Source organism: Elephas maximus, chromosome 2 (genome assembly GCF_024166365.1).
Source record: "Elephas maximus indicus isolate mEleMax1 chromosome 2, mEleMax1 primary haplotype, whole genome shotgun sequence".
Taxonomy (NCBI): Eukaryota; Metazoa; Chordata; class Mammalia; order Proboscidea; family Elephantidae; genus Elephas; species Elephas maximus.
Genome location: NC_064820.1, coordinates 135895961 through 136184318, shown reverse-complemented (window position 1 = coordinate 136184318; position 288358 = coordinate 135895961). Strand labels below are relative to the sequence as shown.

General features: G+C 39.7%; 1 protein-coding gene across 3 annotated transcripts; it reads left to right on the top strand.

Annotated features, from left to right (window-relative positions):
- Positions 1–58670: 58670 nt before the first annotated feature.
- SNCAIP (synuclein alpha interacting protein) lies at positions 58671–241137 on the top strand. Of its 3 annotated transcripts, none has more exons than XM_049873560.1 (12): positions 58671–58968; positions 156152–156254; positions 173590–173662; positions 192377–193245; positions 195050–195229; positions 202708–202821; positions 211831–211956; positions 216430–216599; positions 225618–225710; positions 226599–227667; positions 228955–229025; positions 240526–241137. In XM_049873560.1, exons 2-12 carry the CDS (start codon positions 156198–156200, stop codon positions 240608–240610), a joined length of 2907 nt encoding a protein of 968 aa, XP_049729517.1. In that variant the 5' UTR covers positions 58671–58968; positions 156152–156197; the 3' UTR covers positions 240611–241137. The 3 variants fall into 3 exon arrangements, with proteins under 3 accessions (XP_049729517.1, XP_049729518.1, XP_049729519.1); XM_049873561.1 differs by having other exon boundaries at positions 58671–59614; XM_049873562.1 differs by lacking the exon at positions 228955–229025 and having other exon boundaries at positions 240526–240615.
- Positions 241138–288358: the final 47221 nt, after the last annotated feature.

Genomic DNA, 288358 nt, shown 5'->3' with positions numbered 1-288358 from the left:
AACTGGTGATACACCAGCTCTCTGCCAGCATCCTGGGGACCCTACTGGAGTAGTGGAGGTAATGTCCCAACTTTGTCTAGGGACAGAAAAAAGAGTCTTGCATATACATGAGACTGTTTTTTAAATGTATAAGAAGAAAATAATGTTTTAAGGTCATTAATTTTTGGATTCAAAACTTAAGCTATGGAAGAATAAAGAACGATTCAAATATGTTTTAAATAATCATTTATTCTAGAGCATCTGGCAAACATAAACTTGGAAGTATGGAACAACCTCCACGTTAACAATGGCCACTTTCCAAAGAACAGTAGGGACATACATTTAAAAAAAATAATAAAATAAAAGTAAAACCCACCATTCTCCAACATGGAAGTAATGATGGCAGGAATCATAAAGCGTGGTGATCATAAGAGGAAGGTTATGCTTTAAGTCCTGCCGCTGAAATCCAGTGTAATGAAATGAGGGTTTAATTACAAAAACAAAGATGACTTTCACATCTATTTTTAATTTTATGGATAAAAACTAAGCATTGGAAATATGAAATAACCAAATAAAGGCATCTAGTAAGAATAGCTTAAACTCCTTTTCTTATCCTGGTTGGGCAAGGGGGGAGGACAGAAGATCATTTGGCAGGCAATAGATAAATATAAGCAAACTGCAAGTGCTTGACTTTGCCTTAAGTGGCAAAATGCAAGATAAAGACAAGATTGCAAGACTCCAAGTTGATAAACATGGAGGCAATTATTGTTCTTATTTGCTGGCTTCAAAAGTACATTTTACTCAATACGAGATGAAGTGCTGGAAAGCAGAAAGGCCATTAAAATCCCAAAGTAGAGACATTCTGAGAGTCGAAACACGCGAGAGTATTTTCAACTGTTTCAGAAAAGAAAATATCACGTGTGGTATGAGTTTCCCTAAATAAGGATTACAATTCCACAATGAATGCTGTACCATGTGCCAGTATAACAATAATATGGTGAACCTGAATAAAAAATTTAGACCAAAGCACTAAAAAAAATTAAGATATTTACAATCAAATTTATTATATTTTTATTATATGTATATTTTTAATATTTTTGATGGGGTGAGGAGGGAATGGAGGAGGCAGGAAGGGAGTTAATAGAAAGAGAAATGCCACAAGGGTTAAGCAAAAATTGGTTGAGTTGATTCAGATTAACTCTGTGGGAGGTCTATATGATATTTTTTACATTTTGTAATAAATCCAAAATTGTAATGGTCTGATTTTTTTCCTTAAACAGGCACCTTTGAGTTACTATATTCATCCATACCCTGTCTGAGTGGGCATCTGCACAAACCAAAAGGCTAAAAGAAAATTTTGTCTGTCTCCAGAACATTTTAAAACTAATTTATTTTACTTTACATCATCATTAAGAATGATTATTTAAGCAGAGGCATAGTCTACTTTTTGAATATTCTGTCCTAGGACTAAAATTAGCAAGTAAGCTCTTGAATTTAAACCAGGCCAAGTTTTGAATCCAATGGTATTAACCTTTCTACCAGTTTTCCTGCTTGGTTTAATCTGATAGCCCCAGGAGATGGGTTCTGCAGCAGTGCCTGAGCTAATGGGGAAGGAAGTGGTTAAGAGGGAAGAAGCACGTTTCTTGGTGGATTCTGAGCCGGCAGTGACCTTACTCAAAGCTGGAGTAGATAGTGCCTAAATATCACAAGGATCGTTTAGGAGTGTCAAAAAGCTTAACCAACTAGTTGCCCATGAGTCAACTCCTACTCATGGCAACCCCGTGTGTCAAAAGCCTACCAGCTCTAAGATATCTGAGAATCCTACCACTTGTTCACTGAACAAGGATATGTTTTTCAGTTAAACATTTTGGAGGGCACCTACTGTGTGCGGAGTTTTGTGCTTGGCATTTGTACGGTTAGCGAGGTGAATGAGATACGGTCCTAGATCTCAAGAAGAGGTCCATCTCTTAAATTCACCAGGTCCTGGCAAGAGGACAAATGGAAGCCCACATACCATATGTCTAAATACTTAAAAGCTACAAGCTAACTTTGAAAATCAAAATTACTTAAGTAAAGCTGAAAATGTTTACATATTGAAAACTTAATTATTAAATATTTTTTATAAAAATAAAACCGTGCAATTCTAGCACTGAGTATCCCTTTCACTGCCAATGTAAAGAATTAGTAACTGACTTCATGCATGTTACTCCTATTGCTGTTGTGTGCCATCCAGTTTATTCCGACTCATAGTGACCCTTTAGGACAGAGTAGAACTGCCCCATATGGTTTCCTAGGCTGAAAGCTTTACAGGAGAAGATCGCCATGTCTTTTCTCTCATTGAGCAGCTGGTGGGTTTAAACTGCTGACCTTCTGGTTAGCAGCCGAGTGCTTAACCATTGCACCACCAGGTTGAATTTATTACATTATCAGATTGTTGATTATGTTATGCTCCTTATGTTAGCCTAGACCCACATGTTATGCTTCTTATGTTATCCTAGACTTACATATATATAGATTGTTTAATATTGCAGAATGTTCCTCAGCCACCACGAGCAACTCTTGTAAATATACCTCCAGAGCCACAAATTAGAACCCAAAGCATGAAAAGAGATCTTGGCACTACAGAGATATTCTTCTTTGTTATGCAAAAATATTTTGTATTTGTGTTGCATAAAAGGAAGGATTTGACAGTAACTTTGTCTTTTCTCTTCCCTAAGCACCTTTTCCCCTCAAATCTTACCTTTACTTTAGCAGAAAAACATAATCACAAAGCTGTTGTTTTAGGGTGACAGCTGCATTGTGTCAGTGTTCAGGGCTGAATCTCAAGTGACTATGTACCCATGCGTTTTTACATAAAGTTACCGTTTTGGTGTCTGTGATAGACAGTGCTCACTAAAGTATGGGTCCTGAGGCATGGGCCTCTCTTGCCTAGGCCAAGGTCGGTACTACTATGGAGCTTATAATTTTCCAAAGAAGATATACAGGCAAATCATGAACTACAGTAGGAGACAAATGAAAGGGTGCTATGATAGAGGCATAACAATAATATCCAACTTTTATTAGCTTACTGTGTGCCACTCTTCCAAGTGCTTAACATTCATTATCTCATTTGAATCTCACAAAACAATAATGAATGAAGATTACAAAATACAGAAAAGAGGCACAGACACACCTGACAGCTTGCCCATGCTTGTGAGCAGCAGTCCGTCCTGCTTCGGAGAGCGTATTTTTAAGTAGAAGTCTGCTGGATATAGTGGTTTGCTAAATTTTATTTCAGTTTTTTTTTTTTAAATATTTATGGTGCTTTAAGTGAAGGTTTATAAATTGAGCCAATCTCTCATACAAAATATTTTAGATTTTTTAATCTGTGTTCATGAGAAGTATTGGTATTTATTTTTTCTTTATTATAATGCTCATGTTCTGTTTGGAAATATCAATAAAAGAAAAACCAGCAAGGTGTGAAACAGCCAAGTCAGTCTTTAGAAGAACAAAGTTGAAGGATTTATACTAGTGGATATGAAGACATATTATAAATCTACAATTATTAAAACAACATGGTATTCAAGAAAGGAGAAACAAATCAAGGGAACAGAACAGAGAACCCAGCAACACGTCTACACCTAAATGGACATTTGATTTATGACAAAAAAAATGGCCCTGCCCAGAAGTGAGAAAAAGTCAGTCTTTCTAATAAATGGTGATGGGTCAATTGGATATCCATATATGTAAATAAGTGAAATTTTATTCTTACCACACATCATACTAAAAAATCAATCCCAGATGGATTGTAGTTCTAAATGCAAAAGGTAAAGCATCCATGCTTCTAGAAGACAGCTTGGAAACAAACCTTCCTGACCTTGAGGGATGAAAGATACTTTTAAAACAGAGCACAGAAGCATTAATCATAAAGGAAAAGATTGATGAATTGGACTACATCAAAATTAAGAAGTTCTATTTATCAAAAGACATCATTAACACAGAAAACATCAAAAGACATCATTAACACAGCAAGAAGTTAAGCCAAGTTGTGAGAAAAAAATGTTTGCAAAACATGCACCTTGCAAAGATTCATATCCAGAATATATAAAGAACTCCTATGAATCAGTAAGGAAAAGGCAGATTACACAATTAAAAAAGACAAGAAATTTGAGCAGGCACTCATAAAAGAATATTCGACTGGCAAAAAAAATATGAAACTGTGCTAAAGCTTATTAGTCATTAGGGTAATGAAAATCAAAACTTCAGTAGGATATAACAACACATTCATTAGAATGGCTAAAAATTGTAAAAGATTATTCACACCAAGTATTGGTGAGGATGTGGAACTCTCATACCCTAAGGAGGTAAACTGGTAAACTTATTCTGGAAAAGTTGTTTGTAGTATATATTAAACTGGAAAAATTCTTATTCTGTATCCTTATAAATTTCACTCTTAGATATATACCCAATAGAAATCCATTCACATGTGCATCAGAAGACATGGACAAACATGTTCATAGCAGTATTATGCATAATAGTCCCAGATTATAGATTTATAGTAAAATGGAGAAATATATTATGATATATTTATACAATTGAATAATAGCAATGACAGTAAATGAGCTATGTCTACGTGAAACAAAGTGGATGAAATTCATAAGCATTATATTCTGTTAAAGAAGCCAAACCTAAAAAGCGTATTCCACCTCAAAAGGTTCAAAAATATGCAAACTAATCTATGGTGCAGATGTCAGGATTGTGGCTATCTTTGGTGTGGAAGCAGAGTAATGACTCAAAGTAGGGACCAGGGTAGGCCTTTGGGATGCTGGCAACGTTCTACATCTGAATATACCGGGAGGGAACACAGGTATGTTCTCTGTATAGAAACCTATCAAGTTATATAGTTATGATTTATGCACTTTTCTAGAAACATAAAATGCTGCAATAAAAAATTTAAATGCTCAAAAAAATGAAACAGGACCCATACCTCACACCATGCACAAAAACTAACTCCAAGTGCATCAAAGACCTAAACATAAAAACTAAAAAGATAAAGATCATGGAAGAAGAAAAAATAGGGACAACGTTAGAAGCCCTAATACAAGGCATAAACAGAATACAAAACATTACTAAAAATGACAAAGAGAAACCAGATAACTGGGAGCTCCTAAAAATCAAACACCTATGCTTATCTGAAGACTTCACCAAAAGAGTAAAAAGACCACCTACAGATTGGGAAAAAATTTTCAGCTATGACATCTCCTACCAGTGCCTCATCTCTAAAATCTATGTGATTCTGTTAAAACTCAACCACAAAAAGACAAACAACCCAATTAAAAATTGGGCAAAGGATATGAACATGCACTTTGCTAAAGAAGATATTCAGGCAGCTAACAGATACATGAGAAACAGATACATGAGAAAATGCTCTCGATCATTAGCCGTTAGAGAAATGCAAATTAAAACTATAATGAGATTCCATCTCACTCCAACAAGGCTGGCATTAATCCAAAAAACACAAAATAATAAATGTTGGAGAGGCTGCGGAGAGATTGGAACTCTTATACACTGCTGGTGGGAATGTAAAATGGTACAACCACTTTGGAAATCTATCTGGCGTTAACTCAAACATTTAGAAATAGAACTACCATGCAACCCAGAAATCCCACTCCTCGGAATACATCCTAGAGAAATAAGAGCCTTTACACGAACAGATATATGCACACCCATGTTTATTGCAGCACTGTTTACAATAGCAAAAAGCTGGAAGCAACCAAGGTGTCCATCAATAGATGAATTCCATTCGCACAATGGAATACTACGCATTGATAAAGAACAGTGACGAATCTGTGAAACATTTCATAACGTGGAGGAAACTGGAAGGCATTATGCTGAGTGAAATTAGTCAGATGCAAAAGGACAAATATTGCATAAGACCACTATTATAAGATCTTTAGAAATAGTTTAAACTGAGAACACATTCTTTTGTGATTATGAGATGGGGGAGGGAGGGAGGGTGGGAGAGGGTTATTTACTGAGTAGATAGTAGATAAGGACTATTTTAGGTGAAGGGAAGGACAACTCTCAATACAGGGAAGGTCAGCTCAACTGGACTGGACCAAAAGCAAAGTAGTGTCCTGAATAAACTGAATGCTTCGAAGGTCAGCAGAGCAAGGGAGGGGGCTTGGGGACTTTGGCTTCAGGGGACATCTAAGTCAATTGGCAAAATAAATTCTATTAAGAATACATTCTGCATCCCACTTGGAAGTGTGGTGTCTGGGGTCTTCAAATGCTAACAAGTGGCCATCTAAGATGCATCCACTGGTCTCAACCCACCTGGATCAAAGGAGAATGAAGAGCACCAAGGTCACAAGATAATTATGAGCTCAAGAGACAGAAAGGGCCACATGAACTAGAGACTTACATCATCCTGAGACCAGAAGAACTAGATGGTGCCCGGCCACAACCGATGACTGCCCTGACAGGGAGCACAACAGAGAACCCCTGAGGGAGCAGAAGAACAGTGGGATGCAGACCCCAAATTCTCATAAAAAGACCAGACTTAATGGTCTGACTGAGACTAGAAGAATCCCGACGGTTATGGTCCCCAAACCTTCTGTTGGCCCAGGACAGCAACCATTCCCGAAGACAACTCATCAGACATGGATTGGACCGGACAACGGGTTGGACAGAGATGCTGGTGAGGAGTGAGCTACTTGTATCAGGTGGACACTTGAGACTGTGTTGACATCTCCTGTCTGGAGGGGAGATGGGAGGGTAGAGAGGGTTAGAAACTGGCAAAACGGCCACGAAAGGAGAGACTGGAAGGAGGGAGCAGGCTGACTCATTAGGGGGAGAGTAAATGGGAGTATGTAGTAAGGTGTGTATAAGTTTATATGTGAGATACTGACTTGATTTGTAAACTTTCACTTAAAGCACAACAAAAATTATTTTAAAAAAATTTAAATGCTGTGAGAAAAAATAAACAGTGATGGAATAGAGAATAAGTAAAGGAGAGAGGTAAAGGAAGGACTTTCTGAGGAGGTAACATGTGAGCAGAGTCCTGGAAGATAAGAAAGAGGTGCACAGCTGGGGAAAAACATACTGTCTGCAAAGGTGAGCAAATTACCTGACTTGCAAATTAGTAGAAGTGTTTTTATGATGAATTCATTACTTCTCTTGTCATTTATCAAAGATCAAGATCCTCTGACACAAAATAGATGTATTTTGATGCACTGTATGACTAGGGAAGATTCAGAAATATGTGATGTTTCCCAGGGTATTTGCATGTGTACAGACAACAAAGCTGGGCAGGCCAAGAGTGGTTCTGGGAAGAGGTAGCCTGGAGGTACACCATGAGAACACTGATGAAGTGAGAGGAGGGAGAGATGGGAGAAATGATGAAGAAAGAATGGGGAATACTGAGCCCAATCTCAGCCTCCTTCACAACTGGCCTAGACTAGTTGTGGTAAAATAAGGGCCAAAAATATCAGGATAAAATTTACCAAAAAAGAAGACAGTATGTGAAGCTAGTTGCAAAACATTTAGTTATGTGTGTGTACACAACATACATGTGTAGACCTGTTTATGGCTTCACATGAGCAAGCCTACATGAGAGAGCTGAGTGAGTAGGACATACATAAGCAGGGAGTTTAGGAAGGAGAGATGAAAAGCAGGGGCTCCATCAATAAAGATAAAGGGAAAATTAGATATACAAGTTCCTTGTTTGACATCATCTGGAAAAAATTAGCTGCTGTCTAGATGTTTCTCACCTTTCAGCAAAATTATTATAGGCGCATAATTTAAGAATTCATGGATCGAACCCAAAAAATCCTGCCATCAAGTCAATTCTAACTCATAGCGACCCTGTAGGACAGCGTAAAACTTCCCCACAAGGTTTCTAAGGCTGTAATCTTTATGGAAGCAGATTGCCACATCTTTTTCCAGCGGAGCATCTGGTAGGTTTGAATTGCCGACCTTTCAGTTAACAGCCAAGTGCTTAACCACTGCTCCACCAGGGCTTCTTGATGAATCAAAAAGCAGTGCAAAAAAAAAAAAGCCTGTTGAATGCCTTCCTATGTACCTTAATTGATGTAATGAAGCAATGAATTAGAATCATGTTCAGAAATCATGACAATATAAAATAAGACAAACAAAGTCCATACTGTGCTGACCCTTAGTAACGTTTTCCACTATTCAGAAAGCATCAAATATGTTACTCCTGTGCATATTATTGTTGTACATACAAATGTTGGGGATAGGTGTGTTCACGCTCTTAGGCTACAGACTGTATAGCCTAACTATAGTCAAGATTACAAACTTGCTCAACATCACAACACAAAGACTTGGATAGTCACACAGCTAACTCTGGCTATTATATGAGAGACAATGCCATGGTGTAATCTGATTAATACTTCAAACAACTTTTTACTTTTGGTATTAACCTGTGCATAAAAAGGTTAAAACAGTCAAACTATATTTGGTCTTGGAAATAGAGTCCAGAATAAGAAAACGGAAAATCCAAGGACAATTCACATTAGATTTCTAAAATTATTACAGGGCTAAAATAGAAAATTTACTTTTCCAGGTGTGAGCCAAATGCTACAAGATTATCTTAAGGTACTTTCTCTTCTGCAAAGACTTTTCTTTCAATGTATTCTCAAGGATTACACACTGATGATTCACACTTGTGTTGAATCCATTCCAAATTGCCTGTGTTCGAGTTCCTTCTAACAAAAATCAAAGGCTTTTCAGAATGTGTTTAACTGGTGTTTTATTGGGAGTCATTTATTTTCTAGGACTTCAGGGGAACTCCCTGAAAACAAATGAAAATATAATGGAATATTATAAGTAACAAGTCATCAAGGATGTTAAGCTAGTTCATAAGCTGAAAAGAAAAAAAAAACTATGAAAAAGCAATAAGGGATATTTTTATTTATAGAATATGTCATCCTTGTTACATCAGGTGATACTCAGCTCATTACTTTTTCTTGTGGTAAACAGGTACGAAATAGCTAGGAAGAGAAATATGGTATGGTCCTCTACTATAAACCCCATTGCCTTCAGCAAACTTACCCCTTCACATAACAAAGAGATTAATAAATACATGATATAAACTTCATGGTAGAGTTGGACAAAAATAAATTCAATTTTATTACACCACAGATAAAGCCAAGAAAATATGTGGACTTCTGTCCTAATATTTCCCACTAAACCTATGTCCTAAAAACAAATATTGAAAAAATACAGTTTACAATTTTTGTATGGAAAACATGAAGCCGTGAGGAAGACTGACAGACATCTCCATGTTACAACAGGGGGACTCATGTAAATCCTAAACAAGGGAAAGCCCTTATGTGTATTAGCACATTCTGCACAGGCCTAAATCCATTATAGGAAGGGTGATGGGAAACATAATTATATAGAGGCTGAGGCATTTTTCTAAGGTAATTAGGATGTTGCAGTCCATGGTATATTCAATATTCTTCGTCAACACCATAATTGAAAGGCATCAATTCTTCTTCAGTCTTCCTTATTCTTTGCCCAGCTTTCACAACGGTGATTAAAAATATCATGGCTTGGGTCAGGTGCACCCTAGTTCTGAAGGTGACATCTTTGCTTTGTAACACTTTAAAGAGGTTTTTTTGCACCGGATTTGTCCAATGCAAGCTGTCATTTGACTTCTTGACTCCTGCTTCCACGGGCATTGATTATGAATCCAAGTAAGATGAAATCCTTGACAACTTCAGTATTTTCTCTCTTCATCATGATATTGTTTATTGGTCCTGTTGTGACAATTTTTGTTTTCTTTATGTTGAGATGTAATCCATACTGAAGTGTATAGTCTTTGCTCTTCATTAGTAAGTGCTTCAAGTCCTCTTCACTTTCAGCAAGCAAGTTCGTGTCATCTGCCTTGAAAGGAGTATAGCCAGAATTCTCCTTAGGGATGAGGATGGTGAAAGTTTGTCTGACATACTTTGGACATGTTATCAGGAGGGACCGGTCCCTGGAGAAGGCCATTATGCTTAGTAAAGTAGAAGGTCAGCGAAAAAGAGGAAGACCTTCAATGAGATGGATTGACATCGTGGCTGCCGTGATGGGCTCAAGCATAGCAACAATCGTGAGGATGGCACAGAAGTTAGGCAGTGTTTCATTTTGTTGTACAGAGGGTCACTATGAGGCAGAGCTGACTCGAAGGCACCTAACTAAAACAACAGTTAGGATGTGACAGTCCTGGAGCAGAATCCTCCTGACTGTACTTAAAAAAAAAAAAAAAAAATGACTACAGCAGAGAAATTTCAGTTTGTGGCTTTTCCTGCTTTAGGAAAACAGCGTATCTCAGGAGAATAGCCCCAGGCTCTCAGTTAATCTCATCCATGCCAGTGATGCATCTGCCAGGTATGTGCCAGGGAGAAGCTTCTGTAGGCCGCCTCCTGTGCAATTATCATAATCTCATTAAACAAAACCTCCAGGACCACACCTGTGAGAACGCTTCTCAGATAAAAACACCCCCATCCCACCACTCTCCCTCTTTCCATCTCCCCATATCTGCCTTCTCCCCATTTTGGCTCTTCCTCAGTTCCCATCTCCTCTCTCTCATTCCCTTTGATCCTTTTCTCTTCTCTGTTCTGCACCTTGTTTTCTTCCTCCTTTCCTCCATTTCTTCCTCCTCTGCCCCTTCTCCCTGTATCATGCCTCCCTTCTCTCTCCTATTTCTCTTTCATCTGCTTGGGGCATTCTTTTGGCTGGATGCCTCTTTGAGCATATTCTCCGCAGAGCCTATTTCACCACCTTATCTCCTACTAACCAGCTTGTCTCATTCTCACATCCTTTCCCCTACCACACACCTCATCCTTAGCCCAATCTGCCACCATATAACCAAGCACATGTTTCCTTTGGGGAAGTAGAATGGTTAGAGAGATGAGTATCGTAAAGAATTCAAAATCCTATTGCTTTATAGCGATCAGCAATACATTCAGGCCAGATTTTCAAGGACCTTCCCTTTTCACAGCCTCCTACTTTTAAAGTTCCTTTGATTCATGCTTAAAGCCAATAAATTGTTTTCTGCAAAGTAAGAGGCAAAAAGCCAGTTTGCTCTCGTGAAAATGGAGCTCTTGCTTTGAAAATCTGGACAGAAATGCTGGTGGAATTGTTCTGTTCACCAAGGCTCAAAAGGCCGAGGGAATAAACACCTTTAGGAGAAAAAAACAAGAGTCCTGTAGCATTTATCTAGTGCTTTAGATAATAGAGGTTTGGCCAGTGACTAACAGCACTGTGCGAGATGACCAAAATGAAATGGTTAAAGTAAATTATGCCTAAAGTATGCAAATGCACAATCTTTCCACTACTATTTTATTACACATAGCAAATACTTCACTACTATTTTATTACATATAGCAAATACTTCACTGTTAGACTCCAGAAAAACAATGCCCCTTTAAGCTCCGTTGGTGGGTGCTTTGATCCCTGGCCCCCAAAATAAAAACAATCTTACCAACTTCGCATAATGAAAACTGAGCTACTGGGTTATGTGCCCACTTCTTCTCTCCTTTTAAAATGCAGACTTTTTGGTTTTTACAGTATGAATTTTCTTAAGATAAAAGGAGGGGGTAAAAATAGTGCTTGTCTGTGTTGTTCTTGACAGAATTTCAAATGAAGCCAAATTCTTTCATCCTGCTCAAACCAGACGGGAAGCTAGTGCCTTCATGTTTCTTTACCGAATCCTATCAGCTGTGTAATGATTCACAATTCAGCATGCAATCACGGCATTCTGATCTCTGATTAACCTGAATTAAAGTTTACATTGTCTGCTTTATTCAGATCTTCTTACTAGATGAGAGAAACAGACTTAGCATTCACTGGGAACCATGATAAGAAAAATGACCCTAGCCAGTCATTCTGGCACTAAAAATGTGTGGTTTGTTAATTACAAAAGGAAAAAAAAAATCTATTATGTCAGATTAAAATCTCATCTCTAAATAGGTAGTAAGCTCAGAGTTTCTTTGTCTGACTTGTGTCATCAAATCAATTGTTCCCTTTGTATCAGACTTGAGTATCTGTTTTGAGTTTTTTTTTAAAAATTCAATTGAAATTTCTAATAATATAAGAAAATATTTTTAAATAAGCAAAGGCACTACTTGAGAATGAAAACAATGCCAGTTAAGTGTGTAAAGTGCATAATGATTCTGTTTCAACTAAAAAGAAATATATAATCAAGATCTTGTGGCATTTAAGCTTTTCCAAATGACAGTAGAATGTTTAAGTTGAAGAGGGCCTTAGAGATCATCCAGTGGTTCTCAAATTTAGCTCAAATCAGAAACACCTGCAGGGTTTGTTTAACTCCCCCCCTCCCCCATCTTTGGTTCATCCTTCGTCCCCCCACCCCCTGCCCACGAGTTTCTGATTCAGTAGAATTTGCATTTCCAAGAAGTTCCCAGGAGATTCTGATGATACTGGTCCAGGGACTACGCTGTGGGAACCACTGACCTAGTCTAACCTTGATTTGCAGAATAGAAATCTGTAGATAACATACTTGCCCAGTGTCAAACAACTAGTGAGTGGATGAAGTAAGATAAAAAACTAGTTCTCCTTGCTCTCAGTTTAATTCTCTATCTTCTCCACCAGTGTTTCTCAAACTCTAATGTGTATACAAATAACCTGGAGGTCTTGTTAAATGCAATTTGTGATCCAGTAGATCTGAAGTAGTACCTAAGCTTTTGCATTTGTAACAAGCTCCGGGGGCTGTAATTGCAGCTGGTCTACAGACACACATTGATTAGCAAGGTCCTGTACTATGCTGTACAATCTTCTCCTTCCCGTTGCCATCAAGCGTATTTTGACTCATAGTAACTCTATAGGACAGAGTAGAACTGCCCCCCAGGGTTTCCAAGGCTGTAAATCTTTACAGAACAGACTACCACATCTTTCTCCCGAGGAGTGGCTGGTAGATTCCAACCACCAACCTTTTGGTTAGCAACTGAGCACTTAACCAACCAGCCACCAGGGCTCCTAAAATAAAGTGCATTGTAATGTAATACGTGTTAACACGAGCACTAAGAACTACAGTGGAAAGGGTACTGAAACGAAAGGGTACTTAGGGATGACCTTCCAGAGGAGGTAGCTTCTGAGTTGGGTTTGAAGGTAAACTTGAGAGTATGACAGACTTTGGTGGAGGGAGCAGGGAGGGAACGGTAAGTGGACAGGGCAGCAGACATCCCAGATGAAGAGGCCTGCACACAAAACACTGAGGAAAGTTTACATTTAGGGAGCTGAAGGAAGAAGAGAAATCAAAGTAGAGAGATGGCGTCTTCAGAGAAGTGGGAGAAATTAATGTCTAGAGATAACTTTAAAAATGGAATATTTATTTATATATTGTTCTTGCACTCTAGCAAACGTAATGAGCACCTAGCTTCCTATCAGTTTTCTAGTCAATAGAAAACCCAAGGTATTGTCGCACAATAGAACTGATTGTTAAGGTAGATACACTAGCTAAAATTCCGAAATTAATATAAACTTCAAATTAGTAATTTAGAATTTTTAAAAAACACTATCTCTGTGAAGCAATTAAAATCTAAACTAATACATGAACAGCGATTTTAAGTGTGTATACTTTAAAGCTGCCTTATAAAATAGAGATTGGCTAGATTGCAAACTCTAAGAGGGCAGGAAATATAAGCTGATATAATAAAACTTCTAAAGATTAATTAATGTTTCTACTTCTAATCTTGCCCCTCACTTCTTTAAAAACTTTTATTTTGTTTTTTTAAAGAAAGGTCTTCTTTTCTCCCTATGCTTATTCTCAACTTAACTCAGTTGCAAACCCCTGCTCTTTTTGGCAGCTTACTTCTCACTAGGGAGCGATCTTTCTCTGACTGAAACATTTCTGCCTTTTCCCATCTCTCGTGCAAGACCTCTACCTAAATTTTCCAGCTATATTTCAGCTAAAAGATTACTTCTTTCCTGTGTGGGTAATTCATTTCTTTTCAGTTTATTTTCTACTCTAGTTACCCTGTCCCTCCATGGAAGAAAGACCTCTTGTAGAACTTTCTTAGCTCTCAACATATCTGAGCACAGCGATTTAGAGTTGTGTTGTAAATTTCCCTCAGATATGAGTTTCTTGATTCAGAGAGAATACTTGTACCCAGAAGCTCTTCAAATAGAAGGTTAATTAAGACTTTAAGTTACCATGTGCCAATTAACTAATTTTCCTGTTTTCTATATAAACTTTTTGTTGCCATGTACGGTTAAATACTAATTAACATTGTTATCAGTTCAAGGATTATTCAATATTTGACACAATTAAAAACATATTTATGGCCTATCACATCAATTCAGAAATCATTAGCTTATAAAATATATAGATAAATAAACTTTCGATACCATCAAGCAGAAAGAAGGAAGTAAAAAAGGAGCATTAATCAATGAAACTGAAAACAAGACAATAGACAAAAGCAATGACACAAAAAGCTGGTTCTTTAAAAAAAAACTCAATAAAATTGATAAACCTCTATCAAGATTGACAAAAATGAAAAGAGAGAAGACATAAATCAACAATATCAGGAAATAAAACAGGGGTTATCACCACAAATCCTGCATATATCAAAAGGATAATAAGAGAATACTACAAACAACTTTATGCTCATAAATTTGACAACTTAGAAGAAATGGGCTGAAAAAGTCACAATCTCCCAAAACTGAGTCAAGATTAAATAGGCAGCTCAAATCAAGATTAAATAGACAGTTCTATAACCACTAAAGAAATTGAATTAGCTATTTAACGGCTCCTGAAAAAGAAATCTTCAAGCACAGATGGTTTCAGTGAAAAATTCTATAAAACATTTAAAGGATTAATACTAAATTTACACAACATCTTCCAGAAAATGGAAGAGGAGGGAACACTTCCCAACTCATTTTATGAGGCTAGTACCACCCTAACCCAAAAAAAAGCAAAGAAAATACAGAAAAAGAAAACTACAGACCAACCTCTGATGAACTTAGGATGCAAAAATTCCCAACAAATATTAGCAAATCAAATCCAACAATGTATAAAAAGAAGTATACACCATGACTAAGTAAGATTTATTCAGGTGTGCAAGGCTAGTTCAACATTTGAAAGTCAATCTATGTAATCCACCATATGAACAGGCTAATGAATAAATATCATATGATCATATCAACTGATGAAGAAAAATATAATACCCATTCATGATAAAAACTCTCAACTAACTAGGAATAGAGGGGCAATTTCTTTACCTTAATAAAGTACATCTACAAAACACCTACAGTTATTTCATCCTTAATGGTGAAAGACTCAAGGCAACGATGTCTAGTCTCAGCACTCTTATTCAACATAGTACTGGAAGTTCTGAACAGCGCAATAAAACAAGAAAAAGAAATTAAACACATATAGATTGAAAAGGAAGAACTAAAACTGTACCTATTTGCAAGTGACTTGATTGCCTATAGAAAAAATCCTAAGGAATTAAGAAAAAAAGGGGGGGGAAGCTCATAGAAATAATAAGTGAGTTCAGTAAGGTCACAAGATACAAGATCAACACACAAAAACCAATTACATTTCTATATACTTTCGAGGAACATGTTGAAATCAAAATTAAAATCACAATGCCATTAATAATGGTATAAATTTAACCAAACATATACACAATCTGTGTGCTGAAAATTACAAAATGATGATGACAGTAATCAAAGGCCTAAATAAATGGAGACGCATATCATGTTCATGGATTGGAAGATATCATTTCTCCCTAAATTAATCCATAGGTTTAACATAATTCCTATCAAAATTTCAGCAAAGTGTTTCTTGGATAAAGACAAGCTTATCTTTTTTTTTTATCTGAAAATTTACATGGAAAGGTATAGGTCCTAGAATAGTTAAAAGAATCCTGAAAAAAGAAGAATAAGCTAGGAGGAATCATTCCAAAAAAACCAAACCCGGTGCTGTCGAGTCGATTCTGACTCATAGTGACCCTATAGGACAGAGTAGAACTGCCCCATAGAGTTTCCAACGAGCGCCTGGCGGATTCAAACTGTCGACCCTTTGGTTCGCAGTCATAGCACTTAACCACTAGGCCACCAGGGTTTCCAGAGGAATCATTATACCCAATATTAAGATCTACTATAAAGATATAGCAATCAAGACAGTGTGACATCGGTAGAAAGATAGGCACAAGGATCAGTGGAACAGTATAAAGAACCAGAAATAGATCCATACAAAATATGCCCAACCGATTTTTGACAAAGGTACAAAACTAATTTAATGGAGGATGGATAGTCTTTTGGACATAAGGTGCTGGAAGCAAAAATAATAATAATAATCACCTAAATCTCATAAATTATAACAAAATTAACTCAAAATGGGTCACAGATTTAAAAGTAAACATACAACTATAAAACGTTTAGAAAAAAAATTTTAAAGGAGCCTTTCTGGATCTAGGGTTAGGCAATGGTTTTTAGGCTTGACACCAAAATCACTCTCCGTTACAAAAAAAAATGATAAATTGGACCTCAATGAGTTTTTTTTAAAAAACTTCACTCAGCAAAAGACTTTGTTAAAAGAATGGAAAGACAAACTATAGACCAGGAGGAAATATTTTCAAACCTTATTACTAACAGTGACTTTTATCTAGACTATATAAGAAACGTTCAGAGTGCAACAGTTAAAAAAATCAAACAATCCAATTAGAAAATTGACAAAATATAGGAAGAAATATTTCACCAAAGAGGATATGAAAATCAGCACATGAAAAGATGTTCAACAGCATTCATCATTAGGAAATTCAAATTAAAGCCACAAAGATACATCACTACACACCTATCAAAAAATGACTTGAAAAAAAATAACAAACTCCAAGTAATGGTGAGAATGCAGAGAAACTCAGTTACTCATACATTTCTGGTGGGAATGTAAAATGGTATAGCCACTCTAGAAAATGGTTTGGCAGTTCTTACAGAAGTGAACATGCAACTACCATACAACCCAGCAATTGTTCTTTTGGGCATTTATACTACAGAATAAAAACTCATGTTCACACAAAAACTGTAACAGATGTTCACAGCAGCTTTATTCATAGTAGCCCAAAACTGGAAACAACACACATGTCCTTCAACAGGTGAATGGTTAAATGAACTGTGGTACCTTTGTATCACAAAATACTACTCAGCAATAAAAAGGAGTGAACTATTGATACATGCAACAACTTTGATGAATCTCTAGAGAATTATGCTGAGTGAAAAAAAAGACAACCCTGTAAGGTTATATACTCTATGAATTCATTTATATAAAATTCTTAAAAGGACAAAATTATAGAAGTGAAGAAGAGATTACTGGTTGCCAATGGGCAGGAAAGAGGGAAAGTGGGTTTGGCTGTAAAACGGTAAGAAGAGAGATCTTTGTGATGATGAAACTGTTCTGTATCTTGGCTGTGTCAATGTCAATATCCTGGTTGTGACATTCTACTATGCTTTTGCAAGATGTTATCATTGGGAGAAACTGGGTAAAGGGTGTGGGGGATCTCTCGGTACTATTTCTTACAACTGCATGTGAACCTCCAATTATGTTAAAATAGAAGCTTAATTACAAGCATCAGTTCTAATATTTTCTTATTTTTTAGTTATTTAATAATATTGTCATCAATACCAAAAATAAGTCATAGGAATCAAATTATAATACAATTCCATGGGAAGGCAATGGGGAATTATTAATTTATCTTACTAAATACTGATTAATAGGCATAATACTAACAATCTATACTGTAAATGTGAAGCCGTCTATGGAATATTGCAAGAAAAGCAGAGAACATTGCCTCCACAAATCTTATGTGGAGGAAGCTATTGTATGAGAAACCAAAAATATATTGAGTTCAAATACAATCTCAGTTCCCCCATATAGAGAGGTTATTAAAGTGGTATTTCTATTTTAATCTTACCCAAATTATGGCTTTATGCAGCGTTTCTTCTATCATCACTGCTCAGGCTCATTAGTGAGTCTTAATCTCTGATAATGGCATATTTATTAACATTATAATAGTCGATGTGGGTCATTTGCTAATTGGAATAATTCTATAATACAAAGAGAAAATCTCATCATTTCTGTGCAAAGAAAATCGTTATAAAAGTACAATCTATAAATTGTATCCTAGAATTGGATACTGAGGCCATAAACCTATAGAGACCCTATAGGGCAGAGTAGAACTGCCCCATAGACTTCCGAGAAGCAGCTGGTGGATTTATCCTTTACCCCATCATGCACTGACCTTGACAGTATAGATGACATGCCATTTGTGTATTAGTTGATCCATTCATTCATTCACTTTTTTCATTTGTTCAACTAACATTTATTGAGGATGTAATGTGTGCATAAAATTATGCTGGCACTGAAGTAGGGAAGAAAGATAAATAAGGCTATGCCCTCAAGTAGTTTTCAAAATAACACACATCCAAAAAAAACCAAACCCGTTGCCATTGAGCCGATTCCAAGTCATAGCAACACTGCAGGACAGAGTAGAACTGCCACACGGGGCTTCCAAGGAGTGCCTGGTCGATTCAAACTGCCAGCCTTTTGGTTAGCAGCCAAACTCTTAACCACTACACCACCAGGGTTTCCAGCACACATCCAGGAACATTAAAATATGAAACAGAACGTCTTAAATGTCCTAAGATACAGTCCGCATAAACAAGGGCTCATCAGCCTTCAGGAGAAGGGAGTCCTCCTGACTAAGAGAAACCAGGGAAAGCTTTATGGAGAGATTGGTCTCTGGTTGGATTTTTAAGGAGGAAGGGTAAGGACAGGAGCAAAGGCCCTCTGAAATTGTGAGGAAAATCTGAGCCCATTTTGGATGGCAAAATGGTATCCTCTATTCAGCCTCTGACACAGGTCATTCAAGCTTGCTTAGGTATTTTCAGTGACAGGTCAGTGACTACTTTGCAAATAAGTTTCTTGAGTTATATAGTAAATTTCTTATTGTTACCTACCTCCTTATTTAGAAAATGAACTTCACAGTTGCTGTCGAGTCAACTCCAGCTCATGGTTAGCCTGTGTGTATCAGAGTAACTCTGTGCATCATGGGGTTTTCAATGGCTGATTTTTCAGAAGTAGATAACCGGGCCTTTCTTCTGAGGCATCTCTGGGTGGACTTGAATTGTCAACCTTTCTGTTAGAAGCTGAGTGTGCTCGCCATTTGCATCACCTAAAGACTGTACAGGAATTAAGGAACCAGAAATTTCTAAAGTACCTAAATAAATAGGTTTTTTTAGTATTTTTGTTAACAATGAAGACAGAATAAGATAAAGCCAGCACAAAGGGTAGCAGTCAGATGCAAAATGATTTACAAACAAGAATTCTGTGGGTATGAGGGTTTAAGGATTATAGAACTGGAGTATTTACCAAAGGAAGTTTAGGAATCCCTGTGGCCTATAAAAGAAAGGAGAAATTAGTACTCATTGTCCTAGGTCAGTGTTACAGTCTATCTTTGCATAGCCAGTATGGAAATATACCACATGTGAATTTCTTTCAATTTGTGGGTGTTTGTGCCTGATGAAGCTAAGACTGGCAAATAATTTAAGTGCATATGTTTATCATTAATCCTCTAAGGAGTTTAAGAGAGGCCTTGGGGTTTTTCCACTTGTGTATTAATTTGGAACATCCTTTTTCATGCTCATCCATACACTTTCATACTAGACTCTTGTTGTTGTTCTTGTTAGCTGCCATCAAGTCGGCCCTAACTCAGGGCAACTCCATGTACAACAACATCAGATTAGACCATTGTGATCCTTAGGGTTTGTCATTGGTTTATTTTCAGAAGTAGGTCACCAGACATTTCTTCTAGTCTGTTCAGCATCATAGCAACACACAAGCCTCCAGTGACAAACAGGTAGTGGTTGCATATAAGGTGCGTTGAATGAGAATCGAATATGAAAGGCAAGAATTCTACCACTGAACCTCCGCTGCCCCCACTAGATAAGACAGTCTTAATGTCAGTCAGTCTATCTAAAAAAACAAATTTAAACTCTGTCTTTCCCTTCTCCCCTGGCATTTCTCTTGTTTGCCTGGTTCTCATCACATATAACAGCCCACACCCAAAGTAAAGAGCAGAGGAGTCCACAGGCTTCTCTAGGCTGAAAGTGTACAACAGATCCCTGCTCTCTCTGCTGCCCCAAGCCAAGGGAGGGCACAGGAGATAGGGCCACCCATGTTCCCAGCATAGGCATCATGCATGTGTTGTGATTTGAAGTCTATGACAAAGCCCCTTCTAACCCTAGAGAGTCTTTCTCTGTGACCCTTCATGGGAATTGGTGGCCCTTGGAAATGCACACAGGTTACTTGGGTGAAATAATGCACAAAGAGCCCAAATACCCCAATTTCCCACCAAAGGAAGAAACTCTTCCTCTCCAATCAGCCAATTAAGTGGCCCCTGAAAGTTAAGGTCTTTAAAGCCTCACTTATACTTCATGGAAGCTGGAGCCCTGATATGTCAGCGTGTGTGAGTGTGTGTTAGGGTAGGGAGGAGGGAAGGAGTAAATAAAGAGAAGTGATGACTTCACATATGAAATATTAAAAACTCATCTTAAATATCCTTGAAACTCTAAAAACTACTCCCATAAATCAAAAGTAATTTTCATCCTAGTAAAAATTAGCTGAATCAAATTTAATGAGCCCTGTGACTCATCAACAGCAACATGATTGTAAAGCAATGTTTGGTTCAACTGTGAGAATGAAGAAAGTGCTGAACATAAATGAGTTACCCATTTCTTCAGACAATTTTTAAAATCTCACAGATTTTGATCTTGAAAATTTTTTAAACATTACAAGTAATTGAACCTTAGCTTCGCCACTTTCAATTTGACTGAGTGACATTAAAAAAAAAAAAAAAAAGTAAGGTCTTGAAACGTGAACACAAAGCCCTTCACACCCACCCCTGCTACTCTCTAATTCTGCGGAGATGTTGTGAATTTACATAACAGATCTGTTTCCCCCAGCACAGTTCAAAAAAATAGAAACATATTTAGATCAACAAAGAGTGTTTTTAATTTAGCCTGATGAGCTGTATTTCAAACAGCAATGCAGATAGGAGGTTTAAGAGTCATTTGCTTATACACACACATACACACATACACTCCATCCCACGTGATGATCACAAAGCAAACTCTTGTAATCACAGATTGTAGGGCTGAACTTCTTGGGAGACACGCCATCTGAAAACCCACAACATCACAGTGAAGTTTAACTACTACATTGCCCCATGGAGCTTACCCTCTACTCTGACGAGTGGATTTCATGTTAACCTTATAAACAAAATGTCTAAACTCTTTCTGCTCAGATTAAAAAAAACGGCTGTATACTTTTTCAAATAATTGGTCCCAAGGTGAGGACTTCCCAAAGAAAACAATAGTTTTTAAGCTTATGTGGTTATGTCAAATCCTAGATGCCATGCAAAAATGTCCAGTATACGGTTTTGTCTTCATGCCAAGGTCTAGTTCACTCACCTGAATAAACTGGCCTCTGACACACATTACTCCAACAGTATGAGATTAGAATTTTCATCCTTGGACAATGCTTAATGTAGAAACATGTAAAGACATGTTGCTTTGAATAGCTGAAGTTACAATTCTTTTAAAGCATACAGGTTGTTGTTCTTGTTGTTAGGTGCCGTCTAGTCGGTTCTGACCCATAGCAACCCTATGTACTACAGGACTAAACACTGCTGGGTCCTGTGTCATCCTCACAATCTTTGCTATGCTTGAGCCCATTGTTGCAGATGTTGTGCCAATTGATCTCATTGAGAGTCGTCCCCTTTCTCAGTGATCCTCTACTTTACCAAGCATGACTTCCTTCTCCATGGACTGGTCCCTACTGATAACATGTCCAAAACACATGAGACCAAATCTTGCCATCCTGGCTTCTAAGGAGCATTCTGGCTGTACTTCTTCCAAAACAGATTTGTTTATTCTTTCTGTCAGTCCATGGTATATTGAATACTCTTCACCAACACCAAAATTCAAAGGCATCAATCTTCTTCAGTCTTCCTTATTCATTGTCCAGTTTTCACATGTATATGAGGCAATTGAAAATACCATGGCTTGGGTCAGGCCCACCTTAGTCCTCAAGGTGACATCTTTGCTTTTTAATACTTTAAAGAGGCCTTTTACAGTAAATGTGCCTAATGCACTGGGTAACAGAAGAAATCAAAGATGGAACAGAAAAATTCCTAGAATCAAATGACAATGAAAACACATCTGTCATGGGTTGAAGTGTGTTCCCCAAAAATATGTGTACAAACTTAGCTAGGCCATGATTCCCAGTATCATGTGATTATCCGCGATTTTGTCATCTGATGTGATTTTCCTATTTGTTGTAAATCCTACCTCTCTGATGTTAAAAAGATGGGATAGGCAGAAATTATGTTAATGAGGCAGGACTCCATCTACAAGTCTGGATTGTGTCTTGAGCCAATCTCTTTTGAGATATAAGAGACAAATGAGCAGAGAGATAGGGAGACCTCATAGCACCAAGAAAGCAGTGCTGAGAGCACAGTGCATCCTTTGGACCTGGAGTTCCTGCTCAGAGAAGCTTCTAGTCCAGGGGAAGGCTGATGACAAGGACCTTCCTCCAGAGCTGACAGAGAAAGTCTTCCCCTGGAGCCGACACCCTGAATTTGAATTTCTAACCTACTAGACTGTGAAAGAATAAGCTTCTGTTTGTTAAAGGCATCCACTTGTGGTATTTCTGTTACAGCAGCACTACTAGATGACTAAGACAACGTCATACCAAAACCTTTGGGATACAGCAAAGGCAGTGCTCAGAGGTCAATTTATAGCAACAGATGAACACATAAAAAAAGAAGGGATAAAATCAAAATGTGAGCTTTACAACTTGAACAAAGAGAAACAGAACAGTAAAAGAAGCCCACAGCCACCAGAAGAAAGGAAATAAAGATCAGAGCAGAAATAAAGAATAGAAAAACAGTAGAAAGAAACAAAAAAACAAAAGTTGATTCTTTGAAAGGATCAATGAAATCAACAAACAATTGGCAAAGCTGACAGAAGAAAAACAGAAGATGAAGTAAATAACCCAAATAGAAAATGAAGCAGGGGACATTACAACAGACCCAACTGAAATGAAAGGATCGTAACAGAGTACTATGAAAAACTGTACTCCAACAAATTTGAAAACCTAGAGCAAACAGACAAATGTCTAGAAACACACTACCTATCTAAACTAACACAAACTGAAATAAATCTGAACAGACCCATAACAAGAGAAGAGATTGAAAAGCTTAAACAAAAAAAAAATCTTCCAACAAAAAGAGGTCCTGGCCCAGATGGCTTCACTGGAGAATTCTACCAAACATTCAGAGAAGAGCTTACACCAGTACTACTCAAACTATTTCAGAACATAGAAGAAGGGATACTTCCGAATTCATTTTATAAAGCTAGCACGACCCTGATACCAAAATCAGGCAAAGACACCACAAAAAAAGAAAATTACAGACCAATATCTCTCATAAATATAGATGCAAAAATACTCAACCAATTCTATCCAAGAATTCAGCATCATATAAAAGAAACATATATATACCATGACCAAGTGAGATTCATACCAGACATGCAAGGATGATTCAACATTAGAAAATCAATCAACGTAATCCACTACATAAATGAAACAAAAGCATCACATGATCATCTTAATAGATGTAGAAAAGGCATTCGATAAAGTCCACTACTCATTCCTAATAAAAACTCGCAATAAAATAGGTATAGAAGGGAAATTCCTCACCATAATAAAGTGCATCTACACATCAAAGCCCTGGTGACACAGTGGTTGAGTGTTCAGCTGCTAATCAAGTGGTCAGCAGTTCAAATCCACCAGCTGTTTTTTTGGAAACCCTTTTTTTTTTTTTTTTTATGGGGTAGCTCTACTCTCTTCTGTAGCGTCTCTAGGAGTTGAAATCAACTTGATGGCAACAGGTTACACAAAACCAACAGCCAACATCATTCTCAATGGAGAGAGGATGAAAACATTCCCTTGAGAGCGGGAAACAGACAAGGATGCCTTTACCACCACTCCTTTTTAACATTGTGCTGGAGGTCCCAGCTAGAGCAATAAGGCAAGAAAAATAAACAAAGGGAATCCAAATTGGTAAGGAAGAAGTAAAGCTATCCCTATTCACAGATGATATGATACTAAACAGAGAGAACTCTTAACACTCCACAAGAAAACTAGTGGAACTAATAGATTCAGCAGAGTAGCAGGTTAAAAGATAAAAAAAAAAAAAAAAAGGTTAAAAGATAAACATGCAAAAATCAGTAAGATTTCTAAACACCAATAAAGAGAACTACAAAAAGGAAACCATGGAAGCAATACTACTTAAAATAGCCCCCCCAAAAGTAAAAAACTTAGGAATAAATCTAATCAGGGATGTAAAAGATCTATACAAAGAAAACTACAAAACACTGCTGCAATAAACCAAGAGACCTACATAAATAGTCATGGATAGGTAAACTCAACATTGTAAAAATGTCAATTCCACCCAAAGCAATCTATAAATATAATGCAATCACTATCCAAATACCAACAGTATTCTTTAATGACATGAAAAAAACTAATCATTAACTTTATAAGGAAAAGAAACAGGCCCTGGATAAGTCAAAAAAAAAAAAATTTTTTTTTTTTTTTTTTTTACTGAAAAAGAACAAAGCAGCAGGCCTCAACTACCTGACCTCAGCACCTAATATATAGCTACTGTAGTCAAAACAGCGTGGTACTGGTACTATGACAGACACATTGACAAATGGAACAGAATCAAGAACCAGATGTAAATCCATCCACCTACAGTCACCTGATATTTGACAAAGGCCTGAAGTCCATTAAATGGGAAAAAGACAGTCTTTTTAACAAATGGTGCTGGCAAATCTGGATGTCCATCTATAAAAAAATGAAACAGGGCCCACACCTCACACCACACACAAAAACTAATCCAAAATGGATCAAAGACCTAAATATAAAACCAAAAACTATAAAGATCATGGAGGAAAAAAAAGGATCAATGCTAGTGGCCCTAATATACAGCATAAATAGGATATAAACCATAACTAACAACACACAAACTCCAGAAAATAAGCTAGATAACTGGGATCCTCTAAAAATTAAACACTTACGCTCATCAAAAGACTTCAGCAAAAGAGTAAAAAGAGAACCTATAGACAGGGGAAAAAAATTTGAGCTTCCCTAGGCGTTGATTGGAGATTCAAGTAAAACGAAATGCTTTACAACTTCAATCTCTTCTCCGTTTACCATGATGTTTTTTTACTGGTCCAGTTTTGAGGATTCTTGTTTTCTTTATGTTGAAGTATAATCCATACTGAAGGCTGTAGTCTTTGATCTTCATCACTAAGTGTGTCAAGTCCTCTTCACTTTCAACAAGCAAGGTTGTGTCATCTGCATAATGCAGGTTGTTAATGAATCTTCCTCCAATCCTGATGCTACATTCTTCTTCAGATTATTTGCTCAGCATACAGGTTGAATAAATATGGTAAAAAGGATACAATCCTGACACACACCTTTTCTGATTTTAATCCAGTCAGTAACCCCTTCTTCTGTTCGAATGAGTGCCTCTTGGTCTATGTACAGGTTCCACTTGGGCACAATTAAGTGTTCTGGAATTCTCATTCTTTGCAATGTTATCCATAATTTATCATACACCACATAGTTGTATGCCTTTGCATAGTCGATAAAACCCAGATAAACATCTTTCTGGTATTGTCTGCTTTCAGATTATATCCATCTGACATCAGCAATGATATCCCTGGTTCCACGTCCTCTTCTGAATCTGTCTCAAACTTCTGGCAGTTCCCTCTCAGTGTACTGCTGCAACCACTTTTGAATTATCCTTATGATAAAAAACATGTGAAACTTTTTCACTACAAATTAGTAAGTAAGCACAAGTAAGGATGCACTTACTTTGCCTACTGTGTAATACATTCCCGTCAGGGACTGTGAATTTGAAAAGAGGCTTTGATTCTGTAGGAAGGCGATGTGAGTTGAGAGAGAGACAGGTGCCGCTGTACTTGTAAGCAGAATCTTTGATGAGATGAAAAAATGTGAAATTACTCCCTACAGAGTAGTAAGTAAGCGCAAAAAGCCCATGATTAACTTCCTTATTGTGTAACTCACCTCTGGTTGAAAACAATGATAAAGGTAACACAGGAGATTAAAATATCCAGGGAAACCCAATTTTTGTGAGTATTTTTATCTTTTTCAGGTGTGTGATTGTTAACATTATGTGTCAACTTGGCTAGGCCATGATTCTCAGTATTACATAATTATCCTCCATTTTGTGAAATCACTTCCATGATGAGATCTTATATGATCAGCCAATCAGTTGTAAGGGGATGTCTTAGTTATGTAGTGCTGCTATAACAGAAACACCACAAGTGCATGGCTTTAACAACAACAAAATTATTCTCTCACAGTTTAGGGGGCTAGAAGTCCAAATTCAGGGTGCCAGCTCCAGAGGAAGGCTTTAGCTCTCTGTTGGCTCTGGGGGAAGGCCCTTGTCATCAACCTCCCTGGTCTAGGAGCTTCTCAGCACAGAGACCCCAGGTCCAAAGGACACCCTCCACTCCCGGAGCATCTTTCTTGGTGGTATGAGGTCCCATTCTTCTCTGCTCAACTCTGTATTTTACAGCTCAAGAGATTGACTCAAGATAAAACCTAGTCCTGTATATTGAATCCAGTCTCATTAACATAACTGCCTCTACCCTGTCTGGAGCAGGGAGAATGAAGAAAACCAAAGACATAAGGGAAAGAATAGTCCAAAGGACTAATGGACCACAACTACCACAGCCTCCACCAGACTTGAGTCCAGCACAACTAGATGGTACCCAGCTACCACCACTGACTATTCTGGCAGGGATCACAATAGAGGGTCCCAGACAGAGCCGGAGAAAAATGTAGAACAAAATTCTAACTCACAAAAAAAGACCAGACTTACTGGTTTGACAGAGACTGGAGAAACCATGAGAGTATAGCCTCTGGGCATCCTTTTAACTCAGAACTGAAGTCACTCCTGAGGTTCACCCTTCAGCCAGAGATTAGACAGCCCTATAAAACACATTTGAGACTAAATGGGCACACCAGCCCAGGGGCAAGGATGACAAGGCAGGAGGGGACAAGAAAGCTGATAGTGGGAACCCAAGGTCAAGAAGGGGAGAGTGTTGACATGTCGTCGGGTTGGCAACCAATGTCACAAAACAATATGTGTATTAATTGTTTAATAAGAAACTAATTTAGTCTGTAAACCTTCATCTAAAGTACAATTAAAAAAAAAACATAACTGCCTCTAACCCTGTCTATTAATATCACAGAGGTTAAGATTTACAACACACAGGATAATCACATCAGATCACAAAATGGTGGGCAACCACACAATACTGGGAATTATGGCATAGCCAAGTTGATACACATTTTGGGGGGACACAGTTTGATCCATAATAGGAGAGTTTCCTGGGTGAGTGGCCTTTACCCAATATATATATGGAAATTCTGGCAAAGTTCACTTGCTTGTTCTGGATTCTGTTTCTGACTTATCATCTGATCGCCAGTTCCTGGAACTTGAGCCAGCAGCCTGTCGCCTGATCTGCCGACTTTGTGGCTCTCCAGCTCCACAGCCCTGTGAGCCAGTAGCCTGTCATTTGATTTGCCGACTTTGAGATTCACTGGCTTCTGCAGCCCTGTCAGCCAGCAGCCTGCCATCTGACCTGCCAATTATGGGTTTGTCAGCCCCTTCAGCCATAGTTACCATACCAAAACCAAACCGATTGCCACTGAGTCAATTCTGGCCCATAGTGACCCTATAGGACAGAGTAGAACTGTCCCATAGGATTTCCAAGGAATGTGTCGTGGATTAGAATTGCTAGCATTTAGGTAAGCAGCTAACTTTAGCCATTATGCCACCAGAGTTTCCATAGTTACCATAATTGTCCTTTATTCCTGCATTGCTCTCAGCGTCCTTTCTTGCCTTGGTCATGTTGTGCTGACTTCTCCCATATTGTATATTGCCTTTCCCTTCACCAATATTAATTCGTGTCTACTATATCTTTGGTAATTTTCCCTCCCTCCAGCTCCCATCCCTGGTAACCATCAAAGAGTTTTTTTTTTTCCCCCTATGTGAAGTCTTTTGTTATTACTTTATAAAAACAGTCTCATACAATATTTGTCTTTTTGCATTGTTTGATTTCTTGACAGCTGCTTCCTTGGCCATTGATTGTGGATCCAAGTAAAACGAAATCCTTGACAACTTCAGTCTTTTCTCTGTTTATCATGAGGTTCCTTATTGGTCGAATTGTGAGGATTTTTTTTTATGTTGAGGTGCAATCTGTACTGAAGGCTGAAGTCTTTGATCTTTATCAGTAAGTGCTTCAAGTCCTCTCCACTTTCAGTGAGCAAGGTTGTGCCATCTACACATTGCAGATTATTAATGAGTCTTCCTCCAATTCTGATGCTGCATTCTTCATATAGTCCAGCTTCTCGGATCATTTGCACGGTATCCAGGTTGAAAAGATATGGTGAAAGGTTACTACCCTGATGCACACGTTTTCTGATTTTAAACCATGTATCAAAACCCTGGTGGCATAGTGGTTAAGAGTTCAGCTAACTAAAAGTTCAGCAGTTCAAATCTACCAGCCACTCTTTTGGAAACTCTATGGGACAGTTCTACTCTGTTCTATAGTGTTGCTATGAGTAGGAATCTATTCGATGATTTTTTTTTTTTTAATAGCAAATACTGGAGTTCCTCTGGCACAGTTGCTAAGAGCTAAAGCTCCTAACCAAAAGGTAAGCAGTTTAAATCCACCAGTCACTCTATGGGGCAGTTCTACTTTGTCTTATAGGGTTGCTATGAGTCAGAATCTACTCTACAACAATGGATTTTTTGAGTTTTATAGTAACTACTATAGCAGAGGTAATCCTGCAATGATAGAATCAACAAACAATAATCTATGAATGGAGACACGGATAGATAGATATGCCAAGAGGTGAAGGAGGAAGTAAGAGAACACACCCACTGGCAGATACAAGTTCAGTGGTAGAAATTTCTAAATACATGACTGTAGGTTCTTCTCATATATTAATACACACAATACAGCACGCAAGTGGCACAGTCAGTTAAACTTCTTAGACATAACTGAACACTTCACAGGATGAAGTCCTCAGGCTTGAAGGCAAAAGACCATAGGCTGAGGATGCAACTGGCACAATATAGTTCTGAAAGACAATATTCTATATTCTACTTTGGTATGTAGCTTCTGGAGCCTTGAAAGCTTGTGAGTGGCCATCTAAGATACAACTTTCAGTCTCTTCTAGTCCAGAGCAAAAGGAGTGAAAAAAGCTAAAGACTCAAGGGAGCAATTAGTCCAAAGAACTAATGGACAACATGAACCACAACCTACATGACCCTAAGACTGGAAGAACTAGATGGTACCCAGCTACTACTACCTGCCCTGACTGGGATTACAACAGACAGACCTGGAGAGAGCAGAAGAAAAATGTAGAAAAAATGATCAAATTCCCAAAATGACCAGACTTACTCATCTGACGGAGACTGGAGGGACCTTCAAGACTGTGGCTCCAGGACACCCTTCTAACTCAGAATCGAATCTACTCCCAAAGTTCACCTTTCAGCCAAAGATTAGGCAGGCCTATAAAACAAACAATAACACACATAAGGAACATGCTTCTTAGATCAATCAAGTACATGAGAATAAATGGGCAACACCTGCCCAAAAACAAAGATGAGGTAGGAAGGGACAGAAAAGCTGGGTGACTAGAACCGGGGAACCTGGAGTGGAAAGGGAAAGGGGAAGAATGCTGACAAAATGTGGGATTGCAACCAATGCCACAAAACAATTTGTGTATAAATTTTTGAATGAGAAACTAATTTGTTCTGTAAACTTTTGCCTAGATCACAATTATGTATAGATGTATATACATATATATGTATATACATGTACATATAAAGAGATTAAACATAGTGTATTGGCAAAATCTGCTGCAAAAAGGCTTCGTTAAAGTGTTGAAAAGCAAAGATGTCACTTTGAGGACTAAGGTGCACCTGAACCAAAACATGGTATTTTCAATCACCTTATATGCATGGAAACCTGGGCAATGAATAAGGAAGACCTAAGGATTGATGCCATTGGATTACGGTGTTGGCAAAGAATATTGAATATACCATGGACTGTCAAAAGAACAAACAAGTCTGTCTTGGAAGAAGTATAGCCAGAATGCTCCTTAGAAGTATTTTGGACATACTTTGGACATGTTATCAGGAGGGGCCAGTCCCTGGAGAAGGACATCATTCTTGGTAGAGGATCAGCAAAAGAGAGGGAAACCCTCAATGAGATGAATTGACACAGTGTCTGCAATGATGGGCTCAAGGATAGCAATGATTGTGAGATCAGCACAGAATCTGGCAATGTTTCACTCTGTTGTTCATAGGGTCTCTGTGAGTCGGAACCAACTCTGCAGGAGCTAACAACAGAGAACCCAGCCTAAGATATTGGGTCCCTAGAGTGGCTCTAGAGAAGCAAAATCATAAGGATGAGTTTTCTAAATTGGTTCTCAAGTCTGACTAGTCTTAAAGGCACTGATGACTCTGCCTCTAGTAGTAAAGAGGGCACTGCTAATCCATGGCATGAGGTGGCAATATTTATACACAAGCTATCACCACCAATAGATCAGGTATTGGTGAGAAGCGAGTCACTGGCTGATCGCACGTTTGATACTTTTCTTCAATTTTGTGAGCATGAAAAGCATACAGAAGCTGGTTGATTGGTCCTACTTTCGCTAGATAAGGTAAAAGAGATGAGCCAGGGCTTCAGAGCCACAGCTCAAGTTCTGCATAAGAGATCCCAAATTTGCCACTTGTACCCTGAAAAAAGCCTTATAACTTGTTGTAACAGAGCTGATATTGCCAAAAACCAAACCCAGAGTCCTATTTTAAGAGTGGCTGAATTACAACTCCAATTAAATTTCCAACCTTGAATGGTGTCTGCAGATAAAGTGAGGGCGTTGATTGGAAAGAAATGAGATCCTGAAACTTGGGATGGGGACATATGGACAGATAATCAGGAAGCTGGCGATATTGAACCTCTAAATTCCACTGAATCACTGCTGCCAACAGAACCAGCCCTCCCATCTACAGAGATTACTCCATCTTTGTCTTCTTAACCACCTCCCCCAGGAAAACCATTATCCCGTCCACCCCCATCTGCTGAGATTAACCCAGCTGCACCTAAAGAGCCTTTGTCTGAGATATCTCCTGGGGAGGCGCGTGGGGTGTTGCCTAGGGCATCGCCTGAGATAGGTGCCTTAAAAGACATTGCTGAGTCTTCCCAGGACCCACCCACACCACCCCATTTTGCTTCTAGACTTTTAACCAGACTTAAGTCCCAGTGTGCCCCAAAAAGGTGAAGTACAAGGTGTCATCCAGGAGGAGGTACGCTATACTCCAAAAGAATTGCTTGACTTTTCTAATATGTACAAAGAGAAACCTGGGAAATATGTGTGGGAGTGGCAATGCTCACTATTACCCAGAGTGACCCACTCACAAAATTTTTGCTTCCTATTTAAAAAAAATTTTTTTTTTTTTTTTTTTATCCCTTTGACCCTATCCTCTGCGAAGTCTAGAGGTCTTAGTTCCAAAGGGAGGAATGCTACCACCTAGGAACAGAGCACTGATCCCACTGAACTGGAAATTAAGAATGCCACCTGACCACTTTGGGCTCCTCATGTCTCTGGATCAACAGGCAAAGAAGGGAGTTACCATTTTGGCTGGTGTGATTGATCCTGATTACCAAGGGAAAATTTGATTGATATCACATAATGGAGATAAAGAAGAGTATGTGTGGAATACAGGAGACCCCCTAGGGCAAATCTTAGCACTACCATGCCGTGTGATTAAAGTCAATGGAAAATCAGAGCAACCCAATTCTGACATGACTACTAATGGAATGCAGGTTTGGGTCACCCCACTAGGCAAAGAACAACAATCAGCTGAGGTACTAGCTGAGGGTAAAGGAAATATGGAATGGGTGGTGGAAGAAGGCAGCCCTAGATACTATTTACGACCATGTGACCAATTGCAGAAATGAGGACTATAATTGTTGTGATTATTTCTTTCTTGTTTTATTATACGTGTATGTATGTTTAAAAAACCAGACCCCTGGCCTTCAAGTCCATTCCAACTCATAGCGAACCTATAGGGTTGAGTAGAACTGTCGCATTGGGTTTCCAAGGAGCAGCTGGTGGATTCGAACTGCTGACCTTCTTGTTAGCAGCTGAGCTCTTAACCACTGTGCCGGCAGGGATACCATATGTGTATATATATATATATATATATATATATATATATATATATATATATACACACACGCACACACACATAGAGAGAGAGCCTTGGTGGTGCAGTGGTTAAGTATTATGTACATAGCAAATATTTTTTCTTCCCTCCCTTATCCCATCACTTACAAAATATAAGATGTAAACAGGGCTAGTGCACTTTTGGTTGTACGTATGTTAGTTGTATCATGTTAGGTGCAAGTGTGACTTTATAATTATCTTTATTTAGAGATTATGTGTGGTTTAAGGAGATGTGTACAGGTGCCAAGTTGACAAGGAGTAGACTGTTATAGTTAATGTTGTGTGTCAACTTAGCTATGCCATGAATCTCCATATTATGTAATTATTCTCCATTTTGTGATTTAATGTAATCACCTCCATGATACGATGTGATGTGATTAGCTGATCAGTTATAAGGGATGTTTCCCTGGGGGCGTGACCTGCACCCAATATACGTATGGACATTTTGGCAAAGCTCACTTACTTGTTCTAGACCTTATTTCCAGCTCGTCATCATCTAGCCTCTGGTTCTTGAGACTTGAGCCAACAGCCTGTTGCTTGACCTGATGACTTTGGGATCCGTCAGCTCCGCAGCCCTCTGAGCCAGGAGCCTGCTGTCTGACCTGCTGATTCTAGATTAGTCCACCCTTGAAAACAGTTAGGAGAAGCCTCCAGCCAATGCCGGACTCATGGACTTTGGGACTTTTCAGCCTCCACAACCTTGTGAGCCATTTCCTTGAAATAAATCTCTATTTCTCTCTGTCTCTCTCTATATACATAACCCAACCCAGTGCCTCCGAGTCGATTCCGACTCATAGCAACCCTGTAGGACAGAGTAGAACTGACCGATAGGGTTTCCAAGGAGTGCCTGGTGGATTCAAACTGCCGATCCTTTGGTTAACAGCCGTAGCACTTAACCAATACGCCACCAGGGTTTCCATTCTGTCTATATATATGTATGTATATACATGCTTCACTAGCTTTGCTTCTCTAGAGAACCCAGCCTAAGACAAAATGTTAACAGATTGAAACTGTGGGTTCATAGCTTTTGCCAGGCATGTTTATTTTGTACTAATGGAAATATTTGGCTTTGCAAACTGTGTTTTGGTCAGGTAGAATCATAACCCAGACAATTCATTACTGGGGTAATGTCAGGACTAGGATAGTTTGGCAGATCTAAGAGAACATGAATAACATCAAGATATTCAGCAAAAGACATCCTCATCCTCTGAACGAGCAGGTCTCTGAGATAGTACCACGTAACACAAGGGTTGACAGCAACGGCACCTCCTTCTCTCCTTTTGCACCGTGCAGCATATACCTGCAAATCAGTATGACTCAGACCCTCCCAACTCTGGCAGAAGGTTGTTCAGAAGAAGATGACCACAGTCATCTTAAAAAGTGGGAAGCAGTTCCCTGTGGGTCTGAATCGGTCATGAACATTTAGGTATGCCCCAAGCAGGTGAACAATTCTAATCTCTCACTTCAGAGAATCTGAGCTGCACCGGCCAGTTCTGGTGATCTCAAAGAACTTATGGGTCATACCCCAAGCCTAGAGTAGGTGTCCCCTGCAATGATCAGATCACACCATGCTCACTCCCCCAGCAGGAGTGTCTCTCAGTGGTCATTCCTTTTTGTTATATAGGACAGTTCCATGCAATAGGTCTGGACAAGTGGTGGTTGTGAGCAGAGGGTGAGGGTAGACAATGGTAAGTCATTAACTATGTCATGAACAAGCCAGCACAAATTTTCCTCTGTCAGTGTAAACGCAGTCTCCAAATTCTTCTTGGAGCCTGCCTACCATACTCACATAGATTAAGACTCTGGCTCAGGAAGTAAAAATTCTCTTGTTAGAGGGGATAACCAGGTCAGATGGGCCATTTTAGGAAGTCTGAAGACAGGCAGGAGTACCTGGGTAGTGCAAATGGCTAACACACTTGTCTGCTAACTGAAAGCCTAGAGGTTTGAATCCATCTGGAGGTGCCTTGGAAGAAAGGCCTGGTGATCTAATTCTGAAAAAATTTTTATTGAAAACACTATGGAGCACAGTTCTACTCTGACACACGTGGTATCACCAGGAGTCAGAATCTACTCAACGACGACTGGTTTTTGAGAGACAGTTTGCCATCACATGATATTGCACTGTTGCTACTGCTGCACAACAGCAAATGGAAAATAAAAACGCACTCCTTGTTTTAACTGTATCTTAATACTTGACTCCAAGACCTCTGTCTGTGCACTCACTTCCTTTCAAACCGTGTACAATATGGAAGGTTGACATCCAGCTGAGACATCTGTGCTAAAACAGATGATAGTAATATTTAGGGTCAAATGCAACAATACCTAAAATATCTTCCCGTTTTGTCAGACCTGCAAGCTTTCTTTATTTTTAAAACGTGATAGCCTTTCATTTATACCCTAGTACACCTCATCGGTAGTGTAAATGGTTCAGCACTTGGTTGGTGGTTCAAAGCCACAGAGAGGCGCCTCAGAAGACAGTCTTGGTGATTTGCTTCCAAAAGGTCACAACTTTGAAAACCCTATGGAGTGGTTCTACTCTGCACTTATGGGGTCACCATGAGTCAGAAACAACTCGATAGCAACTAACAACACCACACAAGGCCATTGTCTTAGTTATCTAGTGCGCTGTAACAGAAATACCACAAATAGGTGGCTTTAACAAACAGAAATTTATTTTTTCACAATTTAGGAGGCTAGAAATCTGAATTCAGGGTGCTGGCACTAAGGGAAAGCTTTGTCTGTCAGCTTTGGAGGAAGGTCCTTGTCTTTTGAGCTTCTGCTCCTGGGTGATCTTCATGTGGTTTGGTGTCTCTCTTTCCCCATCTCCGATTCTTTCACTTGCTTGTTTAATCTCTTTTATATCTCAAAAGAGATTGACTTAAAACACACCTTACATTAATCCTGTCTTATTAACATAACAAAGACAACCCATTCTCAGATAGGATTATAACCACAGGCATATAGGCATATGAATTTACAATACATGTTTTGGAGGGACACAGTTCAATCCATAGCAGTCATCATAAGTTAGAACCAACACAAAGGCAACCGGTTTGGTTTTGGTTACTACGGGGGACAAGCTTCTGATGTAATTTTCCAGATCTTCTGGCTTTTGGAAAAATCTCATCACCAGGTGCCTTGTCTGTTTCAAAAGCAATTTGTGCTTTTTTATTTTTTATTAGTATTGTAAAAATATAATAACACAACATTTGCCAATTCAACATTTTTTACATGTACAATTCAGTGACACCATTTGCCTCAGTCATGTTGCACAACCATTGCCAATATCCTTTGCCAAATTTACCATCACCATAAACAGAAACTCAATGCTTCTTAAACAATGACTCGCCTTTTCCACGTCCTTCCCACCCCTGGTGGTGCAGTGGTTAAGTGCTGTGGCTGCTAACCAAGAGGTCGGCAGTTTGAATCTGCCAGGCGTTCCTTGGAAACTCTATGGGGCAGTTCTACTCGCTGTGAGTCGGAATAGACTCGATGGCAATGGGTTTGGTTTTGGGTTTCCCACCCCTGGTAACCAGTATTAAACTTTGATCTCTATCCATTGCCTATTCTAGGTATTTCATCTAAGTAAGATCAAACAATATTTGTCCTTTTGTGATCAGCTTATTTCTCTCAGCATGATGTTTTCAAAGTTTATCCATGTTATAGAATGTATCAGAACTTCATTTCTCTTTATGGCTGAATAATATTCCATTGTATGTATATACTACATTTTGTCTATCCATTTATCTGTTGATGGACATTTATGTTGTTTCCACGTTTTAGCTATTATGAAGAGTGCTTAAAGAACATTTGTGTACATGTGTCTGTCTGCATTACTGCTTTCAAGTCTCTTGGGTATATGCCGAGGAGTGGAATTGCTGAATCATATGGTACCTCTATGTTTAACCTTTTGAGGAACTGCCAAACTGTTTTTCACAGCAGTTGCACCATTTTGAACCATCAGCAGTGGACAAGGGTTCCGATTTGTTTTTGAACATGCCTAGTTTCTTATGTATAGGATTGCTATGAGTCAGAATCTACTGGGGTACAATGAGTTTGGTTTTTTTTTTTTTTTTAGTTTCTTACCCAGAGCCCTGGTGGCACAGTGGTTAAGAGCTCAAGCTGCTAACCAAAAGGTTGGCAGTTTGAATCCATAAGTTGCTCCCTGGAAACCCTATGGGGCAGTTTTACTCTGTCCTATATGGTCGCTATGAGTCGGAATTGACTTGATGGCAATGGGTTAATGGGAGTTTCTTGTCCAGTGTTATGGCAGATTTGTATTTTTCAGTTTATAGTTCTATACTTCTTCATGGTAATCTATGCTTGTTCTGGCACCTAGTCACTAAAACATAGAGAATAAGGGTTCTCCACTATTCCTTTCATCCTTGAGACATAGGTCCTTTGTCTGGTTTATAAGGTTGGGAACCCGAGGAGGCACATTCCTATTAATAGATGAGAGATGGATTTAACAGAAAGACTATTTGAAGAGAAGCTCTTGCGGTGTACACATAAAGTTGGCACTTTGGTGTCAGCTTTGGAGTGAGGAGGAACACTGGAGCCCCAGCTGCTTCTTATTTTACTTAACATTAAAAACGACCCCCCTGGAGTGCCTGCCTTTTAGGCGTCAAATGGTTCTTGCAGCTGAAGCAGGCTTTCTCTAACTTGGTTCTTTTGCATGTAAAATATTTAAAATCAAAAAGATACACATTAGCTTAAAAACCAAAATCCACTGCCATCGAGTTGATTCCAACTCAGCAACCCCAAAGCGCAGAGTAGAACTGTCCCATCGGGTTTCCAAGGCTGTAAATCTTTACAGAAGCAGACTGCCACCTCTTCCTTCCGTAGAGTGGCTGGTGGGTTCAAACCACCGACCTTTCAGTTAGCAGCTGCCTTAGTTATCTAGTATGCTGTAACAGAAATAGCACAAGTGGATGGCTTTAACAAAGAGAAATTTATTTCCTCACGGTAAAAACCAAAAACCAAACCTGTTGCCGTCGAGTTGATTCTGACTCATAGCAACCGCATGGGACAGAGTAGAACTGCCCCCACAGAGTTTCCAAAGAGCACCTGGTGGATTGGAACTGCCGACCTTTTTGTTAGCAGCCATAGCTCTTAACCACTATGCCACCAGGTAGGCTAAAAATCCAAATTCAGGGCATCAGCTCCGGGGAAAATCTTTCTCTCCCTGTTGGCTCTGGAGGAAGGTCCTTTTTCTTAATCTTCCCCTGGTTGAGTTGCTTCTCAGGTGCAGAGACCCCAAGCCCAAAAGATGCGCTCTGCCCCTGGTGCTGCGTTCTTGATGGTATGAGGTCCTGGACTCTGCTCGCTTCCCTTTCCTTTTCATCTCTTGAGAGATAAAAGGTGGTGCAGGCCACACCCCAGGGAAACTCCCTTTACATTGGATCAGGGATGTGACCTGGGTAAGAGTGGTGTTACTAACCCACCCTAATCTTCTTTAACATAAAATCACAATCACAAAATGGAGGACAACCACAGAACACCGGGAATCATGGCCTAAGCAAGTTGACACACACATTTTTGGGGGGACAGAATTCAATCCATGACAGCAGCAGAGTGCTTTAACCACTGTGGTACCAGGGTTCCTTAAAGTTCCTTAATTTCTGTCTTTTAAGTTAAAATGAAAAAGACTTCTATTCTTTTATTTAAATGGGAGGGACTCCCTATAGAGCAAAAAAGAATCAAAATGTTTAATCTCAGCTTGATACCAAGTTCATCACCTTTATTGTTTAATGATTTTTCCTTCTGATTATCTTAAACTTTCAGGGTCTAGGCAATTTTATATGCAAGAAAGAAAGAACTAAACTGTTTTTATAAAATTCTGATAGAAAGTCAGCGAAAAACACCTCTACAAAACCAAAACTCAAACTTATTAAACCATTTTTTCCACCTTACTCCCAAATCCTTTTCTAATGATGTAAATATTTAACTAAAATTCATTACAGTGCATACATAGTTGAATTAACTCTGCACACTATTTAATTCTCAGAATTGTGTGCTCTTGGATGGGAGGACCAACTATTTAGTTTTTCACGCTGAGATAATGAAAGGGAGGAGAAAACTCAAGGGAAACAAGGTTTGGTTTCCCTCTGGATACTCAGATAGGCTGGATATCTTTCATTCTGGATAGACTCTTCTAGAAGTAGACTTTCTGGGAATCACAAATGGCTCATTTTTAACAGGAAATGCAGGAGGATGTGTATTTGTGGAGGTGTGTTTGAAATGTCTGCCCCAGTATCATACCCAATTTTCCAGCCTTCTGGAGCTATTCTTTTCTTTAATACTCCAATAAATGGGATCAATACCCCAGTCCCAGTGATCCTCCCCATATTTTCAGATTTCCCCAGGAGATTTTGTTTTCCAGTTTATCTCGTTCTCTGAATTCCTGTGCCTGAGAGGCTGCCTCCCTCCTTCCACACTCAAAGTGCTTCACTAGGGGCTGCACTGAAGGCTATCTCATTACACAACACTAGGGGGCGCCACTCACTCTGTGCTTTATGTGAATGAGGTCTGCTGCAGCACAGCTTCTATGAAGTAAATGGTGTCTCTGAAACTGGCCAACAACCAAACCCAAAAACCCATTGCCATGGAGTCAATTCCAACTCATAGCGACCCTAGAGAACAGAGTAGAATAGGCTTTCCAAGGAGCAGCTGGTGACTTTGAACTGCCAACCTTTTGGTTAACAGTCGTGTCAGTTAACCACTGTTCCACCAGGGCTGTGGCCAACATAACAGCTGGATAAACAAAAAAAAAACCTTTTTTCTTCACTTGCTAAAAAAGTACTGAAACTCAAGGCTGATACAGGTAATAGAATTCTACTACAGGTGTTGTGGTTAATAAGGACCGTAGGGTCACTCTGAGCAGGCATTAACTCAATGGCACACAACAACAACAAACAACACAAGGTGGGGAATTCTTTTAGGCCAGGTTAGGAGTAGGGGTTCAACTTTCATAGTCAAACAGGCCCAGACCATTAAAGTATTTTCTTAAAAAAAAAAAAATTCCTGAATGGAATTCTGCCTTCTTTCAAAGCCTTTGCCTCCAAATACAGTCAACTGCTAAAATGATAGGTATTTTTATTGCTTTTACAGATGGTTTGAGGAGAAAGGAGGGAAGGATGAGTTGAGACCATAGAAGTGATTTAAGACTATGGCAAAGTCCCAAGCCGAAAACCTGAAATCCCTGGATTCATCCCTTACTCACCACTTCACATTATAGATTCAGTGTTTTCCAGACTGAGAGCAAGGAGAAAATACAGCTTTCAGACACTTACATAGAGCCAAGTGTCTCTTATCTATCCAACGTCAGCCAGTTGTTTACTCTATTGATTTGAAAATCTCCTTCCTGCCCTAGGTCTTTCTTACATTGCCAATTAGCTTGTTTCTAATGTCCTGTCACCCACATTAAGATCCCCTGATAAGAGATTTGTAACTGCAATTTCATTTTTATTATGTTTCTTGGGATGAGATTTTTTCTCCTACTGTGTAATTTCTCTCTTGTGAATGTGATTGGTAAATATATATTTAATTAAACAAGTGAAAAGTAAATAAATTTTCCTTTTATAACTGATTTATGAGAACTTAATGCAGTCTAAATCAAAGCTTTCAATTATTCTCTAATCCTTCAAATAGCTACTGCATAGAATATAAAATTAACTAATGTTGTACCTATAAATTTTCTTTATGTTGCACTAAAGCTGAGTAAATTGAACAAAGATATTCACCTGTGGAAAAATTAGAAAGCACTGTGTTTAGACAGAATCATGTCTGAAATAGTTAAATAGCCAGGAAAATCTACTCCTGGTAAAAGGATATTAATCAGCTATTCCCGGCTACTTTATAAAAGGATACAAATGGAACTAGAGAACTAATAATCAATTAAATTTAGGGAAATAATTGGAGGAAGCATTGAAGTCTGTGAAATAAATTTCTACTTATATTTATTTAAGAAATATAGAGAAATAAAGAGCCTTCTTCATTGCAACCTTAGATTAACTTCTCTTCCCTACCGTCTTAATGGAAATCACATCACATACTGAAGTTTCAGGAGCTGCTTGGGATATTTGATTGACATACTGTATTAAAAAAAAAAGAGAGAGAGTGTGAAACAGGGAATTTGAAGGTTCCAGAAAAGGTGGGACTAAGTTGAAAAGTCAAGAGACCAAAATAGTAATTGAAAGTTTTATTTAGTTGGAATAATGCTGCCTTCTTTATCCCAGCTGGGCCCAACATGTATTTCCTTTTTGCTCCCTAGTTGAACATAATAACATGGTAGACATTTAAATGAGGTTCTATAGAAGCAGTTAATGTTCCTGGTTCCCTGTAGCAAACAAGGCGGTTTAGCCATGGAGGAGGTGAGATATTGTGTGAGAAAAAGAATCATTGAAATTCATACATTTCAAACAACAGGTCTTTCACTGCCTCTCTTGTGGAGTGTCAAGAGGCTCCCTCATGTTAGAGAATGTTCCCTGGCAGAACTCCCTTCCCCGCTGTGGGGAGGAGACCTAACGACTCCTAAGTTATAGTCGCTGCTCTGTTAGGATATGAAGTTTTCTGTCAAAACGGCAGAAAGCCAGGCCAGTTGATGCAGTAGGGAGCTGCCTCATAATGTTTTTTGAGGAGTTTCTAAACATAACTCTGCCATCAAATACTGCCCATAAAAAAATGCCTGAGAGTCCCACCATAGTATTCACTCTTTTTGAATAAAGGAGATTCTAACTCGACTCAGGAGTGGTCTTTTACCTGCACAGAATTTGCCCAAGAGATATGCCCACTAGTGACCTTAATGCGGATAGGTTATCAGCTTGGCTCCAGATCCTACTGGAACCCAGAAAGAGTGGGGCACAAGACAAGTATATTTTGGTGTCCAGTATTGGGTGGAGACAGACAAAGTCTTTGAGATGTCCGACTCTAGCTCAGACCTAAGAAGTGAGGGTAAGGGGTTTCCAGAGGTGAGAGAAGTCAGGGTCTATACTGAGAAGTGGAGGGCAATTGGCAAGGAAAGTGAGGTGGTTGCCACTCAACACAAAACTTGTCCCGCAATTTTGCAGTCAAGTCCTGGCCTTGAGTGAGGAAGGGACCCTGCTTTGGTGGCAGCCACTTATGACTCTCATATTGCCAAAGTAAAACAGAAGAAGTCACAGAGGCCTGGCTGACTTGGGCTCCGGGCTGTCTCCTGTATTTCGACATTGAGCAGGAATCTGCCATTAGATTATCTTCCTTGGCAACAAAGAAGCAGGACTTGCTGTTTTAACCAGCTAGCGTTTTTTGGCTCAATCATCTACTACAATTGGAAATTTCATTACAGAATTGTCTCCTGTTATTTTCTTTCTTTCAATAGAAATGAGGAAAACAATAAAACTGAAGTGGAAGTGGGGTCTGCTGCTTCTCTGGGGGTCACAGGCACATCACCTGCACATCCTGTACCACTCAGGTTACCTGGACAACAGGGGAGGAACAAATGCCGCTGCACACCAGTCAGCACATTTTATCTCACTGCTTTCAGACATACAATGCCAGTGTAAAGAAAACTAACCCAAGCGATAAACCGCTACAGAGAGAGTTTTTTTTTTTTTTTTTCAAGTTTTCTTGCCTGGAGGAGATAGAAGAAAATATTGTAGGTAATTGGGTCAGGCTTCAGCAACTTTAAGTGTTTTATACCACCTAAAACAGGGTTGATAATTTCTAAAAGTTTAATAATGATACAAAAGCAAAAAACAAAGGGCTGGACTGTTTTAAATCTCTGGAAGCTTCCTTGCAAAGGAATTCAAGGCAGAAAGTAAAATAAATGAATCCCGTCTACGGGGCTGATTAAAGAGCTGCGATTGTGCTGTCAATCTTGCCAGGATTCAAACACCCTCGCAGAATTCAGAATTAGAGGTGCTTGTGAGCCTGTTGTTCTAGACAATGGACAACAGATATCTGCCTGAAGGTGAAGAACAGTTTTACTGTCTTGTGTCATAACTGATGGCAGCTGACAATGAAAATGGCAGAGATGTAGGTTAAGAGGTCAGTCATCTGCCAAGACCTGTGGGCCTGGAGCATGATTTGAATGTTATACACAGACAGGAGGGAAGGCAACTGCGCATGTATGACTGTGAATATAGACAGCACTGATACTGGGTCGGATGATTTATGTTGATGCCTCTTCTCATGTCACATTTCAAATCATGCCTCGCTGGCTGTTGTCTATTTCATCAGGCCCAGTGCGTGAGTACATAAGGATGTGTGCAAGATGGAAGTTTTAATTGGCCTTGTCTTCATTTGTTTATAATTTGCAATTAGGAAATTGCTGCAACAATAATAAAAGTAATCATGATTTTAGAAAAGGGAAAAGTATAAGAACGTATTCCAAACCAGTTGCCATCAAGTCGATTCCAACTCATGATGATCCCATGTGTATCAGAGTAGAACTATGCGCATAGTGTTTTCAATGCCTGATTTTTTGAAAGTAGATCTTCAGGCCTTTCTTCTGAGGTGCCTCTGGGTGGACTCAAACCTTCAACCTTTTGGTTAGCAGCCAAGCACATTTACCATCAAGGGACTCCAAGAATATTTTAGTTGTTTATTATGTCATTGTTTCTGGTAGTGAAAATAAGAAAACAGAAAACTAGAGATATATTAAATGTCTATGAAATATTAGTCATGAAACATTGGTGTTGTTGTTAGGTGTCATTGAGTCAGTTCCAACTCATGGTGACCCTATGCATGACAGGACAAAATACCGCCCAGTTTTGCACCATTCTCACAATTGTTGCTATGCTTGAGCCCATTGTTTCAGCCACTGTGTCAATCCACCTTGTTGAGGGTCTTCCTATTTTTCAATGGCCCTCTACTTTACCAAGCATTATGTCCTTCTCCAGGGACTGATCCCTCCCAACAACATGTCCAAAGTATGTGAATCATAGTCTCGCCATCCTTGCTTCTAAGGAGCATTCTAGTTATACTTCTTCCAAGACAGATTTATTCGTTCTTTTGGCAGTCCACGGTATACGGTCCATGGTATATATGAAATATTAGTTAGCCTCTAAATAAAATGAGGTGGATCTATATTTTTGCATGAAAGGATGTCCATAATAAGCTACTAATTATAACAAAGAAAAGGAAAAAAGAGTAAAGAAGAAAAAGAAGTTGCTAAATTATGACCAACATGTGTACTTTGACTCCATTTTTTGTTAAAATAATTTTTTTTATATATACGCAAGGAAGAGGCTAGCAGAGCACATCCAAGGGTATGCTCAGGGAATACTTCTGGGCAGAGTAAGGTTTGGACCTATATGTTTTATTTAATAGGCTTCTTTGCTATTTCCATTTTAAAATTTAGCATGTATTAGCTTATGAAATTTTAAAAACAGACTTTTTTTGAAAAAATGAAAGAAGTGGCGAAATTTTAAAAAATATGGAAAAAGCCAACAGGTGGTTCAAAATCTGCACTGTTGCTCACAGATCATCTCCTCTGCCAGGAGTAGTTAATTTTACTACAGTTACTCAGTTTGTGTTCATCTCTAGAGGGAAAGTTAAGATTGATATTTTCTCCCCAGAATTTCAGTGTATGTGTGTACATGTGTGTGTGTGTGTGTGTAATTTCTGCTAACATGTTGAGAGGAAAGAAAGAAAATAGTGAATCAGTTCCATTTTCTTCTTCTTCCTATTTTGGGACATCCTTATTACTCTCTTTCTTTTTTCCTTCCTTTCTTTCTCTTTTGTTACATAGCTATTATTTGTACCTAAATATCACGTATTAGTCATGGATCTTTTGATTACAAGAGCTAGAAACCCAATTCAAACTAGCTTATACCAAAAAAGGAAGTTGGGTAGGAATTTTGTGATTATGTAAGCAAGAAATCCAGGGCCTTAACATTTTCCATCAAGATTTTCTTTCTTTTTCCATCTTTCAGTGCTACTTTATTCTAAATCAAGCTGTTCCCTAAGGGTGGCAAAGATGGCAACTACAGCTGCCCTAGGTGTACATCACCCTTAGAGCTAACGGCCCTAAGAGAACAAAAAAGAACACTTTTTTTTCGGTAGCTCCAAATAATCCCCCATCACTGGGCAATCGTTGTGGCCAAGAGGATCAGAGACTCTGACTGGCCAGCCTTGGTTACATGTCCATCCCTGTAGTGAGGGAAATGAGTCAAGTGATAAACAAATATTTCAGCTGGGGAAGAAAGAGTTCCCAGAAGAAAACAGAAAATAGCTGCTGCAAGAAGGGAGAGAAGGTTTGCTAAGTGACAAAAAACAACAGATGTACACCAAATGGAAACCCTGGTGGCTTAGTGGTTAAATGCCATGGCTGCTAACCCAAAGGTCAGCAGTTCAAATCCACCAGGCACTCCTTGGAAACTCTGTGGGGTAGTTCCACTCTGACCTATAGGGTCGCTGTGAGTCGGAATTGACTCGATGGCCATAGGTTTTTTATGGTATACCAAACGTGAAATTAAAAAATGTATCACATTCCCTACAAGAAGTAACAGAGCCACCTTTATTCTCTCAGTCTTTCTAAATTCTTGAAATGTTCCCTTCCTTAGGTTTCTGTGATTTCTTCAAGAATCACTCACTGGATTGGAAGACATTGTTTCTTGCATTTTTCTTCCATTGTGTATCTTGTTATGAGCCAAAGACTCTCTCTGTTTGGCCCAATTGTCCTGTCACTTGTATTTCAATGATCTATCTCAAAAGGAAATTTTTGGTAAAATGAAAAACTCTGGTTTTTAAAATACCTTATTTGATCATGGGAGAAGAAAACACACTATTTCAGATAGGTTTCTAAAAGCCTTGAGCCGGCAAATTATTGCATAAAAATAACTTATGTTCCTTTTCCTGAGCCAGCAGTCCTTTAAAAAGCAGGTGTTCCGGATACTAGAGATGACAAACAGCTTTATAACTAACACAAGGAAGCACGGAGGACAGTGAGTTCCTCTGCCAAGTGTTAAAGCCAAGGAGAAAATATTCCAAAATGGACTTCTCTGTAACCATCTCAAAACGGGGGAAGCCAGAGGATTAGTAAAACAGTAAGTGTACAGTCTGGTCACTTTGAAGCCTGACATATTAGCTAGTTTGCTAAGGGCATACATTTACACAGATCTTTCCAAGGGAAAAGATTTTTCCGTCAGCCAAGTATGAAGAAAACACTAGCTTTTCTCTGTCCTCAGCACATGTTAGCACCAGAAACATCTGTTGCATACTCTCCATGGAGTGTGAAGATCATCATGAAGTTTGCAGAATGCAGACTGGATGCCTTAACCCACTGACTGTAAAGGCTGTTTTCTACTGGATTATTTGTTGTTTTGAGGGGAGGGGGAAGGAAATTGACAATAGGTTTGGAGACTCATACATGCTCTGCTTCTGTTTTAAAAAGCACAGTAGACCTGAAGGAGAACCTATGCTGCCTCTTGGCCACTGAGCATAAAGATAAAACCGTGGGTTTTTTGCTGTGTTTTGTTTTAATGCTCCCAGTATCTTTCTTTGGGAACATCTATAGAGCAGATCAGTAATTTGCTTCTGACATTTATTGATGAGGTTTCCACCAAGCATCAACGTTCCCAATACTTTGTAGCTGTCACATCCGTCTGTTACCTTCCATGTAAACTTTAGCTGGCTAGTCACCTATTCTCCTTCCTTTAACAACACTGCCATCCCTTTTGACAGAACAGTTTTGGATGGTTGTTTAGGGAGGAGGTATAATGGGGATGATTTTTTACATTCTCTAGGACAGAGATGTCCAATAGAACTGTATAATACGAGTCAAATAGGTGATTTTGTTTTCTTGTAGCTACATTAAAAAAATAGCAGGTGAAATTAATTTTTAATGTTTTATTTAACCCAATATATCCAAACATAAAGTTATTAATGATATACTTTATATTCTTTTTTTTGTATTAAGTTTTTGAAATTCGGTTGCATATTACATTTACAGCACATCTCAATGTGGACTAGCCACATTTCAGGTACAGTTATCTCTCGGTATCCGTGGGAGATTGGTTCCAGGGCCCCCGCAGATACCAAACTCCGAGGATGCTTAAGTCTCTTATACAAAATGGCATAGTATTTGCATATAACCTATGCACATCCTCCTGTATACTTTAAATCATCTCTAGATTACTTCTAATACCTAATACAATGTAAATAGTTGTTTCATCACAACTGAAGACTTGCTCTGGAAGGTAACCTTTCTCTTCTATGAGTTTCCTGAGCTCTTCTGGGAACACCAGTGCTGCCTAGGCATCCGATGCCAATTCTCCTGTGATATTGAAGTTTTTGAGGCTGTCCTGCTTTACAGAGCTAGCCAGCCATCGACCCTGCTACTGCTAGCCTTTAACTCCTTCCTCTCACTCTCCTCAACCCACCCACACTTAGCCTTTGAAGGATTGCTTTGACTACTTCATTGCTTCTCAGGAGCCGTTTTTTCACAGAAACAAGGGGTGCATACAACACAAAGAGAGAATGAACAATGTTCAAACCAGCACTGGAGAGAGACTGAGGATCGGCAAAACGGTGGGGGGCTACAGCAGGGGATGGCTACACATCACTTCATTCGCAGAGATTCAGTGTAGTGCTAGGCGCGCAGCAAATTCAAATCTTGCTTTTGGGAACTTTTTTTCTTCGAGTAGTTTCAATCCCCAGTTGGTTTAATCCGTGAATGCAGAACCCACATATATGCAGGACCGACTGTACTCAACAACTACTCATGGCTAGTGGCTACTTTAGGTCCCTGGGTGGTGCAGTTTCCATGCAACTGCTATTCTAAAGGTGGACATTTCAAATCTACCAAATGACTCTATGGAAGAAAGGCTTGGTGATCTACATTCTTAAAGATTATAACAAAGAAAACCCTATGGAAAAGTTCTACTCTAACACATGCGGTGACCGTGAGTCAGAATTGATTCTAGGACAATGGGTAAAGTGGCTCCTCTACTGAAGAGTGAGTCCTCTGTAGACTAATCTCAAAGTACTTGCTGTGGACTATTGGTGCTTTATATAATACTTCGTAGTTCTGAGTAATTGGCCCAATTGTCCTGTCATTTTTTTTTCCAAATTCCTAATTTCCTCAAATCTGTACCAAGATGCCAAGGTTTTTTCCTTTAGCCAATCTAGCGACTAAAAGCCATATCCAAAGTCATGACAGATTATAGAAAATGTGGAAAGTTGAGGTGAGGAGAAGCACTTCAAAATTCCAGACTACAATTTTTAATTAAATTCCATATTAGATAAAAAAAAAAAATGTTTTTCAAAAAGTATCCAGTTGGTTATTTGTGATTCACATAGACATTTTTAAAGGTTGGCAGTTCAAGTCCACCAGGAGCTCCTTGGAAACTGTGGAGACAGTTCTACTCTGCCCTATAGGGTCGCTATGAGTTGGAATTGACTCTATGGCAGTGAGTTTGGAGTCAGTGAGTTTTCATCATTTTCTACTACTTAACTTACTCTTAGTTTATTTGTGTTCTAGTCTCAATTCTCCAAGGATTTGGAATAATTCCTCTCCTTTCCACCCCCAATACAAGTTTCTAATGGCACTACTGATCCTCATACCAGGGAGGGTGCCTCAGGGGTTACCAGTTTCTCTAAAGACAAGCTTTCTAGGGATGAGCAATGTGTAGTGACATTGTTCTCATAGATGCTTTATAAGCGCTGTAATGTGTCAAAATTTCCACAGTTTCCTGCATTTATGATTAATGGTGCTGTTGGTGATGATTGACATATGTATGTATGTGTGTGCGTACCAGTCTATCCTGCCATCGAGTTGGATTCTGATTCATGGCGATCCCATGCACAATGGAATGAAATGCTGCCCAGTCCTGTGCCATGCCCATGATCAGTTGTAGATCAAACTGTTGTGATCTGTAAGGTTTGCATTGGCTGACTTTTGGAAGCAGGTAGCCAGGCCTTTCTTCCTAGTCCATCTTGGTCTGGAAGCTCTGCTGAAACCTGTTCATAATCATAGCAACATATTAGCCTCCGCTGACAGACAGTGATGGTTGTACATGAGGTGCGTTGGCTGGGAACCAAACCCAGGTCCCCAGCATGAAAAGTGAGAATTCTACCACTGAATTACCAATGCCTCCCTTAAACTACTTATTTAAAGAGAACTACTGTAAACACTCATAGTTTCTGAGTGGTTGGTGAATGGACATAACAGTGGGAGCTGCTTCCTCTATGTAGAAGGCTCCTCATTTCACTATTTATATGGATGGCTTCTCAATCTTCAAATCTCAGGGGCCCAACCTGACTACCCAATGTATATTGTAGATCCCTTCCTTCTTTTCTGCCATAGCAATACGTTTTTGCCTTCATAGCTCTTAGCATCACTGCTATATACTTGTTTGTTGAATATCCATAAGGGCAGTCTGTTATGTCTGTTTTGCTCAACTCTGTATATGCTAAACTAGCACAGTGCCCAGTGGATAGCAGGTGCTCCCAAATATTTGCTGAATAAATGCATAACAGAGTACTTTGTATTTTTCTAAGAACATTATATCACATTAATGGTAAACATATCAAAATCATCTTAAATTCATCCCTGGAGTTTAAAATATTGATGATATTCCTCTAATTAAAGATGTCTCATTTTTTAAAGTTCTTCCTCTTTGTCTTTTCCTGAATTGCTAATCAAATTATCAAATCACCATAGGAAGTCTGGGTAGAAGGTTAAATGCTATTTACAAACCAGAGTTAAACAACAAATGAGAGGACCTAAATTTTTTAAATTGCCAGAGAACCAGTGACAATACTTAGAAATGAAATAAAATGTTTTCCAAATAACATTTCATGTAATCTAATACCAATTATAATAAAAGTAGGCTTCTGGACAACTATATACATACCACATTGGAATCCAAGATACACTACTATCATGGTTGAAGAAGCAAAGGATTCTAGTTCTCTTTAATGCCAGGATGCAAGTAGAGAAATAGAGATATTTTCAACCAGTTAGTCAGCAATCAAGAGTCCTTGGGTGGCACAAACAGTTAAGTCCTTGACTGATAACAGAAAGGTTACTGGTTTGAACCCATTCAGAGATGATTCAGAAGAAATGCCTGGCAGTCTTCTCTTGAAAAGTCACAGCCTTGAAAACCCTATGGGATGCAGTTCTACCTGCACACGTGGGGTAGCAGTAAGTTGCAATCTACTCAACGGCAACTGTTTTTGTTTGTTTGTTTGTTTAATTAGTCAGCTTTCAATTCCAGAGTCCATAATCAAGGGCATTTGCCCAGTTGCCACAGGTTTTACAGAGTTTATTTATTTAACAAACACTTTTTTTTTATTAATACTCTTGATCTGCTCAATTTTAAATTCTTTATAAATACTAGCTTATTTAATTATCGTAACTGCCATTTGAAGTAGAAACTATTAATATTCTATTTTGCAGTTGAGAAAGTTAAGGCCTTGGTTACATTAAATAACTTTGAAGATAAGTAAGAGATGAAGGTGGGATTTGAACCCAGAGAGTGTGTCTGCCAGGTCCATGTGCTTAGCCTCTATACTACAGGGTTACCCTGGACATTGAATTTAAAAATATTTAGTCCATCAACAATTACATCTATCTCTATTCTCCCCACAATCCATCTTTAAAAAAAAAAAAAATCCCATGTAACATTTTTCATCAAACATCCGGTTTTGTTCATCGAGTTCAATATGTTATTTAGCTTTTCTCTCCTTGCTTTATTCTAAAAAGGACCATATGTCCCTAAGCTGAGGATTTGGAAAATGAAAGTTATAAATTTAAGGAAGAAAGTAAAACTCACAAGACAGTGATACCTAAGAAGACTAAAGACCTTACTTCATCTTCAGAACTAGCCTTTCTTCCCAAAAGCTGTTCAGAAATAGGATTTATTCTGGTTTGGAACAGTGGGGATTATAATTACTTATGCATTCCATTCACCAGCGGCTTTCTTCTGCTGCTTAGAGTAACCAATTCTAATGTCTTCGCATGGCTTATCCAAGTGGAAAAGGTTCTGATCTATTAACTCCCCAAGAGCTGCTTAAAGATAAATTGGGAGACCCAAATCAGTTATGGCTTTAATTCTCTTAGGATCTAAATCACTTGGATTCATTTCACAGCCTTGGGCATTATCTGTAGAATAAGCTAATCATCTCCAAATGTATGTGTTTGGTCTCTAGGTAAACACATGAGAAAAAGAAGAGTGATTCAATGCAAATCTATCATAATCAAAAAACAACAAAAATTCTGTATCCAAGTAAGGTGGTTACATAGTGTCCTAATATCGAAGCATGGATAATAAGTTATGGTGCAATCATTGTCAAAATGATGAGACAAGCCTTTATAGTTGTCCTTATAGGACCAGATGCAACTAAATATACACGGTGGTTACAACTGATATCTAATCAATGGAGGGCATTTTCACAGGTCCCATATTCTGTAACCACCCAAGTCCATGTAAATGTAGCATGGTGTTCGGAAGTTGACCTACATTCCTCTTCAAATCACTTAACCACACTCAGCTGATCTGCATTCCATTTTAAAACAACCTAATCAAATTCATTTCAAATAGCAAAACCTCTAGTTAGAGATTTAATCTGTGTTTATGCACATGTGTGAAATCTCTAGTGTCCAAACGTGCCCTTGCCTAAGAATACTTCACGTTTACAGAATAAATTTCACAAGACTTCCCAGCCCTAAGTTTTCCAGTCTAAATGAACTTACCTTTGCACTTTTTTTTTTTTTCCTTTTTGCAAATGGAAAGCAGAACATTTCCTAGTCAGGGTCACACTGCCCTAGAAGATGTTTGGTTTTACGCACACTGGACTGAAATTGGGGAATCATTCTGGGAGGGAAACTACAGGTGTTCCCCTCTGAGGATCAGGGTCTCTTTTAGTCTCTTACTCCCTCTCTCAAGTGGTCTTTAATTTGTGAGATACATCAATTGCTGAAAGACCCACCCTAGCAAGAAATCTTAGGAAACATTTATCTCTCCTATCAGCCCAAATTGGAAAGTATAACTCAGCAGGCAAATTAATAATTTGGAAGATTTGGAAAATGTATTAATCCCATGGTGTAGCATACACTAAAGAATCTGAGTATTTAATAGCTAAGAGGGTTATATGCAAATGTCATGGTTTGAAAGCAAGCATGGTAACCATTTAGCAATTGTATAGCATGTTCAAAGCAGCTCTGGTGGCACACTGGAGAAGACACTGGCTGTTAACTGAAAGGTCAGCATTTCAACTTCAAATAGCTGCTCCCCAGGAGAAAGATGTGGCAGTCTGCTTCTGTAAAGATTACAGCCTTGAAAATCCTGTGGGACAGTTCTACTCTGTCCTATTGGGTCACTGTGAGTCAGAATCAACTTGATGGCAATGGGTTTTGGGATTCTTATAGCATTTTCATTTATTCCTAAGATGAATACTCTGGTGTAGGAGGGCTACTTGTTTTGCCAATAGAAAAAAACAAATCTAAGAAAAAGTTGAATAGTAAGGCTGTACAATTTGAAGAGCTATAAACACTCCTCAGTATTTCTCTTGCAGACAAAAACGTTAGATCCAAAAGCTTCCTTTAAAAATAACCATTTTATGATTAAATAACAGGTCCATGACATCACGTTGGTGACTAGGATAGTCACTAATGTAGATGAGAAAAGGGGTAGAATCCAAAGGGGAAAAGGATGATATCAAAGACAAAAATCAGACACATAAGAATTTATTTGGGCTATTACAATTACAATAGGAGAGCACCCCCAAATCTGAAGATCAGAGTGTCTCTGCCCAGTGGTTTGTCCTTAGGCTGTTATAGGGAGGACTAGACAAGTTACAGGTAGAACAATGTACAGTTGGGATTGTTTTGCAGTCAGGGGAAATCTCAGTCAGTTAGCTGAACTGGAAATGTTTATCCTGTGTCTAGCTAGTTTCAGAGAGAGAAACTGTTCTAATCTCGGTTAATCATTCATGAGACAAAGCATGGAAAATTGGAGGGTCTCTGTCCCGTCTTTTCAGCACGTTCAGGCAAAAAGGGAAAAGTCTGTGTTTGGCCTTTATCATAGGTAAACAAAGGAGTCATCTGCGAATCTTATGGTAGTCATGAGAAAGAGTGGGCCTTGAGTTTTATCTATGTTATATGGGGAAGCGTGGTTTTGCAGTAAGCCATTTCCTGGAACACAAAAAGTTGGGGGGATTTCTTAACCATGGTGGTCTTCCAAAAGCACAGGGCTCAGGTAAAATTTTAAAATTTTCCATGGTAATCTGATTTAGATTGGAGGCTTCGGCAGACAGCTAGGGACACATGATGTGACCTGAGGTGAGTCAGTTCAAATAGTACTAACGACAACAAGAAACTCTGGGAGGAAAAAGACTTTCCATAAAAAGTATCCAGGAAGGAGACCTGTTAAAGACTTTGTGGGTAGAATCCCTGGAAAAAGAGACCAAAAAACGTGGACTCAGGTAGCTTCAGAAATACCACTTTTAAATCAAAACTGAAAGTTTATGGATGAAACTTAACAAGAACGGTCAGAGAGTTATCTCAGGGCAGAGGAAAAGAGTGAGCCCAAGTCAAACTCAGGCAAAATAAAGAACTGTTGTTGTGAGTTGCCATTGAGTTGATTCCAACTCACGGCAACGCATGTGTTACAGAGTAGAACAGCTTGGTAGGGGCTTTAAGGCTGTAATCTTAATGGAAACAGGTCACCAGGCCTATCATCCACGGTACCACTGGGTGGGGTCAAACCACCAACCTTTAGGTCGGCAGTTGAGTGCAAGTCATTTGAGCCACGTAGGGACCTTGAATAAAGAACTAACCTGCAAAATCTCTAACTATTGGGTTATTTAAGTATGGTTAAATACACTCATGAAATCAATAAATTTCCTTCTAGAATAGAGTTTGAACCCATATCTCCTGTCTGTAGTCTAGCAGATTTACAGATCCACTTAGCTTTCAGCTAGTAACTCATTATGAAAAATGAGGACAAAGGAGAGATCATGGTTCCCAAATCAGATGATTTACAGAAAGCCCTTTAGTCCCTTGCAGATAGTCTCTTTGTTCTTTTGCTCCAGTGTGCCTCTTAACACATGGCAAGACATTCTTTCATTTGACCATAGTTTTGCACATGGCCTGTTTCCATTTAAAAATACCAACAAAAAAAATCCAATCATCTGTAAGAATGGGTAAAGAGGAGTAATAGGATTAACCAGAATCCAAGGATTCTCAAACACCAAATCTATACCAAATCTTTTACTAAATCGATTAATATTAGAAGCAACTAAGCTAGCAAATTTGAATTTCATCTTCCTCCCCAATTCTAACTTTACTAGAGGTGCTAAGATGAAACAAAAGGCTAAAATGTGGCCCAAGAAGAGACAAAGAAGAAATACTAAAGAAAAAATAGCTGCTGAAAACTGATGAAATGACTGTAGATGTGTCAGGTGAGGAACGCCAAATTCCTAGTCACACTCGGCTCAGGCACACAGAACACATGTGCAGCAAAGAGGAACACTGGTCTCAAGAAGAAGATAAGGGAAGTATATGCAGGGAACAGGAGTGGGGGAGAGAATACAAGGATGTCACAAAAAAACAAGGTACAAAACTGGGTAAAACTAGGTTTTCTATAACCTTTCCTTCTGTAGAACTCAAAAACGTTGAGAAGCCAGATTCCTCATCATTCTTTGAAGTCTCATTACTTTACCCTTATTTCTGTGGTTATTTCAGGAAGTAAAACTGCTATAGAATTTATACTTCTGTTCAGTATTTTCATACTGAAGCTCTATGGCTTTTACATAAAAGATAGTTTTCTCAAGTTTTATAATGTTTACGGTGAAGTATAATGTGCTTATATTTCCTTATATTGTTATTTACCAAATATTTCTGGGTATATTGTAGGATTGTACTTCCTGCTCCTCTTGTGATTGGGTGGAGTCATGTCACTAGTTCTGGCCAATGAGTCATGAGTAGGATTAGTGTAACTTCTGACCTAGAATATTTAATTGCTGATATAAGATCCTGCAGAGTTTTCTTTCTTTCGCTATAAAAAAAAACCCAAAACCTGTTGCTGTTGAGTCGATTTCAACTCATAGTGACCCTGCAGGACGGGGTAGAACTGCCCCATAGAGTTTCCAAGGAGCGCCTGGTGGATTCAAACTGCCAACCTTTTGGTTAGCATCCATAGCACTTAACCACTACACCACCAGTTTCCAGCCCTTTACTATAGTGACCAGGAATTTGCTGTTAGTGGATGATTCATTAGGCAGATGTCTTAAAGTAAGAAAAACATGTGATTGTTAGATAATGGAAGCAAGAAATAAGTTATTAATATATGGAAGTTTTGGGTCCTTGTGTTGTAGTTTCTTGTTACTGCAGCATAACCTAACATATCCTGCCTGATAACAATCACATTTATGAAAGAAGTGTGCTCTGATTCTTGATATAAATAACTTATAATGATCTATATATGCTGGGAGCCAAGCAATTGAAACAAATTTGACTCCAAAATAAAAAAGTAGCCTGGCCCAAACAAATCATAGCTCCCAACCAGAAATCAGAAAGGACCTCAAACAGGGCTCCCTTCAACACCCAGACTCTGTGTTGGGTAACAACCCAGTGGCACCTGAACCCAAGGTCAGCCGCATCTCCAAGAGACCGAAGAAAGACTCCGGACTGAGCAATCATGACATATGTATGGATTATCTGGGAAGCTTAGTTACAGGACTGTAGCCCAGGGCAGCGGCTGGACCAGTTTAGCACTCCACAACCACCTAGCAAGGGACACAAGCTTATATACCATTCCAGCTGGGACCAAGGCTCATTGTTTTTCTCCCACGTCCTTGGGCAGTCAGTGTTCCCAGGGACTTCATGTCTAGGCCCAGATGTTTTCCTTCCTGTTGCTAAGGCATTCCTCGGCCTCAGCCACTGGCCTAGTCATGCCACTCCCAGTGTTGTACCTTAGCCTTAGTCCATCCTGAATTCATCCCCCAGCATGCTTCAGAGGGAGAGCAAAGCTGATTGCATTAGGAGGGGTTGCATATAGCTGAATAGCATTACCCTACAATCTGCAATAAGAATAAAGAATATAAGCCCGTAGTACAGAGTTGGATGTTTTATTAAGCAAAATCTACACTAGAAAAATAGAGAATACTTTTCTCCTTGATCACTGTCAGTGTTATGGCAAGTTTATCCAAGTTTTATAGCATAATAAAGATATATTATAAAAATTGGGTAAAGGGTGGAGAAAAAAATTAGGCAGATGTTATATTGTAATAATTGAATGAACAATTACATGGCACCTATTTGGCAGATGCTAGTTTTTTTTTTTATACAGTGAATTTTTTATACAGTGAAAGGAAACCCTGGTGGTGTAGTGGCCAAGTGCTACAGCTGCTAACCAAAGGGTCGGCAGTTTGAATCCACCAGGCGCTCCTTGGAAACTCTATGGGGCAGTTCTACTCTGTCCTATAGGGTTGCTATGAGTCTGAATCAACTCGACCGCACTGGGATACAGTGAAATGCACTTCGGCACTAATTATTTTCAGTAGCTAACTCTGAGCATAAAAATGTGTTGAGGATCCAACTATGAATAATATGTATTCCCTGGGACATGATGGGAACTGAAAATTGAAAGGAAGCAGAAATATGCTAAGTGTTCTGAAAGGGGCACACCCTGTGCTGTGGGAGTCGTGGGTGAGGAGTGTTCTAAAGAGAGGTAAACGGTCCAGTGGCTGTGGCCGCTAAGCCACTCCATTGGTACTTACTAGCCTACAGCGGCAGCTGTTTGATTAGAAAAGTATCAGAGAGTAGTTGTTAGTAAGGAGAGGCTGAAGGACTGCAGAAGCAGTTTATTAGCTTGGTAAAAAGTCAACATTATGTTGAGGAAACTGGCTGGTAATCTTGCCATCCCATCTAAAACCTAGCAGCTTTGTTTCAATCCAACTGCCTCACTACTTCCAGGCTTTGGCGTATCAATTTGTGCTTTAGAATTTGGCAAGAGTTTGCACAGGAGAAGCAAACTAACAAATAGCCCAAGCAAAGCAAACTCACAGCCTATATGGGAAAGTGTACATAAGGATATGCTACATGCTACTGTAAAAAATAATCACATGGAAACAATGGTAAATATGTAATAAAAAATATTAAAACAAAAAATATACAGCAAAAGAACAATAAAAAGATAGGGCAAAACATAGGAAACAATAGCTCAAAAACTCATTCTTTTACAATATACCATGCTTTTCCTTTGGCTACTCCAGAACAGAAAACCTTTCCCAGGACACCCCATTCTCTGTACATACAACACGATCAGGCCCCTTCTTATTGTTGAATCATTTAAACTGAGTTAACACCTGGCTCATTGTTGAAGCTAATGGGTGTTTATGGCAGTTAGAAGGAGATATCCATTTATAAATCTTCAATAAATCATTCCTTCAATAATTAAAGACTCACTTAAAAAAAAAAGCAGGGTGTTCAAACATTTAAGAGAAAGAGAATGAAAGTCTGTTTCCTATAGAACATAGCAAGGGAGACACCAATTCAATCTGTATCTACTGGATAGAAGCAAGATGTGCTTTTCTCAGAGTTTATACTAGGCAAAAAAAAAAAAAAAAAAGTTTTATTTTAACCAGATGTGAATGAATTAAACCCAATATTTTCAAGTATTTTTAGTGCCATATGATGTCATCTGATTTTATATTTTCTACTGAGGGATAATGTGTATTTTTAAAATAGTGAAGCCACTTTCCATGTATGTACTTAAAGTCTTATACATGATAAATTACAATAAACAAATCACAACACCGCAGGACAAGCTCTTGGCTGTTTATGTCAAAGAGCAGAGAGAGAAATTTAGTTTCTCAGTGGGAAATGGAATTAAAAGCATGTGAATTGTCTCCTGCCGGCCTTCAAGAAAGTCCTCATTTCAATGACTGTGGTACTAGTCCAAACAGGTCCAGGGCAAGGATTGTTCCTGGCACTCTTCCTTTTTCCTGAACTGCCAACAGAGGGGCGGTGGACTCCATAAGCATTGCGTGCAGTTACAATGGCCATCCAGGGAACACAAGTTTTTAAGCAACCTGGGTCTTCCTTTTTTATTGGTAATATATTTTCAGCGACAGGCTCACACATGACACACATCTCCATTGCCAGTAACCCAGATACTTCTGGGTTTCCCAGGGGCGCTGCTCTTGTCCTCTGGAACTGGCAAGGGAACGAGGATGCCCTTAAATTGACGAGAACTTACTTCCTCACACTTTTCTCTGGAGCAGCTTCAGGCAAGCAGCCATTCTCTGGAGCAAGAGTGTGGTCCTCAAAGGCTTTGCTGAGTGAACTTATTAGAGTCATCTCGCCTGGGAAAGGGATTTCTTAAAAACCATTTAAAGCTTTCCAAAGGGCAAAAGAGAGGCGGTCGTGAGCCAATGTTACCATAAATGCTTCCACTCCCTTGATTTCATTTCGGAAATAATGAAGGAGAGAGGCAGTCACCACTGCTGGCGTTGCTGACGCCTTACCCAGCAGCCGCCTGACCTGACCCGCCCCCGCCCCCCAACAATTAAGAATGGTACGCTAAAAGTAAAGTGAATATTATTGTAGGGTCATTGGTGCATTAAAACGTTGTTGAATTAAAAAGCCATTATTTCATTCAGACCAACGTCTCCTCCATCCACCACCCACGTCTGAGCACAGAACAATCCCGGCAAGCCTCCTTGCCCTTCGCCTCTGGAGAGACCGTGGCTCTGAGGAGAAGTCCTCCAGGGTGTGAGAGCCCCCAGATCAGGGGGTAGAGGGGCTGAAGACTTCGTGCAAATTACTCTGCCAACAGGCTTTTCAGGCACAAGTTTCCCAAGATCGTGCCCACGTCTCTTTTTCCCCCTTTTTCGATTTTCTTTCCTTGGCTTATGCTGGAACCCTGGAATGGTTTGGGACGAATGAGGTGGCAGCGGTTGACTCATAGATCACGGTGAGAGGCGATTTCATGGGGGGTGGGGAGGCGGTGAGCCGCGAAGCAGGGAGGGAAGGGGGAAAGAAAGTGGTAAGTGGGGGCAAAAAGTAGGAGGGGAGGAGAGGAGGAGCCCAGTCGGGACAAGCAAAGGTGGTAGAGGTAAACGAGCAGAAGGTAAAGAAGAAGAAAGAACAGGTTCGTGGACAAGAGCCGGCGTACGGGCCTGGGGGTTGGGAAGGGAGGTAGCGGGGAGGGGCGTGGGCCGTGCTGGGGGCGCCGCGGGGAGGGCGGGGAGGGCTGCTGTCAGTCAGGCCGAGCCGGGCTCGCCAGCCCCGGGGGGCGGGCGCGGGGGCGCACGGCAGCCGGAGTGGGCAGCGGCTCTCGCAGCCTGGGCAGTGGTGGCCGCGCCCCGGTCCCCGGCCGTGCGCCCGCGCCGTCCTCCGCGCCGGCTCCGAGCCGCGACCGCCCTGGGGCTGCCCCAGCCCGCGCGCGCCCGTTGGGGGTCCGGGGAAAGGCGCCGGCGGCCCGGCCGCATTGTGACGTAGCGGGGCCGCGGCAGCGCCTCCACCGACCGCCCTCCCGCTCCCACTCCCGCTGCGGTTTTTCCTGCTCTCTCCGCCGCTGTCCATCCGACTGTGGGTCCGTCAGTCCGTCCGCGCTCCGGAGCCGCCGACGCGCGGGGCGCCCCGGGTGAGTTCAGGTCTCGGGCGGGCGCCACAGGGAGGTGGAGGGGGTCGGGCGCGGGCAGCTCAGCCCTGCCAAGTTTGCACCGAGCGACCCCGGCGGGTGTCGCCTGCTCCCCTCAGTCCCCTGGCCCCCTTTGTGCGGTGAGCCCCGGCCGCTCCTCCAGGAGGCGGCGGCGCCTCTGCAGAAAAGGTTTAAGGGAGTATCTCTATAGTAACAGTGGCGGCGGCGGCTGCCAAGCGGCTGTTCTACACAGGGTGAGGGGGAACAGCCCCCACCTCGGTTTCCAAAGGATTCTTTTCATTTGCCCGCTTCATGTCGTTAATATTCCTGCTGCCGCCACGGATCGTAAAGGAGGCTGAGATGGGCAACGCTGCGGCTCTTAAGAGGTGAGATAACGAGGGACGAAGTAATAGTAATACCAACAATACTAATAACAGGGATAATAATAAACGCAAAAGAGGGACGCCCGATGCCGCCCAAGGGGAGCCCCTCTGCCATCAGCACCGCGGCTCCCTGCCTGCCCCGTCCAGCTCTGGCTCTGACCGCCTCCCTCTGGCACTGTCCTGTGTCCTGGGCTTGTCCGTCAGTTTTAGCGGGGAGTGTTTCTCTCGCGGCCTTCTCTCGTGGTGATGACTTTCATCTGCAGGTGGTAAGTGGGGTGAACTGGTATTTTGGCTATTGTCAAATGCCACGTTTGTTTATTTCATTTTTTACGAAAAAGAAAGAGGGAAAATTATGAGCCATTACTGGCAGCCATACAGTTTCCACAGGAAATACTAGCATTCTTTGAGGAACACGCTACTGCTTGCAGTGAAGAAAGTCTTTAGGAAACAAAAAGGCAACAGCATTGTTGCTTGCTTTCAATGGACCGCTAGGAGGGGGGAAACGTTTTTTTCCTGTGGGAACGTTGCTTTCCTTAGGAAAGTTAATTAAGGAAGCATTACTATTGGTGTCTGTTTTTCACTTGCTCAAGGCTGGGCCCCACTCTCGTGCTATTACTGACAAGTGCCTATCAAAGAGCCTCCAGGAAGGGAGAACCATCTAGCCACACACCACGTGCCATGGAGCCCGGCCAGGGTGCAGTTTGCAAAATGAAATCAGGGCTGTCTGGGGAGGCTTATGAGGATTACATGTGTGCAGAGTATGTCAGTTCTCTAAGGTGTCACTCTAAACACGTAATTTTCAAACACTTTCCGTTTCTGAATCTGCAAGAAGGCAAAAACCTATTTCTCTTATTATGGAGCAGACATCCCAGTTGGGAATGAGTTGAAATCTGTATTTCATTTGTATGTATTGAAATTTTAAAAGGCAAAGGGAGCAAGGTGTAGGAAAGCAGCATGCTAATGTGTACGCCACTGAGAGAGAATGCCTTTTGGCTATTTTTAGTGCTACTTAAAGAGAAATTACATTAAGCATGGTTACAGTTTACCAAGACACCTCCAGTTGTCCTTAAAACTATGTGAGAAAAGGTGTGACATTTTGGTACCTATCACAGAAGTCTCTCGGGAAGGCAGTATTAACTGAGAATTACCCATAACTAAGGATGTATGAATCTCCACATCTGATAGTCAAAGAAAAACGTGGTGCTTCTTTTAAGCATCTCTGTACATCTGTTAGAAATAAGATATAAAAAGGGATTTAAAAACATGGGATGTAATTTTTAATACACACTTCGGTTTCTCCATAGCAAGCATTTCATGAGGAAAGTTTACAAGATAGTAGATTTGAAATGATGCTGTGTTTATTAATTGGATATTTACTATTTGTTGATGTCCAAAAGGAAATGATTAAAGCAAATGAATTTCTCTGTCTACTGTGTCACAGCCTTGCTAATTCCAGGCAGTCGTTCCGGGTAGGTACCATGAAAATGCAGAACACTGGCCAAGAAACTGTGTGCGTGCTGTTGTTTTGGAAGGAATTGTAGCAGTACTTTACTGCTCTAAAGAGGGAAACCCACACAAACATCTAATACAAACAAATGATCTTTGATGTTATCAGAGAAAGCCCGGAGCTGTTTTTCTTGCCAGATTTAAGGCATTTCTTGTCAAAGGAGGAACTCGTCCCAAGAAGCAGGTGCATCGTTATAAGAAACACAAGGGAATTTCTCTTTTAAATGCAAAACCTAATTGAATGGCAACAAGAGAATCAGTGACACTCTTAGAATAAAAGCCTTGTTTTTGGCAGTCTATTAGATTACCGTTGTAATGGGAGAAATGTGTCTTGGGAGAAAAATAGTATCCTGGTGAAAATTAAACAGTTGCTTCTGTAAAACTTTTTATGTACTTGTTTCCTTGCACCTCTTCAACTGTACTGGCATGCATATTCACTTTCAGGAAGTAATTTACTAATAATGAATCAGCAAGTTGGATACTGATATATACTGTGCATGATTTTGCATTTTACATAGCTTAACCAAAAAAATCCAAACCATTGCCGTCGTGTAGATTCCGACTCATAGTGGCCCTATAAAGCTGCCCTATAGCGTTTCCCAGGGGCATCTGGTAGATTTGAACTGCTGACCTTTTGGTCAGCAGCGGAGCTCTTAACCACTGCACCACCAAGGCACCTTATATAGATAACTAGATTTTGTATTTTATGGTTTGCATTTTATCATCTCCTTTTTTTTTAAACAACATTTCAAATTAATGATCAAAGTAAGTTTGAGATGATGAATGTTAACTGATATGATTGATGGCTAGGCCCTGGAAAAGTACTAATTGATTCCTCAATACTTACTGTGTATTGAATTTGTGTATAAGTAATTCAGTGTGTAAAATACAAAATGCAGTCTTTTCACAAGGAACTTACAAGGGAAAAGTAGGACACATAAAAAATTAAAAATAATAAAAATTATGAAAGAAGACGTTTTGTGATTGAGTGCCAAAAACAGTAAATAGTAATCAAAAAGGAATTCCAAGGAGAAGGCAACCAAGTCAGCTAAGGTGTATTATCAGTTATCCATTGCTGCATAACAAATCACCCCAAAACATAGTTGCTGAAGAGAACTACTATAACTCATGATTATGTGGTATATAATTTGGATTGGAAGGAGATCTGGTGGTGCAGTGGTTAAGCCCTCAGCTGCTAACAGGAAGGTTGGCAGTTCTAACCCACCCAGAGGCTCTTCGAGAGAAAGAACTGGTGATCTGCTCTGATAAAGATTACAGCCTATAAAACCTCATGGGGCAGTTCAGCTCTGTCACAGGGGGTAATTATGAGTCAAAAATCAACTTGATGGCACCTAACAACAACAATAATGATTTGGGTTGTGTTCAGCCCCATGGTGGTTCTGCCGTTCTTGGCTGGATTTCCTTAGGCATCTTCAGTCAACTGGTGGGTTGGCTGGTGGCAGGATGATAAAGAATGACCTCACTCACATATCTGGATGTTATCAGGCTGTTGGCCAGGTTACCAGGTGACTGGTCCATGTGTCTCCCATTCTCTAGCAGGCTAGCCTGGGCTTCTTTACATGGTGGTCAGACAGGGTTCCTGGAGCAGCAAAAGAGCAAGCCTCAATGCACAAGTACTTTTTTAAGCCTCTGCTTGTGTCACATTTGCTACTCTCCCTTTGGCCAAATCAAATCACAAGGCCGCCCCACATTCAAGGGGTGTAGAAAGACCACTTCTTGATGGGTTGGAAGACCCTTGGTCTAGCAGGTGTTTTCTATTAAGGGATAGTGGAATGTAAGTTAGGAGAAGTGGAGCCTGCTTGTAGACAATTGAGAATTGAGGTTAAGGAATTGCCCTGTACTTCATCTTCCTGTAATCTTGTCTGTAAACAGTGCACAGAAGAGGAACAACACAATGATAATAAAGTTTTCAGCCACATCCTTCTAAAGGCTATGACAAACATGGAGTTAGTAAAAACAATGGAAGGGATCTATCTGGAAGATCCCATATTTAGGATTAAATGGCTGATTATAGGGATTTACTGAAAGCACAGAGTCAGAATCATTCTGAGATTTTAAAAAGCTTAAGTGACTGAATGAATGATTGTTTTGTTGTGAGAAATAGAGAAATCAATAAGTGATTTATTTTGGGGGAGGAGAAAAGCTCAGTTCCAGAAAGATTGATTAAAAGAGATAAATTGAATGTGACAGAACTTTATAAACTGTAGAGTATGCTATGAATGTTAGGTATTTTTTAGTGTTTAAATGTCAGCGGACTATTGTGCATCAGTTAAGTTTCTTTAGTTGTAAAGCAACAGCAATCAAATGCAAAAAGATATTATTGGTAGGCCATGGAGGCGGGGGAGGAGTATTCTAAAGATCAAAGGGAAGTCAGAAGAACCGCTTTCAGGATGGAGCCAGAACTGCTCTAGGGGCCTGGGGAATAGGAAATGATGTTTTTTTCTCCTGAAGCACTGATGGAGGCAGACCCTTAGAGTGCTGTGCTCAAGACTCAGCATAGCAGAAAAGAGTATCCCTTTGGCCTAGTTTGAGTGGCATGCTCACTCCTGAGCCAGAAGCATTTGATTGACAGCCCAGCCAAGACAGCACATAGTAGGGAGTAGGTACTTCCTCAAAGGATATTGGAGCACTGCTGTCAGAAGAAGAAGGAATGGATGTTGGATGGCAATACCAACAAATGCCCGTTAGAGATGAACACCTGAAGATTTATTTGGGTTAGCCATTGGGAAGCAGACAGGGCAGGAGATTCCAGATTAGATTTACATAGAGATGTAGGTGCGTTAATGACACATGAACCCATGGAACTGGTAGGGTTTTCTCAGGGAGGAAGAATAAAGAACAGAACCCCCAACACAGTGCCCTCACCAAGGCTTCTCCATAAGTGTAAGTAGATGTTTTATTAGAGGAGAGAGGAATTCTAAACACATTCTGTTCTGTCTTTCACCTAAGGGCTCAACTTGAGGATCTGTTTCACCAGCCTTGTTTTATAGATGGCCAGTCTGAAATTCAGGTGGTGTCCATACCACCAAGTACAGCTGTTGGGCCAGACAGAAACATCTGGCCTCTCTAACTTTACACAGTCTGAACAGATACACAGCTGCTTTTTGTGGAAGGGCCCCGGATGGACCAACTCAAACCCAAGCATGCACTTTTATAGTTTCTCTTACACAATTCTAGGAACCTTGAAAATACTCAATAAATGTTAATTGAATGAGTGGATGTGCCGTTATCTGGTGTAGTAAAATTTTCTAAAGTAATCTGATCTGGCTTTTCATTATTCAGGGTAGAGGTTGCTATAAAGTCCCTAAGTGCTTTTTGTAGATTTAAATATTATAAGATACTCTTTTTCTTAGTAATGGCTGTTTTTTTAATCCACTATTCCAAAAAATAAACTTTTTTTTTCTTTTTAAAAACACAATGTGTTTACTCTTTATATTTGTCAGGATTCTTGGTTGCAAGTGACAGAAATCCAGTTTATATATGCTTAAGTACTGAGGTACTGAGAAAAAAAACCGATTGCCATTGAATCAATTCGACTCACGGCACCCCTATCGGACAGAGTAGAACTACCCCATAGAGGTTCCAAGGAGCACCTGGTGGATTCAAACTGCCGACCTTCTGGTTTGCAGTCATAGCTCTTAACCACTATGCTACCAGGGTTTTGTTGCTTAAGTAGAAAGAGGCAATTACTGAATCCTGTCCTGGAAAAGTTCAGAAGGAATCTAGTGCTGGTTTCTTCTCTTCTTCATGGTAGCAAAATAGCCATCAGCAGCTTCGGGTTTAGCTCTGACAATGAGAGAGAATTCAGGATTAACTGTAATGATACCTGTTTTTATCATACGCTCATGCCTGAACCAGTCCGTATGGCCAGAGATTCAGAACATACCGCTTGGCTCAGCCCTGCGCTGGAGCTTTTGGGAAGGGGAAGGTGTAGTACATGTAAAGAGTGTATGTGTGTTTATTGAGGGGGATGTAGTCAGCAAAATTCTCTGAAACCACATGATCTGAGAGCAGAGAAGGGGTAGTTTGTAAAAACAAGATATCTAAAAGACGAGAAAGTGAATGCTGTATAAGCAAAGCCAGCAGAGATGTACTATTCCATCTGTTTTCCCTAGAGGACAGATCATCGTCTCCCCAGGCTTCCAAGCCAGAAACCTGGGAATGATCCTGATCTGACCTTCTCACTGTCACCTAATCAGTCACCAAGGCCGCCTGCTCTATCTCTTAATCTTTCTTCTCTTCCTCATTTAGTTTAGACCTTCCCTGTTTCACTCTTCACAAATCACCTCTAAAAATGCTGCTTCTAGTCTCTCCACTTGCAGTCCATCCACCTCACCATTACTAGAGTGTTCTTTCTAAAAACAGATAAAATTAAATCATGTAACTCCCCTGCTAAGAACCATTCAAAACCTCTTCATAACCTTGGGGTGGTTGTATGTGTGTAACCATCACGTGGGTTCTGCTCCCCCTGTAGAGTCATCTCTCACCATTAGCTGCCCACATTATCCCCATGCTGTAGCTGACCTGTCTAACTTCAGAGTCTTCAGTTGCTCCATTTTCTCTTGCTTTTTTATGCCTTTTCACATGCTCTTTTCCCTGCAGAATATCTTTTCTCCTTTCTTGACATGGTGACCATCTGCTCTCCTTCTGGACTCAACCCAAGTGTTGCTCCCTCAAGAAGCTTTTGCTGAACATTCCCTCCAGCCCATCCCCTGCATCACACTTCATTTTGTAGTAAGCACTGGATATACTTGTCTGTCTCTCATTCAGACTTAAGTGTCTTGAGAGCTAGACTGTGCTTTCTTGTCTTTGTATATCCATGTGCATAATCCTGTGCCCTTCTGTTACACAATTCTAATCCTGAATTATATGCTCAATATTTTTTTTAAATGAATGAATGGAACAATTACAGAATCATTAATTTTTAGGGTGATTATTTTTGTATTTATTCTATTCCCTTTAAATTGATTCTCCCATTTGCATCTCAGAATGTTGGACATGAAGGCAGGTTTTCTTTGAAGTCACTGCTCAGACACTTTTTAAACATTTTTAAAACTGTGCTTGTTTTTTACTTGGTTACTGTCTTAGTTATATAGTGCTGTTCTAGCAGAAATACCACAAGTGGATGGCTTTTAAAAAGAGAAATTTATTACTTACAGTCTAGGGAGCTAGAAGTCCAAATTCAGGGTGTCAGCTCCAGGGGAAGGCTTTCTCTCTCTGTTGGCTGAAGGGGGAGGGCTCTTGTCATCAATCTTCCCTGGTTGAGGAACTTCTAAGCTCTGGGACCCCAGGTCTAAAGGATGCACTACTCTCTTGGCTCTTGTTTCTTGTGGTATGAGGCCTCCTGTCTCTTGGCTGTCTTTTATATCTGAAAAGAGATTGATTTAAGACACAACCCAATCTTGTAGATTGAGTCCTGCCTCATTAACTTGATAGAGGCAGAATTTACAACACATAGGAAAATCACATCAGATAACAAAATGGTGGACAATTACACAATACTGGGAATCCTGGCCTAGCTAAGTTGACACACATTTTTAGGGGACATACTTCAATCCATAACAGTCATTAAGACCCACTTTAAGAAAGAGGTTGATGAGGACTGCCCTGACAGGGGACACAACAGAGAATCCCTGATGGAGCAAGAGAACAGTGGGATGCAGACCTCAAATTCTCGTAAAAAGACCAAACTTAATGGTCTGACTGAGACTAGAGGGACCCCAGAGGTCCCTCTAGTCTCAGTCATGATCCCTGAACCTTCTGTTAGCCTAAGGTCATGATCCCTGAACCTTCTGTTAGCCTAAGACTGGAACTATTCCCAAAGCCAACTCTTCAGACAGGAATTGGACTGGACTGTAAGACAGAAAATGATACTGATAAGGAGTGAGCTTCTTGGCTCAAGTAGACACATGAGACTATGTGGGCAGCTCCTGTCTGGAGTTGAGATGAGAAAGCAGAGGGGGATAGGAGCTGGTTGAATGGACACAGGGAGTACAGGGTGGAGAGGTGGAGTGTTCTGTCTCATTGGGGAGAGCAGCTAGGAGTACGTACCAAGGCGTATATAAGTGCTTTTGTATGAGAGGCTGACTTGATTTGTAAACTTCCACTTAAAGCACAATTAAAAAAAAAAAAGTAATACAAAAACAAAAAGAGGTTGAAAAATACCAGTGGCTCAAAGTAAATCTCTAGGCTAGAATCTATGGTTCAGCGACCAGATGAGGAATCATTTTTCTTCCTACCATACGAGAGTATATTTAATGGTTAATATTTATGAGGTACTTTGTCTGTTTTGGGTGCTTTGTCAAGAGCCTTACTACTATTATTTCATTCTCACAGCTGTCTTAGGAAGGAGCTACTATTATTATCATCCTTTTTTTTTTTTTTTAACATGCGGAAATGGAGAGTCAGAGTTTAAATAGCTCACTTGCCACAAAGCTCCCTCTCCCTGGAGATTGCAGAGCTGTCAAAAGTAGAATCAAGTTTCAGTTGGCCACCTTAGTTATGTGACCCTGGAGAACTCTTCCAGTTCATATATTGTGATTTTTTTGTTCTTTTAGACCAAGTGACCACCTCCTGGGTATAAACATTCTAGCCTCCTTCCTAGCAAAGGATAGGAGGGAAGTCCTTAGTTGTCAGATATGTTGTAAAAACAATGAGAAAAGGTCTATTTAAAGAAGTAAGGACTCCAATGCTATAGTTAAAATTAAGATGAATTTCTGCCTTAGAAATTCTAGTTACATTCCTCTTCTGCTAGATGATAAGGGCCTCTTACAGAGTTGCAATGCTGTGTATAAGATGAAGTCCTCCTAAACAGGCATAGAAAAGGCTTGACTTTGAGGGTATATAAAATGAGGTAAACACTTTGGAAGCCTCAGAAGTTCATTGGTTCTTAACCTGTTTTCAGTCTGAGAATTTTTTGAAATTCCATTGAAAGCAGTGGATTCTTAGAGAAAAAAGATCCATGCACACACACCTACCACATTGTTTTTAATTTCAGGAGGGTCCAAGAATCTGTGGAAGCCCCTCTGTGGATTTCCTGGGGTTCCATGGACTAAAAACCCTGTTTAAAAGCTTTAATCTAGAAGAAAAATAATAGCCATTGTTGAGTGTTTACCATGTGCCACATGTAATCATTTATTGAGCGTTTATCATGAGCCTGTCCTTTAGAAAAGTATAGTATAGCCAACCAACCCTCTTAGACATGCATCATGAGCCATATTTTAAGCTATGGAAAGTAAGGGTCAGAGAAGAAACTTACTCACAGTCTCCCAGCTGGCAAGTGGTGAAAATGGAATTAAGCCCAGAACCCAGTTCTGTATAACTACTCCTTTATGCTGCCTTCATGTTTATTCATCTTACCAGTAACTGGCATGACTGCCACTGAAATTTGGAGCCACTGTTAGTCCTGACTTCACTCAGCCTTCAACCTAGCTTGTTGAAAGTTGGTCAAGTGGCTGCTTCTGCAACAACCTTTTGGAATGACTCCAGTATGGGAGCAGTCAGGGTCTGCTCATCTCCTCCTTCACCGCTCACAACTTTTCTGCATGCTGAGCAGATAACCATCATTATGACAATAGCACTACTGGTGTCATCATCCCTCGCTGAGCTCCTAACTCATTCCTGAGTGTAGTTTACATACTTGGAAATATTAACTCAACAGGTACTCAGCAACAAAAATGACTGCAAATTCTCCCTTTAAACCCTTTCGTGAATATTTATTGAGGGCCTGTTATATTCCAGGTTCTGTCCTCCAAACTGTCCTCCTAGCAGTGAGCAGACAGATGTGAATCCTGAGCTCATGGCGCTCACATCTAGCTGGGAAGGGGATTCATAAATAATTTAAATAAAGTGTGATATGTTTTACGAAAAATGATTAATTCTACTCGAGGTCCTCTGTTCTTTGCAGCTTTAAAAAAAAAATCACAAAATGTCTACTTTTCTAGCCCTTACTTCCCTCAGGATGTTTTAGAGCATTTCAAGTTTCTGGAGAGTTAGGGGAGACACCCAGGCAGAGCAGTTAATCTCAGCTCCCCCTTTGCAGATGAGAAGGCAGAGTGACCAGATGACCTAACCACAGATGGGGTGAAGATAGAGGTAACTTATTGGTCTGGTCCCCAGTAAACCAGTGCTTACTTTAAGCCACAAGCTGCTTCTAATTTATTTGTGGTGTGACTGTTGTCATTGTTTGGTCTTCATGTTCCTTGGGCTCTGTTTGCTGCAAACCTGGCAGGCAAGCACATGGCCAATCTCTACTCCCTCTTTGTAGCTGTGATAGGTTCCCTGTGTGTTGTCTTGTCTCTCACTCCACAGTTACTACTCCTTACTCTCCCACCTGCCCCAGAGGCAGCCTCCCAGGTTTTCTCCCAAAATGTCTTGTGACTGTTTAGAGCAGCACTAGCCAATAGAAATATAATAAACCATTGCTGTTGAGTCGATTCTGACTCATAGCAACCCTATAGGACAGAGTAAAACTGCCCTATAGGGCTTCCAAGGAGCACCTGGTAGATTTAAACTGCAGACCTTTTGGTTAGCAGCTGTAGCTCTTAACCCACTATTCTACCAGGGTTTCCTAGAAATATAATAGGATCTTCAAATATGAGCCATGTAGGCCATTTTGAATTTTCTAGTAGCCACCTTAAGAAAAGTAGAGGGAAACAGGTAAGATTGATTTTAATAATATATTTTGTTTAACCCAGTATATCTAGAATATTAGCATTTCTATATGTAATCAATTTAAAAATTATTAATGAGATTTTACATTCTTTTTTTCATACCATCTTTGAAATTTAGTGTGTATTTTACATTTACAGCACATCTAAATTCAGACTAGCCACACTTCAAATGTCCAGTCGCCATATGTGACTGATGCCTCCCATAGTGGACAGTAGGCTTGGACCCTAGGAGGCACTGGGACCTCCCAAAGGGAGAATCAGAGACTGCCTCCTTTCGTGTTGTATGTAACTACCTGTGTATTCAGGCCTGGGCTCTTGAGGATAGGGAATTCATCTTTATCATCTTTCTGTTCCTGGTGCAGAGTGCAGTGTTTAGTAAGCCCATGAAAGGCATTTAGGACATGGCGAATGCATTAATGTATAAGGGAAGGCTATATGTAACCCAAGGAGCCCTGGTGGTACAGTGGTTAAGTGTTTGGCTGCTAACCAGAAGGTCAACAGTTTTAGCCCACCAGCTGTTCCACAGGAGAAAGATGTGGCATTCTGCTTCTGAAAAGATTATAGCCTTATGAACCCTATGGGGCAGTTCTGGGTCCTATCGGATTGCTATAAGTCTGATTCGACTCAACAGCAACAGGTTTGGTATTTTTGGTATATGTAACCCCAGGAGCTGAAGGGGTTGGTATGTGGTTGCCTGCTTCACCAGTTCCTACTCTCTGGCTCTTCTCCCCCTTCTCAGAGGCCCTGTTCCCACTTTTCAATCACCCCAGCTCTTTCCAGTATCACAGAATAGCATTTGAGTCAGAATGGCTAGGAGGCCTCTAAATTCAGAAGTAATATTCCAGCCGAGAATTATACCAAGCCTGTATATTTTGTTCAGCTTTTGGTTTATTTCTTCTAATATGGACTACTAAGGAGCCCTGCTGATGCAACAGTTAACCACTTTGCTGCTAACTGAAAGGTTGGTTTTAAAAACCTACCCAATAGCTTCACAGGAAAAAGACCTGGTGATCTGCTCTTGTAAAGATAACACCCTAGAAAACCCTGTGGGCCAGTTCTACTCTGTGTCACAAGGTCACTCTGAGTCGGAATTGAGTGACCGCACCTCGCAACAACAACAATATTGAATATTAGAGAAACTTCTAAGCAGTCTAGTATGTAATTATTTGTTGTTGTTAGGTGCTGTCGAGTTGGTTCCAACTCATAGTAACCCTATGCACAACACAGCGAAACACTACCTGATCCTGCACCGTCCCCACAATCGTTGCGATGCTTGAGCCCATTGTTGCAGCCACTGTGTCAATTCCTCTCATTAAGGGTCTTCCTCTTTTTTGTGGACCCTCTACTTTACCAAGCATGATGCCTTTTCCAGGTACCGATCCCTCCTGACAACACATCCAAAGTATGTGAGAAGTAGTCTTGCCATCCTTGCTTCTAAGGAGCATTCTGTACTTCTTCCAAGACAGATTTGTTTGTTCTTTTGGCAGACCATGGTATAGTCAATATTCTTCACCAAGACGGCAATTCAGAAGCATCAGTTCTTCTTCTGTCTTCCTTATTCATGCATATGAGATGATTGAAAACACCATGGCCAGGGTCAGGCACACCTTCGTCTTCAAGGTGACATTTTTGCTTTTCAACACTTTAAAGAGGTCTTTTGCAGCACATTTGCCCAATGCAATGTGTCTTTTGATTTCTTGACTGCTGCTTCCGTGGGTGTTGACAGTGGATCCAAGGAAAATGAAATCCTTGACAACTTCAACATTTATTTCTGTTTATTGTGATGTTGCTATTTGGCCCAGTTCTGAGGATTTTTGTCTTCTTTGTGTTGAAGTATAATCCATACTGAAGGCTGTGGTCTTTGATCTTCATCAGTAAGTGCTTCAAGTCCTCTTCACCTTGCTTGCTGAAAGTGAAGAGGACTTGAATCTTATTATTAGGATACAAAACAGAAAACAGATGAAACATAAAAACAAAAACTTGTCCAGTGAACAAGCCTCCTACTGAAATTATAAAAAACTGCAACTGACATATATAGGACATTACATATACAAGGAAGGAATAGCCTGCATCAGAGAGCTGTTAGAGTCATCATGACGGGCTTTGTCTGTTTCCAGCGGTTTTAGAATCATCACCACTCCCCCTGAGAGAACAGGAGATTTATATCCTGAGTAAATTTGCCTTTGCACGTACAGTATTTAAATTTTGTAAGTGCTTCTAACCAACTAATGTGCATGTTTTTGCTTGTCTGCTTTAATGATAAATGTCACTTAAAAATCTTACACAACCAAGTCTGAATGATTGGTACTCTCGTAAAACCATACTAACCACGTATTTAAATAAACTCAAAGTTTGAAAATGGAAAAAAAAAATGTGGTGTTTGATTTATTAAGTCATGTAAGCATTTTAAGAAGGAATTTTTGGCTCAGAAAAGAATATGGCTACCTCAGGTCCCCTTAAAGAGTGAATTGAAGTGGGAAGTAGAATTGGGGCCTAGCCTCAGTTTTCTCATTGATGATCAGTTTCAGTGTGGAGAGCTCACTGGCCTGCTTGGGGCTTTTGTTTCTCAGTGTGGACATAAGGAAAAGTAAACCATGCAGCCACATACTGTGTATTAGGAAGACGGATGAAATCTAGAAAAATGTTTTGGGCAATTTCTTAAAAACAAAACAAAACCCTTATTTGGAACAGTTTTGGGGTCAAGCAGCTTGCCAATATCTTTGAAAAGTCAATTTTTAACATTAGAAAAATCATAGCATACATCTTATAGTAGATAATTGACAATTAGCCATGTTTAAGTCATGTGATGATCTCATCTTTAAAAAGACAAGGATGGTTCAAGATAGGTAAAGCTTTGTATCCTTTGACTCCAGTTCTGAGAATGTTGCTTTGATTTGGGCCTTTTCAAAAAGAACCTGTGTCTCTCTGTAACTATAATATACAACTTCTTCAACTATGATGGCTCTGGTGTTCTGTACTGGTGTAATTGAAAACCTGTAAGAAGGCTGAGAGCTACTTTTGAATTGGCTCAGTGAACTTGGACTGGGTTTGTCAAAGTGGTGAAAGGTTTAAAGGAATGTTCATAAATGAGGTCTCCAAGCTGTGTTTTAACCATAGAATTCCAGTGAACTCCAGGGCCTGTGAACTCAGAGAATAGTGCCTCAGAGAAGAGCAGTCATATCAAGATGGAAATAAATGATTCATTTTCATTCCCTGAGTTCTGCAGATGTAAGCACACTTAGCCGCCGATAATCATAATTTAGCAGTCCTGTTGTGCACTAAAAATACAATTTAAAAGTCTAATCTTTAATTAAGTTGAGTACTTACAGATTAACATGGTTACAAATCTTGGGCACTGGATATAGCACAGTGTTTACTTGTGTTGCTAGGAAATAGCTGAGCTTTTCTCAACTTGTAGATTGCTTTGGTGAGAAGAAGGATGTAAGCTTCTCCCAGTAAAGGGACTTGATTTCTTTCTTTTCCCTTTCATAATGCATGTAAATACATTTCAGGCAGCAGATTTCCTGCACTTGCAGGGCTTTTGTTGGCTATGGAACGCACAGGTGTGTGCACCTAAGTAAACGTTCAGGCTGTTTGAAAGAGTGATTTGACCTAGAGCTCCTGGATGGAATAAGCATCATGACGTGAGTATGGGTATTTGGATTTGTAATGTAACAAATGTTTCCATTTGTCAGAATCATCAAGAAAATAGATTTCTCTTTAAAATCTCTTTATCATGAGACTAATTCATGGTTTTGTGTTCTTGCCATCGGTGGGAAACTGTCAAATTAGTATAGAGATTTGATCCAGGTTGGTGGTTTTCCAAAATCATTAATACTTGTATGAAGGAAACCAAACTGCTTTTCTTCCCATTCTTTTCCCAGCTTTGGCAAATGTCGCGGCATGACACATTGTACAATAGTTTTTAAAAATGCAGGGCTAATGCTTGCACAGCAGGAAAGAGAGTGGCTGTGCCAGCTCACTTGCCTTGTCCCTGAAAAGGACACGAGATTGCTGTGTGCTGTTTCAGTAGGATCAGGCATGAAAGAGTGGCCTCTCCGAGCTCAAAACAGACTTAAGAAAGAAACTTACAGGGTCAAATTCCTATTTAATCTATTTGAGGCAGGCCCTTGCACACAGGACTGGGATTGCAAAGCAGAGGCCCTTCCTAAGAGGTGCAAAAATAGCAGAATTGTCTCAGGGAACAAAATCAAGGTTAGGATGACTCGTGCTTGTAACAGGATTATATTCTATACCCAAGCCCAGAACAACCTGGCCTTCATTAGTCAGGGGAGAATGGGGATGCGGGCCGTGCTGCTAGGGGGGCAGGCTCATGACTGCACTCCAAGATGTACCCATGACCTCTCTTGGTAATTAGCACACTTTTAAGTGCCTCTGGATAATTATTGACTCAACCAGTAGAAAGCCAGTTGTTGATTTTGGTAATTGTTTTCTCCATCTGTGTAAGTACCTAGCACAGTGTCTGGTAGGCACTATGTGATCAATATATGTTGGCTGAATGAATGTATCCTTCATCATGTCTTGCAAGTAAGTATAGTCATAATATAAAATCTCAGGCGTACTCCATTGCAGTAAATAGAGTCCAGGGACTTCTCTTAGAAGATACCGTGTTACCTGTGGTATTTACACCCAGAATGTCCCTCTGAGGCAAGGTACTGTCAAACAAGTGGTCAAAACACCCTGTGGTGGAAGATTTCATTGCTCAGCCATTCATTGTCATAGGTGATAGAATTGTGAGAGGCATAAGACTTGCTTTTACAGAACTTTTAATGCTAGAAGGGAGTGATGATAATGAGATGGAAAGGTAAGAGAACAGTAAAATCTGGCACACAGATTAAAGCTTCTTGAAGGCAGTAATTATTCCAATCAGTATTCCAGTGTGCGTGGTAAAGATGGGGGATAAGAGGAAGAATAAATTATTGGTTAAGAGCATGGACTAACCTCAGGGCGAGGCATTCCCTTTAACTAGATGTGTGATTTGGAGCCACTTGCTGAACCTCTGGATATTTTTATTTCTTCTTTCTGTCTTTATTAACATATTTATTGATTACTTCATTTATATTAGGTAGGTTTTGGGTGTTAGTGATAAAATGGGAACAGCAGATGTCACACCCACTCTTCTGCCCTTCTCTACCTGCTCTTCATGCTGAGATGCTGGTCCAGTGTTACAGACTGACTCAGTGGTTCCTTTGTTTTCTGGCTTTGGGATGGGTTTGGCCAACAGGAGGCAAGCCCAGGACAGAGAAAGCAGATGGGGATAGAGAGTTCGGGTTATTTGTTCCCTGGGCTACCTCTTTACCAGATCACCAACCCCTACTACAGACCACAGCTGTTGCTGGCAGCCCTCTCCCTAAAGCTGCTCTCTGGTACCTGTGCTCTTCCCAAGCCACTTCATGGTGACAACTGCCCCCACCCCTTAGTATTACTAGTGTAGGGTACTGCACTCTCTCTTGTGGTTCTCCAAACCCTGTGCACACTTTTGCAGATGGTCTTCTTATTAAACTCGCCTTAAATTGCCATTGAGTGTGCCACTTGTTTCATTTTGGGAACCTGACTGACAACACAAGTGATTACCTGCCTTAGAGGTTGTTATAAGAAGGAGAGCATTTAGATAGAATTTAGTACAATGATTGGCACCTAGGAAGTGTTAAGAAGTTTAGACATTATTATCGTCATTAGCTTTTATTACAAAATATTAGATTTGCAGTATTAATTATTCTCACATTGTTTTAAAAAATTTTAAAGGTGAGAAGAAAACAACTATTATTTAGCAACTGTTAGGTCCCTGGGTGGTGTAAATGGTTAAATGCTCAACTATGAGCTTAAAAGTTGGCGGTTCCAACCCACTCAGCAGCACCTTGGAAGACAGGGCTGGGGTCTGGTTTTGAAAGGTCACAGCCTTGAAAACCCTATGAAGCACAGTTCTACTCTGCACATATGGGGTCGCCATAAATTGGAATTGACTGGACACAACTAACAACAGCAAAAAAAGATGCATATATGTAAATTTCGATTTCAATATAACAATATTTTGTAACTGTTAAAAATGGAAAAAATAAAACAGAGGCTAAGGGCTTATGGTCAGACAGTGCTCCAGTGGCAGAACTGAAAAAGGTATTAAGGGTTTTTGACTTTGTTTCTTTGTACACTGTACACAATGGTGACATGTCTGGGAAAAGAAGGTTGCAACTTCAAAGTATTTAGTATACTTAAAAATGTGTATCCTAATTTGGGTAATTGGGTCTGCCTAATGTAATAACCCCTATTTATGACTACAAATAATAATTGGATTGAGTCATAGACAACTCAGCATCTTCAAGATAATTAGTTACTGTAAGGGCTGGGACTAAGCATTTTCACATTTATATCCTCCTGGTAGTTTCAAGAAGGACAATACTTAGGACTGAATTTCTTATAGACTCTTGAAGGTAGATCTATTTATTTATTATTAATGCAGAATAAGAGAACATTCTAATATTTATATAGTAGATTTTCTGCTTGCACATGTTTCTGACTTCTGTCTTAAAGTTCTCATTCTTGAGCCACATAAAATAGGTCACTCTGTGATACTTAAGAGTCATCTCGCCTATAACTTACAGTACATTCATTAAGCTGTTTGTCAAGAATGAAAGCTAACAAATTCCCTGAAGAAGTACTGGTCAGTTTGAAAAGCAAAACATGCCACAGCTTCTTTCCATTTGATAATAAATTTGTCATAGTTGTTGAAAGTTCAGACCATGTAGATGTATCTTTCAATGTTAGAAAAATTGTCCAAGTACTGCCTAACAAACTAGAAAGAAAGGGAATTTCAGAAGCTTCTCTTTTTTACAATTAAGTAGAGTCAAGGGAGGAATAGCAATTTGAAAGGTCTTTTGATGTCAGTTCAAATAAGGATTTACAGTTTGTCCCTTCTGTGCAAGGAGCTGAGTAGGCAAAAATAAATACCCTGTTTCCAAAAGAGTTGATGCTTCTAGAAGGAATTATTGTCATTTCAACATTTGGATCTTTTTTTTTATTTAGCATTTTCTTTAAGGTCAACCCCAGATAGGGTTTCTACCTTCTTTCTTTATAAAGAATGTACTTTTCAAGTATCGAGCACTTAGAAAGATAAACTTTCTCAGTTACTTAATTATCTATTTAATTTATTGTCTTTGAATTATCCTTTCTGGTGGAGTTACTATACCATAGTGTCATAATGATCTCCCATTTGATCCTAGTGATGCGTCTTATAACTTTGTCTTAGCCTTCTGTATATGTTTAGATATCATCTCTTCTAATTTTTCATCTTGAGTGAAATACAGTGACATTTTCACTGAGAGGAATTAGTGTATTGATAGTAATTGTTATTCTAAATGATTATACTGCTTTCCCACATCACTTGTGTCGACATGAGTATCAGTAATGGCAGAATAAAATAAAGTTCTTAGTACAGACATACAGATAATATCACATTATACCCAAGAACGTTGTGTGGCTCTTTGCCAAACAGAGGTAATCATGGGTCTTTAGAATAACTGATGGTGTTTGCAGAAGGAGGGCATGTTACTTAAGGCAGTCATTCTGTAAATATGCTTTGCTACTTTTTCATGTGAGTGTATGCAGTCTTTTCCTTCTAGGAGCTTCTACCTAGTCAAGGAGAAAATTTTTTATGTCAACAGTAGAGGCTTAAAACAAGTGCAATAATATGAAGAAGGAGGTCTCAGTTAACTCTGCCTGGAAAGGGGAAGAGGGTGGTCAGATTAGCAAGGGCTTCTCAGGAAAGATAGAATTTGATTTAGGGTTAAAGACTAAGTGGGTGTTAACCAGGCATAAAATTTAGGGGAGGGCGTTGGGGTCTGACAGAGCTTGGAATATTGCATTTTGATGTGACTTCACAGTAACATATATGGTGTGAATAGCAGAAGATAATGCTGAAAGGATGCTGGAGCCAAATCTTGGTCCTTTCCCCCTGTGGAGAAAGGGAATTTATATATTTTTCCTGATCATATGCTACCTCCTGGAATGCTTGAATGTCGACCAATTCTTTTTGGTCTAGTGACTCTGTGTATTCCTTCCATCTTCTTTTGATGCTTCCTGCATCATTTAATATTTTCCCCATAGAATCTTTCAGTATTGTCACTCGAGGCTTGAATTTTTTCTTCAGTTCTCTCAGCTTGAGAAATGCTGAGCATATGATTCCCTTTTGGTTGTCTGTCTCCGAGTATTTGTACATGTCGTTATAGTATTTTACTTTGTCTTCTTGAGCCGCCTTTTGAAATCTTCTGTTCAGCTATTTTACTTTATCATTTCTTCCTTTCACCTTGGCTATTCTCTGTTCAAGAGCAAGTTTCAGAGTCTCTTCTGATATCCATTTTGGTCTTTTCTTTCTTTCCTCTCTTGTTTTTTTTTTAATTTTTATTGAGCTTCAAGTGAACGTTTACAAATCAAGTCAGTCTGTCACATATAAGTTTATATACACCTTACTCCGTACTCCCACCTGCTCTCCCCCTAATGAGTCAGCCCTTCCAGTCTCTCCTTTCCTGACAATTTTGCCAGCTTCCAACTCTCTCAATCCTCCCATCCCCCCTCCAGACAGGAGATGCCAACACAGTCTCAAGTGTCCACCTGCTATAATTTGCTCACTCTTCATCAGCATCTCTCTCCTACCCACTGTCCAGTCCCTTCCATGTCTGATGAGTTGTCTTCGGGGATGGTTCCTGTCCTGGGCCAACAGAAGGTTTGGGGACCATGACCGCCGGGATTGCTCTAGTCTCAGTCAGACCATTAAGTATGGTCTTTTTGTGAGAATTTGGGGTCTGCATCCCACTGATCTCCTGCTCCCTCAGGGGTTCTCAGTTGTGCTCCCTGTCAGGGCGGTCATCGGTTGTGGCCAGGCTCCAACTAGTTCTTCTGGTCTCAGGATGATGTAAGTCTCTGATTCATGTGGCCATTTCTGTCTCTTGGGCTCATAGTTATTGTGTGGCCTTGGTGTTCTTCATTCTCCTTTGCTCCAGGTGGGTTGAGACCAATGGATGCATCTTAGATGGCCGCTTGTTAGCATTTAAGACCCCAGACGCCACATTTCAAAGTGGGATGCAGAATGTTTTCATAATAGAATTATTTTGCCAATTGACTTAGAAGTCCCCTTAAACCATGGTCCCCAAACCCCTGCCCTTGCTCTGCTGACCTTTGAAGCATTCAGTATATCCTGGAAACTTCTTTGCTTTTGGTCCAGTCCAGTTGAGCTGACCTTCCATGTATTGAGTATTGTCCTTCCCTTCACCTAAAGTAGTTCTTATCTACTAACTAATCAGTAAAAAACCCTCTCCCACCCTCCCTCCCTCCCCTCCTCGTAACCACAAAAGTATGTGTTCTTCTCAGTTTATACTGTTTCTCAAGATCTTATAGTAGTGGTCTTATACAATATTTGTCCTTTTGCCTCTGACTAATTTCGCTCAGCATAATGCCTTCCAGGTTCCTCCATGTTATGAAATGTTTCAGAGATTCGTCACTGTTCTTTATCGATGCGTAGTATTCCATTGTGTGAATATACCACAATTTATTTACCCATTCATTCGTTGATGGACACCTTGGTTGCTTCCAGCTTTTTGCTATTGTAAACAGAGCTGCAATAAACATGGGTGTGCATATATCTGTTTGTGTGAAGGCTCTTATTTCTCTAGGGTATATTCCGAGGAGTGGGATTTCTGGGTTGTATGGTAGTTCTATTTCTAACTGTTTGAGATAATGCCAGATAGATTTCCAAAGTGGTTGTACCATTTTACATTCCCACCAGCAGTGTATAAGAGTTCCAATCTCTCTGCAGCCTCTCCAACATTTATTATTTTGTGTTTTTTGGATTCATGCCAGCCTTGTTGGAGTGAGATGGAATCTCATTGTAGTTTTGATTTGCATTTCTCTAATGGCTAATGATCGAGAGCATTTTCTCATGTATCTGTTAGCTGCCTGAATATCTTCTTTAGTGAAGTGTGTGTTCATATCCTTTGCCCACTTCTTGATTGGGTTGTTTGTCTTTTTGTGGTTGAGTTTTGGCAGAATCATATAGATTTTAGAGATCAGGCGCTGGCCAGAGATGTCATAGCTGAAAATTCTTTCCCAGTCTGTAGGTGGTCTTTTTACTCTTTTGGTGAAGTCTTTAGATGAGCATAGGTGTTTGATTTTTAGGAGCTCCCAGTTATCTGGTTTCTCTTCGTCATTTTTGGTAATGTTTTATATTCTGTTTATGCCTTGTATTAGGGCTCCTAACGTTGTCCCTATTTTTTCTTCCATGATCTTTATCGTTTTAGTCTTTATGTTTAGGTCTTTGACCCACTTGGAGTTAGTTTTTGTGCATGGTGTGAGGTATGGGTCCTGTTTCATTTTTTTGCAAATGGATATCCAGTTATGCCAGCACCATTTGTGAAAAAGACTATCTTTTCCCCAATTAACTGACACTGGGCCTTTGTCAAATATCAGCTGCTCATATGTGGATGGATTTATATCTGGGTTCTCAATTCTGTTCCATTGGTCTATGTGCCTGTTGTTGTACCAGTACCAGGCTGTTTTGACTACTGTGGCTGTGTAATAGGTTCTGAAATCAGGTAGAGTGAGGCCTCCCACTTTCTTCTTCTTTTTCAGTGATGCTTTACTTATCCGAGGCTTCTTTCCCTTCCATATGAAGTTGGTGACTTGTTTCTCCATCACATTAAAAAATGACATTGGAGTTTGGATCGGAAGTGCATTGTATGTATAGATGGCTTTTTTGGTAGAATAGACATTTTTACTATGTTAAGTCTTCCTATCCATGAGCAAGGTATGTTTTTCCACTTAAGTAGGTCCTTTTTAGTTTCTTGTAGTAGTACTTTGTAGTTTTCTCCGTATAGGTCTTTTACATCTTTGGTAAGATTTATTCCTAAGTATTTTATCTTCTTGGTGGGTACTGTGAATGGTATTGATTTGGTTATTTCCTCTTCGATGTTCTTTTTGTTGATGTAGAGGAATCCAAGTGATTTTTGTATGTTTGTCTTATAACCTGAGACTCTGCCAAACTCTTCTATTAGTTTCAGTAGTTTTCTGGAGGATTCCTTAGGGTTTTCTGTGTATAAGATCATGTCATCTGCAAATAGAGATAATTTTACTTCCTCCTTGCCAATCCGGATGCCCTTTATTTCTTTGTCTAGCCTCATTGCTCTGGCTAGGACCTCTAGCACAATGTTGAATAAAAGTGGTGATAAAGGGCATCCTTGTCTGGTTCCCGTTCTCAAGGGAAATGCTTTCAGGTTCTCTCCATTTAGAGTGATGTTGGCTGTTGGCTTTGTATAGATGCCCTTTATTATGTTGAGGAATTTTCCTTCAATTCCTATTTTGCTGAGAGTTTTTATCATAAATGGGTGTTGGACTTTGTCAAATGCCTTTTCTGTATCAATTGATAAGATCATGTGGTTTTTGTCTTTTGTTTCATTTATATGGTGGATTACATTAATCGTTTTTCTAATATTAAACCAGCCTTGCATACCTGGTATAAATCCCACTTGGTCATGGTGGATTATTTTTTTGATAACGTTGTTGAATTCTATTGGCTAGAATTTTGTTGAGGATTTTTTCATCTATGTTCATGAGGGATATAGGTCTGTAATTTTCTTTTTTTGTGATATCTTTACCTGGTTTTGGTATCAGGGAAATGATGGCTTCATAGAATGAGTTAGGTAGTATTCCGTCATTTTCTATGCTTTGAAATACCTTTAGTAGTAGTGGTGTTAACTCTTCTCTGAAAGTTTGGTAGAACTCTGCAGTAAAGCCATCCGAGCCAGGGCTTTTTTTTTTGTGGGGAGTTTTTTGATTACCGTTTCAATCTCTTTTTTTGTTATGGGTCTACTTAGTTGTCCTTTCCTCTCTTTTTAATGACCTCTTGCTTTCTTCATGTACGCTGTCCTTGATGTTATTCCACAACTTGTGTAGTCTTCGTTCATTAGTGTTTAGTACCTCAAATCTATTGCCATGGTCTCTAAATTCAGGTGGGATATATTCAAGGTCGTACTTTGGCTCTCGTGGGCTTGTTCTAATCTTATTCAGTTTCAGCTTGAACTTGCATATGAGTAATTCACGGTCTGTTCTGCAGTCAGCCTCTGGCCTTGTTCTGACTGATGATTTGAGTTTTTCCATTGTCTTCCCACAGATGTAGTCAATTTGATTCCTGTGCATTTCATCTGGTAAGGTCCATATGTATAGTTGCCTTTTATGTTGGTGAAAAAAGCTTACTTGCAATGAAGAAGTTGCTAGTCTTGGTTTCTATCACCAAGGCCATATTTTCCAACTACTAATCCTTCTTTGTTTCCAGCTTCTGCATTTCAACCAGCAGTAATTATCAGTGCATCCTGACTGCATGTTTGATCAATTTCAGACTGCAGAAGTTAGTAAAATCTTCAATTTCTTTCATCTTTGGCCTTAGTGGTTGATTTTTAAATTTGAATAATAGTCGTATTAACTGGTCTTCCTTGTAGGTGTATGGATATTATCCTATCACTGAGAGCATTGTAATTCATGATAGATCTTGAAATGTTCTTTTCAACAATGAGTGTAACACCATTCCTCTTCAAGTTGTCATTCCCAGCACAGTAGACCATATGATTCAAAATGGCCAATACAAGGAACCAATAGTACTGAAGGAAGAAGTCCAAGCTGCACTGAAGACATTGGCTCAGGAATTGATGGAATGCCAACTGAGTTGTTTCAACAAAAGAATGCAACACTGGAAGTGCTCACTTATCTGTGCCAGGGAATTTGGAAGACAACTGCCTGGCCAACTAATGGAAAAAGATCCATATTTATGCCTGTTTCCAAGAGAGGTGATCCATCAGAATGCAGAAATTATCCAACAATATCACTAACATCACACACACAAGTAAAATTTTGCTGAAGATCATTCAAAAGTAGCTGCAGCAGTGTAGTGATGGGGAACCGTTAGAAATTCTAGCCGGATTCAGAAGAGGACATGGAATCAGGGGTACCATTGCTGATGTCAGATGGGTCTTGACTGAAAGCAGAGAATATCAGAAAGATGTTTACCTGTGTTTTATTGGCTATGCAAAGGAATTTGACTGTGTGGATCAGAAATTATGGATAACATTGCAAAGAATGGGAATTCCAGAACACTTAATTGTGCTCATGAGGAACCTATACATGGATCAGGAGGTAGTCATTCAAACAGAACAAGGAAATACTATGTAGTTTAAATCAGGAAAAGTGAGTGTCAGGGTTGTATCTTTTCACCACACTTACTCAATCTGTATTCTGAACAAATAATCCAAGAAGCTGTACGATATAAAGAAGAATGGGACATCAGGATTGGCGGGAGACTCATTGACAACCTGCATTATGCAGATGACACAGCCTTGCTTGCTGAAAGTGAAGAGGACTTGAAGCACTTACTGATGAAGATCAAGGACCACAGTCTTCAATATGGATTACACCTCAATATAAAGAAAACAAAAATCCTCACAACTGGACCAATAAGCAACATCATGATAAAAGGAGAAAAGGCTGAAGTTGTCAAGGATTTTATTTTATGTGGATCCACAATCAACACCCATGAAAGCGGCAGTCAAGAAATCAAAAGATACATTGCATTGGGCAAACCTGCTGTAAAAGACCTCTTTAAAGGAAAAATGTCACCTTGAAGACTAAGGTGTGCCTGACCCAAGGCATGGTGTTTTCAATCACCTCATATGCATGAGAAACCTGGACAACGGATAAGGAAAACCAAAGAAGAATTGACACGTTTGAATCGCGGTGTTAGCGAAGAATATTGACTATACCATGGATTGCCAAAAGAATGGACAAATCTGTCTTGGAAGAAGTATAACCAGAATGCTCCTTAGAAGCAAGGATGGAGATTACATCTCATGCACTTTGGACATGTTATCAGGCAGGACCAGTCCCTGGAGAAGGACACCATACTTGCTAAAGTAGAGGGTCAGCGAAAAAGAGGAAGGCCCTCAATGAGATAGATTGATACAGTGGCTGCAACAATGAGCTCAAGCATAACAGTGATTGTGAGGATGGTACAGGACTGGGCAGTGTTTCATTCTTTTGTACATAGTGTTGCTATGAGTCAAAACAGACTTGATGGCACCTAACAACAACAACAACATATGTCTTTATCAATGGGTGATATTAATAATCCTACATTTTTGTGTTACCTGTCCCCAAGGCTTATACTATCACCTATGTTGGTCACTTCCAAATTTATATCTCTAGCCCTGGGCTCCAGATACTTTTCGCCTTCTGGACATCTGCATTTTGATGTTTCATCAGCTCTCACAAGTGTCTGCCCCCAAAGTAAATTCATCGTGTTTCCCTCAGAATGTTAGTTCTCTCCCAATAGCCCCAGCTTCAAACCAGAATTCTGGGAATTATCCAAAACATTCTCATCTCTTGAACCTCTACCCCCCAGTGTACCCCATCATCCAGACACTCAACAAATCTTGCCTTATTTATTTATGAAATTAGTCTCAACAGTATTGTGTCCACTCCATCCCCATTTCTAGTATCTTAGTTCAGGTTGTCATTTTTCCTTTTGATTACTGTAGCAACCTTAACCCAGTTCTCTCTCTTTCTGATCGTCTTTCATGCTGTTTCCAAGTTGATCATTTAAAAATTGATTGTGTTAATGATTCTTCAAGTAATTTTTTAGCAATTTCTCATTACCTTCAGGATAAAGTCCAACATCCTTAGCATGATATACCAGTCATTATTATTCTGGGCCTGTCCACTTGTCCAGCCTCATGAGTCTCTTGACCTCTCTTCCAGCTTTATTGAATGGCTTGAATGTATTTGTCTCCTAGAAATTTTTCTTATTCCTGTTCCCAGCTTTCTAACCCTGTCAACTCATTTTTCCTGATCTATGCTTCTGCCTAAGTCAGGGTGAGATTCCTCCCCTTCTGTACTTCCACAACTGTGTGGCAATAGATTGTTTACTTTTATCTGTCTCCACCAGACCACAGTCTTCTTAATGCCAAGGACCATGTTTCATTCATGTCTGTAGTATTCCCAGTGCTTAGTTTCATATCTGTCACATAGTTATAGCAATAATAATAGTGTTTACTAAGCACTTATTGTAGACCAAGCAAGGTGCTAAGTTATTTGCATACATTATCTTTAACCTTCCCAACAACTCTGTCAGATTCTTGTTGTTGTGAGTTGTTAATTGACATCAAGTTGGCTCTGACTTACTGCACCCCATATACAATATAATGAAATGTTGCCTGGTCCTTTGCCATCCTTATGGTTGTTCATGTGTTTTAGTCCATTGTTGTGGTTATTGTGTAGTACCTTCCTACGTGAGGGTTCATCTTCCGCAGTATATCAGGCAGTATTCTGTTGTGATACATAGGGTTTGCATTGGCTAATTTTCTGAAGTGGGTTGCTAGGCCTTTCTTCCTAACCTGTCTTAGTCTGGAAGCTCCACTGAAACCTGTCCACCACTGGTGACGCTGCTGGTATTTGAAATACCAGGGACATAGTTTCCAGCATCATAGCAACATGCAAGGCACCAGCTGACAGGTGGTGGCTCTATCAGAGAGATATTGTCAAAATCACCGCTTTAAAGATGAAGAAACTGAGGCCTAAAGAAGTTTAAAAATACACTGAAAATTGAGCAGCAAGGAAGTAGCAGAGCCAGTTTGTTTGACTTCAGATTGACTTTGATAAAGAAATGATTAAATGAATGGAAAATAAAAATTAGGCCTAATGACCTATTCCCCGACTTCAACGGCTTACTCCTTCCCTCTGTGTTTGCGTGCAGTATACTTTGATACCTGTTGGTGAGGCTACTGCTGGGAGAGAACCTTCTCTCTGCACCTCACCTTTACCCTCTCAATACTTGTTTTCTGACAAAAGCATTTTGGGTTTTTGATGGAAATACATACAACTAACCATATTAATGCTTACATCACTGTCTTAGTTATCTAGTGCTGCTAATAATAGAAATACCACAAGTGGATGGCATTAACAAAGAGAAATGTATTCTCTCACAGTCTAATAGGCTACAAGTCCAAATTCAGGGTGTCAGCTCCAAGGGAAGGCTCTCTCTTTGCCGGCTCTGGGAGAAGGTCCTTGTCATCAATCTTCCCTGGTCTAGGGGTTTTTCAGGCACAGGGACCCCGGGTCCAAAGGATGTGCACTGCGCCCAGGGCTGCTTTCTTGGTAGTGTGAGGTCCCTCTGTCTCTCTGCTTGCTTCTTTCTTTTATATTTCAGAAGAGATTGGTTTAAGACACAATCTCATCTTATAGAATGAGTCCTGCCTCATTGACATAACTGCCACTCATCCCATCTCATTAACATCATACAGATAGGATTTGCAACATATGAGAAAATCACATCATGTGACAAAATGGTGGACGGTCACACGGTACTGGGAATCATGGCCTAGCCAAATTGATAAACATATTTTGGGGGGACATAATTAAATCCATGACAGTCACCAAATCAGAATGTGTTTTATGTTGACATAAATAATAATGAATGAATAAATAAGAAAGGTAAAATTCAAGTTGTATTCCCATTTTTTACAATTGCAGAAAACCTAATTCAAACTGGCTGCAGTTAAAAGGGAAAAATTTATTGGTCATGGCACTGAAAAGTCCAGGGGTAGTTTTTGCTGTAGGTAAGTCATAATTGGAAGTTCAGGCTATGTCGTTGTGGCTCAGTTTCCCTCTATTCAGCTCTGCTTCTCTGAAAAGTTACTGTTTTCAGACTGCCTTCCCCTTTTGGTAGAAAGATGACTGTAGTAGCTCCAGCCTTCACATTTCCAGGGTCAAAGTCTGAAGGAAATAATTTCTTTACCAGATTTTTAGCAAAAGTCTCAGTGTGTTTTATTGGCTGGTTGGATATTGTGTCCATTTCTGAACCAGTCTAGTCTTGGGGAATGCCATATGCCAGTGGGCTTAGGTCGGGGGAAAAACAAAATCAAGCTACGCTTTGGGAAAAGTACTGTGGCGGAAATGTGAACATTGGGCAAGACATGTGTTATAGGGAGTCCAGTCAGTACTATTTTAGCAAGTCAAGTGAGAGCTTAGATCCATACTAGGTAGAGGCAGTAGAAATAAATTGCGGAAGAGTAATATAGTGATTTCTAGAGGTGTTGAATCGATGAATGGATGAATAGAGAGAGCCAAGCATGTGCTCCTTCGAACTCACTCAGGTACTTAATCATATATTCAAGTTACAAATCTTAACTTTGGTGGAACAAATTTATTGGGCCTAGAGGAGCAACTGCCTGATGCGGACACAGAAGCAACCTGTGTGGCAAGAGCCTGGTAGGAAACAAAGTTAAAAGCAGGCATATCATGAGGGAGTAATCTAGGATAGTTTTTAAAAATAAATATTTAAAAGTGTAAAACTTTATATAAAATTATTAAATTAGATTCAGTATTAATTGTTCAAGTAAACAGGGAAGTATGTTATATACTTTAGAATTCTTTCAATCAAAAATGAAGCTTCCAGTGGAGTAATCTTAACAATTGCCAGTCTAGAGTAATCCTAGGTGTTGTCAGTATAGAGTAATGGTTAGAAGTGTGAACTCTGGCATTAGAGTGCTTGGTTTTAATTCTTGCTCAGCCATTTACTAGCTGTAGAATCTTGAGCAAATTGCTTAACCTCTAAAATGGAGGTACCTTCTTTGTTGGCATATTTTAAAGATTAAATAAAAAAAGAAACATGACAGCCACTGTAGCATAGTGGGATGTAGCAAGCGCTCAAGAAAATATGGGATTACCTCATGTACAGTTTCATCCTTAGCAACAATAGGAAAGTGAACAGCGAGTGCATTTGTACTTCAAATTATATTTTTGACTGGCTTTCATAATGCTTTGTAGATGTGTTATTACAGGAGGAAACTTTGCCTTGTTTTATATTAAAAGTCACAATTTTGTATACTAAGATTTATTTCGAGGGACTTTGTTAGGCTGCAGTTTAAATGCATTTGGTTTTCTCACATACCTCCTGAAAAAAGTTAGTCAGATGAACAAATCTTAGCCTTGAATAATCATTTAGTGTGTTAAAATGCGGTCCCTAGTTAATTCCTGCTTTGTGGGAATTCTCAGGTTCATTGGTTTTGATTGTTCATTAAGTGGTCTCATTTACTATTCATTATTTTAGCTACTTAGTCAGATATCTTAAAAGAAGAAGCTTTAAAATCATGCTGTTTTCTGGATGTTTGAAAGATATAGTAGTATATCAACAGGGAACTGCCAGAAATTCAAGCCAGATTCAGAATAGAACCTGGAACCAGGGATATCATTGCTGATGTCAGATGGATCCTGGCTGAAAACGAGAATACCAGAAAGACCTTTACCTGTGTTTTATTGACTATGCAAAAGCATTTGACTATGTGGAGCATAACAAATTATGGATAACATTGCAAAGAATGGGAATTCCAGAACACTTAATTGTGCTCATGAGGAACCTGTACATAGATCAAGAGGCAGTCATTCGAACAGAACAAGGGGATACTGTGTGGTTTAAAGTCAGGAGAGGTATGTGTCAGGGTTGTATCCTTTCACCATACCTATTCAGTCTGTATGGTGAGCAAATAATTCGAGAAACTGGAGTATATGAAGAAGAATGGGGCATCAGAATTGAAGGAAGACTCATTAACAACCTGTGTTATGCAGATGACACACTTTGCTTGCTAAAAGTGAAGAGGACTTGAAGCACTTACTGGTGAAGATAAAAGACCACAGCCTTCAGTATGGATTACACTTCAACATAAAACAAAAATCCTCACAACTGGACCAATAAGCAACATCATGATAAACAGGGAAAAGATTGACGTTATAAAGGATTTCATTTTACTTGGATCCACAATCAACACCCATGGAAATAGCAGCCAAGAAATCAAAAAATGCATTGCTTTGGGTAAACCTGCTGCAAAAGACCTCTTTAAAGTGTTGAAAAGCAAAGATGTCACCTTGAAGACTAAGGTGCGCCTGACCCAAACCATGGTGTTTTCAGTCACCTCCTATGTGTGTGAAAGCTGGACGGTGAATAAAGAAGACCAAAGAAGAATTGACGCCTTTGAATTGTGGTGTTGGAAAGGAATATCGAATATACCATGGACTGGCGACGTCAACGGGTTTGGTTATTTTGTTGTTGTTGGCCAAAAGAACAAACAAATCTGTCTGGGAAGAATACAATCAAAATGCTCCTTCGAAGCAAAGATGGTAAGACTATATCTCACATACTTTGGACATGTTGTCAGGAGGGATCAGTCCCTGGAGAAGGACATCATGCTTAGTAAAGTAGAGGGTGAGTGAAGAAGACCCTCAATGAGATGGATTGACACAGTGGCTACAACAGTGGGCTTAAGCATAACAACGATTGTGAGGATGGCACAGGACCAGGCAGTGTTTTGTTCTGTTGTATGTAGGGTCACTGTGCGTTGGAGCCAATCTGACAGCACCTAGCAACAACAACAACAGATATTTCGGGAGTCCATGGGTGGTGCAAGTGGTTAACATGCTCAGTTGTTAATCAAAAGGTTAGAGGTTTGAGTCCACCCAGAAAAAGACCTACTTTCAAAAATCAGCTGTTGGAAATCCTAGGGAGCACAGTTCTCTGACACACATGGCGTCACCATCAGTTGGAGTTGACTTGAAAGCAACTGGTCTGATCTGGTCCAACTGGTAATAAGTAATGAATGAATGATAAGCAGCTAGTAAGTCTCTTCTGACTCTACTTTTTTAGCTTCTTTGTCTCCCTTGATTTCTTTGATTGGTAATAGACACAACGTACCTGGTGTTTCCTCTCAGCCTCATCATTCTCTGTTACTTTATCTTGCATTGTTTTTCCTTCACAGCAGTTATCTAAATTTGACATATCCTGTGTCTATTTGTTTGTTTACTGTCTGTCTCCTCCATCTGAGGAAACCCTGGTGGCATAGTGGTTAAAGCTACATCTGCTAACCAAAAGGTTGGCAGTTCAAATCCACCAAGCACTCCTTGGAAACCCTATAGGACAGTTCTGCCCTGTACTATAGGGTCTCTGTGAGTCAGAGTCAACAGCAATGAGTTCGGTTTTTTATGGGCTCCTCCATCTGAATATAAGCAGATTAGGGAAAGACTTTTCTTTGTTCACTGCTGTACTCCCCAAATCTAGCAAAGTATCTAGCCCATAGCAGGAAATCAGTAAATATTTGTTGGATGAATAAATGTACAGGTACCAACTTGTATTTAGGAGAGAGTCTCAGACAAGTTGTGCTGCCACATACATGAGTTTTTGTAAAGATTGCTGATGATAATGTAATACTTGTTCACTGAAAAACAAATCTCAGAAAAAAAAAAATCTATAGAAAAAGTTGAAATCATTCTCCAACTCAGAGACCATGATTTAACATTGTGGGGTGTTTATCTCTCTTCATGTATTTGATATTATAGATGTGTATAATCATCTTGGATGTGTTATTTTATATCCTGCATTTTTTTCACTTAGTATTGTATCATAACCCTGTCTATATTTTTGCACATTTTTATAGAGATTTTTATTTAATAATGGTGGAGAAAGATACATTTCTCCATACCCTGCAAAACAACAGAAATAATGAAAAACAGAGGGAAAGAATCCATCTGCAATGCAGCAAGCCACAGGCAACAACTTCAGAGCACAAACCTTGAAGCATACCTGCCAAGTCTATAATGTTTTGATACAGGTGAAGGAGGAATAAGAGTATACATTTGTCTCATTTCCTCGGACCTTGAATTTCCTTCAAATTAAGTAAGCTTCCATAAAAGGCATATCCGGTGGTCCTGAAATTATGTGATAAGACCTAGAGCTCTAGATGAGCCATGGGAGAAGTATGCATCCAGGTACAGTACAGTACAGTACCAGTTCCCATCGAGTCAATCCCATAATGGCTACCCTATGTGTGTCAGAGAAGGACTGTGCTCATAGGGTTCTCAATGGCAAATTTTTTTGGAGGTAGATTGCCAGGCCTTCCAAGGCACTTCTGGGTAGACTTGAATCTCTAATTTACTAATTAGCAGCCAGGTACATCAACCATTTGCACCACCCAAGGGCTCCCATTCAGATACACATCCTTGTAAACATTCAGGTAGAACCACAGAAAGACAGAAGAGATAGAACTGAAGGAGAAGCCATTCTGATGTACCATTTTAATTTGCTTTTCCCTAGCCTGCTGGCTGAGGGAACCTACTGACAGTGAAGTTTGGAGAGGAGAGCAAGTAAGCAGCAATTGCTCTTAAGGGCTTTGTTGTAAGGCATACTAGAGCAAGCCACCAGATAAGCAGGGAACAAAAAAGAAAGGCGTTCTGGAAGAGCTAGCCAGGCTTTTAGGGAAGTGCATTATTTTTTTCAGACTCTGCAAACATATTAAGGTACTAAATAGCATTTGGTGAATTGAAAGAGTTAATTCTTTATCCCTAACCCATTTGGTAGAGGGACGTGGCCACTAGGGAGAAAATAACCCATTAAGATTAGAAATAAGAATGAAATAGCTGAGGTTGTACAAACTTTGTGTAGTTTACAGAAAGAGGTTAGCACAGAGATAGGAGCCATAAATCAAAGATTAAGCAACATGGCACGCAGGGCATGTGTTTCTGTAGTTGTAAAATGAGCTTTGCAGCAAAAGGTGAAGCTGAGCTTTTCAAATTGCTAGAGTGTCACTGCTTATTTATGAGCCAAGATAAACTCATTTTTAGATAAATGACTAAATTGAAATACTATAATGTGTACCATTCAAGTGCTGTTATGGTTAAAAAATGCGACTATAAAAATGTCACATTATTACAGAACCTATTTGTTGGTTAGGCATTTTCTGAGTCCTATTTTTTTTTTTTATGTACTCAGTTTATTGACTCCCACTAGGTTTTACCACTGCCTGACTTGCATACCCAATACATAGTAGCTATTGTAAAAGCGATATACAGTCCTTTCTACCTCAGACAGTTCTGAAGAATCTGAGGAACTCTTTAACCCAGAGCTGATAATGTTGCTGATGATATTAGATGAAGTAGAAATAAAGGCAGTTAGCAGAGCCCATTCCTCATTTACAGAAATGCAGTGGGCTTTTCTAAATTCAAGTTCATATTTATTTTGAAATGTTACATGCCGCATTCTAGTGTTCTACCATTTCCATTGAGTACTCAAACTATCATGGCATCTCTCTGCCAAATTTAGCCAAGACAGAGCTTTTTATGTAACCTGTTAAATAACCAGCACGAAGCCATACAGTGGCAGTTGTCCTGTATTTTGTGTGCCTTGAAGGTTGTGAATTGAAATCTACTATCAATGTTAGTAAATCACATTTTACATGTTAACATGGCTAGGCCACAGTGGGCTGGAATGTTTGGAGATAAATAACAAAGTCAGATATGATAGGGAAGTGGGAACCGTGCGATGGTGGAGAGGGAGGAGATAGCAGTCACAAGAAAGAGTAAATCAGTAAGGAAGACAGCTTTGTGAAGAGGAGAGCAGAGGATCAAAAGGATGAGTCCAGTAACAACGTGAGGAGATGTCATGGCAGGTATAAGTTCTCCACAGAGGTTATGAGAAGAACTAAGGAGAAGAAGACGCAGAACCGGGCAACATTCTGTTCTGTAATACGTAAGATCTCCATGAGTTGGAGCTGACTCAGCGGCATCTAATAACAAAAACAATAAGGAAAAGAAAAACAGAATAGCAAACTAATACTAGCAAACACTTACATAGCACTTAAATGTGCCAGACACTGATCTAGATGCTTTACGTACATTAGCTCATTTAATCTTCACAATAACCCTGTGAGGTAGGAATGATTAACATCTCCACAATAACCCTGTGAGGTAGGAATGATTAACATCTCCACAAGACCTGACTATTTCACACTCAGGACAGTTCCAGCAAAGAGGTGGTGAGTAACAGAGGTAGCACTAGTTCATGTTAGTGTACTTCAGATAGTGAAATCAAGGAAGGGAAAACACAGGTTGGATTAGAAAAACTGTTTGAATAGCAAAGCCTAGCCTGGTAACTATAGATTTGTATTAGAAGAAAACAAAATTTTTTTTTATAATTCTGTTCTGCAATTGAAAAATATCTTATTAAAAAGTGTGCCCCGTTTGTGCTACTTTGCAGTAGTCCTAGATTAAAGAGCATGTGAAATATTTGATTGTTACCACCATACAAATTGAATGAAGCACCGATTTTTGGATATGTTCAGTCATTTGTGAATTATTCCCTCAGTCTACACCCCTTGGGGAAACATGATAGTAACCCTGTAGGTGTGGATTTGGCGACTGCAGTTTTCAGGATTTGTTATTAAATTGTTCAGAGATGTGATGAAGTTAGTGTACATTTGGCCTGAAGATATTTTGAAATGCATTTGGCAAAGCACCTTCACTTGTAACACCTCATAGGTGAAATAGTGGGAGGAAGACGTTTAGTCAACTTAAATATATATTTTCAAGTATTTCCCCCTCGTTCCTTTTTCTTAATGACCATGCCCACAAAAACCAAGATAATGCGTAATCTTACTTTAAAGAAAGTAAAGAAAAGCAAAACTTATGTTAGTATTCATATTTTTTATCTTTAGTGGAATGTAGTTTTTAGGGGGAAAAAAGTTTTATAAAGAAGTTTAAGATGAACAATTGCCAACAACCCAAAAGAGGGACATTTTTGTATGCCGTATATAAAGTTTTGTTTCTACAATGTGAAAATAATTCCTCAGTTCAATTAACCATTCAATTCAGTGATACAAATAGGCCAAAGTAGTCATTCAGCTAATTTAACCTGTTTTTCTTTCTTCTTTCCCTATCACAAGTAACATATTTTTATGCAAATATTGCTTGCCTTCTATGTTTGTTTTGCCAGCCACGCCTTCTCCTCCCCGCCCCATGAGGTATTTTCATAAGCACCAGTGTGTCTTTTTTCTTAATCTTGCTGTTAAAAAAAAAAAAAAAATCAGCATAGCACATTTAAAAAAAAATACCTTGCTGTGGGGGGGGGAGGGGAGGAAGTTGGCAAAAAAATGTAGAAGGCTTGGATTATTTGTATAAAAATGCAGCACCTTTTTGTAATTATAGAGGGAGCAGGTCACACCATCTCTTATGGAAAGTGAAAGGTGTTTCAGTTGTTAGGGTACAGGAAGCCTGTCCTTAGTAACCTTTAAAGCACACTAAGTTATGGCAGATGGTTTCTCTGGACTATAACTGTTACATATCAGGTTCCCTGGGAAAGACTGTATGGAGGAAGCTTATTAGGGAGTTCTCCTGGGATCAACACCTGTAGAAGGAAGGGAAGGCAGAAGAACTGAACAAAGGAAGAAGTGTTGGGCTCTGATGTACAGTCACCAAAGGCCTCAGTCAACCCATGGGAAACTCTGAAGCTAGGAGGGCCTTCAGCATTGGGCCAAATTGGGGAAAGGGGCCCTGGCCTATATAACCCCATATCAGCCAGTCTTTCAATATAGGCTACTCCAGTGGCTCTCTGGAAACCCTGGTGGCGTAGTGGTTAAGAGCTATAGCTGCTAAACAAAAGGTCAGCAGTTTGAGTCCACCAGGTGCTCTGTGGAAGCTCTATGGGGCAGTTCTGCTCTGTCCTATGGGGTCGCTATGGGTCGGAATCAACTCAACAGAAGCAGGTTTGGGTTTTTTTGGTTGGTGGCTCTGTAGCCAGTGGGCAGGTCCCAGAGAAGGCTCACAGCTGGGTGCTGTCAGCCAACAGCCTTCCCAGCAGCTGAGAGAATAAGTCCTTCAGTCTTGAAAGGGGACCTGGACAACACACAACAGTGCCTTCTATAGTAACTGACTAAAATACTGTGACTTTTTAAGAGAAAAATGTAAATAATAAAAAATGATATCCACACTTTATTGCAGACAACTTTTAAGTTGTATACATTGTTATCACCAAAGCTCCATTTTACAGACAGGGAAAATTAAGAGCAATTTGATTATTTCAATAAGCTCTTTTTGCATAAAAAGAAAGTTAATATATTTAGCTATATACTGGTTATTAGGAGAAATATATATATGTAATAAGTAGATCAATAAGATGAGCCATATTTAGTTTCATGTACTGTATACATGTTGCCGTTAAGTGGATTCCTCCTCACAGTGACCCTATAGGACACAGTAGAACTGCCCCATAGGGTTTCCAAGAAGCAGTTACAGATTAGAATTGTCAGCCTTTTGGTTACCAGCAGATAAATGCTTAACCACTTCACCACCAGGGCTCCTTAGGTTCTCTCATCTAGTCTTTGTAACTTTTCTCTGAGGGAGGTACTGTTATCCCAGTCTGACTGGTCAATAAAGACTCAGAGAGGTTAAGTAACTTGTCCAAGATCACACATCTAGTTATTGATACAGTCATGACCCTAAACCACATCTCCCCAAATCAAAACCCTTTTTCTAGCCCCTGTACTGCAGTATTTTAGTTTTTGTTCTTACACCTTAGCCAGAGATCTTCTGATTCAGTAGATAACTTTCTACCCCAATTTTAACCTTATTCGCTTTTCTGGCTTCTTGTCCTCATAAACGTTAGGAATTTGCTATTTAAACTCAGTTAACTCCCATAATAATGAGACTGTAACACTAGCAGCCAAGTCATTGTTTTAGACTTTGGTTAGAGTTCATCTCATTTGACCCTTGCCACAACCCCAGTAGATAGAAAAGGAAGTTTTTATTCTAGCTTTAGCAGAATGGTAGCGCGATGACAATGATCCAGCAGCCTATGAAAACGAGGCTGTTCTGGGTCCCTTCTGCCTTGCATGGCTTCCCATTTAGCAGATGAATTAGCAAGTAAAAGAAATCCACGGTGCTGAAATGCGGCAGGAGTCATTTGAACCTGGGTCTACTGATTCCAGATCTCTTGCTTAAATCCCCCTCCAATAGGATTAACATGGGAAAAGAAAAATATGTATATATACACGTAAATTATAAGTACAGAAACAATTGACCTTTAAATGATCCTACATTATAATCGTATTATTTATTACGAGGAGATTCTGGAACCAGTAGAAAGAAATCATTTGAGTGGCCATTAGGAAAAATATAAGTACATGGACTTTATTCTTAAGTATGAGACTTTAGAAATGAATTTAAGCCTCATTTAAATTAAAATAACCTCCTAAGGGCTTCTCATCTGATTAGAATGCCTGAACCTAGGTGTCTCTTTTTCTGAGAGACCACGGTTGACTGATGCCCACAGTTGAATCATATTACAAGTGATACAACACTTCTATTGCTCTGTGACAGCCTGCTTCCTCTGGTTTCTTTTTGACATCACATTTAAAGCAGCCAAGTTTCTCTTGTTTCTCTTCTTATGTTAATAGAGTGCTGCTTGTGTTAGACAATTCAGGAGGATTTTAAGGACATTTGCCAGATTTTCATCTAATATGTTTTATCTTCTATAGTAGAAAGAAGGAATAAGAAGAGTCATTGTGATATGGAGTACACTATATTTCAGTCACTTATATTCTTTGATATTATGAAATAAGTAACAAATAATCTCAATCTGAGGTATTTTATATCTTTTCTCAGGGTTCCAAGCAATCATTGCTTTATTCATATGTCTTTGGTTTCAGCTCAAAACTTAATTTAATGGAGGATTTCGAGAATAGTTGGATGGAACAGACATTTCTGCATGATTGATGAAGTGCCCCATATATATTGTATGACTCTGTATTATAAATTATTTGGGACTTTAGTATTAAAAACAGATGACAGTATATAGCTTTGGTGTGCTTTTTGAAATGCAGAAAGAGGAATATAGGTACATATACATAAGAGGAATATTAATACATTATAAACATGTATGTATGCCCGTGTGTTTATTAACAAGTACAAGTCAGTAAACTTAAAAATACACATTTGTAATTTGTCAGTTTATTAATATAAACATTTATAAACTAGACTATCTGCTATTGCTATAATCAAGATCGACTAAGAATTTGTTATTTTTCCACTGCTCTGGGTATTGATATGGTCAGAAAACTATAATAATACTATTTCAAATCTACACGTACGTATGTTAGGTTATGCTGACATTGACAATTTATAAAGATTTGTGAATGGAAACCAAATTAAGGATGCCTTTGAGTGTTCTCTCTCGCTTTTTTTTTTTTTTCCTACAGTGAGGTCAGAAATCAAGTACTGATATAATATCTTGAGGATTCATATGTAATGTACAGTGACTTAATGAAGACGTGCAGGTTTTGTTGTAATTTAGATCCCAGTAGTATTTGGAGGAAATTTTGTGTATCATTTGAGTCTATTTGGCCCAAGTCTCCAAGGGAATGTTCATTTCCTACAAACTCTTTATGGGCTTAGGCTAAACATAAGACTTTGTAGTAGGATTTAGATACACCTCTGCTTTTCTGCTTTTAGGTCAGGGATCCCAAAGTCATATGCGCAGAGCAGCCAGGAAGGTACTTAGGTTCTAGGATGGGAACTTCGGTATTACATATAGTGAGAAGTGGTGGAGACTGGCGAACTGAAGGGTGTAGTCCTGGTCAAGAGGGACTTTATTCAGAATACATGGTGGTGGTTCTGAGGTTAAAGGGGCTTGGGCAGTGGCTGATTTAGCATAGTTTTAGAGTCATCTCGCCTACCTTCCATCTATTTTTGGTGTCCACAGGACCCATCAACACATTGGTAAAGGAGGCAGCTGCATTTGTTATCACTGGGGGACACAGGGTCATTTTCTCTACATTTTCTGATTTTTAAGAGAAAACGAAAATATGGATGTTTATGTGAAATTTTCTGATTTTTAGAACACTCTGTGTACCAGATCAAACCTTTATGTGGGCTACATGTGGCCTGAACACCTCCACTTTTCACATTTCCATCTAAGTCAGGGGGAGACTAGGGTCCTGGGTTATCTTCTGTTTTACATACATATGATGCCAGTGGAGTTTGAGTAGAAAACTGCCTTAACAGAATCCTCAAAATAAAATCAAAAACAATTTTGGATAGTTTTACATTTTCTTCTTCAAGTGTGAAAAATGCAGTGATCCTCCAGTTTTCTAGTTTAAGTCAAGTGTATGTACTGTTTAAAAAAAAAAGAGAGAAAAGTGCACTTGGAATCTTGTTCATTTGGGATAGTCTTTATTATTGATTGGTCTAAAACGGGATACTAAATTTCCTTTTTCCCATTGATACCTCTGTATGACATTTCCTGTCATGATTCAAGCCTTTGTGGTCAGTTTTTATCTGATCATTTGTCTGACTGATATCCTTGATATGTTTTTATAACATTTTTAACAGAAAATGTAAGTACTATTTATGGAACACAGGCTGGTCGGCTGTGAAGGGTCTCTTGTGATTTCTCAAGTTGTTTTCACATCCGACTGACACTGTCTTCTAGAACAGAAGTCTGGGAACTAACAATGAGTGTTAGACCACTGAACACAGGTTTCCTTCCTTTCCAAGTCTGTCTTCAGGGGCAGAAGGAAAAGATGAATAAGAATGGAAAATAGATAAGTATAGCTGAGCAGGGGGTTAATTACATTAATTTCAGACTCAACTCAGCTTGCAGACAATATAATAATCTATAAAAATGTAATGCCAACAAGAAGCCAAGCTACTATTACCTTTTTTTTTTTTAAGAGCACAATATGTTATAGTAATCAGGAGCTCATAAATTGCCCTTACAAGCAGTTTAGAAAAAGAAAGAGACACTGTACGAAACCCACTAAGAACTAGAAATTGTGGGGAGATTCTTTTTCCCTGTTGCACCTGAGGTATTTTTTCCATGTGTTGAGTTTCATTTTGGTTGTTCAGTGGAGAACATGGGAATTCTGCTGTACTTCTTGTACATGTGAGAGATGAAGAGGGGTCAAGATGCAGTTGAATTATTTTAAATACTGAGAAGCCAAATGTAAATAGTGCTCCTTAATACTGTTCCCTGTCTGTATGTGTTAACACAGAGAGCCATCATATTTTTTCCCCTCATTGATCCTAAGTTGTTGTTAGGTGCTGCGGAGTCAGTTCCAACTCATAGCAACCCTGTGTACAACAGAACAAAACGCTGCCTGGTCCTGAGCCAGTCTTACAATCAATCCTTGCTATGCTTGAGCCCATTGTTGCAGCCACTATGTCAATCCATCTCATGGAGCATCTTCCGCTTTTTCACTCACCCTCTACTTTACCATGCGTGATATCCTTCTCCAGGGACTAGTCGCTCCTGATGACATGTTCAAAGTACATGAGATGAAGTCTCTCCATCCTCTCTTCTAAGGAATATTCTGGCTGTACTACTTCCAAGAGAGATTTGTTCATTCTTCTGGCAGTCCACGGTATAGTCAGTATTCTTTGCCAACACCATAATTCAAAGGCATCAATTCTTCTTTGGTCTTCCTTATTCATTGTCCAGCTTTCACATGCATATGAGGCGATTGAAAACACCATGGCTTGGGTCAGGTGCACCTTAGTCCTTAAAGTGACTTCTTTGCCTTTGAACAATTTAAAGAGATCTTCTTCTCCAGATTTGTCTAATGCACATAACTTATTCTAAGTTACTTGTAAAAGTTATTAAGTGGTAGCTAGGAATGGAAATAAGCAGAGGGGAGTGGCAAAACATTCCAGTGTCTTCCAACACAGATTTCTCCCTTTCCTCATCAGGAAAGCTTCAGTTTCTTTCTTTCATCAATATTAAAAATTTCCAGGTAAAGGACCAATGAGAACTTGACATCTAGAGGGAAATGGATGTTTTCCAAAATATTTTCAGCAGCCTTACAGATAATTTAGAAAGTTGATAGGCCCTCAAGTGGTCTGCATTGCCACCTGTGCACAGTATGCTCAATATTTCCTATGATTTTATTCTACAAATAGAAGCAATCATTTCCATAACCCCCTTTGTTAAAACATGTGAACATTTATATTTAAATATGTGGAAGAAACACATAGTCTTACAACAATTCCATGGAAATTTTAAAATTTAGCATCTTGTCACCGGTGTCTAGACAGAATTATTAGGCACTTGCTGATGGTAATACCTGTTTATTAAGCTGATTATCAGGCTGCTGACATGAGAGCTTTCATAAATTAGCTTTAGTACCTTAAAATTTAAGCTTAAATAGGGATTAAGCATTTATAAATTGAATCAAGTGGTCATAGACTAAGAGAGAAGAAGATGTTTTTTAATGCATTTCTGGCACCTCACCGCTCACTTTATTTCAGCCCCAAGAGCCTGCTTTTCCATAAGGAAGGACATATTTAGAATTAGAATCTCTAGTGCCAGAAATTTCTACTTTATGTCTTGGAGAACCAGTGAGGATAATCAGCACCTTGTCTCTCTTAAAATTGACAGGGTACGTTTTTAAAGTGTTGAAAGAGAAGTATACAGAGCTCACAGGTTAAGCAGTCTCAATTCCCTGGCCTTGGCGAAGGTTTTAAAACTTACCTTGTTTTCAGTTGTCAGGGTAATGCACTGTGGTCAGTTAAATGAATTGACGACTTTGGTCATCAGTATTTTCTAGCTAATACATAAAAATCAGAAATGCATAGTCTGAAATATAAAAATTGACATTATTCATAGCTGTGTGCATTTTGTGCCTTTTTATGCTCCTTTTCCAAAGGAAACAATACATTTCCCAGTTTGGTAAACCTGTCAGCTGTTTAGTGTATTAAGAAGGCAAACCATTTAAAGACTCAATTTAATCCCTTGGAAAATAACCCTGTCCCAGATTTTCAATGAAGCCTGCCCAGATTCACACAAGTGCAGTGCTACTTTTATTTGGAAAATGATAGGAATATCTGTGCCTCTGTCACTGTTTAAAACCATGACCCCTCCAGTACCTCCTTGACCTTTAAAGAGCAGTGGGAGCCTTTGTCTCTCAGAGTTCTGTAGGAAAATCCATGGTCTTTGGACATGCTCCAGCCCTGTGAAATCCACCCCTAATATCTTGGAGTTGCTGGATAGGAGGAGATAATTGGGGTGTGGTGGGAGTAGCCAGCACTTAAATAAGCAACACAGTATCCTGAATTTAGCTGTTTCCAAAATCCTTTGTCCCTTATAAATTCACCTCTTACTTACAGCGTATGATCAGAAGGTAAAAGGATATAAAATAAACCTTAAGGCAGTTTCTCTAGCAAACTTAAATGAAATATGTTCTTTGTCTTCAAACCATTTCACTTTCTAGGAGACTAGGACTAATTCTCTCAAGTAGGAGGATGCATGGAATGATTTGGATTTAGCTATGTTTGCCCATAGGCTGTGTGTTCTCACATTAATCAGACTATTTTGATTGCCAGACAACAGAAATTTTTAAATTGGTATTATCAACACGGGAAGAACACACTTGGCATTTCTCAAGCTGAAAGAGCTGAAGAAAAATTTAGGCCTCAAGTGGCAATATTGAAGGATTCTATGGGCAAGATACCGAACAACACAGGATGCCTCAAAAGAAGATGGAAAGAATACACAGAGTTACTGTACCGAAGAGAACTGGCCAACATTCAATCATTTCAGGAGTAGCATATGATCAAGAACTGATGGTACTGAAGGAAAAAGTCCAAGTTGCACTGAAGGCATTGGTGGAAAACAAGGCTACAGGAAGTGACCAGTTGAGATGCTTCAACAGATGCAATGCTGGTAGTGCTCACTCATCTATGCCAAGAAACTTGGAAGACAGCTGCCTAGCCAACCGACTGGAAGAGATCCATATCTGTGCTCATTCTAAAGAAAAGGTGATCCAACAGAATGTGGAAGTTATCAAACAATATCATTACTATCACATGAAAGTAAAATTATGCTGCAGATAATTCAAAAACAGTTGTAGCAGTACATCGACACGAACTGCCAGAAATTCAAGCCGTATTCAGAAGTGGACATGGAATGAGGGATATCACTGCTGATGTCAGATGGATCTTGCTGCAAGCAGAGAATACCAGAAAGATGTTTACCTGTGTTTTACCGACTATGTAAAGGCATTTGACTTGTGTGGATCATAAGAAATTATGGATAACACAGCATAGAATGGGAATTCCAGAATACTTAATTGTGCTCATGCAGAACTTATGCATAGACCAAGAGGCAGTTGTTCAAACAGAACAATGGTTTAAAATCAGGAAAGGTGTGTTTCAGGATTGTATCCTTTCACCATACTTACTCAATCTGTATGCTGAGCAAATAATATTAAAAACTGGACTGTATGAAGAACAGAGCATCAGAATTGGAGGAAGACTTGCTTGGGGATATGCAGATGACACAACCTTGTTTGCTGAGAGTGAAGAGGACTTGATGCACTTAGTCATGAAGATCAAAGGCTACAGCCTTCAGGATGGATTACACTTTAACATAAAACAAAAATCCTCACAACTGGACCAATAAGCAACATCATGATAAATGGAGAAAAGGTTGAAGTTGTCAAGGATTGCATTTTACTTGGATCCACAGTTAATGTTCATGGAAGCAGCAGTCAGGAAATCAAATGATGTATATTGCGTTGGGCAAGTCTGCTGCAAAAGATCTCTTTAAAGTGTTAAAAAGCAAAGATGTCACTTTGAAGACTAAGGTGTACCTGACTCCAGCCATGATATTTTCAATCGCCTCATATGCATGTGAAAGCTAGGCAATGAATAAGGAAGACCGAAGAAGAATTGATGCTTTTGGATTGTGGTATTGGCAAAGAATATTGAATATACTGCCAGAAAAATGAACAAATCTGTCTTGGAAGAAGTACAGCTAGAATGCTTCTTAGAAGCAAGGATGGTGAGACTTTGTCCCATGTACTTTGGACATGTTATCAGGGGTGACCAGTCCCTGGAGAAGGACATCATGCTTGATAAAGTAAGAGGCTCAGCAGAAAAGAGGAAGACCCTCCGTGAGATGGATTGACACAGTGTCTGCAACAGTAAACTTAAGCATAGCAACGATTGTGAAGATGGCTCAGGACCAGGCAGTGTTTTGTTCTGTTGTACACAGAGTCGCTGTGAGAGTCAGAACCAACTCTGTGGCCCTAACAACAACTTACAACACTATCAATGCACTCAAAGTTCCTATTGTTTGGCTTTTCTATTCTTCCTCTTCTACTCTTCCCCTCCATGGAGCATCCACTGTTGTCTTGTTACCTAAGTACTTACATCAAATGATAGAGACTGGAAGACTGGGCTGGGTGGTTAGAGGGATGCAAGAGTAGAAGCAGAAACTGTTTTGTTCCATTCCTGTTGGGAGTCACTGCTGTCGGTGCACAGGTATGCTGGTAATGTCCACAGGGATGACAATTGGAGGCTTCCAGGGGCCTCCTGCAACCAAAGATCTGGTGTCTCTTGACTGTGATTGAGATCACTGGAGATGGATTTGGATGCTAATGTGTGGATATGAAATAAAATACGGCATCATTTCAGATCACATGCGTCTAATCATAATTGCTAATAGCTGTCAGTCATTGAATCCTTACACAGTGCTGGGTGAAGTGCAAGTGCCTTCAGACATTATCTCCTTTAATCCTTATAACAAACCTTCAGGGAAGTTTGATGACCATTAACCCCAATTTATAGATGAAGAAACGAGGACTTATAGAGAGGTTAAGGAACTTGCCCATGGTTCAGCTAAGTGGTAGTAAAAGGACTCAAACTTGGCCCCAAAGCACATGCCCTTAACAACCTTGGGTCCTCCCAGCTGTCTTTTTTACTCACCAGTATGTACAATGCATTCCACGATGTTAGCTTCCTAATTCTGTTGATTGCTTTCCTGTGACACTGTTATAAGCAGACATTGCTCTTTTTCCAGTGGGAGAATGTTACATGTTGTTGTTATCTTAGAGACAGTTTATAAGGAGTATTTACAATTGGTATGTGAAACCCTATCTCCATATTCGCCTTAAGTAAGAAAAATAAAATATCTGTTTCTCCCTTTCATCTTAAACTTGCAATTACATTTATATTGGAAGAGAAGCCATGACAGATGGCATGTTAAAATAGTTTTAGCAAATACGTTCACGAGTTAAGATTGTAGAAGTCCTTTGTAACAACCAGATATTCCAATGACAGTTAAAAACCGAACATTTTAATGTTGAAACTTAACTTGCATGCATAGCTTTTAAACTAAATCAACCAATTGCTATTTTCTGCCTACCACTTTGTTGTAGATAGTTAAATATTTGCTTATGGAGGTAAACTCTTGCTGTCAGGTAGTTTTCTCATGCCTCCTGCCTTCACCTCGCTTTCCTTCTAATATCATTACTGTCTGAAATCCTTCATTTCAGTAGGAACACTTAAGAAAAATTTCAATAATTTGAACTGTGTGGGGACCGTATTGAAATTAGTGACATTTTTAATTACGGGATACTTAAAAAAAAAACAGCAGTATGACTTTTAAAGGTAAGCAGTTATTTAAAGTGAAGCAGTGAACTATTAGTGATTTTGTCTTGCTTTAATGAATCTGTAAGAGTGTTTTGTAAATAACTCATCCATGTTCTGCATGGATACTTTTACAGAATGATACTCTGTTGTTCCTGTTTCGTTCTTAGGTAGGTATTAAGGGTTTTTTTGAGAGGTCAGTTATGCTCCAAAAATCTGTGGCAGGGGTTCTCAACCTCGGTGCTACTAATATTTCCAGCTGAATAAGTCTTTGTTTGGAGGGGAAGAAGGGCTGCCCTGTATATTATAGAATGTTTAGCAGCATCCCTGGCTCCTACCCACTAGATGCCAGTAGCAACCTCCCCCAAATTGTAACAATCAAAAATGTCTCCATGCATTGCCAGATGTCCCCAGGGAAGCAAAATCATCCCAGGTTGAGAACCATTGCTCTGTGGTTCTTACCTGAATGAGAAGCTACAGTCTGGGAGGGATCTAAATATCAGCTCTGTTGATGGTTAAGTAGAAGTGGAGAATGTGGCTAAATGTAAGGCCAAGATAGGCTTCCTTTTATTAAATTGTGGGTCCATGTTCCTCACATCAGGAGAGTTGGTCTGGCATAGGAAGTAGTTGTGCAGCAGAATCTAATCCAAACCCCATCGACTGGAGAGATAAGAGCCCAGAAGGAACCAGAGTACCACCAGGTGGCTCTGGAAGCAGAGTGGAGAGAATGTACTCTGATGCCATCTGCAGTTGGGAAAGAGAGAGCCGAGAAGGGACTTAACCAGACATTGCTCCTGACTCTGTTCTTTGAACACACCAAGTAGAATCCTGCCTCAGTGCCTTTGCGCTTGCTGTTGTCTTTGCCTGGAGTGCACGTTCTCACAGATATCCTTATATATCATTACTGAACCCCTCCCTTCTTTCAGGTGACTTTCCAACTGTCATCTTACCAGGCCTTCCGTGACTATTCTATTAAAAACATAGAACAGCCCTGTGACTTATCACCCTTACTATGCTCTGTCTTCCCATCCCTTATCTCCACCTGAAATTATATATTTGATTGTTCATTGTTTTCTTCCTCCTCTAAAATGTAAGCTACATGAGAGTAGGAAATCCGTTAATCAGTACTATAACCCCAGGACATAGATCAATCCATGGCACATAATTTACAATCCATGCATAGTTGCTGACTAAATAAATCAATTATTTAGAGACAGTTGCTGTAAACAGATAAAGGATAAGTATATTAAGGATCACAAATATAGCTGAAAATAAGTTGTTGGGAGAATTTTTATTGAAGAAGCACAGTTTCAAGTATGAGAATTCTACCTAATGGTGTTATAAATAATTACTCCATAATAGAGATTCATGTTTTTCCCTCCTTTGATGAAATTAGTTTTATGAGAGTCTATTTTTCATGTCAAGCGAACAGTGGCTTCAGAGAAGAGAAAACTCTGAGCTGTAAGGAAATGAGGAGAGAAAGTCTAGATGATGCATGAAGTGAGAAGACAGTAGAAAAATACCAACATTTCGTGTACAATCAATCGTTGAAAATGTACCAACAAGCAAAGGCCTTTCATTAGATGGTTTATTGGAGGACAATGGAAGACGAGGCCAATATTCCTCTGAATGCTTGTTTTGTAGTTTCAGAACTGAGAGTTTGGGATTTAAAGCAAGTAAGAACTTATCCATTCAGAGTTTTAAATTTTTATTCTATAGTCTCAAAACATTTTCTTGTTTTGGACTTTTGGCACAGGACCGGGCACCATTTCATTCTGTTAGGCATGGGGTTGGCATGAGTCAGGTCCAATTTGATGGCAGCTAACAACAACAACATTTAACCAACTGCAAGTAATTTTAAGTAACATCCACTCAATCTTTTGAAATGAAATGGTTGTCTTTAATAGGAAATCTGCGTTTCATCATAAAGATGGAACACAAAATCCTTGGCTTAGTTATAAAACTCAGAAGTGGATGGGCTAAAATGCTATAAGCTTAGCAAAGAGTAAAGATACACATTCCACGAAATGTGTTTTGCTTTTAAAAAATTATGGACAAGTGCCCTGGTAGGGTGAAGAATGCAGCCTACTTGGGCTACGTACTGAATGCCACCGAAACTTTATATGACAGAAATGACCAACCTGACCTTGGGTAGATGCCAGAATTCACACTTATTGTCAAGGGGCAACTTATTTTTCAAAAAACATTAATATCAAATTTATTACTGTTGGTCAATTAGAGTGCCCTCATGTGTTTCTTAGTTAGAATGTCTACGTAGCTTTTTCAAAGAATCTAATGTTTCTTACTTGTAAACATTGGATCAGTATCATTAGTAAGAATATGTGTTTTCTTTTTCTTTGCTCCATGCCAACTTCCTGAGGTATATGTAAGTCTTGAAGGGTTCAGGGCAGCCTTAGCGAAGTGGATTGGTCACCTGTTTACTATAGTTACAGAACTGGAAGGAACCAAAGTGAATATTCTATCCCATTCCTTTTATTTACTGTGGCTTGGAAAGGAGTTGACTCACTCAGTCTGACACAGTGCTTTAATGATAGATCCTTGCCTGAGACCTAGCTCCCATCTCTGTCCAGTGTTCTTTCCATGCTCCATTTATGGTATAATTGACTGAATCTTATCCGTCCTTGATTCTAACATTGTTTATCGCCTGCAGATGCCAGGAAACAAAGAGAGGAAAGAGTAGAGGGCTGCCATTCCCTGAAATTCTGCTTAAAAACAGAATACTTTAGTAATTTGTTCAATCAATAGACATATTAAGCTTCCATTCAGTGCAAAACATCAAGCTAGGTGATAAGGGGGATACAAAGATGAACATGATCTGGCCCTTCCCATGAGGGAAGCGTGCCCTCTAATGGTTTCCTTTCTTGAGATGGTCCAATGAAGCCCATGGCCACAAATCTTCCTGGATGTGTTAGAGATTCAAGGAAATCATGCTCCTGTGGCTTTTGGAGATCCAATAGAATGGCATACACTGCTTGGCATTGACTTGACTAGTAGCATTTTTGTTCTTCTTGAGAATCATCCTTTCTGAGATTTTTTAACTCAAAAATATATTTCGTCATCCCATGATTTGTTTTATTAGCTTTGTTTTTTCTAAGTACATTGACACCACTAAATGCATTTAAAGGTAGGATTCCAGCGTTAGAGATGAGGGAATGGAGCTTGTCTCAAGTAGCTAGTTTATACCTCCAAAGTAAGAATAAAACTTCTTTTCTGTTCATTCAAATAAAAGGCAGTTTGACCCAATAAATTTAACTAAATCCTATCTTGCAGAAAGAATAGATTCGTGGACTGATAGAATTTTAGAGATGTAAAATCTTTAGAGATAATCTCTTAGCTGAATCAGTAAGACACTTAATATATACTTCCTCCTAGTCATTAAATAATGGGGCCCTCACGTTCTTTTCTAATGACTTAATTGGAATTTGGGTAAATGAAAGTAGAGTTGAAATCATCTATTTGCAAGTCTTTTGACGTGTCCAGGCTACAGTAATAGAAAACTGAGAAGTCAATTTTAAAACCTTTTAGTAGCTGCACAAAAAGCAACAATTTTATTGACTGTTGGCTACTGAGATATTTGAACTGTGACGTTTTAAAGACACGCTAATGATTTTTTTTTTTTTTTTTTTTTAGTGGTATAGATATAATTCTGGATATAATGAAAGCGGTTCTCAATGGATTGTTTAGGCTTTTTATTCCCAATCACATTAGCTGTATTACCAAATAATTAGAACAGGATTTAAGGCAAGCTTTCCAGGAATCATTCCCAGATGTGAGTAAGCTAATTTTTATCATTAGAGATAACCTACGTTTTAATGCCGCTGGCGCAAAAAAGTGTGTGCTCAGTGGCATCTTCAAGAAGCTAGCGTTATTTACTTTTCTTCATTTTATCCACAAATTATTTGGAAAGATAGAGTATAGATTTTGTCATCCATAATATGTTACAGCTTTCTGGAAGGTTTGTGTGAGAAATGCTTTTCAAAGCTTGCTGGGATGAAGTGGCAATCATGGCATCTTTACTGCAAAGAACATCTGTTTACTGGCTCTGCTTTCTTTGACTGGTTGTAGGAGTGCTTTAGGGAATGATTTCTTTTTTCTGTTGATAGAGTGTATGTGTGTATGTGTGTGTGTGAGAAAGAAAGATAAAGTGTGTGCATGTGCACATGTGCACAGTCACACACGTGCAGGGCATGCTAAAATCATAAACATATCCACTTAAGAAGGTGTCTGCTTTTCCAGATAATGTGAAAAAAGTTGTTGACACTTCCACACATGTGTAGATAGCATCAATCTGAAAAAAAAATTTTAAATACTAATTTTTTTCCTCCCTTCTGATTCAGTTCTCAATTTCTAGAAATGCTTTACATCTCTAATTAAAATATACATTCAGTGTAACACCTTAACAGAATGAGACTTTATTCTGGCAGTTCTGTGTGTGTGTGTCTTAATTATAGGGTATTGTAGAACAAAGAAGTAGCTTACGTGTTTTTTGCGGGGGGGGGAGAGTAGCGTCTAAAATAGAGCTGCGAAGTTCTTTGAGCAAGGGCAAAGTTTAGTTTCAGAAACATTCATCCTGATTTTTCCTCTGGTGACTTTTTTGATTAAAAAAAAAATCAAAAATGAAATTCCTATTTCCCATTTTTCTAGGCCTTTGAATCTCTGAAATTACCAAGCATATGCTATAAGCAAATTAAGATATATTTTGTTTTTACCTATTAAATAGTGGTTTTCAGTGTATAAAAAATGCTACAGAATATTGATTATGTTAAAAAATTTTCTCAAATTTCTAGGATTACCCTCCTTATTTCAGATTTCCTAGGGACATTTGTCTTTCATTTGAAATATTTTAACACTTGAAGTATAACTTGAAAATTTTTAAATTTCAATGTATTTTATGTATTGCTTAAATGAATATAAAATATAGAAACAACTATTTATAAAGTTTATTCCTTTTTATTTGCTCATTAAAGGAAAAAATATATATAAGCCCAGCTTTCACTTTCTGGAACAGTATGATTTAGGCAATTACTTTTGTTTATTACTTTGGAGTTCCTGAAGAAGGGGCGTGGTAAGGAGAGCCCTCATCGTCTGCGTGTCCACAGGTCGGTTACAGGGCGAGCTGTCGTAAGAACGACATATTCACTGATGAAATGACTGCTTATGAAAGTAATCTTCTAATACCACATCAAGTAAATATTTCTGTTAACATCAGTTTCAGGCTTATTATTATAATCATTGTAATGATTATTGTAACATCAGTTTATAACAATCTAATGCAAAAAATATATAATGCTAAAAATGTAGTACACTTAGAATCCATGTAACAGAGGAAATAGATTGTGTGAATTCATAATTCAATGAAATTGTTGAAAACCTGCCTGAATCACATATAAATCCATTGATAAATGAGCATCTGGAGGAATTAGACCTGTGAATGATTTAAGTTCAGAAAACAAACATGGGCCATGATACAAGTAGATGTTTCAGGATCAAAGAGAGGCTCTTGGGGAAATTGATGAAGTTTTTGAGTATTTATGCAATAATAGCTTTATTTTAGGCTGAATGGTTATATAATTTTATTAGGGAAAAAAGTTCCCCCCAAATCAACACTTGATTCAGCCTTTATTCCAATCCATAGTTGCAAATATAGCTTGAACTGCATTCCTCATGGTATAATTTTCACTGAACTTATTTAAGGTCAGGAAACCCTGATGGCATAGTGGTTAAGAGCCACAGCAGCTAACTGAAAGGTCAGCAGTTCAAATCCACCAGGTGCTCCTTGGAAACCCTATGGGGCAGTTCTACTCTGTCCTGTAGGGTTGCTATGAGCTGGAATCAACTCAGTGGCAATGGATTTTTTGTTGTTGTTGTTGTTATTTAAGGTAATACCCTAGTGTGATTTTTTTTTTTCACTATTTCTATGAAAAAGTGAAGTGGCAGGGCCAAGATGGCGGACTAGGTGGACGCTACCACGGATCCCTCGTGCACCAAAACTCGGAAAAACAAGTGAATCGATCACATACATAACAATCTACGAACTCTGAACAACAAACACAGAGACGGGGAACGAACAAATACGGGCAGACAGCCATCGTTTTCAGAACCAGGAGCCAGTGTACCAGGCGGCTCCATTAACATCCGAATACCCTGAGCCAGAGGGAGAATTCAGATAGGGATCTGACTGCATTTTTTTTTTTAGCTGATTACCTGGAAAAACTAGTTTCCCAGTGATGGCTCGGAGACAGCAGTCCATATCAAACCACATAAAGAAACAGACCATGACAACCTCTCCAACCCCCCCCCCCAAACAAAAGAATCAAAATCTTTCCCAAATGAAGATACAATCCTGGAATTATCAGATACAGAATATAAAAAACTAATTTACAGAATGCTTAAAGACATCACAAATGAAATTATGCTAACTGCAGAAAAAGCCAAGGAACACACTGATAAAACTGTTGAAGAACTCAAAAAGATTATTCAAGAACATACTGGAAAAATTAATAAGTTGAAGAATCCATAGAGAGACAGCATGTAGAAATCCAAAAGATTAACAATAAAATTACAGAATTAGACAACACAATAGAAAGTCAGAGGAGCAGACTCGAGCAATTAGAATGTAGACTGGGACTTCTGGAGGACCAGGGAATCAACACCAACATAGCTGAAAAAAAATCAGATAAAAGAATTAAAAAAAATGAAGAAACCCTAAGAATCATGTGGGACTCTATCAAGAAGGATAACTTGCAAGTGATTGGAGTCCCAGAACAGGAAGCGGGGTCAGAAAACAGAGAAAATAGTCGAAGAACTCCTGACACAAAACTTCCCTGACATCATGAAAGACGAAAGGATATCTATCCAAGATGCTCATCGAACCCCATTTAAGATTGATCCAAAAAGAAAAACACCAAGATATATTATCATCAAACTTGCCAAAACCAAAGACAAACAGAAAATTTTAAAAGCAGCCAGGGAGAAAAGAAAGGTTTCCTTCAAGGGAGAATCAATAAGAATAAGTTCAGACTACTCAGCAGAAACCATGCAGGCAAAAAGGGAATGGGACGATGTATACAGAGCACTGAAGGAGAAAAACTGCCAACCAAGGATCATATATCCAGCAAAACTCTCTCTGAAATATGAAGGAGAAATTAAGATATTTACAGATAAACACAAGTTTAGAGAATTTGCAAAAACTAAACCAAGACTGCAAGAAATGCTAAAGGAGATTGTTTGGCCTGATGACCAATAATATTAGGTACCAGCACAATACAAGGTCACAAAACAGAACGTCCTGATATCAACACAACTCAAATAGGGAAAGCACAAAAACAAATTAAGATTAATTCTAAAAAATAAATAAATAAACAAAATAATACACATAACAGGGAATCATGGAAAACAATAGATAAACGATCACAATAATCAAAAAGAGTTACTAAATATAGGAGGCATTGAACTGCCAGATGGAGAGTGATACAAGGTGATATAGAACGATACAAGTTAGGTTTTTACTTAGAAAAATAGGGGTAAATAATAAGGTAACCACAAAAAGGAATATCAATTCCATAACACAAGAAAAAAGCCAAGAAAAATGTACCCAACTCATTCTATGAAGCTACCATCTCCCTGATACCAAAACCAGGTAAAGACATTACAAAAAAAGAAAATTATAGACCTATATCCCTCATGAACATAGACGCAAAAATCCTCAACAAAATTCTAGCCAATAGAATCCAACAACACATCAAAAAAATAATTCACCCTGATCAAGTGGGATTTATACCAGGTATGCAAGGCTGGTTTAATATCAGAAAAACCATTAATGTAATCCATCACATAAATAAAAGATAAAAACCGCATGATCTTATCAATAGATGCAGAAAAGGCATTTGACAAAGTTCAACACCCATTTATGATAAAAACTCTTACCAAAATAGGAATTGAAGGAAAATTCCTCAACATAATAAAGGGCATCTATGCAAAGCCAACAGCCAATATCACTCTAAATGGAGAGAACCTGAAAGCATTTCCCCTGAGAACGGGAACCAGACAAGGATGCCCTTTATCACCGCTCTTATTCAACATCATACTTGAAGTCCTAGCCAGGGCAATTAGGCTAGACAAAGAAATAAAGGGTATCCAGATTGGCAAGGAGGAAGTAAAGCTATCACTATTTGCAGATGACATGATCGTATACATGGAAAACCCTAAGGAATCCTCCAGAAAACTACTGAAACTAATAGAAGAGTTTGGAAGAGTTTCAGGTTATAAAATAAACATACAAAAATCACTTGGATTCCTCTACATCAACAAAAAGAACACCGAAGAGGAAATAAACAAATCAATACCATTCACAGTAGCCCCCAAGAAGATAAAATACTTAGGAATAAATCTTACCAAGGATGTAAAAGACCTATACAAAGAAAACTATAAAACTCTGCTACAAGAAATTCAAAAGGACATACTTAAGTGGAAAAACATACCCTGCTCATGGATAGGAAGACTTAACATAGTAAAAATGTCTATTCTACCAAAAGCCATCTATACATATAACGCACTTCCAATCCAAATACCAATGTCATATTTTAAGGGGATAGAGAAACAAATCACTAATTTCATATGGAAGGGAAAGAACCCCCGGATAAGCAAAGCATTACTGAAAAAGAAGAAGAAAGTGGGAGGCCTCACTCTACCTGATTTCAGAACCTATTATACAGCTACAGTAGTCAAAACAGCCTGGTACTGGTACAACAACAGGCACATAGACCAATGGAACAGAATTGAGAACCCAGATATAAATCCATCCATGTATGAGCAGCTGATATTTGACAAAGGACCAGTGTTAGTCAATTGGGGAAATGATAGTCTTTTTAACAAATGGTGCTGGCATAACTGGATATCCATTTGCAAAAGAATGAAACAGGACCCATACCTCACACCATGCACAAAAACTAACTCCAAGTGGATCAAAGACCTAAACAGAAAGACTAAAACGATAAAGATCATGGAAGAAAAAATAGGGACAACCCTAGGAGCCCTAATACAGGGCATAAACAGAATACAAAACATTACCAAAAATGACGAAGAGAAACCAGATAACTGGGAGCTCCTAAAAATCAAACACTTATGCTCATCTAAAGACTTCACCAAAACAGTAAAAAGACCACCTACAGACTGGGAAAGAATATTCAGCTATGACATCTCAGACCAGCGCCTGATCTCTAAAATCTACATGATTCTGTCAAAACTCAACCACAAAAAGACAAACAACCCAATCAAGAAGTGGGCAAAGGATATGAATACACATTTCACTAAAGAAGATATTCAGGCAGCCAACAGACTCATGAGAAAATGCTCCCCGATCATTAGCCATTAGAGAAATGCAAATTAAAACTATGATGAGATTCCATCTCACACCAACTAAAAAAAAAATAGACTGGCATTAATCCAAAAAACACAAAATAATAAATGTTGGAGAGGCTGCGGAGAGATTGGAACTCTCATACACTGCTGGTGGGATTGTAAAATGGTACAACCACTTTGGAAATCCATCTGGCGTTATCTCAAACAGTTAGAAATAGAACTACCATACAACCCAGAAATCCCACTCCTCGGAATATACCCTAGAGATACAAGAGCCTTCACACAAACAGATATATGCACACCCATGTTTATTGCAGCTCTGTTTACAATAGCAAAAAGCTGGAAGCAACCAAGATGTCCGTCAACGGATGAATGGGTAAATAAATTGTGGTATATTCACACAATGGAATACTACGCATCGATAAAGAACAGTGACGAATCTCTGAAACATTTCATAACATGGAGGAATCTGGAAGGCATTATGCTGAGCGAAATGTGTCAGAGGCAAAAGGACAAATATTGTATAAGACCACTATTATAAGATCTTGAGAAATAGAAAAAACAGAGAAGAACACATACTTTTGTGGTTGCAAAGGGGGGAGGGAGGGAGGGAGGGAGGGAGAGGGTTTTTTATTGATCAATCACTAGATAAGAACTGCTTTGGGTGAAGGGAAAGACAACACTCAATACAAGGAAGGTCAGTCTAATTGGACTGGACTAAAAGCAAAGAGGTTTCCGGGATAAAATGAAAACTTCAAAGGTCAGTGGAGCAGGGGCTGGGGTCTGGGGAACATGGTTTGAGGGGACTTCTAAGTCAATGGGCAAAATAATTCTATTATGAAAACATTCTGCATCCCACTTTGAAATGTGGCATCTGGGGTCCTAAATGCCAACAAGCGGCCATCTAAGATACATCAATTGGTCTCAACCCACCTGGAGCAAAGGCAAAGGAAGAACACCAAGGTCACACGACAACTAAGAACCCAAGAGACAGAAAGGGCCACATGAACCAGAGACCTACATTATCCTGAGACCAGAAGAACTAGTTGGTGCCCGGCCACAATCGATGTCTGCCCTGTCAGGGAGCACAACAGACTACTCCTGAGGGAGCAGGAGACCAATGGGATACAGACCCCAAATTCTCATGAAAAGACCATACTTAATGGTATGACTGCGACCAGAGGAATCCCGGAGGCAATGCTCCCCAGACCCTCTGATGGCACAGGACAGGAACCATCCCTGAAGACAACTCATCAGGCATGAAAAGGACTGGTCAGCAGGGGGGAGAGAGAGGCTGATGAAGAGTGAGCTAATTAAATCAGGTGGACACTGGAGAGTGTGTTGGCAACTCTTGACTGGAGGGGGGAAGGGAAGATAGAGGGAAGACGGCAAAATTGGCACGAAACGAGAGACTGAGGGGGCTGACTCAATAGGGGGAGAGCAAGTGGGAGAAGGGAGTAAGATGTATGTGAACTTACATCTGACAGACTGATTGGAATGGTATATGTTCACTTGAAGCTTAATAAAAATTAATTAAAAAAAAAAGTGAAATGGCCCTTTTCTGTTACAATTATTCTCTGATAATGAAAACCTCCTAAATAAAGCCACTCTTCTGAATTATGTCATCTACAATTATGAATACAATGTGCCTCAGTTGATTCCTCTGTTTAAAACCCAAATTATTTACTTGTTACTCCTCAGAAAATTTATTTAGCAGTGATACTCAACTCTGATCATACATTAAAATCACCTGAGGAGTCTTTAAAAACACTGATGCCCAGACCCCAACCACAGACCAGTTAATCAGTCTTTAAAGAGATGAACTGTCTTTTAAAAGTTCCCATATAATTCTAATGAGTACCATTGATAACACATCAAAAAGGTGTTAATTTTTCCAATGACTAGCTTTTCAACCAACGAAATGAATATAGATCTGATTTGCCTGCTACCGGCAATATTTAGTATGTCCAAAACTTAAAATGTTTTCCTTTACATAAATCTAATTAAAAAAAAAATATAATGGTGGTGTGTTAGATCTTTATTAACAAGAAGGAGACAGTTCTTAAGCAAGAGAACTCATGCCTATATGTGAAACTAAATATTTCTTTAAAAGATTTTTTTTTCCTACTATCATTTCCTATCTTTAGAGAAAACATTGTGGTACTGTTTGTGTTCCTGAGAGGTCAAGGACTTGGTAGGCAGGACTTCCACAGACCCATCACACCTCAGTCTTTCTAATCGCTTCTCTGCTGTCCTATCTCATTGTGCATCCTACTCTAGCACATAAATATTCCCCTTATTTCCTAAACTGTGATGCTTCATAGGGCCTTCATGCAGTTGATGGGGCTCTTCCCTGCTCTTTTCCCACTCATCTACCTATCACAGCCCTCCCTGGCCCAGTCTGAAGACCCCCCTGGACTTCCACAGCCCTGTGCTCCCCATCAACTGACTTTTCTTTTAAAAGAGAAACTGTATTATCTCTTCAGTTACTATTGGTTTAACAGTATACCAGCCACTTTTTATGCCTTTGGACCTCGTCGGTAGTACGTTATTCCAGTTCTAATGCATTTAGCGTCAGAGTGGGTCCCTTCTGAAGTGGTGTGAAGCTCAGCAGACCAAAGTTGGAGCTTCATTGTTGTGTAGGTTGAGCATTCAATTAGGTGATGCTCCCTGGATGTGTTAGTTTTGTAAACTTTTGCCTTTTTTTCCTTTATTTCTGTGAGATGAGGCTTGCAAGCATAATTATGGCTTTCCTGTGTGATAGCTAGGGAGCCCTGTTGGGTTCGTTGTGGTTTTTCTGTATCATATTTGGAAAGCCAGAGGTTCCCCATGTAACCGAATGGAAAGGTGCCTGCAATAGTTTCTCTTATTTAGTTCTTATTGTTATATTGTCATACCACAAATTGGTGGTGCCAGAGTGCCACTCGCCTTATTGGTGGCTTGTATTACTAGATCATATATCTCAAAATCCATGTTACCCACCAAAAATTTAAACACACTCAAGTAGTAAGCATGCATTCCAATACTGAAAACACATGCCATCGGGGAAAAAAATACTTTTAATAAAAATTTGGTAATGAAAGGGTTATATTCCTCCCTATGGATATTATAATTTGCTAATATTAGATGGACACTCAGTAAGTTCTTATTAAGTTAGGAAATATTGGAAAAGGACATAATGGTAGAGAGAATCCCAAAATTTCATTTAATTGCAATAAAAGTTTGCTTTGCCCAGATTTATTTTAAGGATTGCATTTTCTTGGCCGTGTCGTATTTCTGCATTTAGAATAAGGTGAGCATGGTATAATATCTGAATTCAGCAGTTCATCCCAGCTAAAAAGACTTGTGAACAGATAAATGAGTTTGCTGTTTTTATATTCAAAGAAAAGAAATGTCAGAGATGATTGTTTAATTTCCCTTCAAATATTGTGGTTGCTAGTGTTGTTAGCTGCCATCCAGTTGACTCTGACTCATGGCGACCTTATGTACAACAGAACAGAACGTTGTGCAGTCATTGCATCATCCTCACAGTCTCCGGCATGTTTGAGTCCATTGTTAGGGCTATTGTGTCAGTTTATCTCACTCAGAGTCTCCCTCGTCCTCGCTGACCCTCTGCTTCACCAGACATGACCTCTGCTGATGATATGTCCAAAGCGAGCAAGATGGACAATGTTCTGTCGTGATCCATAGGTTTGCATTGGCCAGTTTTTGAAAGTGGGTTCCCAGGCCTTTGTTCCCAGTCTGTTGTAGTTGGGAAGCTCCACTGAAACCTGTCCGCCATAGGTGACCCTGCTGATATTGGAAATACCTGTAGCATAACTTCCAGAGTCATAGCAACATGGAAGCTACTACACTACCACAAACTGACATGCATGGTGAATTCAAAGACGGAAGATAATTTCTTTGTATTTCTTAATTTAGTTTCCCAGAAACTTCGACTAATAGAAATTTTCTTTTAAATTAGTATATAATTTTTTAATATTATTATTTTATTTCATTGCATACTAAATAGATATCGTAGTTTAGGTCTGCATATTCTTTTTGTGCACAAAGAATAATGCATTACAAAGGATTTACAAGGATTTCAGAGTTTTACTTGAGTAAAGGTCAATTACTAGGGATGTCTTATAAATCACTTTTCTGTTTTTTAGCTCAGATTTTTTTTTATGACTTAGTGCTCATCTCTGACCGAACTTAATTGCCCGGGTTTATGGCAACAACCGTGTTCTTTTAGTTTTTTTGCGCTTACGTGTTCAACAAAGCCTGAAGATCACAGAATGGGTATGGTTGAATCATGAGACAGGGCTCCAGACCACTTCCAGGTTATTTAACAGCAACACCTGACAAAAAAAGTGGGTCCCACATGGAAAATGGAATGAAGAGAAGATATAAGAGATCAGGGTGTTCATGATAAAGTGAGAATTGATAGGGTGCTACTAAGGGATTCCTTTAGAAGGAGGCTTAACAGAAGCCACAAAATCAAAGACCATGTAATAGGACATTCAGTGTTTATTCTTGCTTAGAGTGTTGAGTACTTTTGACTGTCTTCAGTCGTAAATGTCATTGTTAAAAACATTGAACGTGAGTCGAGCGCTTTAGTTACTGTAACTCAAATCTCATTTTCCCCTATCTCTGCTACACTTCCAACATCTTTCTATTGATTTAGCATATTTCATTTTGTGTTCTCTTGGATATGAAAGTATTACCTTCCTTTGTACTTTTTTACTCTGTCTAAATTCTGCTTTGTGGTATCTTCTCTCCTTCATTTGATGTCTTCTTCTCTTCACCCCCCATTAATAAATGTGCTTATTTGATTACAAAGGATAATTAAGAATCTGAACTGATTAAAGACATGTTATTTCTTCTGTAGTGTTTGTGTACTTAGCATAGCCAGTGAGCAGCTTTTTTTGTTTTGCATTGAATGTCATTTAAACCTAGACAGGCCTGAACAAAGAGCACTAATGAGCAACATGCAAAATCTTCTGTCTGTGTATGAACCCAGCTGTAACTGGGATGTTTGTGCTGACCTCATTGGGGAAGGCTGGCTGCTTAGCAAACGTGGCCAACTCTAACCCCAGCTGAAAGAGTTTGTATACAACATGTCAGTTGTATACCAGAAGACCAGATGATAGTCTTGCCCAGAAGGAGTGGTTTGTCAATGATGATGACCTCTTGGTATGGTTCTGTGGTATCATAAACCTTCAATAGAAACCGTATTTCATAGTTTTATGGTAGGAATGGGAAAACAGTTCCCTATTAACAAAGGGGGTCTTGGAGGATTTTCTGTTGATACTGTTTTTTTTGTTTTTTTTTTTAACCCCTTTTAAAATGTCAGGTAGCTTTTTCTTGCCTGCTGTGAACATTGTGGAAGGAATCAGGCTTTTCGATATTCAGAATTATCTACGACATGCCAGGTTCACTATGTTGTTAACTGCTGTCAAGTTGGCCCCCAGGGCATGGCAAACCGATGCACAATGGGATCAGACTGTTGCGACCCATAGGGTTTTTTTCTGGAAGTAGATCACCAGGTCTTTTTTCCTGAGGATCATTATAAATTTATGCAGATGAGTTGCAGGCCACTCAAAATCACCTTGTTTTACAGAAAAATGTATGGCTATCCGTAGTTGGTGTGCCGTGGATCTAACTGAACAACTTATCGAAACTGCGGACTATTAGGGCCTTTAACTAGAACAATTCTGGAATCATCACCAGCTTCCAGTTAGTCACCATTCAGGCGGTATAGAACCACATCCATGTGAGACTCTTTTAATACACTGTCATGGATTGAATTATGTCCCTCTAAAAATGTGTGTATCAGTTTGGCTGGCCTTGATTCTCAGTATTGTGTGGCCATCCTCCATTTTGTGATTGTAATTTTATGTTAAAGAGGATTAGGGTGGGATTCTAACACCCTTACTAAAGTCACATCCCGGATCCAATGTAAAGGGAGTTTCCCTGGGATGTGGTCTGCACCACCTTTATCTTACAAGAAATAAAAGGAAAGGGAAGCGAGCAGAGAGGGGGTACCTCATACCATGAAGAAAGCAGTGCAAGGAGCCGAGCATGTCCTTTGGACCTGGGGTCCCTGTGTGGAGAAGTTCCTAGTCCGGGGGAAGATTAATGAGAAGGCCGAAAAAGAGAGAAAGCCTTCCCCTGGAGCTAACGCCCTGAATTTGGACTTTTAGCTTACTTTACTGTGAAGAAATAAATTTCTCTTTGTTAAAGCCATCCACTTGTGGCATTTTTGTTACAGCAGCACTAGATGACCAAGACATACACTTATAGACAAAGATGATATTGCTGAGACTCTGCATGCTTATGGTTCTGTTTCTTATTAGTGTGACCAATTATATTGCCTTGGGAAATATTTAAAGTATTTTTTCGTCTATATTGAGTTAGTAGTTAACATCAGTAGAATTTTAGACCCGGGAGGAAATCGACAACTGTACACAACAATTTGGATGAATCGTCCAAACATAATATTGGGCAAAAGAAGCCAGATACAAGAGTACATACTGTGTGATCCCATTTATGTAAAATACAAAACAAGGCAAACCAATCTATCGTGTTGGAGTTCTGGAGAGTGACTACCTTGGGTTGGCAGGGGGATATTGACTGAAATGGGGCAAGATGGGGTTGGCTTCAGTTGGTGAAAATTCTTCAGGCTGTACAATTATGACTTGTGTATTTTTCAACAAAAAGCTTAAAATAAGTGTAACAGTTATGAGACAGTTTGGAGAAAAGACAGCTGTTGTAGGAAGTGAACACAGTAGGTTGCTAACTGAAAGGTTGACAGTTTCAGTCTACCCAGAGGTGCCTCAGAAGACAGTCCTAGTGATTTACTTCAGAAAAATCAGCTCTTGAAAACCCTGTGGAACACAGTTCTACTCTGACACACATGTAGTCACTGTAAGTTGGAATTGACTCAACGACAACTGGTTTACTGGTAGTTACAGCAGGGATAGAAGTGATGACCCAGGATAGGGGCAGAGGTGAGGGTAAGCCAGTAAGTAGGAAAACCACCAGTCTAATCTAACCTCCACATTTTAGAGCTGAGGGAACCAAAGCTCCTTCAGAGACTGTTATTTACCTAAAATTCCACAACTATTCGATGAAACATTCATTATCTTATTTAATACATTTATGTCAAGCACCTATCATGTCCTAGATGTGATGCAGGGTACCAGAATATATTGGGGAACCAGATCAACCCAGTCAGACCTTGCCCTCAATGTTTAGAATTCAAGTCTTCATTTACGTGACCTGCCTGGCCTGGTAGGCATTTGAATTTGTACTTCCTTGATTCACATTCCTCTGCCTATTTCAGAAAATCAGGTATTTTATTTGGTTAAAGAACAGACTAGCCATTCCTTCTCACTTCTACATACCACATGTTTCATCTTACTCAAGAAAATGTTTTGAGAATTGAGTGTAGTTTAATCTTTTTTATGAGAGACATTGGCCTTCCAGAAAGGCTGTGAAAATGGCAGAGAGAATTTTTGCCACATGCTTCTCTGGGCTTGCAGGCCGGAGTGCGCATCGTTTCTGGTACATAGAGTCCTTTACATCATTTGGCTCCTAGGTTTGTCATTTGATCAGGCTCTCATCTGCATGTCAATGAGGCTTAAAGCCCAGGGAAAGAATTAACTGGTCTGGGATGTTTATGCAACTTTTCAGCAAAGGCAATTGAAAGGAAAGTTGCCCTGACTGAGCTGATTGTCTTGGAGCACAAATACAGTGAAGTAATAATGTTAATATTATGTGAATCAAGTTATATGATATTTTCAATGATCAGCCTAGTAGGAGTTTAAACATGAGCAAAAACACAAATTAATCAGAAACAGTAAATGAAACATCCCGTGTAAAGCAGATCTACTAGCCTTTTATTTATTTTTATACTTTTTATTCGATTAAAGCAAAGGAGAAATCAGATTTCCTTCAGTGTATATGAACCATGTTTTCTATTGCATTTTTAAACCGAAAATATTAATTTCAAGTTGTATTTCTTTTCTTTTAGGACTAATTAAAGAAAACATGTTTGTTTTTCTAGGCATCACTCCCAAATCTGCAGAGTGCCAGGATATAAATTCTGGTTTTATGTTCCAAAAGAATGTTTAGGTTTTGAGATCATATAATCTTTAGAAGAATAAAAGTTTGTGTGTGAGACAGTGCATGTGGTCTTTGTTCATGTGTTTAGCTTCCTACCACAGACATTTCTAGAGAGGTAAGCAAATGCCATTCAAAGGCTTTCTTGTTGCTTCTCCAGAGGTTGTGTAAATAAACACTTAACAAATTCAACTTAGCATTAAAGCTGTGTTTCAGAGACCATAATAGGTATGATACCTCAAAATTTGTATATTCTTTGTTCGCGCTAATGTCCTTCATATATAGGATGATTCCTCAAAAAAAAAAAAACTTATGAAAGAGTTCTATTTAAACGGTGATTTTCAAGTTCTTTCAAATTGAAATATGGTAATATAATTCGTTATTTTTCTTCTCAGGAAAGTTGAAACAGCAGCTGTATTGCCAATAATGGTATACAGTGAACCACCATCTTAGGTTATAAACTCAGTGGATGAGGTAAAAATTTTGGCTACTCAAAATGAACCTTGAAAAATTGCCCATAAAATCTACCTTGCTCTAAGCCCAATACTGCCAGTTTTTCTTCCTGCATTAGAAACATCACTTTGTCTTTCAGCAACAAGTGACATAGGGCCATGCATGTTGTAAGAAAAAGTATGTATCTTTAAACACTAGAAGGACACCTAGTATGGTAAAATCACCAAACCATGAAAAAATGGGAACCAAAAAAAGAGAGTTTTTCTTTCCTTTCAGTTTCCATCAAGTTGATTACAACTCATGGCAGCCCCATGTGTGTCAGAGCAGAGCTGGGCTCCATAGGGTTCTCAGCGGCTGATTTTTCAGAAGTAAATCACCACGCTTTTCTTCTGAGGTGCCTCTTGTTTTTATTAGATGCCGTCAAGTCGGTTCTGTTCAACAGAGCAAAACACTGCCTGGTCTTGCACCATCCTCACAGTTGTTGCTATGTTTGAGCCATCTGTTGCAGCCACTGTGTTAATCCATCTCATTGAGCATCTTCCTCTCTTTCACTGACCCTTTACTTTACCAAGCGTGATGTCCTTCTTCAGGGACTGGTCCTTCCTCATGTGATGTCCAAAGTACGCGAGAAGAAATCTAGCCATCCTTGCTTCTAAGGATCATTCTGGTTGTACTTCTTCCAAGACAGATTTGTTTGTTCTTCTGGCAATCCGTGGTATATTCAGTATTCTTCAGCAACACCATAATTCAAATGCACCAATTCTTCTTCAGTTTTCCTTATTCATTGTCCAGCTTTCATTTGCATATGAGGTGACTGGAAATACTGTGACTTGGGTCAGGTAGACCTTAGTGCTCAAGATGACATCTGTGCTCTTTAACACTTCAAAGAGGTCTTTTGCAGCAGATTCGCCCAATGCAATATGCTGTTTGATTTCTTGACTGCTGCTTCCATGGGTGTTGATTGTGGATCCAAGTAAAATGAAATCCTTGACATCAATAAAATGAAATCAAGTAAAATGAAGTCCTTGAAAACTTCGATATTTTCTCCATTATCACAATGCTGCTTATTGGTCCGGTTGTGAGGATTTTTGTTTTCTTTTTGTTGAGGTGTAAACCATTCTAAAGTCTGTAGTCTTTGACCTTCACCTCTAAGTGAAGTCCTCTTCACTTCTTAGCAAGCAAGGTTGTGTCATCTGCATATCGAAAGTTGTTAACAAGTCTCCCTCCAATCCTGATGCCATGATCTTTTCATGTAGTCCGAGCTTCTTGGATTATTTGCACAGCATACAGTTTGAATAAATATGGTGAAAGGATACAACCCTGATGCACATGTTTCCTGATTTTAAACTACTGCCTTATAGTTTTTGTATTCCCATTCTTCACGGTGTTATCCGTAATTTATGATCCACTCAGTCTAATGCCTTTGCGTAGTCAGTAAAACACAGATAAACATCTTTCTGGTATTCTCTGCTTTCGACCAAGATCCATCTGACATCAGCAATGGTACTCCTCATTCCACATCCTTTTCTGAACCCAGCTTGAATTTCTCTCAGTTCTCTGTCAATGTACTGCTACAGCCATTTTTTAATTATGTTCAGCAAAATTTTACTCGCGTGTGATATTAATGATATTGTTAGATAATTTCCACATTCTATTAGATCACTTTCTTTGGAATTTGCACAGATATGGATCTCTTCCAGTCTGTTGGCCAGGTAGTTGTCTTTCAAATTTCTTGATGTAGATAAGTGAGTGCTTCCAGGGTTGCATTCGTTTGTTGAAACATCTCTATTAGTAGTCCGTCAATTCCTGGAGCCTTGTTTTTGCCAATGCCTGTAGTGCAGCTTTGGACTTCTTCCTTCAGTACCATCAGTTCTTGATCATATGCTACCTCCCGAAATGGTTGAACGTCGACCAGTTCTTTTTGGTACAGTTACTGTGTGTACTCTTTCCATCTCCTTTTGATGCTTCCTGTGTTGTTCAGTATTTTCCCCATAGAATTCTTCAATATTGCAGCTTGAGGCTTGAATTATTCCTTCAATTCATTCAGCTTGAGAAATGCCGAGCGTTTTCTTCCCTTTTTGTGTTCCAACTCCAGGTCTTTGCACATTTCAATATAATACTTTACTTTGTCTTCTTGAGCCACCTTTTAAAATTTTCTGTCCAGCTCTTTTGCTTCATCATTTCTTCCATTTGCTTTAGCTACTCTGTGTTCAAGGGTAAGTTGCAAAGTCTCTTTTGACATCCATTTCGGTCTTTTCTTTTTAACGACATTTTACTTTCTTCATGTATGATGCCCGTGATGTCATCCCATAGCAACCGAGAATATTAACTCTTTGGACTACCTAGGGTGCCCTGACCAAAGGATGGAACAGCTAATTGCCTGTCTGGCGCCACATGTTCATTATAAGACCTAGACTAGTTGAAGGGAATTTCAAGCCTAATTTTCCACACTGTGTTAATTGTTTTCCTTTCTTCTTCCTGCTCTCCGTATAGTAGTGGAATTTAAGTTAAGTACACAATTGTGGTGATAACACTATCCGTAAAGCCCATGTAGGGCTTCTCTGTGCATAATGCACCAATGTACGTGTCAGGGAAAATATGTTGTTAATTTCAGGGTTAAACACTTAAAAGCAACACTTGTAGTGAGGGAATTAAGTGGTCTGTACCCCAACTCTCCAACTAGATACAATTTGATTATCATTTAGAATAACTGGTTTTAAAGGTGGGTAGCATTTATTCATGATACAATTTGATTATCATTTAGAATAACTGGTTTTAAAGGTGGGTAGCATTTATTCATGTTTCAATATACATAGAGTATATTTAATACTGTAATGAAGTATAATTTGGCAACAATACTTTCTTGCCAGAGTTGAAGTCTTTTTTAAAAGATCATTACACAGTTTATATGTCTAAAGTTAGGGAATGTCTTTTTGATCAGACTGAAATAATTGGGCACATTTTACTAAAAAAAAAAAAAAGTGTATATATACGCACACACACACGTATACGTGTATTGGGCTTTTGAACATATTTACAAGAGTTTTTCTAGTTTAGGTGCTTCTGGGAAATTGAATCTTTTTCCCCTGCTGTTCAAGGGTTCAAAGGTCAGTCCCTCCCCAGGGCTTGGTGGTGGTAGAAAAGCTCTACAGCTAACCTTGGAATCACCCTCAACTCCTCCCTCTTCTTCCTCACATACACATATACATTCACCATGTGTAATCCCTCTCCAAAGCCTATTTTCTCTTCCTCATACTTATAGTCTGAGTCTGACCCCTGGTATTACCCTAGACAAGTCACTGGAGCATCAGCCTGGACTAAGCAGCACTCCTGACTGGCCACTATGTTTCCTCTCTTCTATTCTTCCAGTCTGGTCTCCACCTAGCTGCTTGTGTGTACCATTGGACATGAATCAGCTCGTGATGCTCTCCTACTTGAAACCATTCCCTGAGTCCCTCCATAAAAACCCAAAAACCAAACCCAGTGCCGTCAAGTCGATTCCGACTCATAGCGACCCTATAGGACAGAGTAGAATCGCCCCACAGAGTTTCCAAGGAGTGCCTGGCAGATTCGAACTGCCGACCCTTTGGTTAGCAGCCATAGCACTTAACCACTACGCCACCAGGGTTTCCAGAGTCCCTCCATATCAGAGTAAATTACAAACTCCTTTCAGTGGGCCACATGGATCTGCATGCTCATACCCCTGCCAACCTCCCTGACTTTGTCTCCTAATACTCGCTCCCATTTTCTCCCACACCAGCCTTCTTGCTGGGTCTCTTCACTCAGCTCACTCCCACCTCAGAGCTTTTACACTTGCAGTTACCTCTACCAGGAATCCTCTTGCCCCACATTTTTGTGTGGCTTGATCCCTTTTGTCATTCAGGTCTCTGTTCCAGTGTCACCTTTATAAAGAGGCCTTTCTTGAGCCACCATGTTTGAAGAAACTAGCCTTCTCCCAATCACCCTCAGCCTGCTTTATTTTTCTTTATTGCAGTTATCCAGACCTGAAAAGATTTTATATCCTTATTTATTTACTTTTTTATTATATGATGAATCCATTAGAACTGGGCCATCCGATATGGTAGCCACTAGCCACGTGTAGCCATTTAAATTTAATAAAATGAAATAAAATTTAAAATTCAGTTTCTTGCTTGCACTAAGTAAATTTCAAGTACTCAGTAGCCATACGTGACTCTATTGGACAACACAGATATAGAACATTTCCATTATCACAGGGAATCCTGTTGGACAGCTGTGTGTTAGGAATATCACCTCCCTGAGGGCAGAGATCCTGTCTTGTCTCTTCACTGCCGAATGCCCAGTGATTGTGTCTGACACATGGTGCTAAGTAAATACAAGTAAAATGAATGAATACTGTAAAAATGAACAAAAAAGAGCCTTTATAATTTAGGAAGAGATGCCCTCATCACTTGAATATTTACTTCAGTCTTTCCACACCCCTAAATATGCTTACATTTTAAGATTTAAAAAAATCAAAATACCATTTTTTTAATACATAAAGGGAGCCTTGGGGAAATATTTAATCATCATAGTGGAATTTCTTTGAATTCCTCTCTATTCACCATCTTTCACCTCATCTCCTTCAAGCCTGACTTTGGGGACTCCATCCTTCAAATAAAGACCTTATCTGACTTCCAGGAGAAAGTTGCATTTTTCCTGGCCTTTGTTTAGTATGATAAACCATTGTTCTCTCTCTGCCTCTGGGATGTGTGCAGACGTTTTTTGTAACTCTCACTAAGGCTGTAGTTTCCAAAAGTTTAGAAATATGGAGTGCCTGTGCCTGCAGGTTATTTATACTATTTTTCTGAATTTACTTTGTGAAAGATTGTAGCCTTTAAAAGTGTCTTGAGAATGCATGAACTTGCAGCACCCTATATAATCCCGATGTGCCGAGATCTGTGGCAGCGTAATGAGTGTAGTTGAGCGTGGATTAAAAGCAGCGCTTTCCCTCTGGCTTGCTTCAGAGCTAATACCCTTATAAATTGTTGCTATGAACTTTTGAACTCAGAGAAACTTCTGAATATATGTAATAAATAGGGTAATCCAGGGCTTAGAATTTGTGTCTTCCCTAAAACAAATCACATTTATTAAAAAAGTTTGGGTGAGCTTTTTGATATTTTCTTATACTGTTTTAATATTTATCAAACCATTCTGAAACCAGTAAATATAATTTATATAAAATTTTAAAAATTCTCCATATAAAATTGTCTAGATAAGAAATCATTTCTTTAAGTATATTTGGAAATTATTTTTCAAATTAGAATGGTTTCAAAAACAATAATTTGTCAGTTTTGTTTTAAGACAGAAAATTAAGTTATTTAAGCCCAGAATAATTTACTGAGTTGTTAGGTGCCATCGAGTCACTTACAACTCATGGCAACCCTATGTACAACAGAAGAAACACTGCCCTGTCCTGTGCCATCCTCACAATTGTTGCGATTCATGTTTCAACCCATTGTTGCAGCCACAGTGTCAGTGTATTGCATTGAGGGTCTTTGTCTTTTTCACTGACCCTCTACTTTAACGAGCATGATGTTATACTTCAGGGACTAGTCCCTCCTGATAACACATCCAAAGCATGTGAGATGAAGTCACCATCCTTGCTTCTGAGGATCATTCTGGCTGTACTTCTTCCAAGACTGTTCATTCTTTTGGCAGTCCATGATATATTCAGTATTCTTTGCCAATGGCATAATTCAAAGGCATCGGTTTTCCTTTGGACTTCCTTATTCATTGTCCAGCTTTCACATCCGTATGGGGTGATTGAAAGTACCATGACTTGGGTTAGGTGTACCTTAGTCCCCAAAGTGACATCTTTGTTTTTTAATAGTTTAAAGAAGTCTTTTGCAGCAGATTTGCTGAATGCAATACTTCATTTGATTTCTTGACTGCTACTTCCATGGTGTTGATTGTAGATCCAAGTAAAATGAAATCCTTGACAACTTCAATATTTTCTGTTTATTGTGGTGTTGCTTATTGGTCCAGTTGAGAGGATTTTTGTTTTCTTTATGCTGAGGTGTAACCCGTCCTGAAGGCTGCAGCCTTTATCTTCATCAGTAAATGCTTCACGCCCTGTTCTCTTTCAGCAAGCAAGGTTGTGTCATCTGCATATTGCAGGTTGTTAATAAGTCTTCCTCCAATCCTGGTGCAGCATTCTTCTTTATATAGTCCAGCTTTTTGGACTGTTTGTTCAGCATACAGATTGAATAAGCATGGTGACAGAATACAACCCTGATGCACACCTTTCCTGATCTCAAACCACACAGTATCCTCTTACCCCAAAAAACCAATGACTGGTTCTGTATGAACATAATTAAGTGTTGTGGAATTCCCATTCTTCCCAATGTTATCCGTAATTTGTTATGATCCACACAGTCGAATGCCTTTGCATGGTCAATAAAACACAGGCAAACATTCTTCTGGTATTCTCTGCCTTCAACCAAGATGTGTCTGACATCAGTGATAATATCCCTCCTTTCATGTCCTATTCAGAATCCATCCTGAACTTCTGGCAGCTCCTTGTAGATGTACTGCTGCAACTGTTTTTTAATTATCTTCACCAGAATTTTACTTGTGTATGATATTAATGATATCGCTCAATAATTTCCACATTCCATTTGATCACCTTTCTTTGGGATGGGTACAAATGTGGATCTCTTCCTTTCAGTTGATCAGGTAGTTGTCTTCCAAATTTCTTTTCATAGACAAGTGAGCACTTCCAGCTTCTGAAGTCTAGATTCTAGGAATTATATAATACTTGAACTATTCAAATAATAAATAAATAAAAGCCTTTAAATTTTTGAGCAACTTTTATGTACAATTTACTGTTGCCCTGGATAACAATATGAGATTATTTTTAGACCATGAATAAAACAAATATACTTTCTAGGTCCACTGTACCTTTTTCCATAAAGCTTAATGAATTATTGTGCAGTCTTGTATTTAATAAGATCTTATGAAAAAAAAAAATTTTTTTTTATTATGAGAGAAATATAATAGCTATTAGTTAAGTCAGATTAATCTTACTTTTATTGGAAAAGGTAAAGCTTAATATGACTTTGAAAGCTGAGTGATAAGCAGCGCATGAGCCTGTAGGCTTAAAGATCTTGGCCTCTACCATGAGTTGCTAGCCATCTCTGATAATACTTTCAGCGTCTCTAAAGGAGGATCTCATGCTACAAGGATTCCTATGTATGGAACAGACTACTGCTTGGAGAACCTGCCCAATTTTAAGGACCTCTTCATGCAGTCATTGTTGATTATCTACAATGTAGCGGGCCCCATTAATGCAGAAGTGGGAAAACATTGTTCTAGGGAGCACCTGTAACCACTTTCCCACAGTTCTTTTTGGATTTTGTTAACATTTTGATGTCAGAATTGCTTTTGGCTCATTGAGAGCTAAGTGTTTAGTAGCATGGCCAGCCTTTCTGCTTGAAAGAATATTCCACAACAAGCAGATAAGTAAGAGTGCTTGGAAGTGTTTCAGATGTCTGTACTGGCACTAGTCGATTGGGATGCCTGGAACCACACTGGAGCCGTAGATCACCTCTCTTCCTGACAGGTTGCGCAGCCTGCAACAGAAACTATAATTCTCTCTCTTTTTTTTTTTTTTTTTCTTGCTAAGGCTGATGATGGATAGGGCTATGTTAGCAACTGAACTAAAAACTAATGGTCTCCATTTTAAAGAAAAAAAAAAAAACCTACTGGTCTCTATCAACTTCAATACCCTATCAACTTCAATACCCAGCACCACATCATACTGTCTCCTCATACAGGCATAACCTTAGGCTCTTAATCAGTGTGGATTGTAATCCTTTCTCCACCAGTTACTTGCTCTGTGAACTAATAAATGTAATTTAACCTCTGAGGCTCATTTTCCTACCTCTAAAATGGGGATACTTATACCAACTTTGCAGGGTTGCTGTAAGTTTTAGAAGTTAGACATTATAAAACACCTGCCACATGGTAGTTGCTGTAAAAGCAGTTATTGTCTCTTTAGCTTCATGAAATTCACTAGCTGGAACTCTACTTGGAGGAGAAGAGAACCCTGCCTCGTTGGATTACATTCATTCAGTACTTAAATTTTATTTTGTAGTGTCTCCATGAAATGTCTCCAAGTATACTCTGTGGAAGAAAGTATGATTATATGTACCAGAGGTCCTCATTATCTGAGAAAAATTGGGAGAAGAAAAAAGACCACTTATCAGGCTGAAGCCACTAAAATCTGGAACCATGTTTGGATAGTAAATAGGAAATATCATCTAGTTGGAATTTGTCTTGAGAAATTAAATTGAAACTATGAAAGTAAGCCTACTTATGTCTATATTGAATAAAATTTACCTTAGAACTTTAGAATGAATGTTGTTAGTTGTGTCGAGTCAATTCCAACTCATGACAACTCCACGTGTGCAGAGTAAAATTGCTCTGTAGGGTATTCAAGGCTGTGACCTTTTGGAAGCAGATTGCCAGGCCTGTCTTCGAAGGCAGCTCTGGGTGGGTTCAGACTGCCAATCTTTTGGCTAGTAGTTGCACACTTAAGCACCATGCAGGGACTCCTTGGAATGAATAGGCAATTTTATTTTACAAAATTATACAATCACGTTACATAACATCTTTCATTTTGTTTGACTTTATAGGACATAATGATAGAAGGTCATTTTTGTAAAAAACGTTCTTGGCCTTCATCAAGCTACCTGAAGCCCTTCTTTATGTTCTGCTAGTCAAATCATTCTCTTGTGAAACGTCTGTATTGCCACCATCCTTGTGGATATTCGTTTCAGAAATTATTAACAGCTCCAACTTTCCTAGCGGCCTAATGTATGTTTCTAGCAATTCTTCATCATCACTTTCTCTGATTTCATGAATCCACATCTTTTTCAAGGTTTGCAATTTCACTTCAAATCCACTTGCATTGTATTTGTGTTGCATCGCACCAGCATTTGCAGCCTCCCACCATCAATGAGGCGTTGGCCTCCGAAGATGTTGAGACATGCAGAGAGATGCTGCTTGTAAGCAGGGAGGGACTTTTGAGTGGGGGTACTTTTTAAAAACAGCTAATGCATTATTGAATGTTTTCATCATACAATGGCTTTTGTCTCTGTGCTACCTTGAATTTGTGGGAAGTTGGATACCTAGCCCTCCTTTGTAGAGAGAAGCCTAGGCTTCTCTCTGGTGAGAAGCCATATCGCTGACCTAAAGGTCCCCAGTGTGATCTTTCTCATGCCATCCCCTAGGTTTTTCAGGACAGCTTTTCCATCAGTGTTATTTGATCCTCTGCTTCCATCATCAGTTCCCAGTGACAGACCAGACATAGAGAAAGGAGGAACAATCCTTCATGCTTCCCTAGTCCTGTATCACCACAGTCAACTTCTAACCATATATAAAACTGGCCAATAATGTTTATGACAGAATGGCCCTTTGAATTTTCTGTTCCTGGGGGATGGATGAAGTTTGGGGACCACTAAGAATGAAGGATGACTATGTGTGAGTGTTCTAAGTGCCAGCTGCAAAGTCCTGATTTCTCAGCATCACTGACCTTGGGGCACTGGATACTTTTGCTCGTCTAATCACTGAGGATATTATTGTCAGTCTCAAAGGAAAATAATAGTAAAAACAATAACAACCAACATCTACTTGAGCACTGACTTTGTTCCAGTCAGTATCCTGAAGACTTTTCCTGTTTTACCACATTGAATTTTGACAATACCATCGAAGGTAAAATGTGCCTATTACAGATGAGAAAACTGGATCTCCTTCACTTTAATACTTGTGAACACTGGGTGATGGAGTAGACACCTGGCAAGAGTGTGAGATAAATATGAGTATTGTTGCCTTCTGAGCTGTAAAGACCTAGAAAGATTACCAGTGTTATGGATTGAATTGTGTCCCCCCAAAATATGTGTTGTAAATCCTAACCTCTATACCTGTGGTTATAATCCCATTTGGGAATGGGTTGTCTTTGTTATGTTAAGGAGACAGGATTTGTGTAGGGTGTGTCTTGAGTCAATCTCTTCTGAGATATAAAAGAGATTAAACAAGTGAGCAGAAGAGAGATGGAGTAAGATAGTTGCTAAGACACATGGAGATCTCCAGGGAACCAGGAAACAAGCTGAAGAGACAAGGACCTTCCCCCAGAGCCAACAGAGAAAGCATTCCCCTAGAGCTGGTACCCTGAGTTTGGACTTCTAGCCTCCTAAACTGCAAAAAAAAAAAATAAATTTCTGTTTGTTAAAGCCATCCACTTGCGGAATTTCTGTTATAGTAGCTCTAGGTAACTAAGACAACCAATATGCTCACCACACAGAGGGTATATTGGAGATTTAGGAATCAAAGTGTTTTCTGCCCTACAGGAATGAAGTAGATGGAAAGAAGAGTGGTGGAGAGCCAGATTTTTCCTCTTTTAAGCTCAGAGATATTCAGAGAAACTAGTATTACAGTATGGACTGGAAGTGAATTACATTAGATTAGAATAGGGAAATTTTAAGGCTGATTGGTAAAAGTGGAATGTTTGGAGCCAGAGAACTCATAGGAATATGTACTGGTTACCAAGTACAGAATTAGATTAAATAGGGAGGAGGGAACTTGAGAGTGTCTACTTTTTTTTTTTTTCAGATAACAAGAATTGAGTGAACCAAGAGCTCAGTTGGAGTTTGACAAAATGAGGCAGAATGTCCAGCTGAGGCTGAGTTGAGCATGAACCACAAACAGTTGCCTTGGCCATGCCCCCTTGATAATGACATAACGAGAACAAACAATGCACACGAACTAAATGGTGCAGCGACATGTGGTTTAGCTATCTTTCCTTTGGGGAATGGAGTTTGAAACATTCAATAAAGGTTTGAGCCCAGACAAAAGATCTGGTCAAGAGAGAAAGAATGTATATTTTACAACGTTAAATTTAGCTTCCAGGTACCATGGATCCTGTTGTTTTCTCACTCACTTGGTTGCACTCAATGCCAATAATTCAAGTAGTCCCATATCCATGTTGTCTTTTGTTCTGCCGATTTGCATTGCTGTCTGGAAGAGACTTGGTCTGGGAAGGGGCAGAGCTCCTTCTTGGGCCCATGTGAGGTGGCTGGGATTGACCGTGACCTTAGTTGAAATTGACTTCCTTTGCCATAGCTCACTCAGGCGAATTAGGCCCGGGAGAAGGGAGAGTGGGTTTAGAATTAGAAGTAAACACAGGTTTTTAATTTGAGCTTCTAATTTGACTTAGGTGCTGAGAATAGAAAGAGAAAGAAAACAAAATCCCTATTTTCCACAACACCTAGAACAGTACTAGAAACTGGTGAGAAGTTTAAAAAAAAAAAAAACCATTGATTGACTTATAATAGTTTGAAACAGAAGAGTCTTTCTGAAACACACTGCGTATAATAAACCCAAAATAAAAACCAAACCCAGTGCCGTCAAGTCGATTCCGACTCATGGCAACCCTATAGGACAGAGTAGAACTGCCCCGTAGAGTTTCCAAGGAGCACCTGGCGGATTTGAACTGCCAACCCTTTGGTTAGCAGCCGTAGCACTTAACCACTACACCACCAGGGTTTCCCACTGTGTATAATACATATTAAAAAATAAGCACCAATTCTTAACTTTTTATCGATCGGATATTTGATGTAGATATGAGACTTCAGATGCTCTCTTAGTTACCTAGTGCTGCTGTAACAAAAACATATCACAAGTGGGTGGTTTGAAAGAACATAAATTTATTTTCTCACAGTTCAGGAGGCTGGAAGTATGGCTTCAGGAGGAGGTCATTCTTTATGCATTTCAGTTTCTAGTGAAAAAAGAAAGAAAGGTATTGCCATCGAGTCAATTCCAACTCATAGTGACCCTATAGGACAGAGTAGAACTGCCCCATAGACTTTCCAAGGAATAGCTAATAGATTTGAGCTGTCCACCTTTTGATTAGTAGCCTGAGCTCTTAACCACGGTGCCACCGAAACTCCAAAGTTCCTTGGAAAGTTTAGCCACCAGCAATTCTTGGTGTTCCTGGGCTTTAGATGGATCTGTCTCTATTGTCTTCCTCTTTCATCTCTGTGTGTCCCTGTATCTGTTCTGCTGTTTTTATAATAGAGAAGTGATTAGGTTTAGGACCTACCCTACTCTGATATGACCTCATCAGCATAACAAAGGAAAACCCCATTTCTAAATAGAATCACATCCACAGAGTCCAAGGCCGTAGTAGATATTTTGGGGGGACACACACAGTTCAATCCATAATAGATACATATTCTAAATAATTTTACTCATGTTCTTTGCCTAGTTGTAATGAAAATAAGAGGCTCAGTGTTTATGAATGTTTTGTAATGAAGTCATTTGGACTAGGTGCAGCCAATTTATTTACAAATAAATGAGGTTTTTTTTTTTAATTTCATTTTAATTCTTTTTATTACAATTTTTGTTTATTTTTCAATAAGTTTGAAAGGGGTAGTTGGCAGAACAACTCAGAAGACCTGTGTTCACCACCAAACTCTGCCATTAGAAAGCTGTGTGGCTTCAGGCAAGTCACTGGGCTCCTCTAGAACTCTTCTCTTTTGTAAACTGATGAGATTATGCTAGATAATCTGTAATTTTATAAATAGTAGTATCCAGTGGCTTTCTCCAGCAAAAGGAAACACGGAAGAAAACAATAGTAAAAAGAGGCACAAAAAAGATTAGGGTTTGAACATAAAAAGAACCTCAAAAGATCCTGTCATTTATATTGGTGGTTCTTCTTCTGTTTGACTTCCTGCCTGCTTAGTTACCCTCTCCTGGTCCTAGGTCTTATTTGAGTTGTTCACGGTTTCAAAATGTTAATCTTCTCACATTCCCCAGTTCCCTCTCTGGATCTTTGAACCAGGACCCTAAATTTTTGGAGTTATAACCCTGGTTTTATGACATATGCCCTTCTGCAAAGTACAGTATGTCCTATATTTGTTTTAAATATTAAGGCATGATTTGTTTTGTCGTAGGACTTTCTATAGTACTGATGCAGAAAATTTAGGATGCCTTCCATGACTAAGCCCATGTTGCTTCTGGTAGAAAGATCCCTGCTTGGTTTCACTGCTCCATTAACACGTTTTCATTGATTAAACAAATTCTTGAGTGTCTTTATAGGCCAGATTCTGTGCTGGGTACTGTGGATTATAGCATACATGACAAAGGATCTTGTCATGAGGGAGATAGATGTATGAGCCATGGTAAGTGCATAAAAAGTAATTTGCTCAGGATTTTATAGGGGCACAGGGGAAGAGGCCTATACGTAATCTAGAAATGTAGACTTGAAAATGTCCTTTAGGAGGTAAACTCCCAATCTGAACCTTTAAAGAATAAATTTAAAAGATAAACTTATTAAATCAGTCAAAGTCCAGTCAGAAAAACAGAAACCACTGTAAGTGTTTCAAACAGAGGGAAATTAATATAGGGCATTGGATACTCTGCTGATAGAAGAGCTGAGCCACCAAACTAGGTAAGATTAAAAAAAAAAAAAAACACCAAATCCATTGCCATTAAGTCAATTCTGATTCATAGTGACCCTATAGGACAGAGTAGAACTGCCCCATAGGGTTTCCAGGGAGCACCTGGTAGATTTGAACTGCTAACCTTTTGGTTAACAGTCATAGCTCTTAACCACCACCCCACCAGGGTTCCCGAGGTAAGATAACGCAACCTGAAATTAGCAAAAGCCATTACTACCCATAAGGCCAAAAATGAGAGGTCTGTTATGACTTCGTAGTACCTTCTAGCACAAGCGAGAATGATACTGCTGCTGCCTTGTAGGAGCTGATGACATAAAGGGGACAAGTCTTGTCGCAGGGTAAGAAGTAAGGAGTGAGAGAGAGAACGGTACCAAGTTCTTCTCCCTGCTCTCCAGTCTTCTGCCTGAGCCTGCTGTTGGCCAGCCCTACCTGAAAGCCAGTCAGTTGGTAAAGGAACTTAGGAAATATAGTTTCCTTAAGAATTGATCTGAGAGTAAATAGGTAAGTGATTAGCACCCACTCATTTGCTAATCAAAAGCCAAAGGTGGGGTATGGTGGCTTGGGGGATATAGTATGCAGAAGTGTTGCCATAATGCAGAACACCAGGACAGTGGACAGGATGGGCTATGCACTAAACCTCAGTCCTTGTTATGGAAGTTTCAAGTGTGAGTCAGAAATTGGCAGGAGCTGGAAGGGTAGGCATGCACCCAACCTGGGATGCTTTGTGTAACTTGTGAAGAAGTTGTCCATATATGTGTGGGCAGTGGGGAGCCACTGAAAGGTTTTCAGTAAGGAAGTGGCAAGGTCATGTTTGTATTTTAGGTCACTTTGACAGTTGTGTAGACTCAGAAGATCAGTTTAAAGAAGCAGAAGGCCTGCCAACTAATTTCCTTGCTTCTAGCCTTGTTTTCAAGTTAATTCAAGAAAGAAGCAATGAGAATCTGCAGTAAGAAATGGTAGGAAGGTGTGTTAGTCAACTAGTGCTGCTATAACAGAAATACCACAAGTGGATGGCTTTAACCAGCAGTCTAGTAGGCTAAAAGTCCAAATTCATGGTGTCAGCTCCAAGAGAAGGCTTTCTCTCTCAGTCAGCTCTGGAGGAAGGTCCTTGTCATCAATCTTCCCCTGACTACAAGCTTCTCCATGCAGGAACCCCGGGTCCAAAGGACGCACTCTGCTCCCAGCATGACTTTCTTGGTGGTATAAGGTTCCCCTGTCTCTCGGCTTGCTTCTCTGTTTTATATCTCAAAAGAGATTGGGTCAAGACACAATCCAATCTTGTAGATTGAGTCCTGCCTCATTAACATAACTGCCACCTATCCCACCTCATTAACATCAAAGAAGTAGGATTTACAACGCATAGGAAAATCATATCAGATGACATAATGGTGGACAATCACACAATACTGGGAATTATAGCCTAGCTAAATTGATACACATATTTTTGGGGGACACAAATCATGACAGAAGGATAGAATGGATAAAAATTTAATTGGCAGGATGATTGATACGCAGGCGAGGGAGAAGGAGGGGTCTGGAATAATAACCAAACCTCTGACTTCAGCTGAGTGGTCTATGGTGGTGTTGCCACATAAGGTTAAGTAAGGTTAAGGTGTTGATATCCGGGAGCAGCTGAATACCTGTACATAGATGGGTCAGTGATTGAGTGAGAAGTGGACCAAGACTTTTGAACTATAGGGAGCAAAACTTCTGAAGCCTTCCTAGAAAAAAGAAAGAGTGTCATATGGGTATGAGTGTGGTTGGATTTGTGGTAGGAAGTGGCGTTGTTGTAGATCATTTTCAGAGGAAAGAGAAAAGAAACTAAATTGTGGGGTTTAGAAGTAAAAGGAAGGCAAGAAAGTGGCAATATGAATATAGATCTTTTCAGAATTTTGGATGAGAAGGGCAAAAAGATGGGCTGGAATCCAAAATGGGAGTGAGTTTTATTTATAGTATTGATAAGACTTGTTTCTGGCCAGGTAGGAAAAGCCAGAGATGGGGAAAGGTTGAGGATAGAGAAGTGAACAACAGGTTGAGGGCTGGAGTCAGACCTGGAGAAGCTTGGGAGAATTTTTCACAACTGCTTGCTAAGGAACTGAGCCTGTGCTCGAAAGACAGTATATTTGGAATCCTGCTCTTTGGCAGACAGCCCACATAGCATCTTCCACTTACAAGAATAAAGCACCTCTATTACTGTGTGCTGAAACCCTGGTGGCGTAGTGGTTAAGTGCTGGCAGCTGCTAACCAAAAGGTTGGCAGTTTGAATCCGCCAGGTGCTCCTTGGAAACTCTATGGGGCAGTTCTACTCTGTCCTATAGAGTCGCTATGAGTCGGAATCAACTCGACGGCAGTGGGTTTGGTTTTTGGTTTATTACTGTGTGCAATGCATTTAGATAATAAACACTAACAAAAACTAGCAGTTGTATAGCACTTTACAAGCTTCATACTGGGTTCAGCATTTCATTTGAGTCCCACGATTAAGCTATAGCTATGTATATGTAAATATATACATTTGTTATGTGTATATTGTTGTGTGCTGTCAAGTCAATTCTGACTCATAGCAACCCTATAGGACAGAGTAGAACTGCCCCATAGAGTTTCCTAGGCTGTAATCTTTACAGGAGCAGATTGCCAGGTCTTTTCTCCCAGGGAGCCACTGGGGGGTTTGAACCACCAACGTTTTGGTTAGCAGCTGCGCGCTTTAACTGTTGTGCCACCAGGACTCCTTATACATGCATACGAGTATATAAATACACAAACATACAAATATGTGTATATATACATGTACATACATAAGTATAATTACAGACATATATACACAAATACACATACACATATGTTTCTATATATATTCCATTGTGTCTGGGAGAATCCTTTTTTAGGAGCCTGAGGTATAGAACAGACAAGTTTGTCAAATCCTGCACACCCCGGTTGCTGTTGAGTTGAATCTAACTCATGGCAACCCCGTGTATGTCCAAGTAGAACTGTGCTGCAAAGGGTTTTCAATGGCAGATTTTTCAAAAGTAGATCACCAGGCCTTTCTTCTGAGGTGTCTCTGGGGTGGACACCAATCTCTGACTTTTTGATTGGCAGTCCAGTATTAACCATTTGCACCATTCAGGGACCTCTAAATCTTGCACAATCCGTACATAATTTAAACCCAGGTCTTCTGGCCTCAGGCTCCTATTTTTAACAGGCTTGTCATTCTCGTAGATTGGCAGAGGGGGTCAGGTATGTAGGCAGTTCCCTCCTCTTTGCTTCCTGGTCCACCAAGCCTTTTAGCTCCAGAGGAGCTGGATCCTCTCTCCTGGTGCCTCTAGTGTTCATGGTGGTAAGTAGTTTCCTTGTGGACTGTGGATCCCTTCCTCATCTTATGGTGGAAGCTGCTCCCTGCTCAGCCTCCTATATTCTGACATTGTGGCTGTCCCAGATTCTGCCCACAAAGCTTCCCTATCCTGGGCTTTTCCCTTTCAAACAGCAAAGAAAGGTGCCTCCAGGTTCCTCATAAAAACAAAGAGTAGCTACAGAGTTAATTCTGTCTCATTCTTGCAGCCTTTTTCCTCATTCTCAAATTCACCTTTTTCTGCTGCCAGCTTTCTCCCAGTTTTTGAATCTAGTATATAGTTCAAAACCTCCATCTGACTCATAGCGACCTCTAGGACAGAGTAGAACTGCCACATAAGGTTCCAAGGCTGTAATCTTTATAGAAACAGATTACCACATCTTTGTCCCATGGAGCAGCTGGTGGGTTCAAACCGGTGACCTTTCGGTTAGCAGTCGAGCATTTTAACCACTGTGCCACCAGAGCTCCCCTAGTATAGATCCAGAAGTCACAAATTTCTTCCCATTCCTAATCAAGCCCACTGTTCTTTGAAGCCACACAGACCCTAGTGGGACTCCTGACTCGATCACTTACCAAATGGAGACAACTGGGCAAGTTACTCAGCTGCATTGAAGCTAATAATTCCTCGTTGGGTTACTGTGAGGATTTCAGGAGATAACATATGTAAAGGAGCCAGCTCAGTGCCAAGCTTAATAAATCTTAGCTCCCTTCTCCCACCCTAGTGGCCTGAGGCTCTTATCCACATCTTCCAGCAGTTAGCACAGTAATGTAATTAGCAACATTAGTATATCTAAAAGGCAATTACCATTTAATTGCTCTGGCCCTAGCCAGCCTGAAGTTTCTCTCCATTCGTTTCTAATTTGGGTTAGAGGGTTTCAGTCCTACCCTGGCTGGTCTCAAAATCACTGCCTTAGAATTGAACATAACTTTAGGCAGCCATTGATTACAAAAGAAAGGTCTGGTAATTCCTACCATTTTGTTCTACATAAAAATGCAGATAGCAGTTTGCTCCTGGCCAGTGAACAAATCAGATTCAAGCGGCATCTTTCTGTCAGATGGGTTCTGCGCTGAAGAAGGCATGCCCTCCCCTAAATACTCCCTACTGGTCTTCATTAAAATAAATTAGTGCCCTAGTATAGATTCAGACTTAGACTCCTGTTTCAGGCATCTCTTTTTAGAAGACATTTATTTATATTATATATAAAATTTTTTATTCTTACTCAATTTAAAGGAGTCAGTGCCCTTCCTCTCCGCCTGTGAAGTTTGTTTATCTTGGTGCTACTGTGAGATCCTAATGCCCAAATGAAGGCAGTGTGTTTTATTTCTCCTCCTCTGACCCTACATTGCATAAGGTAATAACAGACTCTAATCAAGAGGAACCCAAGGTACTTTGAGATTTCAAATCCAAATCTTTAATAGCAGAGCCACACATGCGCATTTGAGGAAACCTGGATTGCCTGCAGCCAGGAGAAAAACATTTACATCTGAACCTCTTTACGTGTGATTGCAAGTTAAAGTAAATTCTAAATAACTTTAGGAGTTTTAGATTTGGGAATCAGCCCGGGCCCTATAAATTCTCCCTCAGTTCTTTTTCTGTTAAATCTTATGCCAGAATAAATGGAAGCCTAGAGAACCCTTGAACTCCTCAGTTCTCAAATGACCTCAGTGAAGCTGGATTGGCATAGCCAGTGACTGGTTTTCAAAGCAAGATTCTGTTCTCCCTTGAAGCGTCTACAGCACAGTTACCTTCCTTGACAGAGGATGTGGTATGGCTTCCTGGGCCCTCTAGGCTCTAGGCCACACTCGTGCCTTGAGGCATGGGCTTTCTGCAGTAAGGAGCTTATCCCTGTAGCTCTCAGGCAGTCTGCGGGGTTGATATCCAGATTTCTTAGCACCTCAGCTTCATTTCAGGAAGCTTTACTTCCCCTTCCCTTTCCTTTTGCAAAGGAGCCATTGAAAGCAAGAGGTCTTGGGGTTGAGTGTCACCTCTTCTTGCTCGTTAGGGCAGGTGGCTTAACTTCTCTGAGCTTCAATTTCATTTTCTCTGGCCATGGATTAAAAATAGCATTGCCCACTCTGATTCCTCCCTTTTCTAAATGTTTTGGTCTTGGACTCAGAACCACACAGTTTATTCATTATTATTTGGTTGTTATTGATAATTATTTATTAAAATATAAATATTTTTATTTGATATACAGTTGCTTGTTCTTAAGACTAGATGGTATGCCTTGGAAGGCAGGGGCAGTGGCTTACACTTCTGTGTGTGATCCTCAGCTCATGGTCATGCTGGGCACACAATAGGTTCTCAGTAAGCAACTAATCGAGTGCAGCCTTAAATGAAGGTACTCGTTTAGCCCTACTGCCTCACAGTAAACAAAAAAAAAAGCCCCGTTGCTGTTGAGTTGATTCCGGCTCATAGTGACCCTATAGGACAGAGTAGAACTGCCCCGTAGAGTTTCCAAGGAGCAGCTGGTGGACTCGAACTGCTGACCTTTTGGTTAGCAGCTTAGCTCTTAACCACCAGGTCTCCGTTAAAATATTTTAAAGTTTAAAATTTTTTAAACTTAATTTGTATGAATATTTGCTTGACTGATGAATAATACTTCCCTTGTTTACTGTGGGAAACCTTGGTGTGGTAGTGGGTATGTCAGACATAGTCTCTCCATCCCTGCTTCGCTGCTAAGGAGCATTCTGGTTGTATATCAGGAGGGATCAATCCCTAGAGAAGGACATCATGCTTGGTAAAGTAAAGGGTCAGCAAAAAAGAGGAAGAGCTTCAACGAGATGGATGGACACAGTGGCTGCTGCAATGAGCTCAGGCATAACAACAATCATGAGGATGACGCACAACCAGGTAGTGTTTCATTCTCTTGTACGTAGGGACGCTGTGAGTCATAACTGACTTGATGGAACATAACAACAACAACTTATGTTGTGCCCAGTTTAGGCTTGTTCTTCACTGCTCTACAAATTTACTCCAGGCAGTCAGTTTTTGTGTCTCTGCTTAAATCCTGCCAGTGATGGGGGCACACTACTGGTACAAACTGCCTTTTTCAGTTTTAAGGTAAGGCACCTTGAACTGATTTGCAGAATGCTTGGAGATCTTTATGATGAGGTAAAGAAGTGAATGGAAAGCAGAGAGTGGCTGTAAACACTCTTAATACTTACAATTATCATTGAAGATCTTTGCCATTCAAAAACCTGCATGACTTGTGTATTACAAGCCGGAGGAAGCTCTTCTCAGAAGAAGTGTATCACAGTCTGCACACCTTGAGTAGACAACAGAAAATCTAGAAGATGGGGGCACATTTGGAGAGGCAGTGATTAAGAATCAGTGGTTTTGCAGTCAGGCATACTTAGTTTTAAATCCTTTCTCCATACTACGTAACTGTGAGGAAATTACTTTCTGGTCTTCCATTTCCTCATGAATGAGGAATGAGGATGATAACACCTAAAATTGTTGTGAGGATTAAAGAAATAACATATGTAAAGCAAAACAACCACACACTGTCTGACTCACTGCTGTTCAATAAATAGTAACCAATATGAGCATTATTATGTGGTGTTACTATTTATTTTCATCACCATTATTATTATCATTAAAAACTCAGGCATTGCCTACTTGGCAGATCGTAATTGACATTGCTGACCTTTGTTTTTTTTTTAATTGACATTGCAGTAATAGATATTTGCTTTGGTAAGGAAAATGTGGGTGGAGGGACTCTGATAGCTAGACAGCAGCTGGCTATCTGATGGGTGGCTAGCTATCTTAGTAGCCACATAGGGAAAAGGAGATGAATAGGAAGCCCTCAATCTCAATCTCCCTGCAGTGGGACTCTGAGGCCCAGCTTTCCTACCTGCTAACACTTGTCAGAATCGACTTGATGGCAGTGGGTTTGGTTTTTTTTTTTTTTTTTAACACTGTTATAAACTCATCATGTGCAGTCCTAGATTTTTGTTTCATATAGGTGAAAAGTATGTTCCTTCACTGAAAGGGTAGGGGGACCCCAAAGACTTGACCTTACCCCTCTATGGATACAATATCAGCTAATTTCTCATCACCGTAATCAGTATATTTTGGTAAGGGCAATATTTTGCTTGTAAAACAGCTTCTCCCACCCCCACCCCCACCCCCACCCCCACCCCCACCCCCACCCCCACCCCCACCCCCACCCCCACCCCCACCCCCACCCCCACCCCCACCCCCACCCCCACCCCCACCCCCACCCCCACCCCCTCCAAAAAAAGAAAAAAGCCCAGATTTGTAGCATTTGTCAGTTTCCATGGTATAAATACTCCTAATGTGGCCAATTCCATTTGCCAGTTTCCACGATGTAAATACTCCTAACAAAGCTCCCAATGTGAAGTCACTGAACCCAGAGTTGTGAAGAGATGCGCACAGCTGTTCAAGTTGGTACAAGCCTGCTTCAGCACAGGACTGGATCAGGCTGAAGGATGTGTTGTAACAATATAGGATAGAATGGTTGACAGCAAAACCTACAGGCAAATGCAACAGAGGGAAAGTATATTGTTCCCAGAATGGATCATTATGATATACTTGGCTAAAAAGATTCATCCAGAAAATGAGTTAGTGCAAAATTATTTGATCAGTTTATTTCAGTGTAATTTTTCTGTCCTTTTTCTGCACTCTTTAATCATACTCAGGTCAGGAATCTTTTCCTAACCCCTTTTGGGAAAAGTCTCCCTCATCATTTCTCAATGGTCAGAATGTTCCTTTAATCAACAGTTTAAGGATCATGAACATTGCGCCCGTGTTTATCAAGTATCTACCTTCCTTCCAACCTTCCTCCTTTCCTTTCCCCTTTCTTCCCTTTGTCCTTCATTCCATCTCTTCTTCCCTTCCCAAGTATTTTCTATCCTTTGTACTCCTGGCAACTCCATGACACAATCAGTCAAGTAATAGTATTCCTGCTTTTCAAAAACGATAAACTGAAAGTACCCGCTAAACTTGCATGACTGTCTCAGTCGTGCTATTATCCTCATCCTTAATTTGTCATTTTGTTATTTGGAAATCTTCATAGTTATTTAGACATGCCTGCTTCTTGAATATTTTTCTGTGAATAGAGAGGGGTAGTTTTGACCACTAGCCATCTTTCCCTTGCTGTCAGAAATTTAATGTTATTTGTCCTCTCATGATTGTTGAAAACTATGTAGGAGATTGCATTACAATACTATAAATAAATTTCTGAGAACCTTTAATTAAGTGATGATACGTAGTGCTTTCTCATTGTAGTTAAGTCCCCTGGAGATGATAAAATGGAAACCTCTTGAGAAGCAGTTCTGTTTTCAGCAGCTCGTCACTAGAGCAAGCAGAATTCTATTACAGACCATCTTTCAACTGTTAGGGTGATACCAGTTGATGATTTTTGTCAACATCGTGGATTAAGAAAAAATCCAAGTCTTCTCACTAAAGACCTCTTAAAAGTTTTGTGAATGCCTAACAACTTAAACTAAAGAGAAGAAGACATTTGAGAGAACCAATTTGCCTTATATCATGAAGCTATCTGCAGATGTGCTTGAGATCGTCGCTTGTACTATTCTCATCTTTGTGAGCTTCGGTGGAAATACATGTTTATTTTATTCTACAAGGAAATGTATCACTGGGCGTTTACAGACATCCTTTCTTCTAATATTCAGTCTTATATGTGTCCACCTTATTAAAAACCTGGTGGTGAATGTCATGAAAATTGTTTATTCTTCTGGCTTCATTTTGGACTCAGCTGGCTGCAAAGGTCTGCACTTCACAGCAGCGTTGACGACATCCCTGGCCATCTGGTTCATGTTACACTTCGCGTTGCTCTACCACCGTAAGCTCTACCAAATTGTCCACCCCTTGAGGGAGACTGTAAACCTGGACCGTCAGGAGCATTCCTTGAAATTGGTTTCTGCTCTTTGGGTGGCTGGTTTGGCCGTGTACATCCCAGTTTTAATTTATGCTAGAAAATCAGAACACCTGAATGCAGGAAATGATACAGACCCCTTGTCTACTAAAAGAATTTACATGGATTGCCTAATTGACTTTGGAAATAAGCAGGTAGAGTTTTATTATGGGAGAATATTTTTAGCTCTTATTGATATTATTCCTTTAGCCATCTTAGTCTTTGTCTGTTTCTGGATGTCTTTTCTCCTTTTGAAAAAAAAGAAGATGACATATGGTGACATCTGGATTGGAGATGATGATTCAGAAATTGAAATCCTCAGAGGGGCCAAGTTCAGTATTTTATTAATGTTGCTGATAACTCCACTTTGGATTTCTCACTTTATCTTAGTCTATTTCTTGAAAGACTTGGCAGTGTATGTCTTTATTCCAGCTGTTCTCACAGCCCTCTCATCAGGCTTCTCTGCTCTCAGTCCTTTCTTGCTTATGCTGGTTAATTACAAAATGAAGTTGGTGTCCTTCTGTGGTGCCAAAGAGAAAAAATCCACAGTACAGTCTGCAAATGTTACTCTTTCTCCATATGCTTAATGGCAAAATAACTTGATTTTAATCATTGGAAAACACCCCCCTGCCCCTGCCGCCCATTGCCAGGTACAGCTGAAGTTTTCACAGCCCTCATCAACAGACAGTTCGAAACACTTGGAAAGTGGGACTAGAAAATTGACTCCTCTCCAAAAATAGACTTCTGAGGCAAACTGCAAGAAGAAAATGTATAAATCCTAAATTATTATAAGTTGAAGAAAAATAGTAATCATGACATTTAGTATTTAGGACAATAACAAGATTTTTGACATAGAAATGCTACAGTGACTCAACAATGATCAGTCTGGAGATGAAATCAGCATAACAAACATGTACTATTTACTCTGTGCAGGGTGTGCTAACAAAAACACATTATTAATACTGAGGATAACACTTCTGGCTGAATTCCAAAAAGGTACTTAATAGTAAATCTTATGTTTTCATCCTTTATTTTTTCTTGAAATGCGTCAGTGCATATTGGGAACCCATTTGTTGGAATGCAGTGTTCAGTTTTTGCACTTAGAATAATAGTAGCTCATCTAAGCTGGAATTAAGTCTTGCTCATTGTCCTTACCCTAAGTGTCTTTTGTAAATCAGGATGAGATAAAATCGTTGGATTAAAGAATTAATATTTTCTAAGTCATACTTTGTATATGTATATAAATGTAAAAATATTTGTTTACTGTGACATTTAGCCTACTAACCTTGCCTAATCACATACACATGTGTGTATGTTTGTATACTGTTCTGAAAAAGGACACGTTTTCTAGGGAATTTATTTCCTCTTTTGGTTATTAAATTGATACATTTACACATTGCAAGACTTGATAAAAACCTTCACAATAATTTCATGTGTAGATTTAGATTTTATAAAAATAAACACATTATAATTCTAATTAAAAATACATGGCCAGATTTTTATTTCTCACCATTAGCCAGCATAGTCATTTGGACTCCTTTGGATACCATGAGTAATTATTTTAATTTTTTTTTTATGTGTGTACGTTGTATATATAAGGCATTTTAAGCTAATTCTTACTAGCTTCTTGCATTTTTAAAATTTTCCTTCCAGGGTTTATTATACTGCAGGTGTAGTGAATGGATAGTCATTATTCTCCTAAATTGAGATTCCTGCTCTGAAACGACTGCTTCTAAAATTATAAGCCTGGATCTCATTAACAGGAGACACTTAGAATATCTTCATTGCCATGAAATACTATGGAGAAAGGAAATTTAAAAGTAAACCAAGGCCTAAATTCTGTAGGATTTTGTGGGCCATTGTCTGTCCCTTGTATAGCACAGGGAATTTACCAAAAAAGCACAGACTTAAGAACTGAGGTTTCTGGGTGGTCTTCATGGGAAATGCTTAGTTGAGTCTACTGAGGCAGTTTAATCACAAGGGCCCTAGACATGGATCCTGTATAATGAAGTTAACATCTGGGGAAATAGGGGATGTGGCAAAGAGGTCACCATCTTTTAATTAAATGCAGATGTAGATGGGGCTGAGAATAGCCATTGATCTTCTTCGATAGTGGTTCTCAAAGTGTGGCTCTGCGACCAGCAGGATCAGCATCACCTGGGAATTTGTTAGAAATGCAGATTCCCAATCCCAACCCAGAGGATTGAATTAGAAACTCTGGAGGTTGGACCCAGCAGTCTGTGTTGTGACAAACCTTCTGGCTGATTGTCATGCATACTAAAATTTGAGAACCACTAATCTAGAGTTGCTCCAAAGTTTAACCCTGATGAACAACCAGAGGTATGAGAGAGAAGCCAGGATAACTGACTCCTGATGTAGTCTTTAATGCTATCCACGCATATTGCTATCCTGTCTACTTGTTTCTAAACTGGGAATCAAGGTTGTGTCATCTGTGTTCCATACGTTTTCAGTAATAATGTCCAAACAAATCCACTGTAGATATTACCAGATCTTTGCAAAAATCAAGAATAAAGCATGACCATTTCAGGTGTGCCAGACATTTTCAAACTCGGATTTGGATAGATTCCTGCACATAACTGAGCAAGGGATCCGGTTCCCAAATTATTCCATAGTTCCTTTCCAGAAGCCGGTACAAAACATAGTTGGCTTAGGCCCATTCTCAACTTTCCAGTGTTAGAAATATTTCCTTTTCCTTCCCAGATATGTTCTTTTTTTTTATTGGGGCCTTATTAGGCTATAGTGTTTGTCCTTCTGGAATTGGTAAGTTTTAGTCTATGAGAGAGAGTAAATTACATTCTTACCGAATGAGCTACATTCCAGTTCGCTCTCTTTTTATATATACTGTTCTTACTTTAACTCTCTTACTTTCTCCTTTTCCTCTCCCTTAGCCCCCATGATATCATTCAACTTTAGGTGAAAGGTTAGCAGATGAAAGAGGATAAGGGAAGTTCCACAGAGATTGTCATGGTAGCAATTTGAAGAGGAGTAAAACTTGGCCAGGAATTGTCCCAAGATCCTGGATTGTGGCCAAGGACATTTCCCAGTGCCTCCTTGATTGCATGGAGTCCTGGTGGTGCGGTCTGAATCCACCAGCCACTCCTTGGAAACCCTGTGGGGCAGTTTTACCCTGTCCTGTAGGGTCACTGTGAGTTGGAATTGACTCAATGGCAATGGGTTCTCAATTGCACATAATCTTTGAATTAGGAGGTCATCTCTTCCTTCTTCCCGATGCAGGATTCTCCTCTTCCTGGCAGAAGATCCCCCAAACCTCTATTTGAACAAATTCTTATTAGGGTTGTGATATCATAAAGCAGCCAGTTCCATTGGAGCTTATTCAGAATGTCATTATTAGGATGTTTGATGAAATTTGTGCTCCTGAAACTTCCTCCTAGTTTATTGAAGTCAAATCCTTCTTTAACCTGATGTCTCTTCACATTTTTAGAGACAGCTGTTCTCTTCTCCAAGTTAGATAGTCCTATAGCCGTGACTCATCACTTAGCGCTTTCCAGCCACTGTCTTGGCCTCCTTACTCTTTTTTGGTATATTCCAGTTTGCCTGCAGCCTTCCAAAGATGTGACACCCAGGATAGAACAAAATATATTTTTTCTTTTGTTTTGTATGTGTTTGTGTATATTTTTTTTACTGTACATTCTCTTATCCTATCTTTCACAGCTACTGTGAACAAGCATTCTTTCCTCCCTATACTTACAAAAAAAATTTTAAATGTTAAACTCATTTTAAATCTCCCTCTCTGTCTCTCTCTCACACACACACATACGCACACATTAAAAAGTATATGAAATGTGTATGTGTGTACCTAGGCCTAAAACCAAGATCTTTCTCAACTCTAAAGTTCAGGTATAAATTGCTTTATTCTCAGTATATGAATGTTTTTCAAAATAATGGAATGGCCCACAAATCATCTGCAAGTATTTTAAACTACACATTTAAACTATAAAAAGACCAGTCTTTATAGGAATTTGTCACAGCAGTCTTGATCTCTAGAATGAGGTTTATTAGTACAGTGTTATCTTGCATTCCTTTTTCATAAGACATAAGGAAAGCTGGTCATAACCCATTTTCTCTGAAGATGAAGTGCAAATGTTCAACCAACTGGATATAGAATATAATGTTATATAGACAGTTCACATGTATCTACTGGTAAGGTGTGTTAGGTACCAAAAGGTCTCTGCCTTTTTCCTTAATGATGATGATCATGGCTGACATTTTTGTTTAGACTCTGCTTGAAAGAAGAAAGGAAAATTCATTTGGGTTATGGTTTGTGAACACCCCAAACAATATGATTTGGGGCTGAGGGTATCTATGAAATTCTGACCTAGATGGTTCCAAGATATGCCCATGCTTCAGATCAGTCCAGTGGCAGATCCGAAGAGCCCTGGGCTCATTTGCAGGAAACATGCCCACTCCTTAGTAGTACATAACTGTGGTAAAAATGTTTCTGAGTTTTGCCATCTATAAAATAGGAAGAGTATTATTGCAAATCACCACACACACCCTCTGCCTCCCTCACAGAGCTGTAATGAATAAATGTAATAAATGGATCAGAATATTAAAGGTGATTTGAAAAAATAAAATGTTTGATACAGATGCAGTGTTACTTTACTATTGCAGTCTTGGCAAGCTGAAATAAAGGAGAGAAATATGACTTAGAAGTCAGAAGCTCTGGCTGTGTGTCTGTGAGGCAATTACAGAACCTTTCTGAGTCTTGGATTCCATATCTTCACAAAGGGGAGTATAAAGATCTTTGTGAGACAAAGTAAGAGAGAGTGTATGTAGAGTACCTGGGCCCATACTCTGGCACAAAGTTTTGCTTCACAAGTTTTTCCCTGTAAGTTCCCCTCAGGGTAGGGGGAAGAAATGCAGTACCCACTCCCCAGGAGCTGGAGCAGGCTCAGTATACTACATTGAAACTTCATATTTGACATTAAGCATTCACTTGGCGTTTTCTCCAAACATACCAGAAAATGTGATATTCCAGGAAGATGTGCTCTGTTTATACTCTGGCTTTGGAAATACTCCTGTGACTACCCCCTGCTTCTCATCGCACACTGGCCTCATCCAAGGAGTCCCTTGATAGAAGCAAAATATGGCAGTAGGTGCTGAAGCAATTTTATCTGTCTTTCTGGAAATTCTGCTTCAGTGTTCTCACCTCCAGGCCTTTGCCCATGCTGGAACCACTTCCTGGAACAATCTTCCCCACCTGCACAACTCTCTCATCTTTTATTCCCTGGGTAATTCTCCTCATCCTTCAGCTTTCAGTTTAGACCTCATTTTTTTCCAGTCAGAATTCTCTCATCTTCAAGATTTAGGTTAGGTGTCTCAGGCTCCCATACATTTATTTGTCTCAGCAGGAACCACATTGTATTGTAATGGCCTGTTTTTTTGTCTGTCTCCCCTTGCACTGGTCACTCCATACTGGCCATAGTGGTATTGGTCTTATCTGGCAGTACCCTGGGGGATAGTCAGTAAATGAAGAAGTGGATGATACCTACAGGGCTTGTGCTTTCCCCTTCCCTCCTCATCTGTGCTTCTTGGCTCTCCTTCAGTTGCCTTTTCCAGTAGGAATTTCTTGCCGCTATCATTTTTCTGCTTCAGGACTAAGCATTTAGTGACTGCCATGCTTCTGGCCACCGTTGAATCAAAGAGTGAAAGAAACTGAATCCAACATTTGGAATGAGTTGCTTCCTTGCCAGGCCAGCTACTGAGCCAAATGGGGACAGCATTTCATATATTCCATGTTTTTTTCCACCAAGTACTTAAGTTTGTGATTTTTTTTGTTGTTGTTTATTTATTTATTTGGAGCTCTCATTATAGTGAAGAAAGTAAGTCCAGTATCAATGTCCAGGTTTTAAAATTGAAAATTTATCCCACTACACGTTTGGTAGGGGGGTGTGTGTGTGTGTGTGTGTGTGTGTGTGTGTGTGTGTGTGTGTGTGTGTAGCTGCTGTGTTGTTCCAGGCATTGGTGGATTAAAGAGTAAAGAAATGTTATAATGCAAATTGATTAAAGTTATCTAATCACCAGATCTACTTTGCTCATTTATTTTGACAAGCCCAAACTTATTTTTAGTCACCAGACCTCATAGTATACTGGTAAATGTAGCAATAGTGACTTTGGCAGAAAAGGAGAAATCCATGTAACTTGAGCCTTCAAAATGAGTCCATGCTGACTCCTTGTAAAATGGAGTGAGGCAATGCGTTTTGAAAAGAATTTTGGTAGAGCAATTTGTGTGATATGTGACTATAGTCACAAATCAGTGAGCCTTTTATGAGCCAAGACCTCAGAATGTATACATTAAAATGAGTGTAGCTTCTCAAAGAAACCATGTTGGCCACTCTAAGCTTTTTCCAGGGATGCTGCCATTACCTAAAACATTTTTGGAAGTCTTCATTTAAAATAATTTTCAGAGTCAGCTTTTAAGTCATAACTAAAAAATATCACCTGAAAAATCAGTTTTTTGTTTTGTTTTTGCAGTGGGGGGAAGGGGAGGGCTAGTTTAAAAGCTGCTTGCCTACATTTTATCATCAGATTCAACTCCTAGTTACTTCAAGCAGTTTCTCACATTGAATTTTCCCTAGAAGGAAGCAGCTGTGCAGTCCCTGATGTTATTCATGAGAAGGTGACATAGTGTTGATAGACCCAGAGGGGTGCGAGACCCTCACACACACTTTAAGAGGCCCTGGAGGCACTTCTGTTCTTGAAAATTTGTCAAAAATCTGAGAATTGGGAACATCTTACAAGGATTGCGTATAGTTGGTGCTCGTTATTTATCTCCTCAGGAGTTTAAGATTTCTCCTAGCACCTTGCACCCATCAAAAGAAGGGGCCGGTGTGTCACCACAGCTTCACACTGCACACAGTTTCCAGCAACCTAGTTTTGTCCCAAGTTCTTAACATTTTTTTCTTCTTTCCCTCCCTATAAATTTTTCTGTCAAATTGGGGGAACAGAATCATTGGAAAATGTTTCCTAACTCCTTTACTCTCTCACCTCCTGCCCTGCCTCTACCTTCACTTGCCCCCCGCCTCAAAAAATCTTTACACATACCTGCCTAAGCCGGTGTCAATGGAGAGAAATTAAAAGCCCAGTTGAGCTTGAAATGGGATTATTTCAGTCAGTTAACAATACTTAAGGTGAACAGACTTGTGAGAAGTGTGTGATAGGACAGGGAAGGGGGTGGATACAAAAGAAGGCCTCAGAAGCAGGTTTGGTCTGGTTCGAACCCCTGCTGAGATGCTGTGTATCTGACAAGTTCCCAGGCGATGCTAATGATTCTGGTTTAGGGATCAATTCTGAGAGGCACTAGGAGAGCAATGGCTCTCAAAATTTATTATACACAGAATCACCTGGGGATCTTGTTAAAATATAGATTCTAATTCAGTATATCTGGGGTAGAAATGCAAATTCTCAGCAAGCGTTCGGACCAGTTCAGAGCCCTGCTCAGAAGACTTCAGAGAGGCCTGGTAACACTCTGTAGTCACTGGGACAAGTGACTGCAGCTTGTCTGGTCAGGGCTGATGGAGAGGGGAGTGCAGTACATATCTAGAAATGGCTGCCTACCACCAGCTCTGATGCGTAGCAATAAAAATCTCATGTAAAGGATTTTAAGCTGGACTGCCATTTTGGAGAGCCTGAAAAACATTTTTCACTTGGACCTGAATCCATTTTTCTTGACCTGGCCCTCTTGCCCCAAGCTGCAGACCTGGGCTGGATAGCGGATGGCTTCGGGTCATTTTCTGGGCTTGCACTTGGCAAGCTTCCTCCCTTTCCTGTCTAGTCACAACAGTGAAATGGCACCATGTAAATCGACAGTACCAATCACAGCAAAGCAAGAACCTTTCCTTCCTGCAGTTCTAAAGTGAGAGAAACCTAATCCCCATCTTGTAACATTTTATGGTGTTTGTGAAGGTTCTGTTTTTCTAGTACTAAGAGATAAAATGAAGGCACTGTGAAAGCACAGATTTGTAACATGCGGACAGTTTATCTGTAAGGAATTTTCTTTTGTTGCTGTTGTGGTATCAGAATTTAAAACACTCTGTGAGTATGAATTCTGCTCAGTGAAGTAAACATTATTTGGCAGGAGGCACCAGGAAAAAAGGGGGTTGGTACTTACTGTATTATACTAGATTCTTTTAAAGGCGCAAACATTCAAATGCTCCCAAGGCCAGACAAGATACGGCAATGAGTAAAGCAGGCTGGGAGGCGAGAACATGTTTCATATGCAGGTAGGAGCAGCTGCTGTGCGGCTGTAGACAGTTGTTGCCATGGGGGATGTGGGCCTGTGTTGCCAAGGTCTCAGATATTTTCAAAGCAAAGCCAGAAACCCAGAATTTTATGTGACATCACCCAAGGTCTACAAGTTGGCATCTGATTCAGTTAGTTTGTTTTAAACACCACTAGGGCCAAACAAATCACATCTGTGGGCCAGATTCGGCTCTAGGGCCTCCGGTCTGGGCCCAGTATGGCTGTGCATTCGGTTAGAGCACATGTGTTGCTGGTCTCAAAAAAAAAAAAAAAAAGGGGCCCGTCAATTCCATTGTGGACTGGTGCATGGGACAGAAGGTGTCAGAAGAGCAGGACAAGGGCAACCACAGTCCAGCTTAGTTTCCTTATCATATTTTATTATTTACAGCAGCTGTTGTAACCTGACCTCATCCCTTCCTATCTCATCCGTGGTTCCTCAAAAGGGAGTGCCTAAGGGTGCCCAGATGCCCAGTGGAAGGGCAGAAGAGAAGGGGGGAGGCATTGTAACGACAACTAGGACATTGGGAACTCACATTAGAATGTAAAGAAACAGCTAATGTTGAGAAGGAATGTGGCCAGGATTGGTGAGCCCCAGGGATTTCTACACATTGAGTTGAATCTAATGCCCTCAAAATAACACTTGGAAAGAGAGAAGCACTAAAACCAGACAAAAGGAATTGGATCATAGACAGAGTAAGGCATCTTGAAAACTCGAAAAGGATATGACTTCCTGTTAGGAAGTAAAGGAGAATGTGGGTTGCCTTGAACCCCTAAATCCAAGTCTGGGGCTGGGCTTTCCAACCCATTGAGATACAAATGTGAACAGTAGCCCAGTTCTTCATGTAATGAGCTGAAACTGTTGTAACTCTTCTAAAATATAGAATAAACAATCTCACTACCAAAGCCAAATATAAAGATGTTCTGCTTTAATGTCACATTTTATATTATCCAGCAGATATGTTCCATTAGAATGGCTAAACTCAAGTAGACACTGCTCCCAGATTGTCAGAACACCTCAAACAGGGACTCAGTGAATATTCGTTAATTCACTTGGTTAAGGCATGTTCATCCATATTTTGTATTTAACCTTGTATTTCTATATATTTAAAGATCCACTGGGTCCCCAGCTTTGATGCATGTTTTTCTATTTCATCTCCCTTTATTTCTGTGTGTCTGATGACATTATGTTTGTCTGTACCACCTCCTGACACCCAGCTTCATCACTGTGTTCATCAAGGCCATGAGGGTGGAGTCTGTAATCAACAATTCATTGTGGAATACAGATTTAGTGACGAGAAATTGGATTGGAAGAAAGTCTGTTAGCTGACAGGCTGGAATCCAAAGAGTCTGGATTGTCTCAGACAACATCAGAGTGGAAGAGAAAGTTATTTTGAGTAATTTGCAAGTATGAGTGTATGTGTTTTCCCCTGAAAAGCTCTGTGAGGATTAGAAGAAAAGTGATGTATTTTTATACATAAGAGCTTTGCTTAAGAATCTATTTTTAGATTTCTATAAATAATAAAGCATCACCCGTCTGTCAGTTTGTTGTACTGTGGTGGCTTGTGTGTTGCTGTGATGCTGGAAGCTGTGCCACTGGTGTTTCACATACCAGCAGGGTCACTTAAGGAGGATAGGTTTCAGCAGAACTTCCAGACTAAGACAGACTAGGAAGAAGGACCCTAAGATCTGCTTCCCAAAATGAGCCAATGAAAACCCTATGGGTCACAACTTAATATTGTCCAACATTGTGCTGGAAGATGACCCCTCTAGGTTGGAAGGTGCTCAAAATACAGAGTCTACAACAGTGGACTTGAGTGTACCAGTGATCTTGAAGATGATACCGGACTGGGCAACATTTCTATTCTGTCGCACATGGAGTTGCCATGAATTGAAGCTGACTTGATAGCACCTAGCAACAACAATAAATAAATAGTAAAACTTCTGGCTTTATATATTTTTTACAAATACAAATTGGTTTTCTTTTTATTATAAGCTTTACTATGATTTCAGAACTTTTCATACTTATTCTAAATGGACAGTCTCATTTGAGCGTGGTAGTGGTATCCTAATCTTTTCTTGGATCTTCTCTGTATCCACTAAAAATATATAAAAATGGTGTATGCAGATGGAAAGAGAATGAGAGGAAATGCAGAAAATTTAACGAGCTGATGAGTTTGCGATGTGGGATTGCAAATGGTTTTTTCATTTATTGTCATTATACCATTTGCGTGGCTTCAAAAAAAACAAGGAACAATTCAAAATGAAAAAGCAATGCTTTTAAAGCAAGGTTTTCCTTTTAAATTTATGTATTTTTCACTCTCAATCTTACATTGCTAAGTCCATTTTCACCAACCTAAATTTATGTCCGCTTGCCAGTAATGTACTCCTTACCGTTCAGCAAGGTGCACATGGATAAGAGAACTGAAAGAGACGGGGAGAGGAATTATTTCAGATGATCAAATCAGAGTACATAAGACAATTTTTATAATAAGAAAGACAAGTTTTGGGAAATGGAACCATATTTCAATATCTGAGAGTTGACTCTGCAGAAGATAACTGCACACCAAGGCACGGCCAGGAGATCTATATTTCTGTTCTTGACGCCTATAGGTGCCACTGCCACTGCCGATAGTGATGATGATAAGTGATGGGAAAATGAACTGGGAAGTGATGCATCTTACCCTGACAGATTTAAAGGATTGCCTCAAGCAGCCCCGAGGCATGTGCTGACTGAGGATAATCTCGGGGCTGCTCAGGTCACTCTGGCACAGCCGGGGACTCTGAAGCAAAGCTGTTAGAACAGAGGGCAATGTAGTAACTCTGTGGTTTAAATCTGGGCTTAGATCTTTTTTTTTTTTTTTTTTTTGAGAGGTGACCTGGAGGTTGTACTATAAATTCAGGAATATCCATTACTCTTAGTTAGTTGGTATCTGTTTTGTCTTGTATTATTATTGTGGAGATCCAGTATCCATCACTCCATGCACTGTATCTAAGGATGTGTTCAGGGTGGTTCCTTCAGTATGGTTTTCCAAAATTTTGCAGCCTGGCTTTTCATCCCCAAAGCCTCCACTTTGACCCAGGGTATGGAAGTGCTGGGTGGGCTAGGGTAAATCCTAATGTTGACTATAGGGGAAGATTCTGATGTGAGTCACTGCCTCTGGCAAGGAGGCACAAACACAAATCAAGGAAAGCACGACCATGGTGCTCGCTGGGAAGCCATGCCAACTGTTTCTGGAAAGCCAATGTGGGGACATTTGAAGAGAGGAAATGTACTCAAGGGCAATACTAACACCCAATTACCTTTCTCATTTTGTTTAAATAAATACATAATTTTTTTTATTATAAAACATCTAATGTTTTTCTTTTCTAGGAATTTATAAGCATTTGCCCTTACTCAAAATGTGCAAAGAAGAATAATGGAAGCCCCTGAATACCTTGATTTGGATGAAATTGACTTCAGTGATGATGTATCTGTAAGTATTACTACTTGCAAGCGATTCTTTCAGGTATTCTGCCTTCAGCTACATTAGCTACTTCCTCAGTTATAGTCTGTATATCCAAAACGGTTCCAATTACATTAAAAAATTAACAGCAGAAATCCTGTGTGGTCTTAGAGTCTGCTGGACCAAAAAAATGAACCCTGCTTAATTGTGTGTGAACTCAGGTAGGCAAAACTTTTAACCTGGCTGAGCCTCCCTTTCTTAATATCTTTGAATCTTATCAAAATTGTTCACTGAAGTAAATTTTCAGAGTGCCTGCATATAGTAGGCACCCTATGAATGTTGATTGCCTTTATATGGCTGACTCTGCTACGGCCTGCATACTCTAGAGTTCACAAGGACATAGACTGAAGGATGGTCAAGCTGACGTTTATTAATTGATAAACAATAATGGAATCATTCCAAACCCTGTAGGGATCAAAGCACAGTTTCGATGCTTATTGGCCATTTGAAGGAGAGTCCTGCATTGATAACAACAGGATCAGCTGACCTCTGAGGTCCTGCTTAATTCTGTAATGCTGTGGCCTTATGAGTCTCTTATTTCCCGTAACATCCACAAACATCCTCCTGCTTCCAGGTTAACTTGTGGCTGCTCAGAATGGATTGTCCACATGAACCTGGCTTAGAGCTACATGGGGCTTATCCTGGGCCACACACAAGTCGTGCCACACCAGCAGGCATGCCGACCTCTTAAGCCCAGGCTAACTCACAGAGTATGTGGTGAGAACGTTGCTAGCCATGTTACTTTTCTTCCCAAGAGTTCCAGCATCACAATTTCTGCCTTATCTTCCGTTGAAGGGCCTGGCTCATGGGGTCACTGCGGCAATGATGTCAAACAGATGCCTTTGCTTTAGCATGCCCCTGGCAGTAGTTTTATTCCTCCATTTTACTTCTTACCTTGAAGTAAAATAATGCACGTCATGCATAAGAATTGGATTACTAGGATGAGTGTGGTGAATCACCTGTTTTATAAAACCTTGGATGAGTTTTTCTTTGTACTAGGGAATTGTGAATTCAGCTTTTCCCTAGTTCAACTTCCAGATAATATTTATTACCCAGTGCCGTCGAGTTCCCATAGAGTTTCCAAGGAGCGCCTGGTGGATTTAAACTGCCGACCCTTTGGTTAGAATTTTTATTAGGCCTCAGTAAAACCAGTGTGAAGCGATCTCTCTCCCACCATGTCTGTCTGTCTGTCTGTCTGTTCCTTTTTTATCACTAGTCTTGACTTAAAAGTGTTCAGAACTTGTTCTTCTTTTATGACCACTTCCCTCAAAGTATATTGAGCAGAGTGGGGAAAAGCAGGGAAAGTGAATGATAGCTTTGGTTGGGGGGACGGGGGGGAGTGGAGATAGGATGGAAGGTTTTGTAGAAAGGGAAAGTGTTCTGATTAGGAGTTTGGGGAGGCCAGGTGGTCCAGTGATTAAGAGCTCAGCTACTAACCAAAATGTCGATAGTTCAAATCCACCAACCACTCCTTGGAAACCCTACAGGGCAGTTCTGCTCTGTCCTGTAGGATCGCTACGAGTCAGAATCGACTCAGTGGCAGTGGGTTGGGTTTGGTTGATGTATCTCTGAGCTTTGATAGTAAAGTTGCATTTTAAAAGCATAGACTTTGTAGGAATCCAGACCTGGGCTCCTACCTTGTTCTGACATTTGTTAGCTGCATGATTTTGGGCACTTTAACTTCACCTCCCTGAGTTACCCACCTAGCATTTCAGGTTGTTTTGAGGATTAAGTGAAACAATAATATACGTGATGCACTTAGCTTGGCACACAGTAAGTTACTCTTTAAAATGGTAGCTTTTGTTATTATTTAAATGAATAATACACTAATATTTATATGACCAATAGTGAAAAAAGAACTCTAGGGAAAACACCAGGCATAAAGTCAAGTTTTTTTTTTTTTTTTAAATACAACAGAGCAGTTGTATTTACAGAAGAGTCATCTGGCAGCAGCCCATTTTGATGAATTAGGAATCTTCACATGAAAGATAATAAAATATGTTAAGCAATAATTGAAGCTGTTTAACAGCTTCAATTAAGATGCAGGATTATGTAATAGTTGAAGGCTCTATCACTTGACCACTCTGGAACATAAATAAAGATATCCATCTGTAATTGCATGTATAACTGCCCCCAAGCCCCCCCTCCTTAAATAAGTATTTATTGTTTGGACCTTTAATGTGCATTTAAACTTAAATCAGAAGGAAAACAATGAAATTACTTAGAATTATTGAAATATAATAATAGCTAACATTTATTGAGTACTTACTTTGGGATAGTTAATGTGCTAACTGTTATTTATATGCATTATCTCATTTAATCCTTAACAATAACCCTACAAAAGAGGTATTATTAGTTTCATTTTACAGATGAGGAAACTAAAGCAGTGATATTAGTAACTTGTCTAGAGTCACCCAGCTAGTTAGTAGCAATCCAACTCCAAAATACCCACTTTTAGCCACCACACTTGACTGTCTTTCCAAGATGCATATAGTCTCTTTTAAGGGTTTTCATCAGGGATAATTTCTCCCCTCCCCACCAGAGGTGTTTGGTGATACCTGGAGACGTTTCTGGTTGTCATTACTGGTTAGGTGCCACTGGCATCTAGTGTAAACGGGCCAGGGATGCTGCTAAACGTCCTATAATACACAGGATAATCCCCTACAACAAAGAATTGTCTGGCCTAAAATGTCAGGAGTGCCAGGGATGAGAAACCCTGATCTATTTTAATTCACTTGAAACTGAAGAAGCTTTACTTCAGCAACCTCTATAACATGTGTCTTAGTTTCCTAGTGCTGTTGTAACTGAAATACCACAAGTGGGTGATTTAAAGGACATAAATTTATTTTCTCACCCTTTAGGAGGCTAAAAGTCTAAATCACTGTCTCAGCCTTGTTGATTTCTTCCTTATCGGTAGCCCTGAGCATTCCTTGGCTCCTTGGTGATCCTCAACTTGTAAGTGATTAAGTTAGGATCCACCCTACCCTAGCATAACCTCAACTGATTAATTGATTACATTATGTTAGATTTCATTATGGAAGCTGGTTACATTAAATTAGATTAGATTATATCCACAGGTGTAAAAACCTGTTGCCGTCTAGTCAGTTTTGACTCATGGCAACCCATGTGTTACAGAGTAGAACTGCTCAATAGGCTTTCTTGGCTGTAATTTTTAAGGAAGCAAATCTCCAGACCTTTCTTCTGTGGGGCTTCCAGATGGCTTCAAACTGCCAACCTTTAGGTTAGTAGTCGAAAAACCATTTGCACCACCCAGAGACCTCTCCACGGGTATAGGGGTTAACATCCGAAAACATATTTTGGGGAGACACAGTTCCATCCATAACAACATGGTAGATTATTTTATCAAAATTCAGTTCTGATCCAGGTTCAAAACCTTAATCATTGCAGAATTGTATTGTTCTTGCATAATGATTTCATGGGGAAAGAAGCTGAAATTACCTCTTAAAATATTGTCATGGATTGAATTGTGTCCCCCCAAAATATGTGTAAACTTGGTTAGGTCATAATTCCCAGTATTGTGTGGTCGTTCTCTATTTTGTGATTGTAATTTTATGTTAAAAAGGATTAGGGTGGGATTGTAACACCCTTACTAAGGTCACATTCCTGATCCAATGTAAAGGGAGTTTCCCTGGAGTGTGGCCTGTACCACCTTTTATCTTACAAGAGATAATATGAAAGCAAGCAGGCAGGGGAGACCTCATGCCACCAAGAAAGCAGCACCAGGAGCAGAGTGCATCCTTTGGACCCAAGGTTCCTGAGCAGAGAAGCTGCTAATCCAGGGGAAGATTGATGAGAAAGAGCCAACAGAGAGAGAAAGCCTTCTTCTGGAGCTGACACCCTGCATTTGTACTTCTAGCTTATTAGACTGTGAAAAAATAAATTTCTCTTTGTTAAAGCCATCCACTTGCGGTATTTCTGTTATAGCAGCACTAGATGACTAAGAGAAAAACTGAAGTTATTGTTCTTAGTCTGTTAAGGTAATCTAGAAACAATACATGTTGCAGCTGCTTTTAGGGCTAAATGGAGACTATTCAGATGCTAAAACTGAAAAATGAAGATATTTTCAACTTGATAATTCACTGGCGTAAAATGTAGCCTCCCATAAACATGCCTTTATTTTTAGGATTCCATAAAGCTCCATCTCTGACAGCCCTTAAGCCTCTCTCCTGGTTAAGTGGCAGGGAAGAGGAGGAAAATGCACATTACTTTTGAAAAAGATGTTTACAAAGAAGATGCCCGAGTTTAAAAAACTTCTTACTTTCCAGCCACGTACCTATTACACAGTCTAGGTTTTCTGTTTCATGATTGTCCCCTCTGGTCACGAGCCTAGTTCTTGTTTTAATTAAAACACAAGCTGTGTATTGGTACAAAAAAACAACTAGAACAGTCATGCCTTTACCTAATGAGACAAAACACGGAAGACAATCTAATTATTCTGAAGTTTCCCAGACTCCAAAATAATGTGCATCTTTTGCAAAATGCAGAGTTTAAACTATACATTCTTGTAACCCTGCCATTGAAAAGGGCAGAACATTGTGCAATAACTGAAGATCTGTGAGAGATGATGACACACAAACATAGGGGTTCAAAGTAGGGCCTTTCTGTCATTGCTAATGGGTTTACATTTTCTTTTCTTTATTCCTTTGGGAGCCAGAAATATCCGTCTTAAAAAAACAAAAACCCTCTGGAATACTACTTTACCTTAGGATTCTTAGAAGCTATTGTGTGTTTCTTTTATTAAGAGAGGATAATTTGCTGTCTTGAAAAGACTGTTGTAAACAGGGCTGATGACCTGAACAAAACAGAGGCTAAACCCTACAGCTATGGAAGAGTGTCATTCAGAACCACCATCCATCAAATGTTGACTGTGCCAATCACGGTGCTGAGCTCTTTTAGTCATTTATATTAAGCCTCACATCAGCTCTGCGAGGCAGGCTCTGCTATCATTCCCTGTTTGGCAGATGAGGAAATTGAGGCTTAGAGAGGTTGCATGACCCCTGCAAGGCTACAGACAGGCAGGTGTCAGGGCCAGGGTTTGAATTTAGAACTTTTGACCACATTATTCTTCCCATTCTAGCCAACTTGGTTTAGTAGTAAAATCTCTGGACCAGTCACCCCACCCCTCACTATCCTCAATTGGCTCTGAAGTGACCGCAGATCCCTTTTGGGAAGTAAGAGTGTTGGTATACATTATAAAGAAATGAAATAAAGGAAGCTAAAAAGAACTTCAGTGAATCTCTTAATTTTACTCTATCTCACCTTTTCCATCTGTAAAATGATAATAAACATCTCTATATTTTGCCTAAAATTTTATGGAGAAAAAGTGAGAATTTATATATACAGAATCCCTGGGTGCTACAAAAAGTTGATACGCTTGGCTGCTAACTGAAAGGTTGGATGTTTGAGTTTACCCAGAGGCACCTCAGAAGAAAGGCCTGGTGACCTACTTCCAAAAAACCTGCCACTAAAAACCCTGTGAAGCACAGTTCTACTCTGACATTCATGGGTCGCCATGGGATGGAGCCTACTCAACGGAAGTTGGTATTTAGCTATGTAAACACATAAATATAAATACACATATACACAAGTACCTATGTGCACATACACATAAGTGTACACACATGCACATACACATAAGTGTACACACATGCACATACATATAAGTGTACACACATGCACATGCACACATACAAATAGAAATAAAGTACCCTGTTCTTCTGGATGAGAATTATTGTTGTCTTTCTATAGCCTCTGACAGCAACTTTGGTGAAAAATGACATTTTTTTCTAAGCTGATAACCTATTATTTGTACAAATCCAGTAAGACCAAGATAAATAAGTGTCCTTCCACCTTAACATCCCCTTTGACCGAGCTCTCACAACCTAGAGTAGTAACACAGCATTGGGTCGATTCATTTTCCGAAGGTGCCTGAACCACTGTCTGGTAGAAAAATAAACTCTTAAGGCAAATCTCACTTTCAACAAGTTTTCCAATCTTGCATCCCACAGACTATTTTCACTAAAATACCTGCCCTCCTTCTGTGTTCACTACCTTTTACTTGACTCAGTCCAGTGACACCCCCCCAGGTTTTGTTGCATTTTGACAAAGATCTCTTTCACAGCCAGGATACCCAGTAGTGGGAGACCTTGAGAAGGGGGATGTAGAGCGTGTCAAGTGGACTTCGGCGGTGAGTTGGGGTGTGTAAGAAAAAAACTTTTGCCCTGGTTCTAGGTATGAAAAGCATATAGAGACATTCAAGGTCTACAGAACCTAGTTTGCCCTTCTGTCTAGAAAGGGAGCCACCAAAGTAAGATGGATCCTGTTACACTTTCCTCTGCCTTACCTCAGAGGTAACCAAGGCAGGCACGTGACCTTGTTCACTGTTCCCATCCATCAGCCCTACCCTTCCTAGCGGTCTCCATGCTCTTTATCAATATTAAAGCTTTCCCTAGTATTTTTCTATGATCTGGTTTCATCAGCTGTTCAAAATCCCCCATCTGTCTTCTTTGCAGTGTCCTGTACTTGAATCTAAATTACCTCTCATCCGTCCTTCCGCCAGCCCCACACTATCAAAAACCTATTCTAACATCATATGTCATATATTTTATCTTGTATCTTAACACCTACCAAAAGAAGAATTGGGAAACATCTAATCCGGAAAAGATGAATCGATGGCCATAGCTAGTGTTAGAATCTAGGACTAGAACTCAGTCCCTGGACTCCAAATCTTGTGATGAACACCTCTTCCTGAGAAGGCAGAGAGCAGCTTTACTCTTTGGATTTCTCTGTGTTATGCATAGAGTGATTCCTAAGAACAAACAACTGCCAAGTTTTTTATTTGCTCTTCTCTTATTCTGCAGATAACCCTAAAAGTTCTTGTTTTAGCTGATGGCTGCAGGATTTATTAGTTTGATTATGCAGGTTACTTACACAAACTGTTTACCTTTTATGCATAACTAGCTTTTATGCCAACCTATTCAACAAGCATTTATTGAACATTTACAGTGTACCAGGCACAGTGCCAGGCTTGGGGTGAAAAACATAGAGTTGATCTGTGCTTTCATAAAAGTTTACAGTAGGATATTACAACAATTAAGCATATATGAAATATCCAGTTAACTTCATAATAGGTTAGATTTAATTTCAATACCAAACTCCATTCTTGACAGTCTTTATGCTGGTGATTGATTATTATCTCACAATTAAAATTAGACCATCACTGGATTTGTACAAGGTTTACAGTAGGCCACCTGCCCTACTGTAAGATAAATTTTCCTTGTAATTTTTTTGTAAGTTGTCATTGTGGCCTCAATAGTAACAATTCCTATGGCTTTATTTTTAAATGCTCATTTTGGTAATTTTAAATGTAAATAGTAATAGCTAACATCTATCAATCACTATGCACCAAGTACTATTATCAGTGTTTTCCATTTTCAGGTCATAATCTTCACAGCCACACTCCTGTAGGTAATAATATTACGTTGTTTTACAGATGAAGAAACACAGAGGTTAAGTAACTAAGATACTCATCAGTTAGAAAATGGTAAAGCCTGGATACCGCATGGGCAGTTTGAAAATTGCTTCTGTTGAGACCCTTGGTCACCTCTGGTTGTCCCAGCCACCCAGGTCTGTTCCCCATTCAGGCCCACTTCTCAGAGTAGGTGATCATTCAGTACTGCGTGTTCAGAATGTTAGCAGTTCACCAGTTTCACCAGTATGGACCATTATCTTTCCCCTGACTCCAGGTAGAGTAGTTCCTGGTGCTCTCTCTTTTTTTAAATTGTACTTTAGATGAAGGTTTACAGAACAAACTAGCTTCTCATTAAACAGTACACATATTGTTTTATGACATTGGTTAACTACCCCATTACATGTCAAGACTCTCCCTTCTTCACCCTGGATTCCCTATTACCAGCTTTTCTGCCCTCTCCCACCTTCCAGTCCTTGTCCCTGGGCTGGTGTGCCCCTTTAGTCTCGTTTTATTTTATGGGCCTGTCTAATCTTTGGATGAAGGGTGAACCTCAGGAGTGACTTCATTACTGAGCTAAAAAGGTGTCGGGGGCCATACTCTCGGGGTTTCTCCAGTCTCTGTCGGCCAGTAAGTCTGGTCTTTTTTGTAAGTTAGAAATCTGTTCTACGTTTTTCTCCAGCTCTGTCTGGGACCCTCTATTGTGATCCCTGTCAGAGCAGTAGGTGGTGGTAACTGGGCACCATCTAGTTGTACTGAACTCGGTCTGGTGGAGGCCATGGTAGCTGTGGTCCATTAGTCTTTTGGGCTAATCTTTCTCTTATGTATTTAGCTTTCTTCATTCTCCCTTCCTTGTAAAGGGATGAGAGCAGCAGAGTATCTTAGATGGCCACTTACAGGCTTTTAAGACCCCAGATGCTACTCACCAAAGTAGAATGTTTTCTTTATAAACTATGTTAAGCCAGTTGAACTAGATGTTCCCCGAGACCATGGTCCCCACAGCCCTCAGCCCAGGAATTTGGTCCCTCAGGGAGTTTGGATGTGTCTTTGGAGCTTCCATGACCTTGCCTTGTACAAGTTGGGCTGGCTTGCCCAGTATTGTGTACTGTCTTACCCTTCAACTAAGCTAACACTCATCTATTATCTATTTAGTGTTTTTCCATCCCTACCACTCCCCTCCCTAATAATCATCAAAGATTGTTTCCTTTTGTGTGTAAACCTTTTCATGGGTTTTTATAGTAGTGGTCTCATACAATATTTGTCCTTTTGTGATTGACTCATTTCACTCAGCATAATGCCTTCCAGATTCATCCACATTGTGAGATGCTTCCCAGATTCATCATTGTTCATTTTTGTTGCATAGTACTCCATTGTGTGTATGTATCATAGCTTGTTTATCCATTTATCTGTTGATGGGCATCTAGGTTGTTTCCCTCTTTTTGCTATTGTGAACAATGCTGTAGTGAACATGGGTGTGCATATGTCTATTCGTGTGATGGGTCTTATTTTTCTAGGATCTATTCCTAGGAGTGGGATTGCTGGATCATATGGTATTTCTCTTTCTGACTTTCTAAGGAAGCACCGTACCATTTTGCATTTCCACCAGCAGTGCATAAGAGTTCCGATCTCTCCGCAGTCTCTCCAACATTTATTATTTCCTGTTTTTTTATTCCTGCCAGAGTGCCAGGGTGAGATGGTATCTCGATGTGGTTTTGATTTGCATTTCTCTGATGGCTAGTGATCCCAGGCATTTCCTTATGTGTCAGCTGCTTGGATCTCTTCTTTGGTAAAGTGTCTGTTCATTTCATTTGCCCATTTTTTAATTGGTTTGTCCTTTTGTTGGAGAGGTGCTGGATTTTCCTGTAGATTTTAGAGATTAGACCTTTGTCAGATTTGTCATAGCCAAAAATTTTTTCTTAGTCTGTAGGTTCTGTTTTTACTCTTTCGGTGAAGTCTTTTGATAAGCATAAGTGTTTAATTTTTAGAAAGTCCCAGCTATCTAGCATATCTTTTGGAGTTTGTGTGTTGTTAGTTATGGTTTGTATCCTGTTAATGCCCTTTATTAGGGCCTCTAGTGTTGAGCCTGTTTTTCCTTCTATGATCATTATAGTTTTTGGTTTTACATTTAGGTCTTTGATCCATTTTGAATTAGTTTTTGTGTATGGTGTGAGATATGGGTCCTCCTTCATTTTTTTTGCATATGGACATTCAGTTTTGCCAGCACCATTTGTTAAAAAGACTGTCTTTTCCCCATTTGATGGACTTCAGGCCCTTGTCAAAGATCAGATGAACATAGGTGGATGGATTTACATCTGGGTTTTCAATTCTCTTCCATTGGTCAGTGTATCTGTTGTACCAGTACCAGGCTGTTTTGACTACCATAGCTGTATATAGTAGGTTCTGAGGTCAGATAGTACAAGTCCTCCTACTTTATTCTTCTTCATCAGTAGTGCTTTACTTATCTGAGGCCTCTTCCCTTTCCATATAAAGTTAATGATTAGTTTTTCCATCTCTTTAAAGAATGTTGTTGGTATTTGGACTGGGATTGCATTGTATTTGTAAATTGCCTTGGGTAGAATTGTCATTTTCACAATGTTGAGTCTACCTATCCATGAGCATGGTATGTTTTTTCCATTTATGTAGATCTCTTTGGTTTCTTGCAGTAGCATTTTGTAGTTTTCTTTTTATAAGTCTTTTACATTCCTAGTTAGAATTATTCCTAAGTATTTTTTTTCTTTTAGGGGCTATTATAAATGCTATTGTTTTCCTGATTTCCTTTTCCTCATTCTCTTTATTGGTGTATAGGGATCCAACTGATTTCGTATGTTTATCTTGTATCCTGCCCCTCTGCTGAATCTTTCTATTAGTTCCAGTAGTTTTCTCGTGGAGTCTTTTGGGTTTTCTACGTGTGGTATAATTTCATCTGCAAATAGGGACAGTTTAACTTCTTCATTACCAATTTGGATGCCCTTTATTTCTTTTTCTTGCATTATTGGTCTAGCTAGGACTTCCAGCACAGTGTTAAATAGAAGTGGTGATAGAGGGCATCCTTGTCTTGTTCTTGTTCTCAAAGGGAATGTTTTCAGCCTCTATCCATTAAGAATGATGTTGGCTGTTGGTTTTGTATAGATGCCCTTTATTATGTTAAGGACCTGGTGCTCTCTTAAAAGAGTCAAGAAGAATTAATGAATTTTCCCCAATACCAACCACAAGCAGTGTCTTAGCATAAAAAAAAATTATTTTTAATTAAAAAAAAAAGTTCTTAGACTATATGATTAAAAACAATGAACAAGAACAAAATTCAAATGCATTTGAAAATTGGATTGTAATACTTCAGTGGAGGCTAAATGGTAGAAAGAAATGCAATAAAGTAACCAGTGATGGATATATGAAAGTGTAGATTATCAGTAACTGCACTACATATAGAGCTGGTGGTTGAAACTGTGGGAGCAGACAAGGTCGTCAATGAAAACATGGAATGTGGGAAGAGAAGGATGTTTCGAGGAAAGAACTGAGCAGAAGTACATCCCATGTGGTGGTGGGAGGGAAGAGGCTTCTATGAACGAGACTGGAAAGAAGTTATTAGAGAAATAAGAAGGAAAACCAAGGGAGCTAAAGAAGGGAATTTTAAAGGGAGCAGTCAATAGTGGCAACTTTTGTGGTTAGGTCATTGTAAAGAAAAGGGTTGAAAAGTGCCCACGGGATTTTCCAGTTAAAAACCCACTAGTGGCCATAATAACTGTCCATAGTGTGATGGCACAAAAGCCATATCATGGTGGCTCGAGGAGTAAATGCAAAGGTGAGGGAAAAAAAAGACAAGAGAGACTAGGCTTCTAACAAGTATGGCTGTAAACACAAGAGCAGGAAAGCCTATTATCCATCAGGGAAGCAGAGGGTCTTGGAGAGGAGGGTTGTGATTTTTATAGACTCAAAGGACAAGAGCCAATGTTGAGTGGGTGGCAAAGAGAAGGAGAGAAGAGGGAATGATAGCAGAGCAAGAGTCCTGAGGAGATGGGTGAGAAGGAATGCAGAGCACAAGCAGAGGGCCAACAATGAAGAAGTGGTAGTAGACAGGATTTGTTATAGAGGGCATGAAGTCAGGACATTTCTTCCTGAATGGAGGTACATGTCTTTGGAAAGGAGGTCAGAATTTTAGGAAAAAAAAGTTTTGTTTCTGAAAATCTCGCTTCAGTTATGTGCCTTTGCTTTCACTCTTAGCTTTGCTTGTACACATTGTTATCGTGGTTTTGTTGTGTGTAGAGGTGCCTGCCTCAATTTTGAAAAGCTTTGTAAGAAGTCCTGAATTTTGGGATCATTGTTTGGATGACTGGGTTAATTGTTTCTTTTGGAAACCTCATGGGACCTTAGTTGTTTAAAAGTCTCTAGCTTGAAAAGGGGCTTGAGATTTTAGCTCCTTCGTTTTCTCTGGCTCATTACCATTTGAGTAATGTCTGCTTGTTCACTCAATTGGCTCCATTTCTCAGGAATAAGGGCCAAAGCTTTTCAGTCCTGAATAATACTTAGGGTGGTCAGAAATTCCCATAGCTCTCATAGAAATCACACACTGTTCTTATGAATCCTGTGCATGATCAAACTATTTCACATGGCAGGGTGACAAAACTGACTAGCTTAGATTGCGATGTATAATGTTGTCTTGTGTTGTCATATCAACACTATGCAGTTTGTGAAGCTGAGCTTCAGTGTCATCCCTTGGCCATGGACTCTCTCTTGGGTGAGAAAAAAACAAAGATCAGCCAAAATAACCTGCTGGGATAGGCTGAGCTATCTTTCCTTTCCAGTCCCAGCTCAGCCCCTCTCTTCCTGCCTCGTTAGGTCTCACAACATATTCTCCTGTGCTTAAAATCATGACAGGAGTGAAGGTGAGGAGGCGCTGTGGGAGATACATGTTATACAGGTTAGAAAGAAGAGACCATTACATTTAACACCACTTGACAGTTTGTGGAATGACTTCACATACATTATCTTATACAATTATCTATGTTTTACGGATAAGGAAATTAAAGCCCAGAAATAGTAAACCCTTTCTTTGTCCAAAACCACAGTTAGTAAATGTCAGAGATGGGACTTGAATCGAGATCTTCTGGTTCCAAATCCGTCATTCTTTGTACTAAAGACTAAGACATCAGTTGGCACTAGCGCTGTTAATATAGTTAAAGGGTTTTTAAGTTTACCATGATTGCATTGCTAGAGTTGTACTCATGGGTTTTCTTTTCACTAAGAAGATTAAAAAACAAAAAAACCAAACCCGTTGCTGTCGAGTCAATTTCAACTCATAGTGACCCTATAGGACAGAGTAGAACTGCCCTATAGGGTTTCCAAGGAGCAGCTAGTGAATTTGAACTGCCACCTTTTTGGTTAGCACTTGAGTTCTTAACCACTGTGCTGCCAGGGCTCCCTGAGAAGATTAATACAAATATTAGCTGTTATTATTATTGCCACTGAAATTATGGGCTACTTAGGGGAATTCATGTAATTCAGTTCAATAAGTGCCTAGTATCCTAGGTAAATAAAATATTGTCCATTCCCTCAGGAAGCAGAGAAAGCAGTTATATAAACATATAGATGAAACATCAAGTTGACGGATGCATCAGAATCACCTGAATGGCTTGTGAAAACAAAGCTTGCTGGGCCCACACTCAGAGTCCCTAACAAGTTCTAGGTGGTGTTGATATTAGTGGCCTGGAAACCACACTTTGAAAGCTACCATTGCTTCTATTTAGAGGGCCATAGAAGTGATACCCAGCAAAGTTTGAAGGATTAAAAGGAGCTTGCCTAATGTAGTGGGTGGAATGGCATACCAGGTAGGTGGAATAGCATATATAAAGGTAAAACTTAGGTAGGAAACCGCAAGAAATTTGATGTTGTAGCCACATGAAAAGAGAAGTGGGCCACGGTGAGAGATGAGGCTGAGCTCATGGAGACTTCAAGTGCCGTGCTAAGGCCTGTCTCCCCTAGGCTGTGCAGAGCCACAGAAGGATCTGAAACAGGGAAGCACCTCAGTCAGGTTTTCATTTTAGAAAGCTAATTAATTCCAGTGGCAGTGTGGAGGCTTGGAGGAAATTCCCACTTTGCACCTAAACATGAAAGGGCTTCTTCGAAAATCTATAATACTGTGACAAGGGATTAGTCAGATGTGTGTTACAGCTTGGGATACTGACCAGTTAATCAGCCACTGACTATGTACCTGGCAAATGTATAAGTGAAAGATACCATCTTTGCCCTCAAGAGCTTGCTCGAGCCAAGACTAACACACGGGAGACCAGAGAGCACAAGACAGAACAGGATTCCACAAAGGACAGAAAAGAGAGCATTCAGTAAGGGCTGAAGAAATCATACATGGTTTCATGGAGAAAGCCGGCCTTGAGGAACGGTGGCATTGCATGGCTACAGGAGGGCAGTCCAGGCAAGGGAACCCCAGAGTAAAAGAACAGAACCAGTTAAAAATCAGTTGCTAATGAGATATTTCCGATTCATAGTGGCTCCATGGGTGTCCAAGTCGAACTGTGCCCCACAGGGTTTTCAGTGGCTGCTTTTTCAGAAGTAGATCACCAGGCCTTTCTTCTGAGGCACCTCTGGGTGGACTTGAACCACCAACCTTTCAGGTAGCAGCCAAGCACATTAACTCAGGACAAAAGAACAGAAGGGGAACTAAACTGGATTCACAGGGACATTGATGAAGCTGAAACAACCTAGGGCAGGGCCTCTTTTTAGAGAACAGTGGGGGAGGAGTAGAAAAGAAGTTTTGGATTAAAAAGGCTATTTCCACAGTGAAGTGGACAATTTTTAGAAAAGGAATTAAGTAGGGCAATAAAGATTGAAGGTCTAGTACTTCTCAACCAACTGCAAGCCCCCTCTCCTCTCTGATCACCCAAAGTTAATAGGAATACAAAGGCTTGGGAGGAGGGAGAATACATTAGGCCTTGGTTGTGGTTGGGCCCTGGGAGCAGGCATTGTCCTGAGGAAGAGGTGAATTGGCGATCTGGCAGCTCTTTATAAAAGGCCATCTGTCCATGAACTGCGATGAAGGCCTGGGAAACCTCCTGTTTCAGATCCCAAATGGTAGCACAATGCACTTTTGCAAAGGAGACTTCCTGAGTCACTTGCTCATTCCCAACTTGGCCACTATGAAAGTATTTTTGTGCGTTGGTTGTGTGAATTGTTTCTTGTGCATCTCCTGACATCACAGCTTAACTATCTTTACAGCATTCCCTTAAGCTTTATATTCTATCCAAAGATCAGTGTTTGTACAAATCCACAAATTGCATTTTTCTTGTGTCTTTATAAAGCAGGGTGGATTTGTTCACAGTGTAGATTGGAGTCACTGCCAAGTTCGACATTCCATCCACCCTTAGAAGTATCCAAAACTTCAATTTTCTGGCTACACATCATCCTTCTCCTAGATTTCTACACTTTTTACTTCCATTGCCAGGAGTAGCACCATGACTTTGTCTGCAAGGTCGTTATTTCTAAAGAGCTAGGACGTACGTCTTCACAGAAGTGGCTTCCTATGTGACCTGGGTAGAGAGCCTCAAAGCCACATGTGATGTAGATTAGGGGCATGGGGTGGGGCTCAGCTAGGCAGTCTCTCCCTGGGCCCAGTCCCCATGCCAGCAGCAGCTTGTGTTGTTCTAATTTAAAATCCATCAAATTAAAACACATTTCACACTGTGGACCTCTGATGTCTCATAGAAAGAGTTGAAGCCATGGCTAATAACACAGTAGATATTCTGACATGCGTGACTTTGAGGTGGGAGGTTCCAGGCGTGCGCAGTTCCAGTGCATGTGCCTGGAGATGCAGATAACAGCTCACCCAGTTTAATCAAATAGATAATCATTAAGTCTAGTGGGAAAGTCTTAAATTGAGTTTATCATTAACTATATTTAAGCACGAGGAAGCCCTCATGGCATAGTGGTTAACAGCTATGGCTGCTAACCAGAAGGTCGGCAGTTGGATTCCACCAGGTGCTCCTTGGGTACTGTATGGGGCAGTTCTACTCTGTCCTGTAGGGTCACTGTAAGTCAGAGTCTACTCAACAGCAATGGGTTTGGTTTTTGCTATTTAAAATAAATTTCCTTTTTCTCCAAAATTTTGCCTTGGAAGAAAAGCCAATTTAAAAGAGAGAGAGAGAGAGAAGACTTTGCCAAAGGGTGCTTCATGGGGCGCAAGGCCGCCAAAAACAAAAGGCCCAATTTTAATTGAATTACAGACTGTGTAATTATTTAACCTCTACCAGCTGGTCTCATGAAGCTACCAGATTCCTTAGAGAGCTTGTACTTGGCCAGAAACATAAGGTACCTTATTAGTAACAAGAAAAATGCCTTCTGTACCTATTATCTCCAACCCCCAAAGACCATAATGTATAAGGGAATAAACCTTAAAGTTCATTTTGGGTTTAAGAGGCAGTGATCCCTCCCTTTGTGTGTGTGAATGGATTTGCTAACACACCTGTAGTCTCTGAGGAATGACCAACAAAAACAGGATGCTATTGCATCAGACAGGTAAGAGTAATTTCTCTAATTAGTCATTTGCGATTTCATTTTTCACTTGGAAGTACTTGAGATTTAATTTGTTTGTGACATGCAATTGGCAAACTGACAATAGCTACAGCCGCACCTCCCTCTGTCTTATTGTCTGATAGAGTGTGGAAAGTGCTAGTGGGTCTCAGTGTGGATGCTTTGCTTCATCTGTCAACATCAAACTAACTGAAGTACCCTTCTCATTGAAAAATGTATCCCAATTACACATTCCTCACTTGTAATGCTGGAATAATCCTAATGAGTTTCCCATGATCATTTTTCTTTTAGATTTTTTTTTCTCCACTCCCAAAAAATTATGTAACAGTGAAATAATTCAGATTTGCACTCATTCACATGTAGGAGCGTTGGTCTTAGAAGTACGGAGCAAAGTTATTTTTAGGAAGCTGTATTTTATGAATTAAAGTGCATGGTGATTGTAGACAGTCCCTGCCTTGGCCTTTGATTAAAGAAAGAGCCCATCCTATTTATTTTGTTTTAAAAAAAAGCCCGTCCCTGAGGTAGATTGATTGGCATCCCCCGTAGTCCCCATGAATCATAGCTATTGATTTTACATTTGTTTTAGCTGTTCTGATTTTATGCCCCGTTATGTCATAATTTGTTATCCTGATAGCCGGCCCCTGAGTTTGTGCTGGGACTGCACCTGGAAGGTGATTTCTTTCAATTCAAATTAATCTGTATATGAAACAGATGAGCTTTCAAACACAGAACCATGTGTCTCTTGCCATTTATGACATTACCCTGGTTTTTCCCTTGGAGATTACAGATGCCACACAGTAAAGTCTTTGGCAGGTGGCAATACTGGCGACTTTCAAATAGTCTAATCAGCATAGGCACAGGTAGGTCTCCCAACTGCTTTGGACATTGCAGGAAGCTGGGTATTTGTCCACTTGGCTTTTCACACTTAGACTGACTCTTAGAATTCTGAATGCAAATACTATGGCCATCTTTTGGAAACACAGGTAGTGGCAGTGATAGGAGACAGAGTGTCTGCTAGCCACACCCCACCTTGTTTGTTGAAGAAAGGCTGCCCAGCCCTCTTTTAATCTCCATTTGCTTAGATACTTGTGGGTAAGAGGTTATGCTGAGGCCAGATCACTATGTAACCCACTTAGGGTAGGGTTCAAAGGCTTCTGGATATACGTGTTGTTTTTAAGTATCACTTCTTGTGGCTTTACTTTCTGGACAATGTGAGTGAATATAGTTAAATCCATTTTAACATATTATTTTATACCCTTTCTCCTCTGGCTTTCCATTCAGTATTCAGTCACATCCCTCAAGACCATCCCAGAACTGTGCCGAAGATGTGATTCGCAAAATGAGGACAGATCAGGTAGGTTTCGCTCCTCTCCTTGCCTTCTTGTCCTGGGCTAGAGTGTGAGAAGTCCTGGAAGCTGTTTCTCCTCACATTGGTTGCTCCTGCTTTCTGTTTTCTTTTTCCTTTATGGTTTCTTTACTCACCCCTGCCCCCAACAAACAGATGTTAGGTCATCTGCCCAAGGATAACAGGACAGGGAGGCCCTAATGAGTGCTCAGCTGTATACAAATAAATGTAGGAGATCATCTCAGCAGCTCCAAACCACAGTATACGCAGCAATTTACTGAAAACCCGAGAAACCATTGGTGACAAAACATAATGATGCAGGCGCCAGTGAAAAAAATGTTGGATGCGTTTACTACCCATATGGCAAGGACCAGCTTGGGGGATGGTGCTTTGCCAAAGTCTGAAACCCTATCAGGGATGCGACATGATAGAATCTGCAATAAAGCATACTGTAACAGTTAAGATTAAAGCGAAGCTTTGGAGTTTAATAGTGTAAACTAAACAGAGAATTATGGCATAAAGATGAAAACCAGCTGGTTGACCTTTTCTCCTTGTACCCCACCCACTCCTCTGACAAAAAAAGTACATTCAGGGTTGTTTTTCCCTCTGTAAATCAAATTAAGCCTGTCTGCTTTTCTTTCTGTGTTGGGCAAAAATAAAAATAAAAGAGAATATTGATGGGAAAGATACCAGACTACGAAATGATGTTTATTATTTTTTCCTAGTAATTACCTTAAAGCATCACCATTAACCTTGCCAAAGCTGGACCTCCGCTAATAACAATAATCCTGAAAACCAGGGGTGGCAGAGACTGAAGATGATCGTCAGTTGCAAATAAGTAGATGTGCCTTACCTATACGGCTGCTAGAATGCTAGGTCTTTCTAACTGAAAGGACTTTTACAAAGTTGATTTCCTTTTCCCCTGGACCATTTGTTTTCTTTAGACATTTTACTTGGATGAGACAGGGAAAATAATTAGTCTCCTAGGTTTGTTTAGCTCTGTGTTTTTTTGTGAGTGAAAGTAATGCTTCAATGTTTGGGTCAGAAACATCACAGGAAAAAAAAAAAACATCACAGAAGATGGTTTTAAATTCAAATAAAAGTTTTCACTTACCTTCAGGTTTTTTTTTTTTTTCCTCATTTTTTATTCCCAAAACACTCCAGTTTCTGTAGAGTCTAACGGAGGCTTTTGACTATGAAGCTTATAAAGATGGGTCTCTTTAAAATGTATCACCTATTTCAAAGTTGAACTTAGGACTGCCACCAGCGACACAGGCAGCAAGAGCAGTGGAGACATCACCAGGTTCAGAGCCTGAAGACCTGGGTTCGAGTTACGGTTCAGCCGTCTATTGACCTTGAGCCTGTGACTAATTATCTGTAAAATAAAGAAGAGATCTCTTCTGCTAATGCCACAAGGCTCTTGTTAGGGTCAAAATTAGCTGAGGTATTGGAAGGCACTTTACAAATACAAGTTTCCTTTTTTCTTTAATTAGAGGTGGAGAGAGAGAGAAGAAATAGTAATAGCAAACACCTCAGTAGAGCTTAATGTGTTAGGTACTGTTGTAAACACTTCATATACGTTATCCCAGTTAATCCTAAAATCGCTATGAGCTAAGTACTATTATAATCTTCATATTATAGATGGGGGGAACTGGAGCAGAGAGCAGTTGAGTATCTTGCCCAGGGTTGCACAGCAGTTAAGAGCTGGGATTCAAAACACAGGAAGTCAGCCTCTGGAGTTCATTCTCTTATCCGCTACAAGTACTACCTCTCAGGTAGCAAGACTTAGTGGTCATAATTCAATGTTAGGGTGTTACCCTTTAAAAATTTTTTAAATCAGCATTTCCCTTCACTGTTTACATAGTAAATTTCTTTTCTCTGTTTAATAGCTACTCCTACTGACCACATTAAGTGAATAAACAGAAGCTTTTAAAAATAATTTTTTCTGCTTCCTAGTTCATTTAATTTTCTCCAGATCTTATGACTTTTAGCCACTTTCATAGTATGGTGTTAGACATTTCTTCTGTGTTTGAGGAGGAGGCACATTTCAAGTTCACAAGCTTTTAAGCTTCACCCAGAGCAAAGACCCAGTGCTCAAAGTAATCAGCAACAGTTAGACCTGACAGAAAATGTATGTATGAGGAAAAGACTCAGGCCCCTTAAAAGAATACCATATAGACCTCCAATTTGATGGACAGTTGGAAGCTGGTAAACCACTTTTTGATAGAGCAAGAATCATCCTAAAAGGAACATGTGAAAAAAATCCATCTTTCCACAGTGTTGCCATAGAATTATCTGTGGTCTCATTTGAAAGACATCTCAACATGGTGAAGCTTTCAGAGCCAGTTCCTGAAAGAGTTGAGGCATTCTCATGGGTATCCACGTGTAGAAATAAGACCTGTCTTTCTTGTACCGAACACCTAGGAGGGCCTTGCTTCAGGAGTGTTTGCAGATTTCCATCTTTATGGTAATCTTTTCAAACAAATGGCTCAGAGGCACATTGGCTCCTGAGAAGACTCTACATCTTCTTTCGGATGGGACAACCTCTGAGGAAACTCTTCTCCAAACCTCTCATCACTTAGAATATGTCCCCACCAAATGAAGACATTTCTCTTCACTTTTCTAGACTATGTTAAGCACGATTTTGTGAAGGTTGTCAAATGTTAATATACTTGCTTTTATTAAAAATCTTTGACAGAATGTTCTCAGACTCATTGGTTCTTTTATTCTGTTCATTCAACAAATATTTGTTGAGTGTTCTCTGTTCCAGGCACTGAGGACATTATACAGAATAAGACAGTCAAGGCCCCTGTTCTTGTGGAGCTTAGATTCTAGTGAGAATGACAGACAAAAAGCTAGCAAACAAATAAGTAAATGAGATCACTTCAAATAGTGATAAGAGGTGAAATGAGATAATGTGATAAAGTAACCTGTGGGAGTTGGTAGAGGATATGGAGGCTCAGGGGATATGAGCAGGACCCAGCCATGTGAAAGCCAGGAGAAGAGTGTTGAAGGCAGAGGAACTAGTAAATGCAAAATCCCTGAGCCAGGAATATATATAATATAAGAGAAAGAAAAAGATCAACGTAGCTGCAGCATGGCGAGCAGTGAGAAGTGGTGGAGATGAGGTCAGGGAGGTGGGCAGGTGAAAGGACAAATAAGAAAGCAAAATGGTAAAATGTTGACAATAGATGAATGTGGATAAAGGGTTTATGGGTGTTCTTTGTACTGTTTTTATTTTCACAACTATTCTATAAATGTATTTCCAAATGAAAAGTTTAAAAGCTATCTACAAATAAAAATTTTTAAAAAGGGTTTAAAAGAATCACATAGTTCAGAGTCCACCAGATCGGTGAAGGTGATCCTTGTCGTCCCACCCGTGGGGTCATTCAGCCTGTACTTGCTCATCTCAGTGACAGAGAACGTACTGTTTCGTGAGGCAACCCCATCCATAAAGTTTAGTTATTTTGTTCAGCCAAAACCAGTGTCCTCAAATTTCACCTCACTGATCTTGGTTCTTCCTTTGCAACCATAGTGAAGAAATACAATTGCTGCTGGGCAAGAGTGCACCTGTTTGGAGGTAGCAGCCACCCTTGGTCTTGTCTTCCCGTATCCTTTTCAATCTTCTTGCTCTCTCCAGACACACTGCAGTTTGCCAGCGCCCATCTTTTAAGGTCACACCACATGTGGTCCAGTCAGAACCTGTCAGCCCCCTAGAGCAGCCCCGGGATTTACCGCACACCTCTGCTGCCTTCTGATGTGGGCTACAAAGACAAGACTCGTGCCTGCCCTTTGTGCCTGTTCCCAGGTGTTCTGAGAGGAGCAGGCACATGAAATGAACCCTAACTGGGACCGTTGCAAGCCCCTCTATGAAACGTAGAGCCCAGGACTCACCTCCCTGCATCCCTGAACCGTAGGCCAGTGCCATTCGTGGGCTGTAAGAACTGCAGATGACACAGTGTTGTGAGAGACCTGAGGGAGTGTCCTTAACACCTTTCATAAGCTCAGTGAGGCCCAATGTAACTCGTTGATGCCCAGGTCACCCAAGGGAGGCTCTTCCTTTAGCTGAAGACTTTGATCCCTATTGAGATGTGTCTTTTCCACTGACAGGTATAACATTTTGAACTGTTCTCCATCATTTACATTGTAATATGATTAGATTTCAAATTTTTGTGAGAAAGGGGGTTTTGAAAGGAAGGAAATGTGAAGGCACTGTAGACACCACAAAAGGTGGGACGGAGGTGAAGAGCTAGGAGCCGGAAGCCTGAGCATAAACTCTGCCTGCGCTTGGAGTTGCGCTAGTGCTGTTGAGGTTTCAGAGTTATTTCCTAAGTGTCCACTGTACCAGGCACTATGCCAGGTTCTCTTTAAATGGTATTTCCTCGGAATAACTCTCTGAGAGAGGACCATTATGCCCATTTTATTGATGACAAAAGAGGCTCACAAAGGGTAAATGGTTAGCCCATGGCCCTGGAGCCAGGGCTTCCATCAAATCATTCCGATTCCAGTCTGTGCTGAGAATTTGCATTTCTAACAAGTTCCCTGTTGAAAATTTGCATTTCCACCCTAGAGATAGAGAATCGGAATCTACATTTTAAGAAGATCCCCAGGTGATTCTTATGTATAACTTCCTGAGAACTTGTTAGAATGGCAAATTCTTAGCAGGGGTTCAAAAAAAAAAAAAAAAAACCAACCAGGTCTAAGCCCGGGAGTTAACAAGTGGATTTGAAACCAGCCCCTCAGAGTGCCTATGAAGTTGGGCTAACCGAAGAGTAATTTAATCCAAGGAGCCACATGTGGCTAGTAGTATGAGGGTGTAGGTTAGAAGCAAATGAAGTTATGTGTGAAAAATTTGTGCCTAAAAAAGTTCTTTGTGACATATTTGCACATATTCCCTGCTTAATCCCTGCTACTCATATAGGAAAAGAGGACAGTACAAGGCAGTGAGTGTTAACTATGCTCAACAGTTTTCTCCCAATGTGGACTAAAATAAGTTACGTAGTCATATGGTATTCAAATCAAAGCACGTTCGATTTCATTGACTTTGAGTTTTTTTTTTTTAATTAAACATTCAAATTCACATTTTTTTTCAATTCACAGTGCTTTAAATGTCTTGTGATTCTTTCAAAATTTGTATCTGCTAAGCTCATGGTATAATTTTCTTATGAAAGAAGGCAGATAAATATTAATCCAGCTTTGCATCTAAAAATTTAGATATTCTGAGGTCAGAAAATTCAATTATGTAATGGTAGTATATGACCCTGTGATGTGTTTGGAATAGAGTCTGAAAGAATTTGAATAGCTAAATAATTTTAAATACTGGTATGGCAGTGGGTGAAGGAAAACCATACTTTTTAAACTTGATATCTAGTAAAGGTCATTTTGGATGAGTATTTAAAAGTATTGCAAAATTGTTATATTTTTAGTCTCTCTGCATGGAAATTATGTGACAGACCCTGAACCTATGAAAATAAAATATATGGTTTCCTAGATTTTCAAGGATTTTAGCCAGCACCAAAAATAGTAAGTCGACATGAGATTTATCCTGTAGATGTTGCTGTGACATTAGCTGATGATTCTAAATATATAAACGTCCTGTTTTCAATTTTTATTAAGGCTTAATGCTAAAAGCACAAAAGAGAAAGTTGGTATGGCAGTTGAAACTGAAAAGCCTGATTAATCCAGTTCTCATGATGTAATATGAACTGGGTTCCAAAGAATAGGGAAACACATTTTCTGTGAGTTCAATCAAGAAAATGGACATTTGAACCTGGTGCAACAAAAAATCTGACATTAATGGCAAGAATCTCCATTTATTTAACTCAGGCAAAAATTTAGAAATAATAAAACATCTGCATAAGAGGTTAGCCAAATAAAGGAACCAATAATCTTTTTTCTTTAACAAAATTTTAATTTTAATTATATAGTTGATATAATCCACTATAAAAAATGGAAAGTAAAAACTTTAATTAGTCCTGCCACCAGAACAAAATTACTGTATTTCTTTCTAGTATTTTTTTTTTCCCTGAGGCATATTTTTGGGTATAGTTGTGATCATAGTGTGAGGACAATTTTATCTCCTGCTTTTTTCAGAATGTGTGTTGCTATCATTTTTAATGAACCAGAGAGTTTACACATGAAAATGGAGCTGCCCCTTTTGCCCAAAGGGAGAGATCGTCTCTATCCTTAATCTATTAACACCTTGCTTAATGTTTCTGAGGGAAAGCGTGTAAGTCAGTCTGGGAAAAGATGGGGACAGTGGGCATTAGAAAAGTTGAAAATAAAATTTTGGTGGTGTCAGAATAATGAAAGAGTCTGAAGTAGTAGAGTTTAAATACATTGCATTTTTACTTCTTCTCTTCAACATTTCTACTCTTTGCTTAACCATAAATGTAAGTGCCACACTTCTTGATTTTATAACAGGTTACTTGCAATGTGGTAAAAACAAAGTCAGGATGTCCATTAACAGAGGAATGGATAAACAAAATGTGGTACCTACATACAATGGAATATTATTCATCCATAAACAGGAATGAAGTTTTGAAATGCGCTCCAACATGGATGAACCTTGAAAACATTAGTCTGAGTGGAAAAAGTCAAAAACCAAGGGACAAATATTGTATGATCCCACTTACTTTACACCCTGGTGGCATAGTGGTTAAGAGCTCGGCTGCTAACCAAAAGGTGACGCTGTGGGGCAATCCTACGCTGTCCTATAGGATCACTGTGAGTTAGAACCGACTCACTAGCACCTAACTACAACAACTTACATGAAGTTTCTAGTATAGGCAAACACAGAGACCCAAGTTTATTAGTGGTTACCAGAGCCTGGGAGGAGGAGGAAATGGGGAGTTATTGTTTAAGGAGTACTAAGTTTTTTCTTGAGGTGATGAAAAACTTTTGGAAATGGTTAATGGTGATGGTTGCACAGCATGGTGAATGTAATTAATGTCACTGAATTGTACACTTAAAGAGTTAAAATGGCAAAAATTTTGTTATATGTATTTTTACCTGAATAAAATTATTTTTAAAAGAAAAGGAAAAGGAAGTCATGGACAAGACAGCTTTAGAGAGAGAGAAAACTCAGAGGAAGGAACTTAGTCTCCCCTCTCCCACTTCAAAAGCTGTAGAAAAACCTTCTCTTGGTAGAAACCTTCCTTACTGCATTCAAGGAAAACTGCAGTAAGGAAGGATGAGAAACTCGAAGCATAGAGAAAAGGATAATTTAGGCACAGAAGAGTTGCTAAATATATATCTGAGGTATGGGTGGATGAATGAATGTGTGATGAGGAGAAAGGAAACCTTGCTGCGATTGGTTTTATGTCATAACTGAGATATAAGGCAGCTGGTATTTTGCTTTTTTTCATTTGAGTTTGACACCCCGATCCTTCAGTTATCTCCTCTCTCATTTGCATCATCACATCAGTCTCTTCCTCTCTAAGGAGGCATTACCCTCATAATAACAAACACTCTTGAATTATATCTCAAAAAACAAAACCCCCACTAGCAGTTTCTCTGCCCACCCTCCCCCCCCTTAAAACCAAAACCAAAAACCAAACCCTATTCCAACTCATAGTGACCCTATAGGGTAGAGTAGAACTGCCACATAGAGTTCCCAAGGAGCCCCTGGCAGATTCTAACTGCTGACCTTTTGGTTGGCAGCCATAGCACTTAACCACTACGCCACCAGGGTTTCCAAGCTTCTCTAAAGAATTATGGAAACACTATCTCTAATCCTCCACCTCTTATTTACCCCTAAGGATCTCCAGTATGGCTTCTACCTCTAGAGGTGGGGTTACAACTTCCATTGTGTGAAATCCACTGTCATTTTGATATTCTCATCTTTCTTGACTTCCAGGAGTTATTTGAGACCATTGACCACTTGTTTCTGGAAGCAGTCCCCTCTTGGCTTTGTGATACCATCTCGCTCCTTGTTTTTCTCTTAATGCTCAGACTTCACCTTAGTCTCCTTTGCTAATTCCTCCTCTTTCTCTGCTTGATCTTTAAATATTCAAGTGGGCCTGGTTATAGGACCCTCTCTCCTCTCAATCTAAATCGATATCTCATCCATTCTCATGGCTTCAAGTACCATCTGCATGCTGCTGCTACTCTCCTCAGCGCTCCAGCTCCCCTCCCCCCATTTAATGACCCCTCAATATCTTCATTAGATGCCTCTTGGAATTCTGAAGATTCTTGAATCCCCCTCCCCAACATGATCCTCCTAGACTCCCACCTCAGTAAATAGCACCAGCATCCATTCAGTTACTGAAGCCAGAGTTCTCCCTCTCCCTCAAACCCCACACTAATTCATCACCAAAGAAAAAAACCCAAACCAGTCATCACTGAGTTAGTTCCAACTCATGGCAACCCCACATGTTTCAGAGTAGAACTGTGCTCCATCGGGGTTTCAATGGCTGTGATCTTTTGGAGGTAGATCACCAGGCCATTCTTTCAAGGTGCCTGTGGGTGGATTCAGTTAGTAGCTGAGCGCTTAACAATTTGCACCATCACCAGGTCCTGAGTATTCTGTGCTCAAAATATATCTCCATCTGTCCACTTCCCTCCATCTCAGCGGCCAGCACCTGCACCTGTCCACCTGTATGTTTAATCTGGATCAATATCCTCCTAACTAGTCTTCTCACATGACCAATTCTTGCCCACCCCAGGAATAATCTATTTCCCACAGAGTAGGCAAAAGGATATATTTTGAAATGTAAAGCCTATCATTTCACTCCTCTGTGAAAACTGTCCAATGATACCCCCATTTCAGTTAAACTAAAAACAAAACTCTTTGCAGTAGCCAATAAGATCCCCAAATGTGCTGGCCCCTGACACCTCCCCAACTTCGTCTGCTATAACTTTCATCCTGTCTCACTCTGTTCCAGCCAAAGGAGCTGCAGAACCAGCCAAATTCTCTTCTGCCTTAGGCATTTGTGATATGTTTCCTTCTACCCAGATCTTCACAGAATTAGTTTTCTCCTGCATTTCACCCCAGACCCTCACATAATAGGCTTCTTCTCATCCCTCAGACCTTGGCTTAAATATCACCTCCTTGATGAGGCCTTCTCAAAGTGTTCTACTTATGGGTCCCTTCAGCTGTTCTCTATTCCAAAACTCTGTTTTTTTCCTTCAAAGCAGTTTGCATTTTGTAATTTCTTATTCATCTGTGTACTTGTTTTATTGTCTGATTCCCCTTTGAGGGCAGGGATTATGTCTGTTTCATTCACCACCCTGTCCCTAGCACACAGAAGACATTCAGTAAATGCTTATTGAATAAATGAACACCACAGGAGTATTTTATCTTTCTTCCAATTACTTTAACACGTATGAGCATGCTTTCTTGTATTCTTGAATCTCTTGCTTATATTAAAAAGAGATTGCCACCTTTCATCATTTGAAGAGACTGGCAGCTGGAAGAACAGATTCTTAGTGATACGTGGCTCTCAAGTTAATATAGGCTAATGCCACTGAAGATAAACAGTAGGAAAATTTTTCTGCTGAACTGTTTCTAAGGAGTTATTATTAAAAACCAATTTTCTAACTTTGCTCCCATACAATTTTCATAGTAAGTGGTTACCAAGATCTAGGTGAAGTGCATAGTTTGGGATTTAGGTTAAAATGAATCTGCAATTAATATGACCATGCTTTGCCACTGGTGTCTGGGATCGCATTGCTTACATGTGACCCAGAGATAATGTGAATTACATGTTTAGGGAATAATTTTAATTTTGATAAGGTGGTCTTGTGGTGTTATGGAAAGAAAGTTGGAGTCAGGGAACCTCATTCCTGGTTGAGCAGTCAGCCTGCTATGTAATTTTCTGCATGTTGTTAAAATTTCCTGAGTTCTCATTTATTTTCAAGTGAGAATAACTAAAAACTGCCCATCCGTCCTCTGGAGTCATCATGAAAACCTCTAATAAAATCGCATACTTGCCTTTTACTCTGAAACATAGAAAGCCTTACACAAACATCTTATGTAGGCAATTTTAAAAACTGTTAAGCAGAGGGAATTTTAGAAAACTTCCAACTAAGAAATACCACCTTAAAGCATTTTTTTCTTTAGTACATATTAAAAAATATATTTTAATTGTCTATAATAGTGCCTTTTTGAAGTTTATACCAAACTGCCCCTGAGCAGGGAGGCTCAGTAGCTCTGCTGGTCATTCATCCTGGGAAGAGCCGCTGTCTGCTCTTTCTCCACTTTGCTTTGTCACAGCTGCACCTGCCCTGTTCTCTCTCCAGCCTTGGAACTGAGACCTCTGGCTGAGGCAGGCGCTCTCGTGGGTGGACCTGAGGGCCTGCCAAGAGGAAGAGTAGGCTGAAGGCCAACTCTAGTTCTTCCCCCCATTTCTCCTCCCCTCCAGACCTTAAGTGCATCCCTCTCAAAATAAGACTAGGATTCAAAGACCCACCACTCTGTTTCTCATGGAAAACAGAATTCATTTAACTTTTAGCAAGAAACAGTAGGGGAACACTCTTTTACTCTAAAGACATTCCCCCTTTTCTTTGTCCTGTTGATGTCTACAGCTAATTTTCTAACATGGCCACGTAACTCCATATTTAGAAGTAAAATAAACAGGCATTTTGGGAGATATCAGGTGCAGGTACAGAGGGGAGAGCAGGGATCCTCTCTCCTGCACACACACATCCACCTGCCTGCTCCATCTACCCCTTGCTGTCTTATCAAGCAGCTGTAACTTGGCCTTCTTTGTCCTTGATAGTAGATTAAAACTGTAAAACAGCGCCACCTTCAGTTATAACTGTTAAGTGTCCCTGCACTATCAGAAACTAGAAGCTCCCCTCTTCCCAGTGCTTCTCTGGTTAATGAGCCTTTTCACTGTCCCTTGATGTGTATCTATCTCTACAGCTCACACAGAGAGAGGGACGAAGAAGAAAAACCTGGTAAATGGGCTTGGAGTGAATACAAGGCTTAATTCACTCACGAGGTATTGTTAACGTCAAAGTGAAGGTCAGCATATTTTTTAGATGACAGAATAACTCTGAAACCATGTACTTCTTCAGACCCACCAATTTCTATTCTATATAAACTGCTTTTGGTTTTAACCAAAAGGTTTTAACTTGTCAAAATATTGAGTCTGATTTTATAATAGAATATACTTCTTTGGTGAAGAAGTCTCTTTTCTATCCAGGGCAGTAGGGCTTGAGCATTTAGATGAGTTTTCACAGAACAAAGGAATAGGTGTAGAAAGGGTACAGAGTTATGTGAGCAGGTCTAGAAAATTCTGGGCCGTGCTAGGGATGATGGAACATGAGTCTGACACTTTTGACAACAGCTGCTTGGTATCAGTAGCCACTTAAAGTCAGAAAGCTTAGAACCCAAATCAGTGAATCTTTCCCCACAGTATTTAGCATCCTAATGTGGCTAGATGATTGGTTGACAGTTTTGTAATAATAAAGACCTCTGTTCCTCCCCTTCAGCTTCACAATACCCCCAATAAGCGGTCTGTGGCATCAGTGAAAGAAATGAACAAGTTACCTTGTGAGAATGTTCCAGAAACAAGCATTTCTTGCACACATTCACTCTTCTTAACATTAATTCTTCTGACACAGTTCTCCAAACCCATCGTTAATGCAACTCTTTCTGTGATCAGGATACAGTCTAGTCTCCAAGGGTACTACAGAAGAGCATCCAACAAGTAATCTTTACTCAGACTCCATACTGTTCTTCCTGTTGCCATGAGATGGTATAAGCCACCTGTCATCACTCCTTGCAGAGTCTGAGGTGTTGGCAGTAAGTGGATACACTATAGACTTCAGTTTACATTGGACTATGGAACCTGAAACTCATGGCACTCTGAATCTTTTATTGATGACTCTTCTCTCCCTTAGGTATAAAAATGGAAGGAGATGGAATGTAGGAGAACTTAGAAAGTATGTCTTTGGAAATGCCACCTTCCAGTAGCTATAGTTGTGGGATATGTTGTTAGGTACACTTTAAGTCAATTACAGCTGAAGTTGACCACTTTGTTTCCCATGGAAAATATAATTTATTTAACTTTTAACAAAAAACCAGGAGGGTAACTCAATTTAACCCTAAAGGCATATCCCTTTTCTTTTTCTGCTCCGTGTCTAATGCTAATTTTCTAATATGGACACATAAATCCATATTTGGAAGTAAAACAAACAGGCATATTGGGAGCCAACATTGACGTTCAGTCTTGAAAATTAGATCCACCGTTGCAATAGCAAAGTATAAATTATCTTCCCAAGAAAATACTAATTTATCAGTCCCAAGAGCCAAGGAGTTGTTCCGTGTCAGCAATCAGCTTAGCCTCATAATTATAAATTTGCAAGGATTTGGTGAAAGACATGAATCCAGAGGAATTATAGTGTTTCACAGTGAGTCACTCAGAGTAAAGAGCCCTGTTATTTGTAGACATTCCATAAAGTCATAGAAATTTAGGGGCGGATCAGGTCTTAGTAATCATATAGTCAGAACCCTTCATTTTACAGATGAGGAAACCGAGGCTTAGGGCTTATTGTAGGAAACGTATGAAAATATTTCAATAAGCAGCACCTCTTCTAAAGAGATGCCTTAGCTTTATCAGTAGCTTACTAACTGTGTCATTGGATTATCCAGCACAGTTAGTGTGCTCCAAAAGCAGCAGGAGCGACCCATGTGACACAACTCATATTTAACTACTTACTGTACTTTGCATCTTTGGTCTGTCATATTCCTTCCTTCATTCAAAGATTTAGCCCCTGAGCCCCAATATGTTCCAGGTGCTGTGATAGAGCACTGGCTATAAACACAAGAAGGTTCAAGAGCAATCTTTGCCCTTGGGGAGCTTTCAGGAGAGCATGTGAAACAGATGTGAGAGTGAGTAGTCACAACAGAGCTTCAGAAATGCCCAGCTCTAGGTCTGTGTAAGTATTATCAGGGCACTGAGAAAGCAGTAGCAGCTATTCCCTGAGAAAGTCAGAACTACACCAATGAGATGACACCTGAGTTAAATCTTGACAGATGAGTCTGAGCCTCAGACAAAGAAAGGAGCAAGAGCATTGTAGGTGTGGGGTAAAGTGTCCTTTGTCTTTGGCTCTGGAGAAATAATCATTGGAGTAATTGGGGTGCCTTGATCTGGGACTTCCAGCCCACACCTGAGGATTTGTGCTGGTGAGTGAGGGCTGGCCAGACCAGAAAAGACTCACCTGGGAGGCAGATACGAACTAGCCTTAAGAGGTATGATTTAGTCTGTCATGCAGTACTGACCAATAAAAGCCCAGAACACGAAGGGTCAGAGAACTTCCTGGTCAGCAGAGGAAGATTGACATGTCTGCCCTCTTTGAAACACAGAAGCTTCACATTGAGAACCTCCCAGACATTTGTGTTTCCTCCTTATGACAATCCTAATTTGTATCTTTTTGATATAATAAATCTATAATTGTAAATATAATACTCTGTGAGTTCTGTGAGTCATTCCAGTGAATTATCAAACCCAAAGGAGAACGTGAAGACAGCAGTTAAAAGTGAGGGTGTGCGTGGACTCAAACTTGCAGCTGGTGTCTGCCTATTTGGCAGTCTAAGGGACGGTATCCTTTTAACCTTTGAAAACTGCCCAAGCTCTCGGTGGGTAGGGTCTGAGAGAGTGGGTGGGGTCTGAGGGAGAGTATGCTATGTGGGCAGTGGTATCAGAAATGATCGAGAAGTGGGAAGGTGAGGACTGGATCAGTTTCTACATTTTGGAGATTGTATGTATGCTGATTCTTATCTACAAAGTTATCCATGAAACAGGACAAGGCCCAAAAGCAAAAATTGTGAAGGAAGAACACCACATGTCTAGAAAGGCTGAATTTAGCAATGGAGGTAGGGGGATAATTAGTGATTTAGAAATAAGGGGTGGTGAGATGAGAAGGTAAATTAGAAAATTTGTAAAAGAACTGCCACACACCATGCTTAAGAATTCAGCTGTTATCCTGGACTGAAGTTTCCCAATCCTTAGTAATTTAAATATCATTTCTACAGCTTGTGCTATATCTAAAGTCTATCGTTTTTGCTTTGTCTGTCTACCACCTGTACTATCATTTATATAATATATTTTTCTAAAACCATTCACTTTTAAACATACTTGCTTTGAAAATAAACTTTATGCCACTGAGGTAAATAGAAAACCAATGTCACTTGTATAAATTTAAGGTAAATGTTAAAATGAATGCAATGAAAATAAAACCATTGGTCTTAATTCTTTGTGTATGAAAGTCTTGGAGCCAAGGCCTACAGTCACATTGTTATGAAGGGAGACCAGTAAGTTTTAGAGAGGAGTTAAATTCATTCTAGCACCAAACTGGGGCTTTCCTTAAAATAACCAGGAGGAAGAAAGAGAATTGAAAGTGTAGTAACTTTCTCATTCTGCAATGTGGTGCCAGGGTGGCGTCTCAGACACTGCAGAAATATGCATCCCATGTGTGGGGAATTAGTGCTTTAGGCAGTACAGGGTCACTTGATGTTTTTGAGCTAAGAAGTGACTAAGAGTTACCTGAAGAGTGTAGTGAGGATGAAGATAAGGGTCCAGATTTGAGAGGGATTTAGGATGAAGCAACAGCAAGACTTGGTACCTGAGGGATGTAGGACGGGTCAAGGAAAGAGAATGGCCTGTGGTGTCTGGGAGATGAGTTGCTTGGGAGACCGCATAAATGGTGGTGCAGCTATCTAGGCCAAGATCACAGGAGGAGGAATATGTTTGGGGAAGGGGCAGTTTGTTTGTGTTGAGGTAAGGAGGAAAAAGGGGGAGAACAGGCAAGGGTGGAGAAGGTTAATGCCCCTGAATTGCAACATTGCTGCCTGTCATAAATCCTAGCACATCCTAGGCCCGTATGAAATGCTTGTTGAATAAATGGCTGGGTGGGGGTGGTCAACAGCAATTGGGAATGCATTGCCGGAGCTCAGAAACATTCTAGATGCCAGAAAGCTTAGGAGAGATGATTGTATCCTCTAAATCGATATCAAATACATTTCCATTTGTCTGCAGAGCCATAGAAAATTTTTGACATGGACAGGTTGGAGACGTATTAGGTAAATTAACTTTTGTAAAATATTAAAAATGAACCCTTTTAACAAAACAGTCATGAAGAACCTATATATGTAAAGCAACTTGCTGGTGCTTTGAGGGATAGAGAAATTAGACATAGACTCTGTTCTCACGGAACTTGTAAAAATTTAATAAGATAATAGAAATAAAATTTTCAGGGATTTAAAGTTTTTTTTTAACATGTGAAGCACTTATTCATGATTTCCAGAAAACAAAATTAGCCTCAAAAATCTTTCTAGTAACCATAGTCAGTCTGGACTTTGTTTCCATGTGCTATAAGAAGTTTACTATAGTGTTGGAGTAGAACAAATGTATAAGTGAAATTTTTGTTAGACTCATCGGATTGGAAGTGAAATTCTTGCCAATCGTTAATAGCTTTTTTCCTTGGGTTGTGCTTAAAATTACCATTTGCTCAGCTTAAGATAAATAAGCTAATTGAGTTTTATCTTTTGTATGTAGCATAAAATTGACCTTTTTCTCAGCTAAATATATGATATAACGATAAATTGGATCATTCTTAAGAAAACACATTAAATAATCCATTTTTCATGACTAGGATTTTTTTCTCTGCAGTCAAGACCCAAACTAGAAAACACAGATTTCATTTTTAGCCTAAAACAGAATCATAGGTTTCAGTGAGGGGTGGACAACAAGCCAAAATGTTGATGCCCCTTCTTCAGTTTCTAGAACCATTCTGTGGAAAGAAGTGTTTTCATAAGACTGAGACAGAATTCATTTCCATAGAGTGTTCTTAATGGCTCCTGTCAGAACAAAACAGCTGGGAAACATATGGTATCCATTTCCCTGTATCACTTGGAAAAAATTTCACATGTAAATAAAGCCAACATAAAAGAGTAGTCCTTTGAACCCATGACCTTATACAAAACATAAATATATTGGTACAATGTGTTCGTTGTATTGACCCACTAAGTTATGTGGCTTTAATTTTTTTTTTAATTGCATCCTGAGATGCCCATTTTCAAGAATTTCCAAAGAAATCAAGGTAATTGACAAAATATTAGCTAACCATGCCTACTAATAAGCATGTATCTCAGAAATGTCTATGAATGTATAAAATTTTTTTCATACTATATTTGAAGTTTTTCAGAAAATTGATGAATAAAATTAAAGGCATATTTACATATTACAAACTCTATGACCACTGTCTCTCAGCTATTCTATGTAAGTAACTGTTTTCTTGAAAGGAAGAGAGAAAGCCTTGGCAGAAATTTCTGGAAGATATTAATTTCTCATAGTTTCACATTTTTAGGGAGAAAAACACATAAAAATGGAAAAACTTTTCAATTTATAATGGACTAACTAGAATTACTCTTTGCAAATTCACATTTCATAAATAACTTTAGGAAATTCAGGTTTTATTGGTGATTATCACTCTTCTGAGCTTATTAATAGGACTTTTGTTCTCTGTGAAATTAGGCTATAAACCCCTCAGAAGGACACACTTTTGGACATTTAAAAATAGACTGAATGTGTTTTACTAAATGACTAATTCAAATACTAACATTTGTTAATTCTGCTCTGTGCCAAACACCTTGGACAACTAAGAGCCAGAGCCAACAAAAGGGAAAAAAACAGCAGCCTAAGATTTTTTTTAAGAGCATCTAGATACCTTCCTTTCTGAAACATTCTCTGTTATACCTGTTCCTTAGTAGATAGAGTCCAGTCCTCCCTCCACACCTCATAGTATTCACTTCTTAGATTCAAAATGCCAAAACCAGAAGGACCTCAGAGGTGGACAATTTGGTGCAGATCCTCTGAAACCCTAGGCAAAATTGCAGTCTATTTAGGAGAAAGAACCCACTGACTGTTATATAGTGTCCATACTCAGAACACCCATTCTCTTCTCCTTAGCTTGGTTCCAGAATTTCCCTGAATCCCAGCAGGAGGAAGAATGACCAGTGATCTAAATTTAGAGAACATTTAATAATTGACATGCCATTTTCACCCCGAGAATCAGTGGTAGCTAGGGACTGTTGCAGAAGTTACAGACCTGAGTACACATTAGTTCTTTAATTCTTTGTCCAACAGCAAAAAAAAGCACGTACATATATACCACATGGTTAGGTTCCAAAGACCAAGTCGTTATGTGAAAATCCGCGTTACACAAAATGAAGGATGACCACATCAGATCACAAAAGGGAGGATGACTACGTCATTACATAGCTATCAAGTTACATCATCACATAACTGCTAAAGCACTGAGAATCATTGCCTTTTCAAGTTGGCATATAACCTTAATCATCACAGCCAGTGTTACTGTTGCCTCGCACCTTGATGTTCATTACTGCCAGGTGTTTGTTGTTAAGGCACAAAATAGTCAGATAGTAGGTTTTATCTATTGTCAATAAGTGAGGAGTAGGTGTACATGATTTCAGATTAAATACTTCCCTCCTGCTGTTGTCCCAGAAAAGGAGACTAGATAGGAGTTCCCTAGTTGGAAGGCATGTCCCGAAATCTAACCCTTTTCATAGGGGGCAGTGTAAGCTAAGTGGAAATGGAGTAAGACCCTATAAATCAGTGCCTGCAGGTTCCTAAGTGTGCTGGCTCCTCTGGCCGCTAGTCAGAGGAGTGCCCCAGAAAGGCAGCAATATCATCATGGCCGAGGAGACTGTTGCTCCACTCACTTGCCCCTGAGAGAAAGCACAGGTGACCTCTCATATGAGGTAACTGGGACCCGTCGTGGTTCTTATCTTCCACCTCCAGATGGGTCTAGCTGTTTCACTTTCCCCTCCATCTCAACCAGACACTTAATCAAATTCAAACCAATACATGATCTTTATCTAAAATTTACAGAGAAATGAGAATAACCCAGTCTGCTTGCCCCATCTTCCCTTTACAACTTCCTTCTCCTCCTATTTATTTCCAACTTCCCAACAATGGAGGACAGTGTTCAATCTTAAAGAGCATGTTCTGCTGTGAAGTGTTAGCATATTATGTTGCTGTTTCATGTGCCAGAAAGCATCATGATACCTCTGTATGGTGGTTGACTGGGATGTCCATTCCAGGTGGGGTTATCTCAAGCATGGTTTGTCTCCCACGGCCCAGTCATCTCCTGACCACGTCATTGTTTCTGTTCTTTCCGTAATCCACCTAACAGGACATCTGATGAATCACCCACAGGTCACAGTTTGAATTTGCCCAATATTAAATAATGCACCCCTTCTTTATGTGAGACTTCTTAAGCGTTAGAGGTGCATGTGTATGTGTGCGTATGTGTGGAGGAGGCGGGGTGTCAGTGTATGCACCCTTAGCTTCCTAGCTTAGTCTGGAAGTTTATTTAACACAGAGTATCCCACCCTCTAATTCTGTTGGAATGGACATATATTTAATATGCTAAGTATTGAAATACTGCCAAGGAGGTGAATCTGTCCAGGGAATAAACTTAAATATTTTGGTTTGTTTTTCTTGAACTGTCTGCTTTTTTGGTACTTGAATTAATTTTGAGCTAATATGTCATTATTTTCTTTTATCATTCATTGTTTTCCAGTGGTGAGTATGAATTGTTTATTTGTGGGTGTAAGTCCTCTCTAAGTCATTCCCTTACACCAGGAGCTTAGGTTGAGCATAACTTGAGTTGACCGTGTCTGTGTGCATGGCCACGATGTATTCAGCATTTCACTTTAATATTCTTCTCTTTTATTTTTTTTTAAATTAGTTTCTAGCTCTAGCTGGAATTGTGGTGTCTCAACTCTTATTACAAATACACAAAAGCCCACAGGAATTGCCGATGTATACAGCAAGTTCCGCCCTGTGAAGCGGGTTTCCCCACTGAAACATCAGCCAGAGACTCTGGAGAACAATGAAAATGATGACCAAAAGAGCCAGAAGGTGGAGTACCAGAAAGGGGATGAACCTGACCCAGGCCCCCAGCCTGAGGAGCACAGTGCTGGAGATGGAGAGGGCAGCCTGCCAGGTAAAGGCACCGAGCCTGGAGCGTTGCTGGGCGAACTGGAACATTACGACCTCGACATGGATGAGATTCTGGATGTGCCTTACATTAAATCCAGTCAACAGCTTGCCTCTTTTACCAAGGTTACTTCAGAAAAAAGGATTTTGGGTTTATGTACAACTATCAATGGCCTTTCTGGAAAAGCCTGTTCTACAGGAAGTGCTGAGAACTCACCGTGCAACCTGACACCATTTTGTGTTCTTTCTCCTGTGAAAAGCCCTCACTTGAGAAAAGCATCATCTGTTGTCCGGGACAAGCACAAGCTTTCCACTGAAGAGCTGGAGAGCTCACCGCCTCTAGTTAAATGTGGCTCCACATATGAACCTGAAAACCAGAGTAAGGACTTCCTACACAAGACCTTTAGTGACCCTCATAGCCGAAAAGTTGAGAAGGCAATGCCAGACTGCCAGCACAGGGCTTTCCATCTGCAGGCCTCAGCTGCAGAACCCAAACCAGAAGAACAGATCAGTGGCTTGAACTGGACTTGCTCCCAAGGCCCAGAAGAAAGAAGTGAGTATCTGAAAAAAGTAAAAAGCATCTTGAACATCGTTAAAGAAGGACAAATATCTCTCCTGGTAAGTATAATATAGTTCCTTATGCATGTGAATAATCTAGAGGCTCCATTTTAATCAACTCCATTCATCAATAACAGAACGAAGTTCTGGTTCTTGTTTAATCTTTACGTATGGTTTCAGCTGGGAGATGGGAAGTTCTGAGTTTTAAAATTAAAAAGTTAGGAGATTAACACAGGGAAAGACAAATGGCTTTAGAGGGAATGTTATTTTATTTTAACTTTGCATGAATTCGACTGGAATAAGGACACTTAATCTAAAATAAAAACAAAACAAAGGAAGTCCAGCACTTTCTTCAGCTTGAATTTTAATGTCTTTGCTTTTCAAATTGTTTCCAACTCTCTCACTCAGTTATTTGTCAGTTCCTTGCTGATGGTAAACCTGCCAGATATGTGAACAGAGGGTCTTCTGTTTTATCCTGATCGTTATTCAGAAGACTTGGACCAGGATTTTGAAAAGCATTTGCAGATAGAAGCTAACTGTAGAGCTTGATTGCCCTCTGACCCACATGGAGTTCCAGCTCTGCATGTCTAGGGAGCATGAAGAATCTTTTCCGAAGACCCTAGACACAGAGTAACATGATGATGTAGGAAAGGTCTGTCCCGCTTGGATTTAGAGAGAGCGAAACAAAAAAAAAAAAATTTTTTTTTTTTTTTTTAAACAGAAATAGCACTACATCTGCCTACATTGTTCTTTTCTGGCTTCCAAACTTGGATCAAACAGTAGCAAACCTGGGCTGGTACTATGATGTTAACTGAAATCCCATTCAAGAAAATTACCACATCTTGGCAATGTGATTCTAGGTTAGTGTAAAGCCATGTCTAGATAAATGCAGCGTGTTTGGTTCACTATCAAGCTCTTATTGCTCTAATAGGACAATATGATTGAACAATTTTACTAATAAAATAATATTTTTTTTTCTCCTGAAAATGTCTTTTCCATTCTTCTTGCTCTTCCTCTCTGTTTCTCTTTGGTTTGTTCTTTTATTTTGTCTTTCCTATGTTTTCATGTTTCCCAAATGATAACACATCTCAGTTCACTCTGCAGTACCTATCGACCAGTCCACCCTCAGGTGACTAAACCTCACCACCCATTGCTGTGGAGTCAATTCCAACTCATGGCAACCCCATATGTTACAGAGTAGAAGTGCTCCATGGGGTTTTCTTGGCTATAATCTTCACAGACGGTGATTGCCAGATTTTCTTTCTGCAGCGCCACTGGGCGGGTTCAAAACCACCAACCTGTAGGCTAGCAGCTGATGGCAAACCAGGAAATCAAAGGCTAGGTAGTCTCCAGATGCCTCCAGGAGTGAGTTTGGGGATGAAAGTGTCTAGAGGACCTCGGAAAACACTGGTATCTGCAGCCGTCATGCAGTTTGCAGTCAAAGTCAACTCTCTAAGGAAAAGCAAACAGTTAAGATAGTTTATTCATTTGAGAAATCTACAACAGAGAATAAAACATACCTTGAGCCCTCAAGGAATTAGTGATCAAGAGGAGGACACACACAGGGAACTTGTCAGTTACCATAAATGTCTTTGCTCGAACAGGCTTATTGACCCTAGCCCGGTCTTCGTGTCTCACATGAAGATATATGTCTCTTGAGAGTTCATATTCTAAAGTGTTCTATACAAAGAATGTAATAGCAGATCATTAGAATTAACAGCAAGAAACACTGCCATATTAGATCCCCATGGCTACACCAAGTTTCTGGAATCTCCTCTCCTCTTCCAAGTGCCCAGAGCAAAAGCCCCACAGCCTGTCATTCTGATTTATTGACTGAAGTTTTCTACTCTTACTATTTGTACAGCCGCATTTAGCTGCAGACAATCTGGACAAAATTCACGATGAAAGTGGAAACAATCTGTTGCACATTGCCGCATCCCAGGGACATGCAGAATGTCTGCAGCACCTCACTTCTTTGATGGGAGAAGATTGCCTCAATGAGCGAAATACTGAGAAGTTGACTCCAGCTGGCCTGGCCATCAAGGTGACTGGGTGGGGGCTGGGCCCTCCACAGCTGAAAGTTGTTTTTCTATTTTTTAAGACTCCTAGTGAACTAAAGTGTTAGAATGGAGAGAAGAGAGTGGTTTACCAAGCAAACAGCAAGTGAATATATAACATTTAAGAGGTAAATCATTTTGGTTATTAACTGCTTTGAGATTTTGAGGCTGTATTCCAATGTACTATCTAATGAGGGTAAACTTAAAATCAGTGAAGAGAAAAGAAAATGATCTATTGTGGTTTTAAGAACTTTTGTTATTCATAGTGACTATACTTTAGATTCCTAACCACACCTGGATCTATCAGAGATTGCTTCATTCTTTTGCCTAATGTGAGTATAATGAGCAAGACAAATGAGGAAAAGGTCTATTTTAAGGGATGATAGCAATCGAGAGTATTTTAGATAATCAAGTAGACTTTTAATGGATCATATATGAAGCTTAAGTGTCTGCAGTATCAGGAATTGTTTAGAATATCATGGCTGAGTTTGAGTTTAGCTCTTACAGAGCACAGTATGCTGTCAAAACCATGCATATTAATGACAATTGGAATAAAGTTAAAATCTAGAAACACTTGTACAGGAAAACACGGGCTTTTATAGCACTACGGTGAGTGCCTCTGTTAACTATAACACATCACTGGAAGGTTAGCTATTAAACTCAAATTACTTCTAAAATCTTTGGCAAATAAGTGTAGAATTCAGTCATTAAGAAGTCAGAGTGAAGGTCAGTGAAATGTAATATATCTTCCACTTCTGCATATATACTTTGTATAATAATTGTGCCTTCCAAAAGTTAATAATTTAATTTTTGTAAATGGAATTATAGTGCAATTTCCTAGGTGGACTAGCTAGTTAAAAGAATCTATTTGTGAAAATAGAACAAAGTTACATTTGAAAAACAACCCTCATACGTATGTTTTACAAACTCGAATTTTTGTATCTTTAATCTGTTTAGCATTCAGTAAAGTTTTATATATTGAAAAATATTTTCTATTTTATTTAATTTAGCTCAAAGGTAAGATATGATTTCAAAGATGGTGTAGAAAATAATTCTTTTTTTAATAAGAAATCTATGACCCCAGTAGATAACATTTTTCTTTAGTTGTGAATGATGCTATGACAAATTAAGATTCATACACAGGTAGCCCCAACTTATGACACAGTCGAGTTACAAGGAACCGTGCTTAGGAGGGTTTTTTTTTTTTTTTTTGGTACATCTTGTTAGTAATATGTGCTACGTGCAATGTTGTAGCACATAATTTGCTGATATTATCATTCTCAGATACTCACTTGCAGACGTTCAACGTTATGATTTATAAAGATAAAAGGCAATAATAATGAAAACTAAAAAAAAATGAGGTATTCAACTTAATGTCAGAACTGACTTATGACGGAGTCATTGGGATGGAACCCCATCGTAAATTGGAGACTACCTGTAGTTAGTTCAGCAACCTATACTGAGTCCGGCAGGCACTGTGTGAGGCCCTGGCAATGCAAACTTGAATAAGACATAGTCCCTCTTCTTAAGAAACTAAAAGTCTGGTGGATAAAGCAAGTAAACTAATCAGTAATACAAATACAAGATCTGGGTCTTCAACAGAGTCCTATGAGAAGACAGGGATTGGGTCTGGTCATCACAGGCAATGTGTTCCTGATGAATAAAATATTCTTGCAATGTCAGCAAATATTGACATTTTTCTTGCCATTTTAGGGTTTATAAAATATAGTTCTCATTTAGTTTTCCTAACTAATGGTAGATTACCCAGCATCTCCTAATTAAATAATTTGATGAAAGGTTTTGTTTTGTTCTTATTTTATATCCCCTATAGGACCGCTGTGAGTCGGAATCTACCTGACAGCAAAGGGTTTGGTTTTTTTTTGTTTTTAGTGCTTGTTTAAGGAGTCCTCATGGCACAGTGGTTAAGCACCTGGTGCTAACTTAAAGGTCAGTGGTTCAAACCCAGCAGCCGCTCCATGGGAGAAAAGACCTGGTGCTCTGCTCCTGTAAAGATTACATCATGGGAAACCCTGTGGGGACTGTTCTGAATTACCATAATAGGGTCTCTGGGAGTTGGAATTGACTTGACATCACATAACAACAAACAACAGAACTTGTTTTAAAAGATTGAAAATCTGAGTAGGACGGTACATAAGAAACTTTTAATGGTCATTAAGCTATCCCTCTGTGTAAACTCCTTCTGTGGTATTCATAAGAAGCCCTGGTTGTACAGTGTTTAAGCACTCAGCTGTTAACTGAAAGGTTGATAACTCAAACCCACTAGCCACTCTGCAGAAGTAAGATGTGGCAGGCTGTTTCCATAAAGATTACAGCCTTGGAAACCCTATGAGGCTGTTCTACTCTGTCCTATCTGGCATCCATATTAAGCATTAATTCATTCTTAAACTTCTCTAGTCAACATAGTATTACCAACATACATACAATCAGACTGTAAACTTAAATAGCCTATTTTTGTTGTTGTTGTTTTAATTGTTCTTTTTAATGATGAAGACATATCAAAATCATAAGACTCCAAAGCTTTTGCAGATTTGGGGTTTCAGGCTTTTCATGGTTCTGAACAATGATTTGAGGGATGGGAGGGTTTTTCTATATCCTTATTTGCAAGGGTTTTTGGGTTATTTGCAAAAGCAGTAAATATAAACATTTTAAAATAAGCACCACCTCCTTTAGAAATCTGTCCTGAAACTTTTCCTGCCAAGTCTCTTTACTGTATTTGGATGAACAGTGATGAAGCTCTGAAAGTCCTAGGGACTCATTGTTCTTTTGTTTTAGGACCTTGTTTTGAACACCAGTAACCAACTCATGGAGTTTCATTTCATTAAGTACAGCTCTGAGAGCCTTGCTGTCATTAAAGACAAACAAACTTGGTACAGATGGGCAGTACTCAGATAATATGACCTCCTGACAGGAAGTAGAGTCATGGATAAGATAGCAAATAAAAAGGTTACCTGAAAAAAGGAGCTTTGAAATTCTACCCAGGCTTGAGAACATCTCTCCTCATTCTTAAACTCCTTGAAGGCAACGTAATTAATACTTGCCAGTAAGATGCAGAATTTATTGACTGCTTTCTGGAAGACCCAATCCCGGACACTGTGGGAGTTCAGGGTATTATTGTGTGGCCTTTGGAAATAGTGAAGCAAAGTAATTGGAAAGCAAGATTTCTAACAGGAGGTGAGATAAGTCTTTTCTAAAAGGGGGCTGCCAGCACAAGAAATTATTTTAGTAGCTAAACAGACTTGGAATGAAATAACCTTTATTACCTTTTCATTTTTCATTCAGTCCTTCTGATTAAGCACAAGTTGAAAGTGTAGGTCTGCTTATAACATAACTTCAAACACGTAACCTTACTGATACTCCTTTTTAACAATATATGCCCAGCCCCAGGCTCAGAGACTTAATCAGGCAAAAATCTCCCACTAGAATTAAATAGCATTTTTTGTTGTCTTGGTATTTATGACAAGTAATATTGCCTTCAGAGTCATGATAGTTATATAATATTTCCTTCTGCCTTTTATCATGGCATTTTATTTATTTTAAATGTTGCCTCCATGAACAACTCTGTAAACCAACTAGACATACCAGACATCTGAAAAGCACTCCACCCAATAACAGTAGAATACCTATTTTTCTCAAGTGCACATGTAACATTCTTCAGAATAAACCATATTTGAGGCCATAAAATAAGTCTCAGTAAATCTGAAAGGACTGAAATCATATAAAGTATGTTCTCTAACCACAGTAGAATACAATTAGAAATCAATAAGAGAAGAAGACTTGGGAAATTCACATGTGGAAAGTAAACAACACAGTCCTAAATAAATAATCAATGGGTCAAAGAAGAAATCACAAGGGAAATTAGAAAAAAAAAAAAAATGAGATGAATGACAATGAAAATACAACTTGACAGTTAAAGCAGTGCTTAGAGGAAAATTTATAGCTGTAAATACATATGTTAAAAAGGAAGAAAGATCTTAAATCAATAACTTAATCGTCTACACTAGGAAACTAGAAAAAGAAGAGCAAACTGAATCCAAAGCAAGCAGAAGGAAGGAAATAATAAAGATTAGAGCAGAAATAAATGAAGAATAGAAAAACAGAAAAATCAACAAAACCAAAAGTTGGTTCTTTGCAAAGATCAACAAAATTGGCAAACCTTTGGCTGGACTTACCAAGAAAGAAGACTCAAATTACTAAAATCAGAAATGTTGTCTCCTCTTTCTGTGTAAAACCAGTGTATGTAAACTCTCTTACCTTACTCTTGCCTAGCAGATGCTTATTAACTATAGTTCCTGGTTCTTCATTCAGAGGGAATGAAACATTTTATCAGTGCCTTTTTAATCCCAGATAACATTTAGCATGCTCAAATTAAGTAATTTAAGAAGTCTGTAATGAAGGGATTATACACGAAAGGGTGGACGGGGGTGTAGGGAACCCATAAAAGGATAGTGCAGTGTCCTGGAATCAGTAACAGCCAGGGTACTGTTACCACCCCTAAGCTTGAAAAAAAAAGCTTGAAGGGGCTGGAAAAGGAGTGTTTACAAGAACCTGAGATGGAGAGGCCTGAGTATAAGGGACTGGCTGGCGTTTTTGATCTGTGATTAGTCAAGGGACTCAGCCAGCAGCCGGCCAATGGCAAGTTCATAGAGACGGAGTTAGAAGCAGAGGGGGCGTCAAACTCTCTTTTCTTCTCTGATTTCCTACTACTCTACCCCATTGGCCAAATCCAACCAGAAACCACAGGACAAGGGAACCAGTCCATAAAGATCAGGGTAAAAAAGAGGGCAGAGAAGGGAAGAGATGGATCTGAATGGAGCACCTAGAAGCTATTCAGCATACATCCAACCATGCTAGATATCCCAAAACCAAAAAAAAAAAAAAAAAAACCCAAACCAGTTGCCGTTGAGTTGATTCCAACACATAGCAGCCCTACAGGACAGAGTAGAACTGCCCCATAAGGTTTTCAAGGAGTGCTTGGTGGATTCAAACTGCCGACCTTTTGGTTAGCCACCAAACTCTTAACCACTACACCACCAGGGCCTCTGTTAGGAGAAAATAAAATATGTGTGTGAATAGTTGGGAGTTGAAATTCCATGTTCAAATAGGAAAAATGAGAGCATTACCTCCTTTGTCTTACTTTTAGAATAGGCTTTCTCCCTTGAGAAGTTAAATGTTAGCATTCTGAAATTGAAAAAATAAGATAAAATAATCCTATTATGCTAGCTCAAATGCTACGTTCATTGAAGCCTTCGCTGGCTCCACGCCCACAGTAGCTCTTTTCTCCTGGGCTAAGATCCCACACTGAACAAACCAGGAAGGCAGTAGAATGTTTCACGTGTATTATAGGGTTATTGTGAGGATCTAAGAGAGCATTCTAATAATATTAGGTAACAGATATGTGCTTAGTAAACTTACATGCTTTATCTCATTTAATCTTCACAGTAATTTTATGAGGTAGTTAATATTATCCCTGTTATGTCACAGATAATTCAGTATCAGAGAGATGAAGTAACTTGCCCAAGGTCTTGTAACTAAGTGGTGGATTACGGATTCAAATCCATTCCAGAATTTGGGTTTTAATCAATAGGCTATATATGTAGTGGTACTCTATAACCTGCAGGGAAAACCTACTACCATACATATTGCCTATGTTGTGACTGTTGTTTACATATCTTGATCACTTTTTGTAATTCTCACATAGGACAGTACCTGAAAGAATAAAATCTCAACAAATGTTTAAAGATAGGAGAGAAGCTTAAATTTAAAAAAAATTAAGAGAATAATACCTGGTTTTATAAAACCCTCACGCCAAAAAAAAAAAAAAAATTTTTTTTTTTCACAAAAGGCTATTGTATGTTTTCACAAAAGGCTATAAGAAAATTCTACTACTTGTTTTCTTTTCCTTTTTTTTTTTTTTTGCCAACTTTTGCTTTACTGTCCCTCTTATCCTAACCGGGAATCATTTTTTGGTTTCTCAAAAAATGTAAAAATTATGGATGTTTTATCTTCCATACCAGATTTTATCATTGATAAATGATACTTTCTTTCATAATAATGTCTTCCATTCTTTTTGAAATATTTTACTGATTAAGATAATCACATGGTCACTTAATGAAATTTTTCATTTCAAAAATGAATTTATTGACTTTCCATTAACTAATATGATAATATTTTATTTGGCAGTTGGAAAATGGTTGCTTTATTGTATAAACTTTAAGGGAAGAATAATTAATTAAGTGACAGTACTACATGTTGGCTTGGATATGGAGCAACTGGTACATTCACACATGGCTGGTGGGTCTGTAAAGGGACCAGCCACTTTGCAAACCAGTCTGACAGTTTTTTATAAAGTTAAATATGTACCTACCACATGACCCAGAACTTCTACTCCTAGATATTTACCCAAGGGAAGTAGAAACATATATTCACAAAGGGACTCATACACAAATATTCATAGCAACTTTATTCATAATATCCCCCAAATGGATAAATAAATTATGATATATTCATATAATGGAATACTTCTCAGCAGTAAAAAAAAGGAACAAACTACTGATATAAGCAGTAGCGTGGATGAATCTCAAAGGCATTGTGCTGAAAGAATCTAGATAGTAAAGTGCCTAATCTGCTGTGATAGACATCCTGTCAGTGGTTGCCTGGGGCAAAGGTGAAGGGGATGAGAACAAAGGAGTAAAAGAGAACTTTAACCCAAAGAACTTTAGGGTAGTGGAAATGTTCTACATCTTGCATGGAGTCGTAGTTACAAAAGTATATGTATTTGTCAAAATTCATCAAACTGTACATTAAAAAGGTACATTTTATCATATGCAGAGTATACCTCAATAAAGTGATTTTAAAATAACTGATGAAAATGTATTTAAGTGAAATTCTGCAGTTGATATCAAGCCAAAACTGCAAAGAAGATAATGTTGTTGTTAGCTGCCTTCGAATCAGTTCCAATTCATGGCAACCTCATGTGTGCAGGATAGAACTGCTCCATAGGATTTTCAAGGCTGTGACCTTCAGAAGCAGGTCATCAGGCCTGTGTTCTGAGGCACCTCTGGGTGTATTCAAACTGCCAGCCTTTCGGCTAGTAGTCGAACACTCAACTGTTCTGTGCCACTGATGGGTGATATACCAAAAAAAAAAAAATCCATTGCGGTCAAGTCTATTCTGACTCATAGCAACCCTATAGACAGAGTAGAACTGCCCCACAGGGTTTCCAAGGAGCAGCTGGTGGATTCAAACCGCCGACCTTTTGGTTACCTGCCAAGCTCTTAACCACTTTACCCTCAGGGCTCCAATAGGTTATGTAATTATATTTTAAATAAACTAAGCCAAATATAAAAGCCAACATTCAAATTATTTCTTTCCTTGGTAAAATTGCCATCTATGAGTATTTTCATACCTGAGTAATCTTGAATTTGTTTCTTTTTTTTTAATCTAGAATGGTCAGTTGGAGTGTGTTCGCTGGATGGTGAGTGAAACAGAAGCCATTGCAGAACTGAGTTGTTCAAAGGATTTTCCAAGCCTTATTCATTACGCAGGTTGCTATGGCCAGGTATGGAGGCGTTTTTAAATATCTCGCCTTTGTGTACCATATAACCTACCTCTTACTTATTATTATTCCATCAAAATCCAAGCCTAAGACCCATCCAAATGCACCCAGGGATTTATATGCAGTGATATTTATTGTAGCATTTCTTAATGAAGAAAAATTTGTAACAACCTAAATATCCCAAGATAGCATATTGGATAAATAAATGAAGTTCCATCTGTATCATAGGATTTTATGGGGAAATGTTTATTATATAATATTAAATGAAAATGCATGATACAAAACTGTGCCTATAATTTGGTACCAATTTTCAAGTTTGGAGAGAGAGGAATGAAGAGAAATAAGACTAGAAAAAAAATTATATAACATGTTTACAGTAGTTATAACTTGGTGGAAGTACAGGAGGTTTTATTTTTTCTTGTGTATTTTCCTGTGTTTTCCAAATTTTCTACAATAAATACATTTTATTCTTGCAAAAAAGGAAAATGATATGTTTTCTTGAACCAAAAATTAAGAAGAAAATTTTTTAGTTAGGCAGTACAAGTAAGCCTTGCTTGATTAAAGATGAGCAGACACACTAAGTAGATGGCTCGTCTACATTAGGGAATCCCTGATGTATATGGATCATGATTCAATGTAAGGAAAAAATCTCACTTCCTGTCTTTAAGGAGAACGAGTGTCAATTCTCTTTGAAAAAAACTCGAACCACAAAATACTAATCTCAGTATTAAAATAAAATAAAAACTCAGCACTTCATTAAAATAGATTTATTTGTATTTGTGGCAAAGAAAGTTGTTTCTCATGCATATAACCATATCTTTTTTTTTCTTTGGCTTTATAAACTTTTCTGGTGACAATAAATTGTGATACTGTCAAAGAGACTATGATTTTTCAAGCATAACAATCTCAAGTTTAAAAAATAGACTTAAGAATAACACCACAGTCTTTCTTTGGTGGTAGTCATGTTAGCCAGTAGTTTATTTGTGCCACGATAACTTCCAGATATGTAAATAAATATTATTTACATAAGCATATTTCCATTTGTGTACATTATTGGATTTATTCCTCAAAACAACCCTATGAGATTGTTGTTTTTATCCCCATTATATAGATGAGGAGATTGAACAAAGAAAGCTAAGTGTCTTGTGTGCGTGGTCAAATGTTGTTGTTGTTAGGTGCCGTTGAGTCAGTTCCGACTCATAGCAACTCTGTATATAGCAAGACAAAACGCTGCCTGGTCCTGTGCCATTCTCATGATTGTTATGTTTGCACCCATTGTTGCAGCCACTGTCAATTCATCTTGTCAAGGGTCTTCCTCTTTTTCACCGACCCTCTACTTTACCAAGCATGATGTCCTTCTCCAAGGACTGGTCCCTCCTGATAACATGTCCAAAGTACGTGAGATGACATCTTGCCATCCTTGGTTCCAAGGAACAGTCTGGCTGTATTTCTTCCAAGACAGACTTGTTCGTTCTCCTAGCAGTCCATGGTATATTCAATATTCTTTGCCAACACCATCATTCAAAGACATCAATTTTTCTTCGGTCTTCCTTTTTCCTTGTCTAACTTTTGCATGCCTGTGAGGCGATTGAAAATACCATGGCTTGAGGTCAGGCTCACCTTAGTCCTCAAGGTGACATCTTTGCTTTTTAACACTTTAAAGAGGTCTTTTGCAGCAGATTTGCCCAATGCAATATGTTGTTTGATTTCCTGACTGCTGCTTACATGGGTATTGATTGTCTTGTGAAATGTCTAGTGAAAGAAAAGACTAAATATCATCTCAGTTCCTCTGACTTCAGGGCCAGATTCTATTTTCTCCCTACCTGTATAGATAATTCATGTAGACTTTTTACAGTGGCTTTAATATAGCTGAAGGGAACTATTTTATAATTTTATGTAACAATACATTGGGATATTTAGAATATGCAGCTCATGGAAGAAGTGAGCAACTCTACTAAATTTATAAAATGAAGAAAAAAGCAGGAAGAACATTTAAAATTTGAAAAAAATACATTTTTAAAAAAGTTGTAGAAGCTACTATCTTCAAAATAGTATGAATTACTGTTTTCTTTCATACATTGTACCTGCTACCCCCCAGCCATGATATTCTACGAACAACTGATAATAGTTAATAGGCATTTGCTGAAGATGCCTGTTTTTGCTTATATAGTGAAACCTGTGAGAACCAGAACTCAACAGGATTGCCTTGTTTTTCTGGGTCTCACGAGTTTTCCACCTTTGACAGGGTACAGCATACCACTTTTCTGTCACTCCGTTAGTGGAAAATATTTGAGTTTTCCTTCTCTGACAGGTTTCTGCCTTACACATGTTCCAGCTCTTTCAGGTTTTACTATACTGGCAAAAGGGAGAATCCCAGAAACCTAGTGCCGTCGAGTTGATTCCAACTCATAGCGACCCTATAGGACAGAGTAGAACTGCCCAATACAGTTTCCAAGATGCACCTGGCGGATTCAAACTGCCGACCCTTAGGTTAGCAGCCATAGCACTTCACTGCTATGCCACCAGGGTTTCCAAAAGGGGGAATAGAATTTTCAGATGATTAGAGGATCACCGCTAATCTCCTGGTACTCTAATGGTTAAGAGCTCAGGCTGCTAACCAAAATGTCAGCAGTTTGAATCCACCAGCTGCTCCTAGGAAACCCGTTGGAGCAGTTCTCTTTTGTCCTATAGGGTGGCTATGAGTCAGAATCAACTTGATGGCCACGGGTTTGGGTTTTTTTTTGGACTCTTCATAAGAGCCCTGGTGGTGTAGTGGTTAAGAGCTCAGCTGCTAACCAAAAGGTTGGCAGTTCAAATCTACCACCGGCTCCTTGGAAACCCTATGGAGCAGTTCTACTCTGTCCTATAGGGTCACTATGATTCAGAATCGACTGACGGCAATAGGTTTGTTTTTGTTTTGTTTTTTAATCTTCATAAATCACTTTCAGTATAAAACAGAATTTGATGTTTTCTCAAATTGCCTGAATAATTGTTTCATGTCAGTGATTTCGTTTGCTTACAGAAAGCCTAACTCAGAATTTCAGATATCAGTGGCAAGGCTCCCTACTCTTCTGGTAGGGCATACCAAAGACGAGGAGGAAAGAATTATACTGCTGCTCTGAGACGCTAAATAATCGGTGGTTCGGAATGCTTTGTCTTAGGAAACGTTGCTTACATATGCCAGTTCCTTTATTCAACTTCCACAGCAGGTTTCTCATAATTTTGAAGCTATTGGGACAGAACAAAAGAAAATGCTCTTTCAGGAACTGGTTGGGTGATGTGTGGCTTACTTGGCTGGATTAAAGGAAAATTATGGAAATTAGTAACCTATTTGAAGAGCCACGTCAAACATTTGCTTCATGCTAGTATCAATCTTCAGGTTGTTATTTCAAGCTGATAAGCATTTATAATGACCTAAAGCACAGTTATGAACAGGGCAGTTCAGCAGCAGAAACCATTCCTACCCAAGCGGAAAATGCAGAAGCCCATTAGAACTGCGAATTCTGTCCAGCCAGCCGACATCCGCCGCAGCCACTTATGTAACAGATAACCTGTGGAGATGCTGAACTTGGAACTATTACAAGGCTAATATTTTCACAAGAAAGACTGTTATTGAACAGTTTTCTAATGGATTCAGCACATGCAAGTTTTTCTACGTCAAGCAGGCACTTACTTCAGTGTGTTCTGGTTTTGTTTCTTCAGTAAATACCTCTGTAAAGGATAGTACAGGGGAAAATTCCTCTCTTGGTTTATTTTAGTTGCCCTCTGCTCCTCAAATAGATTCTTAAAGAATGGGCTGAATTTGACTCCCAATTTGTGTCTTTTTTCTTGTAAAATTTACCTTTAAATACTCCAGTACCACAGGATTGCCGACAGTTTTTAGTGGCCTCCTGGAGTGATAGATCTTTGGGTGATAGAAATTGATTTTCCTCTTCCTGACAGATGAAGTCTCAGAGGGTGCAATTATTTCATTGCCTGATTGTACCTAGCAGAAGTAGCCACAGGGAGCGTGAAGGTGAAAACCTCAGGGAAGACTCTGGGAACAAGCAAGGGGTGTCCTCGGATAAGCTTGCTTTGCTGTCCCTTGAGAAAGATGTTACTGGCAAAACAATTGAGACAAAATTGTCTCAATTCAAAGCTACTGCCTGTGGTGAAGAGCTCTTTTCTTCACGACACAAGGGTTCAGATTGTCTTGTGGCCTCCCATCCAGCCCTCCCAGCAAGGCTTCATGTCCTCATCTGCTTGGGGACCTCAGCCTGTTTTATATCAGTCACTTATCTGGTGAGCTTTGTGCTACTTTCAACGTGGAACCTATGATTACTTGTTTTGTTTCTGGGTCATTCATGGTGACTTTTGGTGAGGAGATTCTTCTACAAAAACAGTCTGCACCACAGCATTGAGCATTTACCAAGAGCACCTTTATCTGCACTGCATTAGTTCTCCATTTTAAGAGTTTGCCTTGATACAGATTTCAGAAAAGACAAGACTCAGCAGTTCGTACTAATGGTCATGAGCAGTGGTAGGCATGCTGGTGAGGGGGATGCTTCCACAGGCTGAGTGTTAATGTTGCTTTTCCACAGTTTACTTTAAAAAAGCAAAATATTCCCTTGACTTTATTGTTTCACTGTCATGGGGCAGAAATACATAAACAATGCTGAAAGTGCTGCGACTGCAGATGAAAGCAAAATAGAAAAATCTTTCATTAGCACAAGCATCCTCTGCCCTCCAAGGACTGATATTTGAAAAAGCATACTCCACACAGAGCTCCATAAACCCACAGGTCGATGGGCAGTTAGCCTTGATTTCCATGACCCAAGGGATGCAAAGGGAGCATGCCCTTTAAGGAGTTAGGCATAGTGGGGAAGAACAGTTGTAGATATTCATACTCAGGAGGAAGGAAACAGAGTCAGGAAGAGCACTGGCTCCTAAGCCAAGGTGTCTGGGTTTAAATCCTATCCCTACCATTAATAGCCATGCAGCCTGGTTATGTTTATTTTTTAAAAAAGAAAAGCTCTCCCTCGGCCTCAGTTTTCTCATATGTAAAATGAGAGTAATAAAACCTTCCTCATAGGGTTGTTCTGAGAACTAAATGAGAAAAGCCACATGAAACACTGCCCATTGCCCAGCATATAGTAGGCACTAGACAAATGTTGGACACCCTGGGTGGTGCAAATGGTTAACCACTTGACTACTAACAGAAGGTTGGCAGTTCGAGCCCACCCAAGGACACCTCAGAAGAAAGGTCTGGTGATCTACTTCTAAAATATCAGCCATTGAGAACTGACACGGGTGGGGTCACCATGAATAGGAATCAATTTGGTGGCAACTTGTTTTAGACAAATGTTGGCTGTTATTATTTAGATTGTTATAATATTATTTCCTTTATTTATTTCACTATAAGTGAAAGTATGAGAAAGCTTACAAAAGAGTTATTTAGGCCTTACTCTGTTTAATAAATTTTTAGATGCACATTTTTTTCCCCACATTTTACAGTCTCTGAGTTCTACATTTTGAAATTATTTTTGGCCTTTTTTTTTTTACATTTTAACATCTCAAAAACTGATATGAATCTAATAATCGATGGCAAATTAGATTTGGTCATGATTGCAGACAAAGCTGACTCCTTCAAAACTTATAAGAACACTACAAACTATCAAGATTTTACTGATAACAGCAAAAAACTTGTGGCATCTTTTTCAGTTACATTTTTTATTAGACTTTGTTCAGCAAATCTCATAAATTATGTATATTTACATAATTTTAAACAACTTGTGTTGCCTTCAAGAATACACAAAATACAACATTAAAACAGGTTACCAGAAGAACAGAAAATCCCTGTAAGAGAAAACTAGTACATGAAGAAAGTTTTCAGTCAATAGATGAAAGTTGAGTAGATAGATGGATGTGTGGGTGGAAAGATGAACTGTAAGTTAGAGAGGCATTCTGTGGAACAAATGATACAGAAGGGCCTCTCTACCATTGTTGCTGCGTTGAATGATCTCTGAAAGCAGTACTTATGGGAAAATCAAGATCTGAAGTTATATTCTTCCTTTAACATCTCTCTGTACAGACACATACACACACACACACACATGCACAGCTGTAGAGCTAACAGGGGAAGTAGGCACCATTACGTATATACCTAATACACGTGTACATTAACATGGGGCTTTCTTAGTTGGAGAAGATAGTCATATTGTCCTGTCCTCCTTATCAGGCATCTGTCATATAAGTCACTGTTTAAATTGTAGGATGTGGATCTCTGCTGGCATGTTCTCCAGAATCAGAGAAGAAAGTGCAGTTTCTCTGAGTGGACACTGAATATGTTCTTAGAAAACTGGGGATTCTTGCCATCTCCACATCCACCTCAGAAGTCCTAAGTGTTGGTTGTTAGAAGACCAGGTGTATAGTCAGCCAGTGACTTTCAGTAGTACTTTTCTGCACCATAACTTAAGGGAGACTTTTGTTTCTGTCTATCTCCATGCATTTTGGATTAGGGAAGATCTTTAACTGTAAGGAAGAAAGAGTTATTCATGCTGTTATAAGAGAGGAAGGAGGTTATTGTAATAATATGATATGAAACTGACTTGGAGAGCCATCAAGAGCCAAGACAACTCTTGCCTCACACAGACTCATGGTGTCTTGTTCTCTTAGATTATCAAACTCATGCAAAGTGCAGATCCCTAGATTCTCCCCCATATTTCTACATGGGGAAAAATGCTCAGTCTTACAAAAAGTAGTATTCCATTTTATGCAACCCCATTATTGAAAGATCAAAACACTCTGAATTTTAGGAAAGGGCATTTTCTGTGCATGTCGAATAAACGTATCCACTCTAATACTTAAGTGGATCTGGAAAACCTGAAAAGGAGGTATTTAGGAAACATTTCTAAGCACCTGTTAAACTCCTCTGAGTTTCACTTGCTAAAGAAAGAAACTGCTAGGGTATCAGGGACACTGCCTCAGTTTTCTGATTTGTAAAATCAGGATGTGGAGTTTTGATAACGCCCTAACATCTCTCATACTCTGCAATATTAAGATTCCATGATTCAATATCATGGGACCAACCAAGTCACCACAAGTATGAGAATGACGCATGGAAGAGGGTTTGTTCTGCATGAGGTGTGGCCATCCTTTTCACCCGTAGAGGCACAGCAACTTGCTTTCTTAAAGTCCCCCTGTCTTAGCCACTGTCTTCAATCCAGTTGATTGTGACCTTTATTCTTGAGATAATTCCACTCACCCAATCTTTGAAGGAGTTAACATTCATAGTTCACTCATCTGTCTCCAAATAAAAGTAGTTCAGTTTTGTGCCCCTACTTAAGTAGGAAAAATAGAGAAAGTGGTTCTACCTCATGCATGTGTGATACATATCACTCGCTTTGATCCAAATATCATCTCCAACTTTCTCCAGATTTGCTTCTGAAGAAGGGGATTAAGCGTATCCCAATTCTAACTCCCAGCCCTGGCCTCCACATTCATCTCTTCCTCATTCTCTAAGGACTCTTGAGGGTTTCGCTCTCTCTAAGGTCTGTCTGCTTTTGCAGCTAACCCTCATCCTGAAATCTCTGGGTGCATTCTTGGTAGGTTGTAGGCATTAGTTACATTTTTCTCTGTTTGATCTTGAAGGGTCTTACTCCCTGCTTGTTCATTTGGAAAAAGTGTAGTGGGAATGTTCAGTCTGTTCCTGATGTCTCAGAGACCTTCATAAACAGTACCCCTCTCCCCAGCGTAAGGGGAGAAACATTAAAGGAGTTGGTTGTTTTTATCCAACATTCTTTTAGCAGATTAGTTGGCATGTTCAGAAGGTGAAGGCAAATTTAATCCAGAAAAGTAAAGAAGTTCATGACCAATCTGAGCAAATAACTGGGAGAGGGGGGAATCTTTTTAAAGGCTACAAAGAGGTTCACGGCTATTTCAAACACATAATTATCTTTTTAAATGTCACATTCCACCCACTGAGCTTCATGCTGTTGTTTTTACCACTCGCATGCTTTTTAACTTTATATTTAATTCTTCTATTTTAAAACACTGAAATCCCATCCCCCTGCCTTCTCCCAAAGCCAAGCACAAAATGAAAATACCACAAAAGACTCAGTGGGTAAAATGCAAACAGATTATGACAAAATATGCTGACTGCTGTCTGTCTTTGCTTTTGAAAGGTTTGTGTTCCAAGCTTTGGGTTCCCTCACTTTAGCATGGAAGAAGAGAAAGCTTTACCATTAAGCCACCACCATTTGGTCAGAAAAATCAAGGGTATCCCAGTTTTATTTCAATGAGGTTATACTTGGCATTTTAAGGTGCTGCCTCTTTTTGTAAGCCCCTTGATTGCAGCAGGTATGGGATTAAGAAGTCATGGTTGAAGGATTATAAATTTAAAAATAGAAGCTAGTTATCTTCATAGTCCAGGGTTTTTATAATATTCTTGAAACCTGGAGACAGTATACACAGTAGCGAAAACATTACCTTGCTCTGAATTCTAGTTCCAACTTCGGATCTCTCAAGCTGTGTGACTTTGAGGTGGTACTCAGATTTCTATAGAACAGCAGGTGGAACAAGAGGATTTCCAAAGTAACTTCCTGCTCTTAAAATTCTTTCTGCAGTCCTCTATCATTCTTTTCAGTCAGAGATTCATGAATTTTCAGTTTAAACTATATGAGAATTTTCTCTTGCTATGGTAAACTGGAAGCAGCCCTGGTGGTACAGTGGTTAAGCACTCAGCTGTTAACTGAAAGGTCAGCAGTTCGACCCTATCAGCTGCTCTGAGGGAGAAAGATGAGGCAATCTGCTTCCGTAAAGATTACAGCCTTGGAAACCCAATGGGACAGTTCTACTCTGTCCTGTAGGGTCGCTGTGAGTCAGACTCAGCTTGATGGCAGTGTGTTTTTTATTTTTATGGTAAGCTGGGTCGTATCTAAGTTTCAAACATGAAGTTTTTTTTTTTTTTGCCTGTCTTTATATTTGACTTCCTTTGTGATATCCCATTAAGTCCAACTGCCTTTGTGTTTATAGGAAAAGATTCTTCTGTGGCTTCTTCAGTTTATGCAAGAACAGGGCATCTCTTTGGATGAAGTGGACCAGGATGGCAACAGCGCCGTTCACATAGCCTCACAGCATGGCTACCTCGGGTGCATACAGGTACACAAGGCAGACTGCTTTGCACAGTGAAATGAGTTTATCAAGTAATTTTTTAAATAAGAGAAAGACTAAAATTTTGTACACTGGATGAATGTCTGGATTTAATCAAGATTTTGTATTATAGTAGTAAACAATAAGGAATTATATTGATATAGTTGTAGTTTTTCAGAAATCCACACAAATGTGGGCATAAACTGCCCTAAGTTTCTTTTTGTGTGTCACAGGAAATACACTTTTCCGGTTCTCTCAGCATTACTCTAAAGCCCCAGTGTTGAGGACAGCAGGCACTAAATATCCACCGCCCCCCCGCCCCACACCCCATATTCTCAAGACAGCAGGCAACTCACTACCAGACTAACATCGTCATCTGTCAGGTGGCAGAACCCTTCTTGCCATCATCACCATACCTTCCTTTCCCAGGTAGATGAAGAACAGGACTGATTTTACAGGAATGGATTAGAAGAATTCTTCAGAGTAGAGAGTAGTAGTTTAGGGGAATGGTTCTATGGATTTTTCCCTTTTCTCTGCAATAGGAATGAGCTTCTTGAAATGCATGCCCAAAAGGCCCAGAAGGGGTTACAGGGGGCCTTAAATATTGATGTCCTTAGCCTGTGAGTGGCTAGGCAGGGCCTTTGCTGGCAACCACTCTGTCTAATTGCCTCAAGCAGCCCAACAGGACTTACAAATATTTTCATTATCTACGTGCACAATGATATAAAAAGGTTGGGGAGCAAAGCCATGGGAGAGGGGAGGGAGCTTTTCCCCTGCCCCAAGCCACATGAGGGGGCACTTGAAGAGAGATGCTTCGAGCGTATAATGGGGTTCCTGCCAGTGGAATAGCGGGCATCCGGTCCCTCAGCTACAGGAAGCTCTGAGCCAAACCTGGTTCCACCATCTGAACAGTGCATGCTGGGAGAGCCCATGCGCAAGCTGGAGGTATGTGTGAATGAATGTAAAAACCAGATAGACTTTTCACCTGGAAGACTCTGAAGGCCCTCAGTGACAAAGCAAAGACAGAGGGTAGCTGAAGGAGAACGAAGAGGAGCAGATAGAAGAGGAAAGTGTGAGGAGAGGAAAGGCTTTGCATTGGAAACAAAGTTGAGTTTAGCTTCAGCCTGAATTTTTAGTTATGAACCTGAATTGTAATGATCATAATGAGACCATTCTTATAATTGGAAACAACCAAAAATCTATGGATGTGTTCCCACAACTACCTAACGTATGGGAAAGGGGGGTTGACAACATGTAGCTGAAAGCTGTGATTAGAGAAATTCCTGTTACCTCACCAAACTCGTACTGCTGTATAACAGCCTCTAGGAAAACACATTTTTGCCTTTTGTATGTGTTGTTTTCTTCATTGCAAACTCACGTAATATGCTCATTTATTCAACAAGTATTTACTGAGGCCCTGCTGGGTACAAGGTACACTGTATCTAAAACAGAAAAACCAGCCAGTGAGAACCAGTCGCTCAGGAAGATAGAGAGGACTCAGGAAATGACAGAAGTCATGGAAAAACTGTAAACATAAAAGGTAAGAGATGAATAAAAACAAAAACAGAAGTAACAGCAGAAGGCTCTCTGGAGTATCTACTCACATGGAACTTTTGTTTGGAAAATGAACTTGACAGAAAGATTTTAGTATCTGCAAGTTTTCGCATTGTTGTTGGCAAAGCATCCATCTTCTAATTTGAGGCACCGAGTTTTAACAGGAGTGATAATAAATTGGAGAGTACAGAAAGTAGAAAATTTTAAATTATTACCAGGATCTGCAGAAAGATTAAAGGACTAGAATTATTTTTTTGTGGCAGAAAGATAATTGAATAAAAACCAAAAACTACATTTTCCCATGTAAAAAAGCTCTAATATTTAGTAGTCTTGAAATGAACCTTTTATCAGCTAATAAATGACTGAAAGGCAGAGAAAATCATTTGATATCACTAATTCTGTTTTGGGATTTTAGTTCTTTTTTCTTTTTAATATGTGAAATATTAATCACCTCTGAAGAGAGGCAGTCTGTCCTTTCGGAGCATTCATCACACCACTTCACGCCAGTGATAGTTTTGGCACTACGTACTATACACGTGGAAACTTGGATAACCTTGGAGGAGGATGTATCCACTGGGTGTGAGATTTTAAAAAAAGATAAAAAAAGAGACAAAGAGAAAAGTGAGTGAACAAGGGGGGACCTTCTACGGGTGAGGAGGGACTGAGTAAGGAAAACACTGGAAAGAAAAATGCAGAGGTCAGAGACAAAGGGGAGCAATAACAGTGTGTGTTTATATTGAGTCTCTCTGAGTGCCCTGAGAGCTCTATGTCGACATGCTGTCTGTAAAACTCTTGTGAGGTAGATGGCAATGGCTCTATGGTAAATTGACCTTTTCATGGTGAGTGATCATAAACCAAAAGGAAAATGAAGCTCCTAATGACCTCTGAGTCTAAGTAGCCTAGGAAAAAAAAATAGATCCAAGGGTCTACAATCTCTTCATGATATTGTCACAGAACATCTCAGATTGTGATGGTTGATGAATATTGGTGGAATATTTTTTGTGAAATCTAATGTTATCAAAGTATAAATACAAAACAGCTTTGATTTTTCTTTCAGTTATTTATTTCAACCATGTTCCATCAAATCTCTTTCTCCTGTATTAATGAGACCTTGGCCAGACTCCGTAACTTTCTGCTTACCTTTGACTATTAAAACTTACTCCGGACTAGTTTAAAATCTCAATCTCATTTCTGATTCAAAGCCTTCCCTCCCCAACCTAGATTATACTCAGGGTTTCAGGGACTGGGAGTGGGGAGCCATGAACGGCTTTGACACACCACTTTAGCCTCCTCCCCTCTCTTCTGAACCCCAGCACTGGGGACAAAAAGGAGGTATGCAGGGAAAAAGTCAAATGTCTCTGTTAACTGGGAAAGTTCATGGCACTCTCCTTGAAAGATGTCACTGCTTCTTTGGCTCACTGTGGTTTGCCACCAGTACCCTCTGTGGTAGGCCTTCAGATGCTGACTCTCTGGTGGGCACTGTAGGAGAGGTCTTCAGAGGGCCCCTGGAGGCTCCCCATTGTTACCTGGCATGGGAGATCCAGCCCCAGCTTCGCCTCCTTCTCTCCTATACAGCTCCCTCCACCTGGAGTGTACCCTACTGCGTCTTGCTGCTAGAAGGTGCTCTTGATTTTTAGTGGGGTAAATGACAAACTATTGGTCCTCGCAACTGGACCAGTAAGCCACATTATGATAAACAGAGAAAAGGTTGAAGTTGTCAAGGATTTCATTTTACTTGGATCCACAATCAACAGCCATGGAAGCAGCAGTCAAGAAATCAAAAGACGCATTGCATTGGGTAAATCTGCTGCAAAGGACCTCTTGAAAGTGTTGAGAAGCAAAGATGTCAGCTTGAAGACTAAGATGTACCTGACCCAATCCATGGTATTTTCAATTGCATCATATGCATGTCAAAGTTGGGCAATGAGTAAGGAAGATAGAAAAGGAATTGACGCCTTTGAATTGTGGTGTTGGCGAAGAATATTGAATATACCGTGGACTGCCAAAAGAATGAACAAGTCTGTCTTGGAAGAAGTACAACCAGAATGCTCCTTAGAAGCAAGGATGGCGAGACTGCATCTTACATACTTTGGACATGTTGTCAGGAGGGATCAGTCTCTGGAGAAGGACATCACACTTGATAAAGTACAGGGGCAGGATAAGAGCTGAACGAGATGGATTGACACAGTGGCTGCAACAGTGAGCTCAAGCATAACAAGATTGTAAGGATGGTGCAGGACCAGGCAGTGTTTCATTCTGTGGTACATAGGGTCGCTATGAGTCGGAACCGACTCAGTGGCACCTAACAATGGCGACAAGAGAGCTCACGCCAAGCTGCATTCTACAAAGGCTGCTCAGTTCTCAAGACATATCTTTGCTATGGCTCGTGTGGGTTGCTTCGTAGCTTCCCCACCATCCACTATGTCATCTCTCTTTAGTTCTTTTTACTCCTAATCAGATAGACTCAGCAACAGATCAGCAGGTGTGCTACCCAAGCAAGTAGGAATGGGTAAAGAAAATGCCAGTCTCCCCTTCTTACAGGTGTCCCCTGGTTTCATGAGTCGTTCTCTTAGAGCCCACCCATTGAAAGGGACAAAACATCTCACCACAAATACTACACACTGCTTAAAGGCAAGGACTCTAAGAACAGTTGCAACCTCTTCACCTTTCCAGTCCTCTCCCTCTGTCAGCTTGGGTGGGGATTAGTAGGAGCAGCCACATCTTCTGAAGGGAGGTATCAACTGCTGAAAGTTCATTAGAGGCTCTGTTTTGTAATGATGGTCCGTTTTTGCCCACTGCTGCGGGCTCTGGTAACTGGTTTTGGAATAACAGAAAAAGTCCCATTCAACGTTCTGTGAGAGTGGTTTTACAAAAAATGTTTAGAGGGAGGTCCTGATATAATTACGTGTCTTCTTCATTTTCTGACAGACCTTGGTTGAATATGGAGCAAATGTCACCATGCAGAACCACGCAGGGGAAAAGCCCTCCCAGAGCGCTGAGCGGCACGGTCACACCCTGTGCTCCCGGTACCTGGTAGTAGTGGAGACCTGCATGTCGCTGGCCTCTCAGGTGGTTAAGTTAACCAAGCAGCTGAAGGAGTAAGTGTCCTATTCAGTGCATAACAAGTCTGACCTGTAATTTGTTGTGCTTAGGTGTCAGCTTAGGACAGTGGTGGTTCAGTGGTAGAATTCTTGCTTTCCATGCAGGAGACTTGGGTTTGATTCCCACCCAGTGTATCTCATGTGTAGTCACCACCCATCTGCCAGTGGAGGCTTGTGTGTTGCTCTGATGCTGAACAGGTTTGAGGAGCTTCCACACTAAGATGGTTTCGGACAAAAAGCCTGGTGATCTACTTCTGAAAATAAATCAATGAAGATGCGCAACCTGTCATGGGGATGGCACAGAACCAGGCAGCATTTTGTTCTGTTATGCATGGAGTTGCCATGAGGCAGGGGCTGACTTGATGGCAGCTAACAAGAACAGTAGGTTTCAGCCAAGTGCTTCTATGAGCTTTATTCATTCTAATTGTACAGCGAATTCTTAGCATTCTCCTCACTTTTCTTCCTTTGTCCCAAGTCCTCACAGCCACTGTTAAGGATGAAGATGCTATCTCAGCAAAGATAAAATGATATTTAAATTAAAATGTGCAAAACAAGCACCCACAGCAGGGAACTTAAGCCTTTCTCTTGTGTTCATATCTCAGGGCCACAGGTTATGTAGTAGGGTGCGGAAAGCACACACAGGTACCATTCCAGAGCTTCTGTCCTTAATATTCCAGGAAATCAAAAAGAGCATAAAGGAGGCTAGGTCTGGGCTAGTTTCTCAGTTTTCCCAAGGAGGAAAATGGGAAATCATAGATAACTTCATAACCTTCACCAACTAAAGTTATTTTAAAAAATTAAGCAGTTGTGATTCATGAATCCTCAGAATTGAGTACTCAGTCAGCATAAAGCTGCTTAAAACACTGTGTGACTAGCTAAAGTCACTTCCTTTCTTGATAAGATTATTAAACTGGTACACACTGTTTATCTAGATGTCAGGGAAGAATGTCTGGGAGATTGTTTTGATATGCTTTAAGAAAGGTGAGCCAAATGATAGTCGGGTAAGTCTGTAGTAGGTTGAATGACTAAGGAACTGATGCCCACCTGAGGGAAGATCTGTACTGGCTTGTTCCAAAGCTCTGTCCTTAGAACATGCCGTGGTGGGAAGGGATCACAGAAAATCAGAATCAGTATTCCAAGTAGTATGGACAGATTAGGAGGCTAATCCTTAAAAATGATGTACCCCTACTTTTAAGTTATATTTTTTTCCCTGAATACAGCTCTTTTGAAAAAAGACCTGGTGGTAGATGTGAGGTCTTAACTGTAATTGATTCAACAATATGACAAGACCTTGGACCCTCTGTCTCCTTGCTAAGCTTGGGGAAGCCTCCCTCCTCTCTGTACTGTTCACTCTCTTCCCTTAGAGACATGAGCCTATGTCCCCCACCCCCATATCTAGACTAATCTCTTTAATGAGTCCAGACTTTCTTTTTTTCATTAAAATTTAAAGATAAAGTGGTTATTGCTCTGAGATACTCTTTATACCTTAAACCAAAATTATACCTTGAGGTCACCTTTTAGCTAAATAACAAATTGGCTCCTAAAATAATATCATCTGTGAGTAATGAGATCCTTTAAAAAATTGAATGAAACCAAATAGTCAAAAATTACTCTAAAGCAAATATGAGGAGGTAAGGGGGCAGAGAAGCTAGAGTACTGGAAATGATACAACCAGAATGGAATGAATGAGAATGATAAAAAAAGTAACCAATGTCACTGAATAATTTGTGTAGAAATTGTTAAATGGGCACCAATTTGCTGTGTAAACTTTCACCTTAAACACAATAAAATACTATAAATGAAGGGGTTACCTCTGAGCATCCTCTGCCCAATTATTCAAAACCCCATGGGGAAGGTGAGCATAAAAGCCTGAATGTAGTTGAGGGGGAAATGTACACAAATTTATAATTCAATAAGTTAACTTGCCACAGTGAACATCCTTGTACACATGTTTTTATATACATGTACACCTGTTGCTGTCAAGTCAATTCTGACTTATAGTGAACCTATAGGACAGAGTAGAACTGCCCTGTAGGGTTTTCAAGGAACGGCCAGTGGATTCAAACTGCCAATCTTTTGGTTAACAGCTAAGCTCTTAACCATATACATGTGTAGGTGTTCCTAAAGATAAATTTCTAAAAAGGAAATTCATAGAACAAAGGGCATACACATTTAAAATGTGGTTAGGTATTGCCTACTTATTGTTATTAGCTGCTGTTGAGTCACGATGATTCATGTCAACCTCATGCACAGTGGGACAAAATGCTGCCTGGTCCTGCACCATCCTCATGATTAGTTGCAGCTTGGACCATTGTGATCCATGGGATTTTCATTGGCTGATTTTTGGAAGTTGATTGTTAGGCCATTGTTCCTAATCTGTTTTAGTCTGTAAGTGCCACTGAAACCTGCTCAGCATCATAGCAACACACAAGTCTCCACGGACAGACAGGTGGTGGTTGTGCAGATTGCCTCGTAGCCTTCCAAAAATAATGTCCCAATTTCCACTCCCTCAAGTAGTGTATGGACCTATTCAAAAAGGCGAACTTCAAAATGATTCAATAGAATGCTTTTTCGAAAGGCTCGTATTCAGAGAAAACACTGAAAAAACATTTTCTACAGTCTCTGTACCATGCAGTCTGAGCAGCTTTCATGAGTTATAATAGCTGTTTTATTGGCAAATTCTTCAAGGTCAGAGTCTTGGCAGCTCTCTCTGTTGATGATCCCAGGATAAAATACACATATACACTAATAGCCAACAGCCCTTCAGTTCTTTCCAGAGCTGAATGCTGTAGACACTTTTATGGAAGTACTTAGGCCAATGACAAGATAAAATATGAGGGGTTATGTTGTAGACCCTGGTCTTTTACTTTCTGTGTGTCTCAGTGAAACTGACAAAACAAGAAATGAATATAGAATTGACTTAGTATAGCCACAGTCCACCGTGTCCTGAGGCCCCAGGGTACAAATAACTTAGATAGATGCAGGAGAAAAGATGGAAAACCTTGCCTTTTCAGTCCAAAATTCTGGGTAGGAGACAGTCTTGAGTGCCTTTTCCTACTAGAATACCCTTACAAACTCCTTCCAGTTAGTAAACATGGCAACGCAAATTTCGACTCTGATGAGCCTAGGAATGTACTCATATATTTTCTTTGTATAATTATAGTCTATAAGTTCTTTAGCATTTAATCAGTAGAGTCACTCTTTTCCATTCATATTGACCTTGTCTATAAACTAGGGATTTCATCATTAGTCAACTCGGTTGCCCTCAAATAGTTAATTCTCGAATATGGTGTAATTTACTTTAAGACACCTAGTAAACCTTTTAAAAGCAGCTCATAATTTTTCTTCTTCTGTTTTAGCCCCTCGCTGACTGTTTTTCTAAAAACTTGATATGCAATACCAACTAGCAAAGTAGGAAGAGCAGAACGTTGTAATGCATTTTAGTTTTTTACTTTCTTTAGATCTGAATCGGCAAATTACAAACCATGCACCAAATTCAGCCTACTGCCTATGTTTGTGAATAAAGTTTTACTAGAACAGAGCCACACGTTCATTTATGTATTGTCTAGGGCTGATTTCGTGCCAAAAGGCAGAATTGAGTAGTTGTGACAGAGATCATAGGGTTCAAAAGCCTAATATATTTACTCTCTGGCCCTTCAGAAAAATGTTACTAACTCTTGCTTTAGCCAATGAAGTTTGCAGCAGTGAGTTTGCCAGAATTAGTGAAATGAGAACACAGGATTCTCTGGACTTAAGGATGAAATGGTAGGACTAAGACTGACCACTTTTAGAAGAAGAAGAAAAAAAAAAAAAAGATACCGCTTGGGATTTATGGAGGGGTATCATCAGAACCTGCTCTCACAGAATTTGATTTAGGCAGCCAGTGGTTGAGTATGTGTAACAACACTTGGCAGAGAGGACACCGCCAGTGTCTTAAACCAGTATCTAAGGTTTGGCAATCGTCTTAAGAACACTTGTAACTCGTTCATTCGGTCCCATGAGAGCTGCTGCCATGTTTGATGCTAATTGTATTATGTTTCTGTTGCTCCTATAGCAAATTACAGCAAGCAAACTCAGTGGCTCAGAAATACACAATTTATTATCTTACAGTTCTGTACATCAGAAGTCTGTTACAGACTTTCTGGAGGCTCTAGAATGAGAGGCTGTTTCTGCTTACTGGCGTTGTTGGCAGAAGCAGTCCGTTGTGGTTACGGGACAAGGTCTCTGTTTTCTTGATGGCTGAGAATCATTCCCAACTTCTAGAGGCTGTTGTATTCCTTGGCTCACGGCCTATCCCTCCATCTTCAAAACCAGCAGCCATGTGTTGAGTCCTTCTCATACTTTCAATCTCTGACCTATTCTGTTTCCTACTCTGTTTTTAAGGACTCATGTGATTAGATTGGACCCACCTGATAATCTAGGATACCCTCCCTGTTTTAAAATCAGCTCGTGAATAACCTTAATTCCATCTACAACTTTAATTGCCTTTTGCTGTGTAAGGTAACATACCCACAGGTTTCAGAAATTATGATGTGGGTATCTTTGGGAGGCCATTATTCTGCCTACCACACTAATACTATGGAGTTCAGTAAATACTGTTTATTCCTGTAAAGTCAGTACCAGTTTACTGTACTTATTTCAAGTTCTGTAATAATTAATGTGTGTTTTCTAAATAGGTTTTAGTTTCTTTAGCCTGTGATTTTTAGCCTATTTCTCTTAACTTTAAAACACTTCCTGATATGCTATATTTTCAGAGGAAATTGAGTGTTGCCATGCATTATTTTCCCTTTATATGAAAAAATACGAAGTTATTTAAATTGTTTTTACCCAAAGTGGAAATTGTTTTGTTTTCATCTTAGTTATCTAGTGCTGCTATAACAGAAATATCACAAGTAGATGGCTTTAACTAACAGAAATGTATTTTCTCACAGTTTAGGAGGCTAGACATCCAAATTCAGGGTGCTCTAGGGGAAGACTTTCTCTCTTGGCTCTGGGGGAAGGTCCTTGTCTGTTTTCAGTTTCTGGTCCTTGGCTCCTTGGTGGTCTTCATGTGGCTATATATCAGTCTTCCCCCATCTCTACTTGCTTCCTTGCTTAATCTTTTCTTTTATATCTCAAAAGAAATTGATTTAAGACCTGCAAATACTACCCCATTAACATAAGAAAGACAACCTTTTTTCCAAATGAGATTATAACCACAGGTAAGGTAGGATTTACAACATCCATTTTGGGAGGACACAATTAAATCCATAACAATTATGTTCTGATCATTAAATTAATAATTTAAAAAGAGTAAAATTTTGAAGTGTATTCTTAGAGATTTTTTCCTGTTGATATGCATACATGTAGAGATATATAGCTAGTTTTCTTAAAAATAAGATTATATCACACGTGTCTGTCAGTTTGTCATACTGTGGGGGCTCATGTGTTGCTGTGATTGCTGGAAGCTATGCCATCGATATTCAGATACCAGCAGGGTCAACCATGGAGGACAGTTTTCAGCTGAGCTTCCGGGTATAAGACAGGCTAGGATGAAGGACCTGGCAGTCTACTTCTGAAAAGTATTAGCCAGTGAAAACCTTATGAATAGCAGAGGAACATTGTCTGATATAGTGCTGGAAGAGGAGCCCCCCAGGTTGGAAGGTACTCAGAAGATGACTGGGGAAGAGCTGCCTCCTCAAAGTAGAGTCGACCTTAATGACGTGGATGGAGTAAAGCTTTCAGGACCTTCATTCACTGATGTGGCATGACTTAAATGAGAAGAAACAGCTACAAACATCCATTAATAATCGGAACCTGGAACATATGAAGTATGAATCTAGGAAAATTTGAAATGGTCAAAAATGAAGAGGAACACATAAACATCGATATCATAGGCATCAGTGAGCTGAAATGGACCGGTATTGGCCGTTTTGAATCGGAAAATCATATAGCCTACTGTGCTGGGAATGACAACTTGAAGAGGAATGGTGTTGCATTCATCGTCAAAAAGAACATTCAAGATCTATCCTGAAGTACAATGCTGTCAGTGATAGGATAATATCCATACACCTACAAGTATTTTTTTTTTTTTTTACAAGGAAGACAAGTTAATCGACTATTATTCAAATTTATGCACCAAACACTAGGGCCAAAGATGAAGAAATAGAAGATTTATACCAGCTACTAAAGTCTGAAATTGATCAAACATGCATTGATAATTACTGGCAATTGGAATGCGAAAGTTCACAACAAAGAAGAAGGATCAGTACTTGGAAAATATGGCCTTGGTGATAGAAACAATGCCAGAAATCAAATGATAGAATTTTGCAAGACCAACGACTTCTTTATTGCAAATACCTTCTTTCACCAACATAAACAGCTATGATACACATGGACCTCGCCAGATGGAACACACAGAAATCAAATTGACTACATCTGTGGAAAGAGACGATGGGAAAGCTCGATATCATCAGAAAGAACAAGGCCAGGGGCCGACTGTGGAACAGACCATCAATTGCTCATATGCAAGTTAAGCTGAAACTGAAGAAAATCAGAGCAAGCCCACAAGAGCCAAAATATGACCTTGAGTATATCCCACCTGAATTTAGAGACCATCTGAAGAATAGATTTGACGCATTGAACACTAGTGACCAAAGACCAGAGAAGTTGTGGAATGACATCAAGGTCATCCTATATGAAGAATGCAAGAGGTCATTGAAAAGACAGGAAAGAAAGAAAAGACCAAGATGGGTGTCAGGGGAGACTCTGAAACTTGCTCATGAACGTCAAGCAGCTAAAGCAAAAGCAAGAAATGATGACAACGTAAGGTATTATAATGACATGTGCAAAGAGCTGGAGATGGAAAACCAAAAAAGGAAGAACACGCTTGGCATTTCTCAAGCTGAAAGAACTGAAGAAACAATTCAAGCCTTGAGCTGCAATAGTGAAGGATTCTATGGGGAAAATATTAGATGATGCAGGAAGCATCAAAAGAAGATGGAAGAAATACACAGAGTCGTTATACCAAAAAGAATTAGTCGATGTTCAACCATTTCAAGAGGTGGCGTATGATCAGGAACCGATGGTACTAAAGGAAGAAGTCCAAGCTGCTCTGAAGGCACTGGCAAAAAACAAGGCTCTAGGAATTGATCATCAGTTGAGATGTTTCAACAAACAGATGCAGCACTGGAGGTGCTAACTCGTCTATGCCAAGAAATATGGAAGAGAGCTCCCTGGCCAACTGACTGGAAGAGACCCATATTTATGCCTATTCGTAAGAAAGGTGATCCAACTGAATGTGGAAATTATAGAACACTATCTTTTTTTTCTTTTTATTGTTAATATCACACGCAAGCAAAATTTTGCTGAAGACCATTCAAAAACGGCTACAGCAGTATATTGACAGGAAACTGCCAGAGATTCAGGCTGATTTCAGAAGAGGACGTGGAACCAGGGATATCATTGCTGATGTCAGATGGATCTTGGCTGAAAGCAGAGAATACCAGAAGGATGTTTACCTGTATTTTATTGACTATGTAAAGGCATTCGACTATGTGGATCATAACAAACTATGGATAACATTGCAAAGAATGGGAATTCCAGAACACTTAATTGTGCTCATGAGGAACCTTTACATAGATCAAGAGGCAGTTATTTGGACAGAACAAGGGGATATTGATTGGTTTAATGTCAGGAAAGGGGCATGTCAGGGTTGTATTTTTTCACCATACCTATTCAATCTGTATGCTGAACAAATAATCCAAGAAGCTGGACTATATGAAGAAGAATGGAGCATCAGGATTGGAGGAACACTCATTAACAACCTGCGTTATGCAGATGACACAACCTTGCTTGCTGAAAGTGAAGAGGACTTGAAGCACTTACTAATGAAGTTCAAAGACCACAGCCTTCAGTATGGATTGCACCTCGACATAAAGAAAACAAAAATCCTGACAACTGGACCAATGAGCAGCATCATGATAAACGGAGAAAAGATTGAAGTTGTCAAGGATTTCATTTTACTTGGATCCACAATCAACAGCCATGGAAGCAGCAGTCAAGAAATCAAAAGACGCATTGCATTGGGTAAATCTGCTGCAAAGGACCTCTTGAAAGTGTTGAAGAACAAAGATGTCACCTTGAAGACTAAGGTGCGCCTGACCCAAGCCATGGTATTTTCAATCACATCATATGCATGTGAAAGCTGGGAAATGAATAAGGAAGACCAAAGAAGAATTGATGCCTTTGAATTGTGGTGTTGGCAAAGAATATTGAACATACCATGGACTGCCAAAAGAACAAACAAATCTGTCTTAGAAGAAGTACAACCAGAATGCTCCTTAGAAGCAAGGATGGCGAGACTGCATCTTACATACTTTGACATGTTGTCAGAAGGGATAAGTCCCTGGAGAAGGACATCATGCTTGGCAAGTACAGGGTCAGCGGAAAGAGGAAGACCCTCAACGAGGTGAATTGACACAGTGGCTGCAACAATGAGCTCAAGCATAACAGCGACTGTAAGGTTGGCTCAGGACCAGGCAGTGTTTCGCTCTGTTGTGCATAGGATCACTGTGAGTTGGAACCGACTCAATGGCACCTAACAACAACAACAACACACATAGTATTTTGTAGCTTCCCTTTTTATTTAAAAATATGTTAAGGAAACCTTTTCCATGCCCTTAGATATAAAAATATATTATTATTTTTAATAGATGTCATTATATCAATTATGGTTATTTATATAATGATGTTTGGACTGAACAAATCATTATATAAATAATCATAATTGATTTGTTCAGTCCTTATTGGTGAATATTTAGGTAACTTAAAATTTGTCACTACTGTAAGCAACAAACGTCCTTTTGGGAACTTTTGATTGGTTCCTTAGGAAAATTTGTGAACTTCAAGATAAAGATTATATGCATTTGTAAGGCTTTTGAATAGTTATTGCAAATTATCTTGAAAAAAAAATTTATACCTACTCATTTACAGTCGTAGCCATGTATTAAAAAGTTTATGTGTTTTCCCCCCCAGACAGACAGTGGAGCGTGTCACACTACAGAACCAACTCCAACAACTTCTCGAAGCCCAGAGATCAGAGGGCAAATCACTCCCTTCCTCCCCCAGGTAATAACAGGAATGTTGGTGTCTACAGTTTTTGAGTATCTCAAATCTCTGAATCTTCTAAGTTTCTTTTAATGTCTTTTAAGAGGATGGCAGCAGAAAACATTTTATTCGTATAAGGAGGAGAAGAGCAAAACCAAACCCATTGCTGTCGAGTCCATTCTGACTCATAGCGACCCTGTAGAACAGTGTAGAACTGCCCCATAGAGTTTCCAAGGTGCACTTGGTAGGTTTGAACTGCCAGCCTTTTTGGTTAGCAGCTGTAGCACTTAACCACTATACCACCAGGGTTTCTTGTAAAGAGGAATAGAAATGAGATTACCAGTGGAAAAGGCTGAGGCTTTCATTTCTTCGTCTATGAAATGGGAATAAGGATATAAATTCATAAAGTTGATGAAGATCCATTTAAAATTGAGAAAAATCCATTCAAAATTGATGTGTAAACAGTAAAACAATAGACAAATTTAGTAGTCATTTTAGCGGCATAAGATACGAGACATGCTACAGTTGCTTATGGTTGCCACTATGGAGTGTTTGCATATTACTTTGAAAAGATATTGTGACTGTTCTTCTTCCAGGAGCCCTGGTGGCACAGTGGTTAAGATCTTGGCTGGTAACCTAAAGGTTTGAACCCACCAGCTGCTCTGGGAGAAAGATGTGTCAGCCTGCTCCTATAAAGATTTATGGCCTTGAAAACCCTGTAGGGTAGTTCTACTCTGTACTACAGTGTCGCTAAGAGTTGGAATCGATTCAACGGTAGTAGATTTATTCTTATTCCATTATTAGTGATTGGTAAGTTACTAGTGGTGGTAAAAGCCATGCAGTGACTAGTCGCCAAGTCATGATAACCAAGTAAGGAATCATCTTATATGTCCTTCTTCCTCTTTTCAGTTCACCGTCCTCACCAACCTCCAGAAAATCCCAGTGGAAGCCTCCAGATGCAGATGATGAATCTATAGCCAAAAGCAAACCAGGAGTCCAAGAGGGCATTCGGGTTCTTGGAAGCCTGTCTGCATCCAGCCGAGCTAGGGCCAAAGCAAAAGATGAAGATTCTGATAAAATCCTACGCCAGTTATTGGGAAAAGAAATCTCAGAGAATGTCTGCACTCAAGAAAAGTTGTCCTTGGAATTCCAGGATGCTCAGGCATCCTCTAGAAATTCAAAAAAGATTCCTCCAGAGAAGAGGGAACTGAAGTTAGCTAGGCTGCGGCAGCTAATGCAGAGGTCACTGAGTGAGTCTGATACAGACTCTAACCATTCTGAGGAGCCCAAGACCACGCCTGTGAAAAAGGCTGAGAGGCCCCGGCCACAGCCTATTGTGGAAAGTGTGGAGAGTATGGACACTGCAGAAAGGTTACACTTGATGATAAAGAAGCACACCTTGGCATCAGGACGCAGGTTTCCTTTTAGTATCAAAGCCTCCAAATCCCTGGATGGCCATAGCCCTTCTCCCACCTCAGAGAGCAGTGAACCAGACTTGGAATCCCAGTATCCAGGCTCCGGGAATACTCCCCCAAACCAGCCCCCTGGAGACTCCACTCAGCCCAGCCCTGACAGCACTGCTGCCCAAAAAGTTGCCACAAGTCCCAAGAGTGCTCTCAAATCTCCATCTTCCAAGCGCCGAACATCTCAGAACTTGAAACTCAGAGTTACCTTTGAGGAGCCTGTGGTGCAGATGGAGCAAACTAACCTCGAACTTAATGGAGAAAAGGACAGAGATAGGGGCAGGACCCCCCAGCGGACCTCTACGAGTAGCGAATCAGGGGATCAGCTGAAAAGGCCTTTTGGAACCTTCCGATCCATCATGGAGACACTCAGTGGCAACCAGAACAATAACAATAACTATCAGGCAGCCAACCAGCTAAAGATCTCTACCCCTCCCTTGACCTCACTTGGAAAGAAGACAACAGACACCAAGGGAAATCCCGTGAGCTTGGCTAGCAAAGGAAAGAATAAGACAGTGAGTACTGCTTGGAGACTCTCCTTTTTTTCCCCCTTGAATTGATTATGCTGTAATTTCTAGCACTAGACATTGTTGACCGGTGCCATCTTAAGGGAATCCCCAGAAAACTCCATAGGGATGCACAAAAAGCCAAATTCCCATGTTTCTAATAAGACATATCAAGTTAGAATATATACCCTTTGTTCTTCCTTTGGAAAATAAGAGAGAAAGGTAAATAAATCACAGATGATATTCCAGCCCCTTGATTTACCTGTCTGGCTTGATCCTTGAGTGTTAGAGGTTCTAGACTGGGAGGCATTTCTACAAGATTAAACTACCAGTCAGTGTGAGATAGGCCCTTCTTTGGCACTGATTCTGCGTCAGGAAGAGTTTGTTCTCTTCGAGTGACTGAATAGTTTATTCTTAAGCCCAGTTAAAAAGCATATAAATAGAAATGCTCTTTCTTAAGTCTTAATCACTCAACTTTGGAATGACCTTTGAATGAATACACCACAGGGCCCTCTACACTGGCATTTTAAAATACAGGCCTCCAAGTGTTGATCAGAAAACTATAGAAGTCTGAAGTGTTTGCCAATACAGAGGGATGGGAGAGTCTGCCATGAGCTATATTTTATAATTGCACTTATTGGAAAACCATGCCCTATAATCTGTGGCTTACATCCAGTGAATAAGTGCTACGAACATCTTTTTAGGCAACATTTCGTGTGTGCTCTGTGAGCACCATGCCATCAAAAAACAGTATAGCAGCTAAAATGGGAAACTGTCTCTGTGGGATGAAATGACCCAGAATATCTACCATATAAACCGCCTAGTGGAGAGTCATAGCCTGCATAGTTTATTATTTGCTATAAGGTTAAAATCCCATTATAGTGAGGTTTAAGGGCTTTCTGAGGTACCAAACTCAAGTTTTAGGTAATATCTCTCTAATTAATTGAACAGCAGTTTTTTTCAGTGCACGTCAGTTTCCACAATGGATTATCCTTGTTATAAAGAACTTTACCATGCATTTGTTTTAACTATAAAAGTCACATTTGTGCCCAGAAGAAGCAGATCTATTAGGTTAAGGATGTCAAAACTTAAATTTCTTGAATAAAAGTTTTCTAAGTAACGTAATGAGTTCTCTGAGTAGTAAAAGAATCATCTCAACAATTCCCCATACCCCTTAGAGTCTATACGAAGTGTTGTCCTTTAATCTGTCTCCCGCATGCTTCATGTTTATTGAGCCTTGTGCATGTACTGAGCCTGTTGCATGTTTTCAGATGATTTTTAATTGCACCTCTGTAGGAGACTTACGGCAGCTGCATCAGTCTTTCCTCTAACATGCTGATTGAAGAGCATCTGCTTAACTATGCACGGTATGTGGTGCCAGGGGATGTGTTACCCAGCATTGCCATGGCCTTTGCTTGGAATTGCGCGAGTTTTTAAGTCATGGACCTGGAGCACCTTTGAGCAGGGATTGACATGAAGGAAGAAGGAAATTACAACTCTTCCTCCAAATAGCAGCAGGCGTAGAGTGTTAACCAGGCCATAGGAAGGTAGCAAGTGCCCCATTGGAGGGGCTTCATTCCAGCATCAGAAGGCGGAAGAACCCACTCAGTTCACAAACGTGCTGTGTTTCCTAGTTGACTTTGGCTTTCAATCTTTGTTGTAATGAAGTCAAGTACCTAGTAAGTATAGACATTAAATTTCCTGTCATATGTGGAATGAGTCAGCCTCCAATCAGAATCAGAACTTTGAAACAGCGCTGGAGTTTTATTTCATTGCTGATTAAAGGCTGAAAACTCCTTTCATCATCAACTATTGACCTTGAGAGAAGCAAGGCCTGATCATTTGGAAATGTCTCTAGCTTAGCATTATGAACAGTGGTGCCAGTTAACCAGCCAGTCTTCTGAGTGTTCACTAAAGAAATAAGGGATTATCTAAGGCAAAATGTTTATAATTCAAAATGCATGGACCTATATACATAAAAGAGAAAAGATCATCTTTGGAGGTCCCTGATGGCTGGGGCATCTGCTTGAGCAAAGTCCTCCAGCAGCATAGCTCTACTTTTCCAGGAATATGCCCAATTCCTTGACAATACAAGAAACAGGAAGCAGTAAAAAGAAAGCACCCGAGGGAGAGTCAGTGTCTCTTGACTGACTTATTTCAGAAGAGTTAAGCCCCCAAACCTATTTTATAGGAGACTGTAGCTTTCATAGGAGCCCTGGTGGCACAGTAGTTAAAGCGCTCAGCTGCTAACCGAAAGGTCGGCAGTTCAAACCCCCCAGCCACTCCATGGGATGAAGATGTGGCTGTCTGCTTCCGTAAAGATTTACAGCCTTGGAAAGCCTATGGGGTGGTTCTCCCCTGTCCTATAGGGTCTCTATGAGTCAGAATCAACTTGATGGCCATGGGTTTGGGTAGCTTTCAAATCATTTTTATAAGAAAAATTATGACATGCCATTTCAGCACTCTTTTCTTCCACACCCTCAAAAGAATGTGTATGTGGTATGTGAGTGTATGTGTTGTGGGTATGAATTCTAGTTCACAATACTAGGGTGCAAGAAATGTCACTCTCCCTTTTGCCCCACTAAATCAGATTTAATCTACTCCATGTCTGTCCTCGGGCTGGAGGGAAATTAAATCTCAGTCATTTTAGGGATGCCCCTCAGGGCCTCATTAATTCAGTGCATCGAAGGAAGAACCTTGGAGCTTCATTCTTTACTGGTCGCCTATGGTCCACTAGGTCAGGATCTGTGTTGCCTGAAAGCAGGCATCTGGGCTGCTTTTGGCCACACTTGGGCAGGAAATTTTGGCCTCAGGTACAAAGGGAATAGACTAAAACAACACATTCTCTTCCCAGACTTTGGGATAGGCCCATTTCTGTTATTCCTAACCTAGGTTTCCCACCCCATACCCTTCTCTTTCCCCATCGTAGATTGGGCATGTTTTCTGGTGCCTGGAAAATTCTGCTTTTGTCCTAAAACAGAAGTCACCAGCAACACCCTGAGGCAAAGAAGCACAAAGACTTGGCAAACTCCTTGGGTGGTTAAGGAGAATACTCCTTTCTTCCAGGTTCCTGTAGGAACTGGGAACAAGATTAGTACTATCTCAGTATATTCTCCTGCCAGAAATATTTCATTCTGTCTTTTTACAAGCAAGGGGACAAAGCTGAACAATCTACTATAATAGGATTACAGAAATCCAAGGAAAAAACGAGGTTGTGGGCCTACTCAAATATCTGACACTAGGTCACATTTTCCTACTGAGCTTAATCCTTCTGAAGGCTCAGTATTTGAACCAAACAGATTCACTGGCTTTACCTAGTAATAGTTTAATTTCAGCAATAAACACTTAAAACCTCCCAAATAAAAATATTCATTGTATTTAAATAAGCATGCTGACCCTTCCCCTTTCTGACCACACAAGTTGTTATCGTTAGTTGGCTCTCAAGTCAGCTACGATTAATGGTGACCCCATGTACAACAGAATGCAGCCTTGCCCAGTCCTGTGCCATCTTCACAATCTTTGGTATGCTTGAGTCCATTATTGCAGCCACTGTATTTTGAGTGCCTTCCGATTTAGGGGGCTCATCTTCTAGCGTTATGCTGGACAGTATCCAGTTGTGATCCAAAAGGCTCTTATTGGCTAATTTTCAGAAGGGGATCATCAGGCCTTTCTTCCTAGTCTGTCTTAGTCTGGAAGCTCCACTGAAACTTATCTACCATGGGTGCCCCTGCTGGTATTTCAAATACCAGTGCCATAGCATCCAGTATCACAACAAGATGCAAGCCACCATAGTACAGTAAACTGACAGCTGAGTGGTGGACCCATAAGTTAACCTATACCTTATTAGGATTTTAGTTTGGCATATGTTTCCATAAAAAGTGGAAACCTTGATTCTTTCATACTGGAGAAGAGTCAGGGAGTTTCACGACTGAGTTTCATGTGCTCCTGAGAAGTAGCAGAGGTGTCTCCGATTCGCTCATAATCATGCAGAGGGAGAGAGAACTTGACTTGGTTCACTCATTAAATAGAACAAAGATGGATCTTTCTAGTGGAAATAAAGATTCCTTGATGAAATTAAGACTAGAGTGGGAATGTGGGCATGAAAAACACCTCATTTATTCTAGTGCCTGCTTCATTTTGTCCATGGTTCCCCACTGCAAAAAGGAAGGGAACCCAGGGGTATATCTATGAGCGATGCCTTCAAATCTTGGCCCAAGAACTTGCTTGAAGTCCAAATGGCTTTTCTCAGGTAGCAGAGATTTCCCATGTAACTTTGGAGAGTCATGGTAGGCCATCTATTAAGTTAGACTTGGCTCCAGATGTCACAGCCACTCAATGGCCCTATCAGTATAAAAAAAAAAAATAGTTCTGGGAAAAAGTAGGGTAATGGACACCAGTTCCAGGGGTACACTGGAATCTCATTTTAGTTCCTGAGAAATTTATTTTTCCTAGTAAAGGAAAAGTAGAGCCAATAAATATAACATTTTAAAGAATGTCAGCTCTGTGAGGGGGTTCTGTTTGCTATTTATTTTTCTAAATTGGTCACAGCTTGATGGCAAAGAAACTAAATTTCTTTTCAATGCCATTTAAAATTAGATTCAACTCTATTACTTCGAACAGCCTTCCCAGTGTGTTTCAATGGCAGAGGATGACTTTATCGCTAGCAGATTTATCTTTATTTTTTCTTACAAAGAACGAGTTGCTGTTGAGTTATTACAACTCCAACGGAATGTTTACAATTCCTTGTCTTTAAATGACAATGAAACAGTCATTTCCCACAGTTTAAGTCTGAGATCTGTAACACATGAAGTGAGCATCGATCCCAGTTACCAACAAGCAGAGGCATGAACCCCTGGCCAGTCACACCCTCTCCGACGACACGGTACCATTGTCGGAGGGGCTAGCATCAAGAAACCCCTAATCCCAGCACCAGCGTTAGAGTAGACTCCTTAAAAAGACATTCTCATTAAGCAGTAAATACCATTAGTGTGGGTTTTACTGCCAAGGAACTAACCACACTGGGAATTATGTATCTAGTGCCCAGAGCTTGAGTCTAATATTTTGCATCAATTTCAAGGTTGTTCAACAGCCAGTTCAAAGGGAGTGAGTGGTCTGTTTGGCCCGAGGTGATGTGAGAGTATGACAGTGGTCATCTGCTGTGCCCAAGAGGTCAGAATTTAGGGCCCCTCCCCTCACCAGGAAACACAAACACAGATTTTCCGTCCTTACTGTCAGGACATCACCCTTAACAGGAAAATGAGCAAGGATGTGGAAAACATTGGGAAGGTAGAGGTGAGGCCCTGGGTAAGAGCTCCCAAGCAGAGCGTACCCTCAGTGCCACTGAACAGTATATTCAGATTAATGACGGAAAAATATCGGCACGAAAAGGAGCCCCTGATCCTGCTGAATGAATGTGTCCTCGCCGTCATTGCACTGTCTGTATGCACATAATCACATTTCAACTTTGCCTTAAATTTTTGGCCTTTAAAATGTTACCTAAGTTTTAATCTATATGCTTTTTAAGGATCTTGAAGCAATATCTGTATAATTACTCAAGCCACCGGTGTGTTACCAAGCTACCTGGCTATAATGTTGACTCCATATTTCTAGAGTATATCTTACCAATGTAACAGTTCAAAAAAGTTTGTTAAAGTGCTAATACTAAAAAGGTATTTAGTAATTGGTGTTTATCATTATAGACATTACAGTTTCTGCTCCAAAACCATGCTTTTAAGTTCTAAGCCCTGATTTGAAGTATGTTTTCTATGCATTTCCATTTCTAATATCTGGAGTCCAGGGCTAAACAGCAGGAGTTGAAAGGTGTCAGCCAGGTAGCTGGGGTGATTCGCTCTGCTCCAGAAATGCCTAGAGCAGATCTGATCCCCTCCACCCCCACCCCTGTTGTCTCCTGGTATTTCCCCAAGCCATCTTTGATCCTGTCCCTCCCACTCCTACCTCTGCCTCCCTAGAGTTCAGATTACATGCAGAAGAAAACCTGAATTTCATACTGCAGCTTTGTGCCTATGTCTTGGGGGAGGGGAGGATACGCCAACCTTGAACCATTTCTCCACAGATTACTCCACAGATTACATAAATTAGGTGACAGTTCGCCATTGCAGCAGGCAATAATAAACTGTTGGTTTATTATTGGTTTTTGCATAGAAGAATTATCTGCTAATAAGGTAAAATTGTGTGTATAGAAAAATACCTATGTCATGGGGAATATTTAAAATAATCAGACCCTTCGATTGTCTAAACACAATTTAGCAAACTATAAAATCTGGCAAAGTTCCCAAGAGTAATGAGAGAAAGATTCACAACTGAGGTTTCTTTTCATAAAGCTTCTTATACCCAAGGGGAAAAAGAGGAAGCAGATTCTGCCACAGAAAGACAGTGAAACAAATTTTAGTACCAGAGTATAATGAGTTAAGACATAGAAAAAGCTGTTGTAATGAGGACCCCATGCTCTGTCGTAAAGCACTCATCTGCTAAGCCAGGAAATGAAAATGTGGAACTCGTGAATACCCATGACCTTTCGATGGACGGTACAGAGGAAAGACCTGCCTTGGAAACCACAACCATCCCACCAGAAGTATTCTTTCAGCCTGCTAATCATGTTTTAAGGCAATAAGAAAATTTAACAAATACTCAGTTCTCCTACTTTCCTCACTCCCCAACGGTCCAGTTTTCCATTATGTAACCCTAAGAGCACTCATTACCTTTGAGTCGATTCTGACTCATAGAGACCCTGTAGGACAGAGTAGAACTGCCCTATAGGGTTTCCAAGGGTGTAATCTTTACAGAAGCAGACTGCCACATCTTTCTGCTGTGGAGGGGCTGGTGGGCTCAGACCACAGAGCTTTTGGTTAGCAGCAGAGCTCTTAACCACTATGCCACCAAGGCTCCTTTATGTAACCCTCACAGGGGTATATAGTTTTAGTGTCATATTTGTACCACGTGTCTGCCACCACCAGGGGCATTGCACATTGAAAGAGGAGGGTTTGTCTATAAACTCTTTCAAGGCTAGATTTTTAAAGTGCCATGTCAGTTGAGGTTTAAAAATACCAAACAGAGGCTTTTCCCAGAAGGTTTCCGGGAACTTTCATGAAGCATCACTGCCTCTTCCCCCGACATTTTCTTTGCTTCTCTTTTTGGCCTCATACTGAAGACTGTGTCTGAGAGCTGAGCTCAATATGCTTTTCCAACAGTACAGACTTGAAACCATCCTGAATGCCACATTCCGAGATTACCATTTCATCCATTTCAACAGCATCTCTAGCTCTGAGTTACACATTCTGTGGTGTCAGATGAGGCATGGTCTCCACCCAGAATTAGCCAAAGTGCAAAGTTTAAAGGGCATAGTCCCTGCAACACTGCCTTCAATTCTGACACCATCTGTTAGTTCGGGGGTGGGGGGTGGGGTCTCCAGAACCACTCTCAAGTTCGATAATTTACTGGAAAGACTCATAGAACTCACTGAAAGCTATTATACTCACGGTCATAGCTTATTGCAGGGAAAGGCTTCAGATCAAGATCAGGTAAAGGAGGAGATACATAAAGCAGAGTCTGGGAGGGTTCCCCATTCAAACTTTCTATTGTCCTATCCCATGGAGTCAGGACATGTTACCATTATAGTATGGTTGTTTGACAACACACACACAGTATTGTCAACCAGGGAAGCTCATCTGAGCTTTGATGTCCAAAATCATTATTGAAGCTTTATTACATAGGCGTGACTGATTGGCCATGTGGTCAAACTCAGTCTCTGTGTTGGATGATAACATGTGACCCAAAATCCCCACCCTAAATCAACATGGTTGATCTTTCTGGTCTCTTCAACCCACATCCTAGGCAGGCCCCACCCTAAGATCCAGTATAGCCAAATACCCCTTAAACAAAGACTCTCCTATCAGGTATGACATAGATTATCTCCCAGAAGTGGTGGGCAAAGGCCAAATTCTTTACTGTACAGTTCCTGCCCTCAGAGCCATCATAATCAAGTGAGGATTAAAAAAGGATGCAATTAAAACGTTGTAAATGCCATGAAAGATATCTGAGCTTCATGGAAGCAGTAACCCTCAATGGTATAAGGTAGCACCATTGTACCCCATTGTACCCAGGGTATCTGGCTTGGTTCCTGTCATGTGGTAGGGATTTCATAAATGTCTGGAGATGAGGAGAGATAGAGAGGAAAAAAATGAGAACACAAAGGAACCGATCCCTTCATCGCACAGAATGAATGGGAATGCTTGGTGTAAATCTGGGCCTTTGATTCTAAGACTGACTACCTACAGTGAGTTTTAGTTTGTCTGCTCCCAAGTACAAGTTTTCATACTTTGAACCAGAATTCCATTATTCCATAGATGGGATTTAGAGATGTGTTCTCAGTAAAGCTCTGGAGGAGATCAGAAAAGTAACAAGGTCTCCCTACTTTGGTTACCAGTGGAAATGTTGAATATGCCTATAAACCACTTTAGACTAATCCTGTAAGTTGCTGTCTGATGTTGATGGGCTATGGAAATATGGAATCTATGCCTAGATGAGTCAGCAAGTTAGAGTGCTTGAGAAACTGTTATTTAAATTTAAGCTGTTTCTTCTTTCCAATTTCGGTCACTCAGAATGTGATTTTATATCCAAAAATGAAATTGAGGAGCAGCAAATTATCTGAATAATTCATGCCAAAATTCCCAAACACTTTTGTTGTGTTGAATACTGGAAATTCAGGACTAGGTAATTGAGGGGTTCAGAAAGACTTGAATTATCTTGATTTTTTTGGATAAATGCCTCTAATTAACATTTTACCTGATACAGACACGTCCCTAAACATGCTGGGGTGTGTCCTGCAGAAAGATTGTTCTTTTTAATGTTTTTAACCACATATGTTAAAGCCACATCCTGTGTTTAACACCTATGTTAAAACTAAATTACACCATCAAACTCTAAATGATATTATTGATGGACTGCAACCTAGCCATTCTTTTTAAATATTTTATTTTTGTCAAAGTGATATAGGTAAATTTCCAAACAGTACTACTGGTATTATAACAAAAACTGGCTGCCTCCTGCTCCCAGCCTACCCTGCTCCCTAGTCCTGCTGCCCTGAAAGAGCCACTTGCTTTTCCTTCAGATGTTTCTCTAGTATTCTGTATTTCTAAATAACATGCTTATGCAGATTTTTAGTTTTAGATTTTATCCCTGTTATCTGTTGGCATCCTACTGTGGAAGGTGAAAATAATGATAATTAACACAAAGCAGGAAACCCTGGTGGCATAGCGGTTAAGTGCTACAGTTGCCAACCAAAAGGTCAGCAGTTCGAATCTGCCAGGCGCTCCTTGGAAACCCTGTAGGGCAGTTGTACTCTGTCGTGTAGGGTCTCTATGAGTCAGAATTGACTTGACGGCAATGGGTTTAGTTTGGCTTTTTCTTTTAACACAAAGCACCTGTAACATACCAGAGAACATTCCAGGTGCTTTATACATACTAACTTTTAATCTTCACAATGATTCTATATGTGGTAAATACTACTATTATTCAAATTTTGCAAATTGGAAATTGAGGCACAGAGAGGTTCTGTACCTTGCCCAAGGTTGCACTGTAATGATGATAATAAATTGTAGAGCTAAGATTTGAATTCAGGCACTCTGGCTCCAAAATCCACGGTCTTAACAATGACCCAGTTTTGTCTAGCTCTTCTTTAGCACCCCAACATCCTGTCCTCCAACACAAACACCCATATTTCTTCTTATCCTCATCCTCTCAGTTTCATTATATCACTCTTTGAGGTTAAAACATTATTTGGTATTTGTTACGACTATATACATATCAATCACAGCTGATGCATGTGACGTCTGAAAATATCTTCAACTTGGAGTAGGTATAAAAAATTTTTTTTTTTAGGTATAGAATGCTAAAAATAGGTTCGAAAATTATTTTCCTTTGAAATCTTGAGTGTATTGTTTAAATTTTTTCTTGCTTTCCATGTGTCTGTTGAGACTCATCATGCCGCTCTGATTGCTGATTCCTTGAAGCTTTTATGATTTTTTTACCCCCAGTATTTTGATTTTTTGATTCTTTGCCATGACGTGGGTTATTTTTCATTCCTAGGGTGTGGATACTCTGTAAGCTTTTTCAGTCTGAAGACCTATGTGCTTTAATTCTTGGAAATGTTTTTATACAATGTCTTTGAAAATTTTCTACCTGCCAATTTCTCTGTTCACTATTTCTGGAAATCCTATTATTCTAATGTTGGACCTACTGAACTGGCCTTAGATTTTTTTTTAATTTTCTTCCTTCTTTATCCATACTTTGCCTTTTCTAGTTCTATTTCTATGGTATTTACGGAACTTTACCTTCCAATTTTTTTTTATTTTTGCTATGTCAGTTTCCAGTAGAACTTTGTTGCTCTTGTTGTTTTCCCCTTTGTTCATTTTTATAGCGTTATATATTCAAATCTTATTTAAAATTTTTACAGTCAAAAATACAAAAGTATATTTTTATCTTCTTTTTTACAAAAAAGAAGTGACATACTCTGCTCACAGTTTTACTTCTTGCTTTTTTTCACCTAACGTGTTGAAAGTATTTTTTAGTACAAAGAGAATTGTTTCATCCTTTTTCACAGTAACATATGATTGTATAGACGTAATATATTTAATCCTTTCTTCATTTTTATTGACATTCTAGTCTTTTGTTGATTTCTAGTAGCTCTATATATTATGATTAACCCTTTGTACTATGAATTACAAACATTTTTCTCAGTTTTTTCTTTTTTCGTTAATATAATTTTTTCAAGTTCTTATCACCTCCATGTCTCTATTCACGTTGATTTCCTTTTCTGTTTCTTTTGTTCTCTATCTTTCATTGTAAAGTTTTCCTTAAATGTTCCCTAATCCCTAATCCTTTGTTCATGTTTAAAGAACAAGACATTAAAGCTGAATAGAAGCTCTGGCTGTGTGTGTGAGGCTTGTTGACCGGTAGACTTTACTTAACACAGATTGCTGAGATCTAGACTTTTTTGGTGGGAGACACACCAAGTGTATCTGTAGGTCTTTTCTCCTGGACCAGTCAATTCCTTAAGATAAGGAAGCTCCAAAATTCTGCTGGGCCTGTAAGCCTGATTGCCAGCAATCCAGGACTCAAACAGACTGGAGATGGCATGGGAACTAGGTTCCATAGGGAGATTTTCACTTCATCCCACAGCCGCTACCTCATTCAGCTGAATCCAGAGTCTCTCTGGTTCTCGCCTTGCAGGAAGTTAACTTCCTGTCTTCTTCCCAGTTGGGAGAGAGACAGTCACCTGGCTACACTGGTCAGGGAGTTATTCTGGAAAACAAATTGCTACTTACAAAAATTTTACAAATGGTCTTCCTATTTTCAGAACCCACACAACACCCACTGTTACCCTCAGAAGTACACGGTATTTCTGATTCACGTGTCTTGCGGTGCAAATCAGTTTGTTGGATTTCCCGACAGTAGACTTAGGTTTCTGTTTTTTCTGCTCTGCTAAATCAGTTCCACATGTCCATCCACCTTCCATTTTCTGAAATATTATTAGCATTTCATCTGTTGTCAACCCCTCTCCCATTTCCTTTATTCATATAGGTTTATGCTTTTTTTACTTCTCTACTTCCATTGTTTTCAAAGTAAGGGGTGATAAATGTGTGTATTCAATCCACCATGTTTAATTAGAAATCCCTAGAATGTCTTTTGACCAAGCAGGTTTTTCAGCTTTTCACCATCTTCCCTTTCCCTTTCTTGCCTGTGCAAAATACTGTAAAGTTCTACTTAGGGGGATAAATAGAAACAAGAATTACAACATTCAGGCAGTGATGATGATCAAATATTTCCTGGAGCACTGAAATAGACTACATGATTTTGTTTAAAAAAAAAAAAACAAAACATGATTTTAAGGCCATAAAACCATACTTAGGGTTCTCCTGCACCCAGATGTGTCTTCATGTTAGTGAGTACCATAACCAGAAACGATTTTGTTTTTCTCTGGTACAGCAGCAGTAAGAAATGAAATGTAACAGGTATGTTTGCCCACCTTCAACAGATAGATCCTCAGGAAATTTTTGTACACAAAATGGAACTCGTATCTCATGAAAATAAATGTATCTGCCCAGAGGAATATTCCTTTAAAAAACAAAGCTGTTCTAAGATTTGAGTTCGTACTCCTTTCCACAGATTTACTGGGTTTCAAGTATTGAGGAAAAACAACATTTTTTTCCCCTAGTTTCTTCTCTTATTGATTTATCTACTCATTGTTTTCCAACATCCTGGTGGCATAGTGGTTAAGTGCTGCGGCTGCTAACCAAAGGGTCAGCAGTTCAAATCCGCCAGGCACTCCTTGGAAACTCTATGGGGCAGTTCTGCTCTGTCCTATCAGGTCACTATGAGTTGGAACCAACTCGACGGCACTGGGTTTGGTTTGGTTTTTGGTTTACTACTCACTAATCACATAACCAAAGAAAAAGCATTCTTTAAACTTTTAAGACTCAGGCTTGTTGGAGAAGAAAAAGTTTCATCAGTGAATCCACGTAGACACAATTTAAATATTTCTTATTTCCACTTGAGTAGCAGTACTGTATTTTCTATCTTGTGTCTTAATGGTAGAATGCCTGGTTTCCAATCAGTAAGATTCCAGAGTCTAAAAAGTACTCGGTAAGTAAGTATTATTATATGACAATTGCTTTTATTGTTTAAAAAGTGGTTTATATGAAAAGAAAATAATTTGCCTGGTGAAATAAAGTGTACTTCTGTGTGGTTTGTGTGAGGATAATTTCCATTTTTGATGAGCTGTTTAGTGGTATTGTCTTGTAAGTTGACCATAGTTTTATCTAATTTTGGCCTTGTGGTTTCTCTTCCTAGGCATAATGACATCAATAGAAAAACGAAGAAATCCTACAGCATAAAGCATATTGCTAAGCCAGAAGCAGAAGAACTCTTCTTGTAAATCACTTTTTTATTATCTCTCACTGCTGCCCTTTGGACACCAGTGGAGATTTCTTAGACTACACCTTTTGGAAATAAAACCATGAGAACAAACCCTCACCAGCAGAAGAACAGAATATCAGGATGCCTTAAATTTATAATAGTAGACTATATAAAAAAAAATTTTTGGATGATATCTGTATATATAACCTGTTTTTAAAGAGATACTGTTTAAGGCATGATTGGGCAAATGTGTTTTTTAAGATTGCATTGGTTCAGCTAACTCACAGGACATGCATAAGCCACAGACACCATTTTGTATTTCATCAGTTGCATGAGTAGTCACTGGTGGTTGAACTTCCCTTTCCCCAAATAATATGGGCAATTTTGGCTCAGCTCCTCAGTGAGACCAGTTCAGTGGTATTGTTTTCTGTCAGGAGCGTTTTTTCTGTCATTTCTACTTTTTGTACAAAGGAAATAAAATGTGTTAACAGCTACCTATAATCTTGGGGCACCTACCTTCTAATAAATTTGTGATATTCTGATTTCTAAGGGACTTTGAGAGTATTTTGATTGCTGATATTTGATTTTGGGAACAAACTGCCCAGTTTAGCTGTTTCCCCATTGGGGTCAAAGAAAACATTATAGTTTTCATTAAGTACTAAAGGATCAGACAAGCATATAAAGTCAATTCCTTCTGCCTTCTCAAGTCGCAGCACTGACATGGGAAAATACTAATGACAACTAAGGATTTAGCCCATTCTTGGGTCACATTCTCCTGCCTCTTTAACACGTTATGAGGCCTGTCTAATCCCTTTAGGAGAGAGTGTGGAGCCCGAGTTCATAACAACCCTGTCGATGCAGGTCTTTCAATCCATGTAAGCAATGAGTTCCACTAGGTTTCATCCAATCGTGTAAAAATATATTTCTGTTGAAACTTTAGGAGTTTTATTTTCAAGGTGTTGGCATGACCTGTAAGAGGCCTGTCAAGTTTTACTTTGAAAGTAGAATGTATTCTTACCAGTAGGAGGGAAAACAGCATGCTATTAGCAGTCACCAGCGGTGTTACTGTGCTCAGATGTGGGCTACCTGTACCCCTGGTGGACAAATAGACCAAAGCATTGAATTAGAAGGTCATCTTGCATAGGTGAATCATCTGACAAACTCAGGCATGATGAGATACAGTGAGGTATAGAGTAAGGTCCTATTATTTGAGTGCCTCTTATATACCAGGCACTATTATGTGGAGATATTACTACTCCCATTTTTTATAGATTAGAAAATTAAACTTTATAAAGGTTAAGTCCTACGTTCAAGGCAATACTACAAATAAGTAGCAGAACTAGATTTTAGTAAAGTTGAGTCACTGTCCCTACCACCCCATGCTATCTCCTTACTGTACTGAGCACTGGACTAGCACACAGGAAACTTGAGTTTGGTGTTGGCTCTACTTCTGGACAACTCTTTGATCTTGGGCAGGAGACATTACCTTCTTGAGAAATCTGGAAAATGGGGAGAATAGCCTACATAAAGTGTCACTGGGTGATGCACTCTGCAGCTAACCAAAAGGTTGAAGGTTCAGGTCCACTCAGGTACCTTGGAAGAAAGTCCTGGTGATTGATTTCCTAAAAATCAGATTTTGAAAACCCTATGGAGCACAGCCCTACTCTGACATACATGAGGTCACCATAAGTTGGAATTGACTCCGTGGCAATGGGTTTACTGGTTTGGCCTGCATATACATCTAGGTGGTTCCTTCCAAACAACTTCTAAAGCAAAAGTCTATGAATTTCATCCAATATGCTCTGTTCTTGTTTAGGTCCTGTGAGGTGATCTTGTTAGAGCTGGGTGCTGTGTGTGGCTCTGCATTCCTCACATTGTCTTTTCTTCAGATGAGATGCCCTAGCTCTGATTTTGGCTGCTTGCTTTTTGGTTGCCTCCTCACATTTTACTGCTGTGTCCTATTGCTTGAAGTCAAATACAGAATATAGGGCAAGCACTTGTCAAATGTAGGTTCCTGTTCTCTGCTTGGTGCCAAGGTGGCACTGAAATCACAAGCGAGCCAGACTTTGGGACTTAACCTCAGAGTGGGGCCTGCAAAGAAAGGGGACCCAGAAAGTACTTTCTGCCACCCAAAGGTCCCAATTTTGTCCTTAGACTGTGTTTTTAAATTTGAAATTGAAAGGTCCGGGGTTTCTGCAGAGATTTTATGAGCCAGACACAGAGTTCCCAATTAAATGTAGTGGAGAAAATTTCAAGAGTTTGAAAGAAAGAAATGCTACCTCAACCAAGAAAACTCTGACAATTCCATTGTTTATTGACACTAGCATTTTAGATACAGATATATGTGTACCAGGTACAGAGAGCAAAGATAAAAAAAAAACGATAAAATGGGAAAGTTGAGCAGATTTAAATCAGCCAGACTGCAAGACAGTGCATTCTACGTTTAATGATCTCACTGGGACACTGAAAAAGCTGGGTTTTTTTTAAACCATACCCGTACATAACCTTTCCCGTCCAAATCCTTATAAAATGGAAAAATTATATTTACTTGAAATTAGTAAAAAGGATGTTTCCCTGACCACAGTCTTGGTTTTGTACAGAAGTTCTTAAATGAAAAAGAAAAAAAAGGCTTTTATTTCTATACAGAAATGAAGACATATTTACATGTTAAAGAAAAGAGTGTGTTTCCTTGTAAGCAGAGCTCTGGGTCCCCTCCCGAGCTCCCTCCCACTGGGCCAGTAGAATGAGGGAAGCTCTATCTGCATGCCTAATTACAAGCAGCAGAGCAGGAAACTCAACGTCATTGTAAAAACTACACAACATCTGTCAGCATCTTATAAAGGCTGGCATCTTTTATGTTACTAAAGGGACTTACATAGCCAGAGGTCACCACAGCAAATTAAGAATGTTTCTTAGAAAAGATAACAAAGAGACCCAACCCTCCCCACTCTGAAGGGGTTGAATTCCCACTATTTATTCTTATAAAACGTTAGTATCAAGACTTCAACACTAATAAGAAAGTTCTAGATGAGCATCTTGAGGGTGGGAATGGGGATGGGGATGGGGATAAGTAGCTTCGAGAAAGATTTGAGAATTTTTTTTTCTCAAAGTGAATATTCAAATACAATATGCTGGATAGTACAGGTTAGAAGTAATCACAAAATTTAAATAATTCCCTGGAAGATTCTATGATACAAAATGGGTTCAGTGCTATGCGTTCAGCAACCCACCTTAAAACTAAGCAAGAATAAGGAATTCATTGCAACACGGTCATACATTTCCCCCCATAAAAACTAATTCCATGCTGTGTGCTGCCCATAACTCTCATTTGTTAATAACACTGCCTTTATGTCCTGTGGAATCTCTGATATTATTTCTCTTTGTTCTTTAATTATTGTATAGTTTTACATAACTTTTCAAGTGCTTGTTTCCTGTCCCCTAATGAGACCGTAAGTTTGTTGATGGCAACAGCATCTTTCTGCCACCCCTCAGGTTTGGGAAATAAATGGTGGTTAGTAAATATGGAAGGAGCCCTGGTGGTGCAGTGGTTAAGTACTAGGCTGCTAACCAAAAGATAGGCAATTTGAGCCCACCAGCTGCTCCACAAGAGAAAGATGTGGCAGTCTGCTTCCATAAAGATGAAACCCAAAACCCATAAAGATTACAGCCTTGGAAATGCAATGGGGCAATTCAGTCCTGACCTATAGGGTCACTACGAGTCAAAATCAACTCTAGAGCAATGTTGTTGTTGTTAGGAGGATTGAGTTGGTTCCAACTCAGAGTGACCCTATGTACAACAGAATGAAACACTGCCAGGTCCTACACCATCCTCACAATCTTTGTGATGCCTGAGCCTATCATTGCACCAATGTGCCAATGCATTTCATTGAGGGTCTTCTTTTTCCATGACCCTCTAATTTACCAAGCATGATGTTGTTTTCCAGGGATAACATGTACAAAGTACTTGAGACAAGTCTCACCGTCCTCGCTTCCAAGGAGCATTCTGACTGTACTTCTTCCAGGACAGATTTGTTCTTCCTTCTGGCAGTTCATGTTATACTCAGTATTCTTTGCCAACACCCATAATTCAAAGGTGTCAATTCTTCTTGGGTCTTCCTTATTCATTGCCCAGCTTTTGCATGCATACGAAGCAATTGAAAATACTGTGACTTGGGTCAAGTGCACCTTAGTCCTCAAAGTGATAATTTTGCTTTTTAATACTTAAAGAGATCTTTTGCAGCAAATTTGGACAATGCAATGAGTCATTTGAATTCTTGACTGCTGTTTTCATGGGCATTGATTGTAGATTCAAGTAAAATAGGTTTAGTAAATAAGTATTAAGTTTTTTCAATACTCTTGTCCCCATCTCTTCTTTTTTTTTCATTCCTTCTCTAGTCTTCCTTTTCCACCTCTTCTTCCTCCTCCCCTTTTCTCTTTTTTTCCATCTCCTGTTCCCTCTTTTCCTTTCTCCCTTCATCTTTTCCCTCATCTTCCATACCTTTGTTTTCTCTCTTCTCTGCCCTCAGTTTCCAAGCTCTCTAAGCCCTTTATACAAGATCTTCCTTGGAAGAAGTGAGGCAAAAGGACTGCAGAATAAGTAGAAATGTGCTGGGACCAGGCTTACAACTAAATCATGTCTCAGTTCTTGCCAGGCTTCAAACCTGATTTGTTCAGGTTGGAACCCCTGCTGAGAATTTGCATTTCCAACAAAATCTCAGGCAATGCTAATGGCTGCTGGTTAGGGGCCAATTCTGAGAACCACTAGTAGAGCAGTGGTTCTCAAAATTTATTATACATAAGAATCACCTGGGGACCTTGTTAAACTGTAGATACTGATTCAGTGTATCTGGGGTGTGTAGGGTAATGCTATTCAGCTATATGCATCCCGTCCCTAATGGAGTCAGCTTTGCTCTTCTCTGAAGCATGCTGGGGATGAATTCGGGATGGACTCGGGCTAAGGTACAAGGCCAGGAGTGGCATGCATGGGCCAGCAGCCAAGGCTGAGGAATGCCTTAGCAACAAGAAGAAAAACATCTGGGCCTGGATGTGAAGTCACTGGGAACACTGACTACCCAAGGACATGGGAGAAAAACAATGACCCTTGGTCCCAAATGGAATGGTATATAAGCTTTGGTCCCTTGCTAGGTGGTTGCAGAAAATACTCCAGTCAGCTGCCACTGGAGAGAGCAGCTGCTTGCCCGTGTAAGTAAGTTTCCCTGAACGTATGAATCTGGAAAGGGCTACGTTTCAGTTCTTCAGATTATCTGCCAGGACGCACAGTGAGGGTCTTTCCTTGCTGGGGCTGTCTCCCGCTACATTTCAGTTCTTCAGATTATCTGCCAGGATGCACAGTGAGGGTCTTTCCTTGCTGGGGCTGTCTCCCGACCTGCTGAAAATGCAAATTCTCAGCAGAGATTTGAACCAGAACGCACTGCTTCGAAGTCCCGCTTCTTACGGAACAAACCAAACCAAATCCATTGCCACTGATTCCAACTCATAGCGACCCTACAGAACAGAGTAGGACTGCCCCATAGAGCTTCCAAGGAGCACCTGGTGGATTTGAACTGCCAACCTTTTGGTTAGCAGCTGTAGCACTTAACCACTACACCACCAGGGTTTCCTGCTTCATACCAGAGCATTTAATTAGAACAAGCATCTTTCTACATGTTAATGTATTCACAAGTGCCAAGTATGAGGCACCGCACTCAGCCCTCTACCTGAATGAATAAAAACCTGGAAGTTGGTATCAACCACAGTGGAGGCCTGGGAGGAATGGTAAGTTTACCAAAGTGTGCATTTAGAAAGACTTGTATAAATAGTGTTGTGATAGCACGGAGTCTCAAATTTTGCTGTATATTACAATCACCTGGGGAACTTTTAAAAATCTGATGCCCAAGTTTCACCCTGCAACAAATAAATCTCTGGAGGTAGAAACCAGGAATCAGTATTTTTAAAAACTCTTGCAGGATTTCAGTGTACAACCAATTTTACAACTAGTGCAAAGAATAGTTTGACTAAAAAAGACCCCATCCTAGAGGAGAGAGGAAGAATGGCGTATCTCTAAACCTGGAGTAGAGTGTGAAGAGGAAACTATCAGAAGTTTTGGGAGAGTGTGTAATTTGAGTATAGTTTGAAAAAACCAATACTATAATATAATCCCATATGTAGGAAATAAAAAATCACATAATTATAGAAAGTGAGGCTACTTTTCTGGAGGCAATAAGTAGAAGCGAGAACAACCATTTCTGAATATGGGATGGCGTCATTACACTTTTATGTTTAATCATAATAGGACTAGGTTTTCAATTGTGAAATATTTCTCTATATAGCCTAAAATCTATGTTCATAGAGGTCAAGTCATCAGAAAGCTATCCACCTGGCAGTGGCATGACCAAGACAAAAGCACATCAAAGACTCCCAATACCACTTGCCAACCACAGCTGCATGGGCTCCTCATGACATGCCAGCAAGGTCCATATCATCACACATTACAGCACTATACTGTGCCAAATACCTTCCTTTGCTGACTAAACACACACACACTCACATACATTGGATACATACCATGTGCAAGGCTCTTCAGAATGGTGGAAATGCAACTGCAAGTCTGTGATCATAAATAATAAGTGGTTTGGTGAAATATGGAAAATCTGATTAAGCAGGATAAAATGTGAAAAGTGCAGTGATCTGTTGTGATGTGATACTCCTATTTATATAATTATATTTATGTTTAATTTCTGGAATTTGTTCTTGCTCAGGCAATTAGGAACAAGGAAGGAAGAATTTAAATATTAGTACTTTTTGTAAAACCAGTTGCTATCAAGTCAATTTCAGCTCATGGTGACCCCATGTGTGTCACAGTAGAATTGTGCTCCAGAGGGTTTTCAACGGCTTATTTTTCAAAATTAGACTGCCAAGCCTTTCTTCCAAGGGTGCCTCTGGGTAGACTGGAGCCTTCAACCTTTTTTGTTAGCAGCCAAGCACATTATCCATTTGTATGACCCAGGGACTCTCATCTGTAATCGCCTTCTTAATATGCTTTCTTTGTTCTTCCTAATTAAGAGAAGCCAGTTAAATGTTCCCAGGTAAAATTAATCTTCACAGGCACCCCAAAAACCAGGAATGGTCATGTGCCTCAGTTCTGACCAATTGGAATTAAGTGGAAATCGTGGAGTGTGACTTTAGAAAGTGTTGCAGGGACACTCGTCACTCATCTTTTGCCTCTTGTACTTCACCCTTCTTCTTCTCTGTGGGTAGAAAACCACCTCTTGTAGCCATAAGCACACAAGTCACAGGCCAAAAAGGAAGAGAAAGAAAGGGGAAGGAACCTGGTCCCTAGAGCAACTGCACAAGCCTTAGCGTGCCGCCCATAATTTTTGTTAAATGAGTAAGATAAACCTTATTTGACTAAGTCACTGATATCTGACTTCTGATAAAAAGCCAAACCAAACCCGTTACCATCGAGTTGATTCTGACTCAAAGCGACTGTATGGAACTGAGTAGACCTGCCCCATAGAGTTTCCAGGGAGCGCCTGGATTTCCAATACAAAACCTAATTGATACACTCAGCTGGTAGAATAAAGAGTATACATCCAGGTCATTGAAATAAAGCAGAATTTCACAATTTTTTTTTTTTTTTCTATTCACCCCTACATCTAGGAGACATCTGGCTGTGCTCCAGGATTAGAGCACACTTCCTTAGTTTGGTAAACAGTGTACAGTTGGTCCCCTGATTATGAACGAGTTCTGTTCTAAATCTCTCTTTAAGTCAAATTTGTATGTAAGTCGGAACAATTAGGTACAGTTTGGTTTGTATCTAACATCAGTCAAATGTTTGTCTTTGTATATAGTGTATAGCGTACCTTTCTATGCATAAAAAACATTAAAAAAAAAACACTTCCAGATACACTAAAACATCTTTAATGTAATAATATGATAATAGTAATAATGTGATGCACAATGCAAAGTAACAACTATTTGTTATTACAAACCACTGTATGTACCTTGAATTTTTAATGTAATAGCTTTATGGGGGTTAGTTTGTAACTACAGATTGTACATAAGTCAGAAGTTGGTAACCCGGGGACTGCCTATGTATGAAATCCTGTAATACACTGCGATGTACCAGCTTCATAAACAAAGGACTTATTTCACTCACTGCTGGCAGTGCTGTTGGCAGGAGGCCCTCAGGGATTTGCTGTTTGCCAAAAGACACACCTTTCCCAGGGCAGGCTTTAAGACCCAGTTCCCTCACCCAACTTGTGATATCTCCCAACAGCCATCTCAGCTTCAGAGCTCACCAAAGGTTTTGCCCAATTTCTTCTTCTGCCTAATCCTGCTTCCTTCTCTCCCCTCGCATAGGCATTGATCCCAAGACCATTCTAATGGACTTTCTGCACACTAATTTCCAAGTCAAGTATACTTGCCAGGGAACCCAACCTGTAGCAGTATATTAGCATTTTAATATCTTGAGAAAGTCTGAGACTACAAAAGAAACTTGTTTAATTATGATTGGTGGTTCACTTATTTGTGAATTTGATGGCTTTTGTTTTACAACACCTTTTCACATCCTCCATGGTGGTTTCTTTTAGTATCAGTTGGGGATTTTAGGTTATTTGTATATGGAATTTAGACTTCTATTATCATGAGGAGTCCCTGGATGGCACAAATGGTTAAGCACTCAGCTGCTAACCAAAAGGTTGGAGTGGAAGTTCAAGTCTACCCAGAGGCACCATGGAAGAAAGGCCTGGCAATCTACTTTCAAAAGATCAGCTATTGAAACTGTGACTCACATGGGCTTTCTGTGAGTCAGAAGTGACTGAACGGAAACTGTTATTTCTTGTTTTTTTTTTTTTCACGAAGGCCCAGTGTCAAACCAAAATATATGTGCCTGGACAGAACGATTTAATCAAATTTCAAAGAAATCCAGCCAAAATTATAGCCTATTTAAGTACAATTTAATTGGTTTGCTGATGAGGTAAAGTTGATAATATGGTAGCCTATGATCATTATTGAAACATACTATTTCCAGGGCACTTCCATAGCCTAAGGGCCCAGATGTAATACATCAACCTCATTTTACTGCTGATATTTGAGCTATACTCTAAGACTCTATAGAAATGTCTTCTCTGAACTCTGGCTTTATAAAAAATCAGTATAAGAAACAGCCATATAGAAAACAGATTCAATATACTTTTTCTAAAATTGTTATTGAAATCATCGTGTTTAGAAAGCCATGACTCTAAAAGGGGCCATAAAATAAATTTCTCTTAGAATTAGTGCTAGGAAAAAATCTGCCTCTATAGAATAACTAGCATATTTTTTTTTTATTAGCTAATAAGAACCTTATATAACTTGTGTCTTGCCTGCCAGGAAAAGGTCAGAAGTAAAGTTTGCATTCAATCTTAGTAGCGATTCTTTGCGTAGTTTTTCTAGTACGCCTATCTCTCTCCTACTCCACCCTCTCCCTTTGTCCTTCTTTATCCTTTTTAAATGGTTCTAACATATCCGTATCCTCTTATAAGCCACTCCTAGCTCTTCTGAAAATAAGTAGGCTGAAATAAACATAGATGTTTCCATCACTGCTTTTTCTGCCTTGCTCCCTTACGTGCTCAATCCTGCTCACTGATTTTAATTAACTGATGTTGAAGACCCATACCAACTGTGTGTAAGTCAATACTGATTCAAAATGTAAGACAATTGTTGCCCTCAAGTTGCTTATTGACTATCCAGAACAGAGGAAATCACACACACACATAAAGTGCAGGACAAGGAACAGTTTGCTGGTGGGGAATCAGGGGATAATATTAAGAGGACGGAGAAATCACTTTTGGATTGGCTAAGGCCAGGCAGATGCTGTGCCATAGGAGCATATAAGCTTCTCATTTGCTAAAGACAGGCAAATGTAGTCAGACACAGTGATTGGGTACTCATGTCCCCATGTAATATGATTAAGTGTCAAAATGAGGATCACTGATATAATCACAGTATTACATATCCATAGTCAAACGGTCTTACTGGTAGTTTGTCAAACAAAATATTGGAAATTTTCAATCAGCCCTTTACTTCCAATCCAACAATCGGGCAGAGATTCAGAAGTAACTATTTTATTCAGCTTATGTTCTTGCTCTAACCCAGGTCCAGGGTCTTAGTCCTAGACCTTAGAATCTTCATCGTGACCACTCCTATGGTCAGCACAATGTATTCCTCCTGATGATCGCCATGGAGGTACCCCACTCTTCAAGAGAACCTGCTATGGGGAGCACCTTTGGCTCCATCGTGCCCCTCACCCCAAGGCCATACTTGCCCCAGACTTCTCTTCAACAGTGACTGAGCACAGAAGAGTTACTAGGGCTGGGACACATCTTCCTCTAAGGAACAACTCTGGCCTGGGGACTTCCCTTGACCTGGCCAAAGCTTTCTTCAAACTACACTGCTTCTAATGCAATCCTTCCTTCCCTCTCTTCTTTCACAGATTTCAGCTCTGCACCACAGTCTGAAGGATTTTCCTGCCTACTTCTGTTCTCTCCCCTTTTATCATGTTCAGTGATAAATCTCTTGTATGTCTGTTATGGACTGAATTGTGTCCCCAAAAATGTATGTCCACTTGGCTAGGCCACACTTCCCAGTATGTGTGATTGTCCATAATTTTGTCATCTGATGTGATTTTCCTATGTGTTGAAATTCCTACCACTATGATGTTAATGAGGCAGGATTAGTGGCAGTTGTGTCAATGAGGCAGGCCTCAATCTACAAGATTAGGTTGTGTCTTAAGTCAATCTCTTTTCAGATATAAAAGAGAGAAGCAAGCAGAGAGCCATGGGGGCCTCATACCACCAAGAAAGAAGCACTGGGAGCACACCATGTCCTTGGACCCTGAGTCTCTTTGCTGAGAAGCTCCTAGACCAGAGGAAGATTGATGACAAGTACCTTCCCCCAGAGCTGACAGAGAGAAAGACTTCACCTGGAGCTGGCACCTGAATTCAGACTTCTAGCCTACTAGACTGTTAAAGCCATTCACTTACAATATTTCTGTTATAGCAGCACTAGATAACTGGACGATGTCTAATCCCATTTTGGCAGCTGCCTCTCAAATAACCTGAAATGATACACTCCCTGATCCTCTTCTTCACACCCTCCTTCTTTTACTCTCCCACCCTCTTTCAAAGTTGAACTTCTGATTGGGTTAAGTCTTCAGTTTTTGTGATCCTTTTCTCTCTGTTTTCTCTCCTTCCCTTACTAGGTAGATCTGATGATTGGGTGGGTGGTGCAGTGCTTGGAGCCCTGTGGGTGAAGGTGGGTAAGGGCACAAGCCCTCTTGCATCACTAAAAAGATTAACTTAGTGCTAGTATGAATGCCTCCGGCAACTTACGCTAAGAGAGTCTTTATTTCCTTCCCCAACTTGGGTTAGATTACAAAAAGTCTTCTGTTGTTCTCTTAGTCTTCATAAATTCCAAGGACCAGGTCTTTGCTCGGTGGGAGGAAGAGAGGGGCTAGGGTGAGGGTTGGGGTGGTATGCCATTGAAGAAACTGCATTTTATGACACAGGTAAGATGTGTAACCCAAGTTCAAAGAAAAAAAATCTCTAAGAGGTAGAAAAGAACCTTTCCTTTTACCTTAAGCCTCTCCCTTTTTTCTGTGTTTGGTGTCCCTTACTTGAAAAATTTTTACTATTCACAGATGGATAACTCACTCTTCTTCCCTTCTCTCACCTTAGGCCTCTCACATCATCATTCTCCATTTTTTATGTTAATGTAGCGCAAATTACTCGTTATCTATCATTGTTGGTAGCATTTATTTCCCTTGCATTCATGTATGTTGAAAGAGATATACTTTTTAAAATATGTTCAAGATTTTAATAAACAGGCAGAAATAGCAAGTACAGGGAATAAATAATAAGTTAGAATACGAAGTTTTCAGGCATTATATTATTGATGATGGCTGCCTTTTTTTTTTTTTTTTTGGCCTACATGTGGGATTTATTTTCACACACAATTTCCAAAAGCTATAAAGACTCAAGAAGAAGGAAACCATTCTTCTGTCTGAGGCTTGCCTGGCTGGATCACTGGCATCATGGCTGAAAACCTCCATGTTTATCTGTATCTGCACACATAACTGTGGGAGAAAACTCTATGATGTCACAGTCATAATAATTGCTGAATTGTAATAAATCTCAGCAGGAAGCAATTAATCTTTAAGCTTTAGAGTGATAAGAAGAGAATGGGAAGTCCCTCTCCCTGCTTGTATATACAATAGCAGCATTCCAAGTGAATTCCTAGCTATTGTTTCTTCCCAGACTTTATTCTGGCAGCCAAGAAAAATGACACCTCTGATTTTAGGAGCATTTTGCTGGAATTTATCCTGGCTCAATGGACAGTTAAAAAGTTACTTTATCTGAATATCCTTCAGACTCCATCTAAAAAAAAAAAAAAAAGACTCCATCTAGACACATTTAAAAGACTGAGCTTCCTCTCTGCCCCTTTTGTTTTCCAGACACACCACAACCATGAGGAGCACACGGCCTGCAGTATACCAAATGTTCACTGACTGGGTTTCTTGATTGGCTACCCAATTAAGTAAATCTCCTTGCCTGGAGGGAACTAAGTTAAAACAACACTGAGGTTCATCCCCAAGCCCACAAAAGAAAAGAAAATTAAAAACCAGGGCTGAAAATTTCCTGTCATGCAATGAGTATTGCAGCATGTCTGTCAGATGAAGTTTCAAATAAGTATTAACACTTTCCTAAACACAAGTTCAGACCCCCATAGTCTCCTAAACGTTGCAGGTCTGGCTGATATCTGTTCTTGGAAGATCACACGGCTAGAAATCATGAGTAATGAAGTGACTCTACCAGCTCTGTTTGCGATTATATCTTCTTATTTTATTGTAAGGTCAAGAGAGCCCTTTCTTCTGCTTTTTAGTAATAAACACATGGGAAAGAAAATCATGGTATGGTGGGCAGAGGCCTGAGACCCTGCTTCCCGATCCTTTCTGGAAGTCACACGTGCATGCAGTTCCAGGCAAATGAAAGCCTGTGCTTTGTTTCTTAAACCTCCAGAGAAGGAGATTCCACCATCCCTCTCAGTAACTTTTCTTGGATCGGTGCAACCGTTAAGGCTAGGCATTTTGTCCTCCAGGCCTAATTGTGTGGGCTTACTTTCCCAGAAATGCTCCTATTTGGGCTGACTCACTTGACCATGACAACTACACAATTCAGTGCAAATATATAAAGAGGGGAAAAGAGTTCTGGGAGCAGAGAATAGTAAGGGAGAGATTTTAGAGCTCTTCCAGTGTAAGAATTGGCACTTCATTTTTTAACCATAAAAGTACTAAAATGTATCCTCTTGTAAAGCCATGTTTTATTGGTTTGTATGTGGTTCAATAAAGTGAAAACCACTTTAAATCTAATAAATTGCTCATATTCCCTTTAACCCATGAAATAAATAATCATTAAGGGCAAACTTCTTGGGGTTATACATCATTTTGTTGGTATATTTGTAACAATTCGATGTTTAAAGGCATCATACCAAGACAGTCAGTTCTTAAAGACAAATTCATACCCAACAACCAGAACTATGAAGTGACTAGTATCAGGTATTATTGAGTGAATTTAGTATAGTTTCATTATACTTCTAAAATCTAGTTTCATTATACTTCTCCCCTCCTTCCCCACAAAGATCTATAACATTGGAATTACTTGGTTAATTCCATATTAGTGTGTGGCTATCTAGTATGGCTTGTTAACACACAGCTTGCCATATTTTCTGGGTTGAACAGAAAAATGTTTATGGGAAAAACTTCAGATTTATGCAAGGTTTTGAGCATGTGGCTCATATAAACTGGAATAAGAGTGTTGTTGCTAAAACCTGGGGCTTGGTTTAAAGCCTCATCATAGTGTTCTTGGGAAACCATTAAGCAAAATGCCCTGAAGGGGTAGGAGCAATTGCACTGAGGAATAAAATGTCAACAAACTGCAGAATTTGAACATCAAGCACTTTCATCTAAACATCCTCTTCTCTCCTTTCACTTGGCAGGGGTTTGGTTTTTGAAAAGTAATAAACTCTAGCACTCTAGTTGACCTGGGGTGTGTTTAAGAAATTAAATCCTAGAGTTAGAAGCAGTATGACCTTTAACGTGGCCTCCCCACCTCAGAAGAGGCATAGAATGAGAAATGTAAACAGAAAAGAAGAACACAAATATATGTCTCAATTGTCCAGGTCTTGAATTTTTTTTCAAGAGGGTACACACCAAAACCTTAGGCCAGAAGGAACAATTTTAAATCTGTTTAAACAGGTGTTCAGTACTTCTATCTCATGAACAACAAATGAATATAAGCATAATAGCACAACATAAGAAAGACATGAACAAGGAAAACCTATTTGTAAGCCTGTGTAACATTTATAATGTTGGGGCAGACATGGTTCAGGCTTAGAACAAGATTTCAGTCAAAGCAACAGTTTCCTGCAGGTAAAAGTAATTTCAAAATAGTTCAAATCCTTCACTTATGTTTCTTAAAGACCATAAAAATAATACAAAGACCATAACAGTATTTATTAAAGCTTCCTTTTCTCTGCTACACTTCCCCCTTACACTTCCAGCCAACCCAGAGCATTTTAATTCACAGTTCCTGTAACTTATCTCAACATGTCATTCTTTTTTTCTCTGCCTTTCCTCACTCTCTCTTTTCTGTATCATTTTATTATGTAGATCGACCTTATCTCTTCTAGCAGAAAAGAGCTCATTTTTATGGGAAGAAAAAGAGTCAGGAAATTGTTCTAGGCAGTTAAAGGATTCTCTTTGCCTGGGTACTATAGAGGAAGAGAGGGACATCCCACATTCATAATTTGATCCCAGCTTACATGTTTACCTGTGTCATGATGTAAAAACTACTCAATGTGCCCTTAAAACTGAGGCTTGAAATATCTGAGAGACAGTATACAGATATATGATGCTTGCATAGTTCTAGAGATAATGTTTGCCTAGAAAACCTCATGTTTATTAAAGCACAGAGAAGGAGATTCCTGTTCTGTATCTTAAAAGCCTGAAGTTTCCTTTTGGAGGTGTCACTCTGACAGAATACCAGATGGAAGCCTAGAATTTATCAAGAAGGAAGAGGAAGGAGCCATAACAGAATGCCTGTCATGGACACTGAGAAATTTTTATCCCCACATATGAGACCATTCCAAACTATTGTCACATGATTTAGAATGGTAAATCAGAGATTGCCTATACATGACACCTTTAGACTTCTAATAGGGTCTAGCCTACCAAACCAAATGCCTGCGAGAGTCAGGCTGTATCCTAATCAAGTGTCAGTGGTTTGGTGAGAACTATGGCAAAATAGAAAGGGCATGACCTATCTAAAGAGGTAGTAACTACTACTCCATTCTCACTAATTCTTAGCATGTAGGAATGCTGGTCAGTGTTGCAGGATTCTCAGTTTTTAAGACTCTGACAATCCATATGTTATATACGCTATCCCCTGAAAAAAAGCAATTAATTTTCAAGAAGCAACACATCTAATATACCAAAATTTGGTAGTTTTGCTTGATTCAATATGAATATTCAGTGGAAAGATTCTTCTGCAAAAAGCATTGACCAAAAAGTAAGATTTAGAGGAAATCAAACAAGTGACAATTTTGTCGAGGAAATGAATTCAATCAGCCATGTGAAAACTGCAGGTTCAGGCTTAAGAAGAAGTCAATATGGAAATGGGAAACTACTATGAAGGAGGATGCCCTTGACCTAAAAATTCTACTTATAGAAAATTATACTTGAAAAATTTTAGTTGCAGAAAGTTTCATATGCAAAGATATTCATCATGAAAATTTGTTTTTAACCGTGAAAAATTGAAAAGAAACCATTTGTCCAGTAATAGGAACTTGGCTTAATAGTGTAGATGTATGAAATTATGAACTCATTAAAACTGATGCTATAAAAAATAATTTAATGGAAAGATGTTCATGATATTCTTAAGCAAAAAAAACCAGGTTACAAATGCATATAAAATATGATTTCATTTTATTATATGCTTGTACTTTTGTATGTATATCTTTAGGTCAAAGAAGACATTACAAAGGAAATTAGAAAATGTTTTGAAATGATAGTGAAAGCACAATATATCAAGATGCAGGTAAAGCAGTGCTACATGAGAAATTTTTAGCTTTTGATGCTTATACTAGAAAATAAGAAAACTTTTAAGTCAATGATATAAATTCCCACATTAAGAAACATAAAAAGAAGAGCAAATTAAACCCAAAAGAAGTAAAATTATATGAAGAAGAATGGGGCATCAGGATTGGAGGAAGACTCATTAACAACCTGCATTATGTAGATGACACAACCTTGCTTGCTGAAAGTGAAGAGGACTTGAAGCACTTACTGATGAAGATCAAAGACCACAGCCTTCAGTATGGATTGCACATCAACATAAAGAAAACAAAAATCCTGACAACTGGACCAATGAGCAACATCATGATAAATGGAGAAAAGACTGAAGTTGTCAAGGATTTCATCTTACTTGGATCCACAATCAAAGCCATGGAAGCAGCAGTCAAGAAATCAAAAGATGCATTGCATTGGGCAAATCTGCTGCAAAGGACCTCTTTAAAGTGTTGAAGAACAAAAATGTCACCTTGAAGACGAAGGTACACTTGACCCAAGCCATGGTATTTTCAATCGCATCATATGCATGTGAAAGCTAAGCACTGAATAAGGAAGACAGAAGAATTGAAGGCTTGAATTGTGGTGTTGGCGAAGAATACTGAATATACCATGGACTGCGAAAACAAACAAATCTGTCTTAGAAGAAGTACAACCAGAATGCTGCTTAGAAGCAAGGGTGGCGAGACTGCATCTTACATACTTTGACGTGTTGTCAGGAGGGATCAGTCCCTGGAGAAAGACATCATGCTCGGCAAAGTACAGGTTCAGCAAAAAAGAGGAACACCCTCAACGAGATGGATTGACACAGTGGCTGCAACAATGAGCTCAAGCATAACAACAATGTAAAATGGTTTACAGTGGTAAAGTCAGTGAGACAATACAGCAATCAGTGCCACCGTTTGAGAGAGCACCTCTGGATATCCTTCTAATATCCTGCCCTCTAGATTATGCGGAGCACTCCTGGGTTGTATAAGGATTCATTTTGTCCTTTATGGTTTCCAAATTCTGTTTTGTAAATACAGACAAAAAATAGTCTACTTCTCTGTTCCTATGGGTCAGGGGTAAATTTGGACATGTTGAGGAAGTAAGCCAGCTAAATATTCAACCTAGGAGACATCCTCACACCATTTCCCTTCATCATGGTCATCATCCTCTTTATCCCTTCCCTCTGCCACATCAACTGCTTCCTCATTCTCCACTACCAAGTCAGGGTTGTTGTGCCTACCTTCGGCATGTGCTGCAGAGTCTACAAGACTGGTAAGCTCCTAGAAGTCATCCTCATCACCCCCCCTCCTTCAAGGCTGTCTCAATTTGGGTAGAGAAAAGAAGCAATCTAGAATTTTATTGGGGTTTCTAAATCTCTTTACTATTTCTAAAACAGAGGGATATTCCAGAAAAAAAATAACTGTTGGTTTTGCAAAATGAGGATAATTCCTATAGCATACCTTCAAACAAGCATGAGAATACACAAGAGGAGTAAATTGCCTAATTCAGACGTCCTGCCTAAATAAATAAAACCAAATGAATTTGTGTCTCAGGAAAATTACCTCTACAATGCATTCTTCCTTATTGCAAAAGTATTACTTATAGCTTAGAAGCACAAAGAGCAGTCCTGGAAGACTCCGAGACAACAACTTACAGCTAAGCAGGGATGCCACAACTCCTGAATGCAATGAATGGCAGCTAAGAATGAAAGGTGCCTAAGAACAGCTTATTTTCATGAGAAGTGCATTCTCGTGAGCACACAGGAACCAGGAGATACATTTACGAGGCTTATTTCCCCCCAAAAAAGGCAAAAGAGACAAAAGTTCTGCAAAATCACACCTCCAGGAATGCAACAACCCCATCAACACAGTAATGAGGCTCCAACTCCCGTTTCTTCAGTTTCATGCATTTAAACAGGCCCCCACCTCATTAGTTTTTTCCCACCTTATAGCGGCACACACTAAAAATGGGAAAACATCTTCCCAAGAAATATGACAGGCAGAAAATATTGGTGGGCAACCGTATATCCTACCAGTTATGAGGGGGTTTTAATACCCATTTATGATTAAAAACTTTTAGCTAACCAAGAAAAAAGGAAACAAAATTAACATATAAAGGGCATCTAAGAAAGACCTACAGCTGAAATCATAGATGTCTACTCTAACCACTTTAATTCAAATTGTAGTGGAAGTTCTAGTCAGTGTAATAATACATGGGAAAACAATAAAGTCTTGCAGGTTGGAAAAGAAAGTAGTAAGATTGTCTTTACTCCAGACGGCACAATTATTTACATAGAAACTGCTAGGGAATCTACAAAACAAGGTACTAGAACTAGTAAGTTAGTTTTGCAAGGTCTCGGTATATAAAGTCAATGAAAATAAATTGCATTGTTATGTATTAGCAATGAGTAGTTCTGCTTTAAATCCGAGAAAAAGGCACACTGCTCTGTCCTGGACTCATTGCTCACATCCCAACCTCATTGGATTTTGAGTCACTACCACAAAGTTCTGCGCTGGAACTTAACTCCCCCTTGGGCCTGGGGCTGCCGTTGCACACTGGCCCCACTTTTTTAATAACTGCTTTTTTCAAACATAAGCAGTTGTGGTGCAGACGATGTCACTGTTATCATGTATACACCAACTGTGAGGGCTGCGAGGTAATTAACAGAAAGTCCAATCTTTTTCCAGGGTCGTCTTTTCTCAGTAATGGCAAGAATCTCCAAGGAAGGTTACATATGTCCAGGAACCAGTCCTACTCATCGCCACTGCTCGTCAGGGAAGTGGGAACTCAGACTTGCCCTTGAGGCCCAGGATGAAGGATAAATTCCTTTTAATGGCAAAGCAAGAATGAGGGTCTCTGTTATGGCTCCTTGTCAAGATGACCCTATGGGGTCCTTACTATTTAACTGTTTTGTTAAATCACAGTAAGTTTTCCTATAGTCTCTGCCACAAAACCATAAAAATTGCAGCATTAGGAAATGCCTTTCTCTAAAAGACATTATTTACTAGTTCAGTCTGATTAGAAAAATATCAGAGATTTTTACTCCCAAAGCCATGAATATTAGGATGTACAAGAGATTCGTAGCGTGAGGGCCACGACTGCTCACTTCTGATTTCTCCCAAAGCAAATTTTTGTTTACTGACCCCCAACAGGGATCTGATGTGTGAGTGTGTGTGTGTGTGTGCAATCTTAATTCCATGAATTCCAGGCTCTAGAAGATCAAGAAAGACATTTGATCATTTTTTAAAACTGCAAATGTTCTTTAGGCCTCATTCATCCCTCACTGTAAGTGTTTTAAATCAATTGAACTACTAGATAACAGTTGAGGAGATACTCATCAGTAAATGTTTCAAGTCCTCTTTGCTTTCAGCAAGCAAGGTTTTATAGACTCATAAAATTTTGAAACTAGAGAAGACATTGTCTAGTCCCATTTCTGAATTTGAGGCATTTAACCATTTATGCAAAAAACATATGTCGTTAAGCCTCTTTTGTAAAGCAGGAACCAGAAAGAGATGCCCTCAAACACCATAGTCTCTCTCATTTACTCACTCTAAACTGGTGCCCATTAATTTCTCTCAGAGTGGGATTGTAAACTCTTTAAGTCATTGCCTGCTATGTAAATAATAATTTCTTACATTGTTGCTTAATTTATCCTTTTTTGACTCTAGCCATAAAACCAAACCAAACCTGTTGCTGTCAAGTTGATTCTGACTCATAGCATCCCTATAGAGTTTCCAAGGTGGATTTGAACTGATTATCTTTTGGTTAGCAGCCAAACACTTAACCACTGCACCAGTAGGGCTCCCTAGTGATATCGCACTAGTAAATAAATACACACATGCATAAATATTATAATCCCAGCTAGTGATATGCTCAAAGAAAAAAAAACAAGGAGTTAGAGAATGATAGCAAGGCTGGTGACTTGTTTAAATGGAGTGGTCAGAAAAAGTTCTCTCAAGAAGTGATACCAGAATAGACATCTAAATGAAGTGAGAGAGTGAGCCAGGTGAAAATCTGGGGAATGACCTTCCAGACAAAGAGAAAAGCAAATGTGCAAGCCCTGAGATGGGAAAGAGCCTGGCATATTTAAGGAACAATAAGAAACCTACTGTAGTTAGTGTAGAGTGGTAAGGTGGAGTGAGAAGAGGCAAGGTCAGAGATACATATAAGATAAGCAGAGGCCAAATCGAGTACAGAAATAGGGCCTTGACGGGCGGGTAGAAACAGCTTAAGTAATTTTCTAAGGTGAGAGTTATAATTTGTCCCACCCCCGTTGCACTCCATGGAGCCTTTTTAAGGTAACTTAAAATCACACCACTTCTGAAGTCAAAGTTCACCCTTATAATATATTATAGTCCTGGTTGCCATATATTACAAAGTAGGCCACAAAGTAAGAGCAGGTTGAAAGAAGGACAAATAATCCCCCAAAGGAATGGGGATGACTTATAAAATTTGAAAGGAAAAGACACACATTGAGGGACTTAACTGGAACTTTTAAAACCATGGAAAGTGTCCTAATTCTTTTCCTAAATATGTCTTTCTATTAAATGTATAGTCGATCATATTTTTATAGATCTGTAAAAAGAAGACTCTGGAAAGACAGTCGCTTATGAGCAATTCCCACCGAGCAAGACCTCAAGGAAATGCCAGAGAAGGCCAGTGCCCAGGCCTGTCATCCACAGTTGGGTTCAGTGGCAGGCCAGCCAGACAAAGTAATTTAGAAACACGTTGTTGTTGTTGTCGTTAGGTGCCGTCAAGTCGGTTCTGACTCATAGTGACCATATATGCACAACAGAACAAAACACTGCCTGGTGCTGCACCATCCTCTCAATCGTTGTTATGCTTGAGCTCATTGTTGCAGCCACTGTGGCAATCCACCTCACTGAGGGTCTTCCTCTTTTCTGCTGACCCTGTACTTTGCCAACCATGATGTCCTTCTCCAGGGACTGACCCCTCCTAGCAACATGTCCAAAGTATGTAAGATGCAGTCTCCCCATCCTTGCTTCTAAGGAGTATTCTGGTTGTACTTCTTCCAAGACAGATAAATTCAGAAACATGGCACATGTTAACTCAGGTTTCTATCCAAGATGCAGATCACACTGGTAAAATGTAAATAGGTTCTGCTTTCGACAAAGGAGACACTTCCTTGGGTGGAACTATAAAAATCGCTTCTCGCAGAGGGTTATCTGCCCAGTACTACTGCACCAATCTTAAAACCAGCCAGCTAAGAGTTTTCTGAAATAAAAAAAAAAAAAAGCAAGGCAGAGTGTTATTTATTGGTAACGAGTAATTATTTTATTATTTAAAGTTTAGATATCTTAATGTTTCCAAGAAAATAATCCTGAAAAGGACAATTCCAAGACAGTTACTAATAAGTTAAAAAAAAAGAAAAAAGTAATTTATATACTTTACATGTAATAAAGTTTTCATTTTGAGCATTAAGAAAGAGGTATATAGACTGGACGAATCCCCAAGACTATAGCCCTTGGACACCCTTTTAACTCAAACTGAAGCCCCTCCAGAAGCTCACCCTTCAGTCAAAGATTAGACAGGTCTATAAAACAAACAATAACACACGTGAGGAACGTGCTTCTTAGTTCAATCATGTGTAAGAGACTAAAAGGGTAACATCTGCCCAAAAGCAATAATGAGAGGGCAAGAAGGGACAGGAATAATGGACAGATGTAATTTTTTTTTTTGTAAACAGGGAATTGGGTTGTGGAAAAGTGTTGACGCATTATAGGGGTTGCAACCAATGTCACAAAACAATTTGTGTATAAATTGTTGAATGAGAAACTATTTTTACTCTGTAGAATTTCACCTAAATCACAATAAAAAAAAAGAATTAGTAACATAAAGTTATAAAAAAGCTAAAAATAAGATACGTACCTTTTATTAATAAAAAATAAATTTCTTCTCATCTCTACTAAATAAATGTTAAACAAATATACAAAAAATAACAGTTTGAAGGGACACAAAGTTGTTCACTTTGCACAGCACCTCATATTTCTGAGTTCAGACCAGACCAGTTTCTTCAATGTGCAAAAATCTAGAGAGATCTAGAGGGAGCTCTTGCCCCAAATAGAAGGGAAGACTTAATCCCAGGTGATCCCAAATTCATATTTGGGCAAGAACCAATAACACTAGCTAATGAAATGAAAATGAAAGACTTAGAATTGGAGATGTTTTTCCTAGTATGGGAAAAGGACTATTTCAGAATTCAGATATGAATCCAAGAGTCCAAAAGAGATAAACTTAGGAACAACATGAAGATTTACTATTTACATGGCAGGTAGTGACTTAAAGAATTGACAACCCCATGTTAAGAGAGATTCATAATCACCAGCTTAAAGCAGTAAATAAGGAAGATTATGGAAACAAGGAAGATGGATGGAATACACAGTCATTATATCAAAAAGAATTGGTTGACATTCAACCACTTCAAAAGGTAGCATATGATCAGGAATCCATGGCAGTGAAGGAAGAAGTCCAAGGTGCACTGAAGGCATTGGCGAAAAACAAGGCTCCAGGAATTGATGGAATATCAATTGAGATGTTCCAACAAATGCATGCAGTGCTGGAAGTGCTCACTAATCTATGCCAAGAAATTTGGAAGACAGCTACCTGGCCAACCGACTGGAAGAGATCCTTATTTACACCTATTCCCAAGAAAGGTGATCCAACTGAATCCAGAAATTATCAAACAATATCATTAATATCACATGCAAGTAAAATTTTACTGAAGATCATTCAAAACTGGCTGCAGCAGTATATTGACAGGGAACTGTCAGAAATTCAGGCCAGATTCAGAAGAGGACGTGGAACCAGGGATATTATTGCTGATGTCAGATGGATCTTGGCTGAAAGCAGAGAATACCAGAAAGATGTTTATGTGTGTTTTATTGACAATGCAAAGGCATTCGACTGTGTGGATCACAACAAATTATGGATAATATTGTTAAGAATGGGAATTCCAGAACACTTGTGCTCATGAGGAACCTGTACATAGAGCAAGAGGCAGTTGTCCGGACGGAACAAGGGGATACCGTGTGGATTAAAGCCAGGAATGGTGTGGATCAGGGTTGTAACCTTTCACCACACCTATTCAGTCTGTATTCTGAGCAAATAATCCAAGAAGCTGGACTATATAAAGAAGAAGGGAGCATCAGGATTGGTGGAAGGCTCATTAATAGCCTGTGTTATACAGATGAAACGACCTTGCTTTTTGAAACAGAAGAGGACTTGAAGCACTTACTGATGAAATCAAAGACCACAGCCTTGAGTATGGATTGCACCTCAACATAAAGAAAACAAAAATCCTCACACCTGGACCAATAAGCAACATCATGGTAAATGAAGAAAAGATTGAAGTTGTCAAGGATTTCATTTTACTTGGATCCACAATTAACACCCGTGGAAACAGCAGTCAAAAGATCAAAAGATGCACTGCATTGGGCAAATCCACTGCGAAGGACCTCTTAAAGTGTTGAAAAGCAAAGATGTCACCTTGAAGGCTAAGCTGTACCTGGCCCAAGGCATGGTGTTTTCAATCACATTATATGCATGTGAAAGCTGCACAAGGAATAAGAAAGACTGAAGAAGAATTGGCGCCTTTGAATTGTTGTATTGGAGAAGAATATTGAATATACTATAGACTGCCAGAAGAATGAACAAATCTGTCTTGGAAGAAGTATAAACAGAATGCTCCTTAGAAGCAGGGACAGCGAGACTATGTCTTACATACTTTGGACATGTTGTCAGGAGAAATCAGTCCCTGGAGAAGGATATCATACTTGGTAAAGTAGAGGGTCAGCGAAAAAGAGGAAAACCGTCAACGAGATGGATTGACACAGTAGCTGCAACAATGGACTCAAGCATAACAATGATTATGGACATGGCACAGGACTGGGCAGTATTTCATTTTGTTTTATGTAGGGTTGCTATGGCTCGAAGGCACCTAGCAACAAAAACAATAATGGTGTTTGAGGGTATATCTCTGGCTCTTTCCTGTTGCCTTTAGGGAAGACATCTGTGCCCCTTCCCTAGATGTGCCCTTTTCTCTCCATCAGACAAATCTCACATATTCTAAAAGTTCATGGTTTAGGAGACGAAGAGGTAATGGTTTTATTATCTTTGTAGTTGGAGAAGCTCAGAAGAGAATTTTAGCAATTTAAAACAATTCATGTTTAATAGAATATTGCCTGATAAGCGTTTATCTCTTAGAAATATTTAAATTATTGACTAAACTGAGGACTGTTTCTACTCAACTACTTGGTGTTTCCGGTCTGTCCATGTGTACCTCAAGTTTTCTGACTAACCCAGGCCTGGAATCCTCTGTAAACTCCTAAAGAATTGTCTGTGTCTCTCATTTGTTACTTATTAATGTGCTATCCTATGGGATTCTTTCTTTCTTCCTGTCTTCCTCCCTTCTTTCCTCCCTCCCTTCCTCCCTCCCTTCTTTTCCTCCTCTTTCTTCTTCTACAGGTATTGAGTGCTTATTCTATGTGAGTCACTGTTTTATTCTCTTTTCAGTCTGTTTCCTAGTTTAATCTTTACAACTCTATATTCTATTCTCTCCCAATCATATTCTCTTTCTCTTAAGTGTAGAGATTGTCTTACACTTCTTTAGATCCTAGGTACCTAACACTCTTATTCTTCCAAAGGAGTAAAATTTTGACCAAAATTTGCATATAATTAAAATGTAACTTATATTTAACATGTAACTCACTCCAGTATAAATGAAAATTAATTTTGCTATTCTTGTTCAGTTCAATAATTATGTCCTCGCTCTGTAATTATCATCATGCATAGCAGATCCTAGAACAAAAAGAAGGGTTTTTATATCTAGGAAGGAAGAAAGGGGGGTAGGGAGGAAAGGAGGGAGGGGGGCAGGAAGGAAGACTTGTTACTTCATAAATCCATTGCTGTTGTGTTGATTCTGATTCATAGTGACCCTATAGGACAGAGTAGAACTGCCCCAGAGGGTTTCCAAGGCTGTAATCTTTACAGGAGTAGATTGCCACATCTTTCTCCTGTGGAGCCACTGATGGGTTCAAACCACCCACCTCTCAGTTAGCAGCCAAGCACTTAACCACTATGCCACCAGAGCACCTTTGTTGCTTCCTAGTTTTGATAAACTGAAAAATGTGTCTCCTCTTTCTGTACCCTTTTCCCTTCTCTATTCTTATAAATCAGCCAAGAGAAGAACATTAGTTTACTGAAAACAGTTTTCAATGTAATTCTATAAAGTTGTGTATATTTTCATAATGAGAAAGAGAGAAGAGGATGTGTGGTAGAGGTAGAGGAGGGACATTCTTTAACCCTGATAGGCAACCTTAATAGAGCATTTTCTCAAAATTACAACTTATCCCAAGAAATAGCTCCCTCTTTTCAAATCATTTAAAAGCTCCTCTACTAAATCAATTTGGATCTATTCTAAGTGCTGAACCCCAAAGCCTAGGGAATTCAAATCTTGCCTTCGGAAACCATCAGTGAGGTACAAGCTGGTAATGGAAAGTGGAGGAGTCAGTTCAAACCCTGAGCCGGCAGTAACAAGGTAGAAGTCTCTTCATACTCATGGGGATGCTGATCCCATTCTGCAGGAATGTTGAAAACAGCAGCTTTCCCAAAGAAAGACCCCAAACTATGCTTTTAGGTGAGGCAATCCAAGCCAAACTTCCTTACAAGGCCAGCAACAGAGCCAAGGAAATTTTTGTCAGTTCCACAATTCTTCTTGAGCTGTTCAGTCACCAGAAATCTGGAATTACAGAAGGGGAGGAAAAAAAAAAAGCATTATCCAGGACAATTTCCAAAGTACCCAATGGTAATAATAGCTGCCCTTTGAAGGTATGCCACATGGCAGGAATTAACCAACTTGGCATTTTTCTAATTCTTATAACAACCACGTTGTTGTTAGTTGCTGACAAGTGGGATCCGACTCATAGCCACCTTATGTATAACAGAACAAAATGTTGCCCAACCCTGTGCCATCTTCATGATCATTGATCTATTTGAATCCGTTGTCCTGACTACTGTGTCAGTTCATCTCACTGAGGTTTCCCTAAAAGGAAGATATTTTACAGACAAGGTAATTGAGACTCAGAGAGGCTGAGTAACTTAAACAAGGACACAGATCCAATAAGTGGCAAAACCAGGATTAACACCTAGGTCTATCTCAGTGTTTCTCAACTAGATGCAATTTTGTCCCCTAGAAGACATTTGACAATATCTGAATCAGGGCTTCTAACCTGTTCTTCCTGGATCAGTCATGGCTTACAAAGCAAAACTGGAACGGACCTGAATTTATAAAATATGAGTGAACGGGGACAATAACCGGAATAGGAAAAATTACAGGTTGAATGACACCCTGCTAGAAACTTAATCTCCCACTTAGAAAACAAGGGCATAACAACCAAATCTCTCAACTGGCACAGTCAGAAACAATGATGCCCTGCTCAAAGATGGTGGCCAACCGCACCACTTGGAATCTGTGTTACTCTCCACAGTCCTGGCAATAATCTAATTTCCCACAGCAGGCTCCTAAAAGGGCTCTCTATGCCTCTTCTCGTTCTCCTAATCTAAGGCTCCGACCTACAATTCTTCTTGTTCTGGTTGTCGTTCTGCTTTGCCCAAATTTTAAAAATTTGGGTCTATTCCAATTTCACTTCATTGTCCATGACTGAACTGGTTCGAACAGGCTCAAAGCCCTTGTCTGGATACATTCTTGGTTATTAAAACTACTAGCATCTAGTGGGTAGAGGTTAGGGATGCTGCTAAACATCCTACAATGCACAGGACACAGTTAATCAGCCCCAAATATCAATAGTGTAGAGGTTGAGAACCCCCAGTCTACCAGACTCTAAGGCTGACTTTGATCCAGCATCTAGATATAGATGGAAATGTAAATGAGGCTGTGAATGTGCAGCTGGGGGCAAAGGAGGACTGAAAGCAAGCCATGGGCTGGAGGTGGAGATTTCCATTAATTTGTCATGGAGGGTTAGGGAGGGAACAGGGAGCAGAAATTAAGCCAATAAATTTCCATCATTTAAATTAACTGTCTCTTTTGTCAGCTGATGAACACCGCCCAGCATGGCAGAGGATACAGAAGACCCACCAACGGATCTAGACAAAACCAAGCATTCCAGTCCAGGGAGCCTTTAGCTCTGGCTGCCTTCAGACTATCGTCTGCCTGCCTCAAGATTGATAAGATTGATAGAGTAACCAAAGCAGCCCATTAGGCTGGCTTATCTCAGCACCCATGACTGGCTGGCTGGGAATGAGCTCTGCCAATGTCTGTTTCATCACGGGCCCAGCCTCTGGCTGTCAGCACCTGGAGCTGGGCCAGCAGGGCCAGGCGGGGCAGCCGGTACCAGACACCCAAGCCTGTTCTCTGTCCTCCCCCTACTAATAAATGGCTTTTCTGGCACTGCCGCCACATGGATCAGTGGTAGGAACAGACTCCCTGTTGGCAAGACAGCCATTTTTCTAGGCCTGGTTGGAACATGAAAACCAGAAGTTTTCTTAGATTGCAGTTTAATGTAAATGCTTTCTCACACATTTACTCCATAATTAACCAGTCATAAATCAGTCTAAGAAACTTCTTTTTACCCCTTAGTGAAGTTTTCCTCGACTCCTTCCAGAATTGACGGTGCTGGAGGAATCCCACGGGGAATTCAACAAGAGCTTTCCTGCCTTCCTCAGCACAGCTTACCCTGCTCTTGGTTTACATTGTGGTTTTTCCCAGGTCTTGCCCCAGAGGTAGGTTGGCTCTTCATCCTTCCCAGCAAAGCACTTATTTCCCTGCTACAGTATCTGATTGTTCACTTGTTTGCCTCCTCGGCTGGACTGTGAGCTTGCCCAGGGCTCTCTTGTCCACAGTTGCACTCCTAACAACATTTGGCCTCGTACTGATGGGTGGTCAGATTATATTAGTTAAATGAATGGAGTGGTATCTGTACAGATCCTTATAGCAGTTCTCTTATTGCATTGTAACTTTTAGATGTCTAAGTCCTCTGCGAAAGAGAAAGCTCCTTGAAGATGGCAGACCACGTCTTTGCTCCTTTGTATTCCCAATCCCTGGTACATAATAGGAGCTGAAATATTTCGTTGGATGGGTAAAAGTAAAGCAAAAAAAAAAAAAAATGAAACAATGGATCCAGGTTTGAGACTTTATATTTGACTTTTAATATCAAAACAGGGTATCAGATGTTACATACCTGTATAACCAAAAAAAGCTAAACTTGTTGCCATCGAGTTGATTCCGACTCATAGCGATCCTATAGGGCAGAGTAGAACTGCCCTCATAGGGTTTCCAAGGAGCGGCTGGTGGAGTCCAACGCCAGCCTTCTGATTAGCAGCTGTAGCTCTTAACGACTACACCTGGTTTCCACTACACATTTTTGTCAAAACTCACAGATACCTTTGTTTTAAAAACTGAAGGAGTATAAAAAATATACCAAGGACAGTAAATCCCTCTTCTCTAATATGTAAACTGTGACCATTATAAAATTTATAAACAGCTTCCCTTCCTTTTTTTTTTTTTTTTTCCCCTTCCTTAACAACTTTATACAAAAAAAAAGATACAGCTAAACCTGTGAGACCTGGAACTCGATGGGACTGCCTTGTTTTTCCTGGTCTCACAAGTTTTCCACCTTTGACAGGGTGCAGTCTTACCACTTTTCTACCACTTTCTATTAGTGGAAAATATTTGCATTTTCCTTCTCTGACATGTATCCACCTTACACAGGTTCTGGCTTTTGCAAGTTTTACTGTCCATGTTCTTACAGAATCATCACATCATGGTTGTACAAAAAGGAACGTGTTTAATAACTCTCTTTGGAACATCCAGATAATCTTGCTTCACATAGAAGCTCATGGTGAAATGAGGCACTTCCAGTTTCTTAAGACAACGGTCAGCTGCAGATGTCTTCAGAGTCAACGTTCTTTCGGAAGAACGTCACTCTATTAGATTTAAAAATTGATATATGTTAGAGTCCCTGATTTTTAAAATTCACATTTTGCCTCAGGGATGTATTTACCTCTATCCCAATGTATTACGTCATGAGGTAGCATGCATGAACAGCCAGGAACAGCTTTCTAGGGACAAACAGATTTAATATAGCACTATGTTAACAGAATATTTTCATAATTAAAAAATATGCCCCCAATTTTTAAATGGTTAAAAAAAACCTAAATAAACAGGGCACCAGAGAGCCTATCTTTGGTGCAAAGCAATGGAATTGTCATGGTTCTTGACCACTCTCTCTTCACATGCAGATACACCACACACACACACACACACACACACACACACACACACACACACACACAAAACCACCTCACCATTGCTGATACCGTCATCTACTTTTGTGGTCCAACTCACACCTCATCATTCCTCTTGCAGTTTTCTATGCCTCTTCCATCTCACACCAAATCACCTACCTCTAAATTCTGTTCACCCTTTCTGGGGTCATCAGTCTAAGGCAGACTCAGTCTAAGCCACATGTAGAATGAATATAAAATAAGATACACAGCTGCCATTCAGTCAGTTCCAACTCATGGCAACACCACATGTGTGAGAGGAGAACTGTGCTCCATAGGGTTTTTCAATGATTTTTTGGAAGTAGATCACCAAGCCTTTCTTCCCAGGTGCCTCTCGGTGGACTTCAACCATCAACTTGCCAGTTAGCAGCCGAGAACATTAACCATTTGTACAACCTAGGGATTCCCAGAATGAATATAAGTTTTTTTGTTTTGTGTTGTTTTGCTTGGCTTGCAGTTTTTTAAAGTTTTGAATTACTTGCTAACATTTCAAAATTGGTGAATTTATGGCTCCCGGCACCCTTTCAGCTCAGTAATGAGGTCACTCCTGAGGTTCGCCCTTCAGCCAAAGATTGAACAGGCCCATGGAACAAAACAAGACTAAAGGGGTGCACCAGCCCCAGGGGAGGAACTGGAAGGCAGGAGGAAACAGGAAAGCTGGTAATGGGGAACCCAGGGGTGAGAAGGGAGAGTGTTGACATGTCATGGGGTTGCTAACCCATGTCATAGAACAACATGTCTACTAACTGTTTGATGAGAAACTAGTTTGTTCTGTAAACCTTCATCTAAAGTACAAAAAAAAAAAAACTGGTGAAATTCCTGTACAAATCCAGTGTTCCTGCTTCTCTTGAAAAATCAGAAAATCTGACAACACTGGGTCCCCGTTCCCCTGTGGCTAGCACAGATATTGGGGGGCTGCAAGGCTCTCTGCCACTGAATTCAAAGGCTAAAAGACTTCTGAAAATTGTGTAGTTTCAAGACACTCCCACCAAACTACCAAAGAATTCTTACATCTGAACTCATACAGAATTCTTCTAGAAATCAGCTCAAAGAACCGTGAGGGGGAAGATTGTTCTGTTGCTATAAACACTGTTTGACCAGCCTTGCTGCTCGCTAGCATCCGCCCTGCCTTCTAATTATGCCTTAATGCGTGCTGTGCAAACAACTCCTAACAAGTCTTCCACCAACAGCTTTTCTAATTAGTGAGAAAATCAGCGGCAGATGTGAAATTCATGGGATGCTGAATCTCAAATGTTAATTAATTTTTAAAACATTGAGACTTTTTGAAAAACCTTTTCCAGAAAAGCTTCAACTGATGTCCTCATGAACAGAGACCCTGAAACCGCTTTTTCTCTCATGGTGCTATACTTTTCCCTTCTGGACTCTTTCCTGGGCTGAAACTATTTTGGGAATTTATTAACTTTTACATTTCATGGGTAAAATCATGGCTTAAGTGGACCCTAGAATTGATTACTCTAACACCGCTAACCAAATATCTAACTGTCCCATCTGAGCCTGGTACGCGGAGACCTAGCCTCCTACCTCAGAGCAGAACGAGACAAGGCGCAGAGCCTGTATGTTTGTCCTAGGACATGGAGAGGGCCTGGGGTCTCAATTAGGGGTTTCATCTTATCTCGCCTTCGAAAGCTTCAGTAACTGTAACCCAGCCCTGCAGTTGCTCTTTAGAACTGGTACATACACTTCATATAGAGGAATTGTCCCCAAAGCTGTTAAAATGGAAGCAATCACTTGCCTCCAAGTTGGATAGGCTTCATGCTTCAGGGACCAGCTGGTCAGTTAGTTACCCAGATGCATGTGAGTGGAAAAATAGTCAATAAGACCTAACAAAGGAGATAGTCATTTTTAGTCATCCCTACAGTAAAATTGGTAAACACTAGTTCCTATCCCAGGAACCTAGAGTGGCTGGGCATTCTTCAGAAGCACAAAGTGTTCTCCTCTGAGGCCAAAGAGGTGCAGCTCTGCCTACACTTTTTTCCTGCAACATCCCCTGTTGCCATTTGGAGGGCAGCCTTAACCCAACACTAATATTTGTTTCCTTGCTTGATCTCAGCCATTGCGTCCTTCCAACACCTCCATCGCTAACTCTGATGGAAGGCTGCTCGTTCCACAGGTATAAGAATTCTCCCAAACCAAGGATCACTCTCTTAGTTTTTGTTTGCTCAGTTTTTTTGTGTTTTTACACTGCCTCTTACATTGTAGTCACTTTAGGTTAAAAAAAAACTTTCCTTTCTCTAAGACCTAAAAATGTTTTTTCAGAGCTGGACTAGAAATAATAATATTATGAACACAGAATATGGTCCTCAGTACATCCCAGGCACTATTTTAAGCCTTTGACTTTTAGCTAATTTATTTAAGATTTTCAACTACTCTGAGGTGAGTGCTATTATCACTCACATTTTACAGATGGGAAAACTGAGGCCCTAAGAGGTTAAGTGGCCTGACAAGGTCACATAGCTACCAAGTGGCAGAGCTGGGATTCCAACACAGGTCATATGGCTCTAGAGTCCATGTTCTGAAACACTGTGCTATACTGGAAAATTAGCCAAGTGAGACTGCTGGGTTGTCCTCAAAAGCTTCCCTCCATTTAATTGCTAACATGCTGTTCTGATGTAAAAAATACTGCGTTCTTAAATTGCTTTTATGCTTGCATCTGTGTAGATTTTATATGAAGGAGTTAAAAAAAAAAAACTAACATCATATGGGTGTGCTGAAAGGCAATGGGTTTCAACGTTGGCTGAACATTTCAATCATCTGGGGAGCTTTTATAAAGTCCCAACGCAAGGCCAGCCACACCGCAGTCAGTTACATCAGAACCTCTAAGGATGGAGCCCAGGCTTTGACAGTTTTAAAACTCCCAGGCAGTTCTAATATTCAGCCAGTTTCGAAAAGCACTGTTTTAAGGAAAGTGGGCTTCTTTCCTACTGATCCCATTGCTTCAGAAATTACTCTACGGTGATACGAGCTTCTGACCTGATACTGGACACAGCCCTACTCTGAAGTGAGAAGCTCAGCTTGCATTGGAGTTGGTCATGTGTAACACACATAGCAGCTAACCAAGTCCGCCAGAGGTGCCTCAGACTAAAGACCTGGTGATCTACTTCTGAAAAATCAGCCATTGAAAACTCTGTGGAGCACCATTCTACTCTGACATCTAAGAGTCTCCATGAGTCCAGTCAACTCAACAACTGGTTTCTTTTTCTTTGTTTCTTTTTTTTTACATTTCCTCTGTGCCAAGCATTGGCTAGGTGCTATATATGGATTGGAGCCCTGGTGGCACAGTGGATAAGAGCTATGACTGCTAACCAAGAGGTTGGCAGTTTGAATTCACCGTCTGCTCCTTGGAAACCCTATAGGGCAATTCTGTTCTGCCCCGTAGGGTCTCTATGAGTCAGAATCTACTCGAAGGCAACTGGTTTTGGTTTTGCTTTGTTTTTTAAATATATATATGGATTAAGGAGCCCTGGGGGTACATTGATTAAGCACTCAGCTGCTAACTGAAAGATTGGCTATTCAAACCCACCAGCCACTCCTGGGGAGAAAGATGTAGCAGTCGGCTTCCGTAAAAATTAAAGTCTTAGAAACCCTATGGGGTCCTCCTACTCTGTCCTGTAGATTCACTGTGAGTCGAAATTCACTCGGCCACAAGAGGCTTGGTTTTTCGTTTTGGTATATACGGATTAAGGAGCCTTCATGGCACATTGGTTAAGCCCTCGCCTGCTAATCAAAAGGTTGGTAGTTTGAACCTACGAGCTGCTCCCCAGAAGAAAGATGTAGCAGTCTGCATCCGTAAAGATTACAGCCTTGAAAACCCTATGGGGCAGTTCTACTCTATACTATAGGGTCACTTTGAGTTGGAATTAACTCAATGGCAACAAGTATATACAGATGGTCTCATTATATAATCTCAAGGGAGCAGTACTCTCAGTCCCATTTTACAGAGGCAGAGACTGAGGCTCAGAAAAACCAAATTATTTGCCCGAAGTCAAACTCCAGAATCTCCCTAGGATAGAAATTTTTTAACTTTTCTGCTGACCAGGATCTGGGAAATTTTTGTATGTTTTTCTTATGCTTTCTGTACCTTCTGGGATCTGTTTTAGAACACAAGTTGTGAATCCCTACATGGAAACTGACTCGTAATATGATACATCTCCATTCTTTCATTCCTAATGCCTCATCTTCCTCATCCAGCTTGTGGGAAACGCTGTGCTCACAAGCAATAAGAATGTTTTCATTAAGCCAGTTCCAGAGCCCTCTGATGGTGATGGTGCCCCAGCAAGGGCATAAACCAGGACAGGACAGGCACAGAGCAAAGTGCTGATGTGGTTTGTCTCACAACCTCTGAGGTAAATGTATCTCTCCTTCTCATTTTAGAGATGAGGAAACAGACACAGAGAGTTTGAGCAACCCACCCCATGTTTCACAGTTAATAGGTAGTAGATCTGCCATTCAAGCCCAGGCAGCCTGACTCACGGAAAAAAAAAAGTTGCCATCGAGTCAATTCCTACTTATAGCGACTCTAACTGTGGCTGATGGATTCGAACTGCTGACCTTTTGGTTAGCAGCCAAGCTCTTAACCACTGTGCAACCAGGGTTCCCTGTGCCATCAGGGCTCTGACTCCATGGCAGTGGTTACTAATTGGAGGTGTTACATGGTCACTCCAAATGAAGTTCACATTCAAGTCTTCAAAGAGAAAGAGTAGCTTCTCAGAAAAACAGGGATGGCCACAGCTTGTGCGGGAGTCCAGAGATCGTAAGAGTGGTCACCAGAGGGAGACAGAGCTTGAGACATCACAGGCTCTCCTATTTCAGCAATTAACTCAGCAAAGCAGAAGCTAGAGGAAAACAGCCATGGATGGGGCTCTTTGGGTTGTTTCTTCTTCTGCTGCTGCCTTCCATTTTTCCTTTGCTCTGGAATAGCTTTTAAAATATATTGTTTGGTAAGAACTTGCCGATAAAAGTATTAGGACTTTGACTACCTTTTTAACTATCTACATAATTATTTGCTGACTTACATTCTTAATTCTTAAGTTAACATTGGTCTTTGATATTTCTCAGACATAGTCTCGAAGTTAAGAGCCTAGACCTAATTTTAAAAGGCTTAGTGACAAAAACTATGGAGATTTATCGTTTAGAAAATAGGCAGGGGCTCATGCCAAGAGTGGGGGATAGTATATGTAAGATGATGAACTGCAGGCTTTTGACAACAGGGGGTTTAGCCGAAATGCAATGGTCAAAATAAAAGTCCTTTGGCAAAGAGGTTGCTGTTGCTAGTTGCCATGGAGTCAATTCTGACTCATGGCAACCCTATGGGTGCAGAGTAGAACTGCTCCATAGGGTTCTCAAGGCTGTGACATTTTGGAAGCAGATCACCAGGCCTTACTTCTGGGTAGGTCCAAACTGTCAACCTTTCAGCTAGAGCACTTAACCATTTGTACTACCCAGGGACTCCATGGCAGAGAGATTAGAGAAAGTCAATCTATAATCAGGAAACATATTAAGGTTTTAGCTCTACTGTCACTCCTAGATGATATCTCCTAAGAATATGGAATACAATTTGAGGAGAGGAGAAAAGAACTTCAGGTTGTTATTGTTGTTGTTGTTAGGTGCTGTCCAGTCAGTTCAGACTCATAGTGACCCTATGTAAAACAGAACTAAACCCTTTCCAGTTCTGTGCCACCTCACAATCCTTGCTGTGTTTGAGCCCATTGTTGCAGCCACTATGTCAATCCATCTTGAGGGTCTTCCTCTTTTTCCCTGACCCTCTACATTACCAAGTATAATGTCCTTCTCCAGGGACTGGTCCCTCCTGATAACACGTCCAAAGTACATGAGATGAAGTCTCATCATTCTTGCTTCTAATGAGCATTCTGGCTGTACATCTTCCAAGACAGATTTTCTCGTTCTTTTGGCAGTCCACGGTTTATTCAATATTCTTCGCCAACACCACAATTCAAAGGGGTCAGCACTTCTTCGGTCTTCCTTATTCATTGTCCAGCTTTCACATGCATATGAGATGATTGAAAAAACCATGGCTTGGGTCAGGCGCACTTTAGTCCTCAAAATGACATCTTTGCTTTTCAACACTGCAAACAGGTCTTTTGCAGCAGATTTGCTCAATGCAATGATTCATTTGATTTCTTGACTGCTGCTTCCATGGGTGTTGATTACGGATCCAAGTAAAATGAAATCCTTAACAATTTCCATATTTTCTACATTTATCATGATGTTGTTTATTGGTCTAGTTATGAGGATTTTTGTTTTCTTTATGTTGAGGCGTAATCCATACTGAAGGCTGTGGTCTTTTTATCGTCATCAGTTAGTGCTTCAAGTCTTCTTCACTTTCAGCAAACAAGGTTGTGTCATCTGCATAACACAGGTTTTAACTACCTGTTAATGAGTCTTCCTGCAATCCTGATCCCCCGTTCTTTATATAGTCCAGCTTCTCATATTAGTTGCTCAGCATTCAGACTGAATCAAGAACCAAAACCCTAAGCATGGTGAAATAATACAACCCTGACGCATAGCTTTCCTGGCTTTAAACCATGCAGTATTTCCTCGTTCTGTTCACACTATTGCCTCTTGATATATGTACAGGTTCCTCATGAACACAATTAAGTGTTCTGGAATTCCCATTCTTCACAATGTTATCCATAATTTGTTATGATCCACACAGTTGAACGTCTTTGCATCATCAATAAAACACAGGTAAACATCTTTCTGGTATTCTCTGCTTTCAGCCAGGATCCATGTGAATTCGGCTTGAATTTCTGGCAGGTCCCTGTTGATGCACTGCTGCAACTGTTTTTGAATGATCTCCAGCAAAATTTTACTTGCATGTGATATTGTTCGATAATTTCCACATTCAATTGGATCACTTTCTTTGGATTAGGCAAAAATATAGGTCTCTTCCAGTCATGCAAGAGATTTTACCCATAAAATCCTTCAATATTGCAACTTGAGGCTTGAATTTTTTCTTCAGTTCTTTTGGCTTGAGAAATGCAAGCATATTCTTCCCTTTTCGTTTTCTAACTCCAGGTCTTTGCACAATTCATTATAATATTTTACTTTGTCTTCTCATGCCACTCTGAAATCTTCTGGTAAGCTCTTTTTCTTCCTCATTTCTTCCATTCGCTTTAGCTACTTTCCATTCAAGAACATATTTCAGAGTCTCCGCTGACATCCATTTTGGTCTTTTCTTTCTTTCCTGTCTTTTTAATGACTTTTTGCTTTCTTCATGTATGATGTCCTTGATGTCATCCTACAACTCCTCTGGTTTTAGTCATCAATATTCAATGAATGTGTCCAATCTATATTTGAGATTGTTTCTAAATTCAGGTGGGATATATTCACAATCGTATTTGGCTCTTGTGGACTTGTTTTCATTTTCTTCAGTGTGAACTTGAACTCGTATATGCACAATTGATGGCCTGTTCCACAGTGGCCCCTAGACTTGTTCTGACTGATGATATTGAACTTCTCTATCATCTCTTTCCATAGATTTAGTGAACTTGATTCCTGTGTATTCCATCTAGTGAAGTCTATGCATATAGCTGCTGTTTATGGTACAGTGGTTAAGAGCTATGGCTGCTAACCAACAGGTCAGCAGTTTGAATCCACCAGCTGCTCCTTGGAAATCCTATAGGGCAGCGCTACTCCATCCTATGGGGTCACTATGAGTCAGAACCCACTCGGCAGCAATAGGTTTTTATGTTGTTCAAAAAAGGTATTTCCAATGAATAGGCCATTGGTCTTGCAAAATTATATTATACAATCTCCAGTGTTGTTTCCATCACCAGGGCCATATTTTCCAACTACTGATCCTTCTTCTTTGTTTCCAACTTTCAAATTCCAATCACCAGTAATTATCAGTGCATCTTGATTGCACATTTGATCAATTTCAAACTGCAGAAGTTGGTAAAAATCTTCAATTTCTTCACTTTTGGCATTAGCAGTTGGTGCGTAAATTTGAACAATAATCTCATTAACTGGTCTTCCTTAAAGCCATATGGATATTATCCTATCACTGACAGCAATGTGCTTCAGGATAGATCTTGAAATATTCTTTTTGACAATGAATGCAATGTTGTTACTCTTCAATTTGTCACTACCAGCATAGTAGACCATATGATCGCCCCATTCAAAATGTCCAATACTAGTTCATTTCAGCTCACTAATGCCTAGGATATCTATCTTTAAGCATTCCATTTCATTTTTGAAAACTTTCAATTTTTCTAGATTCATACTTTGTACATTCCACGTTCTGGTTATTAATGGATGCTTGCAGCTGTTTCTTCTCTATTCGAGTCATGCTACATCAGCAAATGAAGGTCTGGAAAGCTTGACACCACCCACGTCATTAAAGTGGACTCTACTTTGAGGAGGCAGCTCTTCCCCAGTTATATTTTGAGTGCCATCCAAACTGAGGCACTCATATTCTGGCACTATATCAGACAACGTTCCACTACTGTTCATAGTTAAAGAACTTACATAAGGTTTTCACTGGCCAGTTTTTTAAAAAATAGATTGCCAGGTCCTTCTTCCTGTTCTGTCTCAGTCTGGAAGCTCCACTGCAACCTGACCACCATGGGTGACCCTGCTGGTATTTGAGATACTGGTAACATAGCCTGAAGCAGCATAGCAACACATAAGCCACCACAGCACGACAAACTGACAGAAGAGTAGTGGAATGTCAGTTAAGACATCCCATATTCAAATAGTGCTCTGCCTTTTACCTGCTGCATGACCTTGGTCAATTTCCAATTTCATTGGGTTTCAGGATATTACTTTGAAAAAAATCTTCATGCTTCCCAGTTGCTAAAATACCTACAGGACAACTTGGTCATGATCACAACTAGCGTCTGCCCCGTGTCCTTAGAGATGGCAACTACATATCTTCTCACATGCCACTAATTGGTTATAGCTATACTTATTGTTGTTGTTATTTGCTGTCAGCCAATTCTAACTCATGGAGACCTCACGTGCTCAGAGTAGGACTGCTTCGTAGGGTTTCCAGTGCTGTGAGCTTTCAGAAGCAGATCATCAGGCCTATCTTCCAAGGTGCCTCTGAGTAGGTTTTAACCACCAAACCTTTGGTTAGTAGTCAAGTGCTTAATCATTTGCACCACCCAGAGACTCCATGGTTATGCTTAGCTGTATTGAAAAGGATCCTGGGCCATGCCCAGGCTTAACAGAAGTGAGCTCCTTGATTGATTAGCAACTATCTGTCATGAAGGAGTCATATATATTTGCTATCTCCATCCAAGATTAAGAAAACACATGGTAGTTCAGTTTCTCTTCTTGTAGAGTGGTGGCTACCTCCTTCAAAGGTCACATAAGAATCAGCCAATAAACTTTAAGACTTTAAATGGGACAACAGTAAGATAGCTAGGCCTGGCCGTGGCATTGTGCTTTGAGCCAATGTTGGGAAAGTGCTCATGAGGCAATAACTCCATAGATACTTACAAGACATCTTTTTAAAATCACCCTATGTCAAGTCTTTTCCTCCTCAGTCAGGACACCCTGCTCACAACAATAGTATTCAAGCTCTTTAACTATGAGCTTGCTGAACGAAACAGGATAAGTTAGATAAATGTTTATTTCTTGTTGAGTTTATTGGGCTCCCATTAACTTTTTCAAGTCAAGATAAAAGATAAAAATGACTGAGAGTAACAGTTGACCCCTTAGTGATGAGCAGATAGGACGGGCACTCCTATCCCCCTGTTCTAGCTGTTCACTTTGCCATAGTAATATGTTCAGAATACCTACCCCAGCACAGAAGGAGTTGGCAGAAGAAGGGGATAATGGAGTTAGATTAAAAGTAGCAGTCCAAGACCAAATGTTATGGCAGCAGAGTTAGAGTAGAATTCTCATTCCCTTCAGGTCAGATTGTAGATGGTGGTTCTTTGGGGTAAGGAGTGAAGGTCCAGTATAGACCATTCTCTGATGAAGGATTATGATAGAGGCTTTAAACAAATTCTTCTTCAACTCCTTTATTTTATCATTTATTTTTCAATTAGCAGTTTTTGTTCATCTAATAAGTGCCAGGAATTGGGTTAGGTGAGGAATACAAAATCAAGTAGATTGCTCTCAGGGAATATATAGTTCAGAGAGGAAGAGGACCACTTACATGGAGTGTAAACGTTCTGGGAAAGTAATGGAGGCCCCTTAACCAACAAACTCTCAATGCTGTGACTAGACACCGTGTATGCATGTGTATATCACCGACTAGGAGCTGAAACCTGAGGTAAACACATATTTATTATGAGTTTTGCTTTTCCATATTTATTAGTTCATTGGTTTTCCAAACAATGTTTATGACTCTGAAAGCAACTTTTAAAGGCATTCTGGCCAGTATATCTGATATAATCCTAGTCTTATTTACTTCCTCACTATTCAGGTAGGCTTTAGCCGTATTGCTTTCACATTTAGTTAAGTAAACATAATTTGCATAAATCCAGTTCTTTTTATTTGAGAAAGTGTTCTTGATTATGTCAGTGCTTCTTATTTTGGGCTTATTTACATGTTTATCTGAAGCCCTCTTTCCTCCATAAACAGAGCTATTTGCCATTTTCAATGTTTTGAGGGATATTTTTTTATGTCTCCTTCAGGTGTTTATCAAGAGGAAAGTGCCTGCATGGAAGTAAACCATCCTCTCTTAGTCCTAGCTAGCTACTTAGCTCTGAAATCTTAAACCACATGTATAATTCCTTTGTACTTGGTGGGATCGTTTAGGTGAACGAAAAGGATGATTTCTCAGTACTTATTTTGCTTCCGATCCATATTCTAGATCCAATCCGTGGCTTTTCACCCTGCTCATCTTATAAGAGTAAATGCCAATAATAAAAAAGATAAAGTTTCAATCAAAACTGAAGGAACCTTCTAATAAAAAGAACACATAAATATTTTCCAAGCCTGTGAAATGAATACTAAGGAAATAAAAAAAATAAAAAAGGAAATAGCTGGTAGTTATAACCATACACTCGATTACAGTTATAATCAAGTTGGGGGCGGGTCCCTGCCGTGGGGTCTTTGCATCCTCTGTATCTAGCCCCGTGACTAGCATATGGTATAAATGCCAGTGTGTGTATTCTGAACTGAATGTATTCTTTAATTATGTCCTAATATGTTTCAGATCGGTAAATAATGGTGGAAATAATTCTCCTGTCAGTGCTGTGACTGAACTAATTGCACTTCATTCTTCCCCCCAAACCCCGTCTTTACATCATCTTTTCTCTTTTTTAGGGAGTGAGCTATCAAGAAAAAGTTTTGGTGAATTTTCTCTAATTTGAAAATGAAGGGATGAAAGCAAACTTGGTAATTGCAGGAGGACTGATGGAGGAGGATATTTTAAATAACGAGTTTGCTTCCGATGCCAGGAGAAGGCTGAGGCATTACAGCATTACCGAGGCCTGTTGAAGAAGTAGGTGGCTGGTTCTGGGAATGGAATGTTCAGCAAGAAAGCTCTCATTCCAAAAAGCCTGCCAATACCCAATCTGCAGAAGGAGTTTAGGAGATTAGAGAGCTTGTACTGGTCCTGGGAACTGAGTGGTTTGATACGGTTTGGTTCTAGCAATTCTTTATGAATTTTTTTCTGTGTGCCAGGCACCATGCAGTGCACATGACATGCATTGTCTCGTTAAACCTTCACTGAGAGCAGGGGTTGGACCATCAGTGTGTTCATCGTCTAGAAACACAGATATCTGCTCAAAATATTAAAAACCAAATATGTAATGGTCACTGGACACCAGGTTATCTGATCTTTAGAGTGTGCCATGAAGTTAGATGCCAAGAGATTGTGGGTATTTTCGCTACAATATGTGTTCCCAAACGTTGTTCTGGAAGCTCTTTCTTAACCCATAGATACATTTTGTTGTTGTTGGGTGCCACCCAGTCAATTCCGATACATAGCGACCCCATGTGACAGAGTAGAACTGCCCACATGGGGTTTGCTTTGGTTTTAATCTTTACAAAAAGCAGGTAACCAGGTTCTTTCTACCACAGAGCCTCTGGGCGGGTTCAAACCGCCAACCTTTCAGTTAGCAGCCAAAAGTTTAACCGTTGCGCTACTAGGGCTCCTTTGGATACATTTAAAACCCCTTTAAACTTTTCTACCATCTTCATAGCCTCTACCTGTTCACTGCAGAACAGAGAACAGCGTGAATAGAGGTGGCGAGTTCTTTTATAAACTGGCTAGTAGTTGAGCACTTAACCGTTTACACCACTCAGGAGGTCCTTAATTTATCAAGCATTTAATAAATACTAAGAAATTCCTTTCTAAAATTGTGCTTAGAGCCCTTGGGCTTAAATGTGGGGTTTTGCAGCCACATGGCTGAGGCCACTGTGATTCTGAAACTTCCTCTGAGGGGATGTGTGGCTTGTCATTACCTTTGTGTGTGCACAAGCACAAAAACAGCTGACTTCAGCAGAATCGAGATGATAGGAACTTCAAATGGAAATACATCTCTTTGTATGATTGTGCTTCCTTTCATTCTTTCATTCATTGGCCCACCCAAAGGCTGTGGCATCGATTACAATACTCACCAAGGCAGTGATTCTCAGGGAGGGTCAGAGGATGGAAGGAGGCATGCTAGAATCTTTGGGGAGGGGCTCTGGAGATAGAAAGAAACCTAAGACTGTGTGCACCGCACCCCCTTCTGGTCAGGGTCACAGAGTTTTCAAAGACCAAAGATGGCTTTCTGGTAAAATATATATAATTTATTTAAGAACTCAAAGTTGTCCCATTAAAAAAAAGAAGGGTGGGGGAGGGAGAGGTAGGTTAGGAGCTGCTGGTGAACGGTAAATAAACTGTTAGTAAAAAATAAACTTTGCCAGATAGACCCTTTCAGTTCTCTTAGGGACCAGCAGAGGGCGGAGCTGTCATGTACATATGATAGCTCGTGTCCGGCCTGAGCTTCAAGTTACTGTCTTCTTAGAAAGGGATTTGATACACGGAGGACAGTTTAGGGTAAAGTAAAAAGCACAAGACTCAGAGTGAGAAAATTTGGGTTTTAATTCCAGCTCAGCCCCTTGGCAAGTCACTGTCTGTGAGTCACTTTGGAATCTATCAAATGACAGGGGCTGGACTAGTAAAATATATCATTTTCTATTTACTGAGTACTCCCACATGCCAGGCCTGGTGCTAGGCTCTTCCATCAGCAGGGGTTCAAATCTTGCCTCTGCAGCACACTAAGTATAATGTGATTTGGGGCAAATTAACTTTTTAAGCCTCGGTTTCCTTATCTGCAAATTAGAAACAAATAATCCTCAAAGGACTATTCTGAGAATTAGTAAAGCACTTAGCACAGCGTCTGCTACATACATGTCAAAAAATGGCAGCTATTATCATTTACAGGTCCTGGGTGGTGCAAACAGTTTGCCCTAAACTACTAACTTAAAGCTTGGTGGTTCAAACCCACGCAATGGTGCTTCAGAAGGAAGGCCTGGCAATCTGCTCCATGCAGCCAAGAAAACCCTAAGGAATTCAATTCTATTCTGTAATACATGGGGTCAGCAAGAGTCAGAATCAACTCAATGGCAAGAGGCTTGGTTTTGGTTAACATCATTTACTAATTTAATTTAATCTTCACAGCAATCCTGCAGAGTACTTTTTTCTTTTAAGTAAATGAAGAAATTGAGGCTCAGATTGGTTCAGAATTTGCCTATAGAGACCATCTTAGTCATCTAGTGCTGCTGTAACAGAAATACCACAAGTGGATGGCTTTAACAAAGAGAAATTTATTCTCTCACAGTCTGGTGAGCTACAAGTCCAAATTCAGGGCATTGGCTCTGGAGGAAGGCTGTCTCTTCTCTGTCAGCTTTGGAGGAAGGTCCTTGTCATCAATCTTCCCCTGGCCTAGGAGCTTCTCAGCACAGGAGCCTCAGTCCAAAGGACACACTCTGCTCCCGGAGCTGCTTTCGTGGTGGCATGATGTCCCCAACTCTCTGTTCCCTTCGCTTTCCATTTATCTCTTGTAAGATAAAAGGTGGTGCAGGCCACACCCCAGGGAAACTCCCTTTACATTGGATCAGGGATATGACCTGAGCAAGGATATTACATTCTACCCTAATTCTCTTTACCATAATCTAATCTTGCCTTATTAACCACAGGCAGAGATTAGGATTTACAACACATAGGAAAATTACAATCGCAAAATGGAGGGCAACCACACAATACTGGGAATCATGGCCTAACCAAGTTGACACGTATTTTTGGGGGACGCAATTCAATCCAGGACAGGGACACGGCTCAAAAGTGGCATAACCTGGATTTTATGTTACTCTAAGTGATCTTAAAAATATAACACATTTGTTTTAGTGTTGCATCTTTGGGGTTATAACTTAGCAACAGAAACAAACCAAGTGGAAGAGGAGGGAGACTAGCATTCACAAGATGTTGGAAGCTAAGCCAAGCTGCCCCTAGGATCAAAACAAGCTGTAAGGAAGAGTGGAATCAACTTTGAAACTTGAAGTTTGGTATGAGCTGGTCTGTAAACTAAGCTCTCAGGCAGCTTTTTCTCATTTTGGCCTCCTCTCTTTTATCCTTCAAAGTATGTGTTGAAACTAACTCTCTGAGGATATATTAAACCACCTTTTATCTAAAGATCTCAAAGAAGCAGCATTAAATCAAGGGCTGTTGAATAAAGTCTGACAAAATGCCATTCAGGAAGTGTCTGTTCCACCAACACATTTGGGATTCTTGTTCTTGATCCAGTAAGGTGGTTAGTCAAGGAACCTCCCTTATGGGCAGGTGGCATCCCATTGCTGGGCTGAGTCACACCTCGCTTCCCGCCTTGGGAATAATAAAAGCCACCATTTGTCTCTGTGCTCAGCATCCCAGAACATACTGTTTTCATTTCTCTCAACAATCCTGTAATGTGTGCATTATCGTCTTTGGCAGATAAGGGAACTGAAGCCTGAAAGCATGGTGAGATCTGTATGTAAATGACTGAATTGGGATTTAAACACAAGATTGTTGGACTCCAATATCTATTGCCCTTCCAGACCTCAATTTCACTTCTTGGCTTGACCTTGGAGGTGGACTCTAGTCTGCAGTTCAAGCTATCTCATTTCTTTAGAGAGTCATTGGACTATATTTTGGATTACTTTGGTTTGGCTTCATAATCAGCATTTACTCTCACCCCTGTTTTATGCTTTGTCTTGGGAGAAGCCTAGGATACTCTCATGGATTGAATTATGTTTCCCAAAAAATGTGTGAATCAGTTGGGCTGGGCCAGGATTCCTGGTATTGTGTGATTTTCCTATATGCTGTAAATCCTGCCTTTACGATGTTACTGAGCAAGGATGGGCAGCAGTTGTGTTAGTGAGACAGGACTCAACCTACAAGATTAGATTGTGTCTTGAGACAATCTCGAGATTTAAAAGAAAGAAGTGAGCAGAGAGACAGGGGGATCTCATATCACCAAGAAAGCTGTGCCAGGAACAGACTGAGTCCTTTGGACCCGGGGTTCCTGCACAAAGAAGCTCCTAGTCCGGGGGAAGATTGATGAGAAGGCGGACAGAGAAAGAAAGCCTTCCCCTGCAGATGACACGTTGAATTTGGACTTTAGTCTGCTTTACTGTGAAGAAATTTATCTTTGTTAAAACCATCCACTTGCGGTATTTCTGTTATAGGAGTATTAGATAACTAAGATAGATGCATTTCTTTATCCCTTTGGGGACTCATGGGACAGGCAGTGTCTCAACCAGTTTTTATGCCTCTGGAGTTCTTTGGGATGGAGGTAACCCAATTTTAACGTGTGTGTCTGTGTGTGTGTGTGTCTGTGTGTCTGTGTGTCTGTGTGTTTAGCCTCAAGGTAGGAGACTTGAAATGCGTGAAACTAAAAAATCCTGAATGGGAAACTCATTTTTGTGTAGACTGAGCATTGTCTTAGGTGATGCCTCCTGGATGTGTGAGTTTTCTAAACTTTTGACAGATTTGCCTTTATTTCTGCGAGATAAGCCTCCTCACTATGTTTCCCAGTTACTATATTCTCGTGAGAATGTACTTATCATGAGAATAAGCTGTTGCTGGTCTTCATTCAGTAATAGTGGCCATTTTCTCTTTTATGCCATGCATTATTTCTAGGTATTACTGGCTCCCTTCTTTTCTAGTTTCTAAACAGTAAATAATGCCTTTGCAGTAAGGAATAATGCATTGCAGTGGTACTTTTCAAGAGACTCAGACTCCTGTAAGTTATTCTTACCACGCGCTCATTGACTCATATCGGTAGGATTTACCACATCCTGGCATCCATTGGGACATATGTGATCACAGGTAATGCGTATCAAAATCCATAACTCATAACAAAAATTCTGAATTGGTCCTTTAATCAGAATGTCTTCCATTAGTGAAAACACATGGTATCAACAAAAAATTCAAAGGAGAAAATAATTGGGTCACCAAAGGGTTATATTTCCTTGCTCCAGGGAGATGGATGCAATTTTCATTCAAGAGGCAATGAAGTGCATTGCAATAGATTTGGTACAAAAAAAAAAAAAGACCAAACCCATTGCCATCAAGTTGATTCTGACTCATAACAACCCTACAGGACAGAGCAGAACTGCCCCATAGAGTTTGCAAGGAGTGCCTGGTAGATTCAAACTGCTGACCTTTTGGTTAGCAGCTGTAGCTCTTAACCACTATGCCACCAGATTTGGCAAGTGAGCATTATTCTTCTCGAAGCAGTGGTGGCAGAAACTTGGGCTGGAGCCTCCATGCCCCCAGCCAATCACCAGCCTCAGTGCTAAGGAGGGTCTGTGACGTTGGCAAGTTTTCTGCAGATTCCTGTTCTCTGGGTGATAGTAGCAGCTCTCTGTCTCGGTACCACAGCTATGGCAGTGAGCCTGAAAGCTAGTGGCAAATTGCCTAGCCTTTCCAATCGTTTTATAAGCACTGAAATCTTTCTCTTGAAATACTTTGGCTTGTTTCTGTTTTCCTGTTTGAACTTGACCACTATTATTCTTAACCCCTTCTGCATGCTTCTTTTTTTCTAAAAGTCCCTTAATTATAAGCACACTCCCAGAATTCCCGATCCACCTAGTGCTGCTATAACAGAAATACCACAAGTGGATGGCTTTAACAAAGAGAAGTTAATTCTCTCACAGTCCAGTAGGTTAGAAGTCAGAACTCAGGGTGCCGGCTCCAGACGAAGGCTTTCTCTCTCTTTCGGCTCTGGAGGAAGGTCGTCGTCATCAGTCTTCCTTTGTTCTGGGCACGTCGCAGTACTGGAACCTCACGTCCAAAGGACAGGCTCTGCTCCCGGCATTGCTTTCTTGGTGGTATGAAGTCTGTCTGCTTGCTTCTGTCTTTTATATCTCAAAAGAGATTGGCTTAAGACACTATCTAATCTTGTAGATCTCATCAATATAACTGCCACTAATCCATCTTATTAACATCATAGTGATAGGATTTACAACACATAGGAAAATCTCATCAAATGACAAAATGGTAGACAATCACCATACTGGGAATCATGGCCTAGCCAAGCTGACACATATTTTTACGGGACAAAATTCAATCCATGACACACCCTTCTTGTCTTCTTACTTAAGACACTTTCTGGGCTATCCCTTATATCTCTGGCTTCAGTTACAGTCTATATGCTGAGGACTCCCAGTTCAACACGTCCAGCCCAGACTTTGACTGCGAGCTCCAGATCTAGATAGGCAAATCTCTGTTGGACATGTTTATTTGACTATCTCATGTGCATCTTGTTCTCAGTACTATCGCTGTATACAACTTAGTGGTGTAAAGCAACTATTTTATAATGCTCACATATTGTGAGTCAGGGTTTCAAAGAGGACACAACAGGGATGACTTACCTCTAATGCACTATGTCAGGGACCTCAACGGGGAAAAGTTAAAGCTGGGATAACTTCAGAGTTTGGGCCTGGAATCATCTGGACATACTCTCACTTGCATGTCTGGCATTTGATGTTTCTGTTCCCTGGCACCTCAGTGAGGCTGTTGGCTGAAAGCCCTATACAGGGGCTCTCCATGTAGCCTCTCAGCACAGGTCAATTCGGATTTCCTCACAATATGGCATCTGTGTTCCAAGAGCAAGCATGCTAAGGTGGAAGTGTATGGAATTTTTATGATATAGCCCGAGAGGTCACATAGCATCCATTCTACCATAGTGTATTGGTCAAGGCAGTCACAAAGTCCTATCCAGGTTCAAGGGGCAAAAACATAGATCTCCCCATCTCTCAATAGGTGATGTATCAAAGTTCTATTGTAAGAAGAGCATGTGGATTAGGAGATAAGATTGTGACCATCTT

What these genes read in the sequence shown, in the direction of transcription:
- SNCAIP (XM_049873560.1), top strand. Translation starts at nt 156,198, where the DNA reads ATGGAAGCCCCTGAATACCTTGATTTGGATGAAATTGACTTCAGTGAT. An exon ending in GCTACCTCGGGTGCATACAG is followed by an intron (nt 211,957 to 216,429) that starts GTACACAAGGCA and finishes ATTTTCTGACAG; the next exon opens with ACCTTGGTTGAATATGGAGC. An exon ending in TTAACCAAGCAGCTGAAGGA is followed by an intron (nt 216,600 to 225,617) that starts GTAAGTGTCCTA and finishes TTTCCCCCCCAG; the next exon opens with ACAGACAGTGGAGCGTGTCA.